The sequence below is a fragment of the Pogona vitticeps genome, chromosome 2 (assembly GCF_051106095.1).
Source record: "Pogona vitticeps strain Pit_001003342236 chromosome 2, PviZW2.1, whole genome shotgun sequence".
NCBI classification, from domain to species: Eukaryota; Metazoa; Chordata; class Lepidosauria; order Squamata; family Agamidae; genus Pogona; species Pogona vitticeps.
Window position 1 is genome coordinate 91,325,357 of NC_135784.1, and position 261,455 is coordinate 91,586,811.

Consider the following 261,455-nt stretch of genomic DNA (forward strand, 5'->3'; position numbering starts at 1 on the left):
CATACTGTATAGATTTCTCAGGAGATAGATAAGGTGGTTAGGCACTCCCATTTCTTTTAACAGCTTGCCGTAGTTTGCTGTGGGTCCACACAGTCAAAGGCTTTTGCATAGTCAATGAAGCAGAAGTAGATGTTTTTCTGGACCTCTCTGTCTTTCTCCATAATCCAGCGCATGTTAGCAATTTGGTCTCTAGTTCCTTTGCCCCTCCCAGCTTGTACTTCTTGGAGTTCTCGGTCCATATACTGCTGAAGCCTGCCTTGGAGGATTTTAATCGTAACCTTGCTAGCATGTGAAATGAGTGCAATTGTACAGTACAGTAGTTGGAGCATTCTTCGGCACTGCCCTTTTTTGGGATTGGGATGTAGACTGATCTTTTCCAATACTCTGGCCACTGTTGAGTTTTCCAGACTTGCTGGCATATTGCGTAGAACCTTAACAGTGTCCAGATAATATAAGAGTTAGATCGGCACGAAGATCAAAGTTTGAAATTTGTATGAATAAAGTGTTAAAATGGGTGTATGAGTTGTAATCCTGGAAATGTGTGATGTGATCATAAAATGGAGTTTTGAACAGCTGTGTACTGTATGCCTGTTGGAGGTTATTTCGAGGCAAACAGTTAATTTCACTTGGCTGGCAAAAAACAGGTGAAAAGCTATTGACTCCACAAGACTAGCAAAGCAGATTGTAGTCCAGTAGACTTTCAACCCTGACAGAACCCATTGAGATTGTTTCCCCAGTAGAGTATTGGTCCAAACACTGAAGTCTTGGCACTAGGGTTTGCAATAACTGAAACTCTTTGTCCTTTTATTTATTTGAAATTAAACTTTCTGCACTATTAAGGGGGAGTCTCAAAGGTATAATTTATAGCAAAGTGACTACCTTTATTCTGCAGTATATCATTTGTGTGTTCATGCAAACTACTTGGACTCCTGATTGAAGGATACCCCATCTGGAAATAAAGTCTTTGTCAAGATAAGGTTCTCATCAATATTTTGACCTAGGTGCAAGACCAGAGGCCCTCAAAGATATCTAATCCTAACCCTAACCTTCTAATTATAGGTGAACCAGGAGCAATTTGGTCCAAGGTTACATTTAGCGTGTACTTGTAACATGAGCAAAATTTCTCATTAGATTAGTTGAATCTTAGCCATGATTTCTAATTAAAACAAAACTTGGATGTATGATTAAAAAAAACTTTCATGCCTTGTTATCCTTTGATCTCTCATCTTTCTCCTGTCATTAACATTGCAGGAGCTATCCCGTTCATACAAATCAAACATGAATAAAAATACAACAGGAGACCTGCTGGATCAGAACACCAAGCTATCTTCATTCAGTATTCTCTTTTCCCATGCTTGCCAAGAAGATGATTCTGGGAAGCCCACAGAGCAAGATTTGCTTCCGCTCCAGAAGTAAAAAGCTAAGATGTTGTACCACTTGGAACAATGTGCGAACAGCAATTAGAGCCATGAAGACACAGCCAACACTGGGAAGACACTGCATTTCATACTTATTAGAACAAACTAGCCAAATATTTAGCTGCAGCCATTTTGTTTAATTGTGAGAGCAAACAATCTCCTTCAGCAGCAGATGTCAGTGCAATTCTCTACGTTTCAGCTAGGTTGAGCCTCTCCCCTTTCTGGAATGTCATTTTTATTCTAATAACAGAAGTGTGTATTTGCTGTGTGAGAATGGGCCTTTGCCTTCTTGCCAATTCTGACTTTAGTAGGTGGAAATAAAATGTAGAACTACACAAAACAATAAAATAATAAAATTGTTAGCGCATCTGGAAAGATGGATTTGATAAAAGCTGCAATGCTAAGAGATCCACCATGTGACTTTTAATGTCAAGCATAGTTTGGATACCTCATTTAAACAAATACTATAGTGTCAACTGGACTCAGAACAGTTATTTCCATAATGACAGAGGTTTCTCTTCAAAATCAAGGTTGTTCTGCTTCATGAAACTTATGTCATGGATTAGTGATCTAATCCAAGTAATAATTCAAAAAATAAGGTCAGTTTAGTCTAATTTACTTCAGGGGAAGGCAATGCAAACATTGAACAGTTTGTACTTTTACAAAACTTCAGTATCTTCCAATGAGGGACAGTGTATAAAATGAACACTGTTCTATATTGTGTAGCAAAGAAAAACAGGCATAGACCTACAGCAATGTACCTACAGCAAAAGGGAATTTTACCTGATGCCAAAATATACTTGCTTTTGTACATTTATAAAAGATGGGATTAGCTGAGGAGGAATTTCCTTAATCATGCATGCACTTTGGTTTCAACTTTGAATTTCATGGTTTGAAAAGCTTGACAAGGGGAAAGAAAACACCCTTTAATTTCATCTTGGTCTCTTCGACCTTAGCCTTTCAGAAAATACAGTTATGGCATAAAGTAAAAGGATCATTGTAGAGGAAACTAGTTGCTCATTTTCAACATACACTGCAGACTAAATAGACTTTATGGCGTCATTACAATAGTCTTGAGATGGAAAAATAGGGTTTATTCTTTAGAGGCCAAAGAAGAATGGCATTGTTCAACTTTATTGTTTGGGCAAACAGGTATTTTAGATCAGCGGTCCCCAACATTTTTGGGACCACGGACCGGCTGAGCCTCTGAGGAAGGTGGGGCACCCCCCAAAGCTTGCACCCTTGGGCGCATGCATGAAGCAGTTGGGGAGTATGTGTGTGCCCGCAGCGCCGGTATGAGTGCTCCCCCACCCCTTCACACATGTGCAGGTGCCCCTGCACGCCTGCCTCTTCACACTGGCACTCGGGTGCATGTGTGAAGGGGTGGGTGAGCGCTCACGCCAGCATGCTGTGGGGAGGGGAATGCATGCGGGGGGGAGGTCTGCCCCCGCAGCCTGGTCTGTCTCAGGCCACAGACTGGCACTGGGCCGCGGACTGGGGGTTGATGAACTCTGTTTTAGAGGATGTGCCCAGGTAGGAAATAAAGATTTAGCTTACTATGTTTTGCTTTTTCTGAATTACACCTCAGCACCCAGCGATAGCTAGAAAATCCTAAAGTAGCATCTGAAGGGAGCTTGCCACAGTTAATAATAACACATCCAGGTCTGGCTTTTATAACAAGTTATATATGAGTCTGTTTTTGGATACTTATATTGTTTCAGAGTCAATCAGGCAGACTTGGGCTTACTAGTGAGAGATTGTTAACAACTGTAATTTACTAGAGACTGTAACTTACTGTTTACAAGTACAATTCAGGTATAATTCCAAGTATAATTCAATACGCTGGGTCGACCTTTGAAATGATCATCATTCTGGGCACAGGAGAGAGAATGCGCTTAGGTGCTGAGGATGTCATTCGAAGTCAGGTTGTCAACACACACAGCTGACTAGGGAAGAGAGCCCTACTTGGCAGGACTCCGGGTTGTGCAGATTCATCACATGCAAGAGCTTCCCTATGCCTTTGTTATTCTGGTTACCAGACATTTGGTTTGTTACATTGATTACTGTATAGGTATTTTGGCAAAGAAAAACACAAAAATAGGATGGTGACCTTTTATGGTTGAAGGTTGTTTTCTGGAGGCTTGAATGATTTAACTACTCTTTTTTGGTTGTATTGCAGAAAAATAGTGATGTGCTTTTATTCTGCTACAGTGGGGTCTCGACTTACGAACAACCCTACTTGCGAACAATTCAACTTACGAACCCGCCCTATAGGGGCATACGAACTTCCCTCGAGTTAGGAACAGGAAAAAAATTGCCCCCTCCCTCCCCTTAGAGACTTCTGGAGGGGAAAAAAAGGTCAGAAACTTAAAAATAAATAAAAGAAAGTCACTTACCAGGCCTTGGTAGCCCCCAAACAGCAGGAAAAAGAGCAGGAAACAGCTAAAAGCCGACACCCAGAAGGGAGCCTGGCAGCCATTTTGTGATTTTCCCCTGTTCCTGCACCCTCCTCTCCCCGCCTATCAGCTGATCGGCTGGCTCTGAAGAGGCTTGGGGAGACTTGCTCAGCACCTAAAAAGCCTGCCTGTGTGTCTTTGTGCTGAAAAAATCAGCACAACATGCTTTAAAACATTTTAAACTGGCTTCGTTGAAAAAAAAGATTTCAAAAGTGCTTTCAAACTGTTCCCTGCCTAAGGAAAAAAAAAGAAAGAAAAAATATCCCCCCTCTAGTGGTAGAAGGCGGAATAGCAGGTTCCCATTAGTTTCTATGGACGGAAAAGATCAGATACAGATTAAATGGTTTTCAATGTATTCCTATGGGAAACGCAGATTCGACCTACGAACTTTTCGACTTACAAACTGCCTTCCAATATGGATTAAGTTCGTAAATTGAGACCCCACTGTATGACATTGTCTTTTAATGATATTTCTTGCTATGAATTTATTCCCTTTAAAATTTTATAAGACTTGGAATATTATCTGTCATAAATGTGTTTACATATCGTATGTGTTTTGTAAATTAATAGGTTATTTCCTCATTGACTGTTCAGACTTGGTATTCCGGCATGTAAATTGCTTGGATTGGATGTATTGACAGGCTGGCATTAAATTCTGAAACATGACATGACTGCAGGCAGCCATTTCTCATTGCTTCACAAGTTGTCTAAGTCAGTGTTATCCCTTACCAGTCTGTATAGCATGTAACAAAGAGTAGCCAAACCACATGTACCTTACCCTGCTCCTTCCATGCTACTTTTAACTTCTTAATTTATCAGTCTGTGAAATTCAGGCATCCCCTCCTCATTGTCTTTTCTTTGCTGGGATTCCATGTTTTAAGTCCTAAGAGGAAACCTGTATTACTGATTTCCACAGAATACTATACATAATTAAGTTTTAGTGTGTGTAGTGATATTTTGGCTGAAATCTTCTTCTGCAGCACCTGGCATGCAAATGGAATAATGTCATCAGCAGTGGCAAATCACCACTGACTGAAGACAAATTCGGGATGCACATGACTTTATACAGTGCAATGAATGCTGCTGCTGCTGCCATCCTTGTTGCATTGATAAAAATGTGCAATTTTAACCTATTCCCCTTGTTTTCAGTGTGTAAGACACAGCAGCCTTCTCGAAGTGCAGACCTGGCAGCTCTGTATATTCACCATACTCCTCTAACTCCAAATCCATGGTGAATTTTTCTCAACATTTTTCTGAGAAATGTAAAGCTGGTTTTAAATAAACAAACCAACTTTTAATAGGCTGAATACTTCATAAAACTCCCATTTATTAAGTGACTGACATTTATTATGTAATAACAAGCAATGGCATGACTGTATGATAGTTTCTTCATATTCAGGATTTTCAAGTATAATACCATTTTCACAGAAAGTACTTCTTACAAAAATGTATTTTAAAAAACAAGTCAATATCTGGAGTAAACTGAGGTTTAAGACTGCTCCAGATGGTACTTTGGAAGGTAATATGATCAAAGCCACTTCTGCTAGATCCAGAATATTTGATTAGTTTTTTCAGTGTAGTCAGTCCCTCTTTTCACATCCACAAAAACATGCCTTGGCTGTTACAGAAAAAAACACTTCCACTGGTCTTCAAAAAAGGACACAATAAAAATTTAATTTAAACATATTATTTAAAAAAGTCCAATTATTTCTTAAAAACACTAGATCTTACATCCAAATGATTTCCGGTTCATCCATGATTCTACATTAAAGTGCTAGACATCATTTACCTCCCCCAACACAATAGGACACTGTCCCAAAATGTACAAAATAATTACACCAGAACATCCAATTTCAAAGGAATTATTAAGCATGCATTTTACAAGGTGTGAAACAACTAGAGTCTGTGAAGAGTGTCTCTATAACTGTAACTTTTTTTCTCCTTCTCTTGCTCCTCAAAATATATTTGGTCACTTGATATTATGTTGGAAGAGCTAACACTTAGTTCTGTTATATGCAATGTCATGAAATTCATTCATTTAATTTTCTTTCTTTGGGATAAAAAACCTCTTCATATCAATCCCAACAGTGCTTTTGAATCACTCAATTCAACTTAAAACCTAGGAAGGCTCAGAAAAAAAAATTCAGAGAGATTACTGTTATTGGATTGAATTTAAACATTTATCTTTTTTCTTATTTCATCTTTAGGCGAAAAGCAATGATTAGTGAGACTTGTTATGTGCCATCAAGTCGAAACCAACTTATAGCAACCCTAAAGAGGATTTTCAAGGTAAGTGAGGTATTTAAGGAATGGTTTTACCAGTTCTAAACCCCACCCCCAGACGTGAGTTTCCATGGCCATGCCAGAATTCAACCCAGTCTCCTGAGTCCTAGTCCTTCACTCCTGCACATCTGAAGTGTTCTTAAAACTAGCCCCTTTACATGCATTTTTTACCATGACATTTAATTGGGAATTTGTTCACCCATGGAACAACTGCAAAGTCAGAAAGCTGAGAGGACACCCCTATGCATATGATATCTGACACAACTTTCAAAATTTAACTTTTCCAATCAAATCATAATCAGTAAAATTGCTTCAATATTTATAATGTGTCAAGAAACTTTATAGAACTCTTCATAGTGGATAGATGTCTAAGCCTTTGAACAACAAATGCTATAATTCTACACAAGTTACAATATTCATTTGCAATTAAATGATTTTGTGCATAAGAAGGCATGAGATCAGGCTGTACTAGAAGTGAATCAAGACAAAGATGCGTTCAGTTCTATCTTTGACACCATTTAGCTATCTTTGATAAAAAATACATTATAGTTGTTATTAAGAGGGCTTAATCCCAGACCCCTGATACTACTTTAGTGTAAGTGGTGTTTATGTCAGCATCAGTATTCAGCAAGTCCTTAAGTTATAAAGCAGTCTTCTATATATCATATACTCTTTTCTCTTGTGAGTATTGTTGCCTCAGAGCCCCATATGAAAAATGTAAGTCAAATGAACACATTAATCCAGTAAGGAAATACAGTGGTACCTCGCTTAGTGACGTTAATCCGTTCCGGAAAAAACATTGCTAAGGGATTTCATCGCTAATTGAAATTAAAAAGCCCACAGAAACGCATTGAAACGTGATTAATGCGTTCCTATGGGCTAAAAACTCATCTTTAAGCGAAGATCCTCCATAGGGGCGGCCATTTTCGGTACCTCTAAAGCGAGGAAAAACAGCGGGTGGCCATTTTGTTTTCCCAGCGGGCATTTTGAAACTGCCGATCAGCTGTTAAAAAAGGGTCGCTTTGCCATGATCTCTTCCCCGCGATCATCAAAGCGGAAAAAAACCCATAGGGACCATCACTTTTGTGATTGCAAAAACTCCGTTGCTAAGTGATTTCGTCGCTCAACGGAGTGATCGCTATGCGAGGCACCACTGTAAACTGTTTTGATGATGTACAGGAGCTTATGATGAAGACACGCCCCAACTATGGTCTACAGCAGCAATACAGCCACAAAATGTGGTGATTGTACCCTCAAGCAGGTACCCTTCAAACATCTTAGTGTATGTATCACACTTATTGGTACTTCAGCTTTCTTGTTCCGAACAGTCTAACTTTCTTTATTCAGTTGCATGAAACAAAAACCAATGTGTAAAGCTGAGAAGGCAGCCATGCTATTTTGTTGCAGCAGAAAGTTTACTGGTATTTTAAGACTAACACTTTTATTTGAGATACGTTTTCATGGGCTGGAATCTATGAAGGCATATACCAAATAAAACTTGTGAATCTTTAAGATGCTAGTAGACTCATTTGCTTTCACTGTGAAAAGGTATGAAAAGGTACTCATGTATGAAGTGGAAACAACTTCTAATTTATTTTCTGATGTCTTACATCACATACTGGCAAATATGACTAAAAAACTGTGCCCCTTATAGAAGCTACCCTGTTAACCTAATTTGAGTTACCTTAATGGACTCTCTGTGGTGAAACTTATATGTTTGTGTGCCGGCATCTGAGATCACTAGACATTTGGTACATTCTGACTGGATTAACCCCCTTGTATTTGCAGAGATGCATGTTTCCTCTCTCAAGTATTCCCTTTGACTAAAAGTGAAAGATAGGAATTAATGAATTTCCTTGCTTTCTAAATAAAGACCAGCATCTTTCTGTCCTATACTGGGAGCCTGAAATTGGGTAAACAAAAATATATCTCCTCCAAACAGGGCTAATTGTGCATGGCACAGAACTCTTGTACATTTCACACCTCACTTCACTCTTGTCCAGCAAGGCACTAGGAAATTGTTCAAGTTTCGGCATCTGCTGTACATTTGCATTTTAAAAGGCACTTCTTTATTTTAATGATGCTGATTATTTTGCATTATATCCCAGAGGAGTGTGCTTGAACATAAAAGTTTTCTGAAGCAGACAGGTACATTCCCTCTAACTAAGATGAAAAGAAAAATTCCTGTTCATACATCTCAGCCACATTATTTCAAATATTAAAAACTGAGTTGAGATACCATATCTGAGTCACAGCTTTCTGTGCTGGGAGCTCTGATATGTAAACTGTTTGCTATGAAGAATCACATTTCAAGTAGCAGTGATGTCCAAGAATCCAATATAACTGCTCCTGATTGCAAAAACCATAAGAGCTGTTGTACAAGTTAGCAATGCACATACCATTATTCTTTAAAAACCCAATACTAGCAGTCTGATACTGTCAGACAGAGTGATTAAGAATCTTAGTTACAAATACTAACAATACTGGAGGCAATATTTATTTCTACTTCTGTTAACTAGTGATTTTTCCAGAGGGTGCACCATCATGCATGCAAGTCTTGTTTTATTTACAAATTTATGGACGGGAAAATTTAAATATAAATCAGGGATGTGAAACAGTCCTCTAACCCACTCTATCCTCAAATAAAGGCAGAAAGAAAGGTGCTCAGTCCACCCTGTGCCTTTCTGGTGACACTACGTCTTAATTTCTGTTGAGGTCTGTGATGGTATTTGTGCATTTCCATATCTCTGTGGAAAAACTCAATTCCCCAAAATGGGGAAAAGAAACAAGATTATGACATAGGGTGAAGACTGCACAGTGTCAGTGGTCTGGAGGATGTGGAAGACAGGATTTTATTTTTGTCCACAGGTGATTGTACCAATTGTACAAAGGCCAGTTGTCAGTGGAACTGTACCACCATAGCTAAGAAAATAGGCAGAGGAAATGGAGAGACAAACCCTGGCATGCTAATTCTGACCTAACTGATCAAAGCCCCTACAAGAGGAGTGCAGGTATTCATCCATACACACACTCAATCTTAATGTTAAAGTGTCTGGTAAATTAACTAAACTAGATGAGAAGAAAGACAATTCCATAATCTGAATCTTAACTTGCTATGACAGTGCAAGTATCTCACTTTGTCATACACCTATGCAAAATGCCTGGCATTGTGGGTACAAGGAGAAGAATAGTCAGTGGTGACTAAATTTTCCCCAGGGCTTCAGCAGTTGAATGTCCATGTGAGATCCCAGGCTTTACTGGGGTCTTCAGCTGTCATTCACTTTCTCTGTTGCTAGCAGCTCAGATTCCTCCATTTATATTTTCCAGTTCTAACTGCTGAATGTCTTTGGTTAAAAACCATTTAAACTTGACCCATAGCAGATGGATCATGATGTTTCTTTATCATGACCCCTATGTATTTACACTGATGGGTCTACAGCTGCAAAGAGTGACTTATTTCAAAATTCTGAGACATGAAGTATCCAAATAGCTTTCAGCAAGTCACTATTTCATCTCATTCCTAGCACGGCACTAATATTGGCTCAGTCTGCAAGACAATTGTGTACCTAAAACATGTAACACTGAAGCATTATGTAAATGCTGAATCATCTGTTATCTTGGAAACAAAGTAATCAAGCCAAAATTGTGCTGCACAAGCATTAATACTATGAAATGGATTCTTGGCTTCAACTGTTTAAAATCTGCTGTAACATTCAAATGTTGACTTTTCTGCTACATTTGATACTTCCAGCTCTGTAACCACATTCTAAGAAAAATTGTTGGGGAACTGAAACCTGAATATGGTTTGGAATTATCTATTTAATAATTTAATAGATACAAGAAAGGAAAAGTTATTTAAAATGTTAGGCTATACAACAAATGTGGACATTACTCCAGTGCTTCCCAGGATATCACAGAGAATAACTGTGTACATCTTCAACAGTGTATTCTCCCCTTCTTCAAGTAATTTTTTAAACCCTATTTAATATTTCATGTACCCTCCACAGAAGTATTTGATGGCAAAAATAGTTAAGTTTATGATCTCTCATCTACTACAATAGTGCCTTGACTTATGAATGTCCTGACATAAAACCATTTTGAGTTGCTACCAGCTCTGGCTGCAAAATTTTGCTTCGACTTGCGACTGGAACTTCGAATTGCAAACAAAAGAGGCAGGGAAAAAAGGTGAAGAGTTCAAATTAAAGGACTAACCATTGGTCAGCAAACAGCTTCTTTGTAGCTCTTTTGCCCCAACAGTTAGTGTGTGCACGTTTGCAAAGAGACTTTGTACTGCCTGGTGCTGCTTTCTGCTTCTGGGTGAGTACATTTACAGGATTTTGCAGGGTGGGTTTGGGTTGGGGGAGATATGTTTCTGTGCTGTGATTATTATTAATTTTTTTGGTGTGTTTTTTCCCAGCCCCATTGCGTTCCAATGGGGCTGGCTGTATGTGTGTGTGTGGTTTTTTGATTTTTTCCCCCAGCCCCATTGCATTCTGATGGGGCTGGCTGTGTGTCTCTGTGTGTGTTTCCTCCATCGTGTTCCAATAGGGCTGGCTGTGTGGGGGTGGGGTTTGTGGGTTTTGGAGATTATTTTTCAGCCCCATCATGTTTCGATGGGGCTTGGAGTGGTTTTTTTGGGTGATTATTTTTTTTGTCTGGAATGGATTAATCGTGTTCCAATGCATTCCTATGGGAAATGGTGCTTTGACTTACAACCATTTTGAGTTACAGTTATAGCACTGTATATCAAGAGAAAAGAGCCCTGTGTGTAATGACAAATAAATAAGTGTGGTAATCATTACTACTAGACAGAAGATGAGACTAAATTGACAAAAGGAGGATGCGCAGCCCCATATTCATCCACATATTTTAGATCAGACTCTGAAAGGATTAAGAAATAAATTGTGATAGAAAACATTACTTATCGTATTTTACCGTGTATAAAACAACACTTTCCCCTAAAATAGAGGAAAAATTGAGTGTTGCTTTATACACAGAAGGAAACAGTTGCACGCTCTCTCAGGCGCCTCTTGCTGCTGCTGCTGCTACCCAATTGCCTCTTCCAGAGCTCACGACTTGTCCCCTCTGGTGGCCCTGAGGCAGCAGCAGCAGGAGGCAGAGGCGAAGGAGCATTCTCATGGGCTTGAGCGCCTCTTCTGTTGCCTTCCCCACCTACCGGATCACCACCTCTATTGAGACTGACAGGCTCAGCTCACATCACCGCCTTGTCCCCTCCGGTGGTGGAGGTAGAAGGAGGCAGAGGCAGAGGCAAACAAGCATTTGTGCACACTCGGGTGCGCCTTCCTGCTGCCGCCACCAGATCACCTCCCACGATCTCCTTAGGGCAGGGGACAAGGCAGTGATGTGAGCTGGAGATGAGCCCCGGCAGTCGCACTGGAGGAGCTAATCGGTTGGGCAACAGAGACAGCAGCAGCAGGAGGTGGAAGTGGAGGAGCAGTTGCCCATTAACTGCTCCTCCACCTCCATCAAAAGTCAAAATTAGAGGGCATTTTATACATTGGGGGTTCGTATATATGGTAAAATACAGTAAATCACAAAGAAGAATAACATCTATGTACCTACATTTTTCAGGACAGATTTATGAGGCAGAAAACTAGAATCTGCTTGTAGACATTTTTTGAAAAATCCATATAGATTCCATATTTCTGTTTGATCTTTTTAAATGGAAACTCCTCCATGGACAGTTTAATTGACAGCCAGTTCATCTGTGTCAGTAGACAGCAGCATCTCCTCTTGGCTTTTCACAGAGGCATGTATGGAAATAGGCTTTATAGATTATCCTTGAAAGGATATGTAAAAAGAAAGGCAATTGTGTTGGTCCATGAAAACAAAACAAAACCAAAATCCAGAGACACCCAATACCTTTATAAGCACCAATGGAAAATCTGCAACTATGTGCAAGTTTTGAAGTCTGAGGACTTCTGTCAGGCTAGATAATGTAAAGTTTCCTTCCACAGGAAAAAATATTGCTAGAAACTGCTGTTGGAAGTAATAAGATTGTGGTTAATCAAATAGGGTCTTTGATTTAATTTATCAATGGTAAATGTAGCCATTAAATATTTATACCTGATCTGGTTAGCAGTCCACTTTCCTGGATGCATAGTGAACTGAAAACATGGGATGTTAAATTTCTCAGTTCTTCTTTCATTTTTTTAAAACCTCAGGAGTTGGCATACTATGTTACCAATAAGTCTATGAAATAAGGAACTGAACCTTTCCAGTTTAAGAAAACGATTGCCCACAAATGTTCAAAGTGTTGAAAGAACTAGTAATGGAGAAAGAGCATAATCAGAAGCATTAATATGGGCAAAGAAATCTTTATATCCTGCATAGTCCCTGATTTCTCCCATACTGTGTGGTCAATGAAAAGTATCTGCATGTGGAGTATTTCCTGTAGAATAAGTAACCAAATCTGTGCATGTACCAAGGTTTTGCATGTCCAATGAAAAGTTATCGGATAACCAGTAAAAGACTAGTGAGGTAGAACTGGAAAAACAAAATAGCACCTGTTTGCTACCAGATTGGGTACCAAATTCAGTAAAGTGCTTAGGTTCATACTGATGGGGAAGGTTATGAGCATTACTCTACAATTTTAAACATGGTCATTCACACATTCACCAGGAATTAAATTTTATGAGATGCTTTCTAGATTTCAGCCTTAATTCTTTTTGTGCAAGCTCAACAACTTGGTACCAAGAAACTAAATAGATTATCTGTGAGACACCGGATTTGCTTAACTGGTATATTATTTCCTTCTCTCACACATATGAATATATACATATATGTATATATTACTGAAATGATGGTAAAACAACAGTATGCAACTGAGCATCATGGGCCAGGTTCATCAAGCATTTGAAGGTGTAGATCATCAACTGAAGTAAACCTACAAATATTTGCAATACGGGAGGTTCAGATTATGTTCTCCACCATGAAACAATGTGAAAAAGAATAATTGTATTGTAGAGTACTGTACAATGGAATAGCATAACATTGCCCTGGATTCTAATGTTGCAGTCTTTTGAAAATGGAACAATTATTGTAGCAGCAGGGTTTCAGAGCTGTATAAATTAGCCTCTCTAGTTTGTAACAGGCTGGCAGCAGGATACATGAATCTGAAACTGCAGTTGCTCATAACAGAAAATATTTTATGAAAGAGGGAAAAAACACAAGAAATTTGTGCTATTTGGCCTCTAGGCAAACTGAATTAAAATGACAAATAAGATGAGATTTAAAGTCAAGAGGTTGAAACTGATCTTATTTGTGTACAGGATTATATACAGTCATCCCCATCACATTTTTAAATGTTCTGTCTATGCAGAAGTCATTATTCATTAACCACTTATTAATGCTTGCATGAAACTAAATGGGCAGATTACACACACACACACACACACACACACACACACAGACACATACATATATACAGTGGTGCCTCGCTTAGCGAGGTTAATCCGTTCCGGATTAACCCTCGCTCAGCGAATCCATCGTTAAGTGAAATAAAAAAGCCCATAGGAACGTATTAAAACTGATTTAATACGTTCCTATGGACTTAAAACTCACCGTTCTGCGAGTTTCCTCCATTGCGGCAGCCATTTTGGATGCCTCGTTAGCGAGGCAAAACAGCGGTCGCCATTTTGTTTTAGCGGCGGCCATTTTGGAACCGCCGATCAGCTGTTCGCTATGCTTTGATCGCGTCCGTGCGATCATCGCATAGCGAAAAAAACCCATAGGGGCCATCGCTGAGCGAACGCTCCAGCGATGGCCCGGGACCCCTCGTTGTGCGGTTTCTTCGCATAGCGAAGCGTTCGCTATGCGAGGCACCACTGTATATATATATGTATATATATATGTATCATCTGCCCATTTAGTTTCATATATATATATAAAGTGATAGAAAAGTTACAAATCGTGTATGGCCCCTGCTGAGAATGGCAGCTCTATACCACTCACTGAATTACTTATGTGCATGTGTCACTTATTCAAATAGTTTAATGTTTAATAATAACTTTTTAATAGTAAAGTTAATAATAACTTTTTAGAATATTCATTAGAAAACCTTTTCTGGAGATGCACTGCTTGTTTTAATTGATACCTAACAGAACTCGAATGTATGAGTCTGGAATAGCAAAATCAAATTATATACATTTACATTCATTTAAAATTTTGGTTTTATTCAGCTATGCCCATCAGTACGATGGACACTTTGCAGCATAAATTTCCCCACCCCACTGGGATCATATGCCACTTGATATATATTATGTTATATTTAAATTGTAAAATAGTAATTTAAAACGAATTGTCAGATATGTTTAGGAATTGCTGGAAGAAAAGAGGAAATGTTAGTGAAAAAGGTTCCCTATGGAAAAAAAGCAAGGAGTTCTATGGAAAAGAGATACATCCCTTGGCCATTAGGTGAGGCAGACAATTGAAGGCAGCCTACCTGCACCTACTCCTGATGCTTACTGCATGAAAAGAGGGGTAAAGACACTGTAAAACCAGAATAAAAGGCAGTGTAATGAGCTAGTGTCAACTATGCCCTTAATCATTTAGACTGAGATATAATATACTTTTGATAGTAGTCTAGCTCCACATTTTGACATTCAGACAATGTATTGCAGCATTCATGACACCCTATGAAAAAAAGTGGTAGTTTAATATGTGACTTTAATAGCACAGTTCCATAATACTATGGAAGGACACCATTCTGCCTCTGAAAATCAGAATTCAAGATCTGTCAACAGCAATGCAAACTTCTAGTATACTTACTAATTGGTTTCAGTTATCCAAATCACAAAATGCAGCATCATTAAAATAGAGACCATCCTGATAGTCACACCCTCTCCTGAGATACTCCCTTTTACCTTATTTTTATAAAAAATTATTCTTTTACAAAATGTGTCATTTTCCTGTAAAAACTATAATTGTAATATATACATACATACATACGTACATACATACACAGACAGTCTTTAAAGATCGAGGTTTTTGTTAAAATTTTCCAGGACTGTTGAATTTGTGTGTTCAAATATCCACTGCTGTGTTGGAGATGAGGGATTGCACATGTTCATGAAGATTTTTCGGTCACTTTCATTACAGTCCATGCAGCTGCCACTTATAGGGTGGTAAAGGGTCTTGTCCTGGGAAATGAGCATTAGTAAACAGTTTGTGAAACTGGAGAATGTACAAGGGTATCTGTAACGTAATTCTAAGGAAACAAGTACCTACCATTTCATAATTTATTGACGAACAGCAGTTCTTATTTTATGTTATGTTCTGTTAAGTTGGATCTGATTTACAATGACTCTAACAGGGCTTACAAGGTAAGTGAGATATTTAAGAAGTTGTTTTACCAGTTCCACACCCCAATGACCTTCCATGGCTTAGCAGGGATCCAGACACAGGCCTTTGGAGTCCTGCTCTGTAACTCTATCCACTACACCACATTGGATATCCTAGTTTTTATATCCATCTCATGAGAAGAAAAGAGTCCTTGGAAAAAACCTTGATGTTAGGAAGGTGTGATGGCAAGAGGAGAAGGGGACGACCGAGGATGAGATGGCTGGACAGTGTCTGCGAAGCAACCAACATGAACCTGACACAACTCCGGGAGGCAGTAGAAGACAGGAGGGCCTGGCGTGCTCTGGTCCATGAGGTCACGAAGAGTCGGACACGACTAAACGACTAAACACAGTTTTTATATAGGAAGCAGCATTCTTGTGTGCTGCATGCTTTACCAATTCTGATCATGTATATTGTTTATTGATTTTGATTTACTGGTTTGAATAAGGTTTAAGTAAACAAGTCTCCACAACTGAGTTATAAAAGACCATTTTATGAGGCAAAGAAAGCCCCTTCCACACATCCAAACCTAGTGTATTACTCTCCTAGACCTCATCTGAAACCATATTTCATGGAAGAAAGATTGTTTTCTTGCTATTATCTTGTTAATCCTTCCATATTTCTGAAATATATACTGAAATGTCTCACATATTCCATTATGTTCATGGTATTATAGGGTGGAACTCAATGATCAGACGTGGGCCTAGAGATTTCCTTGGAAAGATGTCTTGTTCCAGCTGGTAAGATATTCCATCCCCTTCTATCTTGTTTGTTCTACTGCACATTGTTTATGTTTGGCTGCCATTTAATATTCTTGATTTTAAGTATTTTTGTCATCTGTATAAATAGCATCCCATACCTTTATTCCTGGGATGCTACATGGATGGCCACCCCCACCCCCCACCCAAAACACAACTAACCCTTAAAATGATAACTATTAAATGACAGTCAAGTATAAAATTGTGTGGTCGAATATAGAGTCCTGAGGCAGAAGGCTGGACTGTGTTACCTTTATTGCCATAACTAAGTGGTGCACCGTATAGAGTGATGGACTAGGACTCTGGAAACTTGAATTTGAATCCTTGCCTGGCCATGGAAATTCACTGGGAGTGGGTGATTGGAAGTGCTAAAATCACTCCTCAAATATCTCACTTTGCGATTTTTCCCCATAGGCACCATTTTCCCCCAGCTGAGTGGCGGGAGCTTTGAAGCCCCGCCACTCAGCTGGGGGAAAATGTCGGCAGTGGGCTGCGGCCTCGGAAGGACCCCGAAGCCACCGTCCCCTGCCGACAATTCCCTTCCGAGCTCTCAAAGGGCCCCCTCCGATATTGGAGAAAGCCCTTTGAGAGCTCGGAAGGCTCTCAGCGGCGGTGGGGGAAGGGTACCGGGGTGTCGAAGACTTCCAGGCCTTTGCCTGGAAGCCTTGCGGACACCCCCCCACCCTGTCCCTGCCGCCGGCAGCCTCCCCATGCCGCCTACCCCGGCCGTTCTCGGACGCCTGGAAGTCCGAGAACGGCTGGGGAAAGTGGCGCGGGGAGGCTTCAAGCATCGGGGACAGGGTGGGGGTGGATCGGGAAGCTTGAAGCCTACCCGCGCCGCTTACCCAGGCCGTTCTCGGACTTCCAGAAGACCGAGAACGGCCTGGGTAAGCGGCGCAGGTAGGCTTCAAGCCTTCCCGATCCACCCCCACCCTGTCCCCGATGCCGGTAGCCTCCCCGCGCCTCCTACCCCGGCCGTTCTCGGACGCCTGGAAGACCGAGAATGGCCTGGGTAAGCAGCGCGGGGAGGCTTCAAGCTTCCCGATTCACCCCCCAGCCTGTCCCCGCCGCTTAAAGCCTCCTTGCGCTGCCTAGCCCGGTCGTTCTCGGACACGGCCTGGGTAGGCGGAGCGGGGAGGCTACCGGCATCGGAGACAGGCTGGGGGGTGGACCGGGGAGCTTGAAGCCTCTCCGCGCCGCCTACCCCGGCCGTTCTCGGTCCGGGAACGGCCTGGGTAAGCAGCGCGGGGAGGCTTCAAGCTTCCCGATTCACCCCCCAGCCTGTCTCCGATGCCGGTAGCCTCCCCGCACCGCCTACCCAGGCCGTTCTCGGACACCTAGGTGTCCGAGAACGGCCAGGCTAGGCAGCGCAAGGAGGCTTTAAGCGGCAGGGACAGGCTGGCGGGTGAATCGGGAAGCTTGAAGCCTCCCCGCGCTGCTTACCCAGGCCATTCCCGGACTTCTGGAAGTCCGAGAACGGCCGGGGTAGGCGGCGTGGAGAGGCGTCAAGCTCCCCGGTCCACCCCCCAGCCTGTCTCTGATGCCGGTAGCCTCCCCGCGCCGCCTACCCAGGCCGTTCTCGGACACCTAGGTGTCCGAGAACGGCCGGGCTAGGCAGCGCAAGGAGGCTTTAAGCGGCGGGGACAGGCTGGGGGGTGGATCGGGAAGCTTGAAGCCTCCCCGCGCTGCTTACCCAGGCCATTCCCGGACTTCTGGAAGTCCGAGAACGGCTGGGGTAGGCGGCGCGGAGAGGCTTCAAGCTCCCCGGTCCACCCTTCAGCCTGTCTCCGATGCCGGTAGCCTCCCCGCGCCGCCTACCCAGGCCGTTCTCGGACACCTAGGTGTCCGAGAACGGCCAGGCTAGGCAGCGCAAGGAGGCTTTAAGCGGCGGGGACAGGCTGGGGGGTGAATCGGGAAGCTTGAAGCCTCCCCGCGCTGCTTACCCAGGCCGTTCTCGGTCTTCCAGGCGTCCGAGAACGGCCGGGGTAGGCGGCGCGGAGAGGCTTCAAGCTTCCCGGTCCACCCCCCAGCCTGTCTCCGATGCCAGTAGCCTCCCCGCGCCGCCTACCCAGGCCGTTCTCGGACACCTAGGTGTCCGAGAACGGCCAGGCTAGGCAGCGCAAGGAGGCTTTAAGCGGAGGGGACAGCCTGCGGGGTGGATCGGGAAGCTTGAAGCCTCCCCGCGCTGCTTACCCAGGCCGTTTTCGGACTTCTGGAAGTCCGAGAACGGCCAGGGTAGGCGGCGCGGAGAGGCTTCAAGCTTCCCGGTCCACCCCCCAGCCTGTCTCCGATGCCGGTAGCCTCCCCGCGCTGCCTACCCAGGCCGTTCTCGGACACCTAGGTGTCCGAGAACGGCCAGGCTAGGCAGCGCAAGGAGGCTTTAAGCGGCGGGGACAGGCTGGGCTGTGGATTGGGAAGCTTGAAGCCTCCCCGCGCCGCTTACCCAGGCCGTTTTCGGACTTCTGGAAGTCCGAGAACGGCCGGGGTAGGCGGCGCGGAGAGGCTTCAAGCTCCCCGGTCCACCCCCCAGCCTGTCTCCGCCGCTTAAAGGGTAACCGGCGGTTGGTGGGATCCAAGCCCGGGATGCCTGAAAGGCATCCCAATCCCACCACCCTCCCCCCGCAGCTTGGATCTGAGCCGCAGCGGCTACCCCAGCCATGGCCGGACTCTAGGGAGTCCAGCCATGGCTGAGGTAGCCGCCATGGGTCAGATCCAAGCCGCGGGGCGGAGGGAAGAAACCGGATAATCCGTTCCAATTGGAACGGATTAATCGGTTTTCAATGCATTCCTATGGGAAATGGTGCTTCACATAACGATGTTTTCACATAACGTTTTTTTTCTGGAACCAATTAACATCGTTATGCGAGGCACCACTGTAATAACACAGTTTCCTTCCACTGCATACAGAGGACCAAATAATAAAATAGTTCATCATGTCACAGATTATCATAATGACATGATGTCATACATGCACTTACTTTCCTGTACTTCCAGAGCTGATTTCCTTTCATTCCATGACAGTCAAAGAGGGTCACTGGGCTGCTGGGGGAAATGGCATCGAAGCAAAATTTCTTTGTATGCTGGGGGTCTCCTGGACGAATGTCTTCTCGCCAGCTGAATGTGAATACCTGCTGAGACAAACACCAGACTGAAAAAAGTGGTGAACATAAAAGATGTATATTTTTATATGTATTGGGATAATGTAACTGATGTAACAAACTGTACTGTCTCCTTAGAACAGACAAGAAATTGAGCTAGTATATTTTTTCACTGCTACTAGTTACAGATCATAGAAGTAGGCACATCAAGGTTTTTGCACACAAAATTACACTCTAGTGTGGTTATGACAGACAAGACAAATTTCCTTGTAATGGTAATTCTCTGAGTGGCCACCTGTGCTTTCCCACACAAGGGTTCAATGTAGGAAAATTTTTGAGCTGAGAAAGCTTTTGGCAAGAGCCCTGTCCCCCCACTCCAGCTGTGCATATTAAAGGGGCACAGACTCACTGTTCCCACTTAATTCCTGTGCATAGCAACTGCATGGAGAAACGAAGTGAAAAAACAGGTATGGACAGTGCATTGACAAGAGGGATAGAACATGAATTGCATGAATGCACAAAAGGCCAGTCACAGAACCATAACAGGGATCATGCTGCTGATAGAATGTTTCACAATTTGTAATCATTTTTCCATTCTAGCAACAGATCTGGCAATTACAGTGGGGATCTCTGGACAACCACCTCACAGTGCTCATAGATTTTCAACTGGCAAGTGTAAATAGATTATGGCAAAAATTGTTATGATTTAGTGAATAACTTGGCAAATGAAATAAAAAAACTAAGGCAAACAAAAAACAATTTGTACTTTAATAAGTCCAGTGCATCCAGCAAGTTTGGAAAACTCAACAGTGGCCAGAGGATTGGAAAAGATCAGTCTACATCCCAATCCCAAAGAACATCAAAAAAACTAAGATCATGGCCACTGGTCCCATCACCTCCTGGGAAATAGAAGGGGAAGATATGGAGGCAGTGTCAAATTTTATCTTCCTGGGCTCCATGATCACTGCAGATGGAGACAGCAGCCCTGAAATTAAAAGACGCCTTCTTCTTGGGAGGAAAGCGATGACAAATCTTGACAGCATCTTGAAAAGCAGAGACATCACCTTGCCAACAAAAGTCCGAATAGTCAAAGCTATGGTTTTCCTGTCGTGATATATGGAAGTGAGAGCTGGACCATAAAGAAAGCTGACCGCCGAAGAATTGATGCCTTTGAATTGTGGTGCTGGAGGAGGCTCTTGAGAATCCCCTGGACTGCAAGGAGAACAAACCTATCAGTTCTAAAGGAAATCAACCCTGAGTGCTCACTGGAAGGACAGATCCTGAAGCTGAGGCTCCAGTACTTTGGCCATCTCATGAGAAGAAAAGAGTCCTTGGAAAAAACCTTGATGTTAGGAAGGTGTGATGGCAAGAGGAGAAGGGGACGACCGAGGATGAGATGGCTGGACAGTGTCTGCGAAGCAACCAACATGAACCTGACACAACTCCGGGAGGCAGTAGAAGACAGGAGGGCCTGGCGTGCTCTGGTCCATGGGGTCACGAAGAGTCGGACACGACTAAACGACTAAACACACACACACAAGTCCAGTGCATAATGATAACTGAGCATTACCGTATTTTTTGCTCCATAAGACGCACTTCCCCCCTCAAAAAATGTGGTGGTGGGGAAGTCTGTATGTCTTATGGAGTGAAGGCAGCAATTTCGTTCCCGCTGGCCCCATGGGGGAGCGTCGCAAGGGTCCTGGAAGGCTCACTTGGACCCTTGCGATACTCCCCCACCCCCCATGGGGCCAGCACGGGTGAAATTGCCAGCTTCTGGGAGTCTTTTGAGGCTTGGGAAGCTTCAGAAGACTCCCAGAAGCTGGCGATTTCACCCCCCTTGGCCCCGTGGGGCAGGTGAGGGGAGTGTCGCAAGGGTCCGAGTGAGCCTTCCAGGACCCTTGCGACACTCCCCCACCCCCGCGCGGGGCCGGGGGGGGGTGAAATCGCCAGCTTCTGGTAGTATTTTGAGGCTTGGGAAGCTTCAGAAGACTCCCAGAAGCTGGCTATTTTGCCCCCTCTGACCCCCGGGGGGGCAGGGTGAGTCTCCAAAGGGTCCTGGAACACACCCTAGGACCCTTTGGGGGCTCACCCTGCCCCTCTGCCGGGCCAGAGGAGGGGAAATTGCCAGCTTCTGGGACTCCTCTGAAGCTTCCCAAGCCTCAAGAGTCCCAGAAGGTGGTGATTTCACCCCCTCTGACCCCCGGGGGGGGGGGGGCTGGGGTGAGTCTCTAAAGGGTCCTAAGGTGTGTTCCAGGAAATACTCAACAGACAGATTAGAGACAACGAGGCAATTAAAGGACTTAAAATCAGAGGAGAAGAATTAAAGTTACAAGCGTATGCGGATGACATAGCGATAATACTAGAAAATCCTTTGGAAAATCTTGAAGGGTTACTGAAAGTCATAGAAGAATTCGGACAGGTCGCCGGATTTAAAGTAAATTATCAAAAAACAAAATTTATGACAAAAAACCTAAAGAAAGAAGATGTTGAAAAATTAACACGGAACTCCAACTTTGAGGCAGTGAAAAAAATTAAATACTTAGGAGTGGTCATCACCAAAAACCCAAGCAATTTAATGAAAGAAAATTATTTAGCAATACAGAAAGATTTTCAGAAAAATCTTGAGGAATGGAGCAAACTACAACTCTCATTTATGGGATCTTACCAAAACTTTTCTTCCTGTTCCAAAATCTCCCAATACTAATGAATTTTAAATATTTTAAGGAATTTGACAACTTAACATCAAATTTTCTCTGGAAATCTAAGAAGCCAAGAATAAAACTTAAATTGCTACAAGATCTGAAAGAAAGTGGGGGAGTGGGTCTACCGAATTGGTTATTATATTATAAGGTATGCGCTATGACTTGGATTAAAGAATGGATAACCTTAGAAAATCAAAGACTTATGAAACTGGAGGGACATGATATAAAAATGGGATGGCACATATATGTATGGTACGGGAGACATAAGGAACACTCACATTTTGGAGAACATATCCTTAGGAAGGCCTAGGGATAGTATGGCAAAAATTTCAAGCACAAACCTATAAGAAAATCCCATTGTGGGTGGCACCTATAGAAGAGTTCACATTAAAAGTCCTGAACCAGTAAGGAATTTTGACCACATATGAAAATCTGTTAACTAAAGAACAGAAGATTAAGGACAAACAAGAGCTTGAAAAAATTGGGTGTAACTTGTGATTGGTGGTCAATGGTTAAATTAGAATCAAGATACAGTGGTGCCTCGCACAGCGAGGTTAATCCGTCCCGGATTAACCCTCGCTGTGTGAAACATCGCTGAGCGGGACGGGAAAGTCCATTGGAACGCATTAAATATCGTTTAATGTGTTCCAAATCGGCTGAAAACTCACCGTTCAGCGATGCTTCTGGGGTCCGGCAGCCATTTTCGCGCCCTCCCCTCGCTGAACGAGGGCACGAAAATGGCTGCGATCAGCTGTTCCACGGCGTCAAAATGGCCGCTGGAACAGCCAAAAGGGCCGGGTGCAGCGTTTTCGCGCCCTTGGTAAGCAAGGGGAGAGCACGAAAACGCTGCGCGCAGCCATTTCGGCTGTTCCGGCAGCGTTTTCGCGCCCTCCACTTGCTTACCAAGGGCGCGAAAACGCTGCACCCGGCCCTTTCGGCTGTTCCGGTGGCCATTTTGAAGCCGCGGAACAGCTGATCGGTGGGTCGCAAAGCGAAGGTCGGTACGCGAACCGCTTACCGACCTTCGCTCTGCGATTTTCGCCCATTGGGGCCATCGGTGTGCGATCGCAGTAGCGATCGCAAAAGCGTCCTCGTAGAGCGAATTCATCGCTCTACGAGGCACTCGTTGTGCGAGGCACCACTGTATAAAAAAGATAGGACTGTGGGTTTCTTTGAGGGCAAAGTACAGGTGGATAGACTGTGGATATATACTGAGAAAAAATTAAAATGTATACATACTTACTAGAATATGATTTAGAGCAGGGGTGTCCAACATTTAACCTTCCCTGGGCCACATTAGAAGATGAAAATTTGGTTTGAGCCACACATACATTTGGTTTGGGCCGCATGGGGGGCAGCCCTAGCCATCCTCCGCAGCCCCACTCCAAGTGCACTTACCGGCAGCTGCGATCTCAGACAGCAGAGGCTGCCAGCTTTGACTCTGGCAGCTTTATGGGGCCAGGAGGGGGTCCACCTATTGACGGGGACAGTGCAATGCAGTCACACAGCCCCCCTGTCCCCTCCCCTCCCACTCCTTCCCTCTTTCCCTCTCCCCCCCCCCCCACCGTTGTGACGTGCCCTGGCCACATTCCGGCCGCAAGCGCCGGAAGTGTAACTTGAAACTTTGGAATTTCTTTAAAAATAATATATATATATATATATATATATATATATATATATATATATATATATATATATATATATATATATATATATATATATATATATATATATATATATATATATGCATGCCACCCACACTACCCAAAGGTCTCTGGGCGGCTTACAGCATTTATGAGCTGACCTGGGCCGCATGTGGCCCTCGGGCCGCAGGTTGGACAAGCCTGATTTAGAGGATGAGAGGGTGAAAGAGACAATGGTAAAATGGGCAAATTTTTTTGGATATAACATAGGTCTTGACGATTGGACTAAGATGTGGAAAGAAAGTTATAAGATGATCAAACCAGCAAATCTTAGAGAAAATATTCTCAAAATGTTTTATAGATGGCATTATACACCTGTAAGACTAGCAAAAATGCCAGAGAGTAACAGCAATATATGCTGGAAGTATAAAAAAAATGCAGGAAGTTATCATATGTGGTGGACATGCGAAAAAGTCAAAAATTATTGGACGCAGGTGTGGGAAATAGTGAAAAAAATTATTCAGCAGAAATCAGATATAAAGCCTGAAATGGCATTACTGAATGTTATGCCAGGAATTAATGATAAAAAAATGAAGCATTGTCTAATGCATATACTCACAGCAGCTAGATTACTCTGGGCCCTAAAATGGAAAAGCAAAGAAACTCCAACGAGAGAAGAATTGTTAAAGAAGCTATGGGACATAGAACTGGACACACTATCAGAAGCACTACAGGAACAACCAAGAGACTACGTAAAACAAAGCTGGGAACTAATATACTCTTGGGCCCAGAGAAAGACAGGAGCATAGGGCAAATTTTATCATATATGTATATCTATTCAGTACACACTGGAAACCAAACCGGGGAAAGTGGAGGGTTAATGAGGCTGGAGTCTCTGACTCCAAAGGGGGGAAGGTTTAGTTTAGTAGAGGAGCTAGTTTAGTTTTTTTAATTCTTTTTTGTTGTTTTTTGTTTTTTCTGTTTTTTGTATGTTGAATTTAAATAATAATAATAATTTAAAAAGCCTCTGATGGTAGCCAAAAGTTCCAAGTGATTTATATGGAGCGTCTGTTCTTGCTTTGACCGCAACCCATGGATCTTGTGGGAAAGGCAGTGGGCACCCCAGCCGGACGGGCCGGCTTTGGTGGTGACCTGGATGGTGGGCTGGCGGGGCAAGAAGGATCTGCCCATTCGCAGATTTGGAAGATGAGTCCACCATGCCAGCTGAGTGACTAGGTTGCGTGTGACTGGCAGTCTCTTGGTTGGAAGGTCTGACATGGGGTCGAATAGCGCGAGAAACCAGGATTGGAGCGGTCTCATTTTGAGTCTGGCGTGGAGAATCAGTGATGTGGCGGACGCCATGAGGCTGAAAAGGCACTGTGCACGATGGGCAGAAACCGTTCAATGAGTTCAAAAGAGCATAATCGAGTCCTTTATCTTTAGAAACCTTTCGTGAGGAAGAAAGGCTTTTGCGTGTAACAAGTCGATGTGGGCCCTGATGAAGACAGCCATCTGTTTGTGGTGGAGATGGGACTTCTGTATGTTTATATTGAGTCTGAGTCTTTGCAGGGTAAGGAGAGTGAAGTCTTGGGCGGCTATGGGGTCGTGGTATGACGCTGCAATGATCAGCCAGTCGTCGATATAGGGGTAAACAGCGATGCCATGGAGGCGCAGAAAGGCGGCAATAGGCGACATACATTTTGTGAAAGTTCTTTGAGCTGTAAAAAGTTCAAATGGCATGGAACAGTAATGGAAGACAGCATTGTTGAAGTGGAAACAGAGATATTTTTGATGGGAAGAATGTATGGAGACGTGGAAATAGGCGTCTTGTAAATCGATGATGATGAACCAATTGTTCTGTGAAAGCAAAGGAATAATTGTGTCCAATGTGAGCATCTGAAATTTACAGGGTCGAATGAAAGTGTTCAGGAGTCTTAGGTCCATAATAGGACGGAGTCCCTTGTCCTTCTTGGGGACAGTAAAATATTTGGAGTAAAACCCGTTGAGCCAATCATCCGATGGTACGGGAACAATGGCTTATTTGGAGAGCAGAGTGGCAACCTCATCCTGGAGGATAGGGGGAAAGGATGTAGGACAAACGAACCCCAAGGGGTGTAGGGATTGAAACTCAATTCTATAACCCTGGGAGATAATAGGACCCAGTGGTCAGTGGTAATAGTGCCCAAAAGGGTAAGTATGGTGCCAACCTGGTTTGGAACGAGGTTGGGGCATTCCCACAGGGAGGGAAGCATGAAGGAATAAAATCAGTATGGCTTACCCTTCCTTTGGTTCTTGGGAAGGGGTTGGCGTCAAAGTGTCGAACTGCGGGAACGAAAGGAAGGCAGAAGAGGCTGCAGGGTCAATGAAGACCTGTCTGATTGATGAGGGTGAAATTGCTTGTAAGGCTGGTATCATTGATACTGGTATTGAGAGTATGGTCGAGAATAGGGTTGAGTGAAGCGATAGTTGGACCTTGGATAGGTGGAGAATTGTTGTGAAGAATAAGACTTTGCTGTCTTGTGCATTTTATGAAAATTCTCCATGGTCTCGTCAGTTTTGTTATTGAACAGGCCAGTACCGTCGAAGGGTAAGTCTTCTATGCGGGACATAGTATCGTCAGATATAGTGGATGACCTAAGCCATGCATGGCGGCAAATAGATATAGATGACACCAAGGTCTTGGATGCAGCTTCTGCTGTGTGGTGTGCCACCAGTCTTTGGTGCTTAGCTAAGGTAATAGCTTCAGCATGGATGTCGATAAGATCAGATTTTACTGACTCAGGAGCGGTCTCAAGAAGAGGGAGAACCTTGTTCCAAAGGTAGTGTTGGTACGCTCCCATAGTAGGTTGATAGTTAATATTGCGAAGGAGGAAAGATTATAATGAATAAACTCGTCTGCTGAGGATATCTAACTTCCTGCCCTCTTTATTCATGGGGGTAGTTTTGGACTTGGTGGAACTTCAAGACTGGCTAGATTCCACTATTATGGAATTGGGGAGAGGATGTTTATTGAGAAAGCCGATGTCATCACTGTGAGAGTTATACAGGCTCTCAGTTCTGTGGGAGATTTGCATCATTGAGGGAGGTTTATCTCATGTGACTTTAATGAGTTGTAAGATGGATTTATTAAAAGAGAGACTGACTGGCGAGGTCTTTTCACGGAAGGTGTCATCAAAGACAGGCTCAGGCTCAGGAGGGAAGGGTTCCTCCACCTGAAGGTGAAGAGTGTGAGCCATCTTCGAAATGAAATGAGAGTAAGAGGAAAGATCCTCAGACAGGAAGGAGGGTTGGTTGTCCTTGGTCCCGTCGGGGGAGGGGGGTAGGGACGTCAGGAGACGAGCAGTGGGAAGAGACAGACTGGTTGTTGTCAAAGGAAGGTTTTGAATAAGGTGATGTATCATGACATTGAGGCTTGTAAGGGGATTGATCCCGCATATGGGGTTGCTCCATGACATCAGGAGCAGTATAGGATTCCCATGATGATGGAAATCTGGGCTGGGATGATGTTGGAGCCAGTGACTGTGTCTTGGCAGATCCTCGCTCTGGGAGAGGGGAGGATTTAGATGGTTCAGGGGCGAAACGAACACATTTCTGTTTGTCAGCGTGATATCACTCAAAGTGGGACTGCCAGACGGCAGGGTCGAAAAACTGGTATGGCATCATAGGGAATGGGAAGAAGTCTTCGAATGGTGTGGTAGGTCGCTGTGGGGAAGTATGCTTTCATTTCTCCGTTTGTTTCCTAGGGGAGCGGGTGGGAGATTCGGGATCAGAGACTTGGGTTTCAACTGCCCTCCCTGTTGCAGGGGTGGAATGGGCGGAGGCTGGGCTGGATGATACTACAGCCGCTGGATGGCCGAAACTTGGTGTAAGGCTCGATGCCATAGCAGAAATCACCATTTGCTGTACGTACTCCTGGTCGGAGGCAAAGTCATGATGGTCCCTTGAAGATTCCTCCAAAACTGGGGGAGAAAGGAAGGGTTGAGGAAACTGGGGATGAGCAGATTTATCCGCTGTGGGGTTTTTGGCAGTGGACTTCTTCTTAGAAGGAGGAAGGGGAGGTTTAGATGATTTGGTAGAGTTCTTTGGCTTCAAGCCCTTCTTTTTTTGCTTAGGGTCTGCAGGAAGAGCAGGGGCCGTGGGCTTCCGAAGAGTGCTGAGCAGCAGGGAACCTATCGAGGAGGCAAGGGATCTCACCAAGTCCCGAGGAGGGGACGGAGGATTCATCACGGTTTGTCAGAGGTGAAGCCGGAGTCTCTGGAGGCGTTGCTTCAGCGCCGGACGAGTGAGATTCTTACAGGCGGTGCAGGAATGTGTGGGGTGAGATTCGCCCAAGCAGAGGAGACACTGATTGTGAGCGTCAGATAAATTTTGTTAGGGCACGAAGTACAGTGTTTGAAAGGAAACTGATAGGCCATAAGAAAGAACGGGGGGGGGGGAATGGAAGTGGGAGAGAGAGAAAGGAGTATTTCCCACTACGAGAAAGAATAGTAGAGAGAAAGTTTGTCCTTAAAAGGACTGTTGGTTTGGTTAGCTAAAGCTAAAAGAAGTTCAGCTAAAAACTAGAAAAACTTAGCAGAATAAAAATAGAAGTGCTCAAATCTTCCTAAGAGAACTGAACAGCTCGGCGGAAAAGAGGAACTGAGGGGAAGGGAAGGTGGGCGGAACATATGCCTCATGGGGGAATCACACCACTAAATTGTTACTTTCAGCTCTAGAATCTTCCGAGAACATCAGGGCAGGCACAGACAACACCCATATATGTGCATTCACAGAGGCTATGAAGAAGAACCTGGATTACCCAAGGTTGGGAACCACTATTCTACAGACTTCTGGGAGATTAGGTGCAGACTCAGGTAGCTGTTGCTCAGAGGAAACAAAGCACTGAGAGGGAGGAGAGAATAGAGAAGGATAAATAATTAGAAATTTCTGCTTATTGTTACAGATCTTAGGGTTGCTGTGAATCTTTTAATTTCTAGGGGGAAATCAAACAATGGCTAAGAAATTTAAATTGCCATGTCCATTTTTGAAGAATTAGTCCTACATGTACAGTGGTGGCTCGACATGACCACCTTGACTTGCAATCAATTCAAGTTGCGACCACCTTCAGTCAAAAAATTTTGTTTTGACTTGTGACAGGAAAAAAAGGCTGAGAAACTGCTAACTGTTGGTCAGCAAAGAGGCTGCTTCTGTGCACTATAGTTCCTTTGTCCCAGCGGTTAGAGAGTGCATTCTGAAAGAGGCCTTGTGCTGCCTGGTACAGTACTTTTTGCTTTTTAACATTTTAAAAACTCCCTGTTCTGGGTGGGTTTGGGCTGGGTGGGGGGTATGTTTCTGTTCGCCTACTTGATGCCCGCCCAGTGCCCATCTTGCCTTCTCCTTGTCTGCCTCCATCTATCCCCCTCCACCCACGGCTTCATTGCTGCATCCTCCTCCCCACCTCCTTGCGAGAGTGGCGGATGCGAGCCGCCATCTTCTCCTCTTCTTCCAACCTTCTCACCATTTTTTTCTCCCTCTTGGTTTGTGCTTTTGCTGAGACTTGGTGTAACGAAAGGAGGTGGACTATACCCATTGGTGGTGTGTCTGTGTGTGTGCACGCGCGCAGGGGCATTTGGATAGGATTTGTCCATTTAAAGCTCCTTTCTCTCGCTCTCTGACCATGCCTGGTGCCTCCATCGCCGCGGAGGAGGAGAAACAGAAACATGGCAAAAGCCGAGCAGATCCTGTCTCTGTTTCTGTGCGGTGTGTTTTTTAGTCTTGTAGTGTGTTTTTTAGTCCCTGCTATTTAACCTTGGGTTACTCAGATGTTTTTGGACTGCAACTCCCAGAAGCCTTCGCCACCAGCTGTGCTGGCTGGGGTTTCTGGGAGTTGCAGTTCAAAAACACCTGAGTAACCCAAAGTTAAGAACCACTGGCCTAGACCATCTTTATGTAGAGCAACAATTTGTTTTTCAGATCCTCAGATAGTTCATTACCATGACGTGCCATATGGAACTTCCAGTGACCAGTCTGAGAGAGTGAGAGCGATAACACCTGCTCCCCCTTCATACCTGAGACTTGTGTCACTAACGGGTCTCATGACACCAGGGAGGGAAAACGGCTACTTGGGCCCAATTTGGACATTGTCACAGCACATTTAACACTGCCATACAAGCTGTATACTCACTGCTTTACATTGTAATCAAGTGTCATTTCTTCAGTGTTGTCACATGAAAAGATATACTAAAATATTTATGGAATGTGAAGGGGTGTACTCACTTCTGTGATATACTGTAGCTCAGAACTGATTAAGGTCTGTTTGGGAATTGCCTTTGTGATTTTGTGCTATCTGTTTCCTAACACTACTGTAACACTACTGAAATCTTCTCACATTACATTTCTTCCTTCAGGAAAATAATAAATATCTTTAATGAATCAAAAACATTACCTGACTGGTATGGGGCACATGCATATTCACTAATGTCAGATCAAGAGTTCTATATTTCTCTTTAACCATTATAAAACACTATTTTTTACTATTTCAGCATCAATTTGAATAAAAACTACTGGGTGATTTAACTGTTATAGCAATTCATTTTGATTTAACCTTGATGTGAAGCACAGATCCAATCTATTTAATTCTCTATAAATATACTTTATGCTGTTCCTTGGTATTTAGTTCCTGTATGCAAATATTTTCAGCTTTTTCTCCCTTTAAAGCTAAGCTAGCTTTTTCCTCAGTATTACAGAAATAAAATCAAGTCCTTTACACTGAAACACATTAAGCTTACCATCTTAATTTTTCCTTCTTGTTGGTGTTAGTTTTAACCCTACAGTAAAATATTAGTGACTCTCTCTGACTGCTTGAATACTCACTTAACTCCATTTTACCAAATTCGTCTGCTACATCTTTCAACACTATGACCAGAATCCTATTGGAGATGTAATTAAGGCAGTCTAAGTGCAATTGCATAAAATGTGGTGGTGAACTGCTAAAAATTAATGAGATGTTGCTTGCATTCCTGGCTGTTTGTCAGTTGGCTCATGACTACAGATGTGAGGGCAACTTATTAATCAGTACAATTCACCATGGCAATTTATGCAATTATACTTATCACAATATAAATCCCCAATAAGACTGTGGCCACTATCTTGTAAAAGCTGCCTTACCTCTTCTCCCCTTACCTGAGCTATCTGTGTGTCATCATTCAAAAGTATGGCTTTGATATTCTCCTTATCCAATTCACTTAAAAAATCCAATGCTTCTTCTTTTGACTTAATATGTCTCCATTGCTGCTTGAAATGGAAAGTAAGTTTTAAAGGGGCAGATCACTTGTACTTTATTTTCTCTTAAATTAACCTGTCAGATAAATAATTTCTTTTCTTTAACATAATGTAGAAAGAAACAGATCAAAGTGATATCACCAATTCAAGTAATAAGTATAACACATATTATTTGATTGGTTTGGGGAACATACTAATATGTACTGGTATCAGTACTATGTACTAATATGTACTACCAACATGAATTTGACCAAACTGTGGGAGGCGGTGGAAGACAGGAGGGCCTGGCGTGCTCTGGTCCATGGGGTCACAAAGAGTCGGACATGACTTAACGATTAAGCAACAAAAACACTAGTATCAGATCAAGAGTTCCAAGTCTTCTTTCAATCATTATAAAGTACTGTTTTTTATAATTTCCACTCTCATTAGGATGAAAATGACTGGATGTCTTTATTGCTATAGCAACTCATTTTGATTTAGCTCTTGATATGAAGCACGGATCTGACCTATACTTAGAAGTCTCCAAATATTTTTATGTTGTTCCTTGATATGTTTCTTGTACACTAATAATTTCAGCTTTTTCTTTTTCTAAAAAATTGAGTGACTATTCACTTGTGTATTATATTAGTAAGCTCTAGAAAGGAGTTACTGTACATTTCTCCTTTCTACTACAGAACAATGTTCCTTCATTTTAAACTTCCAGTCTTAATTTCTTCCATCTAGTTGTTATTTGTAATCTCATAATAAAATGCTAGTGACTCTTTTTTGAGAGCCCTTCCTACAGCTTACTTCTTAAACCAGTGATGGGCAACATGAAACTAGGAGGCTGCATGTGTCTCCATTTCTGTAGGCCCCAAGGCCACGACAAAGCTAGCCAAGCAACCCCTTCTTTCTTTTTTGCAAAAAATATAAAATAATATCTAGGCACTTCCATTTTAAAAAAGAAAATAAACTGGCACTGTCCAGTCATTTCCAGGGTCTTGGTGTAGCCTTTGGTGAGGTCTAGAGGCAGGAGTTTTGGCCCCACACCCACAATCACCACCATTGACTTAAACATTCACTCACCTCTGCTGTCCAATTAACTTTTTTATAACTTTCCACACTGTGGACAGAATGCTGTTGGTTAGTTATGCTACTGTAAAATTAATGGAGTAAGCTGTTTAAAAAGTTTTCTTGTGTTCTTCACGACCAGTCAACTCACATGGTTGCCATGCCACAAGGAATACAAGCAGTGACTTTTAAGCCTCTGCTGCAAATTATGCCACTGCACTTAACACCAGCATATCTAACCAATAGGATCCTAGACAGTATCTTGCAAAGAATCTCTTATCTATTTGTCTCTTACCTGATCTATCTGCCTATCATCATTTAGAAGCATAACTTCAATGTCCTTCTTATCCCATTCATTTAAAAAAGCCAATGCCTCTTCTTTTGTTTTAATATATCTCTGTTGCTGCTTGAAACAGAAACACATTTAAAGGATAAATCACTTACATGTTATTGTCTCTTCAGTCAACTTATCTGTCAAAACCTTAATTTATTTCCCTTTACATAATATGTGCACAACACAGCCAAAGCTATACATTCCTACCATCTATTTTTATATCCATCTGATCTTCTTTTGCTCCAAAGAACTATCTTCTGAAGTCTTACTCTGGAAAAATACTGGAATATTTCTTTAGAATACCCCTATTTAGGTTTCTCCAATGGAACATTTTGGAATTTACTTTAAGTGCAATGTCTGTCTGCTTATCATTTGAGTCAGTTCTTACTACTGAAGTTACTAACAGCTTAAAATGTTACACTAGTACACAGTTTACTACCACAGGGGTGGACAATATGGAATCCTTTAGTCAGTGGTCCCCAACCTTTTCCCAACCAGAGACTGGTTGGGGGGGGGAGTGTTGCACTTGCATGGGGTATGTGTGTCGCACTTGCGTGGGGAATATCACACTCACATGCGCATGGGGGCATGTTGTGCTCACAGGGAGCATGGTGTGCTCGCGGGGGAAGTGCTCACAGGGGGCAGGAGATCTGTGTCTGTGGCCCAGTCCTGCCTAGGCCAGAGACCACTGCCAGGTTGCAGACCGGGGGTTGGGGACCCCTGCTTTAGCTGCATAAAGCCTCTGGGGCCATTTTTGCAGTCCTCTGTGCTTTGATACCAACTAAGTCCAAATTTTAATTTTTTAAAAATGAACTTTTACAGAAAGCCCTCTTGAGCTCTATGGGGTCATCAAGACCATTTTTACATGTTTTGAGGATCTGCCAGCATTTCTATGCCCACAAAATCCCCCTCTGGTGACTACTTTAAAAACTTTTAATTGGCCACCAGAGGGCATAAGGGTACTTTTCCAATTAATAAACACCTTCTTCACTTAACAAAAAATACTAAAGCATCATTTACAACACCCAGCTGCTACATTAAATCCTCTTCAAAAATAATAAATGTGGGTAAATTTGCCTCTTTCCCCTGACTCTTTAGCTTCACTCTTTGGTCCTCAATGTTTTGTGCTATTTTAATGTATTTATGTCATATTGGAAGCCACCTAGAGTGGTAGAATGTACCAGAGGGGCGGGATATAAATCGAATAAATAAAATAAAAATAAAAAAAAGCTGCTAGCCAATCCGCATCCCTCAATCCTACTGAGATTGTCCACCCTTGCACTACATTGTTTCCTTCACCTTTCTCATCAGTTCTCTAATTTGGATTCTGTTCCTTTGACTAGTGTGTTCAAGAATGGCTGCCCCTTGTTTGTACCTATTGTATCCTAAAAACAAACATTTTACTTTGTCGCTCTTCTACAAGCAATTTCATTTTACTATTAAGAACTGCTGTATTTTGCTAACCAGCTATTCAATCCTTACTTCAAAGCTCTGAAACTTCTTTTCCAAATGCTCTTATTTATCACCAGTTTCTTTCTTAACACTCAATTTTACTCTTCAGTCTTGTTTCAAATGCTTTAAAATTGTTATCACATGAATTAAAATAATCCTCAGATCATTTACATTAATTTAACACCATTTGTCTCAAATCATGTAGCATGGGCTGGGATACTTCCATAATGGCTATTTGATTTTTCTTTGCACCTCTTGTTGCCATTTCATAATTACCAATATATATTGTTCTACAAGTTACAAATTCTGCAATTCTACATAAGGCTCCTTAGCATTAAACTAAAACACTAACAGTAAGGAAATATGCACTTGTCTGAACAATGTATGTAAACAGAGCGCTCATAATCAAAATGCACTAGTGCACATGTAGAATCCAAACTGTGCTTTCCCAAAATATAAATGCATAGATATGAAATTACAGAGGCTTTGACTACACTGGCAAACTGAATCAAAGTCATTTGGCTCTGCTGCAGCTTGATTAGAACCCTTTTTTATGCTTTTGTTTGAATTAGATGATCGCCAAGAAACTGCAAATTGTTTTGGTGACAGTGTACACACTGGTCCCTCAGTCTGATGTGGTTTGATCCACACCACAGCCCACAGCTTCTTCCTTTGATCTTGCCCTCTTGTCCATCTCCTTTTATGGTTTATTGTAAAGCCAGTGAGTTGTTTCAAGTGCTGGTCAGTTTTGTAAAGTTCTCTATAACATACAAATGCATAAAGACATAATGCAGAAACACAATAGTCTGCTGTATTTCGTCTGAGTTGTTTCTATTTCATACTCATTTGTATCTTTTGGTGCACAGGTGATCTAGCATTAAACCAGGATACAATATAGTGATAAGGTAATATAGCATCAAACTTCATAGTTTGTTTTAAAGAAATTGAAAAACACTACAGGGTAACTAAGCAGAAATATTGTGGGGATGCTGTTCCTGCTGTCCAAAACATCATGCCCAGCTTAGTATGTCACCAGTATACTCCTCATAGTCATCACCCCATCCATTTGGAGAACAAAACAACAGATCACATGGGGAAAAGTGAACTTGTATTGTTTCAGCTTGAAAAAAGTAGAAGCACCCAGCGGCAGAGAAAAAAAACTGCATTTGAGCAAAACGGTCCAGAGTGATTCAAATTGGCCTTTGCATCATGTGATTAGTCAAAAAAGAGCAAATTTCTCTATTTTACACTTCCACCGATTCTTGCACTATTTGGCTATGTAGCCACAGCCACGTTTTTATAATTTAAATCAGCTATTACAAAGTGCATTAGTAAGTTTAATACTTGAGCTGAATCTTAAGCTTAGCATTTTCTTATATCCTTCTTCAGCTAGATCAGGGATTCCCAACACTGGGTGCACAAATGTTCTCAGACTACGACTCCTAGAAATCCCTGGCCATCATACCTAGTGGTGAAGGCTTCTGGAAGTTTTAGTCCAAGAACATGTGGGTACCCACTAACCTATCTGGCATATGCTTAACTCTCCCCTTCCCTTCCCAAAGATGGGGAAAAAGTTTCTAAAACTCAGAATTAACTACTATTCTCTATCAAAGATTATCCATGTACTATGGTTGATATTTCTGCACTCTTCCTTTTCAACGGAAGGGCTACACATGGAAAGCAAGAGTGGCTGTTTGCCTAACTCTTTGCCTCTCAGTCACATCTCAATTGGAATTACTCTTTATCTAGAAATGGCAAAGAAGTTTCTGCCCCATAGCTCAGAGTATCTCTTCACCCACCTGCTCACAGAATTAAAGCCAGTTAACTGCAGCTTGCTCACTGCATGGAAGGAACCAGGTAAATGTTACTGATAACTCTTACAATGATTCTTTGGCACCCCTAATCAAAGAGTCCTCCTCTTATGGTGGATTACAAGTGGAAAGAACTATAAACTGCATAAATAAAACAAATAAACTACAGAAGCAGAGCGCCTTAGCAAAAACTTTGGTCAGTAATATATAACTAGAATCCTTACAGTATTTTAATAATGACAACTTTATATAAAACATCTGTTTCTAAAACTACGTATGGAAACTCTTGAAAATTAATTCAAAGAAAGAAAGAACCAAGACATACCTGAACATTGTTCCAGGCTGCTTCTCCCCTCCCTTTTACACACGATTCAACCCTTAATGGCGAACCCAGGGCTCCATGTTTAGTATCTACACAAAGACCAGTCCCTACATTACGGATCTGCAAAATAAGTCACAGATTAGCTGTAAAATTTAGTTCTGGAGAAACCATCAGCTAATGTAACAAAGACACTATCCTATAAAAGCAGCTGTCATTAACGTAAAGACACTATGCATGATGGCTGTTTTAAAAGGAGTGAATACTCAACAATCTGCTTTCATTGCCTTAAAATTTTTTGGGTACATATCAGTCTGAGCTTCAGTGTCATTAAGAAGCCAATTCAATGGAAAGTGTGACAACACCATTCAGTTCTAGTTCCAACTCACCTTAACTGCACCCCAGACTATGGACGGAACAAAAGCTTTATACAGAAATGTTTTATGAGAAAATGTCTGGAAATGTCACATCTTACAAAGAATGTATGGAAATGGAAATTTCAGGCACCTATACTTTCCCTCACTTCCTGTAAGCAATTCTGCAAAAGTGGGAATGGTACCATATACATAACAATGGGTTGCCTACAAGATTCTAAGGCATGCGCCTGTGCACATGATGAAAACCTGCCAGGGGGGGAAAGTGTGTGTGGGCAAAGTCATGTTTGAGGGGCAGAGCCCTATGCAGTTGGGCTGAAAATTAGAGGGAACATTGGTTGCCTACATTTTGGAATGGAATCAGTAGTTAGTAGACCCCCTATGGTTAGAGAGCTGCAATCATACACCACAGCATTACTGTATGGGATTTCCTGATCACATCTAATATGGCTTTATTTCTTGATTAAACCAACCTCTCCCCAAGCAGCTGCTGGAGGTTCCACTGGTGGGTAGAACTTTCCCAAGTCCCAAGCAACTTCATTCATAAACCACTTAAAGCTTTTGCAATTGAGATTATTGCGAAGTTCCTTCTGAGCAGCCACATCCCCCGCAGACAGATGCCGATATTCTGGTCTCCTCTGGTAAATATACTCTGCATATTCATCCATCCACACCTCAGCTACCCGCTTTAAGTTCTATACAGGTGCCAATGGAAGACATAAAAAAACAATAGTATCCACCAGTCAAAGAAGTTGCCTGACATATACAGTATAAGGCCTCAAAAAATTCTCATTTATGAACACTGCTGTAGCTATAGCAACTGAATTACATTGTCACTCTACATTATTTTATGTCTGTTGCATGGGAGTGAGAAAAGCAATTTTATAGAGCTTAAAATAAGATCTTTAGTCACAAAGGTCAGGTGTTATTGAGAAAATACTATATACAGAAAGCGACTTCAGCTACTTTAAAAAACAAAACAACGTTGTAGTATAAGCTTTTGTAATGAACTGTGCTCAAGCCCACAAAAATGGCACAATAAATACAATAGTCTTTAAAGGTTTCACAGAACTTTGCTGTAACAAGCTAAGAGGGCTGCCCTTCTGGAATTTATCATGTAAAATCTAGTACACGTATATAAGATGCTCACAAGTAAAACTTTCTGTTTGACTAATAGGTCAGCCTATAGATCTGCATTCCAGAGAAAGAGAGTACCGTCTTAGTCATAGTACAGACCTATGTGGAACCTTGAACAGACTGAAAATGTACTACATCTTGTGATAGAGAAAGTGGCTAAGGAGTGTGTCTACTGTAGATACACATGTTGCAGACAGACATGAGGGACTCATTAAGTATCTTAGGTGGAAACAAGCACAAAGAGCTAACTACTAGGTCCTAGAAAGACACTGGTATATATTTCACTGTACAGCATCTGTAGTACAGTCCCAGTATATAGCACATTGTTCAAATAACAAGTTTGGACACTAGTAAATCCTACAAACATTGAATCACTCTAGCACCTAGTCATTAATAGGGAAAACTATTTAAAAGTTGGGTATATAGTTTTGGCAGTCAATTATGAATATGAAGTTTTAACATTTCAGCCATCAGGTATTGTTCCATCATTATTGTCTTTTCCCACAAGAGGGAGCATCTATTCATGTTTCAAAATGTACATTTAGATATCAGGTAAAAACCTCTGGGTATCAAAATACCTCAGATAAAACATCTCTCAATGTAAAAATTCACTACACAATAAGAGGGGAAATTCTGAGTTACTGGGGTGGGAATTAGGTTCTTCAAGTGAACATATTCTAAATTGTCTTGAAAACTGCCAGCTTTTTCCTCCTAGATGGGTAAGTGAAAAATTACTGTCAGTGACATGAATTATACATGTACTTGTCAGGATCTTTAGGCCTTCATGGTAGTAGACCTCTGGTCTGGATGGGTGGGGTAGAAGTCCGATAAAATAAAATAAAATAAAATAAAAAAATAAATAATGACGGCCAATCAAATTTGGAAAGCAGTAAAATGACAGGTTCCTTTAATTGACCTTTTTGCCCATTGCTGTGAGGATAATATGTGCAGGTAAAGCACATAGGAGCAGGACTGTCATGCTAACACATGAATGCTTTTCAAACAGCAGTACAATAACTTTTTTCTAGAAGGGTATGCTTTGTATTTGGTAAAAATACAAAGGAATCATAGCAAGATAGTCTCTTACCCTTGCCAAGCTTACTCCTGTTGGAACCTTATAAGGGACATATTTTCTATAAATATGACCAACGCGGGAACAAGGGATATCTTCCATGCGACCCCCACACATCCATACCTAAAAGTTGACAGTAAGCACAATGGTAAATAAGCATTTTCTGAATACAATGGAAGTCGAAGTTTTTCAGCCTTTAATAAAACTTCGTACTTCAGTGAGCTGTCATTTTACCTACAAATATATGTATCTCATCTGTTTTTTACAATTAGTTCCCAAAGCTGGAAATATCCGTCAATAGTATGTCATTCAAGGGCTGTCAGATCCAGAACAAAGAGCACACATAGCAAGTAGTGTAGACCATTAGATTCAAAAGCCATACACAGCTGTGTTTCAGGTTGTTCTAAGAATACTACATGTTAATGTATAGATAAATTCATCTTACTAGAATATGAAAACATTTATACATTCCTGTGCATTATTACTCTGAAACAACTACTAATATCTGGGTAGAAAACAAATGTTTTTGTTTGTGTATTGAGACCTTACTGGACATTTGAAAGACAGGCTACTAAAGTGGTCTTCCTGTGCTGAACATGTTGAGATATGTAATGTGCTGCTACAGATCTATAATTAGCAACAGTCCACAACAGATTAAAATTTTTATTTGTACAAAAGCATTAATTAACTCAATGCTAGTTGTAGAATTATGGACCAATGAATGTCCATGGGAAGCCAAGAAATGCATTCTCTTTGCAAGACTTTGAAAGTGTGCCAACATCCTATAAGAACTTTCTTTCATTCCTAGATTAAATATGGATGTAAATTTCACCACTCTAAGTAAATGAAGTAGAGCTACTGTTGAGTACATGCATTCCAGGAAGCTTAGAAATGAATTTAAGTGCTTTAACCAATAAAAATGTACTTAATCTGTTTTAAAGTACCATGCCCACTTATAAACCGATTGGCTCCAAAATGACTTTAAAAGATTGTCTGGCTATGTTTGCTAAGGCAAATATTCTAATGATCCAACAAAGGCTTCGTTAAGATTATTGTTGGTTGGTTTCTTACTGCAATCCCCAACACTTTCCTTTATCCCACTTTTATTCTGTAAAGCAAACTCAGTATTGAGTTGTCCTTCATTTGCTATTCAAGTACAAGTTTAAATACCGAAGTTATTAAGAGTACTAAATATGTATCAACGACCAGTGGTTCTGACAGGTGACAGCAGTTCTATTCTACACATTAATTTTTGAATGAAAGCTGCTTCAGGAAGAAGCAGTTTTTCATTAGTAGAAATGGTATGAAGATAATTTTGGGACAAGCTTGCAAAATACTACCCTATATGACCATTTCAATTAGGCAGATCAAGAAATCTCAGGAGTCCACAAATTAATTTCTCTTTCTTGAATTCTGGTAGCTGTGCTCTATAATTTGTAGTGTTTTTAATAGGATCAAAGACTGCCTAATACTAACACACAACATACTATTTTGATTATTTTAACCAGATAAATCATGAAAATAAGGTATAGAAGTGCTGATTAACATAAACTCATATAGGTATATTTGGATTTCTTTTCATGCTCCTCTTATCTCATTTATAAATATTTCATTCTCCATTCTAGAGTATCATAACAGCTAAAAAAAATGTATGTAAGAGGAAGAATACTTTTATAAGTTAGTTTCCATCATGGGTACAGATTGAAACACTGAATGAGATACAATTCATTATTCTGGCTATAGATTAACAATTTCTTGCCCTTCTTAAAATTCAGTTTAATAAATTATTATTAAATCCACAATAGGCCTATTGTCCCAGCAAGGTAACTACCACCACAAGGGCATTTAGACACTGGAAACAAAAATAAGAGATAAAGATTTGTATTTAGGCCTTCAGAAACAGAAGTCTACAAATGTACAGTGGTGCCTCGCATAGCGATGTTAATTGGTTCCAAAAAAAACATCGCTATGTGAAACCATCGCTATGCGAAACACCATTTCCCATAGGAATGCACTGGAAACCGGTTAATCCGTTCCAATTGGAACGGATTGCCATCGTTAAGCGAAAAAACCCATAGGAAACATCGCTAAGCGAAACAATGTATCCTCCATTGGAATGTATTGAAGCTGACTCAATACATTTCAAGGGCTTTGCGAAGTCAATTTTTGCAATTTTAAATGTGTCATACAAGGGGCAAAAATGGTTTTAAATGCTTGGATTAGCTTCTGCACCCTCTAAAACGGATGCAAAAGTTAATTTGGCTTTGATCTGACTTTTCATTAATTTATGGTGAATTTTTCTGACAGCTCCATTATTTCCTATGGGGGAAGAAAAAATTCACAAAAAATTAATGAAGACTCAGCAACTGTTCTAAATTCTTGGGTTCGTTAGAGGACCCCCTAAGTTGTGTGCAAACCTGATTTGGCTTTGATCTGAACTTTCGTTAATTTTATGTAAATTGTTTTCTCCCCCATAGGAAAGCATGGAGCTGTCAGATTTTGACAGGTCCATTGGTTCCTATGGGCCAAAAAAAAATTCACAAAAAATTAACGAAAAGTCAGATCAAAGCCAAATCAGGTTTGCACATGACTTAAGGGGTCCTCTAACGAATCCAAGCATTTAGAACCGTTTTTGACCCTTCTAAGACACTTTTTAAATTGAAAAAAAAAACATTGTTAAGTGAAGCAGGGGACCTAAAATCGCATTCGTTATGCGAAGCATGGTCCCAAACTTCGCTAAGCGAAAATCGCCCATAGGAAACATCGTTATGCGATGCATATTATTTTCTAAAAAAACACATCGTTATGCGAATTCATCGCTAAACGAGGCAATCGTTAAGCGAGGCACCACTGCATTATATAATTACTAGAGGTGTGTAGATTTATGTTTTTGGACTACTAACATTCTTCAAGCAGTTCTAATAACCACTGCTGGGGGGGTGGGGGAAGAATACATATGAAATGTACTTAATTCCAGAACTCCTATATAGTTCAATTGCTTGGTAAGATACATCCAGAGTGAGAAAGCACTTCCTACCACCCACCCACCCCAAAGTTCCAGCCACAGCTCCCAGACTATGAGCAGAAAGAACCTTCAGAGCAAGTGGTGAGTAAAGCCATAAATTTAATTATTTTGCCCCAGCTGGTCCTTTTTAAGCAGCAGCAGGGGTGGTGGTGGCAGCAATTTCCTCAGGCCTCAGCAAAAGAGGTAGCCACATCAATATGGACACTGGTGCATCACTGATAACTTTATTTTCCTGAGTTCCACTAACTTGAGCTCCATAAACCTAAATTGGGGGGAGGGGGCACAAAAACTCTGCTGATGGTAAGGGCCCTTTTGTAATGACAGCATGAACAAAATGTTTGCAGGCATGGGGAGTGCTAATAGTAGCAACCTAGTTTTAGCCCAGTCATAGTGAGACTTAAAATTATTAAATTTATATCCTGTCTTTATAACTCCAAAGAACCTAAGACAGCCCATTCTTCTGAAGATCACGGTACACTTGGGAAGTATGATGGAACTTTAATGAATTCAGAGATTTTAAATTTGTAAAACAATGTTCTTAAAACGTCTTTAACCTTCATTTTAATAATGTCTAATACTTAATTGTTTTTAATATAGTTTGTGTATAGTATTTTAAATTTGTAAGCATTGTATAGTTTTAATCGTTGTGAGCTGCTTTGTGTCCCTATGGGAAAAAAGGTAGCATATAAATATAAAACAAATAAATAACGAGACCTTACAAAAATGATCAACCAATATTTCCATCCTCTGAACTAAAACATTTTTCTTTCTTTCTTGTGTACTGTAGAGTGCTGGTTCTCAAACGTGGTGTGAGCAAGAGTTCACATAGGTAAAGTGTGGCTGTGAGAGCACAGATGTGGCGGAGAGCAATGGCAGCAGAGCAGGCAAGAGCCAGACTGGAAAATGTGTGGAGGTTCTGAACTTCAGGTGATGGATGAATGCAACACGCTCTTCAAAGAGCAGCCAGATTGGTAGTAGCAGGCAGAGTGTGTTCTGTCACCGATGCTTCCTTCAGTGTAGCAGGAGAAGGAAAAACACCAAGACACTCTCAGTAGTTCAGGTCAAAGATCAGTGAGAAGGGAAGACTAGCAAGTCTCCCACTGCTTGCATGCATATGGTGATTTTTGAAGCCACCTCTCCCACAATGCCTTGTCTCTCAGGAGCCCCACTGATGGCAGGTATTTGATGAAATAGCTGGCAAACATTTGGTGGGAGACATGTGGCCTCCTCTGGCAGGTGGTATGTGCACATGCATAAGACAGAGAAAGAGCTTTGCTCACTGTAGCCTATCATCACCATCTGCTACTTATCTTTTCACCTCCCCTTCCCACCTTTGTCTTGGGACAATGGGGGAGGGGCTGTCTTTTTCTTCCTTCACAGTCTCCCTACCACAACCACTGTGCAAGGTGACACAGGAACTTAGGCAGTCAGTCATGTCTTCCGAGGGCTCCGTCCCTCCCTGGTCAAATTCACTGCATCTCAAATGGTAGGTGAGGATGGGAGAAAACTGATATAGCTAAGACTGCTATGTTTTCACCATCATGTGGGAATACTGTAGCTATTTCTGCCATCTTACAATAAAAACTCCATTGCCTGTTCATATTCCTTCACCTGCTCATCACTACCACAAAACTGAAAAGTACAGCTTTAAAGCGGAAGCCCCTGAATCCTCTCACCAGCATGGCTTGTGGCATGGAGGAAGAAAAGCTCCAGAATCCCTGAGGCATCATGGGTATTACTATGTATAACTGGCATTGTAGTAAGTGAAGAAAGGATGGTACTGCAACGGCTGACAGGTGATCATAAAGACATTTAATCCTATCACCCCAAGCCCCAACAGTTGCCATTATTTGACTCCCTTTTAAACTCAAACCCTGCTGATTATTCCCCAATTATTTATGTGCTCTCCGAGCAGGCTCTGAGATATACCCAGTAAGTGCTAGATTTCATGAGAACATCTCCCTGCCCCAGCTTTTACAATATTTCTTATGTCTTGAAAGTCCAATTGTAAGTGAGAAACAAAAGTAAACAAAAGGCATGGGGTGGGGAAAGAAAATGGTTGTCATTATTTGTTTTAACCATAAAATGAGATTTTTTCAAAAGATAATCTTTGATATCTGATCACTGCATTCTACAACAAGAATGCTCCAGGAGGTACCTAACTACAGATATTACATCTCTGTGAAAGGAAACACACTGGCTGATTATTAGCTACTAAGCCATGTTCAGCCTTCTGTGTTGACGAACAAATGCTGGCCACAGAGACTGGCAAAATGTTAGGAAGAAAAACCTTAAGAAAATGGCCATCACCATCATAGGCATCCTTCAGTCTCGAGAGACTATGGTAACATGCTCTGAATCGAGGAGTGTCCTCTCCAGAGCATGAAGCCCGGGTAAGGTAATATGGAGGATAGGCTGTTACCCAAGCAGCAGATCCCCCCTCTCCACATTGCTGAAATGGTCCAATGGAAAGGCAAGAGCCAATACAACTGGTTCCAGCAATGTCGCAGGAGTTGGCAGAATGACACATGCTGCCTTCGGGACTCCAGCTCCAGATTTTGCCTCGAGGTTAACTCCAAAAGCCTTTTCCATGAGTGGATATAGCCACGAGGCAGTGGAGGTTTGAAATTGGAGTTTTCCTTCTCCTAGATGGGTTGCCTTCCATGGCTGACGAGCCCCACCTACCCGGTCTGCTCTTTAATAGTGCAAAAGTATGATCTGATCCTCAAAACTTTCCTGACTCCCCGGCTTATGCAAATCTAATTGGCTTTCCTATTTAGCATATTAAGGCCAGAGATAGAATTTGAGAATTTCCCAGCTTCCCAGGGAAAAGGGTTCAGGGTCCTGAGACACGCTCTTATAAAGCAGGAAGTCCCACCCCTAGGCCCCACCCCCAGGCCATGTGACCAGGAGACAAAAAGAAAGCCCAGGGAAAAAAAACTCAGCAAGGCACAACACAAACAGTCAAACAGAAACTGTGGTGTGGCAAAAAGGCTGGGGAACGTCCATTTAATCCTGGAGATGAGGTCCTTCTGTTGAGGCCCATCAAGGGGAACAAGCTACAACTGAGCTGGAACAGTCCATATAGAGTTATTCATGAAATGAGTGACCTCAATTACATTATTGAGGGAAATGAACCCCTAGGCAGGAGGGTAGTTCATGTAAATGCCTTTAAGTCATATTATACAGAAGGAAAAAATGTGCTGTTTGCAATGAAAGCAGCTGATAAAGGAGAACATGAGTTACCTTTCTGGGAAGAGAGCGGTCAGCAAAAGTTCATCCCAGAGGAGGTGAAGATCAGCCCTGCTCTATCCATAGAACAGCAGAGTGATCTGAGAACATTGGTTAATAAGTATCAGCAGGTTTTCTCCAGCAAACCTGGTGTAGCCAAGGGAGTGTTACATCGGATTGATACAGAGCTGATGAAGAAAAGGAGCAATGACCATGTTCTATGGTCCCATGACTGCGAGGTGGCTTTTGGAAAGCTAAAAGAAGCATTAACCAATCACCCTGTGTTGCATGTTCCAGACTTCAGCAGAGAATTCATCGTCTACACTGATGCTTCTAACGCCGGGGTGGGAGCCGTGCTGTGCCAGTGTGAAAATGGCCAAACAGCCTGGAAAACCCACAACAACTATCATATCCTGGCCATGAAAGCCTTCAAGAATACAAAGCTGGCCTTTTCCTATTGATTGTTGAGATCTTCAGAGGATACTTGCTTGCCATTCCAAGATAAGAATTATAGGTAAAGGTAAAGGTTCCCCTTGACAATTTTTGTCCAGTCGTGTTCGACTCTAAGGGGCGGTGCTCATCCCCGTTTCCAAGCCATAGAGCCAGCGTTCGTCTGAAGACAATCTTTCTGTGGTCACATGGCCAGTGCGACTTAGACACGGAACACTTTTACCTTCCCACCAAAGTGGTCCCTATTTATCTATTTGCATTTGCATGCTTTCGAACCACTAGGTTGGCGGGAGCTGGGACAAGTGACAGGAGCTCACTCCGTCACGTGGATTCGATCTTACAACTGCTTGGTCTTCTGACCCTGCAGCACAGGCTTCTGCGGTTTAGCCCGCAGCGCCACCACTATATAATTTCATGAAATGGTCATATTTGAATTGAAATCCTGGGCAGTTCTGTGCCTGCACAGATGATCACTGGAATGTTTCAGAGCTGAACAACTGTTTCTTCACCCCTTTTGGTACACATACCCCATTTTCAATGGCTGCTCCTAAATTCCCCTCCATTTGCTGCTGAGCTCATCTTTGATTTAGCATGACAGATGGAAGCAAGGGTGGGTTGTACAAAATCATAGATGACCACTCAAAGAACTAGTTACAGGTAATGCAAATTCTTCTTCTTCATGGTTCCTGTGATTCATGAGCATCGGTGACTCACTAGCTCACCTACCCAGCAGGAGGAAAGTCATGCCAATAAGGAAAACAGAACAGCACTGTCAAAGGAAGCATCTGATCTTACTCTAATGTCCAATCTATAATGTTTCACAAATGTAAGCTGTTGTGGCCAAGTAGCAGCTTTACACTAGTCTTGCAGCTTTATAACTCTTAAGAAAGTTGTTAAGGCTGATACTGCTCTAACTGAATGGCTCTTTAAATTCTTCAGCAAAAGCATTTTTGCCATTTGTATCATGTGGAAATTGTCTCAACTATCCACTTTGCCAAACACTAGGATGATGTGTGAAAATGCAATATGCCTTTTGGCAAAAAAATCACATGTGGATAAAGAATAACTTCCTTTTTGTGAAACTACAAAGTCTGTCATGCCTCACATACAGTTCACTTGTCATCATTACCAATCAAAATACTGTTTAAAAAGTTAATACCTGTAAATGCAAATCTACAGTTGCTGTAGGCTGAAATGGGGTTTTCAGTAGCTGTGTGAAAACCACAGACAAATACCACTGCAATATTAGAGGTAAGGACACAGGTTATGCAGACAACCTAAGAATATCTTACATATTGGGTTTGTGAACAAAGTTGAAGAGAATGATCCAGTTGGTAAGCCGCAATTGCAGTTAAATATATTTTTAACAATAATGGCTAAAGTCCTCCTTTTTGATCTTGAATGTGTATTTATTTATTTATTTACTTAATTTATATCCCGCCTATCTGGTCGGTTAAGACCACTCTAGGCGGCTAACAACATATACGAATATTTTGTTACTGGCTTTCATGATGCTTGAAGTATCCATGCTATTGAATGAACCTCCTAGAACGAATGCATCTCCTAGAGGGACTGTCTCAGCCCATCCATGAGAAGTGCTGCACTTGTGGTTCTGTAAAGAAGTGAAGAGATCCATTTGTGCCTGCCCCTGCTAATCTATTTGGTTTTGTAAATAAGAGAAGACAGTTTCCACTCATGAGTTTGTGTCTGATGACTTGGGATATCTGCTGCATGATTGTCTTTCCCTGCTAAATGTATAGCCAAGGGGTAAATGCGGAGTTCTACTGCAAGCAAAAGAAGAGACATGGAGTGTGTACTCCCTTGCTTGTTGCTATAGTATATCATGGCAGGGTTGTCTGTTGACAATCTGTACTGTCCTGCCAAGTACTAATGTTTCAAATGGTCTTAAGCAGAGATTGTTAACCTTTTTCCTACCACGGACTGGCTGAGCCTCTGAGGGAGGCGGGGGCGCCCCCTTGCACTCTCAGATGCATGTGCAAAGCATTGGGGAAATGTACGTGCTAAAGGCACATGTGCAGAAGTGTGTGCCGGCGGCAGCAGCCTGGGAGTCTGAACATGGCCGGGATGCTCCCTCCGGCCACTCACCTCCCAACGGGCTCTAACGAGCCCGGGGTTTGGGCTCCTCGCCGCTCTCCGTGACGGGAAATTCAAATGATGAATAGCCGCTGGTGCCGGTTCTGGAGCTGGAGGCACCAGCGGCAGCATCGGCCTGCTGAGGGCAGCGACCCTGGCCTTGTTGGAGCCCGCCGGGAGGCCAGCAGCTGGAGTACCCGGCCATGCACAGCCTCCCGGCTCTGGGCCACCCCTGTCGCTGCTGCCGGGCTGCGAAGACAGACCTTCTGCCCCCTGCACACACTCCCCTCCCCACAGCTGCTTTGCATGTGCGGGTGCATGCCTGAAGGGGTGAAGTGCTCACATGGGTGCTGGCATGCACGTGTGTGTGCAAAGCAACTGTGGGGAGGGGAATGCATGGGGGGGAGGTCTGTATTCGCGACCCGGTCGGGATCAAGCCATGGACTGGCAACGAGCCGCGGACCAGGTGTTGACCTCTGGTCTTAAGAGTTTTGAGAACTGCAAGCTTTTCCAAATGACTAATACAGTGAAGTTTGTCTGTTGATGACTGAACAGCTTAAATCTCTTTGCAATGGCAATGGACTCCCCAACCTATAAATCTGCAGTTATAAGAACAGTGGTTGTTTGAAAGGTATGTCCATGGCAAAATGAAATCTATCTATAGCAGCTGAGTTGTGAGATTTGGTGTCACTGTAAGCCTCTTTCAATTGTTTTCCCTCATGCTGTAAAAGCATGAGAGGCTTGCAGAAGTCTAATACCCAGCCTTGCATGAGCAAAACTTGCTGCTACTGACATCATTAGCCTGAGTAGTTTTTGCACTGTATGCACTGTGACTACTGAATTCTTTTGAAACTTTGTCAGTAATGTTATCATTTTCTATATTCTTTTTGGTGGTAAGTAAGCCCTTATTTAGGGATGTGGTGGTGCTGCGTGTTAAACTGCAGAAGCCTCTGTGCTGTAAGGTCAGAAGACCAGCAGTTGTAAGATCGAATCCACGCAATGGAGTGAGCCTCCTGTCACTTGTCCCAGTTCCTGCCAACCTAGCAGTTCGAAAGCATGTCAAAATGCGAGTAGATAAATAGGTACCACCTCGGTGGGAAAGTAACGGTGTTCCGTGTCTAGACGCACTGGCCATATGACCACGGGTACTGTCTTCGGACAAATGCTGGCTCTACATCTTGGAGACAGGGATGAGCACCATGCCCTAGAGTCGGACACGACTGGACTAAATGTCAAGGGGAACCTTTACTTTTATCTAAGCCATTACTATGACATAGTCTATCACTGTTCCCATGTATTGATTGGGTCTGGTAGGTTTAGACTTCTTTAAACTGGTTTTGATTCCAAGATATGCCAGCAGTCATAGCATGAAATGAACTGTCTTCAGAAGCAAACATCTCATATCTGCAACAAGCAACCAGCTGTCTATGTAAAGAAAAATATTGGTTGCTGATTTGACCTTTTTTTAAAATCTGTCCCTGGACAATGAACTCCAGTATCTTGTTATTTATAATATTATGGTATGATCTGACCAGATGTTCTATAGCTGTCTGGAGGTACCTTACTCTTATTGAATGAATATGTCAGTTTCCAAGACTGATTAAATTGTCTATTTGACTGCCTTATGTGCTGAGATGCAAACCCCATATGCTTTGCTATATTTCTGTTTTTGAATAGATCCTCCAAGATCCCAACAGTTTTGTTATTAAAAAGCCCTTTGCCATCAAATAGCAGTTCTATTCTGGTTCTTAAATCTTCTGAAATTCCAGATTTTAACCATGTATGTCTTATTGGTGCCACTGCAGCAGACATATTTTTTTGTTGAACAATCCCCAACATGCTTTTCAGAATGTTATCTGGACTGCTGCCAATGAATAAGCTTTCTGTTGGAAAATTAAGGCTAAGATCTTTCTATCCTCTGGCAAGCTCATTAGTAATAGTTGGAATTTTGACGGTAAGCTGCCATTGCAGGCTGATAGCTGGCAAATCTTATTCCCAGTGCAGCTGTTGAATACATTCTTCTACCTATCAAGTCTAGTTTTCAACCCTTTCTGTTCAAGGGTGTTGAATATTGTTAACCTTTGCTTTTACCTTGTGTTCCTTCTACAATGATAACATCTGGTTGTGGGAGTTTAAAGAGAAAACCTGCATCCTCTTCTTGCACTCTGTACATCTTTCTTGATTTTGGCTTCACAGCTGATAAATTCTGTCATTATTCCTTGACAGGATCAGTTGAAGCTGACCAAACAGCAAATTGTTTTGGGGCAGCACTGTTGTGCTGAATCCTATTGAAAACCTGATATAGGTAGAGGTGGCCTTTTAACCTCTATTTGAAGAGACTTTGCGATTCTCAATATTGTATTAGAATAGGACTGCATATTCTCAGCAGACAATAGATCTGAGTCTCACTACCAAATCTGGGGAAGATATTAAAGCAAGTATAGGAGAATATTCATCTTCAGAATTTGAAGTTTCAAAATGTTCTTACTGCAATAGTTATTGGTACTAAAGCCTAACTCAAATGAAAGCTTAAGGTCACACAGTTGTCAGAATGGATGAAGTTACTGAATTAAGTTCACTCTTTGGTTGTGAACCTGTTAATGTTCAGTATTGCTATTTGGTGCAGCATTCAACTGCTGGATACCTCAGTGGTTTATGTATCTGGCTGTGGACTCAGAGATTAGGAGTTCAAATCCCCACTGTGCCTCCTTGTTGCGGGCTGGACCTGATGATCCATTGGGTCCTTTCCAGCTCAGCAGTTCTAAGATTCTAAAATTTTAAGATTATAAATCTAAGTTCAAAAGAAGGCTTTCTGTTCATGCTCATTGCTGCTTTCACTCTCTTGATTTCTCAGCAGTCCCTCTGTGTGATAACAGAATTCATTACAACCTGTATTAAGAAAACTGTTATTCTCATCTGCAAAGAGGGATCACAGGAAAGGGAATACCCCAGGTACTAAAAGGAAAAAAGCAGAAGGAAGAAATTAAAACTCTGCAATGCTGGAGGAGGGAAAAATAGTAAATATTTGACAAGTGCTATTCCTGGCACAAGACCTACAAGCAAAAGACAGGGAAGATCATTCTGATTTTGCCCTTCTGTAAGGCAAGACTCAACTGAACGAGGCATATTAAACAAAGTGCCTTTTTTGTCATTTCTATGTGCATAAACAACATGACTCCACTCTTTATGCCTCACATTTACCATCCTACTTAAAGAATAGAAATAAGGTAACAAGGCTAAATGGTCAGTGTTTGCAGCAGAGTACACAATGTAATTTCTCCACACCTAAAGGTGCTATAACTTGTTCGCAAATATAAATTTAAATATAAAAGTTCTATAACTTGTTCATGAATGATCTAGAATTAGGTGTGAACAATGAAATGGCCTCATTTAATGTTTTGCAATAAAATTAAATATAATGAGAGGGACAGCAAAATTCTCCCAACAAGATGAAAGGAATTTCTAGGCTGCAGGCCAATGAAGGATGTAGATTTGGTCTGTGAGGAATCCAGATGTGCCCTCTTCCCCAAACCCTTGTTCCTACTTAAAGAGCAAATTCTTGTTCCAGCATTCTCACTTGAGAATACATACCATAGGGAGTAAATCCTGCTTTTATTTCTGGTTTGAGTCTGGAGATAACTGTGGAATTGCCCATTCCACCCCACTTTTTAATTGTAAGCCGCTCTGAGTAGACTTTGTCTAGAGGGGCGGAGTAAAAATCCAATAAATAAATTTTAAAAAAATTCCATTTTCCCCAATGGGGAAAACAAGCAAAGCAAGGGGAATTCCACTGCTTTTTCCATTGTGGAAATACATAAGACAAATGGTTTAAAATTTAAACTCTGGGCCCTGATTACAAAAGGCCCATGTCTCTAAGGTGCTATGAGGTTCAAAAAGTTTCCTGATATGTCTCCTTTGTGCTCCACACAGGGTCAATTCAAGGCTATGGTGGGCCCCGGCGGTACTTCCTCCTCCTTCTCCTCTTCTTCCTGCTTCAGTTGCCTCAGCTCTGGAGGCTGCCTGGGCTCACCTTACAAAGTTTGCTCCTCCGTCATGGGGGTAACTGCTGATGCTGAGTGCGCCTTTTTTTGAGGGGGGCCTTCAGAGGAAGGTTGCCGGACCTCTGTGTGTGTTTGTGTGTGTGTACGCTCACCTGTGGGGGGGCGCCCTGTTCTGTTTAATTTCACGGATACCGGTGGGGGCTTTTCTCCTTTGGCAAGGTGAATTCTGTGAGGTTTGTTTTTTTTTTAATTTTATGTTGTGCCCCCCCCCGGCTAGGCGGTCGCCTGCACTCCCTCCCTTCTCCGCTTCTTTGTCCTGATGCTGCTGGTGGTGGTAGTGAAGAAGGAGCTGGAGGGGGTCGTGGCCGGCGACAAGGTCTCGCGCGCCCCTCCCCCCATTTCTCCTTGGAGCCTCAGCCGGGCTAAGGAAACTCCTGGGCAGCTTCCTCAGGCTCTTGCTCCGCTTGGTGGAAAATCTGATGCGGCCCAGCCTTAGCCAGACTCTGCCTCCAGCGGCCCCCAGGTAAACTGAGTTTGAGACCCCTGATATAGGACCTCACCAGTCTTTTGTAAAACCTTTAAAGCCCCAAACTGTAAGTGATTGGACACTGCAAGTACATTCTGTCTTAAAACTGACACCATCTTTGTGTTCCCATTCATTAAAGTTTCCCTGTTCCTTCAAAGTCTATTGCAAGTACCTTGCATATTGAAATCACTGTCCCATTCTTCAGACCAGGCACATGCCTTTACCCAATCATTGTCAACTTACTTTCTGAACATTTTACGTACATTTTGCCTTCCCATCTTTGTACTAAAACCATGTAAGTTCTGGCATATTATCTTGCTGGGGCTTTTTCAGAGCTACCACCATCTCTTCTCACAAAGAGGTATTTGCTACACCCCCCAACCAGTTGGTTAGCCTACCTGCCAGTTGTTTTTATATGCTGGGAAGGGAAAGGTTGAAATGAACAAATACTATGTAACATAGTACTGAATGCTGTCCATTAAGCTCAACATTTGTTCTCTTTCAGAACTTTGAAGAGCTGACTGTTTTGTCTTTCTTGCATACTGCTGCCAAACGATTTCTCTACCAAGAATGTTATCGAGGATAAATTGATGAATGAAACAAAAAACACAGTTAAAAATGAGTTACAAATCTAATGTTTGAAATACAGAGAACATTTATTTGGAAGATGCCCTAGGTCATTTCTTTGTTCTCCCTTACAGGCAGAATTCTCAGCCTCTTTTCATAAACAGATGGAGCTTTAAAAATGTCTATGAAGTTTCACATCTCCAAGAATTCTGGTGGTTTTTTTTTCAGTTATTGATATGAACAAATCTTTTATACTTGTAATTTCATCAGAATAATGAAATCTGTCAGCCACAGATGAATGCCATCAATTTATCTTAAATTCTGAAAGTACACTCTTTCAGTTAAATGACATTTTCTGTCATACAATACAAGGAAAATAAGACTTGCTGGGATTAATTAGAGTGAATTTAACCCACCGTAAATTATCGTCTCTGATGTGAAATAAAACTCAGAAGCAGAGTTTGTAAGTGGGCAAATGAATGAAGCAGTCTTATTTCTTGCAGATCAAGCAGTGAGTGTGTCTGCTGTAGTAGTTCAGAGACAAAGAGCTTGTACAGAAACTGTCATCACGCTTGGAAACTACTGTTTTAGAAAAGGTCCAAGTTGGAAAAGACAAATACCACTTCTATCCAATCCCGCAGAGAATTAAAATATTATGCCTTTTTTCTTTACCCACAATAGGAGAAAGGATAAATGGAGCCAACTGTAATTTCAAAGGAGAAACAAGAAGCCTCCAATAAGTCTTTATTACTTTTTGTTTTGTAGATAAACAGTTAGAAGAAAATGTCATTTGTTGCATGTTAATTGCCAAATGAACGCAGTTTGATGGATCCTTACAACATCATTAAATAGTTCAGATTTGAAAAAATATGGGGGGGGGGAAGAACAGAAACCAAGAAAAGCTTGTGATTACCAAGGCAAAAGGTTCTTGTCATTGGTAAGTCTGAATTCTCCACAGTGTTCTTTGCTAGTGTTTGCTGGATTTATGCTGGGCATTGTGACTTATTCAGCTGAACAAGAAGAGCTGCTAGAATAGGTACTAATGATTTCTCAGATACAAAAGCAAAATGAAGGCAAACCTAAAGCAACCACAAAGCACAGTAGAAAGATAACATTTTTGAAATATGGTTAACTAAGGCATTTGGGGCTGGTTGCCCTGGGGAGGAAAGCGATGACAAACCTTGACAGCATCTTAAAAAACAGAGACATCACCTTGCCAACAAAAGTCCGAATAGTCAAAGCTATGGTTTTTCCTGCAGTGATGTATGGAAGTGAGAGCTGGACCATAAAGAAAGCAGACCGCCGAAGAATTGATGCCTTTGAACTGTGGTGCTGGTGGAGGCTCTTGAGAGTCCCCTGGACTGCAAGGAGAACAAACCTATCCATTCTAAAGGAAATCAACCCTGAGTGCTCACTGGAAGGACAGATCCTGAAGCTGAGGCTCCAGTACTTTGGCCATCTCACGAGAAGAGAAGACTCCCTGGAAAAGACCTTGATGTTAGGAAAGTGTGACGGCAAGAGGAGAAGGGGACGACAGAGGATGAGATGGCTGGACAGTGTCTGCGAAGCAACCAACATGAAATTGACAGAACTCCGGGAGGCAGTGGAAGATAGGAGGGCCTGGCGTGCTCTGGTCCATGGGGTCACGAAGAGTCAGACACAACTAAACGACGTTCTCCTACACAAATTTAGAATCATAGAATAACTGAGTTGGAAGGAGCCTACAAGATCATCAAGTCCAACCACACACTCAGTGTTGGTATTCGAATCAAAGTACCGTATATCTGACAGATTGTGAGGCACAAAGCAAGGGAGTAGAAGCCCTCGGCGGAGTGTCGTCCTCCCTTAAGGAAGAACAGGAGGCGCAAACAGACCCCCTTGCACCACTTGTCGTGATGGTACAACAGGGAGTGGACACCAGGGAACTAGAACAGGGGTTTGCTAAAGTAACTATAGCCACTCAGACTGAAGGGGAAATGGTGGGAAAAGAAGAAAGGAGCAGAACCACCGTGGAGGTGGGAACGGGGATAGAAAAGGGGCAAGGGACGATATACCGGGGGGCTGGGAGTTAATATGGGTGGAAGATTCCTGGACCGGGAAGTGTAAAAAGGTCCAGGTTCCCAGACTACAGAAGAAGAGGTCTGCCTCCTTGACCCTCGTATTGGGAGGAATCAGAGGCGCGTGAGTGGCGCTGGAGATTGAGGGAGGAGAAAGAAGCTGTGGAGAGGGAAGAAAGGGAGAGAAGAGCATGGAGGCTGGAGGAAGCCTGTCAGAGAGGGTTCTGGCTGGACCGTGGGCTCCCATACAAGAGATGAGGAGACCATACCACTAACAGACCCAGGAATGGACTTTTTGAACTTGGATGACAATAATCCCTTTACCAAGAGTCCCTGGAATGATTCTTAATTTAATCCGCTTAACAGAGATGTTTGGATTCCTTTGTGGGACCCGTTGGTTGCGAGAGACAATGTTGGAGCACAGTTAGAAGCCAAGAACCTGTTGTTCAATGTTCCAATAAAACCCAGTTTTGACTTTGCATTTCATGAGCCTCTGGTGACAGTGTCCAAACCAGAAGAGACCCCATTTGAACCCTCACACAGATGGCTGATTGATTTTCTCTTAAATGCCTCCAGTGTTGGAGTGCTCACCATCTCCTGAGGAAATTTTTGTTGTACTGCTCTGACAGGAATTTTCCCCCCAATATTCAGCCAAAATCTTGCTTCCTGTAACTTCAGCCTATTAGTATGTGTCCTGCATTCTGGGATGACAGATCCTGCCCCTTCTCAGTATGATACTCAAGTATTTGAGAAAAGTGCTGTTCTATCTCCCTTTAGTCTTCTCTTCTCAAGGCTCAACATGTCCAGTTCTTTCCATTTTTCTTCATAGGACTTGACTTTCCTGGTCGTCTTTATTGCCCTCCTCTGAACTTGTTCCAGTTTGTGGGCATCCTTCTTAAAGTGCAGTGTCCAAAACTGAACATAGTACAGTATTCAAGATGAGGCCTAGGTAAAGGTAAAGGTTCCCCTTGACATTTAGTCCAGTCGTGTCCAACTCTAGAGCGCGGTGCTCATCCCCATCTCCAAGCCATAGAATCCCCCGAGGAGGCGTGTCTTTGCCAGCTGCCCAGATGCCACGCGAGACTACAGAGCTACCCCGAGAGGAGCCGGGGGGCGTGGTGAGGAGCAGGGCGTATTTAAAGGGGAGCATCCCTGTTGTTGCCCTCTTTTGTGTGGTTGAGTGACAGCCCACCAACCCGCCCTATATTCTAGTGTGAGATTAGCTGGTTGCCCATCGGGGGGGCGGATAGATGCCGGACAGAGGGGGATTTAGTACTTCACCAGATTTGGGGACTATGTTTGTGATAAAGTAACAGCATTTGCCCTTTTTGCAACCATATCACACTGTTGGCTCATATTCAGCTTGTGAGCTATAACAACACCAAGATCCTTCTCACATGTAGTATAACTGAGTCATATATCCTGCATCTTATACTGTGCATTTGGTTTCTTTTTCCTAAGTATAGAACTTTGCACTTATCCCCATTAAATTTCATTCTGTTGTTTTCAGCCCAATACTGAACCCTATCAATATTTTTTTAAAAAAATTGTTTATGTCATCCAGGTATTGCTATTCTACCCAATTTTATATAATCCACAAATCTGGTAAGTATACTCTGCACTCCCTCATCCAAATCATTAATAAAAATGTTGAAGAACACTGGGCCCAAGACTAAGCCTCGTGGTATTCTTGTTACCAGTGTACCCAGTGTAAGAAGGAGCCATTGATATGCACTCTCTGCATGCCATGCTGTAACTGTGTATTCACCCGATAGTTCTTCTGTCCAGCCAACACGTAGCTAGTTTACTAATCAGAGTATCATGGACACTTTCTCAAAGGCTTTGCTGAAGTCAAGGCATATTATATCTACAACATTCCCACTGTCTACCACGGAGGTTACCCAATCAAAAAATTAGATGACATTAGTCTGGCAGGATTTGTTGACAAATCCATGTTGATGTCTAGTTATTACTGTACAGTGGTGCCTTGCATTACGATGTCAATTCGTTCCAGCGAAATCGCTGTAGAACGAAAACATCGTAAAGTGAAATTAAAAAGCCCATAGAAACGCATTAAAACCTGTTTAATGCGTTCCAATGGGCTTAAAACTCACTGTCCAGCGAAGATCCTCCATAGGGCAGCCATTTTCGCTGCCTGTCTTGCGAGGAATCCGTCCCTAAACACAGTGGGGAGCCATTTTCTTTATCCGGTGGCCATTTTGAAACCACCGATCAGCTGGTGGAAAATTGTCGTTTTGTGAAGAATCGTTTCCCGAAGCAGGGAACCGATCATCGCAAAGCGAAATTCCCCCATAGGAAACATCATTCATCGTAATGCGATTTCGTCATGAAACGAAGCAATCGTAATGCGAGGCACCACTGTATTGTTTTCTAGGTGCTTCCATAGTGGCCACTTAATAATCAGTTCCAGAATTTTCCCTGGGACTGGTGTCAAGCTGACTGGTCTGTAATTTCTAAGTTTCTCCTTTTTGCCCTTTTTGAAGATAGGAACAATGTTAGCTCTTCTTTTCCAGTTTATCCAGCACTTCACCCATCCTCATTATTTTAGGAAAATAACAGACAGTTCTGAGATTTCTTCAGCCAGCTCTTTCAAAATTTTTAGGTGCACTTTGAACTCATTCAGAGTAATAAGGCATCCCTTGTCTATTTGTTTATCGATCTCAAGTTGCAATTTAAATCTGGAGATACAAGGACAAACTATGGCAACATATCATGCTACTTTTTTTCTCTACAAGATGAGAGTTCTTGTGTTCAAAATCTATTCTTGTTAGTAAATTTAAGCCATACCATAATTAAAAATACCCTATTTTTTCACATTTACTATAGGCTAGGTGATCTCAGAGGAGCAAAGAGCCATTTTGAAATATTTTAGAGCAGCCGAAAGGTCACACTGCCAAGAAGAAGCTAAAGCGTAATGGTGCCATCAAAGATGCTAATCTCCATATTTTTAATTTTTGAAAACCATCAATGTAGCATACTGAAAACCAAGACTTCTTTTATTGAGTCAATCTACCTTATGTTCAATCTCCCTCTGTTTCTACTGTCCTTAACTTTTCTTAACACTATTGTCTTTTTCTATAAGTATTCTGTCCTCATAATGCTTCCAAATTATGATAGCTTCAGTTTAATCATTTTATCTTCTCTTTCAAACATTTGATGTAGGACCACTTATTTTTCTTTCTGGTGGTCCATGGTGTTTATAGGCATTCTATTTATATAGGTTTATAGAAAATAACCATGCTCAGATTACATTTATTTAAGGTTACAAGACCGTGACAGTTCTTATGGAAACCTTGTTTATTTGGCTTATCTACTGGCTACATTATTTCTCCTATTTACAGTTTTGCCTACCGTATTTTCCGGCGTACAAGATGACTTTTTGGGCCCAAAAAACATGCCTCCAAGTGGGGGGGTCGTCTTGTACGCCAGGTGCACTGACCGCCCGTTTCCCTTTTCCTCCTCCTCCTCCTCAGCATCTTGCCTTCTTCCTCTCCCTCTTGCTGCTGAGCCAGCACGCTTGTTCACCCACCCCCGCCCGTTTCCCTTTTCCTCCTCCTCCTCCTCAGCCTCTTGCTCTTCCTCGCCCTCTCGCTGCCATGCCTGAGCCGCCACCAGGCTGCGCGCTGCCCCGCACCGCTGAGCCAGCCGCGCGCTCGCTCGCCCGTCACCCCCCCCATTTCCCCTCTTCCTCCTCCTCCTGTTGGGGGGGGGATCGTCTTATTTGGCCGGTCGCCTTGTGCGCCGGCAAATACGGTAAAAAATTTTTTATGACAAAAATATTCATCTCTCATATTATTTGCAAATGCACTAATGAGGACAGATCAGGTTCCATCAGTGAGCTTCATGTTACTTGACAGAAGCTTTTCATTCTCAGCTACATTATGGCAAAATGTTTATCTTTACTGTACAAATATAATCAAAAAAGAATCAAAAAGAGTGTAAACTGGTGCTTCATCTCTAAATACTAATTGCCCAGTATTTTTCAAATAAAAACAGTCAACGAATGGAGCTCACCTTAAATGATATTTCATACTGTTCTCCTCCCCATATCTCCAGGCCTGCATCATATCCTCCCAACTCCCAGAACCACTTTCTATCAACTGCGAACAGTCCTCCAGCCATTACAGGAGACCTTAAAGTAAAATAAGAATCCATATTAGCAATATATCAATACACTTCTCCAATCATTACAGATCTAGATGAATTACAGTTTCATCATCAAATGGAGTTGCAGTATTATTTTCCAAGACCCCTTCTTAACAATATTTGCAATCCCTGCAGTGTTACTGCTTTATGGTGCTTTTTATACAACAAAAGAGAGGTTAACAGGTGGCCAACACAGATCATTATAAAGTACATATAAAAAAAGTATGAAGTACAACACATCATTGTTTTCCCCAAATCTCAGTATTTTGCTTTTAATATCTCCTGTCCCCAAGTTGGTTGAAGTCTAATTTCTCTACATGCAACGGATCTCACTTAATTAATGGCTAAGCTTTCAATTATAAAATGCAAAATTTCAGCCCATGTTTTGCAATGAAAATTGCTGGATACCAGAAAAACATTTCTGTTCTCTAGAGCAGCCATTCTCAGTGGAGAAGGGAGGGGGCTGGCATATTTGAAGGGGCCCCAGACTGGAAAAAAATCTTCACGCACCACCTTATAAGGTTTGTTATGTGTCTTACAGAATCCTGATTTGGACTATATTTCGTTCATATTTTGTTTATGGCTGTGACCAAAAAAAGTTGAGAATGCCTGCTCTACAGCAATAATTGAAAATCATTACAATTGTTTGACAGTTTTCTTTAACATGATAAATTTCCAATGGTTTCTTTAAAAAATTATCTGTTGCTATTTTCTACATATGCTTAGTTTTTTTTTCCAATATGTGTGTGTGTGTGTGTGTGTGTGTGTGTGTGTGTGTGTGTGTGTGTGTGTGTCTGTCTGTCTGTCTGTCTGTCTGTCTGTCTGTCTGTCTGTCTGTCTGTCTGTCTGTCTGTCTGTCTATCTATCTATCTATCTATCTATCTATCTATCTATCTATCTATCTATCTATCTATCTATCTATCTATCTATCTATCTATATTTATATATTTACATTTCTACCCTGTTCATAGCATATGAATGATTTATGAAGAACCTAACTAACATGGACTCTCCTTTTTTCTGCCTGTCTATCAAACTATTGTATCTTTTATGTAAAAATCAAGTGGGGCACCTTCTGGAGGTAAAGCTCCCCCAACCCCCCCAACCCCCCAATTTTGTTTAAAAGATTTTCCAGAGGTAGTTGAGGAAAGGACAAAATTAATTTCAGTGCAACTGCTGCTGGAACAATATTCAATACACTCTATGTAGATACTCTATGTTTGTGTATATTTCACCAGTTCTAGTTGTGTGTTATTGCTTTTTTAAATCACTTATTTCTTATTTCAATTACATATTACTTTTTGTAGATTTCCAAGCTTTGTCATTTTCCCTTTTGTTTTTGTAGACAGAAAATATCACAAAAGTACAGATTTTGTGGTGTTTTCTTGCGAAAGGAAGCCCTCTGTTTTTCAGTGGGGAACCATCTCTTTTTGTTCATCTCTTAGGGGTGGTGTATTTTACTTCAATCCAGGTGGAACTGCTTCCTGCTGCCATGTGTGATCCCTGATAGGTGCTTGCGGGGATGTCAGTTCTTTTCAACCTACTGTCTCCAAGCAATGGTTTTTAAATAATTCTTTCCAAAGTTAGCACTGTAACACATTAGCACTAAGTCATTTTGGAAAAATAAAAAATAAAAATAAAGAAGAGGTGAAGGAAAGGGTTAGTCCTGCTGGAAACTGCTAACTGGCACCTCATTAGAAGCCTATTCACAGCTCTCTTGCCTTTGCTCCTGGTGGCTTCTGAAACAAAATGATTGCTTATATTCATCTGGACAGCTATCTCTATAGCTGTCCAGATGAACAGCTAAAGAAACTAGCTAATGAACCAAAGAAACCAGCAGGGACCCAACTGAAAAACTGTGGAGGGGGGTGGTCTTCTCTATGGTGTACCTGCAATCTAGCTTAATTGACACCTATTCCCATGTTGTTTCATGAACTTACTCAAAAGGATCACTGGGATCAGGTTTCTGTAATTCAGGAGGAATTGGTATCCGTTTGTAATACATCTCCCAGTCAAATGCTCCTCGCATTGCATCTCCTGCTTGTGTTTCATAGCCAAAGTGATCATGGTCTATTACATCAATCATTGGACAGACAATAGTTTTGCGATTTCGAGCAATACGGTCTGAGGAATAAAGATAAATATGTTAAGTGTGCATTTTCTGCATCTTGCACATGTGACAAAATAATATAACTACAGCAGAACAAAAAAGAACCCAGAACCCTGGTTTTGTTTCTCTTGCTACTAAACACACACACCATTCAGGTTCACATTAAGTACCTATACTACTCACAAAAACCTTTTAAAGGTCATCTTGCTTCTGGTATCAGAAGTTCTGCTTTTATTCATTATCTCTAGGATGATTCCTTTGCCTTCCTCTATGGCAGGGGTTGCCAAACTACGGCTCACAGGCCGCATCTGCACCCACTTGCCTTTTTATCCATCATGGGCATAGGAAGAGGGAAGGAGGAGTCACGCAATCTCCCACCCCTGCTGTCTTTGCAAAGACAGCGGGGCTGGGTGACTGCTTCTATCAGGCTTCACTGAGCACAGGAAAAGGAGGAAAGGGGAACCCAAGCAATGCACCCTGCCGGTCAGAACCAAATTAAATAATTATCAGGAGGAGAACTTTTTAACTCCTTACTGGACAAACATATATTAAAGAGTTTCTATTTCTGCTGTAAAAAGATTTGAAAAAATACAGAATGAATATTCAGAAGCGCACTCATCTAAGCCAGTGGTTCTTAACCTTTGTTACTTGGATGTTTTTGAACTGCAACTCCCAGAAACCCCAGCCAGCACAGTTGGTGGTGAAAGCTTCTGGGAGTTGCAGTCCAAAACTCCTGAGTAACCCAAGGTTAAGAACCAATAATTTAAGCTATGAAATTACTGGTTTTTCCTCTGTGGTTGGGGATGGTTTTACAGAGCTTTGGTGCCTGTTCCACAAATCTTGTCACTGTATAATTTTTTGGTAAATAAGAAAGAAAACCTCCAAAGATGCTGTGTGCCATCAAGTCACTTCTGATGTGTGGTGACTAATGTGTGTTTAACAGTTTACATAGATAGCTGTAAGAGACAGAAAATGCTGACTTTCATGGCTGTAGCATTACAACCTGGTAAGCATTAGTTGATTACAAGATCCGAGGAACAATGCAAAACTGATTTTTGTATGTTATACGTGAAATTATCAGATGAGTTATAGGCTTGTCATACTCAGAATTTATGTATCCTGAAAGTACAACACATACCACACAATTACAACACAGATATTTAAATGTTTTCCAAGACGTCTTATTTGGTCATGCCAAAAATATTTTCTTTTACGTTTAATGACCTACTAACCTAGCATTTGATTAAAGAACAAAAATATTTCTAACCGTAAAATGTCAGATTGCTATAACTGAGATGTACAAACTAGACAAAGTGGAGTATTTAAAATGATCCAGTAGATTACAACCACCTTCTCTTTTTTTGGTGCAAGTTCAAAATGAGTTTAATAAGGGAATGTGACATTCAGTACTAATATGTTTCCTACTACTTTGCAGACTCAGGCAGGAAATGATTCAGACACAACACCATATTATGTCTTGACAGGATGATGGCCTAAATCCAATGCAGACATCTGCTAGTGGGACTGCTTGGGAGGAGGGCCTCCTCCTTCCCCACCGCACTCCCCCTACACACCACAGAAAACTTCATCAGAAAGTTAGGAATTTCCCTAGAGCTGGTATTCAGCTGGCATTAAGGACTGCAAACAGATGGGAGAGGATGAAACTTCTGTTGCACTGGATTTAGGCCGAAGAATTCAGGCCAAAGAATTCTATCTGTTTCACATCTTTATTTACAGTTGGACTGTACAGATAAAAGGTTCACATGTTCTTAAATAACCTTCTTCAGGACTTGATATACTAATATTACCCATTCAACTTGATATACTCAATTTTAATGATATTATTTTCGTTTAATCTAGGGCACATATTTCAGAAAAAAGAAGTTACCTACCTGTAACTCCGTTTGTTCAAGTGGTCATCTGTGAATTCAAACTAATGCACACTAATGGGTTAATCTGCACCTGAGCAGAGCAGCTTTGGAACCTTCTAGAGATTAAGCACATGGTGCTGGGACCTCCCACACGCCGGCTATAACCCTGCCCCCTGAACCGAGTGCCTCAGTTCCGTTGAACTGTCCGCCGCTGTGCAGCATGCCACATGGCACACATGACAAACAGCAGGGAGGAAGGGCGGGGAGTGTGAATTCACAGATGACCACTCGAAGAACCAGAGTTACAGGTAGGTAACTTCTTTTTCTCCTTCGCGGTCTCTGTGAATGCACACTAATGGGTGACTAGCAAGCTGATTTACCAGGTGGTGGGCATCACAACAAAACAGAAGCTAGGACTGCTCTTCTCACGGCAGCTTTTGCCTTAACTCAAACATCCAGGCGGTAGCGGGATGCGAAGGTGAGAGGTGTGGACCACATAGCAGCCTTGCAAACATCTGTCAGCTCCATCCCCCTCAGGAAGGCCGTAGAGGAGGTAACTGCCCTAGTAGAGTGGGCCCGAACAGTAAATGGTAGAGGTGTATGAGCCTTTTCATACGCCAACCTTATCGCCGTGACTATCCATCTGAAGAATGTCTGCGGCGACACAGGCAATCCTTTAGATTGTCCCTGGAATGCTACAAATAGTCTCTGGGAGGACCGAAAAGATGCTGTCCGGGAGAAATAGTAAGCAAGAGTCCTCCTGATGTTGAGTGAATGAAGGGACCTTTCTAAATTTGACAACAGATTTGGGAAGAAAGTAGGCGGCATTATGGGCTGATTAAGGCGGAAAGATGTAGCTACCTTTGGCAGAAGAGACATCTGGGAAGAGGGTGACCTTTTCCAGGTGGAATTGTAAAAACAGTGGATCTATACGCAGAACCATCAGTTCACTCACACGTCATACAGACGTGACAGCAAGGACAAAAGCTGTTTTTACGGTAAGTAATTTCAAAGAAGTGGAAGCCAAAGGTTCAAATGGTGAAGACATCAGCTTCTTCAATACAAGTTACAGAGACCACTGAGGGTGGGCGCTCTGTAGGCGGGATGCATATTGCTAAGGCCCTTCAAAAATTGCTTCAATGTTGGATGTCGAAACAATTTGGCCACATCTGAAGATGGAGGCTGATGGCCAACAATTGCAGCTATATAAACCTTGGGTAGGTAGAACAGGGAGGTTCTTTTTTACAGCAAAGTCTGAAAATATTTTCCATTTGTAGGCATAAGTGGCAGCAGTGGGCGGTCTCCGAACTCACCGTAGAACATCTGCTATTGATGGACTAACCTCCAGGCCTTGAGGTGTAATGTTTCCAGGTCCGGATGTAGTGTCCTGCCGTCATGGAGAGAGAGTAGGTGAGGTAGCATTGCTAGATGAAAATGGTTGACTGAGCTTTGATGTAGCTGGGAGAAAAGAAGGTTACTTACCTGTAACTGTAGTTCTTTGAGTGTGAATTCACACATATGGGTAATGTCCGTGCCTGCAGTGACAATCTCGGGAGATTCTAGAGCTAAAAGTAACAATTTTACGGTGTGATCTCCCGTGAGGCAATGCTCCTCCCTCTTGCCTCCCCTTTCCAGTTCCTCTGATATGTCTGCTGGGCAAAAAGTTATGAGATTGATAGTTAATTAAAGTGCCTTGCCGGACAGGGGGAAGGATGGGAGGGTAGTGTGAATTCAAAGAGGACCACTCGAAGAACTACAGTTACAGGTAAGTAACCTTTTCTTCATCATGGCCTCTGTGAATGCACACATATGAGTGACTAGCAAGCTTCACTTACTGGCAGGTGGGACGTCACGGTAGGAAGGATGCTAAGACAGCTCTGCCAAATCCGGCATCAGTGCATGCTCTGACATCCATTTGTTTTCATAAAGGATACTTGTGGATGACTTTCGAGCCCGATCTATTACTGACTGAATGTCGGGTGAAGGGATGGGAGGTCTGGGTGGCACACCATCCCGTCCTTCATCGTTAGGAGATTGGGGAGGAAAGGAAGTCGGAGCATGTCTGTGGACATCGACTAGAGATAAGGGAAACATGGTTGTCTCGGCCTCCAAAGTGCTATCAGGATCACGTCTGCATGGAAGTGTTGGATCCGAATCACAGTCCACTGAATGAGAGGGATAGGCGGGAAAAGGTAGAGAAGTCCTCTGGACCACTTGATCATAAAAGCGTCCCCGATGGAGTTGGCATCGGTTCCAGCTCGAGTGCAGTAAATGCTGCATTTTGTGTTTGATCTTGTGGCAAAGACATCGATGTCTGGTGTTCCTTATCGATGGCAAAGGAGTTGACAGTTTGATGCCTTGAGGGACCACTCGTGTAATCTCGATGTTAAGCGACTTATATGGTCCGCCAAGTAATTCTCTTCTGTGGAGATGTGTACCGCCATCGGGAAGATATGGTGCCAGTAACACCATTCCCAGAGGTCCATTGTTAGGCGCAAGAGGGAGGAAGAATGAATCCCCCTTGTTTGTTGACACAGAAAAGGGCAGTCGTGTTGTCTGTTGGCAGTTGGACTACATGACCTCGGATGATTGCTAGGAAGGCTTTTATAAATGCTAATGGTTCTAGATGATTTATATGGAGCCTTGATTCAAATGTCATCCATAGACCGTGAATTTGGTATTGTAGACAATGAGCGCCCCATCCCCAGAGACTGGCATCGGTCGTGACTTGTACCGTGGATTGAAGGAGATGGAATGGGCGACCAACAAGAAGATTGGGCAGTGTAGTCCACCATCTGAGTTGATGTGAAAGTTCCGTTGTTACTCGAAGCCATTTGGACTGGTCTGTCTGCAGGTTGAATTGTGCAAGGAACCATGCTTGAAGAGGTCTGAGTTTGAGCCTTGCATGCAGGATGACCGAAGTTGTCGAGGACATGAGTCTGAGGAAATGTTGGGCGTGTTGAGCCATGACCAAGGCTTGGGGTCAAAACATGCTTTAGTTTTGCAATTTTTTCCTGAGAAATGAACTTGTATGGAATCGAATCGAGCTCCAATGAATGTAGCCGTCTGGTATGGTTCCAGATGGGATTTGGCATGGTTGACTTGAAGACCAAGGTTTTGCAGCGTAAGGTAGTGTGGGTGGCTCTCATGGAGTCGAGACGTGAGTGTGCCACAATGAGCTAATTGTTGATATAAGGGTATATGTGGATACCCTGAAGACGAAGAAAAGCGGCAACCGGGGCCATGCACTTTGTAAAGGTCCTTGGAGCCGTAGAGAGTCTGAGGGGGACGGAGCAGTATTGGTAAGCCGAATTGTTGAAGTGGAAGCGGAGGTAATTGTGGTGGGATGGATGGATGGATATATGAAAGTATGCATCCTTGAGGTCGATCAGGACGAACCAATCTCCCTGCGAAAGAAGGGGAATAACGGTGTCAAGTGTGAGCATTCGAAATTTTCGAATAATGTAATGATTGAAGGATTTGAAGAGTAATTCCGGTAATGACTGAAGAGGGAATAACACAAGCTCCAATTCACATTGCTGATGTAGCGGCGGCAGAAAACGGAACTGAGACGCTTGGTGCTGGGGGCGGGGTTATAGCCAGCGTGTGGGAGGTCCTGGCACCATGTGGTTAAATTCTAGAACATTCCAAAGCTGCTCTGCTCAGGTGCAGATTAACCCATTAGTGTGCATTAGTGTGCATTCAGAGACCACGAAGGAGAAGCCAATGTGTCAAACCATTTCACTTCATTGCTAAATCATGGATCATTAGGAAAATTTACCAGTCTCTTCCTGAACTTTTATTTATTTATTTATTTATTTATTTATTTATTTATTTATTTATTTATTTATTTATTTATTTATTTATTTATTTATCTATCCTGCCTATCTGGTCAATATGACCACTCTAGGCGGCTTACAGAACCATAATACAACAACAACAAGAACAACAACAACAACAATAATAATAATGAGTTACATTAAATAGTAAAAACTTCAAGATGGGGAAGAAAATGAAAAATAAAATACAAAGAAAAAAAAGGAAAGAAACAGATATTAACTGGAAGGAAAGGCCTGACTGAACATCCAAGTTTTTAGTTGGTTTTTAAAAATACCCAGCGAGGGGGCCCCGCGAATCTCCAGAGGGAGATTGTTCCAGAGGCGAGGAGCCACCGCCAAGAAGGCACGGTTTCTTATTTTTTCCTTCCGAGCCTCCCTCGGCGTCAGGCTCCTCAGCCTCATCGCTTGGCTTGCGCGAGTGACATGGGTAGACCTTGGTAGGAGTAGACGTTCTGCCAAGTATCAAGGCCCTAAACCGTTTAGGGCTTTGTATGTAAGCATTAATACTTTGAAATCAACGCAGAACCGAATGGGCAGCCAATGCAAAGCGGCCAGAATGGGAGAGATATTATGGTATTTTCTCATACCACTGAGGAGTCTAGCCACCACATTCTGGACCATTTGGAGTTTCCACGTCACCCTCAAAGGCAGCCCCACGTAGAGCGCATTATTTCATTATTTCCATCATGTTATGTCTGTCGCATGCCTCTCCCATATTGTTACTTTGTGTGCTAATGAGATGGAGGAAGGGGTAAAGAACATGCCTGAAATTCTTACTTAATTAGAAATACATTCTCTCACCAAAAGCATCTTCTGAATTGGGCCTTTATTTCAACTGAAAAGTTATAGAGTATTTTTACCTGCTGAAAGAATAACATGCCATTTGATTTCATTACAGATGAATGTTAGCTGTTTATCTCTTATGTAAGAATTAGAACATGTTTAGAGAAGAAGCTAGACACCTCAAGAGGCTACCAAGTTGGACAGTTCTGTTCAAGAAGCCTCAGCATACTGCTTACCTCAATATAATTACTGCTTACCACGTTAGGAATTACCTCCCCACTTATCAACCTCCACTTCTCAAAAGAGGATCAGGTAATGGAATTATTAGTACAGTCTTGCCCCGCATTACGACACATCCGCTTTACTACGATGTTTTTGCTATCGTAATTGCGATCGCAAAACGATGGTCTAAACAGGGGAATTTTGCTTAGCAATGGTTGGTTCCCTGCTTCAGGAACCGATTTTCGCTTTACGACGATCAAAAACATTGCCGGGTTTTCAAAATGGCCGCCAGGTGCTTAAAATGGCTCCCCGCTGTGCCTAGGGACGGATTCCTCGCTATACAGGCACTGAAAATGGCCGCTGTATGGAGGATCTTCGCTGGACAGTGAGTTTTTAGCCCACTGGAACACACTGAACGGTTTTCAATGCGTTTCAATTGGCTTTTTAATTTCACTTTACGATATTTTCGCTTAACAGCGATTTTCCTGGAACGGATTATCATCATTAAGCGAGGCACCACTGTATGTATGATGGCAACATTTTGCCTTTCACTTCAACAAAATCTAAGGTAATGATGGTTTGGAAATCCCCAAGACAAGACTTAATTAAAGACAAAATATATTAGGATTAGGTTGTAATCTAGGTTTTAGGTTTTTGTGTTCCTGATCATACCATATATAGTTAGAAATACTTGAAACAGAATCTGTGTAACAGACTGAAATATATTTCAAACAATATCCGTACCTAAAAGGGGTGGCAACCAGTTCACATTGGCCTCACAATGAGAGTCCAAAAAGGTAATAACGTCTCCCGATGCTGCAGAAGCGCCCAACATTCGGGTCCTTATCAATCCTTCTCTCTTTTTGGTTCGGAGAATCCTCACTTTGGGAAACTTTGCCATATAGTCTTCCAAGTGCTTTTTTAGGTGTTCTGCATGTAAAAAAAAGAGTAAGATATTTATCAGGCAGTCTGAAACTTTGATTACTGCTCCTTCTCTGAAGGACATATAACAATTTTTCAGTTATGTTTTATGAGTTTTACAGTAGTTTTTGAACTTTCAGAAATTCTGTATTTATTTAAAACTGATTGTCAGAAGTAACATCATTAAGTTAGAAATTAATCAAATGTGAGTGAAAGTGCCTGGAATTAAGAAACATATATGAAGATATTGACGGTTTTGAAAACTTTAATAGGAAGCTTGTATTCTAGAAATACATCCATGCAACAATAACTACAAAAATTCCTCTCTTGGAACTTCCAGTTGCATATTAGATAGTGTAGAGAACTCAAAACACATTTTCTGATTCTAAAATATGTTTGCCATGTAAAGTGTCAGGACAAACCAAACCTTGTGCCATTTTGTGGTTGAAATACAATACAGAGATACTTATGTGAATGCTCTGATCAGAAAGAACCCCTCCTAATGCCAAAACAGAACATGTAAAATAAGATTAATTTGAAAATCCTCCACGTATATGAGTAATACCATGACACCGAATTGTTCTGTTCATAAATACAAACATATGCAATTAATTGCTGTATATCTAGGTCAATGGTTCCCAACCCTGGGTCCCCAGATGTTCTTGGACTAAAACTTTCAGAAGTCTTCACCACTAGCTGTGCTGGCCAGGATTTCTGGGAGTTGTAGTCCAAGACCATATGGGGACCCAAGGTTGGGAACCACTGATCTAGGCAATCAGGACATCCCTTAAAGAGAGTTCATTGAAGAATACATGCATGGCTGCCCCCTCAGCAGCAACTGTGTGGTTGTACAGATGCCACATTGTTTTGCTGCAATCTGGATGGGGTAAGTGGAGATGGAAAATATAACTGTACACTCATAATGGGTTGATTCATGGAAGAAGTCAGCCCCCAGAGGCAAATGTAAAGATGAAGAGAAGTATGCCTTGGCATAGGTATTTTTTGTGTTACATGTTCCACAATATAAAAGTGCAATAAAACGAAAATGTTGAACTGCAGAGGTAACTCTGGAATGGCCCTCTCAGAGTGATGCTGAGAATGATTCCTGCATCTGAATATTAAGTTGTGCTGCCCACTGGCAGCTGTTCAAAGCCACTAAGACAGTGATTTCTAAGAGCATTACTCAGATGGAAACACCTTTGAGGAGCAGCCTCTAGAATGCTTTCAGCATTCCACAACTGTGGCTGTCCAATATGTGAGTCCTGTTCAAATTGGACCAAATGGACCTACTGATATCAAGAGACAGAGGATGTCCTCAGAATATTCACTACAGTGCACTTAGAGCAATGCTCATTCAGCAATGCTCAGGGCCAAAAAAGGATGCAAATAAAGAAACAGTACTAGAAGCCTTTGAATTACTTCTACTACATAATATGTGAAACAAATAATGAGATCCAGTTACACAGATTATAGTGCAGTGAAAACACTGCTTGAATCATATTTCCATACTGGACAAAATATGATGAGAGGCACTTTTTTCATCTCCTTCGAATGACAGAATATCTGCAAATCGAAGCTCATGTGATTTTTAAGTTAGTTTGGCATGTGGAACAACCCCTTCAGTGGAGTGTCATTGTCGTCAACAGAGACTATCTTCTAATCAGGGTACAAAATTGTCCCACAAGACCACTGAAACCAAGTCTTCCTACAAATGAAGGTAGCATTTTAAATAGGACTGTTGTTCTTTAATTAGAACTTTTGTGAATTGTTTACAAAATTGGCAATCCTGTGCCTGATGTCCCTCACCTGGGCAACAGAAGCATTTAAGACTCTCCTTCTGTGAGGGGAATTTTGTTGGTCCTAGTGGCACATTTCTTAAAAGGGACCCACTGGGATAAAAAAGGCAGGAAGGCCAGAACAATGAATTGACGAATAGAAACAGCAAAGACAATTTTTAAAGCAAAGATTAATGGCAATGGAGAGGGGTAAAATGAAGAAGGTAAGTGGAAAAGATGAACTACTTTTTCTGGAAGTTGAGTCATGGTAATTGGACTTCTTTCTTATTAGGTTGTGACATTTCACTACTCATCCAAGTAGCCTCTTAAGTCTGAGAAGAGTTGGTAAGAGACTTCCAGATAACTTCACCTGGATGACTGAGAATCTTCACAGATACAGATATATATACACATATATATATGTGTATACATATATGTATACATATATATGTATACATATATGTGTATACATATATACACAGATACAGATATATATACACATACAAACTTTGTTGAGAAGAGATTAGGATCTAGAGAAGCTCTCAAGCTTCAGACTTCCCATAGTCATCTGGCTGCCAGACTAGACAAATTTGTGATTTAACCTTGAGCAGCTCTCATGTTCTGCCTGCATTTGTAAACATAATGCAGCAAGTGGTGGAGCAGGAAAATTCTAACCTTTTAAAAATGCTCGCAGTAAAGTATTTCCTTCTCAAGTAAATTAAAATTGCAACATTATAAAATTAATGAACTCATGTTACCAGTTATCATAAAAAAACCAGGGACCAAAGTAAGAATCTTGGTTAAGTATCATGTCAGGAAAGATTTTCTTGGCTCTTTATTACAGCTTCAGTTTTTGTTAAAACTTCAATAAGAGTAAAGATAGTGAGAACATGGTCCTGATTAGTGTGTAATTTGGCCCATTCAATAGATGTTTGTGTGAGAGGGTGGAAAGTCAACATTCACTAACACACTTAGCTAAACATACAATCATTTACCATAATCAACTGCACAATTTGGTGCTATGTGACATTCGGGCTCTGTTCATTTATGTATGTCTATGTGTATAAAAGTACCTCTGTCACTGAAATCATCCACTAGCACAATTTCAGCTATCAGTTCAGGTGGAGAGCGATTGAGAACACTGTGCACTGTCCTGAGAAGTGATGACCATCCTTCGTTGTGGAACGGGATTATTACACTGGTGTTGGGGAGCTTTTCCAGATATAGCTTGCTATTGCAGCTAGAAGACAGATTACTCCAGTTACTACCTTGATCAGTATATGATAAACGTTACTACTTTTGAAACAATTTTGAATAATCACTCTATCTCACTGACTTGCTAAATGTTGATTGCATGAATTAGAACAATCCATGAAGGACAAGTTTGTTCCAAATGGGTCATCTCAGGCACGGAAACATAAATCTCGCTAAACCCATTCCTAATGTTGCTCTATTACATCAGCAGCCTTCAGCCTAAAAAGCATAAAGTACCACCAACAAATAAATACAGTGGTGCCTCGCTTAACGACGATAATCCGCTCCAGGAAAATTGCCGTTAAGCGAAAACATCAAAAAGCAAAAATAAAAACCCCATTGAAACACATTGAAACCCGTTCAGTGCGTTCCAATGGGGTAAAAACTCACCGTCCAGTGAAGATCCTCCATACGGCGGCCATTTTCGCTGCCTGTATAGCGAGGAATCCGTCCCTAAACACAGCGGGGAGCCATTTTAATCACCCGGCGGCCATTCTGAAACCGCTGATCAGCTGTTCGAAAAACATCGTTTTGCGAAGAATCAGTTCTCGAAGCAGGGAACCGATCATTGCAAAGCGAAATTCCCCAATTCAGACCATCGTTTTGTGATCACAATTGCGACTGCAAAAAGATCATTGTTAAATGGTTTTGTCGTAATGCGGGGCAATCGTAAAGCGAGGCACCACTGTATACCACAAAAACACACAAGAGACAGATAATTAGGTACTGCTGGAAGATGTGTATATTACAAATTATATTTGATTCATTTACTTTTAACTGCTATTTCAGAAGTTTCTGAGGTACCAAGTTTTACATTTAATCTGAAAGATAACTATATGGAGGATTCATCTGACTTTTAACACCAATGCTAGTTGATATGTCATTTCAGAGAGAATACAGGAAAATCAGTTCTATAAATAAAAATTTTCATTTTCTCCATAACAAATTTGTACTTACTTTGGGTGTCGTATATCTGGTAAAGAGCGATTTAGAGAAATTTTGTCACTCACAAAAATATTAAACCCATTTTCTCTGTATGCCTGATCTACTCGTTCAGCATCAGTCATAGGATATGGTTTCCCCTGTTCTCCATTTCCTACAGGTACAAAACAAAACAAGAGGAGCCATAAATATCGTATCCTAAGCAGTAAAGAATTCATCCACATCAAAAGCTCAGGAAGCCATTTTAGCAGATCCTTTCTTTCCCTTAGTTTCAGACAGTACTGTATTAGTTATGCCATACTCCATCACTAGCCTGGTATCATTTTATCAATGCACTTCATAACTGTTAAGCCACCAAGCAGTTGTAAGACAGATGATGCAGCTTTAAGAATGTTGTTTTAAGAACATGGAATGAAGCTGGAAAAGATACTGATATATGTTTTTAAAAAGGTCATAAACCTATGCTTGTTAAATTTATGAAAGTTCACAGGTATAGCACAGACATGGTTATTCATGAAATTCACTGCTCTTGCCATTTTGAGACCTCATTTTTCATGCATTTTTAATTCTTCACCTAACTATTTTTTAAAAAGCATATGGTTATTCACTTACACAGCTTTAACTTATTCTTTTTCCTTCTGGGGAAAGGCAGCCTCAATTGAAGGAGGCCACATAGTGTCTTTAAAAACCTGTAGGGGCTCCTATCAATCTTGCCTTCCCTCTATCTACCCTTGGAGTCAAATCTCAGTCTGACAAATGTTATTTTTTTAGCACTAACCACATTCATCTATCTTCCAGTTCTAGTCACTTACAACTCTTGCCCAAAGATCAGATACTATGTTATCCAAACTTAAAGAATGATGGAGATTTTCCTATGGCCACTCACACACTCATTTCTACCTACAACATTAATCAAAGTGGTGTTACTGTGCCAGCCAAGAGGCTGCCCAAAGCTGTTGTAGCTTTTCCCACATGTGCCATATTCTCTCTCTTCTAGGGCTCTGTTCAAGTGCAAAACTGCTGCTCCCAGTCATTAGGCCAGCTGTTTATCTTTCTGTGCCACTCTTAGACCAGTTGTTTATATTTCTTTCTAAGCCAACAATAGCCCGCAGACAAATGCCAGTTTATTACATATTGCCAAACTATAAAATTCAAAACTTTGCTTAACATTAATTATTGTTTTCCTCTCTTCCTTTCATATTTAGTTCATTCTTCAAAGGACAAAAACCATTCCAAGGAACCCTCCCTATCTCACAATGATACTTACCTATGGGGCTGGTGTACTGTAGACAGCTCTCCTTCCTTTCCCTGTTATCCTGTCCACTGGGGTACTTCATACCGCACTCTCATTCGAATGGCTAGACCTAGGGCAGGAGTAGGGAAAGCAGCATACCAAAGTGGCTTCTTGGACAACCACCCCATGCTGCTACTTGACATTTCCAAATTTTGGGGGCAATGAGTGCCTGATGTGATTTTTCCCCTAGTTCCTCTCCTTCAGAAGAAGCAGTCACCTTGGTGGGCTTCCAGTTACAGTTAATAATTTTTTTAAAAGACTAGCATGAAGCCTTGAGTAACATCTGCCCCAGGTACCAGACAGAAGCTTGGTAAGAACTGCTGACTTTCTTGATAATTTCTATTAGCTTAGATCTCCTCTAATATTTGTATATAGTACCATTTTACTTTTAGGATACTTAGTAGGAAAATATAGTATAGACAAAATATAGTATAGACAAGACTAAATGAGTTATCATACATACCTAACCTCTGCAAGTCTCTCTTTATAGCATCTCTATCATGCCAGTCCTTTTTTCTTAGTCCATTATCAAGGTAAACTTCTTTCTTTTGTCTTGTATGGAAACCCTTTACAAAACACAAATACATTATATATTTTTAAAAAGCATTCAAAGGTTTAATTAAGCAAATGGAATGTTATGCTTTCAAGATATATTTAAAAATTGTTTTTATCATTTTGATCCTATGTCAGTGGTTCCCAACCTTGGTTCCCCAGATGTTCTTGGACTGTGACTTCCAGAAGCACTTGTCACTACAGCTTGTGTTGGAGGCTTCTGGGAGATACAATCCAAGAGTGTCTGGGGAACCAAGGTAAGGAACCCTTGCTTCATGTCACACGTTCACTCCAAAAGCTTATTCAACACTAGCAATTTGTTTATTCTTCTACAAGCAAAACAATTAATGCAACTACCAGGAAGAGATTGGATTCCTATCTTCACTCCTCACCCATAAGAAACCTATAAAAATTGATATATTATTTGGTATCTGCTCATTTCAAAATGTCAGAAAAAGGCCCATGCTTCCTTGGATTTTGTTTGTTTGTTTGTTTCTTCCAGTTCCAACTTCAAATGTCAATTAACTCATCAGTATTGCACATTTAAACATAATAACCATTGGAAGGACATTCCTCCATTTCCCATCATATCGCTGTCAATACAGTGGTGCCTCGCTTAACGATTTTAATTGGTTCCAAAAAAACACATCGCTATGGGAAAACATCGCTAAGCGAAACACGTTTTCCCATAGAGATGCATTGAAAACCGGATAATCCATTCCAATAGGAACGGATTGCCGTCCTTAAGCGAAAATCGCCATAGGAAACATCGCTAAATGATGCAGAAAATTCTTTTTAAAAACCCATCGTTAAGCGAATACATCGTTAAATGAAGCAATCACTAAGCGAGGTACCACTGTATTCTTTATATGACAATTAAATCCAGTATCATTATTTGATGTACTAGATTTTTTTAAAAAAGGATTTTACAGATTCAATAAGAAAATTTATAAAGTAATTCTGTTTTATCAGATTTAACCCTTCAAAGCTTTTTTTGACACTGCTGCATTCCCATCACATATGCCTGAAACTGCCAGTCTCATTTCTATAGCACTAATTTATTGGCCAAAATCTTGCTGTAAAGTAAATTGCAGTAGAGTACATTCATTGAATCATTGGGGATTTAACGAGTTCTCCTCTGTAAGTTCCATTGATTCAAATGGGACTACTCTAACTGTGCCTTACTTACTAAATCCTCATTGATTCAATGAGCCTTGTTGTTATGTGTCATCAAGTCAGCACTTATAGCAACTCTATTTGGGTCTTCAAGGTATATTTAAGGAGTAGTTTCACTCCAATGAGTTTCCATGGCTCAGTGGGGATTCAAACCCTGGTCCCCAGAATCCTAGTCAGTCACTCTACCCATTACATCACACTGGGAGCTGGGTGTAGGTCCACTGGGAATGGGCCTACTTCAGTGCAATTTATTACCCTAAGAAACAGGATCTGGGCCATTACTTTTGACCCTGGAAATATTTGTTCTTTTGGATTGGATAACTCCATCTGTAGATTATTTTTTATTGTATTTTAATTTCCAGATATAGTCCAATAATACTCTCAGAATTTTTACTCTATTTTGCTGATGTTGATATCCTACATCTCTCCTCCAGTTGTCTTTAAATGTATAGTCTCCTACATCCTCAAAGAATGGCAGATATTTCAATAATATTGCTTATTATTTAATTTTAGTAAGCTTTCTAAATATGGCTTAACTTTTACACAGTCTTTGTGAACAATTCTGAAGCTGCAAGTAATGAAAAAAGATGTGTCCATCTTGTAGACTCTAGTATGATTTGATCTTATTTCCATTTGAATTTCATTGTATGATTTAAGAGTATCACATTTTATAAAATTCAAACATCTTGTTATTTTACACCGTTCCCAATATTCAAAAGAAGTTTGTTGCTTTACCTCAGCTAAAGCCTGTACTATATATAAATTGCTTGTACTATAAGAAATATTAGAGCTGTGATGGTAATTCCATATTTATTCTAAATACTTAAAAATGTTAATTAACTCATCTCCTCTCTCTGATATAGCTTTGCTGTTTTGCTTGCCATAATTGTAACTCTTCAGTTTCCAAGGTCCATAAATACTTTTTCCTTGCGTTACATAGGGCTGAACAGCACAGTTATACACAGATTTTTTTCAATAAGCAAGCAAGCGAACAAGCAAGTGAACAAACATTCAATAAATAATATGCCACTGTCCACCAAGAATCCAATGACGTCAGTGAAGGTGTCAAAATGGTCTACTTGCCCCCAAACACATCTCTAATTCAGCCTCTAGATCTGGGGGTCATAAGGATCTTTAAGGCTCATTATACACAGTATGTATGGAAAGGATTATCAAAGTATTGGAAGAGAACCCTGATTGAGAGAACTCCTCACTCCCTCCCCCCCCCTCTCTGGCTTCCAAAATATATTATCAGCGTCATGACATTTTAATTTCAGCTGTCCTTTCCTTGTTCCAAAGTATTCAATGTCATCTTCCCCCAAATGACCATAAGTGACAGATCGATGAGTGGGAACATATCTAGCTAAAAACTTGCCTCTCTTATAAATTCACTTTCTCAATATGCTCTGCTACAGGATAGAGATGCTTCTCATGAACTACAGTACTTTCCAGGGTTACCATAAATATTGCTTAGGCAATGTATATAGAGTGCTTAGAAAATACTATAACATTATACAAAATTGTTATTACCACTATGAAAGAATCATACTGTATGCATTAGTGACTCATCACACCATTTGTGTATATTATCATCACAATACAAAATCATATATATCTTTCATATATTCTCTCTCCATGTCTCACATGCACAGTTAGCATAGTTAGTAGTGCATGAAAGAGAAGTTTCAAAAAAATGCTTTTCTAGGTCTCTTGAGACATGCATTTTTCTGTATTTTTAATAAGAAAAATTTAAAAGTAATGCATAACAGCCTGCCAAATTGCAACATTTGGACCAAGGTTAATTATTATAAAATTTTAAAGTAACAACACACTTTTCTAAGCAGCAGAGAATGTATTTCATAATTATACTGTAGAAGGCTATATTAGCCCTAGATTTCCTGCTAAAATATTTAGAAGGGAACCCAAGACTGTAAATTATATAAATCACAACTACAGTATTCAAAAGGCTCTCTTCATTTGTGCCAAAGCAGGTATTTATATATCTCATCAGTATAACAGAAAGCTGAGAGATTAAAGTTTTCCTGCAAATTCCACTATAGACTGTACCAGGCCTGAAAAGGTTTGGTTTTGGCTATTAAAAAGTAAATAATAAAAAAAAGAGGAAGTGCCTAGACAGGCACTTACGATTTTATTCTTTGGAAGTGGAGATATGAGGAGCCTTAGGTGATATGAGGGGCCCTAAAATCCCTCAGTGCAAAACGACTGTTGCTGCAGACGGTGCTTTTTGATACATCTTACTTAAAATTTTTCTGTTAGAGTTGGGAGTTTATCAAGTGGTGTTGGGACCAGAGAAATTCCTCTAGTGGTCCACATGCAGCCTATAAATGGCATTTTGCTCACCCCTGTATTAAACGGATTGCACCATGTCATGCCAGGCTGCTGATTTCATCACATTTCAGGAAGTGGCTATGTCCCAGGAAACTGTCCATTAACATATTCTACAAATACCAACTTCGTTGAAGAAATGGTTTTTCAGTATACCATCCTCTCTGCACAGACGTCTGTCTCCTTTCTTGATCTTAGCTACTTCCAGCGATTGACACACATACTTCAAAGGTCAACTTCAAATAACATAATTAATACAACTTCAAAGCACATATTCTTGTGGATCAAAAGTCACAAGTCTGCATGAGAACAAGGCATCATTTTGAAAAGAGGGTTCTCCCTACAAAAGAGTGTTCTGCCTACAAAAGTTTGTATAGTAATTCAATTTTCATCCAACAACAACTGTACCAAATTCATCCAACAATAACTGTACCAAATTTTTTGAAATTGTAATTCTGCATTAAAATAGCTCTTTCTTGTTTAGTTGTGTCCAACTCTTCGTGACCTCATGGACCAGAGCATGCCAGGCCCTCCTGTCTTCCACTGCCTCCCGGATTTGGGTCAAATTAATGTTGGTAGCGTCGGTGACACTGTCCAACCATCTCGTCCTCTGTCGTCCCCGTCTCCTCTTTCCTTCACACTTTCCTCAGAAAATAAAACAGCAACCTTAACACTAAGGGCAAACAAAAAGCTTGCTCATATTGAATATAACCAGGTATGGGTGTAAAGCAACTTTATAACTGGAACAGCAGCTTGCCTCTTTAAAAGTGGGACTACTAAAACTAGCACAGTGCTTATATACCACTCCACAGCATTTAAACACTCTCTGGTCAGTTTACAATTTTCTTTTAAATTATGCAAGCTACACATTCCTCCCTCTACACGAGAAAACAGGATACTCAACCCTAATATTGTTCTCACTTGCATGTGAAGAAACCTTATTTAATTTTTGAATAAACTGATTTCCTCCCAATACAGAAAATTGTATTCGGATGAATAATTACTATTCAAATTATTAATTCACCATTAAGAAACTGAACTAAACTAACACAGGGGAGGCCTTTCCCTTGGTCCTGACACCCTCACATGTGCATTCTGGTGAGGACATGGGAGAGGGCCTTCTCTGTTGCTGCTCACAGACTTTGGAATTCCCTCGCACAGGAAGCCAGGTTGGCTCTGTCTTTGCTGTCCTTCTACAATTAGCAAAGGCCTTTCTCTTCAAGCAGGTTTTGATTAGTGACTAGCTGTCTAGGAGAGTTCTAAAATGGGATGGTTTGCATTTTTACTGCATTTAAATCTGTTTTAGTAATGCTTTTACTTGACATTTTGAATATATTTAACTTTAAAAAATAATTTACGGTTTTTAGCTTTTAATACTGTGCTTTTCATGATGCCTCAGGTCCTTTTTAAGGAGAAAGGTGAGGTAGAAATATTTTAAATAAAATAAAAATAAGTAAGTGAGTAAGTATGTAAGTAAGTAAATAACACAGTGTATAGAACAATAAAAAAAGGTGTGAACCAAGACATCCCTAGTCATGCCTCACTTTCATCGTTGTTTAACCATTTAGTCGTGTCTGACTCTTCATGACCCCATGGACCAGAGCACGCCAGGCCCTCCTGTCTTCCACTGCCTCCTGGAGTTGTGTCAAATTCATGTTGGTCGCTTCGATGACACTGTCCAACCATCTCATCCTCTGTTGTCCCCTTCTCCTCTTGCCTTCACACTTTCCCAACATCAGGGTCTTTCCCAAGGAGTCTTCTCTTCTCATGAGATGGCCAAAGTACTGGAGCCTCAGCTTCAGGATCTATCCTTCCAGTGAGCACTCAGGGTTGATTTCCTTTAGAATGGATAGGTTTGTTCTCCTTGCAGTCCAAGGGACTCTCAAGAGCCTCCTCCAGCACCAAAATTCAAAGGCATCAATTCTTCGGCGGTCAGCTTTCTTTATGGTCCAGCTCTCACTTCCATTCCATGCCTCACTTTAGATTTGACTTATTACCGTATTTTTTGCCCCCATAAAAAGTGTGTGTGTGGGGGGAAGTGTGCGCATCTTTTGGAGCGAATACTGTAACAAAGGGTTCAAAACCTCTTCAGCCACCACTACCCAGAAGCCTCCCACCGCCGTGCTGGGAGGCCTCTGAACTGGCACCAGAGACTGCTTGCTGTGGCAGCTGCATTGGACCTCGCCACTCTGACATTTGTGCTGCTGGCTTTCCAGGATCTGCCTCTTAGAACCCACCTGGAAAGCCAGCAGAGCCAACAGGCCTATGGTAGCAAATTTAAATGGCAGAGGGCAGTGAAAACAGCTGAGGACCAAAGGGGAAAGAGATCAAAGTGATTCTAGAAAGACCAGGGGAAAGTGCAAACACAGTCCCCCACTACCACAAATTATGCAACTGACTTTCCCACATTTGGGGAAATCACAGGGATCAGCACATCCAAAGTATAATGGATGAGCCTCACCCTGGGAGAACCACTTCCATGATCATGGTATCAACCCTGCCAGGTAAGTATGAGTTGGTGTGGCCCCTGCACCTCCTGCCCCCTTTTTTGCCCTGCCCCCCCAAGGCATGGTGATCTCCCCGGCTGTACCTCCCACTCAGAACAAGGCTGCACACCCCTGGTCCCGCCAGAGGCCAAGAGAGCTCCTCAGTGTTTTGGGATGCCCCGCAGAACCCCTATTGGGGGCCGGGTGTTCCTCCCACAATCCTCCAATGCACAGGTATTAGCATATCTGCCTGCTTGCGTCACCCAGATGGCTTCTCTATTGGAGAAGCAAAGCAGGAAGGAGGAGTCTCTTTCTGTTCACCTTCTGTGGAGAAGTTAGCTGGAGGCTACAACAACTCTCTACAAATGACAGCTTTATTATCCTTTATATATATTGTGAAAAACCACAACTGTTTTGGGATTTAGTTTGCAAATCTTTAGTTTTCAAAGAATAAAGCTGCCATCTGTAGAGAGTTGCTGTAGCCTCCAGCTAACTTCATCTTGTGTGTGTCTTATAGTCAGGTGTGTCTTATGGAGTGAAAAATACGGTATATACCCTTAGGTATATGCTCTGTCAATTTCAGCAGTTTCATTTGTTATAAAAGGATAATACTGACTTATTTTAAGTGACTGCTTTGAGGAATGAAATACATTAATGTACATAGTATTCTTGCAATGCTTATAATATTCTTATATAATATAAATTCCCAAATACTACTATTATTTCATGAGAAAATGCACTATTTTGAGGAGGTTTTAGAAACCTTACTACTATCTTAATCATCTAACATATTTGAGAAGGGGTAAAGTGTAATATTCCTCAGAATCATGCAGCCATTCTCAATCTTTTTTTGGTCACAGCTGTAAACACAATATGAAAGAAATATAGGCTAAATCAAGATTGTGTAAGCTGTAGAACAAATCTTATAAGGTAGTGCATGAAGAAGTGTTTCTAGTCTGTGGCCCCCTTCAAATGTGCCAAGCCCCTGCAGGCCCATTGAGAATGGCTGTGAATATCTTATCTCTTGCATCTTGATAAATCACAGTGATCCAGAATTGTTGTTGTTGTTTAGTCGTTAAGTCATGTCCGACTCTTCGTGACCCCATGGACCAGAACACGCCAGGCCTCCTGTCTTCCACTGCCTCCTGGGGTTTGGTCAAATCCAGAATAGTTCATATATGCTTAAGTATTTTCCTCTCTTAAATATTCCCTACTACAGCGGTGCCCTGCTTGACGACGATAATGTGTTCCAGGCAAACCGCTATTAAGCGAAATCGTCATCAAGCAAAAAAAACCACAAACCATTGGAATTCTTTGAAAACCATTCAATGCATTCCATTGGGGGAAATACCTCATCGTCCAGCGAAAATCCTCCATAAGGCAGCCATTTTGGGACTCCTGTCTTGCGAACAATTGGTCTGGAAAACAGTGGGGAGCCATTTTGCGAACTGCCGATCAGCTGTTTCTAATCATCATCTACTGAAAGAATGGTTCCCGAAGCAGGGAACTATTCAAAGCGATTTTGTCGTCAAGAGGGCACCACTGTAAAACTTTCATGTGTTCTTTGAACTCTCTAAATTAAAAAGCAGTGTTGCCATTGGTGTAAGTTATCGATTTTTACTATTGTAATTATCCTATTAAACAGGTTCTAATGTATTACATGTTCAGCATAATCATGATGTTATATGTTCCCTTCACATGTAAGAGAAGAAATACTGCAAGGCAACCTTTTCAAAGGAGGGAAAATAAATAACTATAATCATGTCGTCATAAGGTATGCTGAATAAGGCTGACATCAAATCCCAGGTAGCCGGCTCAAGGTTGACTCAGCCTTCCATCCTTCCGAGGTCGGTAAAATGAGTACCCAGCTTGCTGGGGGGGCAATGTGTAGCCTTTATAATTAAAATTGTAAACCGCCCGGAGAGTGCTTGTAGCGCTATGGGGCGGTATATAAATCCAATAAATAAATAAATAAATAAATATCATCAGCCACAATGATTTTTCCCCCCAGAAATTAAACATTTCCAATTTCTCCTCTGAATGTCCTGAGTCTCCCATGGCATCACTTTCATTGCTGAGAAGGTACTGGAGGCCACAAGACAGGAGAAGGATGTTTTCAATTACCAGAAATTGCCACCACTGGGATGACCTGAACAGTATAAGCAATTTTAGTAATTAAAGACTTACTCATCCCATTCTGTGCCCCCAAAGGCTTTCCAAAAATTAAAGTGTTCACATGTGAGCTTTAAAACTTTTTTTTCAATATCTGAAATCACTAATGATATGTAGTTTTTGTGATGAGCCATTTTTTGGCAGTGAGAAATCATACATATTGAGGTCTTTATTTCATCGGTCTTGATACAGTAGTTTGGCCAGACGCAATATGATTCTAAATCTAACTAAATCCACGAGCAAAAAGTGAAGGTTACTAATTGCTTTTTTTAAAATCAAGATTTTTTAAAAAATGTTTCCAATGATATGTATGGTCCAGGTATGTTGTATTTGTATTTGTTCCAAGAATAGGTATTCAAACCACTGGATCGCACTGAAGGGTTTTCAATGCGTTTCAATGGTTTTTTAAAATTTGCTTGACGATGATTTCGTTTAACAGCGATTTTGCTTGAACGGATTAACGTCGTCAAGCGAGGCACCACTGTATTGAAAGAAAATACATTTACTGTACTTGATTTAATTTAGTAACAAACTGTTCACAGCACATGTCCATGCATAACCCAGTTTGTAAAGTGAAGCATTTTTCCCCATATGAAGGCACTGCCTCATAAACTTTTGCTTCCACAAACTCATTCAATGATGTGGCTGGCAAAAAACCCACAGTAATTTTTGAAGAAAGTTCATTCCATATTTTTAACATTGCTTCTGTACATGTGAGACACAATTTATACCAGAAATTTTCTCAAAGTTGTCTTCTATGCAATTTCTATTGTGCCAACATTACACTACCTTAATATCATAATGAAGATAATTTAACAGCATGGTAACAATTGTCCTTTTCCTTTCTAGTAGAGGTTCCTTTGAGCTATTCTATGTGGATAGATAATTCTATTAATGGTGGGCAGGGTGGCTCATTTAAATATCTTTGTCCTAGTTCTAATGGGAGAGTTGAGGAATGTAAGCATGTTGAAACCCAATGATCAGCTGTTTGCTGATCGTCGTAAAGCGAAAAACAGGGAACCGATCGTTGTTAAATGAAAAAACCCAATCTAAACATCGTTTTGCAATCGCAAAAACTTCAACGTTAAGTGGATTTGTCATTAAATGGGGTAATTGTCCAGCAGGGCACAACTGTAGTCTACTCTGGGTGGTTTATTTTGGGAAACCTGAAGGTACCTCTGCTTTATAAGTCCTGTGCTTCTGCTGTGCACCTAGAGGGATTTCAACCAAAATTTAAAACTCTGCAACCATTCTATCATCCTAGATTTATCAGCAACTCCCAGCTCTTTCTCAGCCTCTTTGAATTCATTTGTCTATCTTCCTTAATAAAATGAAAACAATCCATTCAACTGTACTGAAGGGAAGAAGGGACAAGGCTTGTAGCCTTACTTTACATAGACTTCTGAAGCAAACAAATAAGAAGCAGTCACCAGAACAGACATCTGAACAAAAAACCTGTGGAAAAAAACAGGAGAAAAATGTCTGTGTGTCTGTCTCATTCACACACACCCTTATTTTCTGCAGTAGTTTATGCTGATTTTAAATTCATGATCAGCTTGCTTATCAAAACTGGAGATGTGTTACTCAAACTGAAACATAGTAATGTAATTAACCTTCATGTCTACCAGGACTTCCAACCTGATGAAGAGATCTCCAGTATAAGAAATTCAAGAAAGGGTGCATTAAATGTGCAGGTCATTTTCTTTTTTTATTGCTCCCATACCTTTTTCTTGAAACATTTTTTATATCCAGATATTTAAAGTTCAAAACATCCTGCATAGAGAGAGAACTTGATGACAGTCATGGACACATACAGATCCTTTCTGAATTATGCTCACATCCCTAACTGTGCACATATTAATACAGTAATACTTTACTTAAACTACATTTGTACATGTGTGAATCAATGTTTATTTACATCATGCTGCAATTTTAACCTTCTGATAAACAGTGGCAGCTGCTTCAAAAGCTGCAAAAACAAGAAGAAAATATGTCTCATACAACTGTAAACATCTGTTTATGCAACAGAAATAGATATGCTTTCCAATTCTAAAGGGACACACAGTCATGTTAAACTGAGCAAGCAATCTGTCTACTGCCTGCTCATTCACCAAAATATACTTAACTGTTACTAAAACAGCTTACATTAGAGAGAAAAACAGTAGCAGCACTGGGACAAGAGTAATCGTGTTTTTCTCTTCAGTGCAACTCCTGCTGTTACTGAAGAATCTTGAATAAGCTGTTTAAAACACAGTATCAACCACTTTTCTGTATGTTCCTCATAAGGTGCCATCCATTATTTGTAGTTATTGAAAACTGATGGTTCTGGCAGCCCTAACAAAACCTCTCCTGGCAAATAAAGCAACTCTACTGTACTTACATATACTTACATATAGTGGTGCCTCGCTTAACGATTGCTTCGTTAAACGACGAAACCGCTATACGATTACTGTTTTGCGATCGCTTTTGCGATCGCTTTTGCGATCGCAAAACAATGTTTTAATGGGCAAAATCCGCTTTGCGACGATCGGTTCCCTACTTCAGGAACCGATTCTTCACATTACGACGATTTTAAAACAGCTTCGAAATGGCCACCCTCTGTGTAAAATGGCTCCCCACTGTGTTTTGGGATGGATTCCTCACAATACAGGCAGCGAAAATGGCCGCCCCATGGAGGATCTTCGCTGGACGGTGAGTTTTCAGCCCATTGGAACGCATTGAACAGGTTTTCAATGCATTTCAATGGGTTTTTTATTTTCACTTAACGAGGATTTCGCTCTACAGCGATTTCGTTGGAACGGATTATCATTGTTAAGCGAGGCACCACTGTAAAAGAGTATACAGTGCCAAAACTGACATAACTGAAAGAGGAAGACCTGTTTTTAAAAAAAGTTTTCTACAGAGATAAAGTTTTACTAAGATCAGAGTTTAAATCTCTCAAAAATCTTTGCAGGTGTTAGAAAATTTAGTCTGTCAACATGTACAGAGAGTGACTAACCTCTCTAAGAGAACAGCCTCTTAAGCAACCCCCCATTCTGTGTGTATGCAATCTCAACATGCAAGCAAGAACTGAGACCATTATTATTGCTCATGTGTAGAACCTACACACAAGCAAGAACCTTTTCTCTTCTAACAGCAGAGAGGGATGGGCCTGTTAATGAAGCCAAATTTTCTAAGACTTGAAAGGGACATTGTGGAAACCATGTAACATACTCTCTTCAAACCAGTTGTTGATCTATTTGTTTGCCAACACACACTTCTTACCCAAATTAAACAAGGTTCTGGTATTAACAATAGTATGGCTGAAGTTCAGTGGTAAATTGCAATTAGAGTGTTATTGTTGTTTAGTCATGTCCGACTTTTCGTGACCCCATGGACCAGAACACACCAGGCCATCCTGTCTTCCATTGCCTCCCGGAGCTGGGTCAAATTCATGTTGGTAGCTTCGATAACACCATCCAACCATCTTGTCCTCTGTCGTCCCCTTCTCCTCCTGCCTTCACACTTTCCTAAGATCAGGGTCTTTTTCAGGGAGTCTTCCTTCTCATGAGATGGCCGAAGTACTGGAGCCTCAGCTTCAGGATCTGTCCTTCCAGTGAGCACTCAGGGTTGATTTCCTTTAGAATGGATAGGTTTGTTCTCTTTGCAGTCCATGGGACTCTCAAGAGCTTCCTCCAGCACCAAAATTCAAAAGCATCAATTCTTCAGCAGTCAGCCTTCTTTATGGTCCAGCTCTCACTTCCGTACATCACTACAGGAAAAACCATAGCTTCGACTATGCGGACTTTTGTTGGCAAGGTGATGTCTCTGCTTTTTAAGATGCTGTCAAGGTTTGTTGTCGCTTTCCTCCCAAGAAGCAGGCGTCTTTTAATTTTGTGGCTGCTGTCACCATCTGCAGTGATCAGGGAGCCCAAGAAAGTAAGCTCTGTCACTGCCTCCATATCTCCCCCTTCTATTTGTCAGGAGGTGATGGGACCAGTGGCCATGATCTTAGTTTTTATGATGTTGAGCTTCAGACCATTTTTTGCGCTCTCCTCTTTCACCCTCATTAAGAGGTTCTTTAATTCCTCCTCACTTTCTGCCATCAGAGTGGTATCATCTGAATATCTGAGGTTACTGATATTTCTTCTGGCAATCTTAATTCCGTCCTGGGATGCCTTCAGTCCAGCTTTTCGCATGATGTAGTCTGCATATAAGTTAAATAAGCAGGGGGACAATATACAGCCTTGTCGTACAGTGGGATCTTGACTTGAGAACTTAATCCGTATTGGAAGGCGGTTCTCAATTCAAAAAGTTCTCAGGTCAAATCTGCATTTCCCATAGGAATGCATTGAAAACCATTTGAGCCATATCTGCTCTTTTCCGTCCATAGAAACTAATGGGAAGCTGCTATTCCGCCTTCGACCACTATTTTGTTTCTTTTTTTCTTAGGTCAAGAAAGGTTCAGGGAAGGCAGAGAAAATACAGTCCAGGCAGTACCAGGCAGTCTGAAGACTGTCTCCCAATCCACTCTCTAAACGCTGGGAGGAGTGAAGAAGCAGACAGGCACCCTTTTCACTGACCAACAGTTTACTGAAAGTTCAAATTTTGCACTTTCCCTGCCTCCCACGTGGGTTTTTTTCAGTTTGTAACTCAAATCTAAGTATGTAAGTCAAGTCAATATTTTCCTATGAGAGTGGTTTGTAAGTCAAAATGTTCTTAACTCGGGCCGTTCTTAAGTCAAGACCCCACTGTACTTCTTTCCCAATTTTGAACCAATCAGTTGTTCCATACCCAGTTCTAACTGTTGCTTCCTGTCCCACGTATAGGTTTCTCAGGAGATAGATAAGGTGGTCAGGCACTCCTCATTTCTTTAAGGACTTGCCATAGTTTGCTGCGGTCCACACAGTCAAAGGCTTTTTTGTAGTCAATGAAGCAGAAGTTAGAAGCCTCATGGCGCAGTGGTTAAACCGCTGTACTGCAGACAAAACTGTGATCACGACCTGGGGTTCAATCCCAGGTAGCCGGCTCAAGATTGACTCAGCCTTCTATCCTTCCGAGGCTGGTAAAATGAGTACACAACTTGCTGGGGAGGCAATGTGTAGCCTGCATAATTAACTTGTAAACTGCCCAGAGTGTCCTTGAAGCACTATGGGGTGGTATATAAGCAGCACGCTTTGCTTTGCTTTTAGAAGTTTTTCTGGAACTCTCTGGCTTTCTCCGTAATCCAGCACATGTTAGCAATTTGGTCTCTAGTTCTTCCGCCCCTTCGAAATCCAGCATATACTTCTGGGAGTTCTCGGTCCACATACTGCTGAAGGCTACCTTGGAGGATTTTGAGCATAATCTTGCTAGTGTGTGAAATGAGTGCAATTGTACGGTAGTTGGAGCATTCTTTGGCACTGCCCGTCTTTGGGATTGGGATGTAGACTGATCTTTTCCAGTCCTCTGGCCACTGTTGAGTTTTCCAAACTTGCTGGCATATTGAATGTAGCACCTTAACAGCATCATCTTTTAAGATTTTAAATAGTTCCACTGGAATGCCATCACCTCCACTGGCCTTGTTAGACAAGCTTTCTAAAGCCACTTGACTTCACTCTCCAAGATGTCTGGTTCAAAGTCAGCAACTGCACTATGGATTTTTAAGGACATCCAAATCTTTCTGGTATAATTCCTCTGTGTATTCTTGCCACCTTGATGTCTTCTGCTTCTGTTAGGTCCCTCCCATTTTTGTCCTTTATCATGTTCATCTTTGCACAAAATGTTTCTTTAATATTTCCGATTTTCCTGAACAGATCTCTGGTTTTTCCTTTTCTATTATTAGAGTAGGCCCACCAAATCAATGAAAATGCCAGCCGGCTGGTGCTTCAGAGCAGCCATGGGGGAGGGCTGGCCAGGGAGGAATCAGCTCCCTCCTTCCTCCCGATGCTGGGTCCTCTTCGCGCTGGGCTGAGCTCAGCCGGCCCGAAAGGGACTCACCGTCGGGTGGAAGGAGGGAGACGATTCCTCCCTGGCCCGCCAGCTTGCTTCCGAAGCCGCCCATCGCGGTGGTGGGGACCCCCAGGGAGGTCTCCCAGGGTTTGCACGCCACCATGGGAGACCTCCCCGGGGGTCCTCGCTGCCGCGATCGGTGCCTTCAGAGGTTTCAAACGGCTTTCCCCGACCAGCGGAGCGCCGGGCGGCTAGAGCAGGCCGGGGCCCTGGCCGCTCGCCCCCGGCCGCGTGGAACCAGTGGAGCGCCGGGAGGCTTCGGACTGGTAAGTCCTTTTTAAAAAACTTTTATGTGTGGGTTTTGGAGGGTGGGTTTGGACTGGGGCGGTTATGTTTGTGGTTTGTGTATGTGTGTTTTTTTGCGGCATTTTCGCCGGCCGGCTGTGTGAAAATGGGGGCTTTGGTCCTCCCAAAGGCCCCATTTTCACACAGCTGATCGGCGGTTCCAAAATGGCTGCCACAACCATTTTCACTGCCCTTGCTTACCGAGGCGGCTAAAATGGTGGCCGGATGGAGGATTCCCGCTTAGCGGTAAGTTTCCCCCCCCATAGGAACGCATTAAACAAAGTTTAATGCATTCCTATGGGGTTTTTCCATCCGTATAGCGATGTTTCCGGATAGCGACGATTAATCCGGAACGGATTAACGTCGCTATGCGGGACACCACTGTACATAGGACTGGGATGAATTTACATTTAAGAACCAAGAAAACACTAACTTTCAAAATCTTATCTCCAAATTCATTTTGTTTATTCACAAAGTTTATAAAATATGGATTAGAAAATGTGAAGCAAAATATCCCATAAGGGTAAATGTTTCAATGAAAGCAGATATGTAGTATGCCATTTTTTTAACCAGGTGGCAGTGATGCAACTGAGCCCTTTCTTTCTATGCAAGGCAGATGAAATTGATAGTTGTTTGCAAAATCATACAAATCCCAGTGCTTTTATATACAGTGGTACCTCACTTGACGAGGATAATCCGTTCCAGCGAAATCGCTGTAGAGTGAAATCTTCGTCAAGCGAAATAAAAAAGCCCATTGAAATGCATTGAAAACCGGTTCAATGCGTTCCAATGGGGAAAATACCTCAGCATCCAGTGAAGATCCTCCATAGAGCGGCCATTTTCCAATGCCTGTGCAGTGAAAAATCCATCCTGAACACAGCGGGGAGCCATTTTGAACAGCCGGCGGCAATTTTGAAAACCCGACGATCAGCTGTTTTGATTGTCGTAATGCAAAGAATCGGTTCCCGAAGCAGGGAACCGATCGTCGCAAAGTGGATTTTGCCCATTAAAACATTGTTTTGCGATTGCAATAGCGCTCACAAAAATATCGTCGTGAAGCAGATTCACTGTCGTTAAGTGAGGCACCACTGTATACTGTTTTGGAGAAATGTCAGGGATTGAGCACAGATTATGAACACATCCTAAACTATACAATAAAATGCAGCAGTTTACCTCATCTGTCAGAAAAGTGAGAGTGTATATGGTCTGAAATCATTAATTGCCTATTCTACATAATATAAAAATATTTCCCAGCATCTAATTCACAGGTCCTAAGCTTAAATATAAAAAGCCTTATTTTAAACTCATCTTCAAAATATATTTATAACCCATTCAAGATTTGCCAAACAGTTGATTTTTTTAAGACACTCACAAAGCCTATTTTAAAAATGATGTCTAAAACATCTGCCACTGGTTATAAGGCAGGAAAGTACATTTGTATGATTTACCATTTCTTGAAAACAAAAATCAAAAGCATATGTTTGAACTGGCCACAGTCTGCATTTGAACAAAGTTCTGTTATGCGGAGTCAATTAATTGGATCTCAAGAGTTTTCCCAGCATGTTTAAAAAGATCACATCTCGGTTACAAACTGCTATATCACAAAGCAAAACAGAGGGAAAAGTATAGCTGTCTAATGTGTTCTTTCTATGAGCAAAGAGACAAAAAGTTCAGGTAACTTCTTTTGAAAAATGAATATTTCAGAGACTAACGCTCTCTTCCCATAAACTGAATTGGGCAATAATATCTAGCATGGGAAGGATTTCCAATGTTCTCTCTTCCATGGGTGCAATATTAAATGCCACCCTCCAATTAAGCCACACACACACAGCTACTGCTGTGAAGGAATTTTCAAAGCAGCAGCTATATTAGTGTGTTTCAATAAAAAAATTACTGTGGCACCTGCACAAGTGACATGTTTATTTCAGTGCTCACAATATCTTTCGATTTTGCTACGAAGGAAATGTGTTTTCTTCAAAAGTCTCTTTACTGAAAGTGAGTGTGGGAAAAAAGAAAGATAAGGAAAAGTGTTCTTACCATCCCTTCCTTTCTTCAACAGGTCCCTGGGAAGAGTCAAGACATTAAGTATATCATGCTGCTCCTTGAGATAAGCTCCCAAGGCATACATATAGGCACAGGTGACTGGGGATCAAGCAGGTGAATAGTATTTCTGTCTCAATGGCATACATGTTTTTAGATTCCAAAAAATACTTGTTTCATGTTTTACTGTAAAATTATACTTCTACCACTTCTCAAAAAGCCATCTTTCTCTCTGTTTGTCTGCTTGTACTGATGTGCTTCAGCAGAAGAGACTATCTTCTTTACATCTGGTCTTATAACTCACACTCTCTGGAAATAATTTCAAGATGAAAAGCAGATTATTTTTGCTTTCCCTATGTACTCTTTAAAAACAAACTTCCATTTAAAGAGAACACATGTAATAGGATGAATGTTTATTCAGTTTTTATATAAATATGTTATTAGTTTTCAAACAGACACAAACATAAGGTCAAAAGCTTATGAAAATTACAAAAGCCAACCTTTAGTGGGCAGTTTTGTATTTCTGTAAAACTGACTGTTCTCTATATGCTGGGATCTCTCTCTCAGCTGGTATGATTCTGCTATATAAAGTTCCATACCCAAAGGTTAAGTGCATTTTTAGTAAATAGGCAGAATATTTAGGAATAAGTCAAACCAACAACCCAAGAACAATTAAAAATAGAAGTCAAAAAATATTTGGATCTGCACAACAAGCATAAACACAAAATTCTGTAGCTAATGTGCACAATCATTTTGGCTGGCTGTTGCACACTGAGATGTTCTCTGGTCATGCACTTTTTTGCACTGGGAATACAAGAGAAGGCCAGAAAATGGCAAAAAGCGATTGCATAATTCCTCTTAAGCATGTGGCATTTCACAATAGGATTCTTGCCAATGCAAAAGTACTGTAATGTAAAAAACAATGAACAATAAATACTATTTCTGTGTTATTAGTATGTTGTTCCTAAAATAATTAGTAATGTTTTGAAAAGGAACAGCTTACACACTATTAACAGAGTTACTGGAAGTCATATTGCATATAAGACTAACTGGTTTTAATTTTTCATAAGCTTTTGTGTGTCCAAGTACACTTCTTGATCCATTCCATTCATCTGAAAAAGTGTGCTTAGACACACAAAAACTTATGAAAAATGAAAACCAGTTAGGCTTATAGGTGCTACATGACTTCTGGTTTCTCTTTTGCTGTATAAGCCACAAACTACCACATATTCCTGGCTACTAGATTAATAAATTGTTGTTAATACAACCTGTCACAATCATGAAACTCTGCCAAAGCAAAATTAATATTTAAGGAAAAATTCAAATTAATAGTATCACAAGGATGGCTGAGATATGACAGACAGTCAGAGACATTCTAAAAGAGTTTTGGAGCACACATACATGCTTCTTTCATGCTAAATAATATTTGAAGTCAGCCTTGAGTAAACCTGGTCACAACATTGTACAGCATGCTTGTCATCAGTACTGAATACATAAAAGCAATATACAGGCATGCAACCTTATAAATCTAAAAGGAACAAAAGTCTTTGACTTTTATGAATCAACCAATTGCAATTTGCAAGTATCCTACAACATTTCCTTAGATCTGCTGGAGTGTTTAAAACACCTGTGAGTTCTCACATATGGCAAACACTGCAGAAGCAAAATGGTTATTTATTCAAAGTACACTTACTGCAGCACACCTGAACTAGATCAAATATTCTGTCAATGTACCAACAATAGCTTACTGTAAAACAGCTTTTATTCTAGATATGATCTACTCACACTCTGTTAGAGAAGCTATTCAATTTTAACCCGTTTAATAATTTTTGTCTATAAAGAAAGCATTACAACTTCTTATTTCATTTTGTATTAAATAGAAGATTCTTAAACTTGGATTTCAGAGGAAACTATATCCTGTCAATATATTTCTGTAAAGATATTATTGTTCTGTAATGTTTGAGCAACTCCCAAAAGTTGAAGAAAGTACTGGTATTACAAGTGCTACATATGTCCATGTTGCATGTTCTGTACTAGATGCCTATACTGTATCTGAAGTGCCATCTCCCTCTAGCTGCTGAATAGAAAAGCACTGCTGAATGGTCTTCATACAAGGTCAAAGTGTTACACAAAAGTCTCTGATAGTTCACAAGGCATTTTCTCCCTATAGGTGTCTTCGTAGACACCTACACTCCTTCCCTCCTTTTCAGCATTCCAAACATGGACTTTTCAACAAAGACATTTCTAAGTGAAGGACAGCCAATTTTGGAAGCCTCTGAGTGTAAACATGTAACAGGGACACTTTTGCAAACATACTGTGCTCTTATCTCAGGCATGAAATTTAATGTTTTCTTTTAATTCTAAAGTTACACTTATTTCATGTGACTGGTGACCATTTGTCTATAGCAGTGGTTCCCAACCTTGGGAATCCCAGGTGTTCTTGGACTGTAATTCCCAGAAACCCCAGCCAGCATAGCTGGTGGCAAAGGATTCTGAGAATTGCAGTTCAAGAACACCTGTGTTATCCAAGGTTGGAAACCACTGGTCTAAAGAGATGGTGACAGACAATTCACCCTTCATTGCCTGAGATGAAACTTGATATATCTTGCTAATGTAGCAAGCTTGGACTTTCCATTTTTGGGATACTATTTTAACACAGACCCTGACAATGCAGCACCTCATCAGGATAACATTCTGCTTCCAACTCACAAATTCTGCAATAAATTGGCCTGAAGAAGGGTCCTGTTTGACTTGAAAATTGTTAATATTTTATGGACCAGTGTAGGTATTACATAGTCTTGTTTCTGGATTCAATGGATACAATATCTACTTGGTTTAACAATGATTTTCCTGTGCAAAAAACAAAGAAAGAAACCACTAGATATTTGCTCATACATTTGAGTCTGTAAATTCTACCCACACTATATCAAAGACGAATGCCCTTGATCTTTGTCACTCCTACCAGCTGTACCTTTCTCCCGGCTATGGAAAGTTACTCTGGGACAAATTATTCTTCCAATGTCACATCTGCAAACATGAGATACTATACCCATACAATTTTATCCACTAGTATCACTGCCACGTAGGACATGTCATTCATACCCCCTAAAAAGCAGAAAAGCCATTCTCAGCCAAGATGGGTCAGCCTTTTGTAATTCCCATTTCATCCCACTGGATGGTGAGAAAGGAATCTGTCTTTAACAGTTAAGGGAGTTTAAACTTTAGGAGCAATCAAAAATGTTGCACACATTTTCTCTTAGGACTGCAACCAAGGATTAACTGCTATGTTTTTAATTCTTCTAGCTGAACAGCTGGTGACCCCTAAGCATTTGTAAAGGAAAGCAAGTCTGTAACATAATCTAAAATATACTTAAAGAACCCTGTGGTAAATGCCTCAAATACATACATAAACTTAAATGCACAAATGAAAGGTTAACCACATATCCACCACACAAAACCTTTCTTAGAACAAATAAACAATCCTTGTAAGAAAACAAGTGATGAGAATCATTGCTCATCTAACCTAGTGACACACTAGCAGGGACGGACTGGGACCAAAAATCGGCCCTGGCATTTACCACCTCGCCGCCCCCGCCCCCCCAAGCGCCCGCCAAGCCCCTCCGTGGCGGCATTATCACCCGCGGCCTGCCGCCCCCCGAGCCCCTCGCCTGCGCGGGCGGCCGCCACCCCCAGGGAAGGAGCCCCCGCCGCGCCGCCCTTCGCCCCGCCGCCGCCGCCATGGCCGTGCCCGCCCCACCCCTGCGCGGCTCCTCCTCCTTCTCCTGGGCGGCCGCCCCCGCCCCGCCCCTCCCATTGCAGGCCGCCCCCCCGAGGAGCCCCCGTTCGCGGCCGAGAAGGGCCGCTCCTGCCCGCCCCAGCTCTCCTGCTCCCGGCAGGCCCGCAGGAGCGCCCCGACGGCGAGGGGGTCCCGGCAGGCGCGCGTTGAGCCCGCCTCAGCTGCCTCCATCCTTGGCTGGCCGGCCGGCCGGCTGAGGCGGCTGCGAGGAGAGCCTTCGCCGGCTCCTTCCTTCCTTCCCCGAACCGGCCGTTCTGACCATCGGCCGTTCTGGCATTTGCCAGAACTGCCAGATGGCCAGTCCAGCCCTACACACTAGTAGGTATGACAGGATGAATTTTTTAAAAAATTATCTTCATGCATGTTAACCCGGAGTAATATTCAAAGCAATATATGCAAGGGAAAAAAGGAATACAAAGAAATTGAATGGTTTACTGGGTAAAGCATCTACTTTATTAGATATAATTGTTGTTGCAACTTTGTTCAAACAAGTTGTGAATAATTCCTTTGTGACCTAAGTGACATAGTGTTTACTAACAACTGGGAGTCAAAATATGATACTACCTTCAGAAATATGTAATATTATTGCATAAAGACATGGCAAAAGTCCTCTGTTCTCATATGCAAATTAACAAGTGTCAAGGCTGCTACCCTATTTTCCCAAAAATAAGACCTAACCTGAAAATAAGCCCTAGTACAATTTTTCAGGATGCTCGAAATATAAGCCCTACCCCCCAAAACGAGCCCTAGTTAAGTGAAACCTCATCCTAACCCACTGTACAGCAACCAGAAGATGACATGACTGTAAAATAAAACATCCCCTGAAAATAAGATTTAATGTATTTTTTGGAGCAAAAATTAATAGAAGACCCTGTCTTCTTTTCGGGGAAACGCGGTAATTGTAAGAAAAACTCTACATCATCTTTTTTTCTTTTTGGAAAAGAAGGAAACAAAATATGTACAAAGCATCAAAGAAATGGAAAGCCTTATTTTAAGGCTGGAATAATAGTGTTTAGTCACAAATTAACATAGTTTATGCTCAGATTTTCACCACTTAGGAAATATGAAAAATCAATGAGAAATTTTAAAGGTTCAGGTCAGTTAATTAAATCAATGATTTAAATTAGCCCTTTTCTCTCTGGTCCAACTTATGATTGAATTTATTAATGTAATATTATTTGACTTAACAACAAGGTCAGTGGAGGTGATGGCATTCCAGTGGAACTATTTAAAATCTTAGACGATGACGCTGTTAAAGTGCTAGACTCAACATGCCAGCAAGTTTGGAAAATTCAGCGATGGACAGAGGATTGGAAAAGATCAGTCTACATCCTAATTCCAAAGAAGGGCAATGCCAAAGAATGCTCCAACTACCGTACAATTGCACTCATTTCACACACTAGCAAGATTATGCTCAAAATCCTCCAAGGTAGGCTTCAGCAGTACGTGGACCAAAAACTCCCAGAAGTACAAGCTGGATTTTGAAAGGGCAGAGGAACTAGAGACCAAATTGCTAACATGTGCTGGATTATGGAGAAAGCCAGAGAGTTTCAGAAAAACATTTACTTCTGCTTCATTGACTATGCAAAAGCCCTTGACTGTGTGGACCAAAGCAAACTATGGCAAGTCCTTAGAGAAATGAGGAGTGCCTGACCACCTTATCTATCTCCTGAGAAACCTATACCGTATGTGGGACAGGAAGCAACAGTTAGAACTGGGTATGGAACAACTGATTGGTTCAAAATTGGGAAAGGAGTACGACAAGGCTGTATATTGTCCCCCTGCTTATTTAACTTATATGCAGAATACATCATGTGAAAAGCCAGACTGGAGGAATCCCAAACCGGAATTAAGATTGCCTGAAGAAATATCAACAACCTCCGATATGCAGATGATACCACTCTGATGGCAGAAAGTGAGGAGGAATTAGGGAACCTTGTAATGAGAATGAAAGAGAAGAATGCCAAAATGCTTTGAATCTGAACATCGAAAAAAATTAAGATCATGGCCACTGGTCCCATCACCTCCTGACAAATAGAAGGGGGAGATATGGAGGCAATGACAGATTTTACTTTCTTGGGCTCCCTGATCACTGCAGATGGTGACAGCAGCCACAAAATTAAAAGATGCCTGCTTCTTGGGAGGAAAGCAATGACAAACCTAGACAGCATTTTAAAAAGCAGAGACATCACTTTGCCGACAAAGGTCTGCATAGTCAAAGCTATGGTTTTTCCTGTAGTGATGTATGGAAGTGAGAGCTGGACCATAAAGAAGGCTTACTGCTGAAGAATTGATGCTTTTGAATTGTGGTGCTGGAGGAGGCTCTTGAGAATCCCCTGGACTGCAAGGAGAACAAACCTCCTTCTGCAGGAGATGCCATTCTGTCCCTTCAGTGCTGCCTGGGGACTGTACTGAAATGGATGCAGGAGAACGGGCTGAGGCTGAACCCGGACAAGACGGAGGTACTGAGGGTTGGGGATTTGGGAAACTCCCTCTTTTTTGAGGGAGTGACCCTGCCTGCCAAGGACGGGGTTCGCAGCTTGGGGATCCACCTGGACCCGGCGCTCACCATGGAAGCACAGGTGGCGTCGGTAGTCCACTCCGCCTTTTTTCACCTCAGGCGGATAGCCCAGCTGCGGCCCTACCTTGATTTGGGGGCGCTCACCATCTTGGTACATGCGCTCGTAATCTCAAGATTAGACCACTGTAATGCGCTCTACGTGGGGCTCCCTTTGAGGCTGCTGCGGAAACTACAGGTGGTGCAGAATGCGGCGGCCAGATTACTTAGTGGAGTGAGGAAATTCCAACATATCTCACCCACTCTGGCCGCATTGCATTGGCTGCCCATACGATTCCGCATCGACTTCAAAGTGCTGTCGCTTACGTACAAAGCCCTAAACGGTTTAGGGCCTCGATATCTGGCGGAATGCCTACTCTCACCAAGTTCTACCCGTGTCACTCGTGCGAGCCAGGAGGTGAGGTTGAGGAGCCTAACGCCGAGGGAGGCCCGGAAGGAGAAGACAAGAAACCGGGCCTTCTCGGCGGTGGCTCCTCGCCTCTGGAACAATCTCCCTCCTGAGATTCGCGGGTCTCCCTTGCTGGGTATCTTTAAGAAACAATTTAAGACATGGATGTTTGGGCAGGCCTTTCCATCATATTCCTCTTGACCTCCTTCTTCCCTCTTTACTGTTTTTGTTTTGCACTCTATGTAATGTATTGTAGTGTTTTTACTAATTAGAATTGTTTATTTATATTGTTACTGCATCTTATTGTTGTTAGCCGCCTAGAGTGGTCCTCACCGACCAGATAGGCGGGGTATAAATTAAATAAATAAATAATAATAATAATAATATCCATTCTAAAGGAAATCAACCCTGAGTGCTCTCTGGAAGGACAGATCCTGAAGCTGAGGCTCCAGTACTTTGGCCATCTCATGAGAAGGAAGAATCCCTGAAAAAGACCCTGATGTTGGGAAAGTGTGAAGGCAAGAGGAGAAGGGGACGACAGAGGATGAGACGGTTGGGCAGTATCATCGAAGCGACCAACATGAATTTGATCCAACTCCGGGAGGCAGTGGAAGACAGGAGGGCCTGGCATGCCGATGGGTTCACAAAGAGTCAGACACGAGTAAATGACAAAACAATAACATCTGATTTAAACCCAGTCATCCTGCATTATAATATATTCTGCATAATCAAAGGACAATAGTGCATATTATAGAAAAGAGAAATTCTTTTGCATGACAAACATAAACCTTTGAGAAGTTACATGAAGACTGATTTAGGGAAATTACTGAGAACCCAATCTGTATTTACCATTACCAGGTGTTATAATAACAATGACCCCAATATCTTTTCTTCACACTACTTAGTCCATATAGCCTCATACTGCAATGAGCTGCAAGTCTTTATTTTGGTAATTGTAGATCTGTGGGATTGGACATTTTAAATGACATGCTATTAGTCACAGCTTTACAGTGATAATCCAAGAAATGTTTTCCAGTGAGAAGAACACTGAAGACACATTATTCATTATAAGCATGCTCTGATAGTGCTCAGCTTTGCCAAATTATCCAGTGATAATGAATGCTGAAACAAAATACTAAATTGCATAGGCCTTTAGTAACTAAATAGCTGGAACTCCACCACTTTTTGTTTCCATTCTAGCGCTGAAAGGAATTGGATCAAATATGTTAAAAAGGACTCTGCTTATACATAAGGACTCCCAAAATGTTATTAGCTAATTTTTAAAAAATATACAGTGGTGCCTCGCATAACGAGCGCACCGTATAACGAAGAATTCGCATAGCGATCCCTTCTCTGGGATCGCTAATGCGGAGGCATCGTGTCGGTCCCTATGGGAAAAACTCGCTTACCGAAGACGGGCCGACAGGTGCCAGGAAGGAGCCACCGCCGCTGCGAGAGTGATGCGGGGCCACGCTGGCCGGGAAGGAAGGCAGGCGGCGAGGCAGGCAGGCCGCGCGCTCGCGCATCCTCCCCCCCACGTTCCCTCTTCTCCTCTTGCCGCCGCCCCCCAAGCCTCCCACTGAGTCGGGCGATCAGCTGTTCGGCGGTTCTAAAATGGCCGACGGACGCCCGCGCAGCGTTTTCGCGCCCTCCCCTCGCTTACCGAGGGCACGAAAATGGCTGCTGCTATGGAGGAAACTTCGCTGAACGGTAAGTTTAGGGCCCATTGGAACGCATTAAACGATGTTTAATGCGTTTCAATGGGCTTTTATGTTCCGTTTAGCGACGATTTCACATAGCGAGGGTTAATCCGGAACGGATTAACCTCGCTATGCGGGGCACCACTGTATAACTATTTATATATCCCACACCTTAAGATATTCAAAGTAGGACAAAGTAGCACACACATGAATGATCCACCATCACCAACTATTCTCTGAGTGGCTTATAAAAAATATGACAACTAAAAGATGCAATCAACAAAGGTTCTAATAAGTTTTGAAAAAGTAAAACAGATTTTGAAACAAAAAGTCCTGTCAAAAACATATGGACTATTTAAAAGCCAGTGAAAATAAAAAATACTCATCTGATACGAATCAGAGCATATAGATGATGCCAGCTGAACCCTTCTGGAAAGGCTGATACCATAAACTATGGTACACCACCCCAAGCATCCTCTGCATAATGGGTACCTTCCTTGCCTCATTTAATAGAGACATTCAGAAGAGGTGCAAAACTTGGTGGCAGTGTTCTCATCCTCATCTCCACCAATATCTGGGTGGCCACATTTTACTTGAAATTTCTGAAACATTTTCAAAAGCAGCCATGTTAGGTCAGCTCTAGATGCAGCTAATTCATAAAATGAGGAACAATTATTATAGAGAGGAATTTAGCATTCCTCTCTAGAATGATTGTTCCTAAGCAAAACCTTCTTTAGCTTTTAAAAATCATTTTCGTATATCAACACTACGTGTAGTTTCGCAACAAATCTAGAACTCCCAGTTACAAATAAGATCCTTCAGGAGGAGTACAACACTATAGAGTATTATTTTCATTTACACACCACACTCCAGCTGTATGCATTCTCATTTATTTTCAATTTGAAACAGAACTGTGGGTGTGATGAGATGGGCATTTAGCCCACTGTTTGGTCTCCTGTCGGGACGACTTGGTTCAATTCCTTTTCCAACAATCACAGGATATAATTACTGGAGTGAACCAAAGCATCCTTAGAGCATTATTCCTACAGTGGACCCTTGACTTACAGATGGCTTGACTTACAGACGGCTTGACTTACAGACTTCTCTGGCCGCAAAATTTAGGTTTGACTTGCAGACTGAGATTTGACTTACAGACCAGAAAAAAACCAAAATGGAACAAAAACAGCCTGTTACGGGATTAATCGGTTTTCAATGCACTGTAGGTCAATGGAGACTTGACTTACAGACTTTTTGACTTGAGAACCACCTTCCAATACGGATTAAGTTCTCAAGTCAAGCCCCCACTGTACTTGCACCTTTCTGGATCCCTATCAGGGGCTTCTACTTTTCTGGTGCAGGTAGGTTGCTCCATTCTGGTTTACTGTATTTCCGGTGCATGTGTTTACTAGAAATTAACACAAGCAAGCCTTGTGGCTGTTTGATTGCCTGCTGGTAGATCTGGCTGCAAGTAGGTTCTCAGCCGGACAGTTAAGCCAGTAAAAGAATAAACAAAGACAAGAAAAGGGGGGAAAGTACCCTTGTTGCTCCCACCTGTCTTCTCCCACTTCTGGAAGGAAGTTTTCTACATATATAGATGATCCCTTTTTAAAAATCACACCCTCTTGTACTTCCATGGAGACACAGAAGAAGGTGTCACTTGCCAATACTCTGAAATGGCTCTCTTCACAATATGGCAAACTGACATCTGAAGAAGCCAAACCAAATACAGTCATCACTTGAGTTGTGTATACCATTTGGATGTGAGGAACACAAGTGGCATACCAGACCTTGACCTGGCCTGTATTGACCCTATTTAGCCCACTCAGCCTACTCCCATTACCACATGTAGAGAAGCCCTGTATCCCAAAGAATATAATTATGCGTTTTTAAAGCACAAACATCTTCATATCTCCTTTATAACTGTCATATAACTGTTACTTTGTATTTTTTTTCAAATATTATTCTGAAGCAGAGCAGCTTGGTAAGACCATAGTCTCCTCTCCCATCAGAAAACTACAATAAAATAGAAGACCACACTTCCTCAGCTCCAATCTGAAATACAATTTGGTACAGCAGGAAAACTATGAAAAGGGCCACCATAAATTAGAATTGACTTGACACACATGATTATTATAAGCATGGTCAAGAAAACTGGCAGATTTTTTATTTCTTCCTTTCTGTACCTCTGGTGCATTTTCATTATTCTCTAAACCAGAGTGGCCACTTCACTTTGACAACTTCAAAGTCCTGGAGTGGCTCTTGAGTATGCCCATGTGTGTATGAAATATATACAGTATATCCAAACATAGGTGCTTGGAGGCCACTTAATTCTTTGTACAACTGCAAGAGCAAAACCCAAAGTTGGACTTAATCATAGTTTCCTTTTACATTGGGAAATATGGCCACAGCTTCAAAACAACCCAAGGTACCCAAAACAGTTTAAACCATAGTTAAAGCTAGCTTGTGCTCTTGTCTTCGTCAGAATACTTTAACCGTAATTCACATCACTCTCTCCATAACATTTTTAAATGCTACAAATATAAAAGTGGTAGCTCAATAACTTTAGCAACACTCCCCGGGTAGTGTGGCACCTTATAGAGTGCAACAGATAACAGCAGTTCACTCCCTGAGGTTTATAAATTATAGCATAAGACTCCACATCCTGAGATGCATAATTAAACTGTAGCTTTATCCTCTTAGTGCTAAGGAATCATGAACAGCAAGAGTATTACAGCAAAGCTTTTTTTAGCAGTGACAATTCATGCTCTTTAGAGTCAACCTCTCATTACAAAAAGCCACAATGAAAAATGCTAACCATACATTATTGAAAGAGAGAAATCCAGGACTTCTTAATATAAAGAACACATAATAAGAAAGGTTTCAAACAGCAAGCTATTGGATGTCATCAAGGACTCCTGCTAACCTGCAAAATCATCCTGCAAGCCTATCTGATTTTTAAAAGGTGCCTGTTTTCTCCATAAAGGCACAAATGCATTTAACTATCCAACCTTCCACAATGTCTAGTACAGAAAGGAAAATTGGGGGGGGGGGGGGGGAGAGAATAAGAGAGAGCAACTATGAACAGAAATCTCATTTGAAGAGGCTAAACCTAGAAGGCAGGTGCATGAATGCTTGTAGACAAAAATCTGTCTGTGTAAAGGCTGAGGGGAAGCAAAAGCTTAAGGCAACAGGTATAGCCACCTCTCATTCCACCCACATTTGCAACATGGGCTAAAGTACAGTAGTAGCTCATTCCACCTTAAATGTGCATTCATCTTTGGCATTTCCTTGTCTGACCACACAGCCAGATGGTTGCCACATCCAGAACTCTTGTCTGCTGGGTGGGATCTGATAAGACCTCATTTTCTTGGAAGGCATTCCGGATTTCCTCCTTCCTTCCTTCCTTCTTCTCCCCCTCCCCCCCCACCTCAACTAAGCCCCTCGAGCCAGCCCTAAGAGGAAGACACTCTAAACGGCTTCCACCTTCTCACGGGGTCTATATACACAAGCCCCTCCACATCTCCGGTGTCCCTTATCAGTCGGTCCATTCTTTCCCCTGATACTACATCCAACAGCCCTTCAGCCTCGGAGGAGAGGGAAAGCGGGAGCGCGCGTTTCCTCTTCCGTCACCAGGCTACAGAAACGGGGATGAAAGAGGCAAGAGAGAGAGAGAGAGCGAGCCAGGTCCCGGCCGCCGCCGCCTTCCCAGCCAGAAAGACCCTCCCGCCTCCATCTCCATTCCAAGGGGCGCCAGCTCTTCCCGGAGTCGCCCCTCTGGGGGGAGGGGAGGGAGAAGATGCGGCTCGGCTAGTTTTCTCACCTGCACCTCTGCCTCCTCCTCCTCTCGGACTGCTGCCGCCGCTCCCTTCGGCGCCACCACCCCGCGGGCTCCCCCCGCGGCGGCGCCTCCTTCTCTTCCCTCACCACCTCCGCCGGCATCCAGCTGCCTCTCCCGGTACAGGGACCAGAGTCCCACGTTGGGGAGGAAGACGAGGACGGCCAGCGCCAGCCCCACCGCCTGCAGCAGCCGCTTCTGCTTCCGCCGCATCCGAGACGCCGCCCGCGCCGAGAAGGAGCCGGAGCCCAACTTTCCTCACGGGCTTCTGAGGGGAAACGGCGCCGGTTGGATCGGAGCGACGCGCGAGGGCCACCGAGCGGACAGGCAGCCCGTCTGTCAGCTACTTCCGCTCCTGGGGGTGGGTGGGGTGGACACTACCACTCCCACCGTGAGCGAGGGGGGGGGCTCACGTAGGGGCCCCGCCCACACCTCGAGCCAGACCCCGCCCCCCCCGCCCCCGCGCTACTGCCCGCCGCGGAGAAACAAGGAGAGTGTGGCAATTCTCGTCCCTACCCCTATCGCCCGTGAATGGTACTGGCCTTAGTCTTTCTCTTTAGGTTGGTGGGAGAGGAACGGGAGAGCCAAAAGGGAGTGGGAGCGGGAGGGGGAAGGAGGGGGCTTCGGTCGGGGGTATGACCTGCTTGCCTTCTGCCAGAGCGTGGCTGGGGAGGGAGGAACTCCTCAGAGGCAAGGCAGGGAAGAGCTGCAGCTGAGGCGAAGCGTGCCGTGGACGCCCACGACTTGATGGGCCTGGCCTTGGCGGAGTTGGAAGAAGAAATGTGGCGGAGGAGGAGTGGTGGTGGTCATGAGTACTAAAATAAATCTGAGATGCCACAAGACTCTCTTTTTTAAAAAAAATTTAAACCTCTCTAGGGCTTCAAGACAGCGAGAAGAAGACGTGTGTGTAAAGGAATGAGTGGGGGGGTGTGAGGGAGGGAAGACAACGACACAAGCATTTTATCCATCTCCTCAATGAGGACTCGTTTTTAAGGAGGCGGCTTCGAATGGAAGCGTATCCAAAACCTGAAGCTTCGCTGGAGCAGGAACAGGGCGAAGATTACCAACGAGCAATGGGGAGCCCGGACTCCTATGGGGGGGGGAGGGCGGGAGGTGCCCCCTTGAAGACTGGGCCCTCCCCTCCCGCATCCGCTTGTGCTCGTGGTGTCGCCGGAGAAAGGAATGGAGCTTTCAGTCCCGGCGCCCGAAGAAAGCAGCTTATGGAGTTGCGGGGAGGGAGGGGGAAGAGGCTACACAGGAGCCTCTGTGCTTATACGAAATACATACCTGGGCGGGTCCCGTTTCCATCCGAATTCAGCCCGGGAGGCTGACCTCCAGGTAACGGTGCCGGGGGTCCCCCTGGGGAAGGCCGCCATCAAAGCGAGGGATGGCAAGAGGAAGAGGCCGCGTTGCAGATCTTCGAAGAAAAGGTCCAAAAGGCACCCAGTGGAGTCAATCGCACAACCGCAGGTTGTACAAAATCGAGCGGGCGCAGAAGCTGGCAGGGCTGCAGACAACCGGGTTGCAAAGGGGTGTCGGCAAAAGATGCTTTTTTTTTTCCCGGGACTGCTAATAAATCACGAAGATTTAACTGCAGCCTCGGCGTTGGGCGCCCAGTGAATGAGGACATGTAGCCATAGTCGTCTAAAGACTCCCATTGTTTGCCAACCGCAGGGTTTGTTTTTATTTTCCCAACTCATTGTTCACGTGCTGCTGTTCTGTAGCTGAACGTTTTGTTTTTATAGACTTGTCAGCAATTAACCGTTGTAACGAGGGAATTTAAAAGGCTTCGTTTCACCGCCAGGAGATGTAAATAACTTTAATTAGCCTAAAATTGTAATGCAAAACATGCCGACGGGGTCTTTGAATTTAAACAATTGCTGCCAAAGCAGAGACAGAATCGCTTTAAGTACATGCTGAATGTTGGTTAGGTGGTTTCAGTACAGTACTGTATGTGTAAAATTGTAAGTATGCTTGTTTCTGGTTAACAAAATTAAATGCACAACTTAAATGTCCTATGTGTCGTTCAGTTGTAATTAATCTTACACAGAACAGTGATGCACAATCCAGTTAGCTGCTGGGCTGGGTTCTGAACTACATTGTTTAAACACGCACAAACACAAGATACCACAATGAAATATGTTAATATGTATAACCTAACTTTACAGAGATTAATCTGAAGTTCTCAGTGATAACCTCTTGGAATTCGGTGCGCAAACAGATAATTCAGAACTGTAGTTCCTATGTGGGCTGTGTATTTACAGAACCAGTCGGAGTTAAGTGCATTCCTGCAGGAGTAACTGCTGTGCAATATACAGTGCCAAATATCCAGTGCAGTGAGCATATATTTGTAGCAATATTGACATATAACACCACAGGTGATGTCAGTCGATTGTTTCAGATTCATTTCCTAAAGGTCACAAAAACAAATCTGCAGATAGTGCAACCTCTGTAGCTGCTTCCAATATTAACCCCCAAGCAATATGAAAAACTTACTGTTTTAACTCTTGTACAAAAATGAGCCATAAAATAATTTAAGGTGAATCTGAAAAGAGTAAAACACATTTAAAAGAAGTCATACAGTAGACTGAAAGCACAGAATAATTTCCCTATAAGACTGGAGTAGTACAAACCATGGCTAAAATCCAGTACTAAGCCACAACTAGAGTACACCTGTTGAATCTATGGAACTTAGGTGTTCCATAGGTGTTGACTTACCAAATCCTCATGGATTCAATAGGCCTTACTACTGGATTTCAGCCAGTATTTCTGAAATCTGGTTTTACAGATACTGTAATGTGTATGCAAACAACACTAGATACATTATGTGTGAATTGGTAGGCACTAGCACTGTTCCTCGTATGGGTGAAGTGAACAAATGAATGTCTTAAGAGAAAAGCAAATATTTAAAACCAGTCATACAGGAAATAGTATGATACAATAAATTCGTTTGTCTTTCACGTGCTGCAAAGCTGACAATACAGTTCTAAACTGGGAGTAGGTACCACTAAATGAATTTGCTACTGAATGGACAAATCCAAGATCTCACTACAATTAATGCAGATTTCCCACAGTTGTTCTTGTCATTTGCTATTCTCAGTCCCCTAGAGCAGTGGACCCCAACCTTTTCAGAACTGCGGACCGGTTGGGGAGGACCCGCATGCTTGGGGGGGGCAGGGTGTGCTTGTGTGTATGTGTGGATGGGCGGGGTGTGCTCACAGGTGGGTGGGGCACATGTGCATGCGAGGGGGTGGGTCATGCATGTGGGAGGGCAGGCGAGGGGAAGTGCTGCGGGGCAGGAGACCTGTCTCTGTGGCCTGGTCCTGCGAAGGCCATGGACCGGCATCAGGCCGCAGATCTACCATATGATATAGAAAACCAGATTTGGGCCTGTCACAGCAATTCAAATAACTTCCTATGCATCAAAAGTTCATTTCTTCACAGCACAATCCTAAGTATATATATTCAAAAGTAAGTCCCACTGTGTTCAATGGAACTTATCTAGTAAAGGAGTGTGTAGCAGTCTAAGCTAAAAAGAAATAACCTGTTGTGAGGCAACAAGTCACCTCGCCCAGGATCAGGAGAGTATACCGTCCGCCTCTCAAGTAAAGGAAGAATCACAAGAGATAGGAGTGACAGAAAAGGAATTAAGTAAACTAGAAATAAAAGAAGAGGCTAAAGGGGGCACAAATCGGGTGGGAAAGGAGGAGGATAAGGAGGAGGAAGGAGGTGAAGAGGCAGAAGCATGTTGGGGAAGAGAGGAGAAAGGAGAGAAAAAGGAAGAGCTTGTACAGTTGATCCAGGAAGATCCTTGGACAGGAGAGTGGGTAGAGTTCAAGGTGCCTCGTGAGTACGCTGAAAGGGAATGGGCACGACAAATGTATAGAAAGCCGCCATACTGGGGGGGGGGGGGGAACTGAGGAAGGAATATAGGGTGTGGGGCTGTCATGTTGGCAGCATCCTATTCCCAGAGACTTAGAGGCTATTGTGATGGCACAGCAAGTGGACCCAGGAAGAATTGCAGGAGGTACATTGGCAAACAGCCAATGTAGCAGGGACTTGATGATTAATTAAAAACTAGGGTGTGGGTTCTTCTATCAACAGCAGCTCTACAGCATGCAACAGAAGTAATAGAAAAGACAAGTGAGCTACTTAGGATGAGTATACAATATCCTTCATTCATGAGAATGAACTACAAAATCTGGGATTGCGAGATTCGCAGATGCTTATTCCCTGAAATTTCAGGAGCTCAATCTTAGACCAAGGGGAGGGATCCCTGCATTTGAGTCTCAGGGCCAAAGCGTGAGATCTGGCAACTGTGATAATTCCTGCTTTCTATCCCCTATTTTACTTTACTTTATTTATTTATTAGATTTATACAGTATAACGCCCATCTAGAACGTATCTACTCTGGACGGTTTACATATAATATAAAAATAAATTAAGATAAAATACAGATTAATCCAAGATGGGAAAGGAAACAAAGGAAGGGGGGAGAAGAAGGAGAGAAAAGAAAAAGAAGAAAAGGATAGATAGGCTAGGTAATGGCTGTAGGGAAGGCTTGCCTGTATAGCCATGTCTTCACGTTAGTCTTGAAGGCCCTCAGCAAGGGAGCCAGGTGGATCTCAACAGGTTAGTTGTTCCAAAGGCAAGGGGCCACTGCCAAGAAGGCCCAATTTTTGGTGTTTTCCCACTGAGCCTCTTTTGCCTTGGGAGGGATTAAAAACATGCCAGAGTAGGATGTGTATGATTTGGATTTCATCCGAGACGAAGGTATTGGTGGTGTGTAGATTTCATGTTCAGGAATGCTCTGCAAACATCAGAGCTGCCGTGGCAAAAACACTTTTTATTTAAGTGCTGTCCTTGGACTTAAGCTTCTTAGACACTCTTCTTACAAATGGATGTACCTTGGAACATCTATCAGTGAAAAGGATGTGGCACAGCATGTAATCTCATATGCATGCCAAAAAGGAGCACATTCTGCCCTTGACTGAACATCTCTAAAATGACGTGATTCTAAAATGATTCTGTCAAGATCAGAATCAATCCTGTGTGATTAACATACAATTCATACACATATGTGACACTACAAATTATAGGATTAATCCTATGTATCCTTGCAGAAACAAACAACAAAAAAACCACTCATGAGCAAATGCATTGTTTGATGTGTGTATAAAATTCCTTCAGCTGGTCTGGTTTTATCTATAGTGACCTGACCTTTAGCTCAGCTACCTGACCTTTAGATCAAATAGGTATAAACAAAGCTTTTGAATGGCAAATCTCAGAATCCTAGCCAGCTATGCTGAGTGGGGATTTTGAAAACTGTTGAAAATAAGTCATAATTTAAAGTCTTTCCTATGGATATGTTTGGCATGCTTGTACTTGTATTATATATTCATACAAACATCACCAAATACTCCAGAATAAAATAGATACTAAAGATACACAGTATCCAGTCAATTTCCCATTGTCAAGAAATATTTTTTCACCATATGCTATTAAATGAATTAGTAATTTAGAGAGCACACCCAGTTAAATCTGGGCCTAATTTTACAATATGTTGGTGCAGTCGCATGCACCAAACACCTAGATGACCCTTCTCTCTTCCCCAGAACTCTCAGAGGGAGATTCTATCTTTCTTAGAGCTTCCTTTGGTCACTATAAATAAAACCAGAACAGCTGAAATACAAGTTTATACACACTTTGAACAATGCATGTGTTCCTGAGTTTTCTTTACAGGGATACATAGGATCAATTCTGCCATTTGTGATGTCATATATGTATGAACACATTGGCAAAAATCTTGTTCCTTGGCATAGTAAATCCCACTAGAATAAGCTCATAGACTCAATGGGGTGATTTCGTGCATCAATTCCTCCATAAATTCCATTGATTCAAATGGGTCGATCCTGTTCTACATTACAGAATTACAGCAGTTTGATTCCACTTTGGTTGCTACATGTTCATTCTGCAGAATCCTGGCATTTGTGGAATGGTGAGATCCTTATAGTGGAACAGCCACTATAGTTCTCTGGCAGAAAATTCTAAGCACTTCACCAAACTACAAATATAAGAATTCTACTGTTCTGTGGTACATGCCATCTTTTCTCGGTTAGATACAATTTTAATCACTAAAGGCTTGTTGCATAGCATAACAGAGACTAAAACAGGAATGATCAAAGTGACAGACCATGCACCTTTAAAAGTAACTTTTAATGTAGGTAAACAACAAAAGGAAGATAGAATATGGAGAGTCTGTTCATCATTGTTTTATGGGACGTGGTGGCGCTGCGGGTTAAACCGCTGAAGCATCTGTGCTGCAAGGTCAGAAGACCTGCAGTCGTAAGATCGAATCCATGTGACAGAGTGAGCCCCCATTGCTTGTCCCAGCTCCCGCCAACAGTTTGAAAACATGCAAAAATATGAGTAGATAAATAGGTACCACTTCGGTGGGAAGATAAACGGCATTCCGTGTCTAGTCATACTGGCCACATGACCACGGAGGATTGTCTGTGGACAAATGCTAGCTCTATGGGTTGGAAATGGAGATGAGCACCACTGCCTAGAGTCGGACATGACTGGACAAATTGTCAAGGGGAACCTTTACCTTTTACCTTTATTCATCATTGTTAATATCTCCAGTACATTAGCATAATATCCATAAAGGCTTGGAATTTTAGTATGAAGTTAATGCAGATCCCTCAATCTCCAATATCACCAGATGGAAAGCTATGTAGGCTATATTTCATTGTATTTGCATAAAAGAATTATCAGAGATGAAAAGAATGAGAAATGTGAAAATAAGCCACTTGGAATCAGAGATAACTTATTTAATTACAAAATATGGGAATGGTTCATGAAGATTGAGGTTTACTCTAGATAGCAAATAGGCAGAAATAAATGCAAGTAGAATAGGAAAGTTACACTTTCAACAAAAGTACTATAAATTTGACAGAAAGGGCTCAAAACCATGAAATGAGCCTCTGTTGATGGAAGTAGTCTTATAGGCCTATTTCACTTCTCAACACTGATTAGCTTGGTGTTATCTGGTTACTGTAAGTAAATTAAACCATTTTTCCCTTTCTCCTGCTAATGTCTCAATTAGTAGGAGACTGTAAGTGACAGTTGATGAGAAAAGGGATGGACTGATTTGTGGAACTTCAAGCTATTCTGCTCTATGAATCCCTGCACTTCTGCTGCACAGCTAGAAGAATTTAACCAACATTTTAAAAACTCTGCAACACACTCAACCCACAGCTCCCAGTCTGCTAGAATTAAGAAGAAAGTTCCTTGCAAGCAAGGTCAAGGAGAAAATAAAAATCACAGTACTACTGTAGGTAATCCCAGATGGGTTATTTGACCTAGAAATCTTCTCATGGGCATGGTCCTATACCTCTTTATTGTTGTTGTTGTTGTTGTTTTAAAAAAAGATGTAATAATGGTAGGAGCAACAAAATACTTCCCTCCGACCTGCTTTTTGTGCCTTATGTTCTACTTTAGCCCTGGATCAGCAAAAGGCGCTTTCCAAAATTGGCTGTTAAAAGAACTGAAGAACTTCATAGCACCTTGAGGATTTGTTTGACATTACAAGGTAGATTACCTTATGAGCTTCTTGTTGCCTGAAGCAAAATGCTGTTTCCCTATTTGTTTAATACAGCCTTCATTGCCATGTAATTTATTTCTGTTCCCTTTGGGTTCCTGGAGAAGTCTTCCAACTCTCAGCTATCCCTAAGGAGACGTTCTGCATCCTTTCACCAGTAGGATCAAGTCTCAGTTGACTTCTCCTAGTAGTTTCCCATGACTTCTCTCAGGCTCTGCTTCCCAAATGATGCAAGGAGCTTGTCAAAAAATGGTTAAGATTCATTAGATCTGTGGAGTCAGGGCACCAAGAATGATTAATATCACCTTGGCTTAACTCACATAGTTGATCAGTGCCAGTGTATGATGAAACTTGACCCTACTATCTAAGGAATGAATGAGGATGATAGAAAGATATAAATAGAACGATACTGCTTCAAGCATCATCATTAATTGTAATTTGCAATTGTAATCCAGATATACAAAACATGAAGTGCTCTTTGATTCAAGTAGAAATAACCATTAACCCCTGCAAAAAGTATCAAAGGAAAACCCACCCTTGGGAATCGTCATGGTATTTCTTTATACTGTATTTGTCTTATGGTTGTGTCTTAAGGCCATTTATTTTGGCACTTCCTGCCATTTAGAGACACCATTGGTATTTTGATAAGGAAATGTTTTGCTCTGAAATGTTTGGCAGGAAGAAAAGACTTGAAAATAAAGGGCATCACTTCAAGTTAGGGGCTGTTGAGGAAATACAGTCAGAATGAGATCTGACGGAGGCAATTTATGAAAGCCAGACTGACCTTCAATACAAGGTTGGAACCAAATTTAGTCATGTTTGGAACAGACCCATTGTAACTAATGGGCAGAATCCTACCAACAGTTTACATTTGCATGTGGGAAATTCCACAAGTCTCAGCCACAGGTTCCTGCTCATTAATTGAACACATGCCCAGGAACACACCTGCTACCTTGTTGACGAGCATCGGTTTTCCACCAAAGTTCTGCAGTTTCTCTTATAGAAATACAAACTGGGATGACAATTTTGGCCAACAGGTCACAAATTAGTCACTAGTACCTTTTTCCATGGATGTCAGAGGATGTATTCTTCCTTTTGTTATCTGTTCAGATCTCTAATCTGTCCCAGACATCCACCTTCAGGTATGCACAGTGAAACCCAGATGACTTTGAAGGCGGGTGGAAACATGATAGACCATGACATGATAGACCATGACCAACCACTCCCCACCACCCAGGACTGTCCTGAGGATGAACAAAGCTCTCTGGCAGGCAGAGCTGGGAGAAATTACTCCCCACTTCATCTAGCTAGGTCTTTATAGTACAGGCATGCTCATCCAAAAAACTTCTGAATAGCTGTGAATTTTCCCGTTACCAGTCTAATATAGGGAAAGAAGTAGGCTGGGATTAATTGGATGGCAAAAAACTAAGTTGCATAATTTAGGGGCCTTATCCTGCTTACAGTTCTGAAACTCCAGGAAGCAAGAACAAAGCAGCAAAATTGGGCAGTAAGTATTGCTTGGCGGAGGTTCTTCTTGAGTAACCTCTTTTAGCAGAGTGTAGTGGCTATTGCAACATTAAAATCTACTGTGAGATTTAGGTGTTTCCTTTTCATTGTTTTACAACTGTTTTGAAAATGTTTTTGCTTACTTATTAGTTGGGGCATATGCCTGTACAGGGTCCATGTATGTGGGATTTGCCTTTACTTGGAACAGCATTATGCACAAATAGAGGAAGTGCTTTCTCTCAAGGAGACACCCTCCCTACTCTCGAGGAGGCCTTTTCTCTCAAGAATTTTTTGTTGGAGCTGAGCACTTCATCTGGAAGCTTCTAGCTGAACTCACACTTTATCTTGCAGTATTCTTAAGGGCTGAGAGGGGAACCACCTCCCTTCTCATACTGAGGGACAGAGCTATCTTCTTGTAAGGGTCAGAACGCTAGGCCCCCAAGAGTCAGCAGGATCCAGCAGTTTCTTCTTTTCAATAGCTGTCTGTGAGAAATTCTAGCTTATCACTGTAGTGGGGGTTGTGACAGTTATACAATACAAGTTGACATTATGCTAAAGGTCTACTCAAACTCTAGCTGAGTTCAGTGGAGCTTATTTTCATATAAGTGGCTCTAAGATTGCAGCTGTAGTCACGAAAATACAGTGGGGTCTTGACTTAAGAATGGCCCAAGTTAAGAACATTTTGACTTACAAACCACTCTCATAGGAAAATATTGACTTGACTTATATACTTAGATTTGAGTTACGAACTGAAAAAAAACTGAAAAAACCCACGTGGGAGGCAGGGAAAGTGCAAAATGTGAACTTTCAGTAAACTGTTGGCCAGTGAAAAGGGTGCCTGTCTGCTTCCTCACTCCTCCCAGCGTTTAGAGAGTGGATTGGTAGACAGGCTTCGGACTGCCTGGTACTGTACTGCCTGGACTGTATTTTCCCTGCCTTCCCTGAACCTTTCTTGACCTAAGGAAAAAAGAAACAAAATATCCCCCTCTAGTGGTTGAAGGTGGAATAGCAGGTTCCCATTAGTTTCTATGGACGGAAAAGAGCAGATACGGATCAAATGGTTTTCAATGCATTCCTATGGGAAATGCAGATTTGACCTGAGAACTTTTTGACTTGAGAACCGCCTTCCAATACGGATTAAGTTCTCAAGTCAAGACCCCACTGTATATACAACTGTTGGGAAACCTCTTCTATTTGAGATGTAATACCACCAGCCTCAGGAGCAGGGATGAATAACATTTGTTACCAGGGAATGAATTACAGGTTGAGAAGGGTCTTGGGGAGCTGTGAGAAGGGCTGGATGCCATTCTCTTCAATTTGGCCAGTTTCCCACCGTGCATGCAATTAATAGGGTCCACAACACCATCTTCCTTTTCTGTCAAATACTGCTGAGATTCATCGCAACAGTCCTCATGCTTGCAAAGAACAGTTTCTTTCTGTGCAGCTACCCAAATTTTAAATACTGTACTTTTAAACACCCTTTGATCAATGGCTACCAAACAGCAGAAACAGCTTGCTCCCCATCAATTCCTTCTTTTAGAGATTTATTGCTACCTATTGCCGGTATTCACTATGGCTTGACAAAACAGGTGGGGATATTGGATCGCAGCAAGGGGAAATATTGCTTACTTCCCCCACAAATGAATTGCTCAGCTCGTAGGACCATTAATGCCTTCTATAATGAAAGCTCCTTGTGAAGACTTTAGCAAGAGGGAAACGGACTAGGTCGGTATTGATTGTTTGATATGGCATTCTAGAAACAGGCCATGACAAAATGAGCTCTGACACAGGATGCATATTATTGCAGGATTTTCTTACTGATCCTACTGGATCAAAGTTGTTTACAATTGTAAAACATATTCCAAAAGTCAATGTTAGCAGCTGCCTTAGTTTACTTTTAACAAGCCTAGACTTAGATTGGTGGAAATTAATGCCTGGCTCACTAAACCTTTCTCTTTATGAAGCCACGTCTTCAAAGCTATTCATTTATACTTTTATATTATTCATTTATACTTTTCATGCTTTGGTCAGAAAAGGAAGGAAAAGCGTAAAGCAGTTCCAAAAGCATGACATGCCAAAATAACTTATCTGTTGAAAAAGCTTCCTGGTGTGTAACCCTTTAACCCAATTTTATTCTTTATATTAGCTGCATGTTGCATCAAATCATATCCTGCGGCAGGCAGATAGTACAGCTGTGTTGGCTTAAAATCAGCTGTTGCAGCTTCACTGGAAAGTCAAACAGGGAAGGAGGTTACATTCCATACTGGGATAGCAATAGAAAGAAGGGAATGATGTGCCCTTCTTCACAAACAAAATTTCTCTGTTTCTTTTTTCCTGGAATAATAAAAGTGGGCATTACTTAGGTCTGAATATACAGCTCTGTGTGTAGGCAGAGCAGACACTGTTTCCCATAGCACCTAAAAGTAAATGCCAGACACACTTCATATAATTAACACTATGGTCCTAAAACAGACATTTTTGGAAGTTAGTTCTCATGAAATCCCTTGGCTGTACTTCCAAATAAAAGTAGTTAAGGTACATTAAATTGTACTGACACTGCAAATACTGCCTTATGGTTTTGATCCCACTGGCAGATACCGGTACACATTATTGTCTGATGCCTTTTTAAAGAAGTAAAACAGGCTGATGGGAAAAGTCAGTCTAAGGATGTACCACAGACTGGTGAAAGAGCTGGAGACAGCCTTCAGAATGTCTGATCAGAATGAAAATATTTTAGTGGATCAATTTATCATTATTGTTATGAATAAAATGATCATTTTGCAAGCTGGATGGATGCAAACATAGCTTTCAGCCTAAGTTGCCTTGATTAATCCTTGCAGAAAGAGCCTTTGTCCCACTGCTGTATTTTCACAATGGAACCAGAGGGAGAAAGGTTGGCATCTCTAGACTGAATTTTGGACTTCAGGTATAAGAGGGGATGACTGGCTGCTTCCATGGTGCAGGAACCGCAACTTTCTGAATTTCCTCCAGATTCTATTTTCTTATTTGTTTTATAGGACTTGGGGTTGTTGGGTACTTCAAAGATGTAATGTTACTATGGAAAAATAGCTGTATTAGCTTCTTCATGTAGCTTCATCATAATCCAGAGCAGATACACAGTGCTTGAAATCCAGTGTGATACAGATTGCTCTTTCCCTCCTCCTCCTGCCCTGGAACAATTCTAACGTTCCTTTCTTTATTTTAGACATCTGTTTTGGAAGCTATTAACTATTGCTCAAATATTTTGAAAAACTAAATAGTGTTTAAATGTTATAATCTTTTAATGGTCCTTTAGGATTATAATTTTCTGTGAGTTTTTTTAGCTGTAGCAGTTTCTATCTGTTTCACCAGTATCTGTTTTAATCTTGTGAGCTGTCTTTTGTCCCAGTCCTGGCAAATAGGTGAAGTTTCTGCAAAATTATTAAATAAGGACTTGGATTCTGTCACCATCCAGTTATGTTTTATTGGTCCAAAGTGAACCTATATAGCTTCTTAGTGCATATTTCCCAAATTAGAATTAATGTGTCAATAGTACCATTCTGCTGGTGAGTATGGAAAGGAGTTGAGGAATCAGAAGCTTCGTTGCTACAGACACTCGTGTGCATGTTAAAATCCACTAGCCACAATGAAATCTTTGTCTATGTAACGCAGCACAGACACAGATTTCCCTGCTCCCATTAAAATCAATAGTGCCATCAGTTAGTACAGCATTGTTAATGTTCTTGAGCTCTAAACAGCATTTCTACATCAACAAGAGCATCAAATAATCCCTTTATCACCCTATTTTTGGGTTGTATGTGTGGGAGGGGTTGTATTTATTTATTTATTTTGCAGAAGTTATCCCAAATTATTGCATTCTGCATAATAAATAGAAATTATGATGAAGAATTTGCAGGAAATCTACATCAGAGCCAATATTTGCTAATGCTGTTTCAAGAATGGTATCATTGAAGTGTAAATGACCTATTAAGCAAATTGTTGGAACAAAACACAGGAGCCCATACAAATGAGGACTCTAACTACTGTTGTAGCTGTGAGTTTTGCACGATATTCAGTTCTTCAAAAACCTCTGGTTTATGAATGTAGGGTATTGTGCTTCTGTATCTACAGTTCAAAATGTCAGCAAACAGACCAGTAGTGCTGCACAGCATCATGTCAATGCTGTCAGCAAGAAAAAAGATGCCAAGCTTTACATGGCCACAGGCACCCTGAATGTTGACAAACCATTGGCCGAAGGCAAGATGGTCTACAGAATATCCTTATGTGCTCACTACTAGAGATAGGAGCTTTGTACTGTATTTGTAGACGAATATGGAGACTGCCAGCACGGGTGGCTGGCCCGATTACCTCCTGACCCAGAAGACCGTGGGTCAACTTACAGCATGGTGCACATGGCCGGCATCATTGTCAGCAAGCTAATAAGCAGCAGTAGCCTGCTACCACAGCCCCACCTCCCTGCTCACCAGGCCACTCTGGCAAGGGGGCGGGAGGTCAAGTCTCCCCACTCAGCTACGAAGCGGTGGGGTGAGCAGGGAGACCGGGCGGCAGCATCAAGGCTACTGCACCAATTGGCTTGGTGACAATGATTCTAGTCACACACACTTTGCACCGTGCTGTAAGTGGGCCAGTGGGTTCTGGGGGCAGGAAGTAATCAGGCCAGCCACCTGTGCCTGTGGGCTTTGTATTCAATATGAAGCCCTTATCTCTGCTCACTACCATTCACAAAGTGACACCAAGCAAAGGAAAATCCCTGACGCTGACTCCTTTTTTCATCAGTTAACTCAAAATAAAGCAATTGTCAGGGTTGTTTTTCAACAAGTATGAAGGTAGTGAGCACAGTTTTTTCTTCACTTCCTCAGCCCCTCCATGGAGAGAAGGAAGTGTTTAATTTGCCAATATCCTGAAGTAACTCTCTTCTCAATATTAAAAGAGGAAGGCTCACTTTGGTTCACTTCTAGTGAACTCACAAGCTGGAAACAGACCAAAACAGAGTGACTCTACCCACATCAAAACAGTAGAAGCCCTTGACAGGGGCCAGAAGGGTGTGCGTAGGAACACCCTGAAGGTGGGCTGGTTTGCTCCAGCAAAGAAATCATCTGACTGCTGTCTTTTGGAACAAATCAGCCACTCCCTGCAGCAGACCAAACAGTGGAATAAATGTATTCTGTTGGAGTCTGATTCTGATTTCTTCATCGTATTGACCTAGATGTAGTGACAAAGCCTGTAGAGTTCCTAATGAAAACTGAGTTAAAAAAAAGAGGCTGAAACTAAGTACTAATTATCTAAAAAGAGCTGAGTAAAACTTGTTGGTAGCCCTAAAAAGACAAACTACTAACATGTTGGGATCTCCTTCGTTTCACCTTTTGATGAAGATAAATTTTCATTTCCACCAGGGTGATGTTATGCATGTTATTCTGACAATTAATCAGTTAAACACAATTCAACAGAAGTAAATGAGCTAACAATCTTTTGACTAAACAGCAAGCTGGGTGGTTTTATTGCCTTTCTAGTATTTTCACTTGTATTTGTTTCAGCTAGCATTTCTGTGTTCTAATTCAATGCTTGGAGTTTCAACCATGAATAAAAGAAATAGAAACAGAAAACAAGAAAAGCATTTTGCACTCCCCGGCTTGCAAAGGATAAGTAAAGGAAATGAATGCACCATCCATCAAGAAAGAAAAAGGCAAAGGGGGAAAATACACAAATCTTTGCTTCATCTCAGCAGCCCCAGCTGTGCCAATTTGGCTTAGTAGAATTTGGAAGCAAACTGTATGGGGTTGCTTGACGAGCTTGTTTGCATGTCAATGTCCAGAAACATTTCCCTGTTCACAGTAATATCCTCTCAGAGCTAAATCTGAGCTTTGAGAACAAATTGAAAAGGTTGGGTACCCATTGGTGTATTCTTTTTCCTATTCTCTCTCTCTCTTTGGGTGCTTCTTGATGCACAGCTCCTCACACTCCTAATCAAAAATCATTGTGCCGCTCTTCCATTTCCTTGTCCTGAACACATTTACTGTGATATAAAAGTGATGGAGAAGGAGAAGGAGAAGGAGAAGAAGGCGGGGGGGGGGGAGGGCAGCAGGAGTGAATAAACACAGAAGGCTAACAAATGTAAGATTTGGACCTCCCATGTAATTCTAACCATGAGGGTAAAATGTTGTACAAAAAAGGACATCAGGAAACTGTCTCTATTATATTCTGTTGTGTAGTGTAATTCAGCCAGGACTTGTAGGTTCAAAACCCCAAGATATTCTGCTTAGTAGCAGCTATACCCTGGACATTACTCTGCTTGCTCTAAGCTTAGCTGCAATTTTCCTTGTAGCTGAGGGAGAAAAGGGATTTCCTAGAACAATATTTTGTTTGAAGCAATTCCTGTTGCAGTGCAGAGTGTTCGAGAATGGGTTGGTCTTGAACAGACATGTAAAAGTTGTGAGGTTTGTAAAAGACCTCCCCCAGTGGAAACAAAAAGTGGTCAGACACATTTGTTGACATGCGTTAGTCCAGCTGTCTGTATTCCTTGAGACTGTGTGGGGAGTGGCTAAGGCAGTGCCATGATGATCATTTGCAGCTCCAAATTTATTGCTATGTCACTGAGTCAAATACTGTATACAAATCAAAACCAAAACCAAAACTACACACACATTCAGAATAAGAAAGTGTTCTGCCCTTAGTTTCACACAGGCATTTTATTTCCGTTTTGAGTTATCCTGAGTGGGAAATTGGTGGTGGTAGCTGAAGCAGCGCTGCTAGATTTGATAGAAGTCTTTAACTCATGTTGCCTGAGATGTATGAGGAAAGGAAAAGTCGCAGGACACTGAGTTATCGCTGACAGTAAAAACCAACCTTTCCTGTTCAGATGATGAGTTCTGTCTCTTTATAGTCAGCCTTGTTGCTTACACATGCAGTTTGTTGCCTTCTTTGCAAAATAAAGCCTGCTTTATCGGACCTTTTAATTTTATGATTCCTCAAGCAGGATCATCAGAAAAGCTTTCAGGAAATTCTAGTGGCAATTAGAAATGCTGGAGAGAAAATTCCTGTTGTGAGCCTTTTCTTTTTGTGGATTTTTTTTTGTTTCGTTTCCCTATTCTCTCTTATCAGCTAGTATTTGGAAAGTTACTTATTGAGACTACACCTCCCAGTGAGCTTGCTGACTAGGGGATTCTGGGACTTATAGTCCAAAAACATAAGTATTCCAAATGCTTTAGGGTTTTCTTCATGGTCTACGAATACTTATTTCTGCAATTTAGTCAGAAGTTTACATGCTATGTTAAGTTGTCCATAGAAATAATTTTATAGAGATATGCTGTATTGCACAGGAATGCAAAATGCTCTCCCACAAGATCAGTGCAGAAATTTATATTCTGACACACTTTTCATTAGACATATACCTCTAAGAGCTGAAATAATTTTCCTCCCCAAATTTCTCTTTGCAAATTTTGCTGTCACATATTCTCCAGACGTTTCTTGCATTAGGGGGTGTGGTGGCACTGCGAGTTAAACTGCAGAAGCCTCTGTGCTGTAAGGTCAGAAGACCAGCAGTCGTAAGATTGAATGCACACGACGGAGTGAGCCCCCGTCACTTGTCCCACTCCTGCCAACCTAGCAGTTCGAAAGCATGAAAATGTGAGTTGATAAATAGGTACCACCTCGGTGGGAAGGTAACGGTGTTTCGTGTCTAGTCACACTGGCCACATGACAACGGAAACTGTCGTTGGACAAACGCTGGCTCTACGGCTTGGAAATGGGGATGAGCACCGCCCCCTAGAGTCGGACACAACTGGACTAAATGTCAAGGGGAACCTTTACTTTAACTTCTTGCATTGTCAGATATTTTTGGAATAATTTTTTATCTGCATAGGATTCCAAGTAATATTTCATTTCATATTTTATAAATGCTAGTAAATGGTAGTCAGCACAGAGCATGCTAATAGTTTATCTGCAATGGCATATTATCATTATTTGTAAACTTCCTATTTTCTGCATAATGAAATGACTTAAGGTATCCTTCCCAATACCTACTATAAGCAGTAAGATGTCATCCAGTGGGTTCTCGGAAAAAGTACTTGTCACACACACCCAGTTCCCCTGTTTGTTCTTCCACACAACCCAGGTTCACTTTCAGGCATGTCATTTATTTCTCAACCCTTTTCCGTTGCCACCAGAGGATTTATTCCTCACTCTATTAAATATGACTCTTAAATCACAGTTCTTCCATATAACAATGTTTATTTATGTGTATATCAGTAAATCATGTAAAGCTAATCACAGATGGTCTTATTTTATTCATTCAATCAACTGTGCTTTTATAACATTTATATTTGCTTATGTATAATCATGTTACTCAAGGTATTTATTCATTTCTTATCTTGTTCTCTATCTCTCTATTCTTCTCTAACACAAGACTGGTCCTAACTGCCTAAACTGCTTCTACTATCTTTAACTGAAGTCCCTAACTCTAACTCATATCCCTTACTCATCCCTAACTGATCTTTAACTGTCTTCCATTCTTCTTATATTTCCTTAGTTCCGCCTCCTCTGTACAACCATTGGCTCCTGAATCAGGGTTCCATTGTGATAGACAGGAGTGGTCACTGACCTGTCCATCATATTACTCTCATGCAGCTTCCAATTCCTGCCCTCACAACAGCATTCAGCACACTGGTAGGTTATGACACACTCTGTTCTCCTCTCTCAGAGGAATAGAGGAATATTTTGAGGAGCATACTCAGTAAGTACAGAACCAGAACCAGTCCATATACACTACATATGCTGTTTGAAATTTATTGAGTTTTTGAAATTATTTAAATCAGGGGTCTCAAACATGCAGCCCGGGGGTCATTTGCGGCCCGCCAGATGATAGTTTGTGGCCCTCGCCTTGCCTGCCGCCCCTGAAGCGCCCACGCGTCCTCTGCTGTCAAGAGTCAAAAAAAGCCTTGCCTCGCTCGCCTGCTCTCTCCCAAGACAGCGCCTCTTGCACCCTCCATCTGGAACTGCAGCCTGCCAGCCAGCGTGCCTGTCTGCCGGGCTGCAGTTCTGGATGGAGGGTGCAAGAGGAGCTGTCTTGGGAGAGAGCCAGTGAGCAAGGCGCACTGCTAGCCCTTTTCCCCGAGTGGCTGAGCCACCGCCGAGCCATGCTTGAGAGCGGAGCTCACTCCCGGCCCGTCCTCGAAGAGCGCCTCCAAGTCACCAAGAGGAGCTGCTGCCACCTCCGCCTCTTCCAGGAAAGCAGCTCTGTGGTTCTCTTTCTCTCTCGGCACCCCCAGCACCAGCCCAGCCAGCGGCCGCCTCAGCACCCAATGGTGCTTCCTCCTCCTCCTCCTCCTCCTCTTTGTCCACCATTTCAGCCACCTTGGCTCTGGAGGCTGCCTGGGCTCACCTCACAAAGTTTGCTCCTCTGTTGTGGTGGGGGTAGCTGCTGCTGCTGAGTGCGCCTTTTTTGAGGGCCCCCTCAGAGGAAGGTTGCTGGACCACCATGCGCATGCGTGTGTCGGTGTGTGTGCGCGCATGCACCTGTGGGGGCCCCACTCCATTCTGTTTAATTTCGTGGGTACCGATGGGGGCTTTTCTCCTTTGGCAAGGTGAATTCTGAGTTTTTTTAAATTTTATGTCATGCCCTCCTCACCCCTCCCCTCAGCCTCAACCCCTCGCTAGGCAGTCACCAGTGCTCCCTCCCTTCTCCACTTCTTCATCCTGCTACTGCTGCTAGTGGTGGTAGTGAAGAAGGAGCTGGAGGGGGCTGTGGCTGGTGACGAGGTCTTGCACCCCCCTCTCTTCGGAGTCCCAGCCGGGCTAAGGAAACTCCTGGGCGGCTTCCTCAGGCTCTTGCTCCGCTTGGTGGAAAATGTGATGCGGCCCAGCCTCACCCAGACTCTGCCTCCAGTGGCCCCCAGGTAAATTGAGTTTGAGACCCCTGATTTAAATGGTTACGGAGTTTCAAATTCTTCCCAATTGTTTAATATTGCTGAAGAGTAGGAGCTGCAGAAATAAGCTTGAGAGTTTTTCTCTCTCTCTCTCTCTCTCTCTCTCTCTCTGGCTTTACATAAATGCAAATCTGTTAGTTTCAAGAGCTTGGGATTGGCCTTGAGCACCTAACAGTTCAGCATCCGTAGTGACTGTTCAAAGGCGAGGGTATGCAATACCTCTATTTTTTTAAAAGACTACTAAAAACAAATGCAGCTTTCAGATCATATGAATCTTCATCAGGCTGGGCATCACTTATCTGTGGATGGTGTGGGGAAAAAAATACAAGAATTCAGATAATCATGGCTAGATGTCTAGCTGGTATTTGGAACTCTTGCCTTTTTTCCCCCTACACCATCCACAGATGAAGGCGTATGTGGTCCAAAAGTGAGCTTTTGTTTGTGATTTTGTTTTTAGCAGTCTAATAGAGATATCAATGTGGTGTACTGTATTGGACTTAGTGACAGACTAGGACTTTGGAGAACAGGGTTCGAATCCCCACTTGGCTATGTAAACTCACTAGGAGAGTGGGACTGGTAAAACAACTTTTAAAATATCTCACCTTGAAAGCCCTATTAGGGGTGCTATAAGTCGGTTTCTACTTGATGGCACAGAACACACACACACACAATAGAGACATTACATACTCTTGTCTCTGGATCATGTACAAGGGCCACATGGATCCCCCACCCCACTTTTATAGTCAATGCTGAATCTGCTTAAAATATTGGGAAAGTCAATATAAAAGAGCATTTGCATTTGCAAATCAGAGATAAGACAGACCATTATGGTTAAATGCAGTCATTGCAGGATGGTTTCTTGACCTTCTCTGATGATTTCCATAGTGAGGCTGGGCTGCAGCATTATACTAGCTGGTACAACATACGAACCCAAAATGTAACCGATCCAAGCCAGTTCCATATTTGCTGGAGTCTGGGAGTCATGGCTCAAGGTCATTAGTCAGCATTGAAGAGTAAGCCAAGACTGAAGGACAAACTGGCAGGAACAAGGAACGAGACAGAAGGCAGGACCAAAGGTTGACCAAATGGCTACAGGAATGCACAAGAGCTCAGGAAGACAATGCTATTTAAGGAAGGCTTGACTAGAAAAATAAATTTTCCTATAGCCCTTCTATAAGGTTTGGTTAAAACCCTGAGGCCTCAACTATTTTGGCAGAAAATGAAACATTTGTTTCAGTGGCTCATCACAGAGGGCAGGAAAGAAAAATGGGAGGAGTACAAATTGTAGGGGAAAGAATAAAAGGAAACCGCCAGTGTATAATTTATGTGCTTTTAATTGAGCCCAACACATGTCAAATATTTTTCAGAGGTAGCAAAACAACATGCTTGATCTCCTAATGTCTGAAACAAAGCCAAACAATTGCTGTTGCTTGATCTCCCTGTAAATGATGGGTGCATTTCTTGTTGAAGCCAGAAGCATTGTCTTACCTGGGTCCTGCAAAATGATTTGTCCTACAGCTCACCATGCTTGTCCATTGGCCATGCTAGATGGGCCTAAGAGGAGTTTACTCCAAACCACAAGATGTGGGATGCTGAGTTAGACCTTTGTACTTCCTCAAATGGATGAAGTAAGCACTTTGTTGGGTTTTCCTCCAACAGACCAGCACACGAAATGTTAACATGAAGGAGACAGGTTTCACAATCCATTGTTCATTTCTGTGGAAGGAGACAAGCTTCAGACCCCATTTCCCATTTAGGTGAGCTATAGAGCCTTCTACACGTGGCATGTTGAAGAAGCATTACATATTTCTCTGACGCTGAGCTAACATTTCAGAAACAATTTATGGTTAAATGGCTGCTAAATACAACCTTGAAGTTAGAAGAAACAACACCAATGTTTCACTATTCTATAGAAAAGGAGATTATATGTTTCTCCTGCTATTTTGTTTGTTGTAAGGTTTTCTATTTGAGTGAGATCTGCCATCCTTGACTTTTGCCACCATGGTGGAGCATTAATTATGTTTTAATGGGTGCGTTCTCACAAAGTCTCACTCAGTTAGAGAAGGGTGTAAATTTATACCCATTTAACAAGCAGAAGTGCAAAAGAAACTGCATAAAAGGTCTGAATGAAATTATGGAAATAATACTGAGGTAAGAATCTCTCATCGGTTGTTTTCCTTCTGAGATGATAATATTCATCACACTGCCTGAAGCCAGATGGAGGCAAGTAAAACAAGACATTTTCCAGCAGATTAAATAGAAACCAAACAAGTATCAAGAGAGTTGAAATTGGAAACATTATTTTATAAACTCAAATGGGCTTTATTTGCTCCAGGTCAAGTTTGTCAATCTGCTCTTTCTGGGGGCAATCAGTCAAAAACTTGGCAAGTCCTTCTGTATAGTTCACTGCAAATAAGGAAATGATAAATTGTTAATTAAATAGATTTAACATAAATGGAATCAAACATTAAACCTTGAACGGATTTTTCTGCATGTGTGTAGCTGTAAGTGTGTAAGGGAGGAGCCTACTTATAAATCCGAAAACATGGATAGAGTTTTTACTCAGCTGCCAAAAAGTGGAATGTTGGCAAAGAGTTGTCAAATCCTTTCATTTTGCATTGAACTTCAGCCAATATTCTACAGAGGCAGAACAATGCATGCTTTAATCCAATGCCACACAGTAGGAGAGCTGATTTCCAAGCCTGCTTTGATGGGCAATCCAGTATTTATGAGCTACAGGCCTGTTTTTCTTACAGCTGGTAGAAGGCAGCAACATTTGAATGTTTCTACACTGCATAGTTATAGCAGCTGGGCACCATTTTAGCTAGCTGTGGTTCCATCCTACAGAAGCCGGGAATCTGCACCTTGGGGAAGTACGTAGAATTCCTTGCTAGAGAGTTGAGATCCACTCCCCTGAACTACCAAACTAGAGCTCTCAAGCAGCAAATTCTAAGTACGGTACTTCCCCAAAGTATGAATACCAGGATTCTAAAGGGCAGCACCATGGAAGTTAAAGCACTATAAAGATGCTGTTACAGTGTCGTGTTGATGCACTGAGTTTGTGTAAGAAGAATGAATTGCTTTCATAAGCATACCTAAGCAACCTAGATACCTCTGAATATATAATTCCACAGTATCTTGAAGACAGAAAACAAATAATCTAATCAGCATGACAGTAAATAATTCTATATGTCCACTGGAAATACAGGAATTAAGATTGTCCCCAACTAGAGGGCTGTATTCATGAGCTATAGCCTGGAAGACCTCCTATTGGAAGCTCCCCTCCTCTCCCTGCCCCCTTTCCCCAAAGTATACAGAAAGAAGCAATTGTGCTCTCCATAGGCACATAATTTGTGCGTCCGAAGTTTGGCCTCCTTACAATGCTGAGCTTGCCCTTGGCTGGAAAATGCCAGCTTTCTGAACAAATAAAAGCCAGAGCAAGGCTCATTAATAGCAACATGAAGAAATACCTGAAATGAGAAAGGAAGATGAAAAAGGTGGGAGAAAACCACAACAACACAGAGGCAAAGTTTCCGGACGGTAATTTCTGAGTTTCTGTTCTTTTCTTGGAGGACAAAACAGTAACAGTGCCTACTGATAAATTAAAATGGTTCTTCTTGGGGGATTCCTCTGTCATTTTAGCTGACTGCTTTCTTTCTTGATTCTTTATAGAGAAAGATGTGAGTAACTGGGTGAGGGCAAGCCATACTACTCTCCATAAATGAAGGCCTCACAGAGCTGTTCAAACTCAGTTAGGATTGGGGAGTGGGAAACAAGAAAAGAAGGGGAGCCAGCCAGAAGGACTGTGTCAGTCCTTCAAGTGACACAATTCCAAGCACCTGCCCTCTGAGTGGTTAGGTCTCTGCTGGACCCCACGTTGCCACCACTGGAGTTGGGGAATCAACAGTCTGATGATGGATGGCATTGGGGCTTTAGTGTAGTCCTGAGCTACCTAATGCTCCACAGGGCTGGCTTCTAGTGCAGGAGCCTGGTCAAGGTCCTTGGGTCCCCATCCCCTCCTGCTATTGCTACTTCTGCTCTTTCTGCCTCTTGCACATCCTCTGAGTTGGGTTGTGGGCCAGGTGCCCTACCACATGCCAAGACCTTCACTGGCTGGCTGGTCAAGGGGGCGAGTTTAGTGACTGCAGATTGATGTGCCTCTCTGTGTCCCCTTTGGTCAGGAAGTAGTATCTGGGGTAAGACCCTGGTCTAGGGGTGCTTGATATACCCCCAATCAATGACTCTTGCTGCACTCATCCTCACTCATTCTCAATGGGAAATGAGAAACCAGGATTGGTATGGGACGATTCAGGTTTTTTTTCATTGACTACATGATGCAAAAGGAAATGTGAATCAGCTCAGAGTTCTCTCAGCCCAAGCCATAGTTTTTGCCTTTGCCTCTGGAGCTTCTGCTTAAAAAATCAAAACAAAACAACAACAACACCTGTTGTTCCAAATGGCTTTTTAACTGAAATAATATCAGCTGTAGGTCTGATGGCAATTTTTAGAATATATATTTTAATTGCATTTTAATTATTTTGCCCTTTTATTTTGCCTTTTTATTGTATTTTAAATGCTGTAAGCCGCCCAGAGACCTTCGGGTAGTGTGGGCGGCATATAAGTTAAATAAATAAATAAATAAATAAACAAACAAACAAACAAACAAACAAACAAACAAACACCACTCCAGATCCATTCAAATTGATTCAGGTGATATGATCACTAAAACCAATGCAAAAAAATCCACAGTGACAGCACACAAGAGGCATTGTGGGAGATCAAACTCCTGATCTGTTGCTCCACAGACAGATAACTAACTCACCAAACTATTTATTTATTTAACTTATATGCCGCCCACTCTACCCAAAGGTCTCTGGGTGGCTTACAACAATTAAAATACAATTAAAATACAATAAAAGATAAAACGATTAAAATACAATTAAAATAGATACTCTAAAAAATTGACATCAGGACCCACAGTTGATGTTATTTCAATTAAAAGCCTTCTGGAACAGGAAGGTTTTGACCTGACATCAAAAGACGAATCTCAACTGGGAGAGCATTCCATAGTCTGGGGGCAGCTGCTGAAAAGGCCCTCCGTCTACAAGCCCTCGCTCTTACCTCCTTGAGGGATGGCTCTTTTAAAAGGGCCCCCTGGCTAGATCTTAACTGCCAGGTAGGCTCATATGGAAGGAGGCGGTCCTTCAGGTATCCAGGGCACAAGCCGTTTAGCCAGTTTATAGCTTATAGAAGTGACTAGTAAGCATTTTGAATGCTAACTTCATAAGGTAAGTTTTCAGAGAGAGAGAGAATATAGCACCAAAAATCATATAATAGTTGAATTTTTCAGCTTTTCTTAGAATTAAAGTAAAGCAGTTACCATGGATGGACACCTGATTCATGGGATTCACTGTAAAGTCAGACTTAAGTCACACCGGTGACTTGACTTGGACTTGACTTGGGTTTCTTTTTAATGACTCCGATTCGACTTGTGACTCGGAACATACCCACCCCTCCTTTTTTTTTCTGTGGGGAAAAGGTTTGTTCTTGATAGGGACTTGGACTTGGGTTTGGGACCTGGGGCTTGGTACCAAAGACTTGGACTTGGGACTCAGACCCAAGGACCTGTCCACATCACTGGCAGCTACCAAATTAAGGTTTGTTGTCCTTTTTTCCACCAAGCAAAAGAAAGAAACGAAAACTTGTTAAAAGCTTGTGAATCTCTGAAAGTCTCTGCAGTTGGTTGATCTGAGTTTATGATAGTTTCTGTGCTCAATATACACAGATTCATTTTCCATTTCTGGGAAATGATATTTATTTCTGATAGTGTTTCATCTTTTTTGGGGAGTGTAATCAGAAATCATGTTCGTGCATGTGCACACACACACACGTTTTGACACTTACAGAGCACTCCCATCATGTGCATTTCAGATTGTTCCTGTTTAAATTTCTTCAGACCCTTGTGAGTGACCAAAGTAGGAGCCACCAATTTTATGCACTAGAAGTGTGGTCTTTTGCAATTTCAACTTCAATTTCTGGAACTCTCCAAGAATTCTAGAAATTACATCTCAGAAACCTAAATCAGGATACCTGTAAGTTTCCCCACCACCATCACAGAAGGGCTTTCATGTGATTTACTTTGACCATTGGTTCCTCTAGCCTGCATGTTTCTTGTTGCTTCCCATTTTCCCCCCAAACATACATAACGTTTTTAATTGAATAAGTCAGCAGATAATTTCAATATTACATTGTAAAACATATAAATATAAATACATTGGTGCCTCGCAAGACAAATTTAATTCGTTCCGCTGTTAATGTTGTCTTGTGAAAAATTTGTCTTGCGAAATGCGTTTTCCCATAGGAATGCATTGAAATCTAATTAATGTGTTCCTATGGGCTAAAAGAAAGGAAAAACCTAAACGGTTGACAGAACAAACACTTGAAATTGTAAAGAATAGGCAACAAATAAAAAAAAATGACAGAAATAGGATTAGAATCCTGAGTACAGCTATTCAACTACTGTCACTTAGACACAACCAGAACTACTATAGTGGTAATTGTAAAGAAATAGAAGAGGGAACAGAGAAGCACACTATCTGACTATAAGAAAACAAAGAAAAGTTGGGAATGGTATACTGAAGACCTATACAGAAGAGATAAAAGAGTGACAGATTCCTTTGAAGAGTAATCCTATGATGTAGAACCAGCAATTCTAGAAAGTGAATTGAAAACTGTTCTGAAAGCACTTGGAAGAATTAAATCAACAGGGGTAGATGGAATAACCGCTCCCTAAATATCTCTCTTATCTTAAAAATTCAGTTAAGGTTGCTATAAGTCATTTCTATCATGATGATATATAACACACACAATTATTATTTTAAAACTACCCACGTTTTTAACATTTCATTTTGAAACTACCCATGTTCCCCAGTTTCTCATTAAAGCTGCAGCCCTATTGCCTCCCATGAACGGATGTTTGCGCAGGTACTCTACAACACCCATGTGGCTTAGCAACCTTGGGAATGGCACCCCCACACCGGGTAACAATACCTTGACCACACTTTGTGATGTCAATTTTTGTCAACTTTATAAAGTCTCCAGCAGAGACTTTAGGTAGAGTTATTATGTCCTCAACAGAGGAAAGCAGCTTGGCAACAACTCCTGAAAACCAAAAGTGGAAAAGACAGAAGACCTTTCCTCTGACAAAACAACTGGGGTGAGGAAGTCAAATCTATTTCACTGGACTGAGCAGGATGCTTCCGACATAGAGGAGGGTGAGGAAAGTTTTCTTCCAGGTACTCCTTTTACAAATCTGCTTGTAGGTTTCCCGAAACATCCTATTGGGCATCCTAAAATATACCTTTGTTTTTTGGATCCTAAAGGGCTACTTTAACAGCCTGATTTCATTGCAGAAGTACAAAAAACTTCTGCAATGAAGTGGTAACTTCTGAAAACCAAAAAGTACAAAAAGCAGAAGAGCTTTCCTCCAACAAAACATCAGGTGAAGTCTTCTACCAATTTGGGGACTGAAATAGGTGGCGGGGAAGGATCACCAGTGACCACAAGTTACAATGACTCTGAAGAAGATATGAAATTGGAGGCATGACACCATCATCAGAAATGGAAGATGAAAGGCAGCTTCATCCAGCATTTTGTCAGCGGCTTGTGCTTAGGAAAGGAAAACTCCAACTTCAAACCCCCACTGAGGCACTGCCATCGTCCTCCATGCTGTGAGGGAACAGGCCAGATAGGTGGGACTCGTTCAGACCTGGAAGGCAACCCATCTAGGAGAAGGAAAACTCTGACTTCAAACCCCCACTGAGGCGCCGCCATTGGCCTCCATGCCATGACCCAGCAGGTCAGGTAGGTGGGATCCATCAGCCCTGGCAGGCAGCCCATCTTGGAGAAGGAAAGCTCTGATTTCAAACCTCCACTGCCTTGTGGCTATATCCACTGATGGAAAAGGCTTCAGGAGTTAACCTCGAGGCAAAATCCAAAACTGGAGACCCAGAGGCAGTTCGTGTCATTCTGTCAACTCCTGTGACATTGCTGGAACCAGGTGTATTGGCTCTTGCCTTTCCATTGGACTATTTCAGTGACGTGGAGAGGGGGGATTTGCTCCTTGGGTAACAGCCTATCCTACATATTATTTTACCCATGCTTTGTGCCCTGGAGAGGACACTCCAGCTTTGCGTACAGCGTCAAAACACTAGACGCTGTTCCAACTCCTCCATACAGAGCACGTTACCATAGTCTCTCGAGACTGAAGGATGCCTGTGATGGGCAAAAGAAGTCAGAACAAAGTCATATTTGGTTTACAAAGGGTTTATTAAGTGCTCTTTAGAGCCATACATATTTTATTTAATTTATTTTATTTATTTATTTTATTTATACCCCGCCTATCTGGTCATTTTGACCACTTTGGCCGCCCCTATGAAGGATCTTCGCTGGACGGTGAGTTTTCAGCCCATCGGAATGCATTGAACGGGTTTTCAATGCGTTTCAATGGGAATTTTTATTTCGCTTAACAAGGATTTCGCTCTACAGCGATTTCGCTGGAACGGATTATCCTCGTTAAGCGAGGCATTAAATTTGTTCACTGTGAATTTGATCTGAAGTTTTTCAATTTTCTTATTAATACCCAGGCCCAATATTTCTGCCCCAAAGATTAGTGTTGACAATACCTTTCCTTTAAATACTTTAAGTGGTTGGAAGGAGCCGGAATATTTATGATTAAGTAGCTTGTTCAGAGAGTTAACCACAGAAGCCTCTGTGCTGCAAGGTCAGAAGACCTCCAGTCGTAAGATCGAATCCACACAATGGAGTAAGCCCCCGTCGCTTGTCCCAGCTCCCGCCAACCTAGCGGTTTGAAAGCATGCAAAATGCAAAAATGCGCATAGATAAATAGATACCACTTCGGTGGGAAGGTAATCGGCGTTCCGTGTCTAGTCATGCTGGCCACGTGACCACGGAGGATTGTCTGCAGAGAAATGCTAGCTCTATGGGTTGGAAACGGAGATGAGCACCACCGCCTAGAGTTGGACATGACTGGACTGTCAAGGGGAACCTTTACCTTTACCTTTTAAAGCTTTTGTTTCATTTCTCTTTATCTGTTGTGACCAAGATCCTGTTGCAGAGAAAACTGTGCCAAGATAATTATAGGTTCCAGTCTGTTCTATTTCTTTTGCCTCTATGAACCATTTATGTTGTTTCCTTTTCTTTCCAAAGACAACTTTTGATTTACTGTTATTAGTAACTAAATCATTAAGCTGACAATATTTGTGAACTTTCTCAGTTGCCTATGCAGACCAACTGGTGTTGTAGACATTAAAATCATATCATCTGTGTAGAGGAGAACATTTACAGATCTAACTACCATATTTTTCTGTGTATAAGATGCCCCCATGTATAAGACGCCCCCCCCACTTTTCTAACCCAAAATTAAGAAATCTTGAATGGGGCTTAGCAAGTGTAGGGAGAAAGGGATCAAAGCACTGCAGGATCACTTTGATGCCTGCTTTCTCCCTTCATGCTAAGCCCCGCGGGCCTTAGCAAAAGGAGGGGGAAAGGGATCAAAGCAATCCCGCGACTGCATGATTGTTTTGATCCCTTTCCCCCTTATATAGCCATGGGATTGCTTTGATCCTTTCCCCCTACACTTGCTAAGCTCCATGGGCTTAGTAAGCAGAGGGGAAAGCAAGGATCAAAGCCATCCTGCAGCACTTTAATCTCTGCTTTTCTTTTGCTAAGGCTTAGCAAGTGGAGGGGAAAGCAGGGATCAAAACCCTGCAGGATCTCTTTGATCCCTGCTTTCCTCTCCACTTGTTTTTTTCTCTACTCAGCTTACTTCTGTGTATAAGACGACCCTCAATTTTTAGTCTAAAGATTTTAGACAAAAGTATGGTCTTATACATGGAAAAATACAGTAATATTTTTGGCATATGGAAATCCAGGTTGAACATAAATGGAACTATGTCATTAATATAGAAGTTAAAAAGGAATGGAGCCAAAAATACAACCCTGGCACACTCCTTTAAAAGTGGGAATCTTAATAGTTAAAACCTGATTGACTCCTATTTTGACTTTCAGGTTCATGTTCATATAAAGAGCCATTATAAGGTGTAAAAGTCTCCTATCGATGTTGGTCTTTAGAAGTTTCATTCATAAGATCTACTGTATTAACTGAGTCGAAGGCTGAACTTAGATCTGTAAAGGCTGTATAAAACTGTTTGCCTTTGGAGGAGTATTTTAAGATCAAATGCAATAATGTAAAGCAGTTGTCAGTAGTGCTCCTCCCTTGTCTGAAACCTGCCTGTTCTTCCACTAAGATGGAGTTTTTATCAGCCCATTCTTCTAATTTCTGCAGGATCGATCTTGCATAGATTTTAGCTGCAATATCTATTAAGCTTATTGACCGATAATTTTTGGGGTCTTTACAATCGCCTTTTTTGTACAATGGGATAACTATGCTTGATCTCCATCCTTTAGGCATACAACCTGTGTTATTTATATGTGTAAACAAGCCAGCTAGCAAGGCTGCCCACCAATCTATCACTTCCTTAAAAAGTTTTCGGTTAAAAGATCTTCTCCAGGAGCTCTGTTATTATTTATTGATTGTATAATGACTTTAATTTCCTGCATTGTAACTGGGGGCAATCATTTATATTCCCAATAATTTTTTCGGCTTCTCGGCCTTTTGGCTAAGATCAAGTGTAGTATCTGTTGTTGATTTGCATTAAAAAGAAGCTGCCACGGTGCTTCCTAGGAGTCCTAGTTCTTTGAAAGGCACCCTATGTGCAACCTAATGAGCAGAGATTCTATGACTCCTAGAATAGGCTATTTATTATTGATTTGGGGCCAAACCGCCTGAAAATACTGTGCTGTAGAATAAGGGTAGCTCACAGCAACAAATAGTTGAAACCATTATAGTAAAGACTGCAGATGTGCTTCCAGATGTTTTGAACTCCAAATCCTATAACCTGATCCCATGGTAACACTCACTTGGTCTTGTGGGAGTTGAAATCCATATTATTAAAAAGGTGAACATTTTCTCATCCTTGATTTAAACAAACACATTTCATATTTTGCCTTGTGTAAATCATTAGTGTGCATTGACGGTCCAGGAGCCTTTCAGGAGTTGGAATTCACCCTTTTTAAAATGGAAAAAACAAACAGGCTACAATTTATTCATTCCTGCTTTAAGAACTGAAACGTAAGTGGCACAGCAAATAGCACTTTTAACGAAGGTTTTGTACATCCTTCCTTCCTTCCTTCCTTCCTTCCTTCCTTCCTTCCTTCCTTCCTTCCTTCCTTCCTTCCTTCCTTCCTTCCTTCCTTCCTTCCTTCCTTCCTTCCTTCCTTCCTTCCTTCCTTCCTTCCTTCCTTCCTTCCTTCCTTCCTTCCTTCCTTCCTTCCTTCCTTCCTTAACAGCTGGCAATTTATTTCTGATTTTTTTTACTAACATTACCATTGTTATTATTTTTAATTTTTTAACTATTATTTATTTGAGGGGGACCAAAAAGAGGAAAGGAATAGAAGTAGGGGAATCCACCAGCTGCCAGCTCTGAATGAAATTGCTTTCTCTTGAAATAATACTGAATTTCTAGAAAAGAATTATGAGTCTAGCAGATGACCTCTGAAGCTGAAAAGCAGCTCAGATTGCTACAAGGAAGAGGAGCCTGTCGGGTACCCCAAAGAAGAAAACACGTTGATTATTATCCCCTCCTTCACTTTCATGTTGGGACCAGTAATACGACAAAGAAGAGCCTAAGAAACATATCAAGGGACTATGAGCAACCGTGCAGGAAGGCAAAAGAACTGGAAGCTCAGGTGGTATTTTCATCTGTACTTCCAACAGAGGGTCAACATCCAATGAAGGAATGGAGGATTGCAGAGGTAAGCTGATGGCTCAAGGGATGGTGCCATCAAGAAAACTTTGGATTTCTGGACCATGGCTTACACTACCTACTTGAAGTGCTCCTGGCAAGAGATGGGTGGCACTTCACAAGGACTGGGAAGAACATGTTTGGCAGACATCTCTCTCAACTCATCCAAAGGGCTTTAAACTAAATCTGCAGCGGGAAGGAGGACAATCTCTGGGACAAAGCCCAAAGCACAAACCCCTAGACACTGAACTTGACAACGAGGAAAGAAGTGGTAAGAAGGGACAGTCAAGTATAAAACATGAGACGCAGCAACCAAACAAAAGATCAGCCATAAAGGGCTCAGATGCATGTACACTAATGCTCAAAGTATGGGGAACAAACAGTGAGAACTTCAAGTCCTAGTATGTGAGGGCAGGTATGACATTGTTGCCATTACCAAAACTTGGTGGAACGAAACCCATGACTGGCATATGCTGCTGGAAGGATATAATTTGTTCAAGAGAAACAGGCTGAACAGAAGAGGAGGAGTTGCACTGTATGTAAAGAATTACTACTCCTGTACTGTGAGAACAGGGGACCAAGGATGAAAATCTTCCCGAAGCTCTTTGGGTGAATATTAGGGGGAAAACTAATGACATAGCTGTAGGCATGTACTACAAGCCACCTAACCAAGCAGAGGAAATAGATGAACATTTTGCAAATCAATTCGCTGAGATGTGTAGGAAACGGACCACTGTAGTAATGGGGGACTTTAACTACACAGATATCAACTGGGAGACCAACTCTGCAGCAAGTGGGAGATCCAACAGGTTCCTGACATGCTTGGCTGACAACTCCATCATCCAAAAGGTGGAGGAGGGAACTAGAAGGTCAGCCATACTGGACTTAATACTTAGTAATAGGGAGGAAATAATTGAGGTAATGGAAATTGTAGGAACTTTAGGAGAAAGCGACCATGTTATATCAGAATTCATCATCATGCAGGCAAGGGTAAGGTAAAGGTAAAGGTTCCCCTTGACAATTTTTTGTCCAGTCGTGTTCAACTCTAGGGGGCGGTGCTCATCCCCGTTTCCAAGCCATAGAGCCAGCGTTTTGTCCGAAGACAATCTTCCGTGGTCACATGGCCAGTGCAACTTAGACACGGAACGCTGTTAGCTTCCCACCGAGGTGGTCCCTATTTATCTACTCGCATTTGCATGCTTTCGAACTGCTAGGTTGGCAGGAGTGCAGGCAAGGGTAACTCACGGTAAATTCAGACTAATGTCCTAGATTTTAAGAGAGCTGACTTTAACAAACTAAGAGATGTAATAGGAAGGACTTCATGGATGGAAATCCTAAAGGGAAAAACAGTTCAGGATGCTTGGGAAATCCTGAAAGGCGAGAAAATAAAAGCCCAAACCAAAACAATACCATAGAAAAAGAAAAACAAGAGACGTCTGACAAGACCGGCATGGGTGCACACAGACAAATTAAGGGACAAAAAGGATAAGTATAAAAAACTGAAAAGGGGGCTCATAACTAGAACAGAATACCAGCAAATAGCTCAAATCTGCAAGGATGGGGTCAGGAAGGCTATGGCTCAGAATGAGCTAAGACTTGCAAAAAAATTTGCCAAAAATAAAAAAAATCTTTCAACATGTAAGGAGCAAGAGGAAAGCCAAGGAAATGGTTGGTCCACTAATGGGAGAAAATGACAAGAAGGTGAGAGGCAACAGGGAGAAAGTGAAATTGCTTAATTCTTTTTTTTTTTTTTTTGCATCTGTATTTACGCAAAAGGAAAAATTGGTCCACCCTGTCAAAAGCAGCACTGTGGGAGACAGGAGAGGGAAGCAGGTCAAAATAGGTAAGGAAGTGGTAAAAGTACACCTAGCTGCTTTGAATGAGTTCAAGTCTCCTGGACCAGATGGTTTACATCCCAGGGTACTAAAAGAACTGGCAGATGTGATCTCGGTACCACTGAATGATATCTTTGAGTGGTCTGGAAGCTGGGCAAACTGCCAGATGACTGGAAAAGAGCATATGTGGTTCCAATCTTCAAAGGGGGGGAAGGGGCATCCAGGAAACTACAGACCAATCAGCTTGACATCAATACCTGGGAAAATCCTGGAAAAAATAATCACACAGCAGATTTGTGAGCACCTAGAAAATAACAAGGTGATTACTAGAAGCCAGCATGGGTTTGTTAAGAACAGGTCATGCCAAACAAATCTTGTTCCCTTCTTTGATGAAGTGACTAAATCAGTGCACCAAGGAAACACAGTGGATATAGTATATTTTGACTTCAGTAAGGCATTTGATAAGGTAGATCACAGCCTACTTCTGTGTAAGATAGAACAAAGTGGGATAGGCAGTGCAACTACCAGATGGATTTGCAGCTGGCTGACCAACCACACTCAACATGTGGTCCTCAATGGAACCACATCTAAAAGAGGGAAGTATGTTTTGGGCCCAATGCTCTTCAACATCTTGATAATGACCTGGATGAGGGGACTGAAGGAAAACTCATAAAATATGCTGATGACACAAAGCTGGGGGGAATTGCTAATACTTTGCAAGATAGACTCAACATTCAGAAGGATTTAAGCAGACATTGGGCCCTGTCCAATAAGATGCAGATCAGTGGTGGGAAAAGTAAGGTCCTGCACTTAGGCAGGAGAAACCAGATGCACAGGTACAGGATAGGTGGTACATGGCTCCACAGTAGTACCTGTGAGAGAGATTTAGGTGTCCTGGTCGACCACCACCTAAGGATGAGTCAACAGTGTGCTGCAGCTGCCAAGAAAGCCAACACAGTCTTAGGCTGTATCAACAGGAGGATAGCATTAAGATGACGGAAAGTGATAGTACCACTCTATATTGCACTGGTGAGGTCACACTTGGAGTGCTGTGTCCAGTTCTGGTCACCACAATACAAAAAAAGATGCTGAGGCACTGGAAGAGAAGAGCAACAAAGATGATAAGGGGACTGGAGGTGAAATCCTATGAAGAATGACTAAAAGAACTAGGCATGTTTAGCTTAATGAAGAGAACGCAGAAAGGAGACATGATAGCAGTCTTCCAATATCTGAAGGGCTGCTACAGGGAAGAGGGCATCAATTTATTCTCCATTGCGCCTGAGGGTAGGACAAGAACCAATGGGTGGAAACTCGTCAGAGTGAGATCCAACCTGGAAATAAGGCGGAATTTCCTGATGTGAGAACCATTAAGCAGTGGAATAACTTGCCTCTTGATGTTGTGGGTGCCCCATTGCTGGAGGTTTTCAAGAAAAGATTGGACAGCCATCTGTCCAGGATGGTATGAGGTCTGGGATGGTATGAGGTCTCCTGCCTTGGGCAGGGGATTGGACTAGAAGACCTCCAAGGTCCCTTCCAACCCTATGACGATTCTGTGATTCTATGATATGAATATATGCCAGGGCATCTGCTAAAATTGTGTGTGTGTGTGTGTGTGTGTGTGTGTGTGTGTGTGTGTGTGTGTGTGTGTGTGTGTGTGTGTGTGTGTGTGAGAGAGAGAGAGAGAGAGAGAGAGAGAGAGAGAGACAGAGACAGAGACAGAGACAGAGACAGAGACAGAGACAGAGACAGAGACAGACAGACAGACAGACAGAGAGAGAGAGAGAGAGAGAGAGAGAGAGATATTAAAGCATTATCTGGAGGAAGATGCCCAATTCTCTGTAGAGGACACTTCAATAACTCCAAAGAATTAAATGAGGAGAAAAGGTGCAAGGAGCTACATTATGCCCCAGATCCTGAGGAGAACATCATTGCCCAGCACCCTGAGGGAGTTCAGTTGTCATACCCTCTCCCCCACCATCCTAGCAGCTACTTAGGAGCCAGTGTGTCTTGTAGTAGTAGTAATCTGTTATCAAGCTGCTTCTGACTTATAGCAACCGTAATAGGTTTTTCAAGGTATGTGAGATCTATGAGTGAGAGAATCATGTTGCCACATATACCCATGGATAAGCAGAGATTTGAGCCCAGTTCTTCTGAGTCCTAATCAGTCAATCTATTCTTAACACTACATGAACTCTACAGTGTCAAATGCAGGTTTCCACTGATATTTATTATAGTGTTTTATTGCTGTATAACCTACTCCCTAGAATGTCTTCATACAATGGTAACAGATAAATAATTCATATTTATATATGGTGAAGTCTCCCATTACTTGGAAGGCCCATTTTTTGTTTTTAATTTCATTCTAAAGCATTTAGCTTTCCAACTAGCAGATTCATGTACCAATTTTCATCTAGTGGTACTCATATATCACCACATTTATGTATTTATTGCCTTTCTTCGTAGGGACTCAGAGCAGTTTCATGAACTGTATCTGTATAAAAAAAACAAACCACATTCTTCAGCATTTTTATGAGATGATATGTAACAGGAGAAATCACAGGTCTGACAATACTTAATTATAGTCCTGCCTATGTTCTCTATATTCTCAACAATATTTCACTGCCTACACACAAAGAGCTGAACCTTATGGGCATACTCTTTGATTTCTCTAGATTGATTTATTAGGAATAATTTGCTGCTGATGGTAAATAGATTCCATGCAAAAATGCTACTGCTGGGATCTTATTTTATTTATTGAAAAATCTACCTTACCCATCTAGTGGCCAGGTCATTACCCTGGGCAGCTTACAGTATCTATCTATCTATCTTTATTTATCTATTTATTTATCTATTTATTTAAACATTTCTATCCTGCCTTTCTCCTTAAAAAGGACCCATAAACAGGGAATAATACAAAATAATAATCCAACCAAAGAAAACCAAATCTCTAAGTTCAGTGGTGTTAAATATGATCATTCATACATGATTATCACTGCTTAGTGATTTAGGTATCTGGCTGCAGAGCCAAAGATTGGGAGTTTGATTCTCCACTGTGTCTACTTGATCATTGAGTCCAAGGGCTGGACTCAAAGATCCATAGTATCCCTTCCAGTTGCAATTTTGTGATCATCATCATCGTTGTTATTATGATGATTATGATCAAGTTCTAGATGTGCATTTGTGAACTATGTCAAGCATCCCTGGAAAAGAGACCTAGCTTTTCATCTGTAAGATCCATCATGTCAACAATACAAGGCTGGATATGAAAAATATTATTACTCTTGTTGGTTGGGTGAATATGCCAATGCACAGTGAAGTCTGTGGAAATCTGCAATAGAAGTGTATCCACTTCTCCAAGAATAAACAGTGTGCAGGTGTGCCCTAAAAAGAAGCTTCTGAGTATAAGTGCTACAGAAAATTCTATTTTGAGTCAGGAGAATAATACTGAAAGTAATGATTCCACTTGTCTTGGCCCGAGTTAAGCCTCAGCTGGAATGCAGAGCGCAGTTTGGGGCTTCATACATTTTAAAGCTGCTGAATAATTGAAAAGGCTCAAGAAAAAAATGAAAACATGTTATGAAAGCCAGACCTATGTGTGTGGTTTGAAGGTACTGCATATTCCTATTAAGCAAGATTCAGGTCCAGTAGCTCCTTAATAATTCAGGTTGCACCAGAAATATGAGAAGGAAGAACCATGTGTGCAAGACAGTTTAATAGCAATGTTTCTAGTTGTCCAGACATGGTCTTGGGCTGCTTCCCACACAGTGAAGGTTACTTCTTTCCAGGGGCAGCTGATGTTCATTATGGTTGATGAGATGAAAACACAGCAGTCAGCGGTGGGCAGAGCCGGTGGTGGCAAACAGAGCAAGGGCAAAAGTGGGTATAGACACACATACACACACAAACACACAGACACACAGACACACAGACCCAGACCCAGACCCAGACCCAGACCCAGACCCACACAGACACACACAGACACACACAGACACACACAGACACACACACACACACACACACACACACACACACACACACACACACAGGCAAATAAACAAGCATCCACCCATATAGCAGGAGAACACAGGGGTAAGTCCGCATCCTGGTCCTGAAGCAGGATAATATCCCCTTTGCTCAAATGGATCAGCCCTCACTGCTTCTTTCTATGATCCAGCTGTGAGCATCTGATGTAGAGCCTTCCAGCAAAATCATAAGCACAGCCGTCCATGTTTCAGTAGGAGGTCTGACAATAGATTTATTGGACTGAAATGCAATTTACCTGTCTGCACATTAAACAGCTGTGTCGGGGTGAAAGGGGGTTTCCTGTTTGTATCGCAGACTCTGCCATAATGTTCTGCAGTACAAGCCAATAAAAATTCCTTGTCAGAAAAGGAGCATTAAAACAGGGAAAGGGGAGCAGTATAAGTCACTGAAATGAAAAATGGAATGTTTTGATGTTTTGATTAGACAGTGGCTTTCCTGAATCTACTTTTCCCTTTTCTCATGGATGTCTCACATGTATGTGATTCTGGCTGTTCTTTTAATCCCACAGGGCTCTGCAGAATGAAACTCACTCAAAAATGTAGAACTGTATGAAGTAAAGAAGGAGATGCTGCAGGGAGTCCTGGCTGGAAAAGGTAGGAGCACAGAATCTCTTTCATGTGCTTCTAGGCTAGCAGAATGAAATGCTTCCTTTTAAAGTGAAAATGCAAAAAGCATGGCCCAAGGTTTGTATGTGAACCAGAGTTATGGCCTAGCCTTTGTGAATTAGTCTAATATATATGATCAATTTGCTCCACAGGCAGAAGTGTAGCCTTGGCAGCATTTTGCAGGTGATTCCTATGTATTTACCATATACGTATATATTTGGTATTTATGTATATTTATATATGTATCACCTTCCAGCAGAAAGTTGACAGTTAATGTACTAAAACGGTTCTGCCTTTGATATTGCAATCTTTGTCCATAGATATATGCCTCACTAATATTGACAGAACTTGCCTCTAAGAGGTTATGCTCCCTCTCCAAACACAAGTGCACAACTTGGAGGAGCTCCTGGATTCATCTCTGGGCCTGAATGCCCAGGTTTTGGCAGTGTCCAGGAGTGCCTTTGCACAGTTTAAACTAATATTACCAGCTACATCCATTTCTGGAGAGCTCTGATCTGGCCACTGTGACACATGCCCCAGTTTCTTCTTGGCTGGATTACTCTAATGTGCTCCAAGCGGGGCTGCCCATTTATAAAGCCCTAAATGACTGGGTCCAAGCTACCTCAAAGACTGCCTGCCCCACCTCCTTGTCTGAGTGGCCAGTTGCTAGAGGAGATGGAGAAGGGAAGTCTGGGTTCACATGATGGGGAGGGACAGAGCAGCATATGCCGGCCGGTGAGAGGAGATGCTGACAAGGTGGGTGGGAGATAACTTAGGTGCCCACAATTTAGGAGAAAGGGTAACAAAGTACTTTGTGCTTATCTCTAGTTGTGGGTCTTCCACAAATTACAAAAGCAGGGAAGTAGACCCAGGAAAAACTTCCTATATTACGGTGTGTGTGTGCAGAAGCCAAACCAAAGTAGGTATGAAGGCAGCAACTGCACCCTCCTTGCTCAGGTTGGCCATATTACTTGTTAGTCAGGTTTTATTGAGATTCCAGTCCCATATACTAGTAGTCTCACATCACTGTCAATGTGGAAAGAGAGTCGAGAGTATGTCAATACTGTACGGGAAATTTTACTTTAACTCCACTTGCAAATGTTGTGTTGAGCTGCCCTGAAACCATTCACAGAGTTTCCACATACAGGGAGTCAAAATCCTTAAGGCTGATTGACATGGCTGCTCAGCCAGTGGATATCTCTTTCTGTGGTGGAGAAAAGAGAAGGCATGCAGGTGTACCCACACACCCTACCACATCCATACATGAGGCATGGCATGTGCACTCCACACAAAGGTCTGTATTTGCAGATACCCACTTCAGGTAGTTCTTCCCAGGGCAGGTGGGAGGAGAAGTGTGGAAGAACTCTTTAAATTACAGACTCTGGATAGTTTTATGCACCACCTTGGCATATTTTGAGCGCCCGCCCCCACTGTTATGTTTTTAGAAAATGGAAATGATGAATTATATGGGCCAATAATATTCTAGTAGCAACAAGTCAAGCTGCAAACACATACAGATGATTGTCACACAGAACAGTCTAAGAAAGCAGAAGTCAGCTAGGAATAAATGCAGTGTACAAGCATTCAAAGGGACAGAACAGCACAGCCTCTGTCTCCATTGAAGAGCTGTTACTCTAATCAAAGAACTAATAATGATTAATATTTTGTGCAGATAAACTCTTGAATAGGAAGCAGGCATTATATTATACAATCAAATTTGTTATTGGATGTACACAATTTTCATTGCTGTCCCTAACAATTAATTTAATCACTATAGACCTACAAGGAATCAATTTTTCTTTGTACCTCATTTACTATTAGTAAACTTCAACCACTTTGGAAGGAAGCATCGATCCAGTTCTAACATCGATACAACTACAGACAAGTGAACTACAAGTCAAGATTTAATGCAGCGTGAAAATGTTCTGAGCAGTATTTATGATCACATTCAGTACTTAACTGGCTATTGTGTTGATGCACCATTAGGTAGTGGATAATGTAACTGTTCCTTGTATCTACTTTTAAATAAAAATGTATAATTCACTGTCATGTAGTAAGATCCCCAAACCCTGTTGCTTAATGTGTATTGTGTTAAGCAAAACTGAAGAACTCTTCCCTGTAAAGGGAAAAGTCAAGCTGGTTGTAAGACATTGTGGATATTGATTGTGTTCTGAAATGTAAATGAGACTCTGTGCCTTTACAGTGTTGCAGTTACAAAGGACATGTCACTCAAACCACCTAAGCTATCATTTCTTATTTAGGTGGCCATATTCAACAAATAACCTCCATACCACCTGAAAGCCATTACCACTATACCACCCTACCATCTGAACACCATTCTCACCTGATTTTGGAAACTAAATAGGTCAGGCCTGGTTAGTATTTAGAGACTAACTTGTATTTTCTTGCAAAATTGCAACTTTTCTATGCTTAAGAAATGTACAAATCATAATACACTGCTGAAAATATTGCTTGACAAGTTTTACATTGTCCAGTTTTTACAACAACCAGATGTGGTGAATGCAATGGTTATACAGGGTTTTTCTTTGAAGATTTCTTGACTTATGGGTTGCAATCATCCTCATCTACCACTCAGCATTTGCTCCATCACAATATTGGTTGAAGAATCTGGATGAATCAAGTACCTTTAGTGTTAGCTTAAAAAAAGATACAGTAAAAGATAAAGTGGTAGGGCTCATTATATATAACAAGGATTCATAACCATGGTAATTCTTCACATGTCAGATTCCTAAAGCAAAAATTTCACAACCATTTTTGACTATTTGAAGCATTTATCATGGCAGCTCTGAAGTATTTATTTTTAAAACGATGTCGTCTCAAACAGCTTGTCTACGATTTCATACCACAGTTCATTCTTGCATTTCCCAGAATGCTTATAGTAACTGCTGCCATTTTTTCCATCTTTTTTGCGAGTATACATTTTGAGAGAATAGTCACATACAGTGGACCCTCGACTTACAGACGGCTCGACTTACAGACTTTTTGAGTTACAGACTTCTCTGGCCGCAAAATTTAGATTCGACTTGCAGCCGGAGAATCGACTTACAGACCAGAAAAAAACGAAAATGTAACAAAAATAGAATAAAAACTGCCAGTTATGGGATTAATAGGTTTTCAATGCATTGTAGGTCAATGGAGATTCGACCTACAGACTTTTCGACTTGCAGCCACCGTTCCAATACGGATTAATTCCGTAAGTAGAGGGTCCACTGTAAATGTCAAAATAAGCTGTAATTTGCTTTACTTTATTTTAATATGTTGCTGAGACAGCAATCTCATTGATGACTAAAAATCTGAATAACACTTAAAACTAGTTTTAAGTAATAGTGCTTTCAACGTAACTAATATTGCCCATATTTGCTAAAATGGCCACAGAGGTTGACACAGAGACATTGCTGAAATATAGACCAGGTATGGATGCAGCATGTTTATAAAACCCTCTTGGTTTTTCAAATGCTGTCTTCTAGTCTTTGAAATCTTGGAATCTGATTCAAACCCATAATGACTGTTATTATATATAATAACATGTTTTTGCAGATGAACATGTATTATCTCCTTGGAAATTTGGGATAACATACACTTAGCACATCTTTACATCTTTGTGTTTAGTGTTTTCCTAAACAGCCACTGAGTGAGAGATCTTTTAGTGGCTGTTCCGGATGAACCTCTTGTTCTATAGTTATCTTGTCATATTTACTGAATTTTTCAGAGCTCCTTACATTCCTACTGTTCTTAACATAAGCAATCAATCTTTATTAAATAGAGGCTGGGGGGATTTTAGATATTCAGATCAACATTTTTTGGATGCAAGCATTACACTGTTCTATAGGAAGGACAAAGCTTGAGTAAACATTGCGTAGAAAAGCAATTGTTTAGGAAAACACTAAACACAAAGATGTAAAGATGTGCAAAGTGTATGTTATCCCAAATTTCCAAGGAGATAATACATGTTCATCTGCAAAAACAACAAAGAGCCTTCTAGCCATCTAAGGACTACCCATTTTTGCTTGAATCAGGCTTCCATAACTGTAGCCCTTTTAATCAGATACATGATGATCCTACTTGGAGCCTTTATGGTAATTTTATTGCATGTTATGAATGGGGAACAGAAGCATGTCACACAGCTGTCATTTTTAGGACCAGTTTAGTCTTCAGTTTATGTGTTGTTCCTCCTTCTGCACAGCCTAATAGTCAGGGCTGTTGTACTTAAAAGCATGGCAAAAGCAAGCAAGACAAACCAAGATAAAGCCAAACATTAGTTCCTTGGGAGAAGTGCACAATACAGATGAATAAGGTAAAGGTAAAGGTTCCCCTTGAGAATTAGTCCAGTCGTGTCTGACTTTAGGGCACAGTGCTCATCCCTATCTCCAAGCCGTAGAGCCAGCGTTTGCCCATACAGTTCCCGTGGTCACGTGCCCAGCGTGACTAGACACGGAATGCCGTTACCTTCCCATCAAAGTGGTACCTATTTATCTACTCACATTTACATGCTTCTGGACTGCTAGGTTGGCAGGAGCTGGGACAAGCGACAGGAGCTCACTCCGTCACGTGGATTTGATCTTATGACTCCTGGTCTTCTGACCTTGCAGCACAAAGGCTTCTGTGGTTTTACCTGTAGTGCCACCACATCCCACAGATGGGACGTGCATAATAAATTTCATAATAATTTAAAATTTATAATAATTTATTATAATAATTTATAATAATTTAAAATTTATTATAAATAAATTGTATTTATGCAAAATAAAAATGATATTGAACACTGCCAATAGATTAGAAAACTGATCTTTTCAATATGCCCATCATTCTAGATTTTTTTAAATTCTCTTTTCCATTGCTTATTAATCATAAGGCCAGTAAACACATAGCCTAACAGGGAAGCAAAGTATTTTGAAATAGAAAAATATCACTTTTGTTACATGTTGAACATCAACTATTCTTTTTTATTTCAGTGTGAGCAGAGAATCCAATGCCTGAACCTATCCTTAGGAGCCCTACCTAACTTTATAGACTTCACAGGACATAAAAACAAAAAACCAGAAGCCTGTGTTTCTCAAAATACCAGATGCAGGGGAGGGGTATCAGGAGACAGGTATCTAGTTCTCTCGTGTGCTCCCAGAGGCATCTGGTGGGGCCACTGTGAGATACAGGAAACTGGACTAGATGGGCCCTTGGCCTAATCCAGCAGGGCTCTTCTTATGTTCTTATTGCAGCTGGCATTTATCGCAGAAGGGTTAATTCCAGAATGAAATTAGACAATCATTTCTAATCATATCAAAATTCATCTGGGTGGCAAGATATACCGGTAAGTATTTTCCTAATAATAACTGCAGTCAGCATTAGCTTGTCTAATTCTGACAAGGCTTATTTATCTGCATTGCTTCTATGTTCCTTAAACACAAAAATACTTCAAAGTTGCTGTAAAAATACAAAAGTCTTACAGCTCTGAAAAATTATAGGCATAAATCCTTTAACAATACATGAACAATTAAGTTGCAGGCAAATACTCTAGTCACGTTATAATGATCTTTCAAAATTTCAGTAGCTTACATTCTAAAAATGCCAAAGCTTATAGCCTAAAAAGGTTTATTGAACAACAGAGAATACAACTCTAAAACATCAACGTTCTTTATATATATATATATGGACTTTCTTAGCCTCTAAGCATATTAAGAATACACAAAATAATTCTAAATGCTCATCCAGCCAAACCAATTTGAATCTAGGGAGGAAAATCCTAGTTGCCTTGTCTGCTGCCACCTTTGCTGCCGCCTGATTGTTGTTGGCAGCTGGTGTGTGTGGCATGGCATGTTGCCTTGCCGTGTTGATGAGTTGAATGTTGATGTGTGTGTCTCTTATCTGCCTATATTTATAATTCTTTGAAATGTTTCACTTTCCTTTCCAACTGTAAACAATCTCTCTTCCAGGACCTGCAAGTTGTAGGGGTCTGATGCATCAAGAGATTTTTTTTTTTAATTGGAACCTCTGTTGATGTTTTTCCTACCGTAACTCCAAGGGCTTGTAACTCAAAATTTGGCAGGCACTAGGATAATAGGCATCCTTATTATGACTAAAGGTTTGCAAAGCCTGGAGGAATAAAAACCTGCAAAATAAAAGATCTGGTCCACCAAGGTACTGTAACACCACAGTATTATAACCAAATTATACGACCTGCAAATGCTACCTCCAGCCATATGAGCATATTGCAACATTCTACTTATTTCAGCAATTAAAATTCTCTCCCATGGCTCAATTGTCATCCATTAAAATAATTCATTTTGCTAAGCATTGCTAATATACTGTAACCTTACCAGGCTGGAGAGTTGGCTAATTGTTTTGCAATAACTTTAATAAACTCTTGTTCAAGACTCATTTTTAAAATAAGTTTCATGTTTCAGGTTACTCTTTCTGCACCCCCCTTTAATTATTTTAACTCTCCATATACACAGATTTTCACAACTTGATACGTGAATTCACTTGCAACTTACTGTATCACAAATAAGGTCTTGCAAAAAAAAAGAGTTTAACCTGAAGTATTTCACCATTGAAGAATGCTGTTCCTAGTAGAAGAGAGCATGAGAAGACATGTTGCCCTTTTGATGGGGCCAAGATCCTCCCCAGGGCACCCAGTCTCACTGTGAAGATCTATGAGGATTTATTTATATAGATTTATATATCAGCAGGACCCAGCTAAATTGGCTTGAAATCAGTTGCATCCACCTGCAGAGAGGCAGATCAGACATGCAGCAGAGTTCATCTTTAATTTATTGGAGGACAGAAGCAAAGGAGCTCAGCCTGTCTCAAGAGCTGAGGGTTGTTGTTTTTTTTTTTTAAAAAAAAAAGAAACCCTGCTTCCAGTGCTGTTCCTGAGGTTTCCTGATGAAGTTGGGCTGCTCAAATATTCACAGATTTTCTTACATAAAAAAAGAAGAAGGCAAGAAGAACAAAGAGTCCTGTTATAACATCTTTCTGTGGCTGATGTTTGGAGTCATTCTTCTCTTTGGTCCATGTATATCAAAGGAACTGACCACCAATAAGGAGCAGATAGCTTCCTCTCCCCAGAAAGGTTTAGTTAATAATGTAGCTTCCTTTTCATATTCATTTTTTTTTCTTAAAAAAAAAAGTTCTGGACAAGTGATCTTTGGCATTTTAAGATGCTCCCTGCAAGTAATCTCTCTTTTAATCACAGAAAAGGAATAAAGAAAGAAAAACAAAGCACCCTTACTCTGTTTGTATTTTGGATTCCATTTTCTGATCCCAGTATGAATGCAATTTATTCTGATACAGAATCTAGTGAATGTTTGTGTCCTTGGAAACAGCAGCAGCAGCAGCAGCAGCAGCAGCAAGAAGTGAAGCTAGCAACAAACCTGGCAAAGTTAGCATTAAAAGAGGACTGTTTCAAGGGGATTCTTTGTCACCACTGTTGTTTAACATCTGACTCGTCCCCATGTCAATAATTTTAAATACAATTGAATTGGGCTACCATATTTCAGAACAACCAAGAAAAATCAATCATCTGTTATGCATGGATGACCTAAAACTATATGCAAAAAGTTCCATGGAGATAGAATGACTCCTAAACACTGTGCAAATATTTATTGAACATACCCAAATGAAATTCAGAATTGACAAATGTACAGCTCTGTCTATACAACGTGACAAGATCCAAAAACTAAATGGAATAGAGTTAAAAAACGGGGATATTATAAGTCACTATTAAGTGATCAAAATTATAAGTACATTGGAATACTAGAAGCAGAACATCCTGCTTAGAAAATTTAAAGAACAGACAGAAAGGGAATATGACAAAAGACTGCAGATAATCTTAAAATGAAAAGTAAATGGTGGAAATACAATCAAAGCCATAAACACACGGGCAGTTTCACTAATTACTGTATTTCTCTGTGTATAAAATGACTTTTTCCTTAAATAATTAGACATAAAATTGAGGGTCATTTTATCCAGGGAAGGCAGCCACTTTTCCCTGCCGTTTGCGAAGCCACAGGGCTTAGCAAAAATGAAGGGAAGGCTCCCTTCGGGTAAAGCAGCCATGAAAGGGCTGCACAGTCACAGCTCTTTGATCCTGAAGCCCTTTCATGCCTGCTTTATCCACTTCCAAAGCCCAGCGGGGCTTAGGAAGTGGGTAACACAGCCGTGAAAGGGCTGCACAATTACAGCCCTTTGATCCTGAAGCCCTTTCATGGCCGTTTTATAGTAAGTGGATAAAGCAGCCATGAAAGGGCTTCAGGATCAAAGTGACCGCTGCTTTTCCTTGCCTTTTGCGAAGCCACCACTTAGCAAAAAGGAACAGAAGGCTCCATGGCTTAGCAAAAGGAAGGGAAAAAGAGGGATCCGATTTTCTAATTTGAGGTTAGAAAATGTGTTATACATTGGGTCATCTTATAAACGGAAAAATACAGTAGATATCCAGCTGACCCAATAGACTATACCCAAAATGAATTAGAAGAATTTGATTGAAAAACAAGCAAACTAATGAACATGTAGCACACACTACATCCAAAAAGTGATATGGACAGATTATATTTACAGGGAAAAATTGGAGGTTATGGATTACTTCAAATACAGTAGATAGTAGAGGAAGGAAAAAAGAAATGATTATATTAGTACAAGTAGAAGAAAACTACTCAAGGCAGTGAACATGGAAAATATTTTGAAAACAACAGAAACAAAGTCTCAGTATAAGAAACAATAATTTGAAAATAAATTAAACAGTTGGAAGAATAAACCACTATATGGACAACACCTGAAATATATAGATGGAAAGCATGATACTATTTAACATGGACATGGATGAAACTGGGGACCATTAAGAAAGAAACCGAAGGCTTGATTTTTTTCTGCAGAAGAACAAACATTCCAAACCAACATGATGAAAGCTAAGATCCAAGGAACTGGTGCTAATAGCAAATGTTGACTCTGCCAAGAAAAAGATGAAACTGTGTCACACCTCATCTGCAAATGTCCAAAGATTACAAAATTAGACAGATTACAAAATTAGACATGAGAGAGTGGCAAAATTAGTTCACTGGTCATTATGCAAAAAACGTAACTTGCCAGCCTCCAGAGACCCATAGGAACATTACATGGAGAAAGTGACAGAAAATGAGGAAGTCAAGAGCTTGTGGGACTTCTGGATCCAAATTGATAGACACCTTGAAGGTAGCACGCCAGACATAGTAGTAATAAAATGAAGAAATTTCTGGATCATTGACATTGAAATTCCAGGGAGTGCCAGAGTTGAAAATAAAGCATTGGAAAAAGTAACAAAATACAGAGCCCTGGCGACTGAAACATCTCGCAGTGGTCCACATACTCATCATGGCTTTGGGAACAATATGAAGAAATTTCACACAGTATTATAAGCAGTTGGAGATCTGAGAAATAACATCATCAGAACTACAAAAAACTGCAGTATTAAGAACAGCATACATACTGTGCCAATATTTAAAAGATAGTTAGGTTTTTGGTTAAAATTTGTGTCTGTTGTATAATACCAGTCAATATTTTCATAATTTTGATTGACCATGTCTGGTATTTTTTAATAATAATTGTGAAGATTTCTATCCTGCCTTCTTGAAAAAAATAACACTACGGGGAGCTTGCTACTGTCATTATAACACATCTAGATCTTGTTGAAAGCAAGCTGAATAATTAAATCATTAAAATATCACAATCATCAGCTAATTAAAATCAATACAGTGCTAAAACCGAAACAGCTGAGTTTGAAGGGATGTGTCATTACACCATAAAAGCAGCAAGAGTGGAGGGTTGTCACAGCTCTGAGGGAAGCATATTCCACAGTCTGGGAAAAACACATGAGAATGCCCTCTTTTTTTCATTCCTGTTGAGGTGGCCTCCATGTATATTGGTACATATATTAGTATTTTCTCTTGAAAATCTTATCCCAGGATACATTCATTATGAATAAAATAGTTCCTTAGTAAAGCCATTTATGGCTTTGAGAGTTAAACCAACATCTTGCACTGGCCATTGAATGCAATTACAGGTCTTTCAGTATTGAGAGCACATAATTTCAATAACACACACCATGTAGTAGCCTAGCTATAGAACACTCCATTAAAGATAGATTCTGGACAAAATAAAAGGGTAGCGCACATTTCAGTAGTCAAGAGGGAATATAACTAAGGCATGGGTGGCCATAGCAAAGTCAACTTGACTCTAGAAAGGTCACAGCTGGCACACTGGAGTTATGCAGAAGTACAAGAACAGTGTGGTGCCAAAGAGGACTTACATACCACAAAGCCGCACTTCAGGGTATCTCAATGCATTTCAGAACATGTTGGATCACTTTCTCTGAGTGAGATTTTCAACTGACTAGCAGCTTCATCTTCCCAGGGTTTGATCTGAGTTTGCTCATCCTTGTAACTATGAATGTGATCTCTTCGGAAAACGACTGTTGGCGGTGCTGCTGCGGCTGCTGCTCGTGGTGCCGCTGCCTCTGCTCTTCTTCTTCTTCTTCTTTTCAATTTTGTGATATTTTCAACTACACTTTTGCAATTTTGGGGGGAAACAACAGAGAATAACAATTTGATGACCGTATCATGTGGATTCAAGGTTTTGAAATAAGAATGGCTCTAGAACAGACATATAATATGGAGAGTGTAGAAACCCTCTTAAATTTTTAATCCAAAACCAGGCAGGCTCACCTAAAGCAGACCCAACTCAAAGTGTGCACTGAATGAATTTCAATGTCAGTAATTTCAAAGTGAATCAGGTTCTGTACGACGACATTTTTCTCTCAGTTCTTACTTTTTTCTTTCACGTTTGCATGACAATTATGCCCTATGACTCAGGTGGTTATTCATCCAGAATAACTTTTTAGAGAAATGAACCTTCTAGCCTAGTATCTCTGTCGTGCTGTCATGGTGTATCATGCTAAATCACCTTGGGAGTTCTCAAAAATATTCTTCTTTTCCCCCCACAAATGTTGCAAAGCAGACTTCACATGGAAGATCACCCCTACGTGTGTTGATTGTGAATGTTCAGAAGTTATAATCATCATACATTAGGTAGAGAAATGACACACCATGAAACCTAAAACAGAGAAACCTGCTGCCATAACTAACCAGAATGGTCAGGGAACCACTATGTAATGAAAGACAAATGAGTTGATTATATGATATTACAAGACCATTGTGAAATGGAATCCTTCCCCAAAGCTTTACTTTACTTTTATTAGATTTTGACCCTGCCCCCCTAGACAAAGTCTACTCGGGGCGGCTTACAAACATGATAAAAACATCACAATAACATATCATAAAACATTTAAAATATCAAATGTTAACACTTATGTAAATCATTGCCAAGATGAGATAATTAAAAAGACAAAGAATAAAGATCAGTTAATTGACTAGAGGCAAGGCCTGCCTAAAGAGCCAAGTTTTTAAATGGCTTTTAAAAACACCCAGCGAGGGTGCCAAACAGATTTCTGTTGGGAGGCTGTTCCATAGCTGAGGGGCCACTGCGGAGAAGGTTCTTTCTTTTCGGGCCTCTCTCTGCGTTAGGCCCCCTCAGCTGTCCCTGTTTTTTTCTCAGGTGCTCTTAGAGTAAATTGCTTTTCATTTCATTTTGAGCTTTGGAAATTCATATTTAATTATTTACTTATTTTACTCTTTTGTAAGGGTCCATTGCTTTCTTTTTAGTAGACTGTGTCACTCTTGAACATGGCACCCAGTAAATAAAGCAAGTATATGAATTGCAATGCTGGCATTTAGGCTAATATCAGTTTGGCCTCTCACAAAGAATTCATTGACATCCTGACTGGCTTTACAACAAGACGATTTCAGTCTTGTTGCATTCAGTCCAATGCATTTAAAAACAACCAAGATGTTTAAAATAACTACCAGCAGAATACAGAACATAAGGGACTGCTCTCATAGTGTGAAATACACGATACTTTGCTCAGTAGCATGATTCATAAGTGTGGGTATGTGTGTGTGTGTGTGTGTGTGTGTGTGTGTGTGTTTCTCTTCCTGTGAGCTGGATCTGAGCTTCTAGCTGTCTAAGGTTACCCACTTTCAGAATCTAATCACAAGCCCTACTATATGGGGGTCTTATCTCACAAGTGCAGACTGTGGAATTATACAAATCACGCCCAGAGGCCTTTCTGAAAACTACTGTGCTTGCACTGTCTAGCTCTCCTCTGTTCTTCCTCCCAAGCGACTACTGCCAGAGCAGCTTATTTCCTCCACAACATCTTTCCAGAAGTGTACTTGAGATTAGCTGTATGCAACCCTCTCAATACTAATTTCAGGTATACAGTATTCTCTAAAAGTACTAATCACACTTTAATTAATATGAAATCCAGAGATGTGGCATAGGATAGAGCACCTTATTTCCCAACACATTTTTTCATTATTCAGAAAGTACAGCTGAAGAGCTGTCTCACAACGTTTCAGCTGATTTTTAAAAATTGTGTCTCCACTTGAATTAGTCCTTTGTGATGCCCCCTCCAAAATATCACTCCCTTTTAAACATCTGACTCTGCTTGAGGTGAGACCCTCATTAAGCTTAAATAGGGAACAGCCCCACCAAATAACAGAATGTGGAGACTGAGTCATGAAAATGTCACCCCTAGAATATTCACAACTGCATTTGCTTAAAGGCAGCATTTATTTACTGTTTCATTTGTCCTCTTAGAGTAAAGGTTCAAGGTGGTTTAGAGCAACTTCAAAATAAAAGAAAGTACAGATAAAAATGTCCTGAAGCACCAGTGTTAGGATTACAATTAAATTAACTTTGATATTTTTTTATCTAAACATTTTTAAAATTTTTCAATATATCTACATTCAATTTGTGCTTGTTAAACATCATGTTACATAGGTTGCTTATAATTACTTTTTTGTGTGTGTCTTGGTGCCTTCTTAGTTGTTCCTTCAACATCTACCCATTTTTTAAACATTTAAACAATTCATGTGTTTATTTTAGTGTACAATATTGACTACTATCATAATATTGTTCTCATAATATAGAACGTTCTCAAAATATTCTAATAACATACCTAATAAAAGTAATTCCGGTTTCAAATCTATATAATTTTGAGATGATTTAACCAACCAACTTTGCATTTTATGCCAATAATAACTAAATAGATTCCTAACACATAAGAGATGTTATTTAAACCATTTTATAGAGATTTTCTTTGTATAATTGTTTAGCAATTTCTATCTCCACATTTTCTATCATATCTATATCACTATCATATCTAATGTATGTTCATTAAGTACAGTACTATTTGTTTTACCTTATCCTTATATCTGGCTTCAATTTACCTTAAGAACCACCATTAATGATCCCTTATTTCAGCTTAATTCCTTTTTCTAATATATGGGATATGTCCCCTTACAATTCCAGAAGTTAGGTATATATGTACATGCTTTCAATGTTGAAGGCCACCTTAATATTTTTCCCTTTTCATCTTTCTAAGTAACTCCTTCTCTTGTTTGTCTTTTTTCAATTCTTATTTCTATCTTTCTAAAAATTCTGCCATCCTTTATTTCTATCTTTCTAAAAATTCTGCCATCCTTTATACCATCTGAGAACATTTTATACACTTGATCTATCTCCAATAGATCTTCCAGGCTCTTTTTAATTAAATCTGCTGATTTTCTCCTCTTATCTTCCCTTAGCACACCTAAAATTCTGCACGGCTCTGGGGTTAGGATTAGATCTCCTAGATTCTCTCTTCTGATTTCCTCCAGCCCCTCCTTTGATTGGCATACATCATCCACCACCCTCTCATTTCCTTGCTCATTATTCCCTATCTCCTGTTGATTATAGTCATCTTTAACTGCTCCTTGAATGATTTTGCCTCTTCATTGTGGGATCTCACTATTTCTAGAATTGCTTGAGGGGTAGATTTTGTTTCATCCCAAATTTTTTCTTGTTGTGGGATTACGTCCTGGATATCAAATAATAGTATTCCAAGTGAAAATTGTCCAAATGCTTAAAGTAATCATTCCAATTCCATCAATGCTTGCTTCCATAGGTCCATTTTAACAGATTAATCATCTTTAGGGTAAAACTTGAATCCAGTCTCAGATGTAGAGGGTTTTCCCTGCCTAAAGGCTCAAGGACAGTTGCTCACCAAATAGTTCACTCAATGGTTGTTGTGGGTTTTTTGGGCTCTTTGGCTGTGTTCAGAACACAGCCAAAGAGCCCAAAAAACCCACAACAACCATTAGATCCCAGCCGTGAAAACCTTCGCGAATACAGTTCACTCAATGTTTGTATTCATGGCCTAATGTATTGTGTAATCCAGCCCCAGAGGAAATCCATTCCAGTATTAATTCTGTCTTGGCCTGTGCTCCAGTCAAGTTCAGAACCCAGGATACAGTTTAAAAGTTCCACTTTGGCTAGATTAGGCTTTTTAGAGTTAATTTATCTGCAGTTCAGTCCTCAAAAAGAAAAGGAATTACAAATCGTCATAGAGTGTTCAAGCTCATTGTTCTAGGCTTTTTGCCAGCACTTCAGATAACTGTAGCCATAACATAAACATGTTTAGTTTCCCAGAGTTTTAGCTAATGATGGTTTTAAGAGAAAGATTCTTAAGTTTCTAATGATAAAGTAATACCAAACTTCCTTCCTTGAAGTATAATTAAATGTCTAGTTATTATCCAATTTATTTTCTTTATGTCTCTTTGCGTCTCTTTCCTATTTCCAGCTTCACCGCTGTTTTATAATTGATAGAAGATGGTATTTCTGTTATAGGGATTGTCTTATCCAATGATAGGCATAAAACAGTACAGTTAAAAAATATTTCTCACCCAGTGATAACAAATGTTAATTAGCTGATTTATCGCTTCTTCATTGCCAGCTGCCAATGACTTGCAAGCCTACATTTCTCCTGCAACTGTCTGAGGGAAAATACCATGTCAGTGGTGGATCTATGAGCTTGTAATCCAAACTGTGATTCTGGATAGACTCTTGTCTGCAAGCACCTGGAGCCTTGGTCCTGGATGATCACGCCTGTAGCAGACTTCAAGGGAGCAGATTTCTTCTGTATTGGACCTAAAGCCTGCTTGATACCGTCATACATTCCCTTGATGTTACCTGTGTTCGCTGCTATCTGTATCAGAGAGCAGAGCTGAAGCCAATAATCGTTAGAACATCTCCTGGCAGCCTGTTGGACTTTTCTACAAGCAACTCGAAGAGCCTGCAAGTTGTACTTACTAGGACAGGCTTTGTATGCTGCTAGAGCTCTCCTCTTTTCCTTGATGGTTGTCATCAACTCCTCCAAATGGTCTTCGAACCAGTCTGCCGTCTTTTTGGTCTTCTTGCCAAATCTGGACAAGGTGGTGTTATAAACTGCGTTCTTGAAATGTTCTCATCGTTCAGGTGCATTTACATTAGCCAGACCTGGAAGAATTTCCTCAAGCGCTTGGGCAAATTCGTCCACTTTTCTTTGACCGCGAGTCTTGCTGATGTCAATATGTGGTTTTCTTTCCTTTTTCGTGTGATACAATCTCTTTGTTCGGGGTTTTACTCTACTACAGACCAGGGAGTGATCAGTATCGCAATCAGCGATGGTAACTGCGTGATCATAATACTAGGAAGGCTAGAACGTCTAATGAATATCAAATCGAGCTGATGCCAATGCTTGGATCTTGGATGTCTCCAGGAAACTCTGTGTTGAAGCTTCCTATTAAAGAACATGTTGGTGACACAAAGACCATAGTAACAGCAAAACTCCAACAAGCGTTGGCCATTTTCGTTCATCTTCCCAGTGCCACCAGTAGGCAATTTAAAAATAGCCATGCTGAACTTTTGTTGTTGTTGCACAGGACATTTTGTCCAGCCATATTAAACATGGTTGAAGATGCTCTGACATGGGTTGTGTGTTTTCTGATGGCAACTAGACCTTTTACTCCTTCCAGATAAACCAAGAAGAATAAACAGCTAAAGGGGGTGGCCTCACAGAAGGGGCTAAGCAGAAAAAGAGAAAAACAACAGTATCCCAGTTTCTTGTTCCTCTGTGTATTACTCCTTTTCAACTAGCTATTTTCTGTCGGTAATCGTTACATAGTTTTATTGTCACTGCAAGATCCTTCCCAACATAACCAAAATAGGAACATAATAATCTAGATTTTTGAAAAATCTAATATCTGAGGTGGGGCTTTAGTTCCTTGCCTTCTAACACATTCTCCACATCTGGTTCAGAGATCCAAGGCTGAAATTTGTATGGAGGGAGGATTCCCATTAAAATGGTCACTCTAACCAACCCTATTCAGGAGTTACAGATTTCAGTTTTCCAGTCATGATTAAAGAGGAGCGGCGAGCTTCTCTTTTTTTCATCTTTACTTTTCCTATGTGAGCAACAAGTCTGCTGATTTGTAAGTTCTTCATGTGAGGAAGAATTCTAGTTTTCCAGGATTCTTGCTTTCACGTAGGGCCTACACATGAGCAGAAAGATCTTCTTTTCAGACTTGCTGCTCAGGTGCAGAAAGTGATGATGGAGGGATCAGTAACATATGTTTTTTAAGTAGGTTTAAACAATTGTAACTCATGAATAAGGCCTCAATCTGAGAGAGTTCAGTCTGTTGATACACTAGCAGCCAAGTCACTGTTTAAAAACATTATGTTAAGTGGAGTTGAGAACTCATAGGAAATCATTGTTCCCACATTACGCTGGGTTACAGAGTTTTGAATTTCTGGTTAAATTCCTCTAACTGCACAGCAGAAGTGCAGAGATTCAGAGAGCAGAATAGCTTCAAGTTTTCTAAGGTCCAACTTTTTTTCTCATTAACTGGAACTTACAGTCCCAATAACTCACTCACAGATATTTGTAAGAGAAAGAATAAAATATTTCAGCTTTGAAATGTCCAGCTGTGAAGAGATCAACGAGCAAACTAACAAACAGACTCGCTGGTTCAACAGACTTCAACAGACTACTGGGAGGGAAAGAGACACATAGCAGAGAGATGGGGCTGTCTTTGAATTCAGAGGCAAAGAAGGAGTGATTGGTTAGTGTTGACAGACTGACAGTCACTCTAGCCCAGAAAGGTTCCTCCCAGCTAAACCTACTAAAGGCAGCCAGGAAGGTTGCTAAAGTTCCAACACATTGCTCACGTGAATGGCCAGTGCAAATGACCAGTCCCCCACTTAGAACCCATATTCAGCTGCCATTCTATTTTTAGCATGACATGAAATAGCCATTCAGCAGTAAAGATGGACCCCATCAGTGGACGCAGGAGCATAAAAGAACACTCTCAGGTTTGTGATGGTATACCAGCTGATAGCTCTGCTGTTCTGAAAAGGTAAAGGTTCCCCTTGACATTTAGTCCACTCTAGGGCACGGTGCTCATCCCCGTTTCCAAGCCGTAGAGCCAGCCTTTGTCTGAAGACAGTTTCTGCGATCACATGGCCAGCGCGACTAGACACGGAACGCTGTTACCTTCCCACCGAGGTGGTACCTATTTATCTACTTGCATTTTACATGCTTTCGAACTGCTAGGTTGGCAGGAGCTGGGACAAGCGATGGGAGCTCAGTCGTGTGGATTCGATCTTACAACTGCTGGTCTTCTGACCTTGCAGCACAGAGGCTTCTGCGGTTTAACCCGCATCGCCACCATGTCCCTACGAATTGAAAAACCAGATGCTAAATTGGGATGCTGAGTATAAACTTTTTATCTGTCCCACAGACTGCAGCTTTAGTGTTTGGATGGCTCATTAACTAATAATAATGAGTCAGAGTACAGAGCTCATGGGTATTGTAAATGATACAGTGTTGGGAAACACTATGAGGATGCAGAATTTCAATGAGGCTGATCTAAGCAGCACCATTAAAATGACAGTTTATCCCTGTGCCGTGAAACTAATAATACACCTAATAAGAATACAGCAGCTTCTGTAGTCCTCTAACTTAAATCACGCAGCAACAGATCCAAGGCCCAAGTTCATTCTGCTGAATGTTGCAGACTAATGGAATTCAACCCGTGGGCTTGCATTTATTTTAATAATTAAGAGTATGAGTTTCTCTGCCATAGTTCTTAAAGACACACTGAGGGATTTTTTGGGTTCCCACACATTTTCTGTACATGAAATTGTTTATTTAACTGGTGTGAGTTATTCTTTTTCCATAATCAAGGAGGTTTCAAATACTCAAGAAAGCAAGAGGGAAAATGGATTTAAAGCATGAGTATAATGTGCAAGAGAGCTGGAATTTATTTATTAATGATAATAATTTAATATGATGGTGCTGTAAGATTAACAGTTCTGATTTACTCAAAGCTACCACTGTTGCCTTGAGCTCTAGGTTGCCGAACTGAAATGTGATAGTAGTTAATCAACTCTGTCCACTTTCTTTGATTCTGTCCTTCCTGGGTCTTCCTAATAAAAAATATTTTGTAGAAATGTAATTTCTAGTAATTCACTGTTCTCTGTTTTCATTCTCTGGGAGGGGCCTATTTTCCAAGTATATGTAATGTTGCTTTTCCATTTAGTAACCGTTTTAAAATATCACACTTGAAGTCTTTTCCCCCCTGCTTTATAAATGCCAACTTTACCTGCATGTGATGAGTATTCTTTTTTCCCTTCTTCCTTGTTGACAGAGCAGCTCGCCAGTGCTCAAGAATTCATTTTTGAGGGATGCCTTAAATCTCTGTCTCTTCTCTGTAAAGATGGCAGTCATGCAATAATGTATGACCTGCCAAAAGTATCCTGCACAGACTTTACAATCATTCGGTGTGAGATTTATTTCAGCATTAAAAACACATTTTCCAGAAGCCAATGGCCCTTTCAGTGACTGATCTTGCGAACATTGTCTTCATGTTGTAATATTTCTCTCAGGGAGACTCAGAACATGACCAGTGGCTGATCGGTGGCTGTGCAATACGGCAAGCAAGCACTTCTATTACCCCAATGGGTTACTGTTCTTTATATCCTGGGGAGAGGGACCAGTAGAGGAGAGAGAGAGAGAGCCTAGCCAGACTACTGACAAGAAGACCATACACAAAATATTTTAGGTTAAGCACTATTTACGTAACATTTGTCGATTAGACATAAGACAAAAGATATCAAATCGCCCCTCTCACACTCTCATTCATTCTGTACTCACACATCCAAAAGACTCTTCCCTCACAGGTGATCAGTCTCTCAGCAAGGGTTGTGTGTGTGTGTGTGTGTGGGTATCGCTGCAGCACTGAACAAAGCCTATCTGTCTCTTCCTGGGTCATCCTTCTTATAGGCATAGAACTCCCTTGTGGGCAAGCAGGGGTCAAACCCTGATTCCTGGGCAGAAACAATCTGTTGCCATGCAGGAATGCTTCCTTTCATGTGTACGGGTTATTCCATCTGCCACAGACTTGGCTTCAGCTAGCCTGCTTTGCCTTTCTTGTCTGGGCAACCGATTATAGCCAGCCTTCTTCCTTTTTTCTATCTGAACAAAGAAGTCCACATTTAGAATGTTCTTTCCACATCTGCAGTTTCTTGCTGATACATATAGAAACTTTTATGTCTTGCAACCCTCTGCAGATTTGTGTCAGGGACACTATCCCATCTCTCCTTGCGATTCTCCATCTTCTTTTCAGGTCTGAGGCATTCGTCTTTTGTGGAAACCCCCCATACACACACACACAGTCATTCATAACACTTCATCTCTGAATGATACAGAGAATTAGCATCCAATTGAATAGGATACCTGGAGAGCTAGGAAACCCTTTCACATGTTGAAGCAGCCTTTAATAGACAATAGTTTGGTTATGGAACACACATGGCGAGGAAGAAAGACATGTAATTTGCCTTGAGTTGGGTGAAGAACTGGCAGGTTACAAGTAAATAAATAATTCCTGATATAAACACAGAAAACCTGACTGATACAGAATTCAAAGGTCACTGTACAGCTAATTCCTTAAATTTTGCTGACTTCAATGAAACCCATAAAACACATTTATGTTCCACTGGATTGTGACCAAAAGGAGCAAGTCTTGAAGTGGAGCAGAAACTGGAGCTGCTGATCAAGAACAAATGAGAATTGAAGCTACAACGGGTGGGCGTTTATAGGTCAGCACTTGATACTCAAGCAGTGAAGTGTGAAGGCTGCAGATCAAGTATCTCTTCTGTCCCGGCTTTCTTCAGCTGGAAGGAAAAAAGAAGTCTCATTTCTCTTTCAAAGGGACTTAATTGGTTAATTTATTTGATGTAAATAATTGATTGAGTGTCTTGCCCATTGGCAAGGAGGCATCTGAGCGTTCTTTTGTGAAAGGTTGTTTGCTGTTAATTAATGACCTGGGTCAGAGATCAAAAGAACACTTAATGCCATAAAAATTTAAAGGAAAAGTGGATCAAACTGCAGTGTATCCTGATCATCCTCCTTCTCTTCTGTTCAGCCTGTGTTGGAAAGAGTCCAAATGGCTACTCGGCCATTGGTAATGAGGAATACTTCTCAGGAGAGCATTGTGCTGGCAGTAGATTTGTCTACAGGGAACAAGTTGTCATGGGTCTTGACAGTTGGAAATACTGAAAATATTTATAAAATACAGCCTAAGGCTTCATTGACCCCCTGAATTAATATTTATAGCCATACTCTCTGAGTGCTGCACTGAACAATCTGGTGGCATTCAAAAATGCCTTAACTCCCCACACCCTGAAGTCTTTGAGATTTTAAGGGATAGGAATTCTCTCAGTCATGTTGCCATCGTCGGAGCATCTGATGAGGACCCAAGAGAGGCCATTTTCAGTGGCTGCTCCCTCCCCCTTCGTCTTTCTCCCCTTCAGGTGAAAACTTTTCTTTTTTAGTTGACTCCTGACTCATAAATGCCCTCATAGGAGTGTATTTTTTGAACAGGTATATATAGCCTATTTTTATCAGGCTTTTAAAACTTGTTTTAGCCTTTTAAGAAAACTAAATATGTTTTAGTTTTTATCTTAATTGTATGTAAATGTTAATGCATTTATTAATTGATTTTGGGGGGGGGAATGAAAATTAAGGAAGGAAGGAAGGAAGGAAGGAAGGAAGGAAGGAAGGAAGGAAGGAAGGAAGGAAGGAAGGAAGGAAGGAAGGAAGGAAGGAAGGAAGGAAGGAAGGAAGGAAGGAAGGAAGGAGAAGTCTGGCATGTCTATCCAGTTCAAGAACAAAATATTGATTCTGGTGGTTGGGGAGGTAGTGGCTTCATTTTTGGTGTCACAAGAGCCATGCAATCAGCTCTCTGCATGTTCAGATGGAGAGGTGATAGGTTCTTGGTTGCCTTAGGGAACAACTATTCCACACAGCCATCTTCTAAAGGAACTCAGAGAAGCACATTGTTCTTTTGCGCAAATCCCTGTAGAAGGTTGCACATCAGGCTAGGAACAAGTGAATGAGGATCTGCAATGTATTAACTACCTGAAGCATGTACCCATGCGGTGCAACTGTAGCTTGTATACACTACTATGGTGCTCCTGAGGTCTCTTCCAAGGGACTAGTCAAGCAGCTCTGTCCGTTGGAAGGCAGGAAGTTGAAAGGCAGGAAGTGGGAATGAGGAAGGCCTCTGATTGCCTGTGACTGTCCTCTCTTTTAAGAGATGGGCCGTAAAATCCAAATTGCTTGCTGAAGAAAACTTGAAACCAACATGCATGCTGCAGCTGCTTCATATAAGAAGCTTACTTGGCCTCTACCCCATCATCCATGTGAATTTGGGACATTAAAAATTGCACACAAGTTTGGAACTGCCTACAAGAACTTGGTGCACAGGCTTAAAGGAAATGATTTATCATCAAAAGCTTGCTATTTGTTTTTGGTTTTTTAAAATATATTCTGAATGGTCAATTAAAGGTATTGCCCGCTCCTGCATTTGTATTGTTTCCACAACCATGCAGCTTTTTCCTGATTTTTCCAGCACTTTGGACAGCTCCTTCAACATTCCAAATACAACATGCAGCAGCTTCATTACCCCACTGGCACTGGATCCACCCACCTTCTATGGGTTAGAGATTCCCCGGGCCCTAGCAAAGTCCACAGCAGAAGCACCACCCCCAGGTCTGAATCATCATGAAAAGAGAGGTTACTTACCTGTCACTGTGGTTCTTCGAGTGGTCATCTGTGAATTCACACTCATGGGTTTAATCTGTGCTTGCGAAGAGGTCTCCGGAAAATTCTAGAGCTTTATGATACGTTCATCAAGGACCACTCCCCAGCTCATCTGGTCCGCCTGCCCTGGTAATTGCCTCAGTTCCGAAGATTTGGCCGCCGCTGCATCAGACAATACAGGAGTGATGGACAGAGGGGAGGACAGGCAGGAAGTGTGAATTCACAGAGGACCACTCAAAGAACCAGAGTTGCAGGTAAGTAACCTCTATTTCTTCTTTGTGGTCTATTTTCTCTCTAAGGAAGTAAACTCTTAAATGAAACCCATTTTACTTCTCCGTGACCAGCACTGAAACAAAGCAAGCTAATCTCACAAACTGGTAATTGATTCCACTGTCTTAGAACAGTAAGACAGTGGAACCAATTACCTCGAGAGGTGGTGAGTGCTCCAACACTGCAGTCCAGGCAAAATGGTGCCTTTTAAAATTAATTTCAACATCCAATCTTTCTCCTACCCAGTACTGTATCCTTAGACCCTTTATCTGACTGTGAAAGGTCTGACCCCTAGTTCATAACAGTAGCTGGTGTGTGTGTGCAAACACAATGCATCATGTGGCTGAAGGGGTCTAACTGGTTAAGTGCTGGCCATATATTTTTATTATGTTTTTATTTTTGTTTTTAACTTGTTTGTGTTTACATTGTATATCCAGAGCTGACAAAGCAACTTAAAAAGTAATTAGTTACTATTATGGACCCAAGCCTCAAGAATTTAGTTAGTTATCATTATAGTTACAGTCTTAAAAAGCAACACATTGCATGCTCATTTCTCAAAAGTAACTGAAGCAATCTCCTTTTAGTTACTTTTAGTTTTAAAAAATCTGAGTACTATGAGTCTCAGGCATGTTATAGAAAATATTTTTTCTTTCCAACTTTTATAACCTCAGCACTTACTACAGAGCACAAGACAGACGTATGAGGCACTGCAGGAGCTGAGACTCAAACCATGTGATGTTCAGCCTTCACCATTTAGAGGTAGCATACCACCACCATTTTTTAAAAAGTAACTAAGCTACATCTTGCAAAAGGAATGAAGCTGTTCCTTGTTAAGCTACAATTGTAATTTTGTTACACCTTAGTTAGTGAACACTTTCTTTCAAATATCAGGATATTTATAAGTACTTCCCTGACCTGATTTGATCTTATTTAACTCTGGCCTGATTCCTCAGGCTGAGCTCTCCAAAGCCTGGTCAGACCCTGTCCTTTGGATCCTCCTAAGCAATATGCCTGCCTCTAGCCCAGGGGTGTCCAACCTTTCACCTTCCCTGGGCCACAATAGAAGATGAAAATTTGGTTTGGGCCACACATAAATTTAGTTTGTGCCGCATGGGGGGGCAGGCCTAGCCGTCCTCCACAGCCCCGCTCCAAGCGCGCTTACCGGCATCTGTGATCTCAGACAGTAGAGGCTGCCAGCTTCGACTCCGGCGGCTTTAGGGGGCCGGGAGGGGGTCCACCTATTGACGGGGATGGCACAATGCAGTCACACAGCCCCCCTGTCCCCTCCCCTTCCACTCCTTCCTTCCCTCTCTCCCGCTTTACTGTTGTGACATGCCCCGGCCGCAAGCGCCGGCAGTGTAACTTGAAACTTTGGAATTTCTTTTAAAATAAAAAAAATTGTACTGGGCCGCATTACGAGCTGACCTGGGCCGCATGCGGCCCTCGGGCCGCAGGTTGGACAAGCCTGCTCTAGCCTGTTATTCTTCACAAGTTAATGAGAGATACTTGCCTTGGGGGAGCATAGAAGGAATCTCCCTGAAGAGTGAAAAAGCATTGAGATGGGGGTATTTGTATGAATAATAACAAATATGAATAGCCCCACACAGGTGGTGATAATGAGGGCCCAGCCCCATGGAGCTTGGGATCTGTGAGCCACTCTTCTACCTGGCAGAGAGACTTGTCATCCCAGCTCCTGCCAGGAGTGGTGAGCCGATTGTGAGCTCCGGAGCGATAAGAAGGATCCCAGAGCTTGCGGCAGCAGTGGAATTGTGAGTGGACTGTCCGGCCCCATGGGGCTGGACCCTTGCTATTGCGCCCTGTTGTGAAGGGTTGTGTGATTGGGCTTCCCTTGTCTTCAATAAAACACCATCAGACGGTTTATCAAATAACTTGTGGTCATTTATTGCTTCACCCAACGGGGTTTTAACCATAACATGCTTGTTTAAACTAGACTCTTGTTCAAGCAACTGCTCTCACAAGGGCAACAGAAAGCTTTCTTCCAGAACGTTTCCCAAACTCTGGTCCCTTGGACTGGCACAAACGTGTCCCTGACCCTCAGTTCCCAAACCATGCACTCAGAAGCGGGAAGGTCTCTTCATCTCCCATCCATCCCCAGGACGGATCTCCCTCTCTTGTCGGGTCACCCCAAGGTCCAGGAAACATCCTATCTTCCTCAGCTCCTCTAAATGCCATGCCCGGCGAGCCTCTTTTTCCCTGGCGAGGGCTTCTTTCTGTTCCCCAATCTTTCACCTCAATTCCCAAGTTTCGGACTCACCCCAATACGATGGCATTTGGGATAATCCATTCTTCCTCTGATCCTCCGCTTCAGCTTTAGGCACCCGGACTTGTTCCCATTTTCCCATCCACGGGTCCTGTAACCATATCAATTCCCAACCTCCAGGAATGTTGTCCCATTCTGCCCTGACTTCTCCCAGCCGCCCCTTCTTCCACCACCTCATGAACCTCCTTCCTTCCCGCCAATTCTTTCTTAAAAGGATTAGTTATTTTTAACCCTTTCCATCTCTCTTCCAGCTCTCGGGTATCCACCGCTTTTGACACCCCTTTCCTTTGCGGATTTGCCTCCTCTAAATCATGAGTGTCTGAGCTTTGATCTCTTTTACGACTTAGGGTAGTCGGTGGACTAGTCTGGGTTTGTTTAGAAGTCTTTATGAGAGACAGCTCCACCAGAAAGACCCGGTACTTCTGGTCTTTCCCTTCACACCTGTGCATATACAAATATGAATACCCCAATCTCTAATTGCAAGTACGCTCAAGCATTCCCTGGGCAAGGACATGTAGCCCACCAATTCTTCACTTCCAGGAGCATTGCACTGTAAACTGTGCAACTCTCTGATACAATAAATAAAGAAAGAAAAATATATCCCTGTAAGCTCAGCCAACCAAGCAATTTGGAGAAAAGGAGGGGAAACTCAGTGCTTCTCTGAAGTAGTAGATTTTAGTGAAACAGCACAGCTCTGTACCTTATTGGTATCCTCTATGTAGAGTAAGGACACGCCATGGGTGATATCTAATTAGGGCATACTGGCATGTGGTGATTTCTAATGGCAAAATAGCTCCTGGCTGGAGTGGACTTTGGGTGACATTAAGACATGATGTTCCCTCAGGCATCAACAGGAGCTGAAATTATAGAGTCTCCCTTTTGAGATATTTAAAGAACTGTCAGTATGTGGACCGAGAACTCCCAGAAGTACAAGCTGGATTCCAAAGAGGCAGAGGAACTAGAGACCAAATTGCTAACCTGCGCTGGATTATGGAGAAAGCCAGAGAGTTCCAGAAAAATATCTACTTCTACTTCATTGACTATGCAAAAGCCTTTGACTGTGTCAACCACAGCAAACTATGGCAAGTTCTTAAAGAAATGGGAGTGCCTGACCACCTTATCTATCTCCTGAGAAACCTATATGTGGGACAGGAAGCAACAGTTAGAACTGGATATGGAACAACTGATTGGTTCAAAATTGGGAAAGGAGTACGACAAGGCTGTATATTGTCTCCCTGCTTATTTAACTTATATGCAGAATACATCATGCGGAAGGCTGGACTGGAGGAATCCCAAGCCGGAATTAAGATTGCTGGAAGAAATATCAAAAAACTCCGATATGCAGATGATACCACTCTGATGGCAGAAAGTGAGGAGGAATTAAAGAACCTTGTAATGAGGATGAAAGAGGAGAGTGCAAAAAACGGTCTGAAACTCAACATCAAAAAAACTAAGATCATGGCCACTGGTCCCATCACCTCCTAGGAAATAGAAGGGGAAGATATGGAGGCAGTGTCAAATTTTATCTTCCTGGGCTCCATGATCACTGCAGATGGAGACAGCAGCCATGAAATTAAAAGACTCCTGCTTCTTGGGAGGAAAGAGAGGACACATCTTGACAGCATCTTAAAAAGCAGAGACATCACCTCGCCAACGAAAGTCCGAATAGTTTTTTTGCCAGATCAAACTCCTAGAAGCACAGTTCAGCTTAAAAATGAGATGTGATTGCTTGAAATCTCAAACACAGATTTTGGGGGGGGGGGTCTCTGTTCTTTATTATTTGACAATGAAGGGGCAGCAGACCAGTAGGATGTAACCCTTTGTGAACTTGTGAAGATAGGCAGAGGCTCCTTGGGGTTTTTGATTCCCCCCAGTGGTGGTGGGGATAGGGCCATAGGGATGCCTGATGCATGGGAACACCAGGCTGCATGGGTTGGGAGTTCAGTCTCCCAGGGTGTCTCCTTTTGTTTAGCCCAGTGCAAACTGCACATTCCAGAGCACCCCCAAGAAGAAGGGGTTGTTAAACCACTTTGTAGTCTCCTATACTTAGAAAATAGACAGCATCTTAAACTAGACAGCATTTTAAACAGTCAGAGACATCACCTTGCCAACAAAGGTCTGCATAGTCAAAGCTATGGTTTTTCCAGTAGTGATGTATGGAAGTGAGAGCTGGACCATAAAGAAGGCTGACTGGCAAAGAATTGATGCGTATGAATTGTGGTGCTGGAGGAAACTCTTAAAAGTCCCCTGGATAGCAAGGAGATCAAACCTATCTATTTTGAAGGAAATCAACCCTGAGTGCTCACTGGAAGGACAGATCCTGAAGTTGAGGCTCCAGTACTTTGGCCATCTCATGAGAAGAGAAGACTCCTTGGAAAAAACCTTGATGTTAGGAAAGTGCGACGGCAAGAGGAGAAGGGGACGACCGAGGATGAGATGACTGGACAGTGTCTGCGAAGCAACCAACATGAATTTGACACAACTCCGGGAGGCAGTGGAAGATAGGAGGGCCTGGAGTGCTCTGATCCATGGGGTCACGAAGAGTCGGACACGACTAAACGACTAAACGAAAGAAGTGCCAAGCAAAAATTAACTATATTTTCTTACCATCTGAAACACAAAGCAAAGATTAAAGTGCTTTCTCACTATCAGGCTTACTTGGGACTTTAAAGATAATGCACTAGCAAGAAAGGACCAAATAAGACTAAAAGAGAGTGAGAAGAGAGGTGGACAGACAATGGCTAACATCCTCTTCCTTAGCCGTAGTAAGTCACACTAGACCAGGTCCATTGAATCAATGGCCCTGGTCTAGTGTGGAGATTTGGTGAGTCAACTCTTTTGTAAGTCCCATTAATTCAAATGGGTCTGCTCTAGTTGCAACTTACTCTTGTTGTGTAGCAAGTCTAGTCTAGTGCAATTTACCTCACTGAAAAACTGGATTTTAACTACTACGTGATGATTCATTAAGCAAAGCTTACTGTAGATAGTGCTCTGACTGTAAGAGCATGGCCTAACTCTGTGTGACAAATCAACATACACTTGAAATGAAGCACAAATATTATCTGAAGCTGCTAAACACATGGAAGAAAATGTGTGGTTCTGTTTTTTAAAATTCAAGAGACAGTATACCACCGTAATGTTTCAAAACACCAAATGGATTCCTCTATTGCCACTGAAAATGAACCTACCAATACAATTTTTTTTGAAGCAAAAGTATGTGAATTAAAAGCCTTTCGGGGGGGGGGGGCTTAAAACTTAAGATCCAGAAATGAGCTAGTGCTGGAACCTGCTTAGTTGTGCATGGATGTCAGACAATACAAAACTGAATTTAATTTCTAGGTTGTATCTACAAAGCTGGCTCCATTTCTTCCCTGTGACAATTTCTCCTGCTGAGAGCAGGAAGTGGGAGATCCTTTGAGGTTCTGCAGGAGAAAGGAACAAAGGAGGGATTACTGGTGAGAACAAAGCAGTGTTTACCTCTTTGGGTGAAGGAGTGCTAGTTACTGTATGTGGCCTGCTTGCTTTGCTTCAATAACCCTAGCCCATGCTGAGCTCTGCAGTTGCCCAGAAGCAGCAGGAGAATGGAGAAGAATCTCAAATAAGCTGGTGGAGGTGGCTTCCAATAAAAGACTGAAAACAAGAGCAAGGAGAAGCTCTTTTGTGGCTGCAGGGATTAAAAAGCTATGGTGAAGTGACTAACTGGCCTATCTCCAGAGGGTGTATGACTGATTGCTATATTATCTACACGTGTATGTCCATAATACAACACATGGCTAGTTTCAGCAACAGCTAATGCTGAAACTAGCCAGACAAAATGGGTTGGGAAGGATTTGCCTTGTGTCTGGTAATGAAGGTTGTGTTCACTTTCCCCTTTTTTTATACCATATGCAGAGAATATACATTGTACAGCATATATTCAGAGATGCTGGCTTAAGGGCAGGTTTGTATGGCTGGATTTTGGTGTTTATTTGGAGTGTTTGGATTGTTGAGGCCAGTTTTGTACCGGATTTGTTTGGAAGGTTTTCACTGTTGTGTGGGTCTGGTGAGTTCACCATGGCTTCAAACCACACATAAGAAGCCTCAGAATTCATACCTACAAAGGGATGGAAAGAACAGCCAGAATTCTATTTTTATGTGGTGAAGATGAATTGTAGAAACTGCCCAATAAGCTTAGTTAGGCATCCTTCAGTCTCGAGAAACTATGGTAACGTGCTCTGTATGGAGGACTTGGAACAATGTCTAGTGTGGCTGGGAAGGCCAATTCGAGAGTGACAACCCCTTCCACACTGAAGACAAATCCATTGCTGGTTTCGGGACTGCCTCTTTGCCTCGCCCTGCTGGACAAGGGTCTCTTCAAATTGGGAGAGGCCGTTATGCACCGCCTGCCTCCGCAGCTAATTCATAAAATATCAGGCATCTGCTGGTCACATGCTGGACATATGACTGGGATGCATCCAGTCTGCTGCACCACTTTTGTTTCTTCTCTCTATGTGTAAATCTATAATAGGATTATTACGAAAGAGAAATAAAAAACAAATATAAATTGCAGTATTTTTTTAAATAGAAAAGAAAGAAAAAACATTTTTTAATTTACTACTGGCTCCTCATGAGCTACTTACAAACTCCTTTGTCATGCAACAATTTCTCCTTCCTTGCTATAACTAAACTAACTGAAATTTAGTTCTAGGTGGCCATTTCCCTTCTCCAGCTCTTGATTTAGGCTCAGCAATATGCAATGATTCCCACCTACTAAACACAAGTACTCTTTATCCATTGCAAAAAGAAAGATAGCCCTCAAACCCAGATGGATTAAATGTGTCAGGGAGAGCAGTAAGCATGCTTGGCTTATTTGGAAACGGCAAATGAAATGTGAGTGGGGAAAGAAACAAAATAATATATTTGTTGAGCGTTTGAAGCAAAAAAACAATTATTAGAGTTTGGAACTGTTTGCAGAAGAAAATGTCAGCCAACCTTCATGGAGGCGTGTTTGGATAAGGCCTTTTAAGACAAGCAGCATTGTTATATTTGGAACAGAATATGAAGTCGTCTGCTCATCCTTCCCACTCCCATCCTCATCCCCATCCTACAGCTTAGACAAAATCTATGATGACATTTGGAAGCCCACTGACTTCTGCTATGTGCTGCCTTTCTGTAGCAGGTGTTGGTTGCTCTGTCACATTTGATTAGAATGGTGAAGATGAACAGTCACGTCTCACAAACCAACACTCCGCTATTGTTGGGAGTGATGGAAACTTAACCAACTTTTAGCATTAAGAGAATTCAGATGGGATTTTGTAAAATATACCAGAGAGCTGACTTCTTCTAGATATTCAAATGATCCAAAAGATCTATATATGGATGACAAGGATACAATTTATCAAGGATAAATTGAGGACCCAGCTTGCTGCGGGGGAGGGGGCAATGTGTAGCCTGTATAATTACATTGTAAACTACCCAAAGGGTGCTTTAAACACTATGGGACAGTATACAAGCAGCACGAGTTTTTGCTTTGCTTTAAATGGAGAGGCAACTGAGGATAGGCATTCTGTGCCCTGCAAATGCTGAAACAGGAGAAGGTTTGATGCAGTTCCCTGGAAGAGCTCCACCCCACTCTGTAGGCCTCATTCGGAGTTCAAAGGAAGACATCTCTGCTGATCCCTGCAGGCTGCTTACTGAAGTGACCATCTGCTTGGTGCCTCTGGACCCCACCGAAGAATCCAACAGGCTAACATGCCGTACTCTGAAGGTATGCCCAAGAGTGCAGCCTTGTGGGCGAGATGGTTCTGGAAATGTTTTCTCTGGAGAACTCCTGTCCTGTGCGCCACTCTTCTGGAGAAGCAACAGCAACTCTCCAGAGAGGGAAGCGGGGGTGGGGGGTGGGAGAGGATGATTTCTCTTTATGTGATGTTAGGGGTGAGGTATAGCCATTTTCCATTAGTTGGAATATCCCCTGAGCAGAATTCTGCTGAGGACACTTGGCAGTAGAAAACACAAGGATGGGAGAGCAGTTTTGAGTTTTTGTCCTCTCCTCTATAGCCTCCCAATGCTACCCTCCTAATAGAAGGCCCTGGAGCAGACAGAGGGCTATAGGGAAATGGGGCGTGAGGGAGGGAGAAGGGAATCGAAAAAGAGTGCTCTTCGTTTCTACCAGTGAGATTCCTTTGCTTGAACCTTTCTTCAACAGGAGACTTATGCTGGCTCTAACCTATGGGCTACCTTTCTTGTTTCTAAAAGGCATCCCTCGGGAATTTCTCACTAAAACCTTCCTTGTGTGCACCACTACGCACACATCAGGCTATTACGTGCTTTAAGCACAGTTTGCAGAATTGTGTAAGATATGGCATTCCCTTGCAATTTTGAAAATAAAGGTCCAAGAGTGCTTACTATAAAGCATTTCGAAAGCTGCACTAAAGGAAGGGCTTAGAAGCTCCCTAGAGTGTGATGGGCATTTTCACCGTCTGGCGGCTAGCTATCAGAATATGTGTTTCAGAGAAACCTCCACATAAAAAAGAATATGCTACTAATCACTTCTCTGCTTTTCTTTCCCCTGTCATCTCAGGTACACAGAAGTGTGTAAATTAGACAGCCAGTGTTGCATAGTGGTGAGATCTAGTCCCCGCCAAGCTGTAAAACTCACTGGACAAGCATGGGCTATTAACTCTCAGTCTGACCTACCTCACAAGGTTGCTGTAATGATGAGGAGTGAAGAAGGAGGAGACCCATGTAGGGTTTGGACCAGATAGGCGGGGTATAAATCAAATAAATAATAATAATAATAATAATGTATGCCTCCTCATTGGAGGAAAATCAGGATATAAATGTAACAATTTTAGGGTAATGATATGGGGGTATTTAAGTTTCCAGGAGTGCTGAAAGATGCAGAAATGTCCCAGAACTGCATGTTCCCTGCTTCTGATTCAGGAGCCCTGGGAAAGGGGAGAACTGCACAAATATGCAGCTCAAAAATATCCTCCAACATTGGGATTTTTTAAAACTCTCACTGTGCTGCTAAAACAAATCAATATTAATTTGATGTTTAATGATTGCATGAAAGGCGGGACATTTAGTGATCTTGAGGAGAATTCTGACTCAAGTGAAAAACCCATCAGAGAAAAGAAGAACATTAAAAATGGGACTTTAGTGTGGAGGATTAATTGACAAAGCATGGCATATGAGTAGAAAAGTTAGCTTGCATGACCCTCCTGGTGCAGCGGGAGAGGAATCACATTAATCATCATGACTGCTGAGACTGAAATGGGAAAGTGGGGGCATTTTGAAGTTGGTTGGGTCTTAATTTTGCAAAGAGCCAAACTGGAAGTGAAGGGTCTTTTATATCCTTTGTATACCATTTTAACTGAACATGAGTGGCTTTGAAAGGGACTGGGTAGATGTTCCTCACAGTGATTTTATTCTGAAAGTACAGTCTCTAAGGCTTCAATCCTGCCACCCTTTTCAACTCAACAGAACTTACTTCCATGGAAACAGGAAACAGGATTGTACTCTTAACTTTTCATACAAAAGCTTTAGTACATTTTTAAAACCTTTTTTTTTATGTGAGCAAAGCAGGGGAAATATATATGATTTTAATTTTTACCACAATTTCTGTCTGGTATGTTAGTTATTTCCAGTGTTGCTTCCCAGCTAAAAAGCCCAAACCGCAGCATTTATGTGGAAGTTGGAATGCTCTCTCACTCTTGTTCTTTCTTCAAGTAGAAGCATTTGTTTGAAATAACCCATTGCACCTCCGTCTGGCAATATCTTATAGGTTTTCATGTTCCTATGCAAGATTAGTACATCTGTACAGATGTGTATTATGTCCACATGCTAAAATAAGTCACATAAAAAATTGGAACATCAGAACTTTGGAAACAACAGTCCAAACTCTTGAGGAAAAAAACAGTATTCGTGAAACACAATATACATCTCACACAGCAAGGTTAAAAGCTGGAAAATAAAATATTTTATTGCAATATCTCTCCACAGGTAGGTTGCCATGTTTCTGGACCTTGTAATATACCCATGGATATTCTTAAACTAAAAATATGCTTATCAGTTTGCCAGCCCATGAATGTTGTGGACCTTTGGGTAGAGTGGGCGGCATATAAATTAAATAAATAAAAAATAAAAAATAAATAAACAAAAAAAAATGCTGTTGAGTTTCTTTGCTTACTTGTCATGAGTCAATTTTTTTTTGTACTCAACACAGACAACTATGGGGAAGAAATAGAATATTTATTTATTGTATTTCAAAACAAAGTTTGTTTGGACAGGTTTGGGAGGTTAAATAATAAAAACAAAACAACATTTTACCAACAAAGGAAATTAAAAATGCATAAAAGTAACAAGATAGGTCTAACACACTTCTAAATACCCTGAAGAAAAATAATATCTTTGGCTGGTGCAAACAAACATAACAAGAGCCAGTGTGGTGCAGTGGGGTAGAGTCTTGGACTAGGATGCGGGAGACTTGGGTTCGAATCCCCGCTCAGTCATGGAAGCTCACTGGGGTTGGAACTTGTAAAACCACTCCTTAAATCTCTCACTTACCTTGAAAGCCCTATCAGGGTTGCTATAAGTACACCTTGATTGTTGTTGTTGTTTAATCGTTTAGTTGTGTCAGACTCTTTGTGACCTCATGGACCAGAGCACGCCAGGCCCTCCTGTCTTCCACTGCCTACAGGAGTTTGGTCAAATTCATGTTGGTCGCTTCGATGACGCTGTCCAACCATCTCATCCTCTGTCGTCCCCTTCTCCTCTTGCCCTCACACTTTCCTAACATCAGGGTCTTTTCCACCTTGATTGTACACAACTACAAAAAAAAGATAACACTACATACACCGTCCAAGCTTCATTAGGGAGGAGATCTGCTATGTAAGGCTTCATATTTGAAAAGTTCCTTTCCTTCCTGTAGTACCAGCTGTAGCGTTCAGCCCTGCCCTCACCTGTCCATCACAGCTGAGCAGTGGAAAAGGAGCCAATGAGTGAACGGAAGGTGGTGCTAAAGGGGGAGGTGCTGGGATATAAAGGGGGGTGTATGGTGTATGAGAGGAGAGATCTGTGAGTCTGTGAGTGTGTGAGCAAGAAAGTCAGTGAGAGTAGGGTTCTGTGTGTCAGTGAGTTCAGTGAGTGAGAGAAATTGATTAGCAACTTGTGATTTACTTATTATATTACTGATCAAATAAACAAGTTTAAGTTTCAAAGCAACACATGTCTCAGTAAATAATTGGTACTGAATTGGTATTGGTGGCAGCAACTAAAGAAGAAGAGTGAGCACCTCCTGAAGGCCTGAGATAATAGAGGCTTCAGTGCGCTCGCAACACCAGCTTAACTTCATTCAGTGAGGGTATATAGAAAAGGCCCTCTCTGAGTGTTCTTTGGGTTTTGGCAACAACACATAGGAAAAAATGTTATTTTAGATCAGTGATGGGCCACCTTTGGCCCTCCAGATGTTTTTGGATTGCAACTTCCTCAGCCTGCATCATTGGCTATGCTGTCTAGAGCTAATTGTTTTCGATGGCTGCCAACTTTTGGAGAGGCAAAAACTTCCCACCCCTTCCGTAACTGCTCTGTCTGATCTTCAGGGCTTTAAAACTCAACAAGATACAAAAGTCAACAAGAAACCACACATGAGTGTGTGCAGGCACAGTTGTGTATGATTCACATCTGCAAAGTTGCTGTCTTTAGGAATTAGGAAAGATTGTAAAATCAGTTCTAGTATGAGAAATAATTTTCAAAAGTTAGGGTGCTGTCAGATGGCAAAAAAGATGTGTGTCTGACTGTACCAGAAAGGATTGCTTCAATGGGAGTAATCTCCTTTAAAGTGTTCATCCTGTCCATTGAGAAATTGCTCCAGACCAGGTCCCCCCAAAGTAATAGCTATACTGCTGGACCAAAAAGGTTCAGCTTGGACATGGATCAGGGCTGAGCTGCAGCACTATTGAATATATGTCATGTAACTGCCAGGAAATAGCTTGTACCAGACTGCATCACAGGTGGTCCAAAATGAGAGCTATAGGTCCATAGTGATCACACCCTTAACATGTCCCCTGAAACACCTTTTTCTTTAACTCATAGAGCATGTAGTTTGCCCTTTCTTCTCCACCCAGATAATTTTTCAGCTGGTGTTAATTTAGAACTTGGCGTTCTGATTTTAAAGAGAGAGAGAGAGAGATAAGTGGAATCTCAGAAGGCTAAAATCTGCCTGTCCCTGGTTTAGCTAATCTGCTCGTATAACGAAGTGATTCAAAACCAAGCAGACTGATAATTTAGTTTATTATATAGTGGTTGAAATCCTATTGCACTTGCATAGCATAAATTCACACCTAGAGAAATTCACTGGGACCTAATATTCAGGCAGTCCATATGTCTGATTGTACAACTAGTTGCAGAATTGACTATGCAATTAACCACATACTGATCTCACAACTGATTGTACAACAGTGTTCGTGCAACTGCTTCCTGGATAAGACTTCTGCCTTGGTGCAAACGTGACAACATCTTATTTATTTATTTATTTATTTATTTATTTATTTAATTTATATGCCGCCCACTCTACCCAAAGGTCTCTGGGCGGCTTACAACAATTAAAATTCAATGGAATAAAATAAAATGATTAAAATACAGTTAAAATACAATTAAAATACAATTAAAATTGCCATCATTAAGACCCACAGTTAATGTTATTTCAATTAAAAGCCTTCTGGAACAGGAAGGTTTTGACCTGGCGCCGAAATATCATCAGTGTCGGCGCCAGGCGAATTTCAGTTGGGAGGGCGTTCCATAGTCTGGGGGCAGCTGCCGAGAAGGCCCTTTGTCTACAAGCCATCCCTCTTACCTCCTTGAGGGATGGCTCTTTCAAAAGGGCCCCCTGGCTAGATCTTAACAGCCGGGTAGGCTCATATGGAAGGAGGCGGTCCTTCAAGTATCCAGGGCCCAAGCCGTTTAGGGCTTTATATGTCAAAACAAGCACTTTGAATTGGGCCCGGACAGCAACTGGTAACCAGTGTAAATTATACAGAATCGGCTTGATGTGCTCTCTGGCGGCCCCACCACTCACCAGCCGCGCAGCTCGATTCTGAACCAGTTGCAGTCGCCGGACCGTCTTCAAAGGCAGCCCCACGTAGAGCGCATTGCAATAATCAATACGAGATGTTACCAGTGCATGTGTAACTGTCATGAGACTCCACTCGTCCAGGTAGGGCCGTAGCTGGTATAATTTCCGCAGCTGAAGGAAGGCACCCCTGGCCACCGAGTCCACCTGAGCTTCCAAAGTTAGACTGGGGTCCAGGAGCACCCCCAGGCTGCGGACCCTGTCCCTTAGGGCGAGTGTAACCCCATTCAGGACAGGGAAGTGGCCCTCCAACCTGTCCGGCGAAGCACCCACTAACAGCACTTCCGTCTTGTCTGGATTGAGTTTCAATTTATTAACCCTCATCCAGTCCATTATCAGGTCCAGACACGAGTTCAGCACAGAAACCGCCTCACCTGGATTGGTGGAAAACGAGAGGTAGAGCTGAGTGTCGTCAGCATATTGCAATGTCAAATTATGCAGGGATAGCTACACAACAGGATTTCAGTCAATTTAAATAAAAATAAATAAATCTGGCAATTTAAAATAAATATAATCCAGGGATGGAAAGTCTGCCTAGTTGTCCCAAATTTCAGAAACTCTGTTGTAGGATCAAAGATAAATATATTCATATGGTTGGGATTAATAAAGAGCAAAGTGCCTCACCTCCAAAAGAATGTGGCAATAATTGAGCAATAACCTCTGCTAATATGGGATGAAGAAAACTTAAGGGGAAAGAATGACAGGGATCAATAGAAAGGAAAGAAATACGAGTAGAAAGGGAAAGGAGCCTAACTCTAGTATGCAAATAAAAGCAGAACAGAATCCCTTACTTAATTTAACTGCCAGAAAGGTGACACAGAGATTGTCAGCTCTTTTCACCGCATCTGGGAGACATTTTATGCAAATCCAACAAAACAATTTCTCCATTCCCTTTTCAGAACTCCAGGAGGGCCCATTTCATTCCAGGAGCAGTAGGAGACAATAATCATCCTGAAGTGGCTTCCATCCTGAGAGACTAAGATAAGGCTGAATAGTGGACTAACCATACTAATTTGAAGGTTTTTCCCTCCTCCTCTGTTTGACAGCTCTTCCAATGAGAAAAATCAGATGACATAAAAGGACTGTAAACCTTGCAGAACACCCTTTCACTTTAGTGTTTATTCTCTCTCCCCCCCCCCACTGCACCTTCAGAATGCAACAGAAAACCTGTGAACACTGCATTCACAGCCTTTAGTAGCAGTTATGAAGGCGTAGGGGAGAATTAAAATTAATGGACTTAGTGGTGCCGAAAGCACACTTGATTTATAGGCTCACCTGCTAGAGAATGGCATTGTTGCTGAGCTGCACAACAATGCTGCAGAGGCATGGAGAAAGGGCCACAGTCCTTTCTAAGTAGACTTAACACACAACAGTCTTGCTTGAAGCTGAAAAAAAGAAAGAAAAGAAAAGAAAAGAGAGAGAATAAAGAAGATTCCACCTTTAGCAATGGATTTCAGGGACATTTCTGTTCCCAGGAGAATTCTACGTGGCCCTTTTACACCCGATTCACATTCCCCCCCCCCCAACCACACATTAAAAAGGACTCTAGACTGAAGAGCACAACTCTCTGAGGGACGTTGCTGTCACTAGGAGGCCAACATCCTGCTGTGACTAGGAGCAAGGCAGAGATTCCCATTGAGAGACTGTGCATAAAAATCAGGTAGGTTGCCTTGGGCCAGTCATAAAGAGAAGAAAGGCTACCTTCTGATGATACATTGACTGCCACAATGATAAGAAGCAAAGCTGCAGAATGGAGCAGATATCAATGAAATTTCCCTCTCTCTCAAAAAAGCATGCCGCTTATATACTGCTCCATCACATTTAAGGCACTCTCTGGGCTGTTTACAGTTTAATAATACAGGCTATAAACTGCCCCCTCCAGCAACCTGGATATTCAATTTATCCACCTCAGAAGGATGGAAGGCTGAGTGAACCTCAAGCCTGCTACCTGGTACAGTGGACCCTCGACTTACGGAATTAATCCGTATTGGAACAGTGGCCGCAGGTTGAAAAGTCCGTAGGTCGAGGTTCCATTTCTCATAGGAATGCATTGAAAACCCATTAATCTGTAACTGGCCGAAGAAAAAAAATACCCACGCACATACAAAAATGAAAAAAAAATCCACCTTACTAGTTTGAAGCCTTCCAGGGGTCCCCTGCCGCTGCCATCGCCCCTGCCCAAGGCCTCCAAAGGCTTCCCAACCGCTACTGGAGGCTTCGTGGAGGTCCCCCGCCCCTGCTGAGACAGGCTTTCCTAGGGCGGACCAGGCCTACCGGGGGAAGCCTTCCCCTGGTAGGCCTGGTGTACCCTGGAAAAGCCGGCAGCACCGGTGGCGGACAACCTCCGAGAGGCCTCCCATGGCAGCGGAAAAGCCCTGGAAGGCCTCCGGAGTTCCCCCTCATTGCCAACCAGCAGCAAGGGAGACCTCTGAATGCCTTCCAGGGCTTCTCCGCCACCATGGGAGGCTCCTCGGGGGTCCCCCCCATCGCCAATCGTGCCTCCGAAGCACGATCAGCAGTGGGGGGAGGACCTCTGAGATGCCTCCCATGGCAGCAGAGAAGCCCTGGAAGGCATTCAGAGGCATGATCAGCGGCCTGCACACTGGAAGGGGGAGGCGGGGAAAGTGCCAAATTTGAATTTGCCGCTTTCCCCACCTCCCCCTTCTGGTCCGTAGGTCGATTCTCCGGCCGCAAGTCGAAGTAAAATTTTGCGGCCGGAGAACGCAACTTGAAAAGTCCGCAGGTGGAGCCCTGCATAAGTCGAGGGTCCACTGTATTGGACTTGGTCATGAGCAGAATTTTGGCTAAAATACTGCAGTTTAAGCACTGCAACACAAGACTCTCAGAAGTGACTATGGGCAAACAACATTCCCCAGGATTCTATTGCTGAATGATGCTTGCATAAGGAAAGTTGGGTGCCTTGGTGGCAAATTGCTGCTCATTAAGAATGTATGGTTGCATTTCTGAGTTCAGTTATGACTTACACAACTTCCCTTCCACAAGCAAGTGGATCCTGGTCATTACAGATAAACCAGCATTGGAGAGAATTCTCTAAGTATTGACTTGCTGAAATCTTGTTACTTAGTGTGAGTCAAATAATAACTTTCCTCCCTGTAAACAAGCCCATACTTGCCACAGTTGTTAGGGAGAGGGCATGTACAAACTGGCTTGGTACGTGCATGTGTAACCTTAAGAATGGCTTTGTTCACCACAGAGGAACAGAACAAAAGTTACCATTTGACTTATGCTGAGCAACAGGATTTTGGCCGTTGTGTGCAAGTGTTACAACAGGAGCTTTTCTCCCCTCCCACCATTTCCACATATTCTGCTTTGTTATTGATCTTCACAACATAACATGTTCTTTCTTTGCCTGATTTTACATTCACAAAAGGCAACCTCAATTGCATCTTGTGATTTCACACTAATGTGATTTCAAGTCTAACAAATGGAGATCTGTAACGTATACTTTGGTTCAAAGTGCAGTCCTGATGCACTTACATGAAAGTAAATTCTACTGAATAGATATAGAGTTATTCTGAATAAACATTCAAAGGATTTCATTACAAATATGTGGCACTTGTCGATGCTTATGGTGTGTCACTGAAGAAATGTTCCTGGCTGTAAGGTAAAACTGGCCAGTTAATACTGCCTTTCATGTTGGTGATCGTTCTAGTATTTGGTAATGAATGAAATACTATCTTTGAACATGAGGATATGGGATCTGTTGACCTGTATGGAATTAGGGACAGTGAGAATAAACAACTAGTAGTGCATTGAAATCATCTTTATACTGCATCAATTCAGGTTAAAATTGCTTTTCCTAATTTTTAGAGTTTTTGCCTCTCAGAGAAACATGCATTATAATGTTCATTTGGAGAAGTGGCCGCATATTTATAAATCCCCTGATGCAGGGTAGAAAGTTGACCGATATGCATGGGAATATAATTTCCCCTCAGGCTTTGGAAAATGCAGCTTTTTAGGGAAGGGCAGGATTGCTCTCCATTTTAGCTTTCAAGCAAACTTGCAGTGAATCGTTCTTTCTGATTATTTAAAAACCCAATCGGCTATGCTTTAAGGCATACTCTCTCATGCTTGGAAGATTTAATTTCCTTAAGGATTTTACTCTTCTTTCTTCCTTTTTCTAGATAAATGTATCCAAGAAAAACTGTGTCAGGTATGAGTCTGCAGGTGATGTCCCCCGAAGCTGTAATCCCCTCAGGCTTGAGGCCTGGAATTAATGGGGCTTGGAATAAAAAATAAGCCTTTTGTCCCATATCTGCCTGCACCATTAATGTCCTCAAGTCAGTCTTACTCTACTTTGCAGAAAGACCAGTACTTTAAAAGGGGAAAAGATGGACTGTTCAGGAGGTTATCACTCTGCAGTAGCAACCAGGCTACTGATAGCTGTGTCTTTCTCTTATCACTGGGGGAACTGGGAGGCTCAATATCAAGTGCTGTCAGCAAATGTAACCTGCTGGTAATCATTTTATGTTCCTGAAGCTAAGAGGAGGGAAGCAGATCACAAATTTACCTCAGCTATATATTTTTCTAATAAATTTCCACTTAGAGTTTTAATACCTGAGTGATTCAAAATGGCAGTCTTCATGATGGTATGTAGAGTGGCCAGATGCTATTGTATTTGGATAGCTGTGATATTTCAAAACTATTCTTTCTGTTTCTGGGAAAAGATATTGGGCAGAGGGATAATTTTGCTTAATTTTTCCAAGGGAAGAAGAAATTCTTCAGCAATTTTTCAGAACTGGGGCTTGCTCATAGCAGACCTTGTTCCCTTTTCCCTTTGCAAAGGACTTTTTCATTTTTGCCCTGCTATTGTGAGTGGCAAAAACAGCACATGTGTTGGCAAACTGGCCACCATTTTGCTTCCTCCACAACACTCTTGTGAGACAAGAGGCGAGAGCGTAAAGGCTCTCGCTAGAGTGCCCTCCTCCCTCAAAAAGGAACAAGAGGCACAGACCAACCCGCCTGGACCACCCATTGAGACCAAACAGCGGGGAGTTGATACCCGGGAATTGGAGTGGGAACTGTTAAAAACGACAGTGGCCACCCAGACAGGGGGTGAATTGGCGAGAAAAGAGTAAAGGGGGAGGTCCGTTGTAGAGACGGGAATGGGAGATATAAAAGGAGAGGTGGGAAATGATATGGGTAGAGGACCCTTGGACCGGTAAATGGGAAAAGGTACAGGTTCCCCGGGAGGAAGCTGACTATGGGAGAGGAAGGGGTCTACCCCAACGTCCCTCCTATTTGGGGGGAGTCTGAGGCCAGGGAGTGGTGCAGACAGCTCAGGGAGGAGAAAGAACACCGGGTATGGTGTTTAGAGGAAGCCCAGAGGAGGAGGAAGGGCTACTTAACGGGCCATGGACCTCTCTGAGAGGAGAGGACGATGTCTATGGGACAGAGATACAAGATGAGGAGACCACCCTGCTACTGAACCCGGAGTTAGAGACTTGTGAGTTAGAAAACAGTAACCCATTTTTGAAAGGACCTTGGGATGGGTTTGTTAAAGACGTTTGGATGCCCTCTATTCCAATAAAAACTAGTTTTGATTTTTCAATGGGAGTATCTCCAGAGACTCAGTTGAACACAACTGAGAGGTATTTTGCCTCAGGGAGGCAAAATACAAACCGTCACAACTCTCTACCTGCCACCACTCTGTCACATTGTGATATTGGTGGCAGGGAGGCAGCAACCAAAAGAGAAGGAGGGGGAGGGGAAAATTTTTGTACGTCGAAATTCTTTTCTGATAAGAACAGATACTACACTTGATCTTAGCCAAAAGGCCAAGAAGTCATTATGTTGAAATTCTTTTCAGAGGGAATTTCTTTTCTGTTAGTTCAATTGAATATGGTCAGATTCCCCAGCCATTTAATTATGCTGGTCAGTGTGATAGATAGGGGGTTCTGATATAACATATATGAAGTACTGGCTTTACAATTTAAGATAACACATGCTATTTGATTCACATGTACTTACACTAGTAATCATACCCTGTACCTGTAATTGAAATATGATTTCACTATTTCCTTGCTATAATGACATTCTATATGCATTTTTGTATCTATACTTTATGTGAATAGTACTCCTGACCCCCTCTCCCACACAGAAACATTCTTACATTATCACACGCTGTTAAACTGACACAGCTTTGTGTGAACCAAGGCCAACTCAGAATAACAAATTCACAGCGCTCCAGGCAAGGCTGTAACTTCCTAATGCCATGCACTAACACCCCAGAAGAACAATCCATCATTAACATATTTAGAGATAAATTGCACAATGGTTCACACATTCACAAACTTGGCAGCCCGGGATGCAATTTGATATTTTTCTCACATCTACCACGGCCAATAGGAATTACCCAACAGGCACACATAGGGTTCAGAAGACCAATAAGGGGATGCTGTGCTTTATTGTCCTTTGCATAAAATGCTTTACCAATGTATGATGAGGACCCCCAATCTGCCTTTAAGACGGGAGTCCAGCTATATGTTTAATAAAAATAACAATTGACTCTCATATAGTCTGATTGATGCACTATTTTATCTGTTTTTCCTGCCGGAGAATTGAAACCTAAAATTGGGTGGTAACAAGTGGATTCTACTTTAAACAAGTAACATTGCCAAGCTTTGCTCTCCATGACTTCTCAACAAATTGCTCTTTGCAATCTGTCCACAGAGGGAACATACAGTTTTTCTGTGATAAAGGATTTATGACTGCACAGTCTAAACAAGCATGCACAATCAGGTGGCTTTAAAGAGTTTTGACAAGTAGAATACCCAACAGGGAACACCCACTGCTTCCCTAGATATATGGAACATCATTTTATTAATAGGATTTCTAAATGTAGGCTGAAAACGTTTTGTTGCCTGAACCTCAAATAGTGAAGGCACATCCACTCTGGCAGAGTAACTCAGTACAGTGGTGCCTCGACTTACGAACATCCCGATTTATGACCATTTTTAGTTACGACCAGCTCCAGCCGCAAAATTTTGCTTTCACTTGCAGCCGGAGGTTCCAGTTATGAACAGAAAAAGGCAGGGAAAAGGTGAGAGGAATTCAAATTCCTAACCGTTGGTAGGTGAAGAGGCTGCTTCTTTGTAGCTCTTTCACCTCAGCAGTTAGAGTGAGTGTGATCGGACGAGGCTTTAGGCTGCCTGCTAAGGTAAGGTGCTGCTTTCTGCTTTTTAAAAACGGTTCTGGGTGGGTTTTGCAGTGTGGTTTTGGGCTGGGTGGTGGGATTATGTTTCTATGCTGTGATGGGTCTTGGAGGGTTTGTTTGTTTTTTGGTTTTTCCCCCCAATTCTGATGGGTCTTGGGGGGGTTCGCTTGCTTTTTGGTTTTTCCCAATTTCCAATGGGTCTTGGGGGGGGTTGTTTGCTTTTTGGTGGTTTTCCCCCCCATTTCCAATGGGCCTTGTGGGGATGGTTGCTTTTCGCTTTGCTTTTTGTGCACTTCCAATGGGTCTTGCACGCTTTGTTTGCTTTCTGCTTTACTTTTTTTGCATTTCCGATGGGTCTTGCACGCTTTGCTTGCTTTTTGCTTTGTTTATTTTTTGCATTTCCGATGGGTCTTGCAGTGGTTTTTTTGGGGGGGGAGGGGTGATTTTTTTTCTTCAGCCGGAATGGATTAATTGCATTGCAATGCATTCCTATGGGAAATGGTGCTTCGACTTACAACCATTTTGAGTTATGACCCGAGTTCCGGAACCAGTTAAGTTCATATGTCAAGGCACCACTGTATTTGGCTAACGTTTGGTGCTGTTTTCCTCTTTGCAGTGTCCTCACATGTTTTGATGCATCCTACCTCATTTTAGAGCTGCCTCACTTCTTTTTCACACAATAATAAGGCTATATTTTGGGGGGCACAATTCGAAGCACTCCTAATTAGTTTGTTCTGTGCCCATGCAGATGGTTATTTTGCACCATTTGGGTGATGTTATATGCGGTTACATATTTGGTGGGTTGTGGCTTTCAAAGGAATGATGGAGAAACACCACCACCACCCCCGCCATTCTGGGTAGATGCACAACTGTTTTGCTATATCACTTACTTTTTTTAAAAAGGAAAGTCACTGTAGTCTGCTGAATGACAGCCATGGGAAAAGGTGGGGAGGGGAGCAGGAAGGGGAGTCATTAATCAAAAGAGGGACAAATTGGAACAATCTGAAGACTTGTTTGGACCCATCTCATGGGATAAAAAAAAATTGGTCAGTGTTAATGAAAAGATCACTTAAGTGAGAGATAAAACAGATCACACTAAAGATAACAGCTGTTAAATTTTCAACCAGACCACTCTTGCTTTTCCTGTCTGCATGTGTCCTAAGTCTACCTCTGTCAAAACTTTTATGGTAAAAAGCTAGGCCATCGGACTTTGGTGCTTGTTTTCATCCATATGTACCACCCTGTTCTAGGACTGGCCATGAGATGGCCAACTTTCAAAAAAGAAAAATTTCCTTAAGGACCTAATGGTGGACTGAATAGCCCTTAGCCAGTTTATATAGCTGGAAAGAACCTAACTGTGGAATACCTAACTGTAGAACCTAATTCCACAGTTACGTTCTTTCAAGATATTTTGGACATGAGATCCCATCTTTTCCTACCAGCAGATGGCCAATGGTCTGGAATGGTAGAGTTACACCCCAAAATGTGTAGATGTAGGCTCCTCTTCTCTGATAAACTGGATATTCTAGTCTGTAGCTATGGAAAATAGTTTTATGGTTATGCCAGCTTTCTTTATGAATATAGTACAACAGCAACAACAGAAACAATAATTTGAAAATAAATTAAACAGAACGATAAATCTCTATATGGAAAATACCTGAGACATATTTATGGAAAACATAATCATAATTCAACATGGCCATGGCTAAAACTGGGGACTATTAAGAAAGAAACTGAAGGCTTGATTTTTCCTGGACAAGAACAAGCACTCCAAACCAACATGACGAAAGCTAAGATCCAAGGAATTAGTGCTAACATTAAATGCCGACTCTGCCAACAAAAAGATGAAACTGTTTCACACCTCATCTGCAAATGAGCAGCAACCAGAAGACGACATGACTGTATTTGAATAAATGTAGACTGTCGTACATGGGGGAAAATAAAACATCCTCTGAAAATATGACCTACTGCATTTTTGGAGCAAAAATTAATATAAGACCCTGTCTTATTTTGGGGGGAAATGTTCTTATAATTTTGGCTGTGCCTGGTGTTTTTAAATAATAATAATACAGTAATTCTAAAGTACCGATATGAAATACAGTCTGTGGATGTAAATCGTGACAAATGCAGGAAGGAACATACAAGTACTGTATTGTTATTCCTTCATGTGTGTCTGCCTTTGAATATCATGTCATGTGATGATGCTGGTTTCATTCTACGAAAGCATCCCATCTCCCCAGCTGCTTTCATTTGCCATTTGATATAATGCTGCCCTGTGTCTAACCTGATAGCCAAATTACCTCAGCCCTTTGAAGTAACTCAGTTCCACAAGAAGGCTCTGGCTTTTAATTCGGAAGAGATTTACAGCATATTGAGTGGCACTAAGTTTATCTAGATAAACTGAAGGTATGCAGGGACACCAAAACTAAGGGATATCTTACCTCACTGGCTTTAGAAGAATCCAGGAAGGCTGGATATCACTGGAATAAAGGATTTTACAACAAAATACAGGACAACCACACACACTAGTTGGCCCCTCACAACTAATGTGAAAGCAAGAACACGATGGGATACCCAGGGAGAATTTCACTGAAATGTTCATTTCTAAATTTCACCCCAAAGAAATGGCTTTTCCTTCATACTGAAAAAGAAAGATTTAGAGAAAATGCAGGAGAAAATGTCAGCATAGCTCTACATGCAACCATGTTAACAGCCAGCATCACCTACTGTATGTATAATGAGAGCAATTTTGAATAGTGTGGTCCTCAATGCTCCATACCCTCAGGACCCAACATGGGTCACAACCAGTTCCTCAACTATGGAAGCTGAAAGCAACTTGCAATTTCTAGAAATCTGCATCTAGTTTTATTTTGGTGGACTTTGAGAGATTGGCGGGGGGGGGGATGCACTTCATTTTATAGCAGAACAATCATTTAATCGATGCTGTCAGGAGTGGAAAATGATACTTTATCATAAAGTATTTTCTCTTGGGAGGCAACCATGAGGGAGAGTATGGAGAGCCAAAGGTTACAAAACTTTGCAGTGGCTACACATTCAGTGGCAGTGGATACAAGTGGCAACTGGGATATGGATGATTTTTTAACATGGTGGCACATGGATGATTTTTAGATATCTACAAAATACCCAGTGGCACCAAGCCTTAGGCAGTGGCATAGCCTATGCCCGTGTCCCTCTCTCTGCTGCCATCCAATGGTGCCCACAGTCCCCTTCATGCTTGCCATCAAAACCTTGTCACCTACACACTTAATAGTAGAAAACGATCTACATTATGAGGTACATTTCACATAATAGGTCAAATGTTGTATGTGGTGTGTGCAAAAACACAGGGAGTTCTTATTGCAGAGCCGCCCAGATTCACAAGAAGTATTTATTTCCTCTCTGAGCCCTGGTGTTCCTGGTAATGTCACCACCTTCTCAGTCACTCTGCTTCATATTTACCACAGGGTTTCAGGGCTTCTCTCCAGGCCCTGCCAGCCACCTTTCCCCTTCTTGGTTGGAGGCTCTGAAGTTCAGGCTTACAACCTTTCCCTTCTGCTCCTTTGGGCATGGGTTGACCTTTTTTGGCCAGAAGCACTCAGCTGTTGGCTGTGCTTCACTGGGATTCGTCTCCCAAGCTATTCCTCGCTGCTAATTAGAGCCCTGGCCTTTTGCTTGACTTGGCTTTTTTAAAAGTCTCTATATGGGAATATATGCTTTGGCCCTCCTCTACTTCTGCTGTTTCAGATCAGCACTAGATAACGGATCAAGAAAAGTGGACATACTGTGAAAATGCTGTGCTATCTCCATCTGTGGCTGACAATTCCTCCCTTCAAATGGCTTTCCCAGTGGCAGTGATGTGATCAACTCTTCATAACACCAACCCCTGGTCATTCAGCCTTTTTTTTTCTTTTACTCTCTGGTTCTTGTTTGTTCTGAATAAGTGGACATTTCCATTGCTTGCTGAAGACTAGAACTTTCAAATACCATCCCAATGATCGGCTTGAGGCTCTTTCTGGTATCTCCCAGTTTTAAGAAACAATGACACCATTTGCATGCACACCAATGCTTCTGCACTTAAGTCTCATTCGCAAAACCCATCTCCATGTCCTTGTCTCCTCTCTCTGCTTTCCACCTGCCACTGGATAATGTTATGCACATAACATGTCACCGAGCAGCAGACAGCTTTGGAAAGTTAATTTTTTTAAATTGCCTCTCCCAGACTCCTCTAGCCAGCATGGCTAGTGGTAACTTTTCCAGGCTTTGCAGCAGCATGCCAGATTGTAATTTAGGAGAGACTCTGATTGCCCTGCGTATTTTGTTCATTTAACTATTTGTTGGAGATACCTGCTTCCATTTCCTGGCCTATTCTTTCTTTTTCAGAGCTTCTGTTTTGGCCTGTCTTTTAGTATTCCATTCTCTCTCTCTCCACCTCCACCGCCTTCACATCCACTTTTGCCTTCCAGGCTTTCTTGTGGAACATGTACCTTCAGAGATAGCCCAAATCATTTCCTTCTGCAGAAAAGCTTGTCTGATTTTGGAACCCTTTTTACACGCACGTCAGTGGCAGCCTACACTTTCCTGTCTCAATACCCCCAACTCTGCATAGCACCCTCTTTTACTGTCCTGCTGTTATCGATAATGAACTCCTGTCTCCCCAAGGGGCATGGTTGGTATCTTCTCCTTCCTATTAGTTCCTCCTTCCAAGCGCACTGAACTCCCTGGTGCCTGAAATGCCATTTTGCTAATATCATTTCTACCAGGCTGACAGATTGAGTTTCCTTGTAAGTCTGCACTTACACAGCCTGGCTGGGTTCCTGCAGCAGATGCACTGACACATGACCGGGTGAGGTAATGGCCTTGATTGCATTTCCCCAGAAACCCTATAGTCCAAGGAGAGCTGCCAGATCTATTGCTAATAACATTCCACATTCCAGTCCCTGACATTTATCACAGTTTCTTTACAGCAAGAAGGTAACAAAATCAGCTCCTTCTCTATATTTTTCTCTCTCCCTCTCAGTGGTAGCATACAGCAGTCCTGTACTTTAATAAAACTGATAATAGGCTATTTTTGTGTGTGACAATCAGAACTGTTGTAATCTGTGCAATGGATGAGGGAGCGATTGCAAAGTTCCCATGGTTATTCTGGAATCTTTAAGGTGTTCCTCATAACAGCTCTTTTTAAAGTAGCATAACATTAGAAACAGGTTATTCATTGTATTTGCGAAGGCTTTCACGGCCGGGATCTAATGGTTCTTGTGGGTTTTTTCGGGCTCTTTGGCCATGTTCTGAAGGTTGTTCTTCCTTAAGTACTCCACTCCCAAGCCAACTACACCAGAGCACAGGTTGCTGTCCTCTAAAGATGCCCATGGCCACAGAGACTGGCGAAACGTTAGGAAGAACAACCTTCAGAACACGGCCAAAGAGCCCGAAAAACCCAGAACAACGAACCTTCAGGTTATTCATTGTTGTTTGTCAAGTTGATAGTACATACTTTTTTCTTCCCAGAAGATCAGACTAATGCATGCATTCTTTTCCCCCATAAGGCTGACAACAGGTTTATGAAGTAGAATGGGTTATGAGGTAACAACTGGACCAAGGTGATCTGATGAGCTTCCGATGTCACGTGGGATTTGGACCTGGCTCACCAAGCTCAGTACAGCATCCTCCTTATTGCAGAGAAGTCCTAATAATTTAAATGGGGACACATGACAGCCTGAGTCCATGAGATGAAAGATGGGCTCCCATATATGACAAAACTTCTTCTATGATTTACTGCAGTTAATTAAATATACTCTTATCAATCAAAAGTGGGCAACTTGTGGCTGTCCATATGTTGTTGGTCTGCAGTTCTGTCACTTTACCCAGCATAGCTAATGGTGAGGGCTGATGGAATTTCAACTTCAAGAACAGCCAAAGGCTCCCAATCGACAGTGGCCAGTGACTTCAACTTCAGAGGTGCTTCTGGGAATCAAATCTGGGGTTCGGTCTGTAACTATACAGGAGCTAGCTAAGGTGCTGTGATTCTCCTGCAAGAATATATGCACCTACATACCACCTATAGCCTTATCCAGGCATTAGCATACCAGGTTTTGTCTACATACTTATAGGGGAGCAAGTAGCCTTTTTGTCCTTCATAGGTGCTTTCTAAAAGCAATGACTGAGGAATCTGGAGAAAAGAGGTTCCTGCTCACAAGTAGAGGAAGCAGGGTTCTTACTTATGCATACAGCCTAAATGGAAGCAGAAGACAAAAGTAGGAAATGAATGCCTGGATAAGACTGGAATCGGCCAATGACTCTGTAATGCCTTTAGTGATGGGTGATCATTGGAGGGAAGCTATTCTTCTCTGGTTGAAGAGATCTGTGATATACAGGGGTAGGGACTCCCTCAGGATCTTCCAGGAGACTAAATTAGAGGTTGGATTTCATTTCCCCTGCTTTGCCCTTTAGTCACTTTTGTAACTAAGAAGCATAGACATCTTTAATACACTAAATAACCCAAGCAGTGAAAATACAGTATGCTTGTGTGCGTATGTTAAATACACCTGCAAAAGTGAAGGCTGGGAGAAATAGTCTTTGCTAATTCTTTTCCAACCTGCTTATTTGGATAATTGGGCTTCTTGGTACAATTTACATAATCTGCCCTGTAGGGTACTGTAGTGCAGCCCTCCAGGCTAATTTGTATGCTTTAAGAAAGCAAAACGTTGATCGGTCTGGTGATATGAATACAAACTAAGTGAACTATGACTGTAAAATCCATCTGGACAAACAGACACAGAAAGGAACAATTTCTTTATACTCAAAATTCATTATTCCAAATCAGTAATTGTAACAGAGGTATCTTGGAAGTATAGAGAAAGGTCCATTTTTGCCCAGACTTTTCAGTGTTTTCTCCCATTATCGTTTTGTACATGTCCACCTGAAAACACCAGGTTTAATTCTAATTCTAACCCTGAGAATATAAAACTGCTCTGCCATACATGAAAAGAACGTGTAGAATTCAAGGAAATCTTTACAGCCACAATTAAACTGAAATATGATAATGAGAAATTCATATTGGTCGGAAAGCAACGTCACTTATTTTACTTCTTTCCTTTATGTATTGCCAGGGTTTCACACTTCCAAAGTCCCTTTGTCCCTGTCGGGGTGGTGGTGGTGGTGGCACCAAGTCTTGCTTTTGGATAAAGGTGGCTCCTAACTAAATAGAATCAAAGCTCTCAGTACCGGAAATTCAACCTTGATGGCTCACTTGTGTGGATTTCAAGCAAACTCTGTTACCTGAGTATTTTCCTGATCTTCCTCTGCCCCCAGTTGCTTTAGAATCTGGGTGAAACCAGACAGAGGAATAAGAACAAAATGGATGTCAACAGAGAGAAGTATAAAGTTCTCCATAGCAGTAGAAAGAATCAGATGCACAAACAGAGGATGGGTGGTACTAAGCCTGAGAGTATCTAAAGATTTTAGTGTATCATAAACTCAATAGGAGTCAGTGCTGTGGTGCGCAACAGGAAAAGCTAATGTATCAACGGAAGCATAGCATTCCAATCCCAAGACATAATTGTACCTCTTAATTTTGCATTGGTCAGACCTCAGTGTATCTGGTTCAGAGCATCACTGAACTGCAAAGTATCCTTAGGAGGGGTGCAAAGATGGTGATAATCCCAAAGATCAAGTCTTAGGTTGAACTGGGTGCATTTGATCAAAAGAAGAGACAACCATAGGTTGATACATCTCTTTTAGGATCTGGATGAAACAAAAGAGAAAATGGCAATGAAGTGAATGTTGATTGAGACAACTATAAAGTTATCTGTAGAGACAGAGGTAAAATATAAAGTTCTCTATAGAAACAGAAGGAAATGTTTGAAAAGCTGCCATAGAAATTATAGAGAACATTTATTTGCTGTAACTCCAGATGGTAAGACTCAAGCCAATGGTTTCAAATTACAACAAAAATTATTTAAAATAAATATTAGAAAGAACTGCTGGCAATACAGACTTCTCAACGGCAGAAAAAAAAGATGGTGTTAGATTTTTCTGATTTTTAGTCAAAAGTTGCATGTCTACTTATTCAGTTTGCTGTAACTGTGGATTTCCTGAGCTGGAAAGGTGTTGATCTAGAAAGATAATCTTTTACAATCAATTCCAGTTCTACAATCTTACCTTCTCTTCCCTAGTAGCAAAGTCCCAGTCCAAGTTGGGTTGCCTCACACATGCTTTATATATATACAGTATATAAAAAACAAAAACGACCCACCCCAAAAAACACATACACAAAACACAGGAGACTTGATAATGAAACTCCAAGGTTTTGTCATTTAGTTTCAGATTTTTTGCCAACCCTTCTCCTGTAGGTCATTGAGACTGAATAAGGGACCTTTGATGTGCAAAAGAGTGCTTTCTGGTCTACAGTATTGTTTCTTCCTCATCTAATGTGTACAACCATCGGGAGTCACAAGAGCTGGAAACAAGAATTTCTAGGCTCCAGTAAGTTTCATGGGAAACTACTGCAGCAGAACTTCAAGCAACCTAACAAATTGGCAGGTCCTATAAGACCCTGTAGAAATGGCTTCTGGACCAGTTTTCTGCAGGATAGAGACCTGTATAGTTCAGACAAAATTTGGAGACCTCTCAGACTGAGGAATTCTGGGAGTTGCAGTCCAAAAAGTAACTTTTCCCAGTCCTGAGTCCACATAGACTCCTTATAAATAAAAGAGAAGAAACCAGCAGTGAAGCAGCTAAAGCAAGTGACCAAAATACTTTATAGACGTTGGTTCATAAAATGTGCCAAGAGTATCAGCCCTTAAGTGAAACTTGATTCCCCCCCCCCTTTCTCATATACAGTATATATATATATATGAAAGACCTGGATTCTTTCGCCTTTGATGTCAGGAAGGATGGAAAGCCACTTGAGAACAAACATATATATATTCCTGACATGAAAGGGGGGAAAAAAGCCAGGTCTTTTCCAGATTTACAGTCCTCAAAGCTTTTGCCTTAATGTAGCTCTTCTGAAGTCAGTGGGGCTCCATCAAGTGCAGGGAGAACAACATTTCAAAGTATTTATGCTGCAATTTTATCTATCTTACCCTGCAAGAATAAGAAAAATCAAACAAAACAAACAAAAACCCCACAAACAATCCTATTGGATGTTTCCTGCCATATGGTATTTGAGTTGGCTTAATAACATCCTGCCACATTCTTATGGAAACCAGCCAATTTGACAAGATGACACACTCACTCTCCTGTGGAAGCTGTCGCTTATTTTGCAAATATGTCACGTGCATTTCACCAAATATTTTATAAATATGCACAAAAGACAGAATGTCTTTCCTCTTCTTCCTAGACCAGAATACTCAGCAAATGAAACTGACTAATCATGTCTTGGTATCCCTTTTGTGGGTTTTTTATACAATGCTTACAATGGATATTCAATGTGGTATAGCAGATAAAGTGATGTACTAGGACTCAGAAGGCCTGGGCTTAAATCCCTGCTCAGCCATGAAAACTCACTAGAGGCTGTAGAACTGGTAAAAAAAATAATAATCCTGTGCTATCAGTCAATTATGACTTATGACAGCCCTTTTCAGGATTTTCCAAGCAGACAATACTCAGCAGTTGTTTACCATTCCCTTCTTCTGGAGGGCGCCCTGGGACTGTGTAGCTTGCCCAAGACCACACAGGCTGGCTCTACTTCACAGGAGGCACAGTGGGGAACTGAACTCCCACGGTGCCTCTAGCTTCATAACCAAATATATAAACCACTGATAAAACCACTCCTTAAATATCTCACATAACTTAAAAGCACTACTTGGGTTGCTACAGGTTGATTCTGACTTGAAGGCACAGAACAACAATTAAATGCTTTCCATATTATTTTGTAACTCAGTCACTTAACATCTTGTAATGGTTTATGTGCATGATGTACTCCCAGAAGTGAGAAAACAGTACATATATAATTATTCCATTATACAATTCACAAAGCAAGGGAAATCCCAGAAGCTGACTCCTTTTTTTAATCACTTAACCACTTCCCTCCCAAACACAGAGCAATTGTCATGACTGTTTTTTGACAAGTGTGAAAGGTACTGAGTGCAAGAGGGTATCCTGTGGACGAGCCCTTCTGAACCTATTTTAGGCCATGGCCATAAACACAATATGAAAGAAATATAGGCCAAATCAGGATAGTATAAGTTGCATAATGAACCTTATAAGGTGGTGCCTGAAGGATTGTCTGTAGCCCCCTTCAAATGTGGCAGACTCCCCCCCGGGGGGGGCCATATGGCCCCCTGTTGAGAATGGCTGCTGTAGACCATCTTGACTGCTGCCATTGGTGTTGTCAGCATTCAAGCAGGCCTTTGCTATGACAAGCTTGGTAACTTTTTGCCCCGCTGGTAACATGGACACAATTTTGTGCAGCAACAGGCCATTTTCTGGTGTTTTGATAAAAAAGCACAATAGCACACACAAATTGGAGGCTCTTGAAAAAAAGAATTGAACATCCTGGCTTTAAAAAATGGAATATAAAGGTTATATACACTACTCACAAATCCCAACAGAAACTTCCCTCATGTAGAATTACCCGGCGTTAGAGGATCGTAGTCTCAAGACTAGACTACTGTAACGCTCTCTATGTGGGGCTTCCTTTCAGACTGATGCATTCAAGTAAAGTAATGACCACTGGACTCACAACTGAGTGGCAAAGTGCTGTTCTCACTCCCTTGCTTAAATAGTGAGAGCAGCCTATCTCTGCAGACATAGCAGCTGAACGTGGTTGACAAGATTGTCCCATATGCTATCAGTCATCCATTGACTTGACGGTACAAGCATGACTTTGCATTTTTTACTACAATATTAAATTTAACCCCTTGTTCACTGAAAGGAACAAATCCTGATAATAGGTGGGGGAAAGAGGTGGCGAAACAGTAGGAGCTGCAGTCACAAAGGAATACAGCAACAGGAAACCTGCTGATGAAAATGTTGAGGAACAATGGGCAGGGGAGCCGTAGTGGTGCTAATATTTTTACTGGCGACTTTCTTATAATAAAGGAAAGAAAGTTGGCTGATGTTCTCTCTCAAATGAGTTTAGATATAACAAATTGTTTTAGAGAATGGCAAAATGAGTGTCCATTGTAGAAACCATCACCTTCCACAGAAGACAGGAAACAGCCATAAAAGAGGCCCTGATGACATTAGCACTATTGGACTGGAAGACCCAGAAAATAATAACGGAAACTACCACATTTTTTTTGCATTTTTTTGAGCCAGGAGTGGAGATGAGGTTCTGAAGAAATACATAATAGTGAGTGCAGGTACCACAGCTATGCTCATCTCTCCAACCATGCAGAATGAAATCATTGGACTATGGGGGGAAATTATCCATAGGACTATGTGGGGAAATATTGTTTCAAAAGTTGAAGCAACAGCTGAGGTTTTTTTTCCTGTTCTAGCTGACAAGGTGCAAGATATATCAAGGAAAGAGCAGTCGGTGATTTGTGCTCGTTATGTGAAAGTACAGGACGACAAACAAATATTGTGAGAAGATTTCCTTGAATTTGTACCAGCTGAAGATGTAAAGGCATCTCGGTTAGTATCAGTTATTACTTCAACTCTATTGGAATCACATAGATTTAGAGAAAATGGTCAGCCAAGGATATGACAGTGTTGCTGCACTGAGTGGCAAATGGGAGTCTGACCAATAATTTCTAAGAAATATCCTAAAGCATAGCATGTTCATTATGTGGGGCGCAGTTTAAAAATAGCCGCTGTTCATCTCCACAATACACAATTGCCTTGGAACTGTCAAATCAATTATCAGTTTTTTCTGCCAGTCTTTGCAAAGTCTTCAAAAAAATGTAAGAAAAGAAAGTTGGGATATGAGCCAACACAATATTCTCTGATTGTGTGAGACAAGGTGGATGGAAAAACATCCATCAATAGGTTGATTAGCTGAAATGTATTCACCAATAGCACAAACTTCGCAGATTTTACAGATCTACAATTCATAAGAAATGTCACAGCCAGCTTTTCAGTTTTTACTTTGTGTAACATCAGGAGAATATTAGGAATATAATTATTCATATTAAATGAACAGTTCTCTTATAGTGCCACACTTTGTCAGACGTTTCAGAAGGTGGATTCCGATCTTGTTCAGTCCTGCTAATACAGTATGTTAAAAATTATAATTCAGACATTACAAGAAATAAGAGAAACCCGAACAGTTTCCTGTAATTGATTTTTCAGCTGAGAAACTAGTTGGTGACTTTGGAGAGGAAATAAAGAGGGCGAGAACAGCCAGTCGTCAAATAGTATGGGACAATGCACCTGCTGAGTGCTCCAAGGAGTACTATAAAATAAATCTTTATCTCCCAATCCTGGAACACTTCATAACAGAACTGAACTCTAGATTTTCTGACCGCAATATGTGGATTGCAATATTGCTTGCAACTTCCTCTCCCAAGAAAATGTGAAAGGGCTAAGTCGCAGTCTTTTGACCAGTGTTTTAATGTGTATGATCGGTTGGTTGAACATTTTCCAGTTTTTGAAGCAGAACTGCAAATGTGGAAAAAAATAAACAGCAGTTTTTAAAGGTAAGAGCCCAAGGCCTGTATTAGAAGCAATAGAAAATTGCGACCAACTTTTAAATTCCCAATATCTGCATATTGTTGGTGATCCTAAGCAACTCTGCCAGTCTGAACCATGACATCTGAGAGAATATATTCCACTTTGAAGCGGCTGATATCATGGCTCCACAATTCCACGTGGGGGATGCTGGACTGATAGGGCTCAGTCTCCCCAGTGCTCATTGGATAAAACCGGTAATATTATTTTCTGCTTTTCAGAAAGAAGGAAAAGATTCAAATTGAATGTTGTGATTTTTAAAAAAAATAAAAATGAGAATTATTTTACATTTTTAAATAATGCTGTAATAAATCTTGGCTTAAAACAGGGTTGTAAATGGAGGAACTATTTTAAGTAAGACATGTTTTTCATACATAATGATTATTTGAATTCCGGCAACCACAGTCTACTCAAAGTTACACTCTTCCTATTCTTTATGTCTATATTTGGCTATGCCTGCTTCCCAGGATACCAGCTTCAGGATTCAGTGCTCAACAGTTGCCCCAAACAAGTAAAATAACTGCTTGTGACAAAATGTGATCTGGACTGCAAGCATCTTCTAAACTGTTCTAGTTTTGAGCTGCCTTCTTTCTCCACAGTTTGGGCACTACAGTCTCACAGGTCTATAGCATGCCTCCGCTCTAGATCCTCCCAAGATGTCCACTGACATTCTGTTCTCACAGTCTCCTGTTCATGTTTTGGCAGCTAGAGATGGCAGCCCCAGTATAAAGAAAGAGAGCCAAAACACCTGTGGTGACACATGGCTGGCTACTATAATTCACTTAATACTCCTCCAAAAAAAACCCCGGAAGTAAGGTTCATGGCAACTGAGTCAATGGAGGTAGGATCGGGAACTTGCTAATGTGTAATGATAATATGGTCCTGCCTGGAAGTTCTCCTGTACTGCAGTGCATGAATAAATGTCCCTTCCCTGCACTACATATAAGATGACCTCCGTGCACTAGGCTAGGCAATTCCAGCAAGTGCAGGGACTAAATTTCCCATCGTAGGACCCTCCATGTGCCATCCTCTTTGCTACTGCTGCACTGTCAAACATAGTTGTGTGGTTTTGCAGGGAGGTAGAGAAAATAAGAACAGCTTTGGGGGGGGTCATACATAGCCCACAAGCAGGATTGCCAAGGCTCATACGTTGGTGCTGACACAGGTTTTGGAGTTCATTCTCTAGGTCACGAAAACTCTAGCAGTGGGACACTGCTAAGTTGGCAATCCTGACCCATTAGCCTCCTTTTGAAATTGTTACTGAAGAGTGACCCCTATGACATCACAAAAACATGATAAAGCAGTAATGGGAAGGGGGCGGAGCTACAAACAGCGAGGCAGCAAGGAATCTGGCATCTCCAGATTTCTGCTGCATGTTGTGAATCCAGAACCCCCCCCCCAAGAAATTGGGGGTCGGGGAGGGTCAGGAGAAACCCACCCTGAGTCGCAGGAGAGCGGAGATATTCTGGGGGGTGGAAAGCAACCACCTCTTAGATCCAGACAAAGGATTCTGCCAACGCCATTTTTTAATGTCTTCCTAGCTCCGTGGCAGGAGGGAAGCATGAAGATTCATGAATGACTGCATTAACAAGGACTAATTGGTCTCAACATCGCCTCTGTAAGTACAAAATAAACTTAAGTGGCTGATTTCAAAGAAGACAGTGTAATCCTGAAGCAGCAAACAAGCTTCAAACCCAAACAGACCGGTATTTTATTACTGCATCATGCCTGGAAACAGAAACTAGAGCTGATAAAGACAGAGACTTTTGCTATTATCCCCTATCCTCGGTGGGAACAACTCATAGTTATTCCTATGAACTTTTATAATAATAATAATAATAATAATAATAATAATAATAATAATAATAATAATAATAATAATAATAATAATAATAATAATAATAATAATAATAATAATAATAATAATAAAGAAAAGAAGATTTAAGGAGACGAAATGCTGCAAGAGGTGGAGTCTAACTTAATGGAAGTTTTATTATGACTGATTCTATAATCTACAATCGAAGCTATCTGGGGAAAGCTGGAGTCTGGGACAGTATAAATCATTAGCTTTGCTGAGGAATTGACTTTTATTACTTAAGTACTTTATGGCTGTAGGCTGGAAGAAGTAAGCAAGCCATGTGGGGGGCATTTTTATAATAAGGAATGTTTCTTCAAATGAGGTGCATATCTGGAAATTAGAAAGCATCTCTGCCCATCTACTTTGTAACCATGATGGATTTAACAGAAGTAAATGCCTTTCAGAACTTACAAGGGAACATTATGAATCACCTTAAAAGGTGAAAGGTTTGGGCTAAACCTGATAGAATTGTTAAATCAAATTTTGTACATGACAATAAGTAATTGTCAGGATCAGTACTGTAAAGAGAAGCAAAGCTTGAAAGTATACAGCTGAGGTGATTGGAACAGCTGTGAATGTAGCCCTAGGATTGGTCATCTATGGGATAAAACTAGCAGACCAAGCATACACAATCTGTGGGTTGTTGTGGGTGATGCTGTTGGTGTGTTTGTGGAGAAGAGTCGTCGTGTTCCTGTCCTGGAGAATCCTGGAGGAAGCCGTGTCTACGTGCTTGGTATTGAAGAGGAACTCTGGCTATTTGGACGGAATGTATGGTATACGACTACTGAACTTATTTACTGGACATTGACTCTGATATATGCACTAAATTCTCTGGAAACTGTTGTGCATTACTTTGAAACTGAGAACAAAGACTTAGCTGTAAATTTACCTGTATATTCTGTAAATAATACAACATCTGCTATCAACACTACTCTGGTGCTTGGCATCTTCATCATCTCGGGGAAGATCTTTTGGTTATCGCACCCTGGTGTGTACCTGTACTACCGCTACTCTGTCAAAAGTCAATTTTCTGAACTCCAGACTGTGCTTTCAGAGATGGAGGAAAAGACGGAGCATTGGAATCTTTCATCAGAACAGCAGACTGAAACAGAAACAGACCAGCTCACTATAGCAGCACAAGGAAAAGTGACTTTATTTGTTTTTAGAAAGGAGGGTAAAATCCTTAAAAAGGAGGTTAGGGAAACTGATTTGTATTGTGAGAAAGAGGTTCAGGTTGATGAAAAAAAGAGGTGTCCTAATTTGGTGGCTGAATATGCAAAGCAAGGAAGCAAAAAGGCGGGGCTGAAAGGGAAACGAAATGATTACAAATCAGACATTGCTTGGCTTCAAAAGGAGAATATATCTGGGAAAAATCCACCAAATCAGAGAGAAAATAGCTTAATAGGGTTCCATAGATGGCATTTCAAAACTACTAAAAAAGGAGCCAATTCTAATTTAGGTTTAGAATGCTATAAATAAAAGGGGAAATGACAATTGATGAATACAACAACAAAGTGATTCTGATTATGTTTGGAGATAAGCAACAATTAAGAATTATTAATTATGCAATCTGAAATATGTATGATGAATATAATATTAGAAATTGTGGACTTTAAGATATACTGTAAGATGTAACTCAACTATAGGTTAATAATGCCATAAGAGATCTCGAATGAATTATAAGAATGTAACCTTAGGTTTATTATGTTATATAAGTGACTTGGAATTCCTGGTCCGTGCAATGGAGTTAAGATTTATGAAATATAAAGGGGGAATCTTATCTGATGATTATAACAACAAATTACAGTATAGATTTGAGGGGCACATAATGTACGCACAAAATGGATGTGATTTATATATTGCAAGTAATATAGACTATGTTTGGAGTCAAATGGCAAAAAAAGGAGCCAATCTAATTTCAGGTTTATAATGCTATAAATAAAAGGGAAAATGTTAATTGATGAATATAATAACGAAATAACTTTGATTATGTTTGGAGATAAACGATAATTAAGAACTATTAATTGTGCAATCTGAAATACTTATGATGAATATAATACCAGAAATTGTAGACCCTAAGGCATATATTTAGGGAAATAAAATATGTATGAATTGTAACATGATCAAATATTCTAGGCTTATAATGCTATAAATAAAAGGGGAAATGTTAATCGATGAATACAACAACAAATTACAGATTCAGAGGCGTGCAAAAATATGTATGAACTGTAATATCTGTCATACTATCGTAGCACCATTGAGAGTGTCCTAACCTATGGCATTCTGGCATGGTTTGGGAGTAGCTCTGTAGCGGACAAAAAAGTTCTACAGAGAACCATTAAAATTGCCCAGAATATCATCGGGCTCCAGCTACCAACCCTGGATGACATCTTCACATCCCGCTGTCTGAGGAAGTCACACAGCATCCTGAGAGACTCTTCCCATCCTGCTTATAACTTTTTTGAACTGTTACCATCTGGCAGAAGATATAGAACAATTAAGACTCAGACCACACATTTTCTGAATAGTTTTTATCCCAGAGCTATAATTGCAATTAATAATGAGCTTAAAGACCACCAGTAGCGAATAATTAGTTGGACTGTGTTACTTGGCCTGCGGTGTAGATGTTTGTATTTTTAGTGGGGACTTTTAGTGGGTGGGGAGTGTTTGAGGAATTTTATGTGTGTGCATGTGTCTGGTCTCTGGGTGTCTGTGAATTTCGTTGTATGGGTATACTGTGTATATACTTACAATGACAATATATTATTATTATTATTATTATTATTATTATTATTATTATTATTATTATTAATATTATTAATATTATTAATAATAATAATAATAATAATAATAATAATAATAATAATAATAATAATAATAATAATAATAATAATAATAATAATAATAATAATAATAATAATAATAAAATATATAGGTTAGATATATATAAGATCCCCAATATCTGAAATACTGATGAAATGTGAAATTCAGATATGAAATACATGTATGCTTAGATGTTTAATAGAGTACTGGAGATTATTTAATTGTAATGCATTCACACAGAGATATTAAGTACATATGAATTATAATATGATTAAGGAGCCAAAGCTAGATAAATATACCCCATGACTTTGTTTATGATGAATATAACATTAGAAATTGATGATTTTAAGGCACATATTTAGAGAAACAAAATATGAATTGCAAAATGATCAAGACATAAGGTGATATATATATATAATACTGTATACTCATTCTCTGAAATATTGATTATCATGTGAAATCCTGATATGGAATACATATTTGCATAGATTGTAAATTGAAGCTAATATAGTGTAGGAGATCATTTAATGCATCTATACAGAGATACTAAGCACATATGAAGTATAATATGATTAAGTAGCCAACGTTAGATTGTGGTTTTGCTTTGTTTTTTTATGGTGTTGTTTGTTGTTGAAATGTGGATTTCTCATGATGGTAGCATGGATATTCTGAGATATAATTGGTAGCCAAGGATGTGAGAGAAGTAATTATTAGAATTAGTACAATCTTAGGACGGACTATACCTGGAATTCTTGTAGAGCAATAAGGTTGATGCAGTCAGATTTTTAAGAATGGATAACACTGTATGGAAATGCTTGCCCCCTGCCTATATATGTGGGGTCTTGTTTTGTTTTTGTTTTTGATTCTATTTATATTTAGGTTGTGGGTTTTTTTTGCGTTTGTGTTTTGTAGGTTTATATGTGTAGAAAAAAATAAAATACATTTAAAAAAACATTATGGCACTGTCTCTCAGGTTTAGGTCCTGAAATCTCAGGAAACAGACCTGGAAACTACACAACTCATGTGTTGCCCATTTCATCTTTTAGCTGGGTTAATAATTCTGGGCTTTCCAGAGTAATTTAGGTAGAGGATACTCAGGCGTCTTTTTAAATTTTTTTAAAATGATTTGTGAGCTGCCTTGAGTCCCAATGTAGGGAGAAAGGCAGCATAGAAGTATATGAAAGGAAGGAAGGCAGGCGGGCGTTTACTATCCCATTCTTTTGTGAGCTCTCTAGAACTGTGGGGCTTCTCAAGATCACACAGGCTGGCTCAATGGAATCTAACTCTAAACTTCTCCTACTCACCAGTAAAGGTTAATTACATATTATCATAAAGATAATAAGTAGCTGAAGTGACTTAGTCTTTCTTCCTTACTCAACAGGAAGGATGGAAAGTGGGGCAATCTGGATTGGGATGCTAATGTTTGTGGTGGTGACTGGTGAGCTTTGCCTTTGCTATAATCTTGATCCATAAAGCATTCCCTATACCTGTGATTTGCTTTGCCGAAACGGATGGAACAGGGACACATTCTCTCCCCACTGCCTCTGGAAGTGGAATCAATGAGCTAAGCACTGGATATCCTCCAGAGAAATTTTTCCAGGGTAATCTGATGATTCTCAGGTGATTTGTGGTGTGCGTGCGTACATGCATGTGTGTGTATGCATGCATTGTGTGTGTGTGTGTGTGTGTGTAGGGGGAATATAGCATTTTCTATAAGTCTTGGTGTCTGATTTGTTGTCATAACTGCACCCCATTGTTTCAGGAAGCAATAAGGAGAGAGAAGGGCAAAGATGGCTCCCTCCTGCTGCTGGCATCCTCATCCTTTACTGGCTTGCTTAATTTAAAACTGGAACATTCATCCTGCAATTGGATATTTAAGTCAGTGTATATTTTTAGTTTATGACTTGGTGCTCTAGTGTTCCTATATGTTTTTTCAGGGTTCCCCCAAATCAGATTTTCCTCCAGACTTTACACTGCTAATCACTTTGGAGCCATCTCATGTATATATTTCAGAGAAAGGCAGTACATACTTTATCCTAGAAATAAATAAGTAAAATGATAATATTTTTCTGGCAGCTATCAGTGTCTCTAGAGTGGAGGACTACAGGCTATTAAACAGAAAGGGCAAAAATATGTAGTTTTAAAAATAAAAGCCCTGGAAATGAACGTAATAGTCAAAACACATCTGTCTGTATCAAAGCATTAATGACTCCCATATCCCTGGGTGCAGATTTCTTCCAGGGCTATGGTCTTGCAGAAGCCACCAAAACATCCTGAGAAGGATCTCTCCTGCAGGTTAATAACTGGACAGAATCGTAACAAGATGGACGGTCCCTTAGCTGGCCAAACGGTATGCTGTTTAGGTCACGTTTGGGAGTAACTGATTATAAACAGTGTGGTGTAGTGGATAGAGTGATGGACTAGGACTCTGGCTTCAAATCTCCACCTGGCCATGGAAACTCATTGGGGGAGTGGAACTGCTAAAATCACTGCTTAAATATCTCACTTACCCAGAAAGGGTAATAGCCCTGAAAGGCCCATTAGGGTCACTGTAAGTCGGTTGCAACTTGACAGCACGTAGCAACAACAATTAAAAACAATTATAAACAACATGTTACTTCTAATTCATTCTTTTAAAAAGAGAACCTAAGGCATAAATGCCTTTCAATTTCAGGTGTAACAGAACATTTAAATTTATGGCACTTGAATGCCAAGCTTCTCCAAAGTGGCAGGAATAAAAATGAAAAACGTAAAGAGGAAAAATGAAAAAAAAAGGGGGGGGGGATTTATTTATTTATTTATTTATTTATTTATTTATTTATTTTGATTTATTTGTTTATTTTATTTATATCCCACCTATCTGGTCGGATCAGGACCACTCTAGGCGGCTAACAACATAAAAGTACAATAAAATTGATATATAAAAGAATTGTTAGATAGTAAAACATTACACAAAGTGGGGGAAACAATAAGAGAGGGAAAAAAGGGCATCAGGAATTATCTGCCGAAACATCCATGTTTTTAACATGGGGAAGCAAATGGCAAAATGTTTTGGCACCTTAAAGACTAACAGGTTTGTTTCAATATGATTTTTTTTTGTGAAACAAAATCCGCTTCCCACCACCAAGGGGACAGATGGCATGGCACGAGCATCCCATGGGTCTAAATAAGTGGATTTAAGTCCCTGAAAATGCACCCTGAAATCAACCAGGCTTTAAGATGTCACAATATTTTCTCTATCCTTCTCCAATTCTTTTCTTTGTTTTGCTTTGCTTTTAAAGGCCTGTTTGAGAACCTGCCCACCATATACTGTACTGTAAGTCAGACCTGGAAAATATGACTACCAGAGCTAGTCTTTCAGTAGTGGAAAATCCTGCACACTGATCAGCAGTTCAGCATTTTGTATCTACTGAAGCTTTTAGGCACTTCTTAAGGATAGCCTGAGATAGAAATTCTTGCCTGAGATACACCAGAGTTTATGTAGTGACATAATCAGTCCTGGAATGATAAGAAAACTGTTTCTTTTAAAATAAAACAGCAGTTTAACTGTACCTTTGACTCCTTATGGCACTGGTTTTGTGGGTCGCAACCCCCAAGGGGGTCACAAAGTGTTTTCTGTGGGGTCACCTCAGCTATTTTTAATTGCAATTATTTTAAACTGATTCTCCTATGTGTCCACTAAGAAATACGGCCCATTGAGTTCAATGCCATTTATTCCCAGCCAGGGGACGAAGGCATCAGCATGCAAGCCACTGCCATAACCTTCCTCTCTCCCACTTTTTCTGAAAGGTGGAAATTTTCACCACAGTCCCTGGGGGCTGCCAGATGCCTTTGGCACTGGTGACAGGAAGCTAGAGTGCTGGCCAGCATTGTCCAGGGGAATGTTGCCTTGATTACATCATGGTACTGACTTTGGAGCAAGTTGCTCCTGCTCCTCACAATCCCTGATCCTGCTTGCTTTTGATTTCTTAACACCCACCTCAGCCCAGGATTGCTTAAAATAAGAAGTGTAAAGAGAAGTAATTTGTGTGTGTGTGTATGTACGCATGTGTCTTTCTTTCTCACTCCTTGTTAGCGAAGGAGGAGGGGAAGCTGCAACTTTTGAATCGTGCAGCAATGTGTAGTCGATGTTGGCACATAGACTCTCTCTCTCTCTCTCTCTCTCTCTCTCTCTCTCTCTCTCTCTCTCTCTCTCTCTCTCTCTCTCCCACCCACTGTGTGGCAGAATCGCAAGCCCTGCTCCAACTCATTTCCTTGGAAATGAGTCCTGCAGGAGCTGGTGGGAGATTAGTGATGCCCAAGTAAGCATGACCAATGAGTAGCCCGATCCTATGCAGATTTACTCAGAAGTCAGTCCTACAGAGTTCAATAAAACTTAACCCATGAGGAGACTAGGACAGCAGGAAGTCACAGAAATCTGGCAAGGGGGCCGCAGGTTACTTGACTAACTATTATAAAACAGGGGTTGTGCCTCAAAAAAGGTTGGGAAACACTGCTTGTGTAATTTATGGAGAGGGTGGTTTAAACATGGCTGCCCCATCATCTCCTTTTGAGAATAAAAGGGGAAGAATGAGATACAATCTTTTATCTTGTTTTATGATGTGCAGCCACTAGATTATAGTAACTCTGGTGGAGTTTTAGAGTTTCTCAGATCTTTTATTTCCCAGTTTTGTCTAAATTAATTCCAGGACTGAGGGGTAATTATGTGCATTATGATAATGCTTTCCTCCAGCTAATATTTTAATTGCTAGTTGTCCCTTTCCAAGGCTAGGAAAGGGAATAAAAAGCCAAAAGGTCAGAATGAGTCATCTGAAGTAGCAGATGGAGGGAGGAATAATTGTGCCAACCAAAGGGAATTACATCCTTCCTTATGCTCACATGGCACTGGACTGTATCTGCATGCAAAGTTCCGGAGGACAGAATTTGGGTGGCTCTCTTAGTCGCTGTCAATAATGCAAGAGAGGGATAAGTACTGTGGTGTTCTTTACCACAGTTATGGGAATCATTTCAAGATTTATTTACTTTGAACCATGCTAATGATTCACTGGGCATCCAGTGTGATGTAGTGGATAGAGTAACAGATTAGGACTCTGGAGAACAAGATTCGAATCCCTGCTTAGCCATGGGAACTTACTGAGGGAGTGGAACGGGTAAAACTACTCCTTATACATCTTACTTACCTTGGAAGCCCTATTAGGGTCACTATAAGTCAGCCTCAACTAACTAATGAGTCACTATACTTTTAGTTTCTTGTGCTCTTCCATTTACAGAACTCTGACTAAGTACAGCTTGGAAAATATTTTGTCAGGTATTTCCAGTCAACATGAGTTGGGGGCATTCTGGGACTCGTAGAGCCCCCCCCCCAAGGAACTTTGCCAAGCTCTGTTCAGGGCTAGCCATGTAGGGCACCAAGGAGGAAGACAGCATACAAATGAAACAAACAACGGAGCAATTACAGTTACATTTTTAAAAGAGCAGACCAAATAGAGTTGCTTGAGGTCTGTAGGCCATTTGGATACTAGGATCATACCAAAAGGCTGAGCTCCTCCTGGTGACCCTATTTAGCCCGCTCCAGCCCAGCCGTGTAGACAAGACCTTAGCCAATGTACAGTATTTTGTGGGGGCTTCAGGCTGGGTTTTTTGCAGTGGATAAGCCTCCCTTGTTTTTCTATTGCTTTTCCTATCCTTTTTTTTCCCCCAGCAGAAAATCTGTTAGAAAGAAACCACTATTTGGTCCTTTCTGTTTGCTTGCACAAGAAGCCCTCCATCTGGAAACACTCTGATTGCTAGTCTCCGTCAAGCATTAAATAGCATTTCTGAGTGTTTGGTGGCATGGCTTTTCATTGAATTACTTGTTGACTCAGTTATTTAATTTCTATCCTGATTTTCTCCCTTGCAGGACCTACGGTAGCTTACCACATACATTTTAAAAACATGTCCAGCTTTTTAAAAAGGCTCGGTAAATGACAGCATTAAAACAGTATTCATGCAACGAAGGTGCAGCTCCATATGACTCAATGCTTTCCTCACAGGATCCCTATCCTGTATTTTTTTTTAAATGTACTTAAGCATGGAGGTGAAGATGTGTCTATACTGACAAGTGAAACTATTAAAAGATTACATTCAAACATTTTCAATTCACTTCCTGGGGCTCGCTGAGCCTTAGAGACTTTGAGCAGGAATACACAAATGCTCCTTTATCACTGTTGATGTGGATCCAAACCTGAAACAAGGAGCACTCAAATATATTTGGAAACTGGCTTCAGCTGCCAAGTTTAAATATCTTCTGAATTCCAGGGAAAGGGAAGGCTTTGCTTGGCTGTCCTATACATGTGTGGAAAACCCTTCATTTGTTCTATTCAGACTCAAATCCAATTTTTAAAAAGCTTTCTATGTGTCGCTGTTAAATAAGTTTATGCCCCACTTCTGAGATTCTTCTCACAGGACTCTGATGTGAGCATATTATGCAGAAAGAGAAAAACAGAATGTTTTTTTTTAATGGCTTCCTTTCTGATCTAGGCCTAGACTACCATATTTTAAAATTTTCTTTTCTCCATAATTCAACAACAACAACAAAAAGAATCATGTTTATGCTGCTATCATATACATCAGTCTGTTCTCAGACTCCTTAAAAGTACCAAGAATTTAGATGACTGGAAAAATGTTTTCAATTACTTATTGAAACCCATGAAGGAAAAGAAATCAGGACTTATTTATGTTGATTAATACCTCTCAACCTTTCCATCCATTATTTTATTTCTCAGGAGCAATCTAGAATCTTCTCCTTCACGACAAAGAATTTGACTGTTCGATTGTTTCAACAGCTGATAATGCTTTGCTTGCATTATACCCGGTTTTTGTATCTTAAAATGATCTAAAGGGTTTCTGTTGTATTGCTCTGACATTATAGGCAGTTAGTTCAACAGCTGTCTCAGGAAAATCGGTAGAAAAGTGTTATTACACATAAAAGTATCAAGCTTAAAAGACAAGACTTGTTGTAGAACTGCCAACATGGCTTCTGCAGAAGGTAAAGTTCTGTCTCATTAACCTAGTCACCCCTGCCCAAGTTGGTCAACAACTATGAACATGCAGTATGTAAGCAATGTATAATCTGCAGCAGGGAGGGGCTTATGTGGCCCACAAGCTTCTTCAGCTGTTATCTTTAAGCTGCAGCAAATCTTCTTTCTTTAAAGCATTGTGTATTGACTGGCTTTATGAGTAATCAAAATCAGACACACTCTTCCAAATGTTCTCTGCATTAAATTAATATTTCTCTATTCATTCAAGCCATCTGTTCACCACCCCAATTACTGGGCAAAGGTATTCAGTCTGGCTTTTCCTGAATGTATATGTATATATATATATATATATATATATATATATATATATATATATATATATATATATATATATATATATATATATATATATATATATATATATATATATATATATATATATATATATATATATATATATATATATATATATATATATATATATATATATATATATATATATATATATATATATATATATATATATATATATATATATATATATATATATATATATATATATGCATGGGACACCCACGACAGACAGGTCATAGTGGAGAATTCTGACTAAATGCAATCCACCTGGAGTAGGAATTGGCAAGCCACTCCAGTATCCTTGCCAAGAATACCCCATGAACAGAAACAAAAGGCTAAAAGATATGACGCTGGAAATGGGCCCCTCAGGTTGGAAGGTGTCCAACATGCTACTGAGGAAGAGTGGAGGACAAATACAAGTAGCTCCAGAGCTAATGAAGTGGTTGGGGCAAAGTCGAAAGGATGCTTAGCTGTGGACGTGCCTGGAAGTGAAAGGAAAGTCCAATGCTGCAAAGAAAAATACTGCATAGGAACCTGGAATGTAAGATCTATGAACCTTGGTAAGCTGAATGTGGTCAAACAGGAGATGGCAAGAATAAACATTGACATCCTGGGCATCAGTGAACTAAAATGGGCAGGAATGGGCAAATTCAATTCAGATGACTATCATATCTACTATTGTGGGCAAGAAGCCCATAGAAGGAATGGAATAGCCCTCATAGTCAACAAAAGAGTGGAAAAATCTGTAATTGGATATAATCTCAAAAATGATAGAATGATTTCAATACGAACCCAAGGCAGAGCTTTCAACATCACAATAATCCAAGTTTATGTACCAACCACCAATGCTGCAGAGACTGAAACTGACCAATTCTATGAAGACTTACAACACCTTCTAGAACTGATACCAAAGAAAGATGTTCTTCTCATTCTATGGGATTGGAATGCTAAAGTAGGGAGTCAAGAGATAAAAGGAACAACAGGTAGGTTTGGCCCTGGAGTTCAAAACGAAGCAGGGCAAAGGCTAATAGAGTTTTGTCAAGAGAACAAGCTGGTCAAACTATGGCAAGTCCTTAAAGAAATGGGAGCGCCTGGTCACCTTATCTATCTCCTGAGAAACCTATACATGGGACAGGAAGCAACAGCATCTTAAAAAGCAGAGACATCACTTTGCCAACAAAAGTATGAATAGCCAGAGCTATGGTTTTTCCTGTAGTGATGTATGGAAGTGAGAGCTGGACCATAAAGAAAGCTGACCACCGAAGAATTGATGTTTTGAACTGTGGTGCTGGAGGAGGCTCTTAAGAGTCCCCTGGAGTGCAAGGAGAACAAAACTATCCATTCTAAAGGAAATCAAACCCGAGTGCTCACTGGAAGGACAGATCCTGAAGCTGAGGCTCCAGTAGTTTGGCCATCTCATGAGAAGAGAAGAGTCCTTGGAAAAGACCCTGATGTTAGGAAAGTGTGAAGGCAGGAGGAGAAGGGAACGACCGAGGACGAGATGGATGGACAGTGTCACTGAAGGTAACATGAATTTGACCCAACTCCGGGATGCAGTGGAAGACAGGAGGGCCTGGCATGCTCTGGTCCATGGGGTCACGAAGAGTCAGACACGGCTAAACAACAACAACAATATATATAAGCTACCCAATATATATGAACCAGTACACACTCTCTCTCTCTCTCTCTCTCTCTCTCTCTCTCTCTTTTACACACACACACACACACACACACACACACACACACACACACACACACACACACACACACACACACACACACACACACACACACACACACACACACACACACATATATGCTGGGTTTTATTCTGGAATTTGCAGTTGACACAACTTTCCCAAGCTCTGAGAAAAACTGTGCTGGTTTTTATATATAAGTGCTGGTTATCCCCATTGCATAACCATTGACCATGCTGGGATTGTGGAAGCTGCATGTCAAAGAATAACATGTCCCAGTTCTGGCTTCTCTCTAGTCCACCAAATCAAGGCACCTGGGACTATTTCGCCCAAGGGTGGAGACAATTCTGAGAAACAGCTGGATGTTATATTTTTAAAAATGGATACTGGCAACCATGGTGTGTTTATTAATCCCAGAATTTCGAGGGGCCACCACCCTACATGGTAGACATTAATATAATGTTGGGGGCGGGACACCCAAAACAAATCCCCCTTTGTCTTTATTTCACTTAAGACTTTGCAGTTGCAGACTTCATGATTACAATGTTAGTATCAAAAATCACACACACACACAGAGCACTAATTTTGGCTCTTTGGAAAGTCATGTCTGATAAAGAGAGTGCCATCATGGAAGTGTGTATATTGTTGTTGCCATTTAGTTGGCCCAATCCATTGCTATGGATCTTTAAACCATGTTAGAAAAAGTAGTTGTGGCAACGATGGCTTGCTTCAGCCCAGTTCCCTGGATGTGCGTGCACTGTCTTTTTCTCTCTCTTCTCAGTTCCCCCTGTGGGAAGCACAACGTAATGATAAGTAAACTGTGACCCACACTACTGCAGCTAATGTACTGCTGTTTCCTTGGCAATCCAACCATCAGTCACAACACATGAGGGAAACCATTTGTTCAAACATTTGCAGTGACAACTAATTCCTGGGGGCGAAATAAGCTTTTTTTTTTTAATGCACTGGGCTTTATGCCACACTATGGACACTTCCTCCTTGTTGCAGCAATTTTTCTATTTTCTGCCTTTTAAAAAAGCTCTTTCCAGCTTTCTCCTTAAAAAGCATTAATTATCCCCATGCCAGGCTTCATGTTAACAGAAATTCGAAGTCTTTTTATAAAAAACAATCCTTTTAATATCATTTTCTGCCCAGTATAGTGTTGTTGTTGTTGTTGTTTAGTCATTAAATCGTGTCCAACTCTTTGTGACCCCATGGACCGGAGCACGCCAGGCCCTCCTGTCTTCCACTGCCTCCTGGAGTTTGGTCAAATTTCATGTTGGTAGCTTCGGTGACACTGTCCAACCATCTCGTCCTCTGTCGCCCCTTCTCCTCTTGCCTTCACACTTTCCCAACATCAAGTTAAATAAGCAGAGAGACAATATATAGCCTTGTCATACTCTTCTCCCAATTTTGAACTAATCAGTTGTTCTATATCCAGTTCTAACTGATGTTTCCTGTCCCACATATAGATTTCTCAGGAGATAGATAAGGTGTTGAGGCACTCCCATTTCTTTAAGAACATGCCATAGTTTTTTTGGTCGACACAGTCAAAGGCTTCAGTTTAAGCTTGAGGTTTGCTATAAGAAGCTGGTGATCAAAGCTACAATCAGCTCCAGATCTTGTTTTTGCTGATCAGATTGTGGTTCTGATTGTGATCAGAGGCAATGATACTGGCAAAGGTACTTGGCAAAGATACTGGACTGGCTTGCCAGTTCCTGCTCCAGGTGGATCATGTTTAGTCAGATCAGAGATTGTGGCTCTGATTGTGATCAGAGCTACAATCAACTCCAGGTCTTGTTTTTGCTGACTCTATAGAGCTTCTCCATCTTTGGCTGCAGAGAACATAATCAATCTGATTTCGATATTGCCCATCTGGTGATGTCCATGTGTAGAGTCGCCTCATGTGTTATTAGAAAAGAGTGTTTGTGATGACCAGCTTGTTCTCTTGACAAAACTCGGTTAGCCTTTGCCCTGCTTCATTTTGAACTCCAAAGCCAAACCTCCATGTTGTTCCTTTTATTTCTTGACTCCCTACTTTAGCATTCCAATCCCCTATAATTAGGTGTCAGCTCTAGAAGGTGTTATAAGTCTTCATTGAATTGATCAATTTCAGCCTCTTTGGCATATGTGGTTGGTGCATAAACTTGGATTACTGTGATGTTGAAAGGTCTTCCTTGGATTTGTACTGAAATCATTCTATAATTTTTGAGTTTATATCCCAGTACAGCTTTCCCCTGTGAAGGCAAGAGGAAAAGGGGACAACAGAGGATGAGATGGTTGGACAGTGTCATTGAAGCTACCGATGTGAATTTGACCCAACTCTGGGAGGCAGTGGAGGACAGGGGGACCTGGAGTGCTCTGATCCATGGGATCACCAAGAGTTGGACATGACTGAACGACTAAAGAACAACAACAGCTTTCCCCACTCTTTTGTTGACTATGAGGGCTACACCATTTCTTCTATGGGATTCGTGCCCACTATAGTAGATATGATAATCGTATGAAATGAATTCACCCATTCCTGTCCATTTTAGTTCACTGACACCCAGGAGTGCCTTGCTAGTTCCTGCTCCAGGTGGATCATGTTTAGTCAGAACTCTCCACTATGTCCTGTCCATCTTGGTTGTCCCTGCACGGCATAGCCCATAGCTTCTCTGAATTACTCAAGCCCCTTTTCCACGACAAGGCAACAGTCTATAGTGAACACTGGCCAAATATAATCTGGGGGGAAAATGAAATAAAACAATGAAGACTACCAATTTAGGTAGCATGCATAAAATACAAAATTGCTATATTCACCTCTAGGCTGTAATTATTTTCTCTTAATAGGTCAGCAAAATTTCATAATGATTTCAGGATGAGGATTAATCTAGGAGCTATGGTCAAGAGCCAATAGTAATGGATATCATTTTGCCAAAAAATTGTGAAGTTTGAACAACCTTCATTTTCTGCTTTATCTTGTCTGCTAATAAATGACCTTGAAATGTCTGTAAGCAAACTTTGAGGAATGAGCCCATTGAACTTACTGTAGTGATTTCCTCTTGCAGTTCTAGTTGCTTCTCTCAAGTGTAAAATGAGCTCCTTGTGCAATGAAGACTGTGGAAAAATACAGAGAATTGGAAGGATTGGCATTCTGTCGAGAGTTTGGTGGTATTATTAATTTCTGTTTGGTATTTGTATGATGTTTTGTTTGGCTATGATCTTGATTTCTATGAAGCTCTTGTTCCAAAGTGCCATGACCAACTCATACAGAAAGCTGTGTGGCATTCATTTACTAGGAGTTAAGTGCCAGTGAGAAAGTACTTTGTAAGTCAGCTGACTTTATCATTGAACTTCCTGCCTTCAGTGAGCCAGAAGTGAAACATTGAGCCCAAAAGGAATAAGAATCACTAGCACATGGTTAATGTATCAGATGACCCACGAAAGTATTCAGTCGACAAGTTTGTACAGCTTGAATGCCATGCTCTTTAACTCTATGGATTGAGAACATAAAAGGCATTCAAAATGAGTTAATGCCCATGTTGCCTCTAGCCACAGATGAAAACAGGAGCAGGAAACTTTTAGCCCTCCAGATGCTTTACCATACAATCCCCATCAGCCCCACCCAACATGGCCAACGCCAATGGATTTTGAGAGCCATAGTCCAAAATATTTGGAAACCCAAAATGTTTCCCAACCTTGCTGGTTAGTTTGCATGCACTGGAACCCAAGAACACTTTCAGATGATCCTTCATATCAGGCAAAGATATCTGTTGTTTGTTCTGAATAATCTTTAAAAATTCAGTCCCATTTCTCTCCTTCTTGTTTTTATGGGTAATATATTATTTCTGCCACGTAGATTAAACATCAAGGACATTTAGGAAGATTCTACATATGTTTTTTTTTTCATACAGGAAAAGTTGTAGCACTGAAAGGATTTCTGATTGTACATTGTTGTTTTAATGCAGATTTTGTTTCCTCATTAACAGGAAAATGGAAATTTGTCAGCAAAGCAAATTCAGGACCATGCAGAGATTTTGAAGAGATGCTGAAGAGATTTGTGTGCACTTTGGTGACCAAATTGGGTGACATAACTTCTAGCTGGGATGAGAAAGGTGAGCTCCAGTTGCGGTAGGCAGGTGCAGTGATTGTGGTCAAACTGGTGGCAGCTGTAGTGATGAGCTGGGTGTGTTGAAAGAGCCGCTGCATTCACACTTCCTACCACCTATTCCCTTTTCTCCTGTTTTAGATTCCTCAACCTTTTCCCCATCTTTTTTCAGCCTAGTTCCTTCCTTCCTTCCTTCCTTCCTTCCTTCCTCCCTCCCTCCCTCCCTCCCTCTCTCCCCTGCTTGATGCTTCCTCTTGGAAGAAGTATGGATCCTGCTTCTCTTCTAGCAGGGTTATCCCTTTCCTTCTGACCTACTTCCTCCTTGATCAACAAAGCAAAATGAAACAAAACAAAACATCTCTATGCCCAGTATTTACCAAACATGGGGCACAGGGGAAACCATGGAGCATTTCCACTACTCCAAGAGGGTCGCTATTGCGTGCCTTGGTTGCACAACAGATTTTGAACTAAAGTGAGACTGAAACCACAATAGGGAGCCTGCTAGGGTGAGGGCACACATTATTGGCCTTTTGTTCCAAATTCACTGAATAGGCTATTGACTTATGTGTCTGTATTTTTCTCTCTCAAAACAGCAGTCTTTTAAGCTAACACCAATTGAAAGTTAACTGTTCTTTGAAACAGATGATTAAAGGTATTACCCCAGAGGCCTTTACCATTCTTTTCACTTTCCAGCAACTTCATTAGAGAGGTGTTGTCTCAGGAGCTGTCCCTCCCTAGTTGCCACTACAGTATATTTGACAGAAACATGCAAGCTGCAATATTTTGAATGGAGCTTTTAAACTCCCAGTTACAGGATGATGGAAGAAGAGATGCATCTTAGTGTGACAGCAAAGTCAATAACATAGCTTCTTCATTTTTAAAAATATATCCCTCTCCCAAGTGTTGATAGTACCTCAGTGGAAACTCTTTCAGGATGAAGAAAAATAAATAAATGAGCACAAGAAGAAAAAGCAAGGACGTATTTCAAATTGGCTGGAATGAAGTTTTGCATGGTGAGGATTCCTTTTACATCCACTACCTCAGTGGTCCCCAACCTTGGGCCTCCAGATGTTCTTGGACTGCAATTCCCAGAAGCCTTCACTACCACCTCTGCTGGCCAGGATTTCTGGGAGCTGAAGTCCAAGAACACCTGGAGGCCCAAGGTTGGGGACCACTGCTCTACCTTGTCTCCCTCACTTTTATCTTTTTACGAGTTTCATTCTTTTCATATGTGCCAAGCTCACCATCTTGCTAGATGTTTAAGAAACACAGTGCAAACATGGGATCCTATATCAGCTGAGGTAGAAGAGATAATTTAAATAATGTCCCTTGATTCTGACTTACGGACAACCCTTCCTGCATTTCCTAGGCACTCAGAAGTAGTTTACTATTTCCTTCTTCTGAGGGTGTTCTGAGACTGTGCAGCTTGTCCGAAGTTAAACAGGTTGGCTGTTTTCCTAGAAGGCACAGTAGGAACTAGATCTCCTGACTGCTGCTTTGAATCATTGAGCTATCCAGCTGGACTAAGATATGCTGAGTTCGTATGCTATGTCATGGTTACAAGGTCTCATAGCATTTCCCAAAATTGTGCATTTTTCTAACGTAATGTTGGGTTCCTTTTTTTAAAAGAAACATTTAGAGGAACCTCATAATCTGAATCACAGTGTGGTGTAGAGGAGAGATTGGCAGAATAGGAGATGTGAGATCTTGCTTGGCCATGGAAGCTCATTGGGGTTGGCAGTAGTAAGCCACTACTTTAACGTCTCATGTACCTTGAAAATTCTTCCTCTCTGAACCTTGATGCCCAAGTTTCGGTGGTGGCCAGGAGTGTATTAGCACAATTAAAATTAGTGCACCAGCTACACCCATTCATAGAAAGATCTGATCTTGCCACAGTGGCACATGCCTTAGTTACATCTTGGCCAGATTATTGTAACATGCTCTAAGTGGGTCTGCCTATGGAAAGTGTCAGGAAAGTTCAGTGGGTCAAAAACACAGTGGCCTGATTGCTAGCTGGGGCTGGTTGTGTGTAGGCATCCTTCAGTCTCGAGAGACTATGGTAACATGCTCTGAATAGAGGTCTTGGAACAGTGTCTAGTGTGGCTGAGAAGGCCAATTTGAGAGTGACAATCCCTTCCACACTGAAGACAAATCCAATCTGTCCCCTGTCCAGCTCCCTGATTTTGCTGGTTTGGGGACTGCCTCTTTGCCTCGGCCTCCTGAACAAGTGTCTCTTCAAAATGTGAGAGGCCATGATGCACTACCTGCCTCCAGGCTGAATGTTCAGATGTGAAGGTTTCCCATCTGTTGAGGTCCATTCCTAAGGCCTTCAGATCCTGCTTGCAGATATCCTTGTATTGCAGCGGTGGTCTCCCTCTGGGGTGAATTCCCTGCACTAATTCTCCATACAGGAGATCCTTTGGAATCCAACCATCAGCCATTCTCATGACATGCCCAAGCCAATGTAGACATAACTGTTTCAATAATGTATACATGCTGAAAATTCTAGTTCATTCTAGGACTACTCTGTTTGGAACTTTGTCCTGCCGGGTGATACCAAAAATGCATCAGAGGCAACGCATATGGAACGTGTTCAGTTTCCTCTCCTGAAGAAGGGTCCAGGACTCACTGCTGTACAGGAGTGTGCTCAGGACACAGTCTCTATAGACCTGGATCTTGGTATATTCCATCAGCTTCTGATTAAGTCATACTCTCTTTGTGAGTCTAGAGAACATGGTAGCTGCTTTGCCAATGCATTTATCCAGCTTGACATCTAAATGGGGCTGGTTACAGGGATCATATAAGCTCCCTGTTACACCAGCTCCTCTGACTGCTGATCTGTTTCCAGGAACCATCCAAAGTGCTGATGCTAACCTATAAATCCCTAAATGGCTTGGGTCCAAGCTGTCTTAAAGACCGTGTCTCCATTATAAGCCTGCTTAGATGTTAAGATCATCAGGAGAGACCTTTCTCTCACTCACACCACCTTCATAGGTGCATTTGGCTGGGACACAGGAGAGGGCCTTCTCTGTTGCTTATCCCAGACTCTGGAACTCCCTCCCACAGGAGGCCAGGCTGGCTCTGTCTTTGCTGTCCTTATACAAGCAGGCAAGACCTTTCTCTTCAGGCAAGCTTTCCCTGACTGACTAGCTGCTTGAATGAGATTTTTAAATGGACTGCATTAGAGTTTTGAATGTGTTTTAGTATTGCTTTTATTTACTATTTCTCAGAGTGGTGTTTTTTGATCCTTTTTAATATTTGTATACTTATTGCTTTTAGCTTTAAATATTGTCCTTTAATTATGTAAGCCACTTTTGTGTGCTAATTGTTTTGAGTTTTAAATATTGTCCTTCAATGACAGAAGTCACCTTTGTATACTCATTGTTTTTAAACGTTTTTCTTTTAATTAGGTAAGCCACCTTGGGTCCTTTCTAAGGAAAAAGGCAGGATAAAAACAAACAAACAGGCATAAATATTGGGGTTTTCATAAGTTGGAAGCAGTGTGACAGCATATAATAACAACAAGCTGTGGTTGTTAGTACATTTAGCTTCGAAAGGAGAATAAGTCTGCTTCTAATGGTCTCCTGTTTATTGATGAATCATGGCAGTGAGCAAAATCTCCCTGCAGATATTATTACTAAAGCTTGAAAAATTAACTTTTTGAACCACACTCCCAAGATCCCTGAACCAGTAGAGTCACAGAGAGATTCTGGGAGTTATCCACCAAAAAAGTAGCTTATTCTTTCCAACTTTAATTAAGGCTAGCAGAATCTTCTGTCTTTGGGAAATCAAAAGATCTGTGGTGAGTGGGATTTTCACTGTGAGCCAAGTATGGGGTTAAAAATACTTAATTGCATTCAAGCCATACTTTGGCTTCTATCTAGAATGGTCCCCCAGCAGCTGCTTTCAAAAACTTACAAAACATACACAGTGCAAAGCTGTACCTACTGTAATGAGTAATGTGGCCCACAATTACTTACTGTGCTCTCTCATAACTCATATGATAGAAAAAATTACAGGGGACTATGAAGATATGGCTCAAAGAGTCCTCTGTCACTGTTGACATAATTTTTAAAAAAGAATGTTTCTTTATAACTTTCTGCCAAAAAATGAAGAGAAACACACACAAATCACTGATCGGGGCTGTGGCAACTGCCACATGCCATCTCCAAATAGTCTTGAGACTTGCATTTGGGGCAGAGAAAGTGTTTGAGCTAGTTTCCTTTCAATGCTGGATAGTACCAGTCCAGAAGAGTATGATGTTTACCACTGAAAAGACATGGAGATTTAGTGATTTAGCATAGTAAATCACAGTTAGATTAGGCTCATTTGAATCAACAGAATGTACAGAGGCGTTGACTCACTAAATCCCCACTAATTCAATGGGCCTACTATAGTGTAATTTACATTAAGCAATACTATTTTGGCCACTATGAGTTTTCATTATAAAACCATTTGACTCTTACTGCAAATTGTAAAAACAAACAAACAAACAAAAACCCTCTTATACATGCAGAGGATACTTGATCAAAACTCCCCCTATCTTGAAAAATCTGGGTCCAATTTAAGCATTTTCCTCTTGCTCCTCTTGTTTCACAATCACCCTCTGTTACTACCCTCCCCTATGAATGTATTCTTTGGCAAATCCAAATATGACATGTGGCGGCTTCAGAGTGAAAATGCTGACAACGTGTTTGTGAAATTCCAGTGAAACTCCCTGACATTCTCACAGCTGAATGAGCCAGTTACAGGCTGAGGCGCTTCAGCTTTCAGCTTCCACCTTCAAAGCAGGCAGAATAACTGAGACAGAGAAGAAACTCTGATTGAAACACCTCTGGTGAAACATATCTTTCAGAAGCAAGTGTGTCAGAGCTTCATTTCCCTCCCAACCATATATAGGAGGTGTGTGAACAGCCCACCCCACCCCATCATGCTTATTTCAATTACTAAAACTGCTATCTTTCTGTGTGTTGGTCCTGCCAGTTTCTGCAGGCCATCAATGTTTATGAAAAAGTAAGGCAGTCCCATCATTTTTTAAAATTCAAGGTTATCTTGTAGTCCATCAAAATCTACAAATAATGATATGCTGGGATTTCATTTTCATCATTGTCACCCTCAAATTGCTAACTTATGAGGAGTTCATGGAAAACTTCCTGGCATAATGTAATCATGTCCCCATTGATTTGGGTGATCAGGGCAAATATGTTCCTTACAAAAAAAAATCTCCATGTTGTAACAGATCACTGGGGAAAATTTAGCACAGCTGTTGTCTGCATTGTGAACAAACCATCTGTTTCACATCTCAGCTGTCCTAATGTCAGTGTTTCAATGACATATGCATGCACTCCTTCTCAGTATCTTTAAAGAGATACTTCCAACTTACTTACAGACATAGATTCTCCATCTTAAAAGCCCGACTCACTGGAAATTGGCTGTTTATTGCTGAAACCTTCAGATTTCAGTGGCTTGTAACTTCCTTTCCCATCCCCCTAAAGATAGGGGTATTTTTAGCCTGAAAGTAAACTGATTTAGTAGAGGATGTGCACTGCTTCCTGTACAGGCCTAAACCCAATTGCTAGTCCTCATTAGAGAAGAATCATTGAATATATTTTTGAACTGTGCACATATGTAAATTACTGTGATTCAACAGATCTGCTCAATTTGGGATTACCAGTTGGGTTCAGGTCAAAAACATCAATGCTGTTTCCCCTGCTGTCTCTAATAGCAGTAAATACTGAAGTAATAATGTTCTTCGTTGCACCTGATTTTGCACAGATATGCCAAAAATGTGCTCAGTTGTGTCACCAGCTGACAATTAATGCCTTGGAGTTGGAACATTTGAAATGAAAGTTATTAAGTAGTCTATGTGTCTAGTTTATTTGATTGTTTACTGAAAATTATGTGATGGGCTTCTGAAAACCATCCACAATTAGCAATGATGATTGTGAAAATAATTACGTAAAGACAAGTGAAAGGTCAAATAATGTACTGTATGATACCTACGGGTGCCAATTGCTTGCTTCATCTGATCTACATCCTCTTGAGGGAGTTCAAACCAAATTTTTGAGATCTATTTTGACTATACCCCCCTGTACACCTAATGTAGCCATTCGACTGGAGGCTGGCCTAATTGCCATAAGACCACGTGCCAAAGTCCACATCTTTAATTACTGGCTAAAGCTTCTCTTCTCTTCAGAAGGCTTGGTGCACATGCCACTTTTTGACTCCTTTCAATCAGCATGGAAACTGCAACTTACAAAAGAAATAAGGCAAATGGGCTTTTCCACCAATGTTCTTTTGGTGATGGGGATTGTCAGCTCTGCAGCAAGATTTTGTGCAATGGCACAGCGCTCCCTTGTAGTCTCCTGAGCTTACGGGATGACTGGTTTTGGCATGAGGGTGGTTTATTGTCTGGCATGGAGAGGTGTTTTGGCCCAATTGAAGGGACAATGGCCCCGGGGGGATAGCTGTAGAGGTGCTGTGTTTTATTCTCCCCATGTTTTACAACCAGTGCACAGTTGATTGCCGGTTGTGCACTTTTTAAATTGCATTTTGTGTTTTTTGACCATGTAGTGTGTTTTATGGATTGACTACACACTTTTGAACTGCATTTTGTGTATTTGTGCAGAAGGTGGCAATGGTAAACCCTTGCTGAATTTTCCTTACCACGAAAACCCCACAATGAGACAGTCCAAAATGAAACAAGAGATAATGGTGGAATATGAGACTCAGGTCGGAAAGCACTCAATCAGCTACTAGGGAAGACGAAAGGACAAGTACAAATAGTTCTCTTGCTAATGGTGCCACTAGATTAAAATGAAAAGGATGTCTAATGGCTGACATGCACATAAGTGAGTGAAACATCCAATGCTGCACAACATATGTAATTAGATCACAGAACATAAGTATGAATCAACGTAAACTGGAAACTGGAAGGCAAGAAATGAAACATATAAACATTGCACTGTTTAGTGTAAATCAACTAAAGTGGCTTGGAATGAGATGTTCAGATCAGAGATTGGTAAATTATAGGATCTTTACACAACTCCTGGAATCTCCAAGCTGGAAAGACCAATAGTTAGCTCTTAGAGAAAAGGATTAATGTAACATGTACTTTGTGCCTAAAGTGCCATAAAAGAAAAACAGATGGAACTTGGAGGGGAAAGTGATGCTCTACATTAAGTACATAAACCTAGAAGGAAATAAAACCACACAAAGTAGAATAAACACAACAAATGCAATACAGATAGGAAAAGATTAATATAAGACAATTGGACTGTCAAAGGCAAAACGAAAAATAATTCCATAATTTTAAAGCCTTTCACACTTGATGAAAAACAGCCTTGACAATTGTTTTGTGTTTGGATGAGAAGTAATGAAGTGATGAAAAAAGGAGTCAGTGTCTGGGATTTTCCCTTGAGTGGTGTCACTTTATGAATGGTAGCACAAGAGGGTGCCCTCTAGACGATCTTGACTGCGGTTGTTGCTGTTGTCCACAATGAGGCTGCCCTTTGCTATGTAAGCTTGGCATCCTTTTTCCTGCTGACAGTGCACGGACAATATTTGTGCAGCAGCATCAGACCATTTCCTGGATTTTAGAATTGTGGGTACAGAAGCACAGTACCCCACATTCATAAACCAGAGGTTTTCTGAAGAATTGAAAATAACTTCTGTGTCTTAACATGCCCTAAGGGGATGGTTTATTTAATTCAAAGAATAGCTTCTAGAAAAGAAAGATTTGTCGAGATCCAACTTATTGGCAGTTCCACAGCTTTTCTTAAAGCTTGTAGCATATATTGATCCTTCTCAAATAGCAGTGACTTCCAGCTTACCAGAGACATTACAATGTAATACGTGGCATGAAGTCTCTCAGAATCTTGAGCATCCTGCTGACTTTATTAACAAAACAGCAATTTTCTAGTCCTTAGGATGGCTGAGATAAATTTGAAAACACAACAACAATATGCGCTGAAGGCTGAGAAACAAGGCTTGGATCAAAAATAACCATTCCTCCTGTGGCTTCTCCACCTCTCAGCAGCTTTTGACACTATGGCTCATAGCGTCCTGCTGGACTGTCTCCCTGGGAGGACATTTCTGCAGTACTTTAGCTGTTATCTGCTTGATCGGTTCCAGAGAATAATGCTGGATGGCTCTACCTAAGCTCCCTGGCAAAGGGACTTTGGGATGCCACAGCTGCCCTGTACCCAGCCTTCCTTGCTAAGTGGGGTGTTTTGGTGGGAGCAGGTGCATCGTGCCTACAAGTTTCCACCACCACCATGGTGAAGAGAATGTGAAGGCCCAGGGCAACGAAAAGGTTGTGACTGGCCCCTCTTCTCTCCTCTAAGCAGGCTGAGTTAATTTATGTAAAATTCTAATCAACAAAAAAGTAGTATTAAATGGCTGGAATATTTGCTGTTTCACAAGAAACAAGGGTGTGACAAATAAACTGGTTACAATCCTGTTGGAGTACGGTAACCTCGTGGCATGTAACTACAATGATGCCGTCATTTAATTGAATTTGAAACCTTCCTTTCTGCTCCCCCTTCAAGTTCTGAGTCCCCCTAGGGTGCCCTTTTGCCCTGAGGAAGCTTTGGGGAGCCTTAGGGTGGGGCAGGCGGGGGGAGCTTTTCATAGTCCAAAATAGCTCCTGGATAACTGCCACGAGAATCAGGACCCAGGCATTGATCTGGCAGTAATTTTTGGCTATCCTGATCATTTGCTTCCAATAATATATTATTAATTTTCCCTACTATACCTTTCACTATATCGCATCCATCTTCACTTCCTTTTTGTAATATAATTCCTTCATATTTTGTAAATTGCCTACACTTACCATTCCTTTTTACCCAGTTCTTTGTCTATTTCTCTAGCTGAATAATATAATACCAAGATATTTTATCCATACCTACCACTTGTTTTATTTAATCCATGTTTATTCCAATAATTTGTCTCTGTATTAAATTCTCAATCAGTCTTTTTAGGTTTCCTGGGAATTTCTCCAAGGAGGAATTGATGTGATATATATTTGTCTGTATCTATTTCAAATTAACAGCATATTTTTTAAAGATGCAAATTTCTCTCTTTTTTTAACTATATTTTATTATCTTGTACAAAAAGAACATTTACAAGGCTCAAATACAATTCTTGTGTTTTCTTATTCAACCAAATTAGTTTGTTAGGCTGAAAAGTACTATCCAGCATATGCTTTAATAGTTTGGCTATATAGTATAGTCTTAAATTTGGAAGTCCCAGCCCTCCAACGTTTTGAGATGTATAAGATCTCCTCTTATTAATCCTTGACTTCTTATCTCCTTTACAAAATTCATTAATCATATTTTGCCAATCCCTTAACTCTTCTTTCTTAAGCTTTATTAGTAGCATAATACGTAAATAGAAATTTTATCTTAGGTAGTATCTCTATTTTGCATGCTACATTTCTGCTAAACTATTACAATCCAATTTCACAAATGCTTTATGGCTCTCAACTATTCGCTTACGCTAATCTACGACCTCTGGAGATTGTTCAGACCAAATTTGCGAGAGCCATTCTTGGAGTTCCACCTTGTACTTCCAATGTGGCTCTTTGCTTAGAACTCGGGTTAATATCCATTAAAGCACGGGCTAAAGTCCTTACGGTGAAATACTGGCTTAAACTGATTTTTTCATTAGAAGGCTTGGTCCCACTGATCCTACTAGATTCCTTTCAGTCGGAGTGGAAGAAGCATATAACTGAAGAGATATCGAAAATTGGCTTTCCCCCCAGTATGCTTATAGTAATGGGTCTCACGGATGCCATCAAAGCGGTGAAATTAAGGGTATGGGACACTGAACTACAGGACCATGTTGGCCAGTTAGAGAAGTACAACTTTCTTAAGAAATCTCCTTTTATCACCTCCTTGTATTTAGCCAGCACTATGTCATCTAAAGCCATAAGGGCTTTTACGCTAGCTAGGCTCAATATATTTCCTTCTAAGCTTCTGGAGGGAAGATTTCAAGGTTTGCCTACATCAGATTGTCTTTGCCCTTGTAACAGTGATAAAGTTGAATCAGTTGGTCATGTTCACCTTTTCTGTACTTGCTATCGGGATCTTCGTATGGAGCTTTTATCACCTATTATCTGTAAATCTCCCAGGAGATCAGAGGAGGATTATGTCCAGTTGCTACTCTGTGATGATACCCCTTATATTACGAGAGAAGTGGCCAAATTCTGTGCTGCAGCAATGGTTATTCATAATCAGATGTTTGGGTCGGTGATTTTAGATGGATAATATAATGCTTTTAATATAACACTGGCTGAGGTTTTACTTATATTAAGGATATATGATGTTATTAACTGGAAAGAAGGGGTTGTTTTATCATGTTTTAATGGAATTTTATTACCCTGACTGATTTTATGAAACTATAATTATATGTATCTGTTTTATATTGATTTGGTTTTAATGGTCTTTGACCGTAATAAAGTATTCATTCAAATATATTAGATTTCTCTGAAATTCTTTCCATTTCAATATTTATTGCTGATATGCCTTTTATCCTTATCTATCATATATTTTCTTTCCAACAACCTTATTTCATCCTCAATATTTGTAATGTGTTTTATGCATTCTCTTTTAAGATTATACGATTCCCTGATACTAATTACTTTCATAGTGTCCCACATATTAACCTGGCTGCAACCTTCCCTGCCATTTATTTCCCATGTTTTCATCACTTCCTTTTCTTTAATGTATGATTTCTTTTACTGAAAAATATTGGTATCTAATCTCATCTTTTAACTTATCTGTAATCACATTTAATTATAATATCTATGCTTAGCAAAGCATAACTTGTATTATTTCAACCTCAGTTTTAACTACTGTACTCTTGAAATCAAACTGTTAGATATGAATATACAGTGGTGCCTCGCACAACGAGCGCCCTGTAGAGCGATGAATTCTTTCTACGGGGACGTTTTTTCGATCTCTAATGCGATCGCAGAGCGACGGCCCCAATGGGTGAAAATCGCAGAGCGAAGGTCGGTAAGCGGTTCGCTTACCGACCTTCGCTTTGCGACCCGCCGATCAGCTGTTCCGTGGCTTCAAAATGGCCGCCGGAAGCCCCAAAATGGCCGCGCGCAGCGTTTTCGCACCCTTGTTAAGCGAGGGGAAAGCGCGAAAATGGCTGCCGGCCATAGAGGAACATTGCTGTACGGTGAGTAAACCAGCCGATTGGAACGGATTAAACTAAGTTTAATGCATTCCAATGGCTTTTTTCTTTCCGTACAGCGATGTTTCACACAGCGAGGGTTAATCCGGAACGGATTAACCTCGCTGTGCGAGGTACCACTGTATAGTCTATTCTGGAGTAACTCTTATGAATGGAGGAGGAAAACTAGTAAGCCTTTGCATCTCCTTTCATCACTGTCCAAATATCTGCAAATAATTCTTATCAAAACTCTAATGCTTTTCAATTTTCTCTGCTTTAGTATGGTTTGATTTTTTTTCTTTATCCATAACCATTTTAAAATCACTTGCCATTATTAAAACCTCTTTCTTTATTTCTTCCATTTCCTTCAGCACTTCTTTACATGAATTATTTTGAGATACAATTGAAGAATAGACATTAATCAAAATATATTAATCCCCTTCCAATTCTCCTTGTATAATTATAAAGCTCAGTCTGTTATCTTCATTCATTTTATTAATTTTTAAATCACTTTTTTTAGAATTGATGGTTGCAACCTCTTTTGCCTTGAACTTCCATAAGCTTTTTAATAAATAACAGACCTAGTTTAACTTCATAAATTCTCTCACGTCCTCACCAAATGAGCCTATGAGGCCTATTGTGGAGCTGAGAGAAGGGTCTTCCCAGAAAAACTTAAAAACTAAAGAAACTCATATGGGGTGATAAAGTCCTTGAAATAACGGACCCAAGCTGTATGGGGCATTATAGGTAATAACTGTAAGCTCTCAACTCTCCTAAGAGAATGCTGAGGCTGAAATAGAGAGGTTCGGAGTCCAGTTGACCGCTATTTAAGTTGAGATGAGTCCTTGTCTCAACCAGGCTGTCCCACTGGAACCCTTTTTCCAAGTCTATTCCCACTTAATAATTACTGAGTAAACCAAGTTAAAATCATGAGTCTTAGAGTCATCCAGAGCTCTCAAAACTCAGGCAATTACTGGACTCAAAGTAGCTTAATTTGTGGCCTTCTAGAAAAACCAATTAAGTAATGTAGCAGGTTATCTGCTCAAGAGACCAAGCATACGTTTTAAAGTATTATTGTTTTATTAGAAAAATAAGGAATTAGAGATATTCAGTTTGTTGCAAAGCATAGCATTCAAAATCATTTCCATAATCTACTATAGTTGGAAATCTAGCAAATTCCAGCTACAAAAATTAAAATAAGAAAAATCTACTAGCTAGAAAGGCAGGTAAGGCTAAGCCCCCCTTTCTATTCTCCTACTATAAACTACATCTCAGCATTGGGAACTCCAAAGTCCATTCAAAAATCAAAAATCCATGGTAACATTCAATAATCCAAAAATGAATCTAAAAAGAGTCTCTGTCCCTGTAATATCCTGTCATTTTCTTCACACGCTGGTAACACCTCCTCCTTCACTCTCCACTGACGTAAGCTAATCAGGATGAAGGACTGCTCATCTCTCTCCACCTCCTCTTCTCATGGGATCGCAGGTGCTGTTGACATTCTTCCTCAGTGTTATGGCTCGGCTCATCGTCTTCAGCCTTGGCCATGATAACATGATAACATTCCTAACTAGCTGCAAGAGAAAACAGCTTCTCGATGCTTCTAGTAAAATGACACAGACTAAGATGGATTCCTTCTACACCATTCCATGACTACAAATCCCATTTAGAAATTATATTTTAGCTTCAATATCCTAAACCATGACAATAACCAGTGCTTCGAATTGGCCCAGAAGCAGTCTGGTAGCCGTTTTCTCATATTATATGAAAAAAAGAACTTTCCTCATTTATACTGACCATACCATGCACAATGCAAGAAGCCCCGTTTCCAGTAAATTGTCCTAATGCAACTAATGAAGGCTGAAGGAAGAAGGCAATATTGCACAGGAATAAAAAGCGACCAAGCTTGATCTAATCAGGATCAAATGTTCAAACAACAGACACTTACTCTGGCAGGTGGCAGGGATTGATAATAAATGTCACTTTATGCTTGACATTTATTCAGAATGCAGGCAATGACCAAAGCGTCAGCTTATAACAAACAGAATGAAGCATTAGTTCTTCAATGAATCACTGGTAAAGGTGAATAGAAAGCTAAATCTTCCTCTTTATTCTGTTTCAGCTAGGGTCTAAAAAACTGCCCACCTGCTCGTGCGCCTGTTTCTCTTAACATTACTCACTGCACATACAGATTTTGATTCGATCTGATCTTTACAATTCGGCTTTCAAATCGGGTAGTCCTGAGATATAATGGCTGTACATTGTTGCTGAATATTCTCCAAATATTATGAATTTATTCAAAATCTGGGGTGGAGATGTAACCATGTTAGTTTGCTGAAGCAAAAGCAACAGCACTTTTGTGGCACTTAAAGACTAGCAAGTTTTATTCGGAACCAACACAGATACCTTGCTTTGCCCAGGTTGTTGTTGTTGTTTAGTTATTAAGTCGTGTCCGACTCTTTGTGACCCCATGGACCAGAGCACGCCAGGCCCTCCTGTCTTCCACTGCCTCCTGGAGTTGGGTCAAATTCATGTTGGTAGCTTTGTTGACACTGTCCAACCATCTCGTCCTCTGTTGCCCCTTCTCCTCTTGCCTTCACACTTTCCCAACATCAAGTTAAATAAGCAGAGAGACAATATATAGCCTTGTCATACTCCTCTCCCAATTTTGAACTAATCAGTTGTTCTATATCCAGTTCTAACTGATGTTTCCTGTCCCACATGTAGATTTTTCAGGAGATAGATAAGGTGTTGAGGCACCCCCATTTCTTTAAGAACATGCCATAGTTTTTTTTTTGGTCGACACAGTCAAAGGCTTTTGTGTAGTCAATGAATCAAGTAGATGTTTTTCTGGAACTCTCTGGCTTTCTCCATAATCCAGCGCATGTTAGAAATTTAATCTCTAGTTCCTCTGCTCCTTTGAAATCCAGCTTGTACTTCAGGGAGTTCTTAGTCCACATACTGCTGAAGCCTGCCTTGGAGGATTTTGAGCACAACCTTGCTTGTGTGTGAAATGAGTGCAATTGTACGGTAGTTGGAGCATTCTTTGGCACTGCCCTTCTTTGGGATTGGGATGTAGACTGATCTTTTCCAATCCTCTGGCTACTGCTGAGTTTTCCAAACTTGCTGGCATATTGAGTGTAGCACCTTAACAGTGCCATTTTTAAAGATTTTAAATAGTTCAACTGGAATGCCATCACCACCACTGGTCTTGTTGTTAGCCATGCTTTCTAAGGCCCACTTGACTTCGCTCTCCAGGATGTCTGGCTCAAGGTCAATAACCACACTATCTGGGTTGTCCGGGACATTCAGATCTTTCTGGTATAATTCCTCTGTGTATTCTTGCCACCTCTTCTTGATGTCTTCTGCTTCTGTTAGTTCCCTCCCATTTTTGTCCTTTATCATGTCCATCTTTGCATGAAATGTTCCTTTAATATCTTCAATTTTCTTGAACAGATCTCTGATTTATCCCTTTCTATTATTTTCCTCTATTTCTTTGCACTGTTCATTTAAGAAGTCCCCCTTGTCTTTCCTTGCTATTCTTCGGAAGTCTCCATTCAATTTTCTGTAATTTTCCCTATCTCGTTTACATTTTGTTTCCCTTCCCTTCTCTGCTATTTGTAAGGCCTCACTGAACAGCCACTTTGCTTTCTTGCATTCCCTCCTGTCTTCCGTTGCCTCCCAGAGTTGAGTCAAATTCATGTTGATAGTTTTGATGACACTGTACAACCATCTCGTCCTCTGTCCTCCCCTTCTCCTCTTGCCATCACACTTTCCCAACATCAGGGTCTTTTTCAGGGAGTCTTCTCTTCTCATGAGATGGCCAAAGTATTGGAGCCCCAGCTTCAGGATCTGTCCTTCCACTGAGCACTCAAGGTTGATTTCTTTCAAAATGGATAGGTTTGTTCTCTTTGCAGTCCAGGGGACTCTCAAGAGTCTCCTCTACCACCACAGTTCAAAAGCATGAGGATAGAAACCCATTAATTCCAACCCCCTCCTCATCCTCTTATCTCTCTTCTGTCCCTGCTCTAACTTTTCCTCCTCCCGCCCCACTAGTCTTTTTACTCCCTCCATTGCAATACTCTCTCACCCCAGGGGTCACTTCTCCTCATGTGGAAACAAGGCTGTCTATGTAGAAATCTGGGCTATAGGTTTCACAATTACATTCATTCATTTATTTTAGTTTTTGTAAATAAAACCCAGTATTTTCAGCCTATACTGTTTGTCAGATTTGCGTGGGTCATAGCACATCACCACTGAAGCCAATTTTTTGACACAGTTCTTAGAACTCACATTGTAACATGATAAAAGAGAGCTGACAGGAGCCTAATGGACAACAGATGAACTACTCATTTCCTAGCCAAAGGGACGGGCTCTCATAATTGCAGTTTATATGACATGCTTAACAGAAGCTTCTAGCAAAAGCCTATGATCAAGTGCTACGAAAAGCTATGGCCGCAGTTGGAGTTCTGGGAGCTGAAACACAATACAATAAAATACAATAAACTCTGTCACTAGGTAAAAACTACTATTAAATGAAATACACACATTAAAACCCATTTGAACATCTCAGGACCATATTTACAATTCGTAGAAGGCAACTGTATATAATTCAGTTGTGATTAGCTGAGAGGGATGGTGTCTTGCAAATGTCTGGAAGAAGGTTATTCCAAAGGGAAGGGGCCATGGCTGAGAAGATTTGAGGGGCTTTTGAAGCTATATGTAGTATATGTGTGTTGCACTTGCATAACCTCACCGTACCAAGTATAGCCAGTTATTTATTGACTTTAGGACCATCAACATAAAAACCTGTGTGTTGCTGTTTTAGAGATGTTTTGGGGAAATCAAACAAAACTCTGAAAACCTTTACCTTCCACAGTTCTGCTGCTGCCAGAACTCTTGTTTGTAGAACAAGAAGATGCGCAAGTAGCCATGCTGGCATTTCGCTCCCACCAGGGCTCCAGAGTTCATGACAGGCCCAAAGGCGTACACCTACTGACTCTCTTCTGATTCCTGTCTTTTTGGTAGGCTGGCATTTTTCAAGTGCAAGACCCATGCACATACCTTCAAGCGCTGAGCTAGTGAGCCCGGGCGACAGCTGCGAATGAGTAGAAATGGGTGCCCAGTCTTTAAAGCCAAGCACCACAGGGAAAAAAAATTCAAGCTGTTTTCTCCTTCAGCTCTACTTATCATGAGATTTGTCTTCCACCCAGAAATCTAGAAAAACATAGCAATTCTGATACTTCAGATGATGCTGGGGGCAGCTGATGATTGGGAGTACAGTAGTATCCCAGCTCACAAGCCACCCTTGCCAAATGTGCCTCTCAGAATCTTTGAGAAGATTAAATTAAGGCAATACTCATGCGTTCTTTCTTAAACTTGTTTAGGAAGAAGAGAAACTCCCTTGAGGAAGACTGGAATGAAAAAATGGCTAAAATGTCATTTCAAACTTTTCAAGCTCATGGGAGGAAAATAGCACCTTTTACATTACCATAGAATGCTTTCAAATTTCTGTCAATCAATTGGCATGAGCCATAGGCTGGAACTGACTGTGATTTCCCCCCTCAGAACTGTAGCCTGGGGCAACATTTCATTGTTTCTGCTACTGGCTGATAAACTCATTTTTGTTTCTGTTTTACTTCTGGGAATTAATAGCAAGGTAATGAATGGCATGCTCAAGAATAACTCAAATAGTCATTAAATGGCAAAGAGAAGGAAGCCATAAATCAGGCATCCACTTGTAACATGCCAGCTTTATTTGAATCACTCTCCTTGGGAAGCTTATCAATTTTATTTGCCTTTTCCATCTTAACTTTTTAGTGGGCTGCCTCTTGTGGAAAGCTAGAGTGCACAAGCCATATGTTTCAGGGATCTGTTATCTACTTCTTTTCACTGCCATTCCACTTGGTGTCTCTGGAATGACAGGCTGTTCAAAATTTTCCATAAAATACTCAAGTTCCAATTCACCTTTGCAGTGCTAAAAATAAATGTCACTCCCTTGGCTCATGTAATGAAAATGGCTTCCTTGGCACTGTTTCCAATTACTCTGACATATTCAAACTTGTATTTAGGTACCATGAAAAACAATTAGCATACTTCAAGAAGGCTTCTATTTAATTGTAGCTGGGAGATGCCTGGAAATGTAAAATTTTCAAGACCTCCCTGACACTAGCTGACAATGATCTTGTATTGCAAAGCATTTTTCACAAGAGATCTGTTCCTGACAAACAGAAATAGTTCCTTCCTTCCTTCCTTCCTTCCTTCCTTCCTTCCTTCCTTCCTTCCTTCCTTCCTTCCTTCCTTCCTTCCTTCCTTCCTTCCTTCCTTCCTTCCATCTCATTTGGATTTTCATACTGTTTACTGATGCTACATTCTGAGACATTTTGTGAGATTTTGCTGGCAGAGAAACAAGATATATGTTTACTTTAAAACACACACACACAAAAATTCAGTCTCTAGACAAGATCTTTGCTCTTGTTTTTGTGTGTGGTGCTGTATTCAAGTTTGTCGCTGCAGCTAACAGGCATTACAAATGCAAGATAAACTTTGTTTTGAAAAGGAATAGTGGAAGCCCTTTCTCATTTAAAGGAAGCTAGTCTGGCCTTGAGCCAGACATGCTGGAGAGTGAAGTCAAGTGGGCCTTAGAAAGCATGGCTAACAACAAGGCCAGTGGAGGTGATGGCATTTCAGTTGAACTATTTAAAATCTTAAAAGATGATGCTGTTAAGATGCTACACTCAATATACCAGCATGTTTGGAAAACTCAGCAGTGGCCAGAGGATTGGAAAAGATCAGTCTACATCCCAATCCCAAAAAAGTGCAGTACCAAAGAATGCTCCAACTATGGTACAATTGCACTCATTTCACACGCTAGCAAGGTTATGCTCAAAATCCTACAAGGAAGGCTTCAGCAGTATGTGGACTAAGAACTCCCTGAAGTACAAGCTGGATTTCAAAGGGGCAGAGGAACTAGAGACTAAATTGCTAATGTGAGCTAGATTATGGAGAAAGCCAGAGAGTTCCAGAAAAACATATACTTTTCCTTCATTGACTACGCAAAGGCCTTTGACTGTGTGGACCACAACAAACTATGGCAAGTTCTCAAAGAAATGGGAGTGCCTGACCACCTTATCTATCTCCCGAGAAATCTATATGTGGGACAGGAAACAACAGTTGGAACTGGATATGGAACAACTGATTAGTTCAAAATTGGGAAAGGAGTATGACAAGGCTGTATATTGTCTCCCTGCAGAATACATCATACGAAAGGCTAGACTGGAGGAATCCTAAGCGAGAATTAAGATTGCCGGAAGAAATATCAACAACCTTAGATATGCAGATGATACCACTCTGATGGCAGAAAGTGAGGAGGAATTAAAGAACCTCTTAATGAGGGTGAAAGAGGAGATTGCAAAAAATGGTCTGAAGCTGAACATCAAAAAAACTAAGATTGTGGCCACTGGTCCCATCACCTCCTGACAAATAGAAGGGGGAGATATGGAGGCAGTGACAGATTTTACCTTCCTGGGCTCCATGATCACTGCAGATCAGACCTGGGCAAAGTGTGGCCTGAGGGCCACATACGGCCCGCGAGCCACTCCTGTCCGGCCCGCGGACAGTTTTGAACATCAAAACCATTTATAGCTTTTTGTCTAAAGTTGATCAGTTGCTTATCTTTAACATACCACAAAAACCCTCTTTAGTGTTTGTGATTATTAATAAGTTTAAAATAAAAACAGCCATAACATCACTGTTTCATTTTATTTTTAAGTAAAGTTGGTTTGGCCCCCAAACACACTTCAGATTTTTCATGTGGCCCCCGTATAGAAATTAATTGCCCACCCCTGTTGCAGATGGTGACTGCAGCCACAAAATTAAAACACGCCTGCTACTTGGGAGGAGAGTGATGACAAACCTAGACAGCATCTTTAAAAGCAGAGACATCACCTTGTCGACAAAGGTCCGCATAGCCAAAGTTATGGTTTTTCCAGGAGTGATGTATGGAAGTGAGAGCTGGACCATAAAGAAAGCTGACCGCCAAAGAATTGATGCTTTTGAAGTGTGGTTCTGGAGGAGATTCTTGAGAGTCCCCTGGACTGCAAGGAGATCAAAACTATCCGTTCTGCTCATTGGAAGGACAGATCCTGAAGCTGAGGCTTCAATACTTTGGCCATCTCATGAGAAGAGAAGACTCCCTGGAAAAGACCCTAATGTTGGGAAAGTGTGAAGGCAAGAGGAGAAGGGGCGACAGAGGAAGAGATGGTTGTGCAGTGTCATTGAAACTATCAACATGAATTTGACTCAACTCCTGGAGGCAACGGAAGACAGGAGGGCCTGGCATGCCCTGGTCCATGGGGTCATGACGAGTCAGACATTACTTAATGACTAAACAACAACAGTCTGGTGTGGTGGCTAGTGTAATGCCCTAGGATTAAGAAGACATGGGTTCAAATCCCCACACAGCCATGGAAACTCAATTGGGGAGTAACACAAGGAAAATCACTCCAAAATATTCTGTCTACTTTGAAAACCTTACTAGGATCAACATAAATCAGAACCAACATAATAGCATGTAACACACTCGCAGAAGGCCATTTGGGCAATGACCACTTGGTAATGGAATACACTGTCTAGGAAAATTTGCCTGGTGCCAACATGTCTTTCTTTAAACTGTTAGTCTAAAACTAGTTTGTTCTCTCAGATCTTTGAATCTTTGCTATTACTGTTGCCATTTTGAGCTTCCACTTTGATTCTTGGTGTGTTTTAGCTCATTTTGAATCCATAATTTATCAGGTTAGCTTTGTTTTGTATTTTCATTTTATTGGCTTTTGGTACCGAGGGGTGAAGTTCCTCATCACTTAAATGGGTAGTTCTCTCTCTGGCTGTCATGTGTATAGCATGAACATCTGCAGAAGGGAGGCCTACATGCCTGCCATCTGTACACATGTAGACCTTCATGTTAAATGTGCAAATGCTGGAAGGAGTAGACAATATCTGCACAGTGTTTTGGGTAGGGCTGAATGACACAGCACACTTCCCTTTTTCCATGTGCAGGCAAGGGCATTCAGAGCCTTGGTCCCTGAAAAAACTGATACGTTTTTTCAGGGTTTGACCAGCTGCGCCTTATGTTCTCCAGGTTGCTACTATTCTCTGTATTCTTAGGTGAGAAGCATATGGTAGTCACTGCTTCCATGTATTATTGTGAGAGAAAGAAAAGTAAGGTTCCTTTGAGTTCCATTTTTTTTTAAGGTGCTGCAAGTGCGACGATGCACACTCTCTCTGTGTTGGGTGATTCCCATATAAAATAATTATCTGCCAGGTGGTGACCTATTTTGGGTAAGCTGGCACTCCATTGTTTATCTGGTTCTGTGTGAATCTGTTTGCTACAAAGCTCCTAACTGTGAACACAGACATATGGTTATATCTAACAAGAGCTGGTGAATTTTTATCCCAGTCCCTCAGTTCTCATAAAATACAGTAAGAGCATAAACACATTCCTCTCTAAGTTTCTCAAAATACAGGATATTACAGTAGCCACAGATGGGAGCTTTTTGATTACAGTATTTGAAGTAGATGTAGCTGGACTCTCCATCCTGACCTGTAAAAGCTTTGCTGATGCAAACACAGTACACTGTGGTAAGAAACGCTGATGTGATCCCATTTGACAAATGTCATGCCCTCTTTTTGATGAGGATGACATAATTAGTGGGAAGGGCATAATTATCTTGTCAATGCCAAACAAGATGGCGAGGAAAGAATTTGCCTCTACTGTCTTCTGTATATTAAATAGAAGTCTTGATTTTGCTTGATTAAAAAAATTAAAAATTAATATAAATAAACCTCCAGTAATATGCGTAGAAGCCAACCAGAATTATTGCTTATAAGATTTTCAGAATGACAGAATCATTTTGGATCGGAAAGATATCCTAAGGGGCATCTAGTTCAAGTCCTGCCCATGTAGGAAATCCTCAGGTAAGCATCCCCGATAGATGGCCAACAACCTCTGTTTAAAAACCTCCAATGAAGGTTTTCATTTTTCCAGATAGCCTATTTCACTGGCAAACTGCTCTTGCTAATCAGGATGTTCCTTGTAATGTTTATTTGAAATCTCCTTTCACGTAATTTGATTTCATAGCTTTGGGGCTAGTCTCTGGAGCTGGAAAAAAAAATAACCTTTGCTCCATCTTGTCACATGGCAGCCCTCCAACTATATGAAACCAGTTAACACTTCACCTCGCGGTTTTCTCCTCTCCAGGCCAAACTTAGCTTCCTCAATAGTTTCTTCACAGCCCTTGCTTCCCTTGGTGGCTGCTTTCCTATGGGCATGCTTCAACTTGTTGATATTGTTCTTAAATTACGGTGCCCAATTTAAGCGCTTCTTTTAGAAGCTCTTCACCAAATTATTCAAAATTATCACATTATACTGAAGCTTTATACCCTTGTGGCAAATGTATTCCTTCATGAATTGATTCATGAGTTTCACCATTCAATGGCACATCAGGCCAAAAGCAACAGAAAAAGAAAAAAGAAGAGGAAAACATTGTGTCACCTTGAAGACTAACTGCTATATTTTAATGTGAGCTTTCATGGACAAGTTCACTTCCTCAGACACGACTGAATATTTCAGATGAGACTGACTATTTCAGATGATCGTGCTGAAACAATATGGAACCAAATAGCCTATGGGTATTTTTCAGATGACTAATGTTTACATATACAGGGAGGCAAAGGTAACTCCTAGTCTCCCAACATAAATTATTATTGTTAATGCTTCTACAATCGTTTCCTTCTTTTTCTCACTATCCTGCAAAGGTTATCTTCCAGGAGGATTCCAGCTGTAACTCTGTATTCAAGGTCCCTATAATGGGTTACTCTTTGTTGGCTGGTTGGTGTAGGTAGGTTTGCTCTGTGTTGATTTTTGGTTTAGTTCTAGAGTGTGTGATCCTTGCTCTCAAAACCATCCAGATGGCTTAAGCTGTCCCTTTGCTTAAGCCACTTGACAATATCAAGAAGCTGAAGGTTTGCTCCTGCTCCCCCACAAAAGGTGAGAAAGAGAATGCAAAGGTGGTGGTTGTGTTTTTAAAGCCCCAAGGCACTGCCAATGCAATATGCTAGTTTTTTTAAAAAAAATTAAAAGCTTCTTCTCCCCCCCCCCTCCACAGGGAAGTGGGAGGAAGTTTTAAGTTTCCTACAATCATGGAACAGCTTAATCAAAATACAGAAGAGGAGACACGAGGGGACAAGAAGGGGGATTTGTTTTCTTTGTTTCTTTCCCTTCAAAAGAAGGGAAGGAAGGGCCGAATAGGCTCACTTGAAGTGTGGTGTGGTGGGTGCAAAAATTACCTAAAATGGCATACCACCTCAAATTGACCCTGTTTAGCATGATTCAGCCCAATTCAGGCTGGGATAATTTGACCATCTAGTCATATCCTCAGTTAGGTTGCCTAAAGACAGAGTACTGTGAGATGTAAGCCACCTGCTTATGGGATGGCTTAAATGCTTAACTATTAAACAAATTACTTTTGCTGTTCTGTCTCAACATTAGAAAATACTGTCATATGGAAGAATAATTTATTTATTTGGACCAACATTTAAATTCCAACTACAGACCCTAATAGTACTTTTTGTGTATTCAAAAAGTAGACTGCGTCCCTCCTACAAAAATAAAAGTTCCTGCTTTTTCATTTGGTCATTCCTTATTCTGGGAGATCTAGCCCCACCATCACGTATTCCAGTTATCTTAGAATCTTAGAACTGCTGGAAGTCACCTTCTGGATCATCAAGTCCAGCCCCTAACAAAGAGGCACAGCGGGGAATGATATTCCCAGCCTCTGGCTCCACAGCCAGATGCATAAACTGCTGAGATATTCAATGATGAACCTTGTAAACATCTTACCAGGTGAAATATCCTGCCAAATCAAAGGTCACTCTGACTGTAGTAAACAAGATGACTGCTCGAAAACAGTGAATATTTAAAAGCTAGTTTTGACATCTGTGTGCTTTCAAGCCCATCTTCCTGGGCTGTCAGCAATTCATGCATTGTACATTTATCTTCACATTCCCCTTTGGATGATGAGCACATGGAGATAATCCACCTGGCTCTTGGCAGGTGGTGTTCTGTAATCAATCTTCTTTCTGCCATTGGGCTCTTTAGTTGTTAGGCAAAGGCACTGATCACGGCTTGAAAAATACCAGCTTCAAATAACAGCTATGAATACATTAACAATAAGCAATATGCTTCTCGGTACCACTTAGTTTCTGGGGAACTTGAGTGGGAGTGTGGTATAGCGCTTGGGTCCTTCTTGTGGACTTCCTGTGAACAACTGGTTGGCCATCATGAGAAAACGATGCTGAATCAGATAGGTCTTTAGTCTGATCCAGCATGACTTTTCTTGTGGGGAGGAGTTCTAGCCCAGTAGCAGAATACATGTTCGGCATATAGAAGCTCCCATCTTTGACCCCAACATATTCATCTTCGGCTAGAAAAGAAATCCTGCTTGAAACGCTAGAGAGCTACTAGTCAAAACTGATAATACTAGGCTAGATGGACCAATGGTCTGATTTGGTGTAGACCACCATCTTATGGTCTTGTGCTCTTATAACTGAAACTGGTCTTGTGAAAGCTTCCAGAAGAAAAGACTTTTCACAGCTGGATTGTTTTTACTGTCTAATCCAGGGACATGCTCGCTGTGGGTCTCTGGGTATTGTGGGACTACAAACCCATCATCCTTCATTAATTTGACCACTGTGGATGAAAGATGCAGTCCAACAACATCTGGAGGGCCACAAACACAGGGGTGGGAGTTTGAAATGATGAAATTCATTTCGAAGTGATCCCTCCACTACTTACGCGTCAGGCCACTGAAGGCTCCAAGTCACCCACCTCTTCTGACTCTGAATAGAATGTGCAGATTATGCTTTGAGAAATGTTTGTAAGGAGTTTTACTAATCAACACACCAACTGACATTATTTAATTTATTTTTGCCACCTTGAATCATATGAATGTCGCTGATTTATTTTATATTGTTATTGTTTTATGAATTTGTTGTTAGCCACCAAGAGTAGACTTCAGTCTAGATTGGGCGGGATATAAATTAAATAAATAAAATAAATAAATAAACCATATTGGTCCATGAGCAGATCACCTATCCCAGAACCTTGCCTGTACTCTGAGCAAGGTACATTTTTGCTCTCCTAAATTATCATGTGTGAATTTGATGCTCTCCGTTCATCCACCCACCCACCCACTTTAAACATTTCAATCAAATGATTTCCACATTAGCTTTCAGCAGCTTAAAACAATGCACGAGTAAAATACAGTGCCATGAAGACAATTTGAAAGCAGCAGTGGGACTGCATCTGCATAATAAGCAGCAGATTTACTGGCTGTCCTCCAAACACTTGAACATTTGCAGATATCTAACATCCAGTAGTACATGGCAGCAAATTTTGTTTCTCAACTTTGATATTTTATTCCAGTGGCTTGTCTTTGGTGCCTCATGCACAATGCTTACTAGCATTTGACAGTGATCTGTGACTATCATGGAAGAATAAAGTGCTCCTTTAACTGTCAAAGCATGATGTTTGAAATAAAATGGGTACAATTCAGTTTTTTAAAAAAAAAACTGGAAGGAGGTACGTGCAAAATTCCAACTGCTGAAGAAACTCAAAGAGTGACCATTTCCAAAGGTAGGTTATTTCAGTGCCTTTCTGATTAATGACTGGTTTATTCGATTGATTTCTTCACAGAGAAAGAAGGATCTAACCTCAGGTGAGTCTGGTTGGATGGGCAGAGCCTCACAGGAGCCTTTAAATAGAGGCAGACCAATCTCAGAGTTTAGCTACAGTTTCCTTTCTTGGGATTGTACCTACCCAAATCCATGGCAGTCACAGGTTGGCGGCGGTAGCAGCAGCTCTGGAAGTTGCAGTCCAAAAGAGTCATATCTCCAAGCTGTGGGGAATCCTTCTTTGAAGCTTGGAGAACTCAAGCATTGGAGTTTCCTAACAATCCACTGTCCTGAAAGGTTCCATGAAATCAATGTGAAACCAATGGAAGAGAAATAATTAAAGACAAGATTGGAACTAGTACAGATTATTGGCCAGTTATTGCGCAGACAGGTCTGGGAACCAAAAGTACAGTATTCTAGATTCTTCAGATCCATAGCAATTTCTTGACTGCCCCTCTAACACTAGTATTTCCCCCACTTCTTTTCCCTCTCACATTGGACAAAAGTTTTGGCTACCAAGATTTCAAACTTGTCACCAGCGATCCTCAAATTTAACTTCTCCTAAATTATGAAGTTAGAAATAAAGTCGTTTGGCCAATTTCTTATACAGTAATAGACATACTAGTTGTAACCCATCCGCTCTGATTTCCCCTTATAACGGTGGAAGGTAATTCACTTCGCCTAAGCTTAAATACCAGAGAGCAAGGGTAGTGCAGTGGATACAATGCCATTCAAATACCTCCCCCATGCTGTTTGAGGGATTTTGTGAGCTTAGGTCCAGAAACAGCTTTTCCAAGCCTGGATCAGAGACAGAGAACCTCATGCCTGTGAGTCACATGTAACTGCCAGGCATCCTCCACCCCCATTCCTTCCTGAAGCCCTGCCCTTGGAAAGCACTGAAGGGCTGTGAAGCCTGGTTCCTCCAAACCTCTGCCTCACAGCATGTCCTCCATAACAGTGGTCCCAAACCTTGGGCCTCCAGATGTTCTTGAACTACAACTCCCAGAAGCCTTCACCACCACCTCTGCTGGCCAGGATTTCTGGGAATGGAAGTCCAAGAACATCTGGAGGCCTAAGGTTGGGGACCACTGGTGTATAAAACCAAGATATCCATGATGAGTGATCCACATCTCGTGCTGTGTGTGACAGAATGTGCCAGAAGGTTAGCCCTATTCAGGTATTCATATTCTAATTTCTAACTACATGCAAGGAGGAAGGATGGGCATGACCACACACTAGCTGTGCTTCATGCTCATTGCCTATAAGACAGATGTCTCAAGCCAAGAGACACAAGCTCTATTCAGATATGTAGGGCTCAAAGGATGGTGGGGATGTGGAGGTGAAGGCCCAGCCCGCCTTCATGTCTCTGCCTTCCTGAAATGTCCTTCAGACCTTTGCAGCTTCAGAATGAAGTGGCACAGGAACTGTAAACATGTTCAACTGAATGCACAAACAATATCCCCATGATCAAAAGCCCTGATAAGGAGGAGTGACAACCACAGAAACACAATTAAGAGTGTTCGGAGGTACAGTGGTGCCTCGCTTAACGATTGCCTTGTTTAGCGATGAATTTGCATAACGATGTGTTTTTTTAGAAAATAATATGCACCGTATAACGATGTTTCCTATGGGCGATTTTCGCTTAGCGAAGTTTGGGATCATGCTTCGCATAACGAATGCGATTTTAGGTCCCCCGCTTCACTTAACGATGTTTTTTTTTCAATTAAAAAAGTGTCTTAGAAGGGTCAAAAACGGTTCTAAATGCTTGGATTCGTTAGAGGACCCCCTAAGTCATGTGCAAACCTGATTTGGCTTTGATCTGACTTTTCGTTAATTTATGATTAATTTTTTTTTTCGGCCCATAGGAACCAATGGACCTGTCAAAATCTGACAGCTCCATGCTTTCCTATGGGGGAGAAAACAATTCGCCATAAATTAACGAAAGTTCAGATCAAAGCCAAATCAGGTTTGGCTTAGCGATGTTTCCTATGGGTTTTTTCGCTTAACGACGGCAATTGGAACGGATTAACCGGTTTCCAATGCATTCCTATGGGGAAATGGTGTTTCGCATAGCGGTGGTTTCACATAGCGATTTTTTTTGAACGAATTAACATCGCTATGAGAGGCACCACTGTATATGCTTCAAGCACTTATGCAAATCTTTCTGCTGAACCTGTGAAAATCTGCAGGACTTTTGAGAGGGATGAGGATATGAAGGGAAGGGTGTTGGGTTCAGGCAATGAGCAGGCTGATGGGCTTTGTGGTGATCACCAGATAATGGATAATAGGATAGCAAAGAGTCTCTTAGCAATAGATTAAAGACGTCAGCCACACACACAGATGGATGTCTGCCAGCAGTACTCCTGGTGGGCGACTCAGCAAGGAAGCAGAATGAGAAGTCTTCTGACTCTCTATGTGTCCGTCTCTGTCTCTCTCGGTCTCTCTTTCTGTCCGTCTTGGTCTGCCCTGCCCCCAGGAGACTGTCCTTTTATTAACATTACAAGGTCACAGGTAGTGACAGCATTACAGATAGTAAACAGAGTTCAGATAGGACAATGGTTACATCATGTTATTAGGGTTGGTCTGGAGAAAGGCAATTAATTAAGCCCTCTGATTGGCCTAAGGGAAGGCCTCTATGGCAACCTCTCTATGATAATGAGAAAGAGGAGGAATGGTGGCAGCTCCTCCCCTCAGAAGCAGCCACAGGATGCTAGGAGAGTTTTCCCTCATTAGAACACCCATGCAGCTTAGCAACCTTGGGAATGGGACCCCCACAGAAGGGCTTACATGTGCACCCCCTCCCCACAACCTTTTGAATGTCTGCCAAGGGCTACAGACTCCTTGAAGATCAGGAACATGTATCACACCAAGGACGACCTACAGCAGAAGTAGCTCTCTCCATATCAGTCACGTGCATGATACATGATAAGAAACAGAGATGGGGTTTTGGAGCGTTCACATCCCTATCCATGCTCTTCTGCCTTGCATCTTGCTAGAAGGTGGGATTTCAGTGTCTAAACAGGGTAATGTAGGCCTGTGAGAGAATGAAAGTATGTGTGCGAGAGAGACAGAGAGACTGAAAAAGAAAGAAAGAAAGAGAAAGAAGCCTTTAGACATTACTCACCTTGTCTTATCCCACCAGGGAGAGCCTCACTTCTGAAGACTGATCACTTCCTGTGTAAAAGCTTTTCTATGCATTTAGGGGGAGAAATGCTTCCCTACTCTCTCTCCCTCCTTCCCTCCCTCCCTCTGTGTATGTTTAGAGACACCTGTTTTATGTTTGGCCGAGCCCACTGTCACTACAATGGCTGCAGCTTCCTACTGAGGGTTATGACTAGTGAAAGAAACTGGGTGTCATTATTTTATTTATTTATTTATTTATTTATTTATTTATTTATTTATTTATTTATTTATTTATTTATTTATTTATTTATTTATTTATTTATTTAACTTATATGCCACCCATTCTACCCAAAGGTCTCTGGGTGGCTCACAACAATTAAAATTCAATTAAAGTACAGTAAAAGATAAAATGATTAAAATACAATTAAAATAGATACTCTAAAAATTGCCATCGGGACCCACAGTTGATGTTATTTCAATTAAAAGTCTTCTGGAACAGGAAGGTTCATTAATGTCATCAGCGTCAACGTCAGATGAATCTCAGTCGGAAGGGCATTCCATATTCTGGGGGCAGCTGCCGAAAAGGCCCTTTCTCTACAAGTCATTACTCTTATCTCCTTAAGGGATGGTTCTTTCAAAAGGCCCCCCTGCCTAGATCTTAACTGCCGGGTAGGTTCATATGGAAGGAGGCGGTCATTCAGGTATCCAGGGCCCGAGACGTTTAGGGCTTTATATGTCAAAACAAGCACTATGTGTGTGAAATGGCACTCTTAATTTCTACGTCAGCTGCCATACAGTATCTAAGTTTAATGTCTATTGAGAAATATGAGCATAAGTGCATATGACTGGACAAAGGACTGGAGGCAAAATGAATACAATAATCTGAATGTTTTGCAAAGGGCTTTGGCTAAGGTCCCAGAGAGAAGAAAGGGGTGAGTACACTCTCTGCTCTTGTAAGCCAAGATTCTAGGAGAAAATAATCACAGCCATCTATTATTTTCACTAACGAAACATACACAGTTGCTCTTAGGGAAATGACACATCATGTAGCAATGCTGAAATGATGTGGTTCTTCAGTCACTCCATTGGCCTGTCAGACTAGAACACAGCCAATGACAAATTTGTGATTTCTGGGTGTCACCTCTTCCATGGCTGGCTGATTAAATCCAGAGCATGTTTAATGCTTTCAGATTGCATTTTTAGAACTGCTGACTATACTGCATAGATTTCTGTTTTGTGCCTCTACTTTTCTTAATGTCAGCATTTGTTCTTGGTACAGTACATGTCTCTCTCACACACTCTCTTTCCAGGGTTCCCCTGCCCTGCCCCCCCCCCCCAGCTTCTTGTGGTTCTTTCTCCTCCTAGGTCAGCAGTCTCAGTGTCCCAAAAGCTGCCTAAAATGAGCCGCCGCCGCTGTGGAGGGAGGGCACACGGAGGCCCTGTGCCAGGAAGCTCTTTCACATTTTGAAAGGGCTTCTCCTTTTTCTGCCTCCAGCTTAGATGAGATGGAGTTTAGATGCAGCTCTCCATTTCTGGACTGTTATCTAAGAGCATTCTCATCACTGTTTCATTCAGCCTGAAGCCTCTCCAAACGTTTTCTATGCCTGCGAAAGGACGCGAGCTGGGTAGCTTAATGGAATGGCAGTAGTGTACAGCTGCAGGCGCTTTGTCTTTTTCTTTGTCCCTGTCCCACCGCCCGTGTTGACACACCCCAGTCACTCTGTCCTATATTCAACTCACACGGACAATCTTACAGTGTCATACAAACAATTTCTTTTCACAACAATCCTGTTTCTCTGATTAGTCTGTCACATTGCGCTGGTGGGATTTTCTCATATATTTCTCTTTAACCACTAATCATTACAAGAGTGAAACTTTACAGTCCAGTATCTCACTGTCTCACCTCTTCTATCATTCTTTTCCTATAATAAGGGGCATGCTGCTGCCATTCTAACTCCAGTTCCCGCTCTTGATTTCTAGTTCTCAGAGAGATCTAGAACTTCCAATGTTCTCTCAGAACTGTCCATTGTGTTGGTTTTGAACATGCAAGGGCACCCTGATGCTTTACCTACTGTTTTTATTGTAAGCCGCCTAGAGTGGTCTAATTTGATCAGATAGGCGGGATAGAAATAAAATAAATAAATAAATAAATAAATAAATAAATAAATAATAAAAGTATCATTTTAATGAGTGCCACCTGTTTTGCCTCACAGTCTGGCTTTACATGAGATGGAAAAAGGTGAGTGATGCTACTTACTGTGGGTCTTCACAATATAAAAAAGTTACTTTTTTGAACTACAAGTCCTAGAATCCTCCAACTACCAGGATTCTTAGAACTATAGACAGAAAAAGAGGCAGCCCTTTCTAACAAAACTAAACTCTGTGGGCACTGTAACAGTCACTGAAGTTTGCTCTAATCACTCTACCAGGCTACTTGGCATTTCCTGGGCATGCATGAGAGTCAGGTAGGAAGGCTACGGTCCTGGTTACAAGCCCTTACAGAAAGCTCAGCTCTATAGCAATGGGGAGGAACCTTGGTTTGGAGGTTCGTAGCATGTTTCCTTTCCCCACCCTCCCAGCTGGCTCCCCCACTCACCAGGCAGCATGCGCTGCTCGTTTTCTCCTCTTTGTGCAATCATCCAGTCATCATAGGAGCACATGCTTCCCTCCTCCACCTCCTCCCTTGGCAGCCACCCACTCAGATGAGGTGGACAGGCAGGGATTCCTGGTAGGATCTTTTAGAGGTCATTAATTCATTGGATTGCCATAAGCTGTAAATAGTCTGATGGCACACAGTAACAACCACCTTGTGCCCACTTGTATGCAAAGTTGGCACAGCTGTGCATCTCCTTTTTCCAGGTCATTATTTTGAACAAAAGGTTTGGGCACAATGTGGCTGGTCTACACACCTCTTTACAATGTTAGAACACCATGATGGGTCGGAGAACAGGTGGGGAGGTTTCTATTTCCAAATGGCAGAAACGCATAACATGTGACCTGTGGGCCCCATGCACATCTCTTCTTTGGATTTCGAAACCCCCCCTGCCAAATTTGGTGTAATGACACCAGATTTCAGGAGTATAGTGGCACCAAGGAAAGCCACATTCTGATTTTCTGTCAAGGTGTCTGGGGAGCTCACACATTGTTTTTTTTGCCAGATCAAACTCCTAGAAGCACAGTTCAGCTTAAAAATGAGATGTGATTGCTTGAAATCTCAAACACAGATTTTTTTTTGGGGGGGGGGTCTCTGTTCTTTATTATTTGACAATGAAGGGGCAGCAGACCTGTAGGATGTAGCCCTTTGTGAACTTGTGAAGATAGGCAGAGGCTCCTTGGGGTTTTTGATTCCCCCCAGTGGTGGTGGGGATAGGGCCATAGGGATGCCTGGCCATAGGGATGCCTGATGCATGGGAACACCAGGCTGCATGGGCTGGGAGTTCAGTCTCCCAGGGTGTCTCCTTTTGTTTAGCCCAGTGCAAACTGCACATTCCAGAGGACCCCAAGAAGAAGGGGTTGTTAAACCACTTTGTAGTCTCCTATACTTAGAAAATAGACAGCATCTTAAACTAGACAGCATTTTAAACAGTCAGAGACATCACCTTGCCGACAAAGGTCTGCATAGTCAAAGCTACGGTTTTTCCAGCAGTGATGTATGGAAGTGAAAGCTGGACCATACAGAAGGCGGACCGCCAAAGAATTGATGCCTTTGAATTGCGGTGCTGGAGAAAACTCTTAAAAGTCCCCTGGATGGCAAGGAGATCAAACCTATCAATTTTGAAGGAAATCAACCCTGAATGCTCACTGGAAGGACAGATCCTGAAGCTGAGGCTCCAAGTACTTTGGCCATCTCATGAGAAGAGAAGACTCCCTGGAAAAGACCGTGATGTTAGGAAAGTGTGAAGGCAAGAGGAGAAGGGGACGACAGAGGACGAGATGGCTGGACAGTGTCATTGAAGCGACCAACATGAATTTGACCCAACTCTGGGAGGCAGTGGAAGATAGGAGGGCCTGGCGTGCTCTGGTCCATGGGGTCACAAAGAGTCGGACATGGCTTAACGACTAAACAACAACAATACAGTGGTGCCTCGCATAGCGATCGCTCCGTTTAGCAATGAAATCACTTTGCGACGCATTTTTTGCGATTGCAAAAGGGATCGGTTTGCGATGTTCCCTATGGGGGAATTTCCCTTTGCGATGCTTGGTTCCCTGCTTCGGGAACCGAGCATCGCAAAGTGACGATTTAAAAACAACTGATTGGCGGTTTCAAAATGGCCACCGGGTAAACAAAATGGCCGCCTGCTGTGTTTAGAGACGGATTCCTCACTTAAGAGGCAGCGAAAATGGCCGCACTATGGAGGATCTTCTCTGAATGGTGAGTTTTAAGCCCATAGGAATGCATTGAAGGGGTTTCGATGCATTTCTATGGGCTTCTTAATATCGCATAGCGACGTTTTCGTTCTGCAGCAATTTTTGCGGAATGAATTAACGTCGCAATGCACCACTGTACTGTACTTAGAAAACTCTGGAAACAGCCACCATAAGTCAAAATTTACCTAATGATACATGTTTATTATGATTAAATCAGACTAGGTGTATGGGCATGCTGTGCATAAGATGATAGTGGGAGCCAAGGTGAGGGACCTGAAGTTATTACAATGGGGGGCAGCTCTTTGTCAATAGCATTCCTGAAATATATTTACAGCCAAATCTGTCCATGTACTGGTTCTTTCACCCCTCACTCTGTGTGCTGGGAGGGCCAGGGAGTGTAGAAGAGAGAGAGAGAGAGAGAGAAAGTGTGCGTGTCTACAACTAATGAATTCAAAGGCATGAACTGAAGGTTACAAAAGGGAGAGCAAGCCAGAATAGTTCCTCAGATCATTTTGGTCAGCGGAGTCACATCTCCCATTCGTGCTCTGTGATCAAATTAATGAGGAACAGTGTGCAGACAAAGCCTCTCTGTGGCACATAAAGGGATATCATCACACACACAACACAAGCAGCGGGAAGGGGAAAAGCAGTGAACTACAGAAGCTCCTGAGTGATTCATTGAGCGGGTGAATCATCCATATGGGCATTTTGCTCCTGGAGATAGAACAGTGTAAAGAATAAGAGGGGGGGGGAAGAGATTGGATTTAGTATGTTTTAATGAAATGATAGTGACTAGAACACTTGTTGTGAAGATGTTTCTGTTTGTCAAATCATCAGGCTTCATTGACAAATGCATTTAGGTAAATATCTTAGGGAGAGGACACAAGGCGGGTTGGCATTGGCATTGGGGTGCTGAATCCAAATAAGTGGCCCCTTGAGGCTGCCTTTCATTTAAAATAAGAGGATGCACATTTACTGAGTGCAGTCATGTGTGTGTGTGTGTGTGTGTGTGTGTGTGTGTGTAAACTGTGCTTAATGCGAATATTAGTTTATGTATGATGTATGTATGATAAATTAGTATTAACATTGACACCCAGCGCACACCCGGTGTTCCTACCTATGATCAAGTCATAGATTAGAGATATTGTGAAACAACGCCTGAGAGCCTGAAGGCAAATTGGTGAGGCACCTCAGGTGAACGTGGCAAGAGGCAGGAGGCAGAAGATCCCATGCTAATGCCATTGGCACAACTGGTCCCGTCTTCTCACTGCATCATCTTTGTCTGTAATCACAGTAATGGTGGTGGTGTCCGTATTATCCACACAAGCAGCTGGCAACACTTCTTGGATACATTTCTCAGAAAGATGATACAAAAACATTTTTAAATATATTTTTTAATGCAGGTGAAGAGAGGGAGGGAGGGAGGGAGGAAAATACATAGCACATAGTTGTGAACTAGTAATACACATTAATAGAAACTGACGATTAAAAGGAGCTGTTAACAATCACAACAGAGCAGCAGGTACCATAAGAGTAGCAATTAATAAAATGCATATATAAATAAATGTTAACCAAGCATTCAGTGGCATACTAATTGCTCTGGGCATAATAAAAGCAGCATAAGATGGATCCACTGCTGCTTTGTTGGTATCCAGTCACAGCCAGGGTGTTAAACACAGATTGATATAATCAGGCGGAAACAGAATGCAATACTTCCCCTAGTTAAATAAATTTCAATTTAACTAATGTAATTTCTTTTTCTGTTCTCTGGTGTACAAAGGATTTCAGCAGAATGGAATGCAATTGACTAAGAACACAGTGTTAGGATGTATATATAGTTACACAAACATAATAACTACACAAATTTAAATAAACATATCAATTAAACTTAGAAACATTTAAATGTTACAAATGTTTAGGAGCTGGGATTTTCCATTGGGTAGTCCTCCCCACTTTTCGTGCGTCTTCTGTGCTGTGAAACCAGAACTGCAATATTTGTGAGCCAAACGGTGGCCAAGGTAACAAACAGCTGTAGTCACAGATGTTAATACTATCATCCTACTGTGATGGCAATTAAATGTGCAGCCCAATTGATTCACTTTGGATGAAAGAGAACCTGACTTGCTGACAAATCTTAGTCCAGCATTTTCATCCTGGACCCCAAGTTCGAAGTTTTCTTGTTTCAGGCCAGCAAGGAGATACTTTGGGAGGTCAAAATATTCTACTTTGTGAATTGTAGTCATTTTTGACATCATGTCTAGTTAAATTCCTCTATTTGCTCAGCAGAAGTACAAAGATTCACAGAGCAGAATTAGTTTCAAATTCACTAGAGCAGGCCACCACTTTTTCTCTTCAACTGGCACTTATAGTCTTAATAACGCACTCTAAGACATTAATAATTTTTGATTTTCACAATGGAGAGAAGTGAAAAGCGGTGTGCCCCAGGGATCTGTCCTGAGACTGGTGCTTTTCAACCTGTTCATAGATGACCTGGAGACCGGGATAAGCAGTGAGGTGGCCAAGTTTGCAGATGACACAAAACTCTTCCGGGTAGTGAAGACCAGAAGGGATTGTGAAGAGCTCCAGAAGGACCTCTACAAATTGGGACAACAGGTAGCAAAATGGCAAATGGGTTTCAATATAAGAAAATGTAAAGTAATGCACATTGGGGCAAAAAAAAAAAATCAAAACTTTATCAGCTGATGGGTTCTGAGCTGATGGGTCAGGAAAGACAGCTGGTGGACAGCTCAATGAAAGTGTCAACCCAATGTGCGGCAGCAGTGAAAAAGGCCAATTCCATGCTAGGTATCATTAAAAAGGGGACTGAGGATTTATTTATTTTTATTTATTTAGATTTATAGTCCGCCCATTTAGTGAACATGCCACTACTTTGGGCAGGGCATCTCCCTTCGCTCACGTAGGCTCTTTCTCTCTCGGACCCATGCGTGAAGCAGTGGGGGTGTGGACGTACGTGTGCCAACGTGAGTGCTTCCCCACCCCTTCGCACATACGCAGGAGCGCCTGCCCGCCTGCTCACCCCTTCGCGTGGGCACATGCATGACAGGGTGGGGGAGTGCTCATGCCAGCGCTGGCATGAGTGCGCAAAGCAGCTGTGGGGAGGGGAGTGCGTGCAGGGGGGGGCAGGAGGTCTGTTTCCGTGGCCTGGTCCGGCTCAGGCTACGGACCAGCACTGGGCTGTGGACTGGAGGTTGACAACCTCTGGTCTAGAGAAAAGGCACCTGAGGGGGGACTTGATTGAGACATATAAAATTATGCAGGGGATGGCTAAAGTGGAGAGAGGGAGGCTCTTTTCCCTCTCATGCAATACCAGAACCAAGGGACATCCACTCAAATTGAGTGTTGGGAGAGTGAGAACAGATAAAAGAAAATATTTCTTTACCCAGTGTGTTGTTAGTCTGTGGAACTCCTTGCCACAGGATGTGGTGATGGCATCTGGCCTAGACGCCTTTAAAGGGGAATTGGACAGATTCCTGGAGGAAAAGTCCATCGCAGGTTACAAGCCATGATGGGGATGTATAATCTCCCCCAGTCTTAAAAGGAAAGTACCTCCAAATGCCAGATGCAGGCGAGGGGTATCAGGAGAGAGGTATCTCATTGTCTCGTGTGCTCCCAGAGGCGTCTGGTGGGTCCGTCATGAGATACAGGGAGCTGGACTAGATGGGCCCTTGGCCTGATCCAGCAAGTTTTTTTCTTTTGTTCTTATGTTCTAATAGTAGAAAGAATAAAAGCTATTTTCTTTACTTACAGTTGAAACAGATCAAACAACAGGACTGACAAATGGGGCTGCCCTGAGCAACCGGCCTCAACAGCCTCATTGCTTTCAACAGACAACTGAGAGGAGGGAAAACAGCTAGAGCAGAGGTGCTCTTTGAGTTCAGAGGCTGGGAAGGAACTACTGGTTAGTGCTGGATATATTGACAGTCAAACTAGCCCAGAAAGGTCCCTCCCAAATCTACTAAAGGCAACATGCGAGGTTGCAAAATTCCAACCATTTTTGCCTATTTATTCTGTTGCATGGTAACCATCTTGTTAGCCTTCTGTAGACAGCAGAAGAGAATTGCAATTGCCCTTTTGGAGGATGAAGGGCTCAACAAACCCCTGAAGGCTTTGGCTGAGGCTACAGACAGCATTGCCTCAGTAGAGGTGAAGGCAGGGACTGCATCTGAGCCTGCTGAACGTCTTAGTTTCTGGATTCAATTTCAGATTAAGGGGCTGCCCTTAAGCAACAAAAGGCTCTGCCACACAAGGCCCGTATGAACAAAATACTATCACCAAGCGTGGACTGTAGATCACAGATGATGTTATAGGGGTTTTAACTGGCAGCAGAAGATCACTGCTGATGTTGTTGTTTAGTCGTTAAGTCGTGTCCAACTCTTCGTGACCCCATGGACCAGAGCACACCAGGTCCTCCTGCATAGTTTGCTGTGGTCCACACAGTCAAAGGCTTTTGCATAGTCAATGAAGCAGAAGTAGATGTTTTTCTGGAATTCTCTGGCTTTCTCCATTATCCAGAGCATGTTAGCATTTGGTCTCGAGTTCCTCTGCCTCTTCGGAATCCAGCTTGTACTTCTGGGAGTTCTTGGTCCACATACTGTTGAAGCCTTCCATGTACGATTTTTGAGCATAACCTTTCTAGCGTGTGAAATGAGTGCAATTGTACAGTAGTTGGAGCATTCTTTGGCACTACCTTTCTTTGGGATTGGGATGTAGACTGATCCAATTCTCTGGCCACTGCTGAGTTTTCCAAACTTGCTGGCATATTGAGTGTAGCACCTTAACAGCCTCATCTTTTAAGATTTTAAATAGTTCAACTGGAATGCCATCACCTCCACTGGCCTTGCTGTTGGCCATGCTTCCTAAGGCCCACTTGAATTCGCTCTCCAGAATGTCTGGCAGCAACCACACTATCTGAGTTGTCTGGGACATTCAGATCTTTCTGGTATAATTCCTCTGTGTATTCTTGCCACCTCTTCTTGATGTCTTCTGCTTCTGTGAGGTCCCTACCATTTTTGTCCTTTATCATGTCCATCTTTGAACAGATCTCTGGTTTTTCCCTTTCTCTATTTCTTTGCACTTTTCATTTAAGAAGGCCCTCTTGTCTCTCCTTGCTATTCTTTGGGAGTCTGCATTCATTTTTCTGTAACTTTCCCTATCTCCCTCGTATTTTGCTTCCCTTCTCTTCTCTGCTATTTGTAAGGCCTCGTTGGACAGACACTTTGCTTTCTTGCATTTCCCTTTTTTTGGGATGGTTTTTGTTGCTGCCTCCTGTACAGTGTTACAAGCCTCCATCCATAGTTCTTCAGGCACTCTGTCCACCAAATCTAGTTCCTTAAATCTGTTCTTCACTTCCACTGTGTATTCATAAGGGATTTGGCTTCTCTGAATTACTCAAGCCCCTTCGCCATGACAAGGCAGCTCCGTGGTTGAAGTTGTGACCTTTCTGGGCCTAACCTTTTAAACAACAAAAGTTAGCTGGGCTAATCTTTTTGTGGCTTATTTTGAGACTAGTTTAAATGTTTTGAAGCATGCCAAAGGTAACTCTGCTGCCCCTGTTTGAGTTTGTAACTGAAGGGCAGGAACAAATGTGAAGTCTGCAGGCTGCTGCAAGAAAACCAACAAAAGTGTCATGTACATGAAAGACAAACAAGATTTGTTTGGAAGAAGCATAAGTGGACTCCAACCCTTTCTCTCCCTTAGATGCCTCTCAGAAAGCCAGTTGCAATCTACAAAAGCTTATGCCCAATAAAACTTGCTAGTCTTCAAGGCGCCATGAGATTCTTTGTTCATGTGTACGTGGATATTGATAGTACAGTGGTGCCTCACTTGACGACGTTAATCTGTTCCAGTGAAATCGCTGTAGAACGAAATCGTTGTCAAGCGGGGAAGAAAACCCATTGAAACGCATTAAAAACCAGTTAATGCATTCCAATGGGCGAAATACCTCATCGTCCAGTGAAGATCCTCCAAAGGGGGCCATTTTCCCGTGCCTGTTAAGTGAAAATTAAGTCTTGAAAATAGCTGGGAGCCATTTTGCACAGTGGGTGGCCATTTTGAAACCCGACAATCAGCTGTTTTCTGACTGTCATTAAGTGAAAAATCGGTTCCCGAAGCAGGGAACGGATCATCATAAAGCGGTTTTTCCCATTAAAACATCATTTTGCGATTGCAAAAGCGATCGCAAAAATCTCATCGTCAAGTGGATTCGTCGTTTAACAAGGTAGTCGTTAAGCGAGGCACCACTGTAGTTGGGGTTCCAGAACCACATAGTGAGCATATACCGTTGCACAGAGGTACCTGGAAAATGAATCAATCTGCTGCATCGAATAGTCCCCACTCAGGTTTTTGATGGAAGTTTTTGGGCCTGGCAGACTTTCTCAAGAAGCTAATTCTACTGGGTTCAGACGATAAAGATGTAAACCTCTTAATGTTTTGCATAATAACACTAGTTTCCAACTCTACTCAGCAGCTGGATCCTGAGCCAAAAAAGGCGTTCCAGCCAGGTTGCCAACCTTTTTCTGGCAAGGTGCCTGTACTTTTAACAGCTCCCTGACATGCAAAAATAATATCTTGTCAAGAAAGGGATTAGCTTCTGAATTTGTGAGCATCATGCCACTGCTCAAGGCCAGAAGCCTAGCCAGAAAAAAGCTGGCAAACTCTTGCATATAATGATCTCCAGAAAAGTGTTCCACAAATCTTAATCATTGTGTTGTTAATATCCCTTTTTCCAGAAAGCTCCACCACTGCATAATTGACACTATTTGTTTGTGGCTAGAATTGTCACATTATCCCTAAAGAAAATAAGATCCTAGCTTTATCAGCCATATAATGACATAAATGTAAGTGCTGGAGTTTCACCAAATAATGACATAGTAGTGGGTAAAACTTTGCCTGTTGACCCTTCTTCAGTCAAAGAGTTATTTGATTTAGGAGCTCTTTTAGAGGAAAAAGGGAGGGGCACTACCTGCTATGCCCAAGGAAACAGACAGGTGCTAGGACAGATGTCCTTACCTGCTCTAGGAAGCTGTCAGAGCCTAGTGTCCCTTTGAGCTCAACAACCCTGAGGGAAATATTTAAACTTAATTCAATGATCTTGTGCACAGCAGTGCACTACATTATCGTCACCTGGCTGCCTAGTTGGCTGATGATTGATTACAGTCCCCGTTGCCCTTCTTCCAAAGCACAGGGGCTTACATACATAGTGCGATTGCCTTCGCACCTCCATGTATTCCCTTAACAGCCCTGGAAATAGATTAGGTTGTGAGAGAGTGCCTGTGAATGATCGGGATGCTGCATTTTAAAATTAAAGTCATAACAGGTCACAGTTGAATAGTGTCCATCTGTTTCTCAGTTGGCTGGATTGTGCTGGTGAGGTGGAGATAGATAACAACTGTGTGAGGGTTGCAACTTTCAAGTAAAGTACATTTCCCCTGCTTGTATTTTTATAGAATGGTTTAAAAAGTGCCTGTAATTCGGCTACAAATGCTGAGAAATCCAAGGATTATATTCCATTAAAATCATAATGAAAAAATAGGTCAGGATTATAGTCTTAAATCAGGCCCTCTTGAACATATGGTAGCCTTAAAATGCTACACACCCAGCCAATCTGAGCTTGTTCAAGGTCCCTAGATTTCTACCCTGTTTAGGGTACATAGCCTTTTCTTTCTTCCATGCTCAAACCAATAGCTGCCTCTAGTGTTAAATACATGTAACTACAATCTGAGGATTTAAAAAAACCATTTTCTTTGGTGCAACTACATTGATAAATATAAGAAATGCTCCCAGATTAGGACAGTCTGGTATAAATTATTTTCCATTGACTATATGATGTAAACGTCAATGTGAATCTGCCTGTCTCCCCTACCCCCCATCCATAGTTTTTCCCTCTGCCAATGGGGCTTCTAATGTTTTGGAACTGAATTTCTTTGTATTGGTTCAGACACTGTGGTCGACTGAGCCACCGAGGAGGGGTCTGTAGCCGTTGTATTTAAAGCCATTCCAGCTGGCTCCAAAGAGATAGGGCAGGAGGGAAACTGGCTGTTATTTGAATCTTCCTTACACCTGGTATCTGGATCTGCTTCCATATCCCCCTTGCCTTCCCATTCTATTCTATTCCATGCTTTTCTTTCTTTTAATGGCTTGCTAATCTAGTGCTGTGGCAGCTAGACAACCAAAAACAGAGGGGAGGGAGGATGTTTTAAAGTAGCTCTGTTCTAATCATGCCTCCTTTAAATCTGAATAGTCCGAGCAGAGCAGAGCAGAGCTATACTAACAAGCTAGAAACAAGGCTGAAGGGAAAATCTCCTCCTCTCTCTTCATTTTTTTTATTTCCTCTTTGATCACCTAGCTGGCCTAGCACTAAAACAGTAAGCTTTTAAAAGAAAAAAGAAAACAGAATGAAAAGGGGGGGGGGGAGGAAAAAGCAGATCCAGGTACCAGATATGGGGAGAAGAGAATCTGAATATGGCAAATTTGAATATCAGCAAATATGGCTGATTTCCTCTACACTCTGTTCACTCTTGTGTGGTGGGCTGAAGCGAATAAACCCAGGGGAACCCAACTTCTTAGGTGCAATTTCACAACAAATCTATTTGCATTTTTCCTGCTATGTAGTCACACCCTCTGTTTGTTTTGTTTTAGGGAAGCTGAACTGAACATCAATATGTGTTTGCTAGCATTTATGATACGTAATCCCTCAGTACGCCATGGTGTTCCATGACATTGTATAATGGGAAGGGTTGGATTTAGAGGAACATACTGTAGCTGAATTTAAGTTCCAACCAACTTAATCTGGATCAAACCCAACATATGAAAGTACTCAGCAGGAAAATCACAATGAAATTTGCAATAATGCCTATAGCATCAATAGATTTCCCCATCTTTTATTTATAATGGGTTCATATTTCTCATGTTCGATTGTTTATTTAATTAACATGCTACCCATTTAGTGGATTCACAGTACTGTGGTGGTACAAAAACAACAACAAAAAAAACCCCCATAACTTCACCCACTTCATTCCCATAAAAATCATCACATAATCAAAATGGTGATGTAACCAACTCAGATGTGGTGGTCTACAAAAATCTGAGGTTGCAACATTAACATTTACTTTGAGAGTAAGATGTCCTTAAAGGCTGCCTTATATAACTCTTGTTTCTAACTTACTGTGACCTGCTGTGGTTTTCGAGGTATGTAAGATGTCCAAGTCTGGTTTACCATTGCTACCAGCAGTGAGTTTCCACATTCAAATGGGGTTTGAACCCGGGTCTTCCGAGTTCTAGTCTGATATACTATTCACTACATCACACACTCTCCTCTCCTCTAGTTTAGATACAGTTTGTGTATTTTTATTGTTACCCAACATTTACTTGAGCTTTTATGGTTTTGAATGGCTCTGCTCAGTTACAGTTGCCCCACTATAATCCTGGAAGTTTTATCACAACCAGACAGTTTCCACAACATGGAGACTGCCAGCCTGGTTTGGCAATGAATCATCTTGCTCTCCCTCATCAACTCTTTTTTCATTTCCTACCTATTGTAGCATAATTTTCTTCAGAATTAAAGCCCAATCGTGTTGTTTCCAGTGTTTGTTGTGTAAATTAAAAGTACTAAAAATAGCCATGAAGGCTATATACTCATAGTGAACACTCTGAATATGAGAAAAATTGAGTAGCCACGAGGCTACAGGTAATGATGGGGAGTGGTTTTGTTTCAGGACTTCGCTTTGATAGGAGTCTGAACCCAGGGCCAATCTCACCCTCTCCGCCTGCTGCATCTCACAGGGTTGTTGTGAGAAGAAAGTGAGGATGAGGAGAGCCACAGACAAGCAAATCAAATAAAGTCAAGAAAAAGTGGCCATGTCCTGAGAACTTGGGTGGGAGGCAGCCTAGAACCGCAGTGATCAAACTTAAGAAGGACACAGTAGGGGCGCTACTTTGTGTTTGCATGCACGTATGATAATAATGGAAGCACATAAGGTGACTGGAAAGCGAAGAGCCACTTTGTTGACTTTGAAAACTAATGATGTGACAACAATGATTTTCCTCCCAGATTATTTATGCATGGGAAGTGTTGCATTGCAGTAAACCATGGTCTTCAGGCATTAAGAATCATCCTGTCATATCATTATAAGAGGAGGTGTAACAGATATCATGGGATGATCACTGGAGAGGACCCTGCCTGGTGCCTTTATTGTTGGAGTTCTATTTGCAGCCTCACATGCTGCTTTTAGTTTGTTTGACTGAGAGGGATGTTGCTAGCCAAGAATTCCTTCTAGCCTTTGAACTCAAAGAGCCCCACCTCTCTGTTGAGTGATATTTCCCTCTTTTTAAGTTGGTTGGTGGTAGTTGTTTGCTGTTAATTTGGTTGCTTGATTGCTAAGTATGAACGTGCTAAAGAAATCAATATACAGTACACACAGTCTGTAATTTCAAGCAACTGTAATGTTCTTTCACACTTTCTACTATAAATTCCTCAGTAAATTATTAAGATTTCAAATGTTAATGAGAAAGGGGTGAACTGTCAATCTCTGTACTTCTACTGTGTAGCAAAAAGAAATTTTAACCAGAAATTCAAAACTCTGTAACATTTATAATGGCCTAAATAACCCTGAAGTGCTGTTTTCTTCCATATAAACCAGTGGTTCCCAACCTTGCGTAAACCAGATTCTTGGGCTACAACTCCCAGAAGCCTTCACCACTAGCTGTGCTGGCTGGGGTTTCTGGGAATTGCAGTTCACAAACACCTGTGTTACCCAGGGTTGGGAACCACCAATATAAACCTATTCACTCAGATCTTTAGCTGGGTTTACTCACTGCCTTAGAAGATATGGCCTTCTTAACTAATTCTTAACCAATTCTGAAATGGATTTAGCTGGGAAGCACATCTGTCCGTACAATCTATGAATGCATCAGTGTGAACTTTGATGTTGTTAGGATTTCTGCTCTTGATGCTGGCTGTATGTTGAAGATTTTAGTTTTAGGTAATATGTTGGCATTGCATCGCATAACTATCTGTGTATATGTGTGGTTTTGATATTACAAAATATAAGTATGTCTACACTGTGACTGCATTGTACTCCATTTTTCTGTGGATAAGCTTCAGATTTCAGAAGAGGTATTCGTCTGTGCTAGCATATCAAGACTAGCACACCTTAAAGACTAACTGTTAAATTTTAATGTGAGCTTTTGTGGAAGTTTCCTCAGACACAACAGATTCCAATTTCTTTTGTACAGTACTGGTACAAACTTCTAGGGCGGGGGTTGGGGTAGAAGATTTTTTCATGTTAATGCTAAGGATGTTTTGTTGGTATTGAGCATTTTGTAAAACAGCAAAATTCTTGTTAAGGATTATCAAATGTTGTCAATCAGTAATAACAGGCCAGTTAATCCAGCCAGCCACCACAGCAATGTATTTTACATTCTCCTAAGTTTCAAGACCACTGGGCACTCCACTATAATGTTAACTTCCTCCCTAATTCAAGTGCTTGGTAATCTAATAGGCCATCAGAAATCTCGCTGAAAGCACACGCAGCCTCCGGGCAGATGAATAGGTATGTCTGCGTAATCTACATCTGTACCTGCTAATTTAAATGCCTCTCTGAAAGCACTTCACCTGGAAATAAATTTGAATCTCAATTGCTCTAAATTATTGTTCTGTATGAGCTTTTAATTTGATAACGAGTATCACTGCATTAAGATTTTCCCCCCTTTTAAATGTTGGCTCAAGATGACATATCAAGTTCCCCAATAACATGAAGCTGCAAAAAGATCACAAATGAATAATGTCAAAGCATCTTTAGCAAAGTGTAATGTCTTTTGATTGTGGATCCTGCTCTCTATCATGAATGAACAATTCACCTTTAATTAAGAGGGACTTAATGATGGGATATGAGAAAACAGCTAAAGTACATACATGCTGTACAATGTTATAATGTGCACATTTCCATTATTTCTACACAGCTAAGCCAAGGATGGGTTCCAGTGTGATGTAAGTCATCCAGGCTGCGTGCCTCACTATGATGATGCAACTGAAAAGCTCAAACAGCCATTATCAAGATGACAAGGATGAGTTTTAAGATGGTAATGATATGTGTTTTTTTCCTCCTTTCCTTTCACTTTGTAGCTTTACTTGAAAGGAACTGCAATGATGGACACATTTCTATGGTGTTTTTGTGACTGATCCAACATGTAGTCAGATCCTTAACTGATCCGTGCTATGTATTTAGTGAGTAAATCGTTGTCAAGAAAACGCAGCCTTGTAATGGTGGCAGAGGCATTAGATGGGTACATAGCATGGCAAGCATGTCTTGACTGGTCTCTTCTGTTGCATTCTGCACAGACCTATACAGGCCGCAGATGACTAGCTTGTGGCATGTATTGGGAGGCTGCAAACTCACCACCTAATCACTATTCTTGCCTGTAGGCCATTAGACCTACTTTGCATGGCGATCGCAAAAAGACTGTTGTAAAGCAGATTTGTCGTAATGCGAAGCAATAGTAAAGCGAGGCACCACTGTATAGGACAAATTTTCTGTAACTGTAGAGAAATTCAATTAATTTTAATGTGTTTAATTCTACCTTTATTTCATATACATCCATAATTTTAATTTGTGCAATGTTCTGATATGAACAAAGATGTTAGACTACAAATACAGATCTGCATGCTGGAACAGGTTTTTTCCCCTTTTCTTTTCAGGAGAGGGCCATCCACAAACTCTCTCCAAGCCTCCACAGAATAATGGAGAAAATGAAACACATTTCAGGAAGTCTGATTTTACTTTGCAGGCTCTGGTTAGGTTGCACATGTGAGTGGTCAACACCTCCCCCCTCCATTGATGTGTAAAGTACCAATCTAGCATTATTAATTTGTATGGTAATCAAAAGGAAGTCACATTTTTACCTTATGAACACAATGAAATTAAATTCTAGCATAATTTCTAACATCTGATTTTACAGCTGGCATTTACATCTAATTTTCATTTGCTAATTTCTTCCAGGAGGCTGCTGTATAATTTCAAATACAATTCTATTACAGACAAAATAAGTAATCAAGTCTCAGCACCAGCATCTTCCACATAGCTTGAGTCTGATGGAAGCATGCTGATAATGGGGCAAAGCAAGAATAATGGATGGTATTGAATGTCCACACATACACCTTCCCCTGCAGCAACTTTTATGAATGCATGCAGAGGGGAACAATCCTTAGAAGCTCCCATGTGTCCAAAAAGATTGCTCAGGAGGCCTGGGTAAGTCTTCAAAGCAGAATTTTGGGGGATGGCAGGAGGGAGAAACCAAAGACCCCAATGCTAATAGAAAACATTTTAGAGTTAGGCTCATATCTGTTCCCCTCTTCTCCAAATGTATAGAAGTTATCTATCTAAAAGAGTACACACATTTTTAACACCAGCTGATTCAAATAAAATATACTGTTGCAGCTTCTCTTCAATAAGTTATTGCTTGATGAAATAGATTTCTGGCTAGGGTTGCAGCACTTAAATACACGGTAGGGTTACTCACAAGGCAGTGTTTAATGGTTTGCCACCTATGCCATCTCATACCCACCCAACTTGTTCCCGTCTTCTAATTTATCAAGCATCTGCACAGTTTTGATGAGGATTATTTATTTATTTATTTATTTATTTATTTATTTATTTATTTATTTATTTATTTATTTAATTTATATGCCGCCCACTCTACCCAAAGGTCTCTGGGCGGCTCACAACAACCAAAATTCAATGCAGTAAAACAAAATGATTAAAATACAGTTAAAATACAATTAAAAAATACAATTAAAATTGCCATCATTAAGACCCACAGTTAATGTTATTTCAATTAAAAGCCTTCTGGAACAGGAAGGTTTTGACCTGGCGCCGAAATATCATCAGTGTCGGCGCCAGGCGAATTTCAGTTGGGAGGGCGTTCCATAGTCTGGGGGCAGCTGCCGAGAAGGCCCTTTGTCTACAAGCCATCCCTCTTACCTCCTTGAGGGATGGCTCTTTCAAAAGGGCCCCCTGGCAAGATCTTAACAGCCTGGTAGGCTCATATGGAAGGAGGCGGTCCTTCAAGTATCCAGGGCCCAAGCCGTTTAGGGCTTTATATGTCAAAACAAGCACTTTGAATTGGGCCCGGACAGCAACTGGTAACCAGTGTAAATTATACAGAATCGGCTTGATGTGCTCTCTGGCGGCCCCACCACTCACCAGCCGCGCAGCTCGATTCTGGACCAGTTGCAGTCGCCGGACCATCTTCAAAGGCAGCCCCACGTAGAGCGCATTGCAATAATCAATACGAGATGTTACCAGTGCATGTGTAACTGTCATGAGACTCCGCTCGTCCAGGTAGGGCCGTAGCTGGTATAATTTCCGCAGCTGGAGGAAGGCGCCCCTGGCCACCGAGTCCACCTGGGCTTCCAGTGTTAGACTGGGGTCCAGGAGCACCCCCAAGCTGCGGACCCTGTCCCTTAGGGGGAGTGTAACCCCATTCAGGACAGGGAAGTTGCCCTCCAACCTGTCCGGCGAAGCACCCACTAACAGCACTTCCGTCTTGTCTGGATTGAGTTTCAATTTATTAACCCTCATCCAGTCCATTATCAGGTCCAGACACGAGTTCAGCACAGAAACCGCCTCACCTGGATTGGTGGAAAACGAGAGGTAGAGCTGAGTGTCGTCAGCATATTGCTGACTCCTCAGCCCAAACCTCCTGATGACCTCTCCCAGCGGTTTCATGTAGATGTTAAACAGCATGGGGGACAGTATCGAGCCCTGAGGAACCCCATGACATAAATGCCATGGGGCAGAGCAACTGTCCCCCAGCACCACCCTCTGGATACGGTCAGCTAGGAAGGAGCGGAACCACCGTAAAACAGTGCCCCCAACTCCTAACCCAGCCAGCCTATCCAGAAGGACACCATGGTCGATGGTGTCGAAAGCCGCTGAGAGGTCCAGGAGTATCAACAGGGTCACACTCCCCCTGTCTCTCTCCCGGCAAAGGTCATCATACAGGGCGACCAAGGCTGTCTCTGTACCAAAACCCGGCCTGAAACCCGATTGAAATGGATCCAGAAAATCCGTTTCATCCAGCAGCGCCTGGAGTTGCCCGGCCACAACCCGCTCCAACACCTTGCCCAAATAAGGGAGGTTCGCCACTGGTCGGTAGTTGACCACCAGCCTTGGGTCCAGGTTAGGCTTTTTAAGGAGTGGTCGAATTACCGCCTCTTTCAAGGCGGTAGGGACCACTCCCTCTCTCAGAGAGGCGTTCACGGCCTCCTGGACCCAAGTGCGAACCCCCCTGGC

General features: G+C 41.5%; 1 protein-coding gene, 3 long non-coding RNA genes, 1 other non-coding gene and 2 pseudogenes across 16 annotated transcripts; 3 read left to right on the top strand and 4 right to left on the bottom strand.

Annotated features, from left to right (window-relative positions):
• Window positions 1-4,328: 4,328 nt before the first annotated feature.
• LOC140704451 (uncharacterized) lies at window positions 4,329-31,895 on the top strand. The gene is made up of 3 exons (XR_013541833.1): window positions 4,329-9,168; window positions 27,834-28,975; window positions 29,674-31,895. It is a non-coding gene; the product is annotated as an uncharacterized LOC140704451 (long non-coding RNA).
• On the bottom strand, window positions 14,816-106,174 carry GALNT10 (polypeptide N-acetylgalactosaminyltransferase 10). 12 transcript variants are annotated; one of them, XM_078385613.1, is made up of 14 exons: window positions 104,271-106,174; window positions 74,123-74,225; window positions 72,381-72,519; window positions 71,243-71,409; window positions 68,218-68,403; window positions 60,589-60,772; window positions 58,517-58,634; window positions 38,546-38,653; window positions 36,795-37,016; window positions 35,954-36,070; window positions 32,327-32,437; window positions 30,883-30,993; window positions 19,257-19,406; window positions 14,816-15,318 (listed from the first exon to the last, which is right to left on the bottom strand). In XM_078385613.1, exons 1-14 carry the CDS (start codon window positions 104,289-104,291, stop codon window positions 15,151-15,153), a joined length of 1,905 nt encoding a protein of 634 aa, XP_078241739.1. In that variant the 5' UTR covers window positions 104,292-106,174; the 3' UTR covers window positions 14,816-15,150. The 12 variants fall into 12 exon arrangements, 10 of the variants coding, with proteins under 10 accessions (XP_078241739.1, XP_072846130.2, XP_078241738.1 ...); XM_072990029.2 differs by lacking the exon at window positions 104,271-106,174 and adding an exon at window positions 102,969-103,339 and having other exon boundaries at window positions 30,883-30,990; window positions 32,327-32,434; XM_078385612.1 differs by lacking the exon at window positions 104,271-106,174 and adding an exon at window positions 102,969-103,339 and having other exon boundaries at window positions 32,327-32,434.
• LOC144587710 (U1 spliceosomal RNA) lies at window positions 80,082-80,245 on the bottom strand. The gene has a single exon (XR_013542864.1). It is a non-coding gene; the product is annotated as a U1 spliceosomal RNA (small nuclear RNA).
• LOC110080767 (uncharacterized) lies at window positions 103,387-142,425 on the top strand. The gene is made up of 4 exons (XR_012083656.2): window positions 103,387-103,517; window positions 110,487-110,577; window positions 140,285-140,369; window positions 142,203-142,425. It is a non-coding gene; the product is annotated as an uncharacterized LOC110080767 (long non-coding RNA).
• Window positions 132,693-132,806, top strand: LOC144587677 (U2 spliceosomal RNA; annotated as a pseudogene).
• Window positions 142,426-153,854: 11,429 nt separating the features above from the next.
• LOC144586802 (uncharacterized) lies at window positions 153,855-178,332 on the bottom strand. The gene is made up of 2 exons (XR_013541834.1): window positions 177,384-178,332; window positions 153,855-160,517 (listed from the first exon to the last, which is right to left on the bottom strand). It is a non-coding gene; the product is annotated as an uncharacterized LOC144586802 (long non-coding RNA).
• Window positions 178,333-181,828: 3,496 nt separating this feature from the next.
• On the bottom strand, window positions 181,829-181,918 carry LOC140705248 (U2 spliceosomal RNA; annotated as a pseudogene).
• Window positions 181,919-261,455: the final 79,537 nt, after the last annotated feature.

Coding starts and splice junctions, on each gene's coding strand:
- GALNT10 (XM_078385611.1), bottom strand. CDS start 103,196: ATGCGGCGGAAGCAGAAGCGGCTGCTGCAGGCGGTGGGGCTGGCGCTG. Junction 74,226..102,968: donor AGGAGGAGGCAGAGGTGCAG/GTGAGAAAACTA, acceptor TGTTTTGTAAAG/GGTTTCCATACAAGACAAAA. Junction 15,319..19,256: donor AGCTCTGGAAGTACAGGAAA/GTAAGTGCATGT, acceptor CTCATTTCCCAG/GACAAGACCCTTTACCACCC.